The 288,358-nt window shown below is 43.7% G+C and overlaps 2 protein-coding genes across 2 annotated transcripts; both read right to left on the bottom strand.

Annotated features, from left to right (window-relative positions):
* Nucleotides 1–20,251: 20,251 nt before the first annotated feature.
* Nucleotides 20,252–149,896, bottom strand: LOC126100738 (UDP-glucosyltransferase 2-like). The gene is made up of 6 exons (XM_049911359.1): nucleotides 149,824–149,896; nucleotides 100,490–100,736; nucleotides 68,885–69,468; nucleotides 47,797–48,019; nucleotides 33,318–33,537; nucleotides 20,252–20,701 (listed from the first exon to the last, which is right to left on the bottom strand). Exons 1-6 carry the CDS (start codon nucleotides 149,827–149,829, stop codon nucleotides 20,401–20,403), a joined length of 1,581 nt encoding a protein of 526 aa, XP_049767316.1. The 5' UTR covers nucleotides 149,830–149,896; the 3' UTR covers nucleotides 20,252–20,400.
* A 103,949-nt stretch (nucleotides 149,897–253,845) lies between these two features.
* Nucleotides 253,846–263,224, bottom strand: LOC126100764 (trypsin Blo t 3-like). The gene is made up of 2 exons (XM_049911384.1): nucleotides 263,177–263,224; nucleotides 253,846–254,235 (listed from the first exon to the last, which is right to left on the bottom strand). The coding sequence occupies exons 1-2, from the start codon at nucleotides 263,222–263,224 to the stop codon at nucleotides 253,846–253,848; spliced, it is 438 nt and encodes a 145-aa protein (XP_049767341.1).
* Nucleotides 263,225–288,358: the final 25,134 nt, after the last annotated feature.

The following is a 288,358-nucleotide window of genomic DNA, read 5'->3' on the forward strand; positions in this document are numbered from 1 at the left end:
TTTTTATATATGAAATTAGTGAGTTTGCTCATGGCACTTTTATTGCCTTTGCCTTTGGTCACTTTCAGAACTCAAATTAAACCTTGAATTGCTGGTGTGCCCGTGCATCACCACAATAAAATAAAAACAGTGAATAGTGAGACAGTATTAATGAGAACAGTGGCGTATTTAAGTTTACATACATGACATGTTTTTATTAGTACTTTTATAACTACAAAAAGTTGGTAAGTCTTACAAAAAATGACATACACAAACACAAACATGCTTTATTGGCAAAGCATTCATTGGAGTAGAAGCTATGCAAATTCTCCCCTGGATTTATCTCTTTACAACGCAATCTGACTTTGTTTGCACGAACTCACTGTGAGGCCCAATTCTATTCAAATGGAATAAACTATGACCAAGTACACCAAAAACTACGGTTCACTGGACAACAAGGAGCTGTGAATATTCTTTAACAATCCTAGGCCAGTGCAGCAATACTTCACCCTTTCATCTTGATTCAGGCAGCAGCAGAAAACGGCGCCCTGTGGAAGAGGAGCGACGCGCAAAAATTTGTAAACTACGCAGACTGCCGTTCTGATTATCAGAATGAGGGAAATTTTCCTGTCAGAGCCCTGAAATCCCAGCAGACTTCAGAATGAGGTGCACCCATTCGCTGGTCTGGCCAAACCAGTGCATGACAGTGCATGCTGGAACTGACAAACGTCAGAAGTCCGACTCAGGACGAATACGTTCACCCTCGGGACACACGATATGTCTGAGATGATACACAGTTCCACTGTTGGTTCAGTTGGAAACTGCCATTGGCTCTTAGTTGACCACAAGTTACAGACCATAAGTCTCATCCACTAGGGAAAGACCTGAAGTATTCCACCAGGGGAGGACCAGAAGATGAAGAAGACAAAGAATCACATCCACTTTCCACCGAGCCTTGATACGGGAGCCGGAATAGCAAAAATGAAGCCGCCTCCACATTGTGCAAACCAATAGAACTATCCTCTTCTCATTGAATCTTTCCTCTTGGCTGTTCTGCTGGCCTGATCGCCAATCCAGACACAGCACTGGGGTTCCCACCCTGGGGGAGCAAGCCTCTGCTTTGCACATCCTGAGAAGAGCCAGTCAGGGACTCGAAATCTTTCTTGTCGGAAAAAAGAAGATTTTAGACTAGGGAGGCGTCGTTCTCATGGTAAGCATTGCCATGTTTCGACAAAAAACGTCTACCTACATGGGACCACAGTCGCTCATTTACAGAGAGATCTAACCTTTTCAGGCTGACCATTTACAATTTCTGAAAGAAGCTTCCCAGACTATCATGCCCATGAAATATATACTTTTTATGTCGCTCACTAAAAGAACCTGGACACTTCCTGGCGTCAGGGGTGTTACAGCCTTGCCTCCATAAACATGTACACCAGCTGCTCTGTCCGTATTGTCCCAGCTTCTAACATAAGAATGCACAGAGTTTCATCATCTTCCCACCATTTGCCCAAAGGCTCAGTTTACGGCCGTCCCTTTTAAAATGGCTTCCTCTACCCACTTTTTCCCCAACTAGCCTACATCACGATGGACAGTCACTTGGCCCAGCTAAAATATTTTGCAAACTGGCGCCCTCCTGTATGACCCTAAGTGGAGAGTGCTATGGCGAGAAGTCCCACTGCAGGTATGCTCCACTGAATGCTACCGGATTTTCCCAGTGGTTTACATTTCGCGACCGATCGGAACTTACTTTCTGGACAACTATCGTATGATTATTAATCTGACTGACAGTGTCGTTAAAGCGAGAGAGTGGCTTGCCACGTCCCATATTTAGCGAATCAAACCTGTTTGAATCGTCAGTGATTTAGACAATAGCTCCTAAAGGAAAACGTGAAATGTTGGCAAACTATGATACTAAGTAAGGCATCGAAGCACTTACAGTACCACTCAAAAGCTGAAAGTAATTATGAAATATGATTTTAATGTTTATGGCTAATTGAGCCTTGTGGAAAGCATAATGTGATGCAACATGAATTGAAGTAATGCATATTGCATCCCAGTCATGCACTCGGTGGGTGGGCGAGCACATGAACTACTTTTACTATTCTCCCACTTACTGACAACCACACGCCCTTATTGGGAAGTGTCGTCTTTCCTGGCACCTGACTGACTAGGGTTGGAGTACGGAAATAAATGAACGGACTGAACCAAAGGGATAAGTTTGAGGGCGAGCATTGGTCTGAGCAGAAATGTGCTCTGTAGGGAATATGTATTGCTACAGTGCGTTTTTATTGAGTTTGGATTGTGCATAACTATTTCGTTTGAGAAAGTTTGTTACAGATATCACCATGACAATAAATACGCTGTAGCATCCTTTAAAAAAGTACGTAATCATTCGTTGCGAATAGCTCAGCAGATTCGTAAAATCATAGCGAAATTTGTTGTAGACACGAAGGGTCTAATCAATGAACAAATGGCCATAGTAGATGCAAGGTGAATGAATAGAAAATTCGCGACTCGTCAGATGTCAGTCTGTTATAACCAACCGAAGTCATCACGTTTCTGAACAATATTGTTGATAGGAGATGGTGAAAAGTAACGTTGGATGAACAGGATACCGAAAGTATTTCACAAAGTATCGAATCGAAATTTCCTTTCGCTTATAACAGTCTGCTGATAAGGTAATGAGGAAATCGAAAGCACATATTAAAAATGTAACAAAATTCGAATGTCGCTTCAGCAACAGAACAAGTAACAATGAACGAACTTGGACCTAGCTGGTGCACATTATTAGCTGCTCTGGAGCTTACCCCGCTATATCATGGTCCTATAACTCCTCTGTTCCACTGTTGAGAACGTGTAACGGTCGTTCTTGAGGATTTGCACTGATAAGCCAAAACATTGTGACTGCCGCCCCACATTCTCGATGGCAATGCGAGCACAAATCATGTTAGGGAAGACTTATATAAGTATAGTTTTAAACATGGCTGTTTCTCAGCAAAAGTATACAATTTTCATACATAGGAATCATACAACCAACTTGTCTCATGACAAGACTGGAACGTGTTTTATTTTATTTTTGACTGGAGCATAGCTGCTCTAAAATCTGACCATTGCTTGAGCGCAATGTAATTTTACGGTTTCTCAAAATTTCATTCGGATGAATACACCCTTATTAGGTGCAGAACCATAGGTATAATTGTACCAAACAGTTATTTGCAACCGGTTGGCTGTATAATTCCTATGTTTGAGAAAAAGAGAAACTTCTATAAGTGGAACAGAGACGAATAGGGACTCTGAACCGTGCAGTGGCTCGCGTTGGTGCTTTGTAGGTTTCCGCTCTCTGTTGGAGGCCAGACCGTATAGTTATTTGGCATGGTTACGGTTGTTTCTCTTCTTCTCGTGTTGACTGACGCCACTCCGTTTCGCAAGCGTTGCCTGTCCGCTAGTGGCAGCATCGGTGGTTATCGATATGTAGTAAATGTTGCCCTATCTTTGGGGCGACGTCGTGGTTCTTCCGGGTCGTGTGAGTCGGCAGTTCGGCTGGAGACTCAGGAGGAGACAGGTCCGCGCAGTGCCAGACCACGCTGGGACCACTGGCTGCACGCATGGACTGCCAGATGGAAGGGCTGTGGTCACGAGGGTGCACGACCTCGTCGTAAACTGGATCTTGCAAGCTTTAAGATGAGCGCACTTGAATTCAAGTAGAGAAACCTCCACCATTGTGACATCTCGCGATTTTCCAGTGACTTTTGTCGTGTTGCTGCTCGTAGTGTCGCCGAGGCGAAGAGCAGCGAGTGGAGTGCTTGGGGAAGGTGGATCTGATTAGTTTTCCTCGACTTCTTATTACTATTATCTGCTTTCAGCTTGTTACAATTTGTTAAGTTGAACCAGCGGTGTTTTTCCTGCCTGGTGGTCGCTAACGCCGCAGTTACCTGCCCTGGGGGTTGGTGTATGTAATGGCAGTGTACTTTTCCTCACCTTGTCGCTGCTGTCCGGTAAGGCGTGTAGTTTTGACAGCTTTCTTGACTGTAGGCCGGTTGGTGATTTTTCTCTACTCTGGTGGTAGTGATTCCTTTCTCGTTCTGGGCGCTCTAAACACTGTATTCTGGGGACGTAGTGCAGACCGCCGGTTCCGGCTTTGGCGTATTGTTCCATCGTTGTATTTGGATTGTCGGACGTTAGGTAGCTTCAGCAAGTTATCATTAGTCATTCGTTGGACTGCCACTAGTCTGCGTTACCGTCTTGCGAAGTGAATGAAACTCTTGGCTTCATATCTCATCGCTAGCGAAAGTGTTTGTTCTCCGAGGTTGATTCCTGGAGCACCGTCTGTGAGTGGTCCTTGTGTTTTATTATTGTATTATTTATTATAATACCTTGTAATGCCTACATTAAAGGTTATGATGCCTTCTGCTGTGTTTGTGGCTACTTACCTGTAATATCTTAATATTTCTAAGTTGTAAATTGAAGCGAGTTCTTAAACATTCTTAATTTATTGCCATTCTTGGCGTATAAGGCCTTCAGCCGTGATCATTGTGGCTTGTTTTTAAAACATTGTCTGTGGCATCTGTATTTTAAGCGTAAGGGTTGTCTTACAAGGTTTACCATCATTTTATTTCACCTGTTTGGTGATCAGTTGCTTGTTTCTTTTTAAAATTAACGTTTGATTTTGTGTTTGCTGTTTTACGGCAGGTTTCTAAATTTTTTAATATAATTTCCGTTCCTGGCGTGTAAAGCCTTCAGCCGTAATTGTAGCTATTTGCTTAAAATTTTAATTTGGTATCGATATTTATTCAGTAAGCCTTAAAACCTTGTTTACTGCCATGTCTGGCGTCTGATGCCTTCTGCTGTGTTTATGGGTAATATTTTAATATTTGTAAGTTGTAAATTGGAACGAGTTCTTAAACATTTTTAATTTATTGCCATTCTTGGCGTATAAGGCCTTCAGCCGTGATCACAGTGGCTTGTTTTTAAAACATTATCTGTTGTATCTGTATTTTTTGGTGACTGATAAATTGTAACGCTCTGAAAACATTACTATTTTATACTATTGTTCATTCCTTCATTAATAACTTGTGGATTATTTTATTTATTGTTGAGTCTGGAATTACTGTTTTGAAATAAATGTGTATAACTGTAAAAATGGTTCAAATGGCTCTGAGCACTATGCGACTTAACATCTGTGGTCATCATTCCCCTAGAACTTAGAACTACTTAAACCTAACTAACCCAAGGACATCACACACATCCATGCCCGAGGCAGGATTCGAACCTGCAACCGTAGCGGACACACGGTTCCAGAATGAAGAGCCTCGAACCGCACGGCCACACCGGCCGGCGTATAACTACTATAGAAGGCAACCAATAGTAACTGACTACGGCCCCGTCCACAATCGTAACCGAATCCTGCCTTCCCCTGACTACCAGATCTCAGATTCATTTTAGCGACGATACAGACTGCCGAAAGAGAAATCCACTAACATAAGCGACTTTGACAAATTGCAAAATTATCGTGACCCGGTGCCTGAGAATGAACACCTCGGGAATGGCGAAGCTGTTTGACTGTTTACATGCTACTCTCGTGATTATCCATGGCAAGTGTTTGGAGGTCGGTGAAAGCACGAGTAGGTAACAAAACGTTAGTCGTCCCTACCTCATCACAGGTGGTGGAGCTGGGAGCCCAGCCCACTCAACAAAGCGGTGCGGCGAGCCGGCCTATTCAGGGCCGTTACGTCGTCGGGATGAGTGAGATAAATGGTGTAAAGAGAGGGTTGATTTATGCCTGGCCGCACAGTAAAACAGTGGTACCATTAACAAGTGTTTATTACCAGCGTCAATGCACAGCGCGCGGCCGTCTTCTAAACTGCCCAGTCCCATGCCAGCGGAGGCGGTTGAGGAATGTGCTGATGCATCGACAGAACCCGTTACTGTAGATCGCGGGTTGCTGCTAATGTGGTGGCCCGCAAACAGGCAAAGAAACGAGCGTGGCCTACTCGGGGTCCACGGCTCTTGGCTTACTCTTGCGTGCTATAGCCGACACTAGACATTCGATCTGGAGTGGCAGTGGCCCCAGTCACGCACTAGTGGTCGATCAGGACGATGGCTGACGACGTCTAAGTGGTTAGATGGCAGCGAGGGCGCACATTCCCACAGCCAGAATATAGAGAGCGTGCAGTGCATCACTCGAAGTCCCTCAGTCTCTCAGATGGAACCAGCTTCTCGCACTGGTGACGTTTAGAAGTCCGTTAGCTGCTGCGCTATAGGGCTGATGGCACACCTCGCTCCAGAACTTGACAAGCTGATCGATGTCCAGGCAATCAGCAGATGTTCATCACGAAAGTGCTATAGCTGGACTCATGAACGACGGCGGTGGAGTTTAGGCTCGATCTGCGCACCTGATCTGACGTCATCCTGCGACAGCTTCCAGTAGTTTTCTCGGCGCTCTGCTGGCCTGTGCGACTGTTAAACGTTTCGGTGGAGGTTATTTGGTGCCTTTTTAATCACTTTGTTGCAAGCAGTCGTGGGAGATGGTGGTGTAAGTGACAAATTCTCCATAAACAAACGGGAGATTTAATTTACAGGATACACGATTTGTTCAAGCGCGAAGCGATAAAGGTGAACCTATCACAGATGTTGCCAGATCTCAAAAACTCAGTGTAGAAGCGAGTGGCGCAGGCTTGAGAACTGTTCAGCGGATTGCTAATGAAGATAATTAATCTTTCCAGACAAGCAGAAGCTCAAGTTTTCAGATCACCAAGGAAACATCAGAGTTGTGAGAAGCCTGTCACGAATTTAGACGATTTCGACAAAGATGTTCTAAGACGAGTAGTGACCAATATGTATAAGAAAGGCGTATTTCCTACTATCAAAAATATTACGTAGAAAATGCGTAAAACCATAAATTGTACAGGCAGTGTTACCCCAATGCGAAGAATGCTGAAAAACATGGGGTTCAAACATGTAAATACCAATGACGGAAGAAAATTTGTGATCGAATATTCGTTGTGATATTGCTGCTTCAAAGGCACATTTGTTAGGAATTATTCTTGAAATAAGGAAATCTGGCAATCGTAACATATCTTACTTCGACGAAACATGGGAAAACCAGAATAATACAGGGAAACTGTGTTAGAAAGTGAGTGATGGTTCGGGTGGCTTTAAAGCAACATTTGGTAAAGGTGAACGAATAATTGAGTTTCGTGCTGGTTCTGCTTCCGGATTCATTCCAGAAAGCAAATTAGTGCTTCGAGCAAATAAATGCATTTCGGAAGATGAATGAATGAATGAATGAGCGTATGGCACTGGTGGCTAGGAGACCGCTCGCGGGGCGGTTCGGCCGCCGCTTGTAACATCCACGTGATACATTTTTGCCTACAGTGCGACGAGAGGAAATTATGCCTGTAACAGTTATAAACATCTTCTATTCGACATATGAAAAAATGTAATTGGACATATCGATGTGTATCATACAAAGACAATGATAATTGTAAATTCCTTTTATGATCTGCGTTTGTCTTCCTTTTTTTTTTTTACCTTTTGTTGGTTGGCTTATGTAGATTGCGGACGCTTATCAAACTGAGGTGTGTTAAGAAATTGTAATTATTTGCTAAGTATTACTTGAAAATAGAGTTCATTATTATTATAAACATGAGTGAATAATTATTTGTTACTGTAATTCCTCTCTCAGTAAGCATTATCTGTGTTAATTGTTTCTTTCCGCTGCAAGGAGCGCAGCCATTGATAATAGCGATTTGTATCGCGTTTTTGTCTGTGTTTTCCTTAGAAACAAATCAAATGTTTGCTTGATGAGGTCTAAATACTGCACAATATGAAAGTATAGTTTATAGCGTTTAATAATCATTTTAAATATATACTTATTGGTCTAACAATAGAAAGTCTCTATCAATTGTCTGCTGCCATCTTAACAATTGTCTCAGCGGCAAATTCAAATTACGCAACTCTGCAGATATAAATGCCGAACGTAATACAAATGTGTAAAAATAAATGTGCACCGGTGGTCCCGAACTCATTTTAATGAAAATAATTCGAATCAGATTGGTTCTTTAAAAACAGTGCTCATAGCATGATCGTTATAGCAAACTTTTCTAGCTGACGTATGGAGCCGAAATTAATTACGTGCGAGTTGCGAAGAATATTGTTTCAGGTAACATACGTCAGTGTTGCGCGCGGCTGATGTTCTGTGGTTTTAATGATCATTTTGCTGAAGATAACTGTTTCCATCATAATCCATAGTTGTACAGAAACTGTTGTGTGAACTGTGATTTAGTGACACTTACACAACTTACAGACAACACTTTAACACGACGTTAACTGGGAAGTCTTTAGCAACTTGATCAAATCTTTAGCAGGGAGAAAAAATTATTTAGTAATAACTCAATGTAATAAAATAAGATTATCATTTCCATTTACAAATTAGTTAAATACCAAACCGTTGAATAACACAGCGAACGCCACACACTCCACAAGTTCTTTAACGCCACTACGGCGACTTGTAAGTGAACGAGGGTGAAATGATGATGAAAGACGCACAACACCCAGTCATCTCGAGGCAGAGAAAATCCCTGACCCCGCCCGGAACCCCGTGCGCGGGAAGCGAGAACGCTACCGGAAGACCACGAGCCGCGTACATTTCGGGAGATTATCATTCTGCAATGAACTCAGAGACTTACACGTGACGCTTTAGGACGCTGGTTCCCAACGCTTGGTCGCGGCTCACCTAAGTGGTAAGTGTAGCGTGGCACTGGGCCATGAACGTTGGTCGATAGCCGAAGACAACATCAAAAACATCGGGAGCTTCAGGGTTTCCTGTCATCAAGGTCACTTAATACGAGGTGCATTCAAGTTCTAAGGCCTCCGATTTTTTTTCTAATGAACTACTCACCCGAAATCGATGAAACTGGCGTTACTTCTCGACTTAATCGCCCTGCAGACGTACACATTTTTCACAACGACGACGCCATGATTCCATGGCAACGGCGAAGGCGTCTTTAGGAGTCTGTTTTGACCACTGGAAAATCGCTGAGGCAATAGCAGCACGGCTGGTGAATGTGCGGCCACGGAGAGTGTCTTTCATTGTTGGAAAATGCCAAAAGTCACTATGAGCCAGGTCAGGTGAGTAGGGAGCGTGAGGAATCACTTCAAAGTTGTTATCACGAAGAAACTGTTGCGTAACGTTAGCTCGATGTGCGGGTGCGTTGTCTTGGTGAAACAGCACACGCGCAGCCTTTCCCGGACGTTTTTGTTGCAGTGCAGGAAGGAATTTGTTCTTCAAAACATTTTCGTAGGATGCACCTGTTACCGTAGTGCCCTTTGGCACGCAATGGGTAAAGATTACACCCTCGCTGTCCCAGAACATGGACACCATCATTTTTTCAGCACTGGCGGTTACCAAAAATTTTTTTGTGGCGGTGAATCTGTGCGCTTCCATTGAGCTGACTGGCGCTTTGTTTCTGGATTGAAAAATGGCATCCACGTCTCATCCATTGTCACAACCGACGAAAAGAAAGTCCCATTCATGCTGTCGTTGCGCGTCAACATTGCTTGGCAACATGCCACACGGGCAGCCGTGTGGTCGTCCGTCAGCATTCGTGGCACCCACCTGGATGACACTTTTCGCATTTACAGATCGTCATGCAGGATTGTGTGCACAGAACCCACAGAAATGCCAACTCTGGAGGCGATCTGTTCAACAGTCATTCGGCGATCCCCCAAAACAATTCTCTCCACTTTCTCGATCATGTCATCAGACCTGCTTGTACGAGCCCGAGGTTGTTTCGGTTTGTTGTCACACGATGTTCTGCCTTCATTAAACTGTCGCACCCACGAACGCACTTTCGACACATCCATAACTCCATGACCACATGTCTCCTTCAACTGTCGATGAATTTCAATTGGTTTCACACCACGCAAATTCAGAAAACGAATGATTGCACGCTGTACAAGTAAGGAAAACGTCGCAATTTTAAGTATTTAAAACAGTTCTCATTCTCGCCGCTGGCGGTAAAATTCCATCTGCCGTACGGTGCTGCCATCTCTGGGACGTATTGAGAATGAACCCGGCCTCATTTTAAAACAATGTGCATGTTTCTATCTCTTTCCAGTCCGGAGAAAAAAAATCGGAGGCCTTAGAACTTGAATGCACCTCGTACAGAATGAAATAAGAATTGAAATGCCCTATCGCTATCCTATACCACTCACAAGGGAAGAGTCCATTGTGCCATTCCAAAACCTACCTTTTTTTTTCACACACAAACATATACAAACACACACACACACACACACACACACACACCATTCATCCACCCACCACCCACCACCCACCACCCACCCTCTCTCTCTCTCTCTTTCTCGTACACACACACACACACACACACACACACAGTTAGAGAACGCATCAAAAGAAGCTGTTAAGACGCACTGCCCGTATTTTTCTTTTATTGTTGGAAATTACCTGTGTCACGTGCAATATGAATGAATTGGCAGGACTGTCAGGACGTTTGGAGGTTTACGTCTCGCCACTGAACATCCGGTGAACATCACTCCTGATGTCATCAGTGAGATCGGTTCAGTAATTGTTTCTTACTCTTCAGCGCTTTCAGAACTGGCCCAAACTCTTGCAGTTCTCGAAAACAATGAACCTATCTGTAGACAGCTGTGTCATGTGCAAGCGCAATTGTTTGCATTGGAGTAATGGAGTCTCTGATCTAAAGAAATTGCAGTTAACTGCAGAGAAGGGTGTATTGTGTTCTGTGTATTATACTGGGGACCTAGAGACAACGGATAGGCTTCGTCCCGCAGTAGCCCTCAGTGGTTCACAACCCCACAAGAGGCCACAGCAGTCCACCTACCCCACCATCACCCCTCGCCGAACCCAGGGTTATTGTGTGGTTCGCCCCCAGTTGACCCCCTCTCCCCCTCCCAGGAACGTCTAATACGAGACAAGTGTAACCCCAAATGTTTGCATGGTAGAGTAATTATGGTGTATGCGTACATGGAGACAGTGTTTGGCTAGCAATCGCCGACATAGTGTAACTGAGGCGGAATAAGGGGAACCTGCCCGCTCTCGCCGAGGTAGATGGAAAACCGCCTTAAATACCATCCAGAGGCTGGCCGGCACACCGGACCTCGACATTAATCGGCCAGGCGGATTCGTGCAGGGGACCGGCACACCAGCCCGCTCGGGAAGTAGCGCTTCAGACTGCGCGGCTGGCCGGGCAGGGTCAGAGAAGGGTACTCCGGTGGAAGAATTGCTAACTCAGGTTAAGGAGTTGCAAGTTAAAGCTAAAGAGGAAGTGTTAGTCACGATTAGGATGGAATAACTACGCAGGTCTTGCAGAATACAGTTGCTGTCTAGGAATTACCGACAAGTGGATCGTTTTGTAAAGAGTATGCTAAATTATCTACATCTACATCCGTACTCCGCAAGCCACCTGACGGTGTGTGGCGGAGGGTACCTTGAGTACCTCTATCGGTTCTCCCTTCTATTCCAGTCTCGTATTGTTCGTGGAAAGAAGTATTGTTGGTATGCCTCTGTGTGGGCTCTAATCTCTCTGATTTTATCCTCATGGTCTCTTCGCGAGATATACGTAGGAGGGAGCAATATACTGCTTGACTCTTCGGTGAAGGTATGTATTATCAAACCCACTGGTTCACTTATTGCGAGGCGTTATTGATCTTTCTGCGGAGTAGCTTACCCATGTTTAGAGTCGTTTGTGGTTAACAGTCCGATTTGAACATCATGCCAACGCGTTAGGATTATCACAAAAAGGCATTATGGAATTTTTATACCCATTAACTAGCGGGTTGATGATTAGCATTGTTTCGGTGGTACTCCCAAATCTTCATTAAGTGCACTTAGGAAGAGAATAACGCAGCTTAAATTACCTCCTCGAGTTAAAAGCTAACTTGAGAATAAACATTTCTGGCGAGTACAATGTATTGAGTAGAACTTACCTGGTTATATTGAGAGGGTTCGCACTGCCGCGATCTCCTTAGACCTTCCATTGTTGGTAATGTTCTTGAGGGGTAAACCCGAGGACCGTTGAATAAACTCACTTCACTGGCATAGCTTGATGACCTGCTTGTTTCTATTGAAGGGTTGCTCTTAGCCGATGAACGGCGTAAAAAAAAAAAAAATCAGGAAGAGCATTCGCTGTTTTATCAGCATTTTGAGAGTTCAGAACCATTCCTTTATGTTGAACCCAAAGTGATGAGATGTTATCAGTTGGGTAAAAATGAAATGGTTTAAATGGCTCTGAGCACTATGGGACTTAACTTCTGAGGTCATCAGTCCCCTAGAACTTAGAGCTACTTAAACCTAATTAACCTAAGGACATCACACACATCCATGCCCGAGGCAGGATTCGAAACTGCGACCGTAGCGGTCACGCGGTTCCAGACTGTAGCGCCTAGAACCGCTCGGCCACCCCGGCCGGCTATCAGTTGGGTAATTCAAGGCATGCGGTGCACGGTTAAGCGGGGTCAGCGACCGAACAGCTAACGCCAGAAGAATGGTACTATGATAAATTTGACTAAACCACCTAGACAGTGCGCTCATATTAGACCGGTGGTGGGTGATAAACTCCCTTACATTTGTGCACAATTGATCAGGACCCCATTTGTGCCCTTCTTGATTCAGAAACTACATTATCTTTTCTTTATTATCGATGGTACCCTGTGTTTCGTACCATCTGGAAACTGCCTTCCTTAGGTGCTTCCCGTCAGATATGTGCTGTTAAAGAACAAATGTTACCTCTGATTGGTGAAGTGCAGGGCAAACTCAGCATTCTGGAATTTTCAGGACCCGTTAAGTTGTTGGTGGTTGACGTCCTTTGTGGTTAACTTGCTCTTGAGGTGAGATTTCACACGCGGTACTCGGCTTGTACTTGATTGTGGGAATAAAGTGTTTTATTTTAAGTTTAAGACGGCAAGAGCTGACAAGTGCGAGAATTATCGCACAATCAGCTTAACAGCTCATGCATCGAAGCTGCTTACAAGAATAATATACAGAAGAATGGAAAAGAAAATTGAGAATGCGTTAGGTGACGATCAGTTTGGCTTTAGGAAAAGTAAAGGGACGAGAGAGGCAATTTTGACGTTACGGATAATAATGGAAGCAAGGCTAAAGAAAAAGCAAGACACTCTCATAGGATTTGTCGACCTGGAAAAAGCGTTCGACAATATAAAATGGTGCAAGCTGTTCGAGATTCTGAAAAAAGTAGGGGTAAGCTATAGGGAGAGGCGGGTCATATACAATATGTACAACAACCAAGAGGGAATAATAAGAGTGGACGATCAAGAACGAAGTGCTCGTATTAAGAAGGGTGTAAGACAAGGCTGTAGCCTTTCGCCCCTACTCTTCAATCTGTACATCGAGGAAGCAATGATGGAAATAAAAGAAAGGTTCAGGAGTGGAATTAAAATACAAGGTGAAAGGATATCAATGATACGATTCGCTGATGACATTGCTATCCTGAGTGAAAGTGAAGAAGAATTAAATGATCTGCTGAACGGAATGAACAGTCTAACGAGTACACAGTATGGTCTGAGAGTAAATCGGAGAAAGACGAAGGTAATGAGAAGTAGTAGAAATGAGAACAGCGAGAAACTTAACATCAGGATTGATGGTCACGAAGTCAAAGACGTTAAGGAATTCTGCTACCTAGGCAGTAAAATAACCAATGACGGACGGAGCAAGGAGGACATCAAAAGCAGACTCGCTATGGCAAAAAAGGCATTTCTGGCCAAGAGAAGTCTACTAATATCAAACACCGGCCTTAATTTGAGGAAGAAATTTCTGAGGATGTACGTCTGGAGTACAGCATTGTATGGTAGTGAAACATGGACTGTAGGAAAACCGGAACAGAAGAGAATCGAAGCATTTGAGATGTGGTGCTATAGACGAATGTTGAAAATTAGATGGACTGTTAAGGTAAGGAATGAGGAGGTTCTACGCAGAATCGGAGAGGAAAGGAATATGTGGAAAACACTGATAAGGAGAAGGGACAGGATGATAGGACATCTGCTAAGACATGAGGGAATGACTTCCATGGTACTAGAGGGAGCTGTAGAGGGCAAAAACTGTACAGGAAGACAGAGATTGGAATACGTCAAGCAAATAATTGAGGACGTAGGTTGCAAGTGCTACTCTGAGATGAAGAGGTTAGCACAGGAAAGGAATTCGTGGCGGGCCGCATCAAACTGGTCAGTAGACTGATGAAAAAAAAAATTAAGTTCTGGCCCAGTGTACGTATTGCTCTGTGTTACTGTCAGGGGGCTTCTTTTGTTAATATGGTGAGGAAACAAAGTCACTGGCTTGATCATGCTCATTTGGAAGCAGAAAAAGGTAGGAAGCTGTTGCACGTACTTCAGCGTTTCCCTAATGTTTTAACTGACAATTTGGTGTTACTAGTAAAACTGAATAAAGGATCCGTTTGAAATATAATCTTTCTGTTACGAATTCTCCCTATAGGTTAAACCCCCCCCCCCCCCAAGATGAGGATCCGTAGGGGAACAATGAATGGTATGCTTCGTGAAGGGGTTAAGATGGCCTCCACCTCCCCTTACGCCTCCCCTGTATCTTCGTCCCTAAGAAGCAGGAGGAGGGAGGGGTGATTACAGACCTGTTGTCTATTATAGGTCAGCTCTGCCTTGTGGCAACCACCCTATTCGTACTTAAAAGTATTTGTTCTTAGAAGTATAATCTGTGTTTTATGGTGTTACAGTCATCTTGCCGAACAGGGACTGGGTGTTGTGTTGTCCTAATCATCACCATCTCATCCCCATAGACACGCAAGTCGCCAAAACAGCGTGCACACAAAAGACTTGCACCAGGCAACCGGTCTACCCAACAGGAGGTCATAGCCATGTCTTTGCTAAATGAACCACCAACAAGTGCTCAGCTCTCTCCCGTAGAGCAATTTATTTTCCTATCAGAGTTTGTTCCTCTTACAAACAGTGCGGGTGCCCTGTTAAACTGAGATTTTATGACTGTGGCTTGTGTTTTGATTTTAGGGCCCAGCGTGCTGGACTGCACTGTGAGGGGTATCTTACCTTGTAGTGTGTTTGATTAAGAGAAAAGATCCGCTCTGCCTTGCTGCAACCACCCTATTTGGACTTAGAAGTATTTGTACCTAGGAATATAATCTGTTTTTTTATGGTGCTAGAGCCACCTTGCAGCACAGCCAGTAGTTGATCCCGTTTAATGCTCCGAAGGTTTTAACAACTGCTACGTTTCTGTTTGAATTGTTTCAGCAGCTGTTTTCTAAAGATAACTGAAGTGGCCAAAATTCGTCTAACTATCTGGTTAGCCTAGAACCGTTCATATACCGACAGTTAAGGTGCTTGGTGGCTTATAGAGGTTATTTTTTGAAGGATACTTCCACATTTGTAAGGTCGTTTTAATATTTTCTATCTTTAATCAACACGCAAGGAAGTGGGATGTGGAAGTACTAAGGAATGACGAGATACGGTTGAAGTTCTCTAAAGCTGTAGATACAGCAATGAGGAAAAGTTCAGTAGGCAGTACAGTAGAAGAGGAATGCACATGTCTGGAAAGGGCCATCACAGAAGTTGGGAAGGAAAACCTAGGTACAACGAAGGTAACTGCGAAGAAACAATGGGTAACAGGAGAAATACTTCAATTGATTGATGAAAGGAGGAGTTACAAAATGTTCCACGAAGCTCAGGAATTGAGAAATACAAGTCGCTGAGGAATGAAGTAAATAGGAAGCGCGGGGAATCTAAGACGAAATGGCTACAGGAAAAGTGAAGGCATCGGAAAAGAGATGATTGTCTGAAGGACAGACTCAGTATACAGGAACGTCAAAACTACCTTCCGTGACATTAAAAGCAAGGGTGGTAACATAAAGAGTGCAACGGGAATTCCAATGTTAAACGCTGATGAGAGAGGGGGTAGGTGGAAAGAATACATTGAAAGCCTGTATGAGGGGGAAGCTTTATGTCATGTGATAGTAAGAAGATACAGGAGTCAATTTAGAAGAGATAATCAGTATTAGAATCGCAACTTAAAAGAGCTTTGGAGGACTTAACATCAAATAAGGCAGAAGGGATAGATAACATACCATCAGAATTTCTAAAATCGTTGGGGGGAGAGGCAACAAAACGACTATTCGCGTTGGTGTGTCGAATGTATGAGTCTGGCGATATACCATCTGACTTTCCGAAAAGCATCATCCACACAATTCATAACACGGAAAGAGCTGACAAGTGCGAGAATTACCGCACAATCAGCTTAACAGCTCATGCATCCAAGTTGTTGACAAGAATAATATACAGAAGAATGAAAAAGAAAATTGAGGATGCGCTAGATGACGATCAATTTCGCTTTAGGAAAGGTAAAGGCATGAGAGAGGCAATTCTGAAGTTTCGGTTAATAATGGAAGAAAGACGGAAGAAAAATCAGGACACGTTCATAGGATTTGTCGACCTCGAAAAAGCGTTTGACAATGTAAAATAGTGCAGGATGTTCAAAAATCTGAGAAGAATAATGGCAAGATATAGGGAGAGACGGGTCATACACAATAAGTACAATAGCCAAGAGGGAATAATAAGAATGGTCGACCAAGAACGAAGTGCTCGTATTAAAAAAGAGTGTAAGACAAGGTTGTAGCCTTTCACCCCTGGCCGGCCGCGTTGGCCGAGCGGTTCTAGGCGCTCTAGTCCGGAACCGCGCTGCTGCTACGGTCGCAGGTTCGAATCCTGCCTCGGGCATGGATGTGTGTGATGTCCTTAGGTTTAAGTAGTTCTAAGTCTAGGGCACTGATGACCTCAGATGTTGAGTCCCATGGTGCTCAGAGCCATTTGAACCATTTGAACCTTTCACCCCTACTGTTTAATCTGTACATCGAGGAAGCAGTGATAGAAATAAAAGAAAGATTCAGGAGTGGAATTAAAATTCAACGCGAAAGGATATCAATGATACGATTCGCTGATGACATTGCTATCCTTAGTGAAAGTGAAGAAGAATTACATGACCTGTTGAACGGAATGAACAGTCTAATGAGTACAGAGTATGGACAGAGAGTAAATCGAAGAAATACGAAGTTAATGAGAAGTTGTACACACGAGAACAGCGAGAAACTTAACATCAGGATTGATGGTCATGAAGTAGATGAAGTGAAGGAATTATGCTGTCTAGGTGGCACAATAACCAAAGACGGACAGAGCAAGGAGGACACCAAGAGCAGACTAGCAATGGCAAAAAGGGCATTCCTGGCCAAGAGAAGTCTACTAATATCAAATATAGGCCTTAATTTAAAGGAGAAACTTCTGAGAATGCACATATGGAGCATATCGTTGCATGGAAGTGAAGCGTGGACTATGGGAAAACTAGAACAGAAGAGAATTCAAAGCATTTGAGTGCGGTGCTACAGATGAATGTTGAAAATTAGGTGGACTGATAAGGTAAGGAATGAAGAGGTTGTGTGCAGAACCGGAGAGGAAAGGAATATGTGGAAAACACTGATAAGGAGAAGGGACAGGATGTCAGGACATTTGTTAAGACATGAAGAAATGACTTCCATAGTACTAGAGGGACCTGTAGAGGGCAAAAGCTGTAGAGGAAGACGGCGATTGGAATACATCAAACAAATAATTGATAACATAAGTCTGAGATGAAGAGGTTAACACAGGAGGGGAATTCGTGGTGGGCCGCATCAAACCAGTCAGAAGACTGATGACAAAAAAAGTTTAATGATTTAATAATTTTTGAATTTTACTATGACCACATTTGTATTTGTGTTAAGTATCGTATCAATGGAATGGGCCAACATTTTATGGTTGTGTCCTTGCAGCTTATGGGGATTATCTTCTCCGACCTACTTTTACATTTGTTAAAGTGGTTTTAATACTTTCCATGTTTAATGCTTTAATAATTTTTGAATTTTGCCACACTTGCATTTGTATTTGCCCTGAGTGTGGTATCCTGGAATTGGGCCAAAGGTTTATTGTTGTCCTCGTATAGTCTAAGAGGGCTTTGTTATGTGTTTTGTAGTTAAATCACTACTTTGCTCGTCTCATTGTGCTGTGGACTCGCGCCTAAGGTCTAGCTCTAAATCTTTTGTGCCACCTGTGGACTTGCACGATGATCTGATGTCGGCCTGACAAATTGTAATTTTTTTCATGTGTGATGTTCTTCCTTCTTATGACAGGAAAGTCTTGAAATATGATGAAAGAGTAACGCGAGCCTCAAGTGGAATTTTATTCCTTAAAGTTTGTCGTTTTAAAGAAAAGACATTTATGCTTGGTGTTCTTTAAAGGTTTGTATTGTTCTAAAGAAAAGAGACATTCATGTGTGACGTTCTTTAAACTTTGCATTGTTATAAAGAAGAGACACAATTATGCTGTGGGTTCTTTAAAAGCTTGTGCTGTTCTAAAGAAAAGAGACATTTTTGCTTGAACCTTGTAGCATGTTAGTAAAGAGTTCTGACGTTCAAGTAATTTGGTTATTAGGATTGCTAACAAGGGAACCTCCCCATCGCACCCCCGTCAGATTTAGTTATAAGTTGGCATAGTGGACAGGCCTTGAAAAACTGAACACACATCACTCGAGAAAACAGGAAGAAGTTGTGTGGAACTACGAAAAAAAATAAGCAAAATATACAAACTGAGTAGTCCATGCTCACGATAGGCAACATCAAGGAAACTGTAAACTCATGAGTGCCGTGGTCCCGTGGTTAGCGTGAACGGCTGCGGAAGGAGTAGTACTGGGTTCAAGTCTTCCATCGAGTGAAAAGTTTAATTTTTTATTTTCAGACAATTATTTTGCGAAACTGCACAGGTACACAGAGCAGTATTGTTTACGTGATCGTGTATCAATTATCAAAGTTCAGGCACTCACACATAATCAACTTCGCTCTCCAAAATTCCAGGACATGTTCAGATTTGCTTGGACATATGCAGGATTTGACGGTCTAAACGCGGAAAAAAATTTGAAAACGTTAAAAACATATGTTTCGACAGAGCGCTGGGAATACTGTGCGACTGTAAAACTGTTTCATTCATTTGTTGCAGTTTATGTGACAAACGCTTGTGTTTTCATCACTTTTTTGGGAGTGATTATCACATCCACATGAAAACCAAAATCGGGCAAGGTAGAAGAATCTTTTTACCCATTCGCCAAGTCTACAAGCTGGGTGGGTCGACAACGTATTCCTGTCACGTGACGCACGTGCCGTCACCAGTGTCGTATAGAATATATCAGACGTGTTTTCCTGTGGAGGAATCGGTTGACCTATGACCTTGCGAGCGGTTTTCGGTTCCCATTGGAGAGGCACGTCCGTTCGTCTACTAATCGCACGGTTTTGCGGTGCGGTCGCGAAACACAGACACTAAACATATTACAGTGAACAGAGACGTCAATGAACGAACGGGCAGATTATAACTTTGCGAAAATAAACTCTTCATTTTTTTCTTTTTTTTCTTTCGTTTTGTTCGGTATAGTTCATTGCATTAATCTCGGCGGACGTCACATGACATCCCTTCAAGTTCATCGTTGATTCCTTAACTCAGTTTTTTTTATTACAGAGAGCACGCAGCCCTCTGACCGAACACGCTGAGCTACCGTGCCGGCGTTTTATAATAACGACCGTATGGTACTGGTGGCCGGGAGACCCCTCGCGGGGCGGTTCGGCCGCCGCTCCACAAGTTCTTTAACGCCACTACGGCGACTTGCGAGTGGATGAGGATGAAATGATGATGAAAGACACACAACACCCAGTCATCTCTAGGCAGAGAAAATCCCTGACCCCGCCGGGAGTCTCGAGGGAAGATTTGATCTAAGGACCTCTCGTACCGCAGCTGCTCACGCTAACCACAGGACCACGGCACTGCTGAGCACACAGTGTCCTTGATGTTGCCTATCTTGCGCATGGACTACTCAGTTTGTATATCTTGCTTATTTTTTCATAGTTCCACACAACTTCTTCCTGTTTTCTCGATTGATCTGTGTTCAGTTTTTCAAGGCCTATCCACTGTGCCACCTTATAACTACATCTGAGGAGGGGGGGGGGGGATGCGATGGGGAGGTTCCCTTATAAGTAACAAGCTCCATTCAATGAATCTCCCAGCCCTTCATCTCGGACCTGACTGTTTTTGCCCTTTATCTTGGTAACCTATCCTTGTTGACCATATCAAGCAACACTACTGCATAAATAGAAACAGTTATGTTTATTTAGTTTATATCATTCATATACACAATACATTTTGTTTCTTGAACAACAGGAGATGGATGAGTAATAATGACAATAAAAATAATGATAAAAATTAGCTCCAGTGCTTGTGTGTTACGCAGTGTGCACCTCTTTGTTATGGATGATGTAAAGCTCGTTGCCGTGTGTACGTGTGTGTGTGTGTGTGTGTGTGTGTACAGAAATGGCGGCCCTAGTCCCGCTTGGGCCTGTTCTTGCCCGCTGGCTGCGACCGCAGCGCCGCCCTGGCGGCCCTGTACAGAGCTCTGACAGAGAGCGCCACGAGCAGCAGCAGCGCCCCCAGCAGCAGCACCAGCGCCGCGATGACGTCGAGCAGCAGGTACTGGTACCACGCCAGGTCCAGCGAGGCCGACCTCATGTGGTACGCGCCCTTGTGCCGTATCACGTACTCCGTCCAGTGCACCGCAGTCTCCATCGGCTTCTCTGGCCGGTCGTGGAACAGCACGGAGCGTTTCTCCGCGTTTTGTTTGTACCTGCCAAACATTTCGAGATTAAAGAGGACACCGTCATCAGCAGACTGTTGTTGGAGTATGAAGTACTGCAGGTTGTGTAAGGTGTCAGGCAAATCCAACACCTTCCATGAAAACCGTGACATGATAGCAAATCCGGCAGTATCTCACATAGCTCCAAATAAATCCTGACATTAAATTAACCAAAGTAATACGATCAACGAGTGAGCAAACGGAATACCGCAGACTATCACAACAACGCCTAAATGCGTGTCATACCTTCAAACCGTGAAACAGATGCAGTTCCGAGGGGAGAAACGAGAACAGAAGCCGAGAGCAGAGTCGTGTAGGCTAGAAGGCCCTACGATAAGGGACGGACACCCACATCGCCGGCCGATCGCCAAGAGCAGCTCCCAGCCCATGTTAAAAGATAGAGCCCTCCAGAAGAACAGTATAGATCTTACGATAACACTAAAAGGGCAACACCAGCTGCAAGTTTTAGCGTGAGACTATACGCGTCTCTGTTACTTTGCAAACATTAAAAACATTGCCCCACCATTAGAAGTATAACGTTTCTCATTGGACAGACAGAATTTTTGTATGTGGAGCTTAAGGTTAACATCTCTTTTATGAAACTTGGTTGGTTGGTTTTGGGGAAAGAGACCAAACAGCGAGGTCATCGGTCTCATCGGATTAGGGAAAGAAGTCGGCGGTGCCCTTTCAGAGGAACCATCCCGGCATTTGCCTGGAGCGATTTAGGGAAATCACGGAAAACCTAAATCAGGATGGCAGGACGCGGGATTGAACCGTCGTCCTCCCGAATGCGAGTCCAGGGTGCTAACCACTGCGCCACCTCGCTCGGTTTTTATGAAACTTAACTTAAACCTAGATTATAGATGTGATGTGGCATAGGTCATCCTTCGATCCATTGAAGAACTTGGAAACCCATTCAGGAAGTATTCGTTCACATTTTTGTGGAACGCAGTTGGTTTTTATCATCCTGTATTAAAATATTTCCTTTCATCAATAGCGCAATTAATAAACAATGTTTTGTGAGTAGAATAAAAATTCCAATGGTGAACTTAACTGCTTTTTCGACGTTATTTTACCAGCTAACTTAAAATAGGAAAGCCTTGAACCCCTTCCGCTAAATTTAGTTAGTATTAAGATTCTTTTACAGGGAGTGCAGTGGAGCTGACGCTGAAATCATTAAGTATTTGATTATATCATCGCTAGTCTCACTGAACTCTTCTGAACTCTACATGTCATGTGTGGTCTGGCGTCTCCTTACCAGCAACAGGTCCCAGGTTCAAACTAGTCAATTCCCTAAAAAACACGCTCAGAGCGTCGTTGTGCGAAAGTGGTAGGGGGACACGACTCAGAACAAACAGACACCATGCATAATGTTAGAGATGGACGAGTAACATCGTTTCTGAGCCTCTTTGTGTTTCCGTATGAAGAACGGGTTGGCCTCAAAATACAGAGGGAAGAGGCAGCTCGCTAGGCGATGACTCTGCAGGCGTCGTCTAGAAAGCCACTGCAGATGCTGATCTAGGAACCCGACCGAAGGCTTCTTGCCCTTTTATGTCAGCGATAATGTACACTAGACAAGCCTAAGGTATAGAAAATTTATGTCCCAAAAGAAAATAATATTCTGTAGATAAAAGAAAACTAAAAGTACACAGTACTACAGAGGAACTCTTTTACACTACTGGCCATTAAAATTGATACACCATGAAGATGACGTGCTACAGACGCGAAATTTAACCGACAGGAAGAATATGCAGTGATACGCAAATGATTAGCTTTTCAGAGCATTCACACAAGGTTGGCGCCGGTGGCGACACCTACAACGTACTGACATGAGGAAAGTTTCCAATCGATTTCTCATACACAAACAGTAGTTAACAGGCATTGCCTGGTGAAACCTGGTTGTGATGCCTCGTGTAGGCAGGAGAAATGCGTACCATTACGTTTCCGACTTTGATAACGGTCGGATTGTAGCCTATCGCGATCGCGGTTTATCGTATCGCGACATTGCTGATCGCGTTGGTCGAGATCCAATGACTGTTAGCAGAATATGGAATCGGTGGGTTCAGGAGGTTAATACGGAACGCCGTGCTGGATCCCAGCGGCCTTGTCTCACTAGTAGTCGAAATGACAGGCATCTTATCCGCATGCCTGTAACGGATGATGCAGCGACGTCTCAATCCCTGAGTCAACAGATGGGGACGTTTGCAAGACAACAACAATCTGCATGAACAGTTCGACGATGCTCGCAACAGCATGGACTATCAGCTCGGAGACCATGGCTGCGGTTACCCTTGACGCTGCATCACAGACAGGAGCGCCTGCGATGGTGTACTGAACGACGAACCTGGGTGCACGAATGGCAAAAGTTCATTATTTCGGATGAATCTAGGTTCTGTTTACAGCATCATGATGGTCGCATCTGTGTCTGGCGACATCGCGGTGAACGCACTTTGGAAGCGTGTATTCGTCATGGATATACTGGCGTATCACCCGGGGTGATGGTATGGGGTGCCATTTATTACACGTCTCGGGTCACCTCTTGTTCGCATTGACGGCACTTTGAACAGTGGACTTTATATTTCAGATGTGTTACGACCCGTGGCTCTACCCTTCATTCGATCCCTGCGAAACCCTACATTTCAGCAGGATAATGCACGACCGCATGTTGCAGGGCCTGTACGGGCCTTTCTGGATACAGAAAATGTTCGACTGCTGCCCTGGCCAGCACATTCTCCTGATCTCTCACCAATTGAAAACGTCTGGTCAATGGTGGCCGAGCAACTGCCTCGTCACAATACGCCAGTCACTACTCTTGATGAAATGTAGTATCGTGTTGAAGCTGCATGGGCAGCTGTACCTGTACACGCCATCCATTCTCTGTTTGACTCAATGCCCAGGCGTATCAAGGCCGTTATTACTGCCAGAGGTGGTTGTTCTGGGTACTGATTTCTCAGGATATATGCACCCAAATTGCGTGAAAATGTAATCACATGTCAGTTCTAGTATAATATATTTGTCCAATGAATATCCGTTTATCATCTGCATTTATTCTTGCAGTAGCAATTTTAATGGCTAGTAGTGTAGAAAGGAATACTTTGAAACGTTTGTGTTACGGGACAACAAAGGAAATTCCTAGCAACAATTTGATTGGAAAGAATGCAAATCGGTATTAGCCACCCACAGGTATGGGTAAGAACATGGCCGAAGCAAAGTTTTCAAAACGGTAGGTAGAGAGTCTCCAAGTGTGACACACTTCACTCTGTGACCGTACTTCAGATACCTTTATGTCTAATGAGAAGTCATACAGGACATTGGTCATTGGCGTAAACAACGACTGTCAGTAGGCGTGATTTTCACTAATGACAGTCGAGCCATGAACTACAGTTGCAGAAACAAACTGTAAGTAGGCTGTTTAGGTTTTTATGTTGGTAACGTCACCTAGCCCTCTGTCTGAAAATCACTGGCTGTGCTGTGTGCAGTCTGTGGCTGGTTTGCATTGTTGGAATTTGCTATTGTAGTGTTGGGCAGTTGGATGTGAACAGCGTGTAGCGTTGCGCAGTTGGAGGTGAGCCACCAGTAGTGGTGGATGTTGGGAGAGAAATGGAAGAATTTTGAGAGCGGGCGATCTGTACGTGTGTCCATCAGAAAGAGTAAATTTGTAATATTGGATATCATGAACTGATATATATATATATATATATATATATATATATATTGATTTTGGAACATTATTAAGGTAAATACATTGTTTGTTCTCTATCAAAATCTTTCATTTGCTAACTATGCCTATCAGTAGTTAGTCCCTTCAGTAGTTAGAATCTTTTATTTAGCTGGCAGTATTGGCGCTCGCTGAATTGTAGTAGTTCGAGTAACGAAGATTTTTGTGAGGTAAATGATTCATGAAAGGTATAGGTTATTGTTAGTCAGGGCCATTCCTTTGTAGGGATTTTTGGAAGTCAGATTGCGTTGCGCTAAAAATATTGTGTGTCAGTTTAGTGTTGATCAGAATAGGTAAAGAGCGAAATGTCTGAATACGTTCAGTTTTGCTCAGCTGTTTGAAAATCAAATACTGTAACAAGGTTATCAGCACAGTTGGCTCTGAGCACTATGGGACTTTACATCTGTGGTCATCAGTCTCCTAGAACTTAGAACTACTTAAACCTAACTAAACTAAGGACATCACACACAGCCATGCCCGAGGCAGGATTCGAACCTGCGACTGTAGCGGTCACGCGGTTCCAAACTGAAGCGCCTAGAACCGCACGGTACCAGCACAGTTATTCACAAATTTTTCTAAGGGGATGTTTCATAAAACAACCGCTATCTCCTGACTGGTGCATGCTGTTCGCTGATGACGTATACAGACATCAACGCCTAGTAATGAAAGGCACTCATGCACAGACACAGACAGACACACACACACACACACACACACACACACACACACACACACACACACACGAACACACGCACACTAGCAAACGCCGGCCGCGGTGGTCTAGCGGTTCTGGCGCTGCAGTCCGGAACCGCGGGACTGCTACGGTCGCAGGTTCGAATCCTGCCTCGGGCATGGGTGTGTGTGATGTCCTTAGGTTAGTTAGGTTTAAGTAGTTCTCAGTTCTCGGGGACTTATGACCTAAGATGTTGGGTCCCATAGTGCTCAGAGCCATTTTTGAACACTAGCAAACGTTGACCTGACAACGTTCCATTTGTCTCTAAACAGCTATTAACACCTGAGAAGGAGATCCCGAGATAATTGTTAATGCAGTAGACATATTATTATTCTCTTGTTTAAACGTAATATGTCACTGAAAGAAATGAACTGCGTCGGGAAAAATTTTTCAAAAGCTAATTGCCATAAGTCTACGTAAGGTCCAAAACAGAAACATTTTGTGGAAGTACAGTGGTTGTTACGCATTATATTAATATTCCTGCCGGTGGTACACTTTTACCTTGTAATAATTTTAAATGCCACACTCCAGTGGACGTTTTTGTTATTAATGTACATAAATTCTATCAGTGACCTTCTCAAGATGGACACTGTAATACAGAGTGTGACACATTGTATCAATAAATTTGGAGAGGTTTTGGACGGTGTCTTGAGAAACAAATCGATAATAGGAACTAATATCTGGAAAGTCATCAAACAACTCTACAGAGCATTGAAGTAACAGGCTCTACCCATCATTTTAGAAGCAGACATTATTACTATGCTGACGGACAGCAACGGAACATCTCGTAATGGTCGTCGCAGCATTCAGAACGGTAGTTTCGTCCTAGGTATGCCCACATACCACGACGTTACTGCCTGCTGCGGCCAAACTCAATTTTGCAACCAAAGGAACGACCTAGGGGTAGGCGTCGGATGCTGTAACTCGGCCGCCCCCTAGTGCTGTCGGGTGAAGTTTCTGGATATTGCAGTCTTCAAGACAGCCTCTGGAACCCATCGCAATTTACTGGAAATGGGTGCAATAGCGACAGGTGCTACCACCGTAACTTTGAAGTCCTTTAGCGTCATGGAATGACGACTCAGGATATTACACCCCTCAAGCACTCCTCTGTAACCCACGCAGTTTGCTGACAAATGAGTGTCCTGGCTGGAGGCAGTAACTACAGTAACTTGCATACCGCGTAACGTTGTGGGATGACAGTTCTGGGCATTATGCTCCTCAAAACGCCTTCTGGAACCACTTTCACTTTTCTGCAATGGATGACCTAGTGGTAGGTGTTGCCCGCTATAGCTTGGCCGCTATAGTATTGTGGGATGACGTTTTTGAACATAGCGCCCTTCAGAATGACGTCTAAGACACCTTGCAGTTTGCTGCCAAAGGGGTGGCCCTGCAGCAGTTGTTGGTCGCTGTAATTTTTGCGCTCTATAGCGTTGTGAGATGACGGTTCTGGACATTACACTACGGTAGACGGCCTGTAGAACATCTGTCAGTGGCTTACTGGCGGGACTATGTCGCAATAACTTCGACACCCTCTTGGTTCTGGACATTACATTCCTCAAGGCACCCTCTAGAACCCCACTCAATATGTGGCCAGAGGAGTGGCCTATCAACAACCTTTGGTCAAGATAACTCGGACACACTGGCATGGTGGGACGACGTTTCTGGACATTACCCTCTAGCATCTCTCTCAATTTGCTGCCCAAGTGGTGGGCTAGTGGCAGGCATCGCCATTATAACTTCGGCACTCTGTGGAGTCGTGGGACGTTGTGAATGGACATTTCCCAAGACACACTCTAGAAGCAGCTCAAAGAGTCGAATATCGGGAGGCGTTTGTGGCCGTAACTCCCACACTCTATAGCTTTGTGGGATTGTGTTGCTGGACAAAACGCCCTCTAGAGCCCCTCGCAGCTTTCTACCAAATCGTTAGCCTGCTGGGAGATTTGCCGCTATAGACTGGACATTTTGAGGCGTCGTGGGATGATGGTTCTGGCCATTATGCTCCATCAGATAACGTCTAGAATCTCTCACAGTCTTCTTCCGAAGGGGTGGCCCGTCGGTGGGCGTTGTTCACCATTACGTGGACAGCCTTCGGCGTGGTGGTACTCCGTTTCTGAATTTTATGCTCCTCAAGGCGCCCTCTAGAATCTCTCGTAGTTTGCTGCCAAAGGGGTGGCTTAGCGGGACGTGTTGGATGGTATATCTTGGAGGCTCTGTGGTATCGTTGGATGACGTTTCCGAGCTGTATACCCCACGAGACACCTTATACAACCCCCCGCAGCTTCTCGAAACTGATGTCACCACTGACAGAGATGACAGAAAAATCGTCCTTACAATATACAGGCAATGACCTTCCGCAGTAACAAATGTCTGATTCACTGTAGCCTAAAAATACGTAAAATGAAGGAATACAAATTACCTCTACATACTGCGTGCTAGGTGGTTAGGAGCAGAATCGTAAGTCGTTCTGTAGAGGAGTGATTGGAAGTAAGAGATACGAAGCTGCAACCTTTAAAGTCTACGAAATTGCTGTGGAGCATCTCCTTCAAGCCACTGAGGTGTTACGTTTTCCTGATAACACCCTTCTGGAATGAGTGTTGCCTCTTTACTCACAGAGATTGGAAACAGGTGGCAGCGCTTGCAAGAGTTTTGACTGTGTGTCAGAATGACTAACATTAAAATTTTCAATGGGCTCGTGAATTGCAGTCCCACATCGTCCACGATCCTTACCCACCCTATTTGTTTCGTATAGGGATATGATTTACACAAGGTTGTGAATGTGGCACCATTGAAGGGAGTCCAGGTCACGCAGTGCGTATTTGATTGCTCAGTATGTGCACAAGCAGTCACTGTGGGAAGACAGACATTCATAAACAGAAACACAAGTGAAGGAGCTAGACAAAATTGAATACTCAATATCACAGCAGACGAAGTGTTTTAGTAAGCTCAAGAACACCTTGACAGACATTGTATGATGAATGATAAGTACAGGTAGTTTTATGGTGGCTCCTTGTCAACCAATGAACGTTCCAAATTAGTCAGTGGACGGATGTGAGCAGAAATAACACCACGTGGCAGGCTGGAGCCACGAGAGATGGTCTGGACCTGACTGTTGGTTTGATTCGGCGCCAGACGTGTCATTTACGACTAATGATGTATTAATGATGGCACTAGATCCTAATTTTATGTATTCTAACCGAGTTTGCTACAGTAATTTAAAACTGGTACTGGTATTAAATACGATGCAGTGGTAGTAACTTGTAGTAGATGCTCTCCTTGGTGGGGGGTTGGATACCTGCCAACTGTGAGGCAAACTGACCATAGGTGTAGATATAAGATAGTAATTACTCTTGTAATAAAGTAGATGATGTATATCATTGAAAGTTAACACTGTAGAGTACCCCACTCTCTCAAAAATAATAACAGATAACAAAAATTTTGTAAAATCATGGCTACGTCTGTACTGCTATATGGAAGTTAGTCATGGATCCCTAAAAAGCCATAAAAAACTGCGAGCAGCAGAAATGAGATTTTTTAGGAGACGGAGAGAGGTATTATGAGGGAAGACAATATAAGAAATGAAGATATTAGGCATGAACTAGATATTTATAATATTAACGGAAAGATTGAGGAAAATAAAACATTATGAAAACATCACCTATAAAAAATGAGTGCAGAGAGGATTCAACGTCTGCTCATGCTGTACTAGCCAAGAGGACGAAGGGACGTAGGAAGACACATAACGAGGTGTCAGTGAAAAGTGAAGACGAAACAGGCAGGCACAAGTGCCTAAACCTTTAAGTGCAGAAGTAGAAGAAGAATTGCAGCATTGTCACAGCTAGTTTTAAGGATCTAAAAACCTGAAATGAGATGTTCGTATATTGAATAAACTCGTGAAATCACGACCTTTTTATATCGTATGGGCACCTTGGTTGGTTGGTTTGGGGAAGGAGACCAGACAGCGTGGTCATCGGTCTCGTCGGATTAGGGAAGGATTGGAAAGGAAGTCGGCCGTGCCCTTTCAGAGGAACCATCCCGGCATTTGCCTGGAGCGATTTAGGGAAATCACGGAAAACCTAAATCAGGATGGCCGGACGCGGGATATGGGCACCTTGGCACTATATGTATATGAGTGTTCTGTTGAAAAAATTAATAATGGGATGATCACAAAGGAAGGTAGCAAAGAACAAAATTAATTACAAATAAGTAATAGACACGTATTTCGAGAAAGTCAACTACTTGGGGACCAACTCCTAAGGGCCCTGATGTTCAACCGGAGTTTCCAGCCGAAACATAACGTCATTTTGACACAATATTGCGGGACTGCAGCACCAGCTCGAAGTTTTTTTGGAACAGCGTCAGGCAGTGAACTCTTCTTCAAAAGTGAAAGCTTCAGACGTTCAGTTGGATCGTTCTGTTATCTCGATATGCGGAATTTGTAAGCAAAAGATCCATTTGACTCAAATAATCGTCCAGCGAAAGAAGAACAGTTGCAATGACCGTGCCCGCTGGTAGAACTACTAAATTCTAGTCTTCTCTGATGGACTGGATCGCAGCTCTTTCAAGCGATGTGATATTACTTCGCGGGATGGCACCCGACGCAACGTATGCGAGATCTCTTGCCTAACTTAATCATCTAGAACCTTGGGAAATCTGGACACCGCTTGTTCAACCGCGTAAGTAAATTCAGTAATGGGAGGATTCCTGGGTGTAAGGGGAAAATTTAATTCCTTTCCTAATGCTGCCAGCGTAGCATCGTTCAGTTGTTTGGTTGTGAGATTAATCACAACATGTCTACGGGTATCATGATTCATTATTGTAGACTGAGATGAAACGTAGAAGACTGCCTACTGACGACATTTGGATGGACCCAGTCTGATATTTCCCAGGACGAACTGTCAATCCTTCCGTAGGACGCAACAGACAGCAGCGCCGAGACTTCCAAATGCAAATAAAATAATTCCTTGGACATGAATTCCAGTTGTCTGCGTGTAAAACCAATGCGCTCCCTAACTAAAGTAGAACCAATACGCTTCTTAATGTTGACGGCCATTTTTATCCTAATGTAATGAACAATTCTGGCAAATTTAGGCATTATACCTTAATTCCCCCATCTCAGCAGAAAAGCAAGGGCGCTCAGCAACTTAAGGGCCCTGTACTTGCTGAGACATAGTGTTTGCAGACAGAGTTTGCACAGACATATCGTGTGTGAATGAATTGCCGAGTAAAAAATTGTCTCTCTTACTGTCTGTGTTCAGCCTGTGCCAAGTCTGGCGACGCTTAAATTGACCATGATCACATGAAGTGCTTCACTATTTCATGTATAACAAGACATGCATCCCGAAGGATGTGGCGCGACGATGGAGTTGAAAAAGCAGCAGAAAATTTGATATCAGCATAGTTGCTGCATGTTGACATGTACTTCAACGTTTCTATAAGACTTTCATAAGCACTTATCGACTTCCTCATTACAGTGTCATTTCTCCATACACACGATGTAATGTACTTCAACAACCCAAAAGATGTCTCCTCGTCCTAGCTTCTTAAACAGTCCTCTTTTTTTAATTTTTAGTTCCTTCAAAAGACTAAGGTACGAAAGCGTTACAAGTTGTAGAAGCCACTCTTATGTCCGCCTGCTCCGTGCAAATATTTTTCTTTTCATAACTTCCGAAATAACAGCATTAGACGGAATAATTGTCTTACAAGCAAATATAATTAATTTGGATACGCTCAGAAAATATTCAGCCGTATCGGACTATTCATGTATGATTTTGGGAAAGATGCGTTGTGGCTGGAGGTGTAAATGCGACATGAATACTGCAAACGAAATGTGCAGACAGTCGTTGCGAAAACGATCTGCTCAGACAAACCTGAGCTTGTAGAGGGCCCTTTACTAGTTGCTAGCGCTGCAGACCTCCACCATGTGGCAAGCAAGCAACTTGCGTGGATTTTAATGTGTCTTCCAACACACACACACACACACACACACACACACACACACACACAGGTGATGAATGTATGCACACTGAAGTGACAAATGAAAATTTAATTTGTACCAAGGCTGGGATTCGAGCACGTGTCTCCTGCTCACGAGGCGGATGCGCTAACCACTACTCCATCCTGTCACAGTGGCTTTGCACAACTACAGGAAGTATCCTAGCATGGCTCCCTACAGAACGAGGTGGGGCAGTGGTTAGGACACCGGACTCGCATTCGGGAGGATGACCGTTCAAGCCCGCAACAGGCCATCCTGATTTAGGTTTTCCGTGATTTCCCTAAATCACTTCACGCAAATGCCGGGATTGTTCCTTTGAAAGGACACGGCCGATTTCCTTCCCCATTCTTACCTAATCCTATGGGACTGATGACCTCGCTGTTTGGCCCCCTCCCCCAAACCGACCAACCAACCATGGCTCCCTCCTCAGTCTTAATTTCCATTCACGCCTCAGACCAGTCGGTGTTCCCTCTAAACTGAACAGCATTTTAATTAAACCACCTATGCCTGGGTTTCGGGCACAACCCCCCTTTCATTCGATGCTGAGGAACTGTTCCAATACAGTTAGAGAGCCTCCGTAGTGCTGTTTGAGTTTAGGGGGTGATACCAAGTGGGCTGAGGTGACCCGCCAGGGTAGCCGAGAGCGCTAACGCGCTGCTTCCTGGACTCGGGTAGGCGCGTCGGTCCCGGATCGAATACGCCCGGCGGATTAAAGACGACGGCCAGCCTGGATGTGGTTTTTAGGCGGTTTTCCACATCCTCATAGGTGAATACCGGGCTGGTCCCCACGTGCTGCCTCAGTTACACGACTCGCAGACATTTGAAACACATTCACACTATTTCACGATATACACTTAACGCAGACAGCCGGGGTACACTAATTCCGTCCCGGGGGGTATGGGGTGGCGGCAGGAAGGGCGTCCGGGCACCCCTTAAAAATTAACCATGCAAAATCCGTCCATTACCCTGTCGACCCTGCGCACAATGCGGGATAAAGGCAGTGGCAAAAGAAAGAAAGAAAGACCAAGTGGGCTGAGGTTTGAATGGGAACTTGGCTTGAGAAAGGAGTTGTGCCAGTGTAGTCCATGAAGTTGCGCAAAGCCACTGTTCCAGGTTGGCATACTGGTTAGTCCATCTACCTAGTGAGCAAGAGACCCAGGTTCGAATCCAGGCTTTGATACAATTTTTTATTCGTCGTATTCGTGCATAGAGCGAAATGCAGGAAGATCTGCAGCGGATAGGCACTTGGTGCAGGGAGTGTCAACTGACCCTTAACATAGACAAATGTAATGTATTGCGAATACATAGAAAGAAGGATCCTTTATTGTATGTAGTCCATCAACAAAGGAGGTGGCTTACAAAACACTCGTTCGACCTATACTTGAGTATTGCTCATCAGTGTGGGATCCGTACCAGATCGGGTTGACGGAGGAGATAGAGAAGATCCAAAGAAGAGCGGCGCGTTTCGTCACAGGGTTATTTGGTAACCGTGATAGCGTTACGGAGATGTTTAACAAACTCAAGTGGCAGACTCTGCAAGAGAGGCGCTCTGCATCGCGGTGTAGCTTGCTCGCCAGGTTTCGAGAGGGTGCGTTCCTGGATGAGGTATCGAATATATTGCTTCCCCCTACTTATACCTCCCGAGGAGATCACGAATGTTAAATGAGAGAGATTAGAGCGCGCACGGAGGCTTTCAGACAGTCGTTCTTCCCGCGAACCATACGCGACTGGAACAGGAAAGGGAGGTAATGACAGTGGCACGTAAAGTGCCCTCCGCCACACACCGTTGGGTGGCTTGCGGAGTGTAAATGTAGATGTAGATGTAGATATACATCAATGTGAATTTATACTCCAATTTTGGACCATACATAGACACAGAACATGTATAATGTGTATAGAAAGCTTACAGACAGGAGGATAAAAGCGTGTAGAATAAGGCAACTTCAGTTGCAGCTGAAAGGGATCGGAGATGCCTAACATTACTTGTACTTTCAAATAGTTGATTAACAGAAAACTCATGTTTTCAAGAAATAAATGGTAGTCCCTACAACTTGGGATTCTGATGAGAGAAAGGAGTGTTCTGTCAGTCAATGATATTCATGTAAACAGACCCTGCAAATACAGTGCAAAGTATCTCCACAGCGCAGAATGATGAACCACTTACTTGGGGTTGGTCAGGAGTTCGTTGAGAGCCCTCCCGAAGGACTCTTCAGTCAGCTCGCTGACCCTAAGTTTCATTCCGAAGCCGTCGGCCTCCGCCCGGGCCAGGTTGGCGTTCTGGTCGCCGAACACCGGGATCCCCAGCAGCGGCACGCCGGCCGATATCGCCTCCTGTATGCTCATCAGCCCGCCGTGCGTTATGAACAACTTCATGTTCTTGTGATCTGCAATGGAAGAAACACCTGTCAGACACAGTAACGAGCCCAGATAACGTGTGTAGCGGATTTTACTCTAAAACTGATTCATAGTGCCACAAGGTTACTAGATTAGTTTTGGTATTCGAGAAAAGTGACGTAAGTTCGGATTTGATCCATTTTAACGGTTCTGAAAGCCTTCGACTGTGAAAACAATAGGTTTGTTTATAAATAATTCATCTGCTACCAGTCACGATTTTCTTTGTTTTACTTTTCGCACGACGCGTTTCGGGAAATGATTCCCATTTTCAAGTGCAATTTTTTGTGTTTGTTATGCCATTCCTATCTGATGTCGATGTGTGAGAGTCTGCTTCATTTCGTTGACTTTAGCGCAATATGTAAGAAAACATGTCATTTTTAGTTGGTTGTCAAGCTTTTTGTGAAATTAGTGGCGAAGTTTAGAAGACTTTTTTCTTACAACCAACTAAAACTCACGTGTTTTCTTATATATCGCAGTAAAGTCAACGAAATGAAGCAGATTCTTACACATCGACAACATCAGATAGAAATGGCATAACAAGCACAAAAAATGCACTTGAAAATGGAAATCATTTCCCGAAACGTGTCGTGCGAAAAATAAAATAAAGAAAATCGTGACTGGTAGCAGATAAATTATTTATAAACAAACCTATTAATGTAAGTTCTGTTTTCACTTGGTGTGTCATACACCGAAGAACCAAAGAAATTGGTACACCTGGCTAATATCGTGTAGGGCACCCGCGAACACGCGGAAGTGCCACAATATGACGTGGCGTGGACTCGACTAATGTCTGAAACAGTGCTGGAGGGAACTGACACCATGAATCCTGCAGGGCTGTCCATAAATCCGTAAGAGTACGATGGAGTGGAGAGCTCTTGTGAACAGCTCGTTGCAAGGTATACCAAATATGCTCAATAATGTTCAGGTTGGGGAGTTTAGAGGCCAGCGCAAGTGTCTAAACTCAGAAGAGTGTTCCTGGAGCGAATCTGTAGCAATTCTGGACATGCAATCACAATCTTAAATATCATTAGATACAACAATATCCAAATATTAGACAGTATAGCAATATCCACGAACATAATCCAGACAAACGTAGTTCTACAAGGAGTTCCAATTAGCCCAACGTTATTCAGCATCACGACCGCAGAAATGGTTCAAAATGGCTCTCAGCACCATGGGACTTAACATCTATGCTCATCGGTCCCCTAGAACTTAGAACTACTTAAACCTAACTAACCTAAGGACAGCACACAACACCCAGTCATCACGAGGCAGAGAAAATCCCTGACCCCGCCGGGAATCGAACCCGGGAACCCGGGCGTGGGAAGCGAGGACGCTACCACACGACCACGAGTCGACCGCAGACATCACAGACACAATCAGAGACACCTCATCATAACTTATTCCCTATGTTGACTACATGACAATAGGCTCAGAGAATGCAGAACAGCTCCTAGGGGTGTCCATCAGGCTAACATCGTGGGCGGAAAGAAACGGATTGCAAATAAACCACAGCAAAACCAAACAAACGGCTTTTAGGAAAGAAAGGAAACCCTGCACAATAAACCCTTGGAGGTAGTGCCAAAATTCAAGTATCTTGGAGTCACCCTGTAAACCATACTGTCACCTTTCAGTTACCTTGTGAAAGAAAGAGTGGCCGCAGCAATAAAAGCCATCTACCACATCCAACAGCCGCAACAAATATCACTGGATACAGCAATGTTACTGTTCAACACAGCCATTTCCCCAATATATGGGATCAACATCATACGGAAAAAAATCACCCTAAGCGGCCTATTAACAACAGAAAAAGTCAAAACTCGCTACATGAAAAGGATTCTAGATATCGGGAAGTCGGCACACTGAAGGAAAACCACTTCATCGACGACATAAAAATGTGGTATTGGCTGCTACATACCAAGCCCTACGAGAAAGCACGTGCGAACTACCATCTCGCAGATGTTCGGGCTCACATGCGGTTCCCCTTCGTCGAAATGTCTTGGCTCAAACTCGTCTGGGGGTTGAACCGCACGTGTCGCATTACACACCCTAAATTAGACACTTGTGACCCTTTGGTTAAATTGTCTGGCTGATGGCAAGTTTGCGAAAGACAAAGTTAGCACAACATATAATAACAGTAATAATTACATCGGGAACTAAATTAACCACCCATAAATGTAGGTCACGCAGTTGCGATTTAGATAGAATAAGCAAACTAATAGCGAAAGTGGTCGTATTTAGAGTTACTGTTACACTACAGCGCATATCCATTTGACACAGTTAGATCATTCACAATCTCATCGCGATAAACAGTACTCCACCTCGATATTTACACGAAAAGTTAGAGTTCAATCCAGTCGCGAGACTGCTCACCGCTCAGAGACTAAGTCCCTCGATACCACACATCGTGAAATTTTCTAAGTCGTTCCACTTCGTAGCTGCCTAAAAACCGACTGTCCGCTTCCGCGTCTCAGTCCGAACTGTACCCTTTGGTGTCTCCAGCCGAACTGCCCGCTTTCGCGTCTGCACCAGCACTGTCCCTCTGCCCATCCCCGGCCGCGCTTCCCGCGCCGAACACACTCGCTCAACTGGCTAGTGCAGTTCCCTTTCCTGAAGCCGTCCATCTGATTGGCTACAGCTTATTCTACATTATTTTACACTTTGAAATATTTAAATAATCAAAGCTTAACCACTTTCGCGTTTTAAATAAAGTTACAATAATATCCATTGCATAATAAACGTTAAATTATTTTGCATAAAACCAATACAGTTTCCTTCTTAGTTTTGAATGTCACGGCCAGTAGCCTTGCACCAATGTGCTTTCTGATACATAAATAAAGAACAAAAGTAGCTATTATGCACTAAACTTTACAACAAATATTCTGTTACCTGATGATTTAATAAGGTGTCATGGTGTCATCGTTCAATGTGTTTTGTGTGGAGGAAATGATGATCTGATGCTTAACTGAAAATACTGATAATTTAAATTTACTATAACTTTATTTGTTTAAAAGTTACAGAGTTGATATTTACAACGTTTGTCATTTTAATGACGCGCTTCTATATGAAATGTCGATCGTTAAGATTTGAGCTAGAAACTAGCCATTCGCAATGCAATATCATTTTTGATCAATGAATGTAATTCATTGAATATTCAATTCAATGAACTGTGGATGAAGCCCGACCAACAGGCATCACAAGCATTGATCAAAACTGATAGTGCATCGAGAATGGCTAGTTTCTAGCTGAAATCTAGACGTGCCAATAAAATTTAAAAAGGACGACTGATAGCTGAAATCTATTATTGACAGGTCAATATAACAGTCGCTGCGTGCAACAGCCTTCTGAGTGGAAGGTAAACCGCGTTACGCCACGCACGGATTTCGCCATATACTCTGCCAAAACAAGAGATTTTACCAGTCGAACGAAGACTGTGTTTGTGATTTGTGTAACAAACATTGTGAGAAATACCACGCTCAAAACTGCAAAATGAGGAAAACCTCGATTATAAAATTGGCTCTGAAATAACTGTTCATTTGTAATTTGTAATTCCTCTTCGCATATTGTGCGATTTTCAATTAACAAATAATTCTGGACGTGTGGGGTGTCGCATTGTCCCACTGGAATTGCTCAAGTCGGCCACTTCCATCCTGGTACCACAGAGAAACTGCAGGGAAAAGGCAACTGTTCCCACGATTCAAGGATGCGCGCTGCAAAATCATCTTGTAAGCCGCGCTAGTGACGAAAGCCTTTCGCCCGACGTCTAGGTCAGCGCATCGAAGACACCGACTGCCTTAAGCAGCCAATGGCCCTACTGAACAAGGAGGAGGTCCCCAAACAGATCAGCTAGTGGCAAATAAAAATTGGCATGAGACGACAAGAACACCACAAGCTCAGAAGAAGCGACCATCAGCTGGATAAACAGGGAATTTCTTCCGGTAAACTACTGCACCCTATGAACAAATAGGTTGAACCTGAAACTTCCTGGCAGGTTGAAACTGAGTGCCCGAACAGGACTCGATCTTGAGGCCTTTGCGATTCGCGAGTAAGTGTTCTACTGGCTGCACTGTCCAAGTAAACTCGTGACCTGTCCTCACATCTTTTATTCCGCCTGTTCCTGATCTCCCGACTCGGCATGGAGTTTTAATCTGCAGTTTAACCTTTAATCTTTCAAATAAGCGGATACTCTGCTGCAGGGTGAAAATACATTCTGAAGACAATCCCCCAGGCTCTAATTAAGCCACGTCTTCCAGGAATTACAGTCCGCCAAGGTAACCGGCCGGGTCGCAGGTCGCAGGTTCGCAGGTTAGAATCCTGCCTCCGGCATGGATGTGTGTGATGTCCTTAGGTTAGTTAGGTTTAAGTAGTTCTACGCTATAGGGGACTGATGACCTCAGTAGTCCCATAGTGCTCAGAGCCATTTGAACCAACCGCCAAGGTAGTGGGAAAACTTGACAGCTGAGGTCATCAGTCCCCTAGAAGTTACAACTACTTAGACCTAACAACATCACACACATCCATGCCCGAGGCAGGATTCGAACCTGCGACCGTAGCGGTCGCGCGGTTCCCGACTGAAGCGCCTAGAACCGCTCGGCCACCGCGTCCGGCGAGGAACTTGTGGGAAGTTTAGAAGGTAGATGAGGTACTGGCGGAAGTGAAGGTATGAGGGCAGGTCCTGACTCGTGCTAGCATAGCTCAGTCATTAGAGCGCTTGCACGCTAAACGCTGCCCCGGGTTGCTGCCCCAATCTGGCAGACAGTTTTAACATGCCACGAAGTTTCAAATCAGTGAACATTACATTGTGGAGTGAAAACTCATTCACGTTGAACTCATTAAGAAGAAGCGTATGTGACTTGGGGACGACCGGGGCCGCAGGCGGCGAAAATTCATGACATAAGTGACTTTGGGCGACTGTCGTGGCACGGCAGCCAGGAACGAGCATCTCGCAAAAGGTGGAGCTGATTGGCTGTTGGCGCACTGCTGTGGCGAGTATCTACGGAAAGCGCTTGAAGAGCGGCGAAACAACGAAAAGGCTGTATGTCACATGTGTTTAGGCGAGGTAACTGGGCGCCCATTACTGGTACGAAGCAAGATGAACTTGTGATACGGCTGCACGATAGCGGGCGCAGGCCTCCGGGTGCGCTGCTGCAGGTCCGGCTAGGTGACGGGAACGGCTAAGTGCAGGTACAAAGGCAACAGTGTCACCAGGAATGAGTGAATCCCAGTTCGGGGAATTTTGATGACGGAGGTTGCTTAAGTGGACAGACAACGCTCCAAGAAATGGCGGAGTATCAGACAAGCTGAAGGAAGGCTTCTTCCCACTCTTTAAGAATCTACACTCCTGGAAATGGAAAAAAGAACACATTGACACCGGTGTGTCAGACCCACCATACTTGTTCCGGACACTGCGAGAGGGCTGTACAAGCAATGATCACACGCACGGCACAGCGGACACACCAGGAACTGCGGTGTTGGCCGTCGAATGGCGCTAGCTGCGCAGCATTTGTGCACCGCCGCCGTCAGTGTCAGCCAGTTTGCCGTGGCATACGGAGCTCCATCGCAGTCTTTAACACTGGTAGCATGCCGCGACAGCGTGGACGTGAACCGTATGTGCAGTTGACGGACTTTGAGCGAGGGCGTATAGTGGGCATGCGGGAGGCCGGGTGGACGTACCGCCGAATTGCTCAACACGTGGGGCGTGAGGTCTCCACAGTACATCGATGTTGTCGCCAGTGGTCGGCGGAAGGTGCACGTGCCCGTCGACCTGGGACCGGACCGCAGCGACGCACGGATGCACGCCAAGACCGTAGGATCCTACGCAGTGCCGTAGGGGACCGCACCGCCACTTCCCAGCAAATTAGGGACACTGTTGCTTTTGGGGTATCGGCGAGGACCATTCGCAACCGTCTCCATGAAGCTGGGCTACGGTCCCGCACACCGTTAGGCCGTCTTCCGCTCACGCCCCAACATCGTGCAGCCCGCATCCACTGGTGTCGCGACAGGCATGAATGGAGGGACGAATGGAGACGTGTCGTCTTCAGCGATGAGAGTCGCTTCTGCCTTGGTGCCAATGATGGTCGTATGCGTGTTTGGCGCCGTGCCGGTGAGCGCCACAATCAGGACTGCATACGACCGAGGCACACAGGGCCAACACCCGGCATCATGGTGTGGGGAGCGATCTCCTGCACTGGCCGTACACCACTGGTGATCGTCGAGGGGACACTGAATAGTGCACGGTACATCCAAACCGTCATCGAACCCATCGTTCTACCATTCCTAGACCGGCAAGGGAACTTGCTGTTCCAACAGGACAATGCACGTCCGCATGTATCCCGTGCCACCCAACGTGCTCTAGAAGGTGTAAGTCAACTACCCTGGCCAGCAAGATCTCCGGATCTGTCCCCCATTTGGCATGTTTGTGACTGGATGAAGCGTCGTCTCACGCGGTCTGCACGTCCAGCACGAACGCTGGTCCAACTGAGGCGCCAGGTGGAAATGGCATGGCAAGCCATTCCACAGGACTACATCCAGCATCTCTACGATCGCCTCCATGGGAGAATAGCAGCCCGCATTGCTGCGAAACGTGGATATATACTGTACCAGTGCCGACATTGTGCATGCTCTGTTGCCTGTGTCTATGTGCCTGTGGTTCTGTCAGTGTGATCATGTGATGTATCTGACCCCAGGAATGTGTCAATAAAGTTTCCCCTTCCTGGGACAATGAATACACGGTGTTCTTATTTCAATATCCAGGAGTGTATAATGACTCGCAGTCAAGTATTAAAACAAATCTGAATACATCTGAGATCTCAGAAAAATGAAGCGCATCCAGTGACACTACAGTATTTCAGTGCCTTTGAAACTGCACAAGTCAATATTCCACAGCATATAAACATTTTCGCGATGAGTCTCTGAACCAACAACTTTTAAACGCATCGTGCAGTTTCAACATATGTGATAGCATTGCACGATAGCTATCATCCCAGAACGCCACTCATCTGTATCTATTTTATTTATTGACTTGAAACATCTTCTATGTCTTATTTATGACACAAATGTTTGTCAGAACATGGTATTCTCCACACTTACCAGCAAAAGAATTCAGTGTGAATTCCTGACATATTGTTGTACTATCTTAGTTATTTAATGAACAGTTTACTATTTTGCCAGTAACTTTATTTAAATGTTGATTGGAAGTACTATTAAAAACTGTGTTAACTTAAAAGTGGTCAGTAGCATGTGCTAGTGGACATCACAATCGAAAAGAGAACAAAAACACGCTTCTGTCAAGAAGGTCTAAATAATTGTTTAACTAATATTTAATGAAAATATCTAGTTATTTACTGTGAGTACACGTGCACAAAAATGCTAGCTTATTCTTTTATGAACAAACCTTTGTTTGTATTTGTTGCAAATCATATGAGTGAGACTGTATGTTTATAACATTTCTTTACTTAAATATTGTTGTAATATATTAATTTCGTCCAGCTGAATCGAGTGATGTCAAACTGAATCGAATGATGTCTGTTGAGCGTAAGAACTATGTATTTTTGGTGAGGTCAGCCTTTAGCCGATGTAAAAGCAGACAGTAGTGGAACGCTGTGGGAGTCAAGTGGGGACAGGGGACTTTTTCGATTGAAGAACTCAAGGGAGTGATTCTGGACACTTTATGCTGACTGCTGGAAGAAGTCAGACCTGCCTGGATTAACGTGCGTGATTCAGTCATACAGGAGACTGATTCCAGGCGGTGGACGGCCGCTGCAGTAATCTAACTTCTGAAGGGACTTATATGTCGAGAGATCTGAAATGTGCTCGAGTAAGATTCTTAACTTTTTCCTCTTGTGCTACGGAAATGAGAATAGACAGAATATGAGTTACTATTCTTTGTACTCTGTTTAGTAATGTGTAAATCATCACTTTGCACTCTGAACTGTTTTGAGTTGATGAATATTTCGTGAATTGCGATTTCGAAATGCACTTAATTTTGAAGTATCTTTGATTATAATTCAGTTGGGGATTTTTCTACCGTTCTCATAATGCTCTCAAAGTAACTTTACTGCATTTGATAAGGGTATTTTCTGTCTGTATTGTAATTGAATATCGTAGGACTACTTCCCTTTCATCTGCAAAATCCTTTATTGAGTAAACATTAATCAACATAATTCTCTGTAGTCTACATCAATTACAGACGTTAGAATAGAACCCTTGTTATTAAATTATTCATTTAACCATTCTTTAGCAATTCTGTGCATTTTATTAACTCCCAATTTCTAGCCACTGAATAGACTACTTGACTGTAGTATCACAGCTACAGTTGTCATTTGCAGTGAATTACTTGCGGGGCATAAAAGTAAACGTGAATGGCTCGACCCCATGATTACATCGAGCTATTCTTTTTAAACAGAGCCGTGCGTAGACCAACTACCTGAAGTACGAGTAACTGGTCACTTAAAATTTTTTTTGTGACTTTACATACACTTGTAGAATGCAGGCCTTCACGGCCGGTATTAAGGTCATTGATGATCCACACTACGAAACGACTAACTTGTAACCCCGGCCACGGAACCCTAATCAATTTACTGGTTGCCAATCTAACGGCTTCCAGGCGCAACGAAAATTTAACTTTCCGTTTTTCGCGCAATTGTTAGCCGAACTGAAATTTTTAAAAAGCCCTCGTATTCTACTCGCTGGGAGGTGTAATCTTATGTTAAAAGTTTAACTAGCGCTGTACCATGGGATGCATGTGATGGCAGAATGGTCGCGTAATCGTTCCTTGGAAGTAAAAATAATAATGAGCGTACGGCATTGGTGGCCGGGAGACCCCTCTCGGGGCGGTTCGACCGCCGCTCCACAAGTTCTTTAACGCCACTACGTTGCGAGTGAATGAGGATGAAATGATGATGAAAGACACACAACACCCAGTCATCTCAAGGCTCCTTGGAAGTAATGCGCCCCAGTACCGTAACTATGGGGCCATGGAATACCACGACATAGCAGCCGAAATTATTACCGAACCCACGCCATGTTTCGCTCTTGTGACGGGAACTCGTCTAGAAATTTGAAACTGTGTGAAACAAAATATTCCAGCTAGTCTTACAATTCCCAGCTTCTGAAGCTCCATTCGTGTTTAGTGAGTTTTGCAATGTCATTCTCTTATTTTTTGTCACGGTCCTCTTTAATGACCGTCCGTCACGGTCACTAACAGACACTTTCTTCCGCTTTCTAACTTAGCGTACGATGTTTTTCCATTATCCCTGTGTGCGGAATAAATATTCTTTAGCCGGCCGGAGTGGCCGAGCGGTTTTAGGCGCTACATTCTGGAGCCGCGCAACTGCTACGGTCTCAGGTTCGAATCCTGCCTCGGGCACGGATGTGTGTGATGCCCTTAGGTTAGTTAGGTCTAAGTAGTTCTAAGTTCTAGGGGACTGATGACCCCAGAAGTTAAGTCCCATAGTGCTCAGAGCCATTTGAACCAAATCTCCTTTCTATACGGTGCTTCGGCTGCCTTGGTTAAGGACGTATCAACCACACGAGTAGCAACAATTTGCCCACGTTCGAATGCACTTAGCACCGACACAATGCGCACACAACTACACAGAACACTCTTCTGGTCACGGCTGACACTTGCAAAGGATTGAGGACGTTGCAGAGGTGCTGTTCGTGGTCAAGTACAACAGCGCCACGAGCAGGCTCCCTTAGTAACTACATTTATGGTGAAGCATGCATTTCTCGCTATGTTTCCGTATTTTTGTCCACCCTTTGCAGTTCAGGAGGTATGACGTTATAAACACTGAGATGCGTGATAAACTAGCTCCTGCTTTAAGACGCAACGCAGATTACCCAGTTCGTATTCATCCAGTGTTTCGTAATCACAGCACTTAGACACTTTTAACGAACTTCAAGCACAATTTCAAATCTTTACTAAAATATTTCTCGCTTACATGCTTAAATTAAATATTTAACACTAAAGCATTTGTAACCAGACGTTTGAAGCTGTTTCTTGCGTGCGAGTTTGAATCTTTAAGGGATTGGGGTTTAGATTAGATTAGATTAGATTAATACTAGTTCCATGGATCATGAATACGATATTTCGAAATGATGTAGAACGAGTCAAATTTTCCAATACATGACACAATTTAGTTACTTTAACAACATCATTAAGTTAGTATAACAACTTTTTAAAAAAATTTGTTTGTTTGTTTGTTTTTTTCTTTTTTTCTTAATTTATATCTAAAAATTCCTCTATGCAGTAGAAGGAGTTGTCATTCAGAAATTCTTTTAATTTCTTCTTAAATACTTGTTGGTTATCTGTCAGACTTTTGATACTATTTGGTAAGTGACCAAAGACTTTAGTGGCAGTATAATTCACCCCTTTCTGTGCCAAAGTTAGATTTAATCTTGAATAGTGAAGATCATCCTTTCTCCTAGTATTGTAGTTATGCATACTGCTATTACTTTTGAATTGGGTTTCGTTGTTAATAACAAATTTCATAAGAGAGTATATATACTGAGAAGCTACTGTGAATATCCCTAGATCCTTAAATAAATGTCTGCAGGATGATCTTGGGTGGACTCCAGCTATTATTTTGATTACACGCTTTTGTGCAATAAATACTTTATTCCTCAGTCATGAATTACCCCAAAATATGATGCCATATGCAATCAATGAGTGAAAATAGGCATAGTAAGCTAATTTACTAAGATGTTTATCACCAGAATTTGCAACGACCCTTATTGCATAAGTAGCTGAACTCAAACGTTTCAGCAGATCATCAATGTGTTTCTTCCAGTTTAATCTCTCATCAATGGACACACCTAAAAAATTTGAATATTCTACCTTAGCTATATGCTTCTGATTAAGGTCTATATTTATTAATGGCGTCATACCATTTACTGTACGGAACTGTATGTACTGTGTCTTATCAAAATTCAGTGAGAGTCTGTTTACAAGGAACCACATAGTAATTTTCTGAAAGACATTACTGACAATTTCATCAGTTAATTCTTGTTTGTCAGGTGTGATTACTATACTTGTATCATCAGCAAAGAGAACTAACTTTGCCTCTTCGTGAATACAGAATGGCAAGTCATTAATATATATTAAGTACAACAAAGGACCCAAGACCGACCCTTGTGGAATCCCATTCTTGATAGTTCCCCAGTTTGAGGAATGTGCTGATCTTTGCATATTATGAGAACTGCTTATTTCAACTTTCTGCACTCTTCCAGTTAGGTACGAATTAAACCATTTGTGCACTGTCCCATTCATGCCACAATACTTGAGCTTGTCTAGCAGAATTTCATGATTTACACAATCAAAAGCCTTTGAGAGATCAATGGTTTTGTGGTGTTCGAATATCCTACGCACGTAAGAGTGGTGAAACTACAGTCATTAAATTCACAATCCTGTACTTTCGGCGCAGAAAACATGAAAAGCCTAAAATATGACCCTCATACTTCCAATAACTGTGAGAATACTCAAGAGATCGTGAGCTCGCGAGAACAGTGCAAAACAAGTACCAAGAGTGTACTCCGAACCGTATAGCAAAGTAAAGACAGCATGCGATAAACTCAGCGATGTGATCAGCTTAATGCCTTAATGAATAAGCTACCTATTGTATATAAACATTGTGAGACGTGGCGGTCATATTCCGCACTTACACTAAAGAGCCAAAGAAACTGGTACACTTGTCCGATATCACGTAGGTCCCCCGCGAGCACGCAGAAGTGCCACAACACGACGTAGCATGTACTCGACTGAAGACTGAAGTAGTGCGGGAACGAAAAGAAACCATAGATCCTGCAGGGCTGTCCATAAGCCGTAAGAGTGGGAGGGGCTGGAGATCTCTTCTGAGCAGCACGTTCCAAGGCATCCCAGACATGCTCAATAATGTTCATGTCTGGGGAGTTTGGTGGTCAACAGACGTGTTTAAACTCAGAAGAGTGTTCCTGGAGCCACTCTGTAGGAATTATTTACTTGTGGGGTGTCGTATTGTGCTGCTGGAATTGCCCAAATCCGTCGGAGTGCCCAATGGACATGACTGGATGCAGGTGATCAGACAGAAGACTTATGTACGTGTCACCTGTCAGAGTCGTATCTAGACGTATCACCAGTCCCATATCACTCCAACTGTACACGCCCCACTTCATCTTCTCTGCCTCGTGATGACTGGATGTTGTGTGTTGTCCTTAGGTTGGTTAGGTTTAAGTAGTTCTAAGTTCTAGGGGACTGATTGCCAGAGATGTTACGTCCCATAGTGCTCAGAGCCATTTTTTTAACCCACTTCATCACAGAGTCTCCACCAGATTGAACAGTCCCCTGCTGACATGCAAGGTCCATGGATACAGTTTGAAACGAGACTGGTCCGACCAGGCAACATGTTTTCAGTCATCAACAGTACAGTGTCGGTGTTGACTCGAACAGGCGAGGCGTATAGCTTTGTGTCGAGCAGTCACCAAGGATACACGAGTAGCTCCGAAAGCCCATATCGATGACGTTTCGTTGAATGGTTCGCACGCTGACACTTGTTGATGGCCCAGCAGTGAAATCTGCAGCAATTTGCGGAAGGGTTGCACTTCTGTCACGTTGAACGATTCTCTTCGGTCGTCGTAGGTCCCGTTCTTGTAGGATCTTTTTCAGGCCACAGCAATGTCGGAGATGTGATGTTTTACCGGATTCCTGATATTCACGGTACACTCATGAAATGGTCGTACCGGAAGATGCCCACTTCGTCGCTGCCTCGGAGATGCTGTGTCCCATCGCAAACGCGCCGGCCGTAGCACCACGTTCAAAGTCACATAAATCTTGATAACCTGCGACCGTAGCAGCAGCGCCAGACACTTGTTGTCTTATATAGGCGTTGCCGACCGCAGCACCGTATTCTGCTTGTTATACACACATCTTTATTTGAATACACATGCCTATACCATTTTATTTGGTCCTTTAGTGTATATTATCTTATTATATATACCATTTGATTTGTTTTAAAGTACTTATTAACTGGATAATATCTGTACAGCAGTGTCATACATAATAACCGTGATCACTGTGGTAGTCCGTTACCCCTGCCTTTCGTACAAGCTGACTTTTCTAAACGAATATACTTTCCAAAACGACAAACATATTTCTCATTTTCACCCATAATTGTAATTTACCAATTGTTACTACCGCCTAAAGTGCTTAGTTTAATTGAAAGTGTTTGTCGAGTTACAGTTACAGGTTTTGTGGCACCACTGACAGACCCCAATCTCTGCCCGTCTTGCAAGCCAGGACAAACATACCGATTTCAAGAAACATTTCAGGACACAAGGCAATATATATATATATATATATATATATATATATATATATATATATATATATATATATATATATGCTAGTGAAACGCTCACACTCTACACAAAATGTGACTTAGAAAAAATACTAAAAGAAGAACGCAAAATTATGAGAAAGATTTTAGGTCCAAAATTAACAGAAGAAGGATACCGGATACAATCAAGAAGAACCACAGAAACTATATCAAACCTGGCAGCAGACATAAGAAGGCGAAGATTAAAATTTTATGGACATGTCACTAGACTTCCCCCCACACGACTCACCAACAGAATTCTCACTTACATACAAAAAGTCAAATCAACAACACCATGGATTAGCCAAGTAAAATTAGATTTACAAAAAGCAAATATTGAACTTAAAGATGTCAAAGATAGAAAAACTTTTAGAAATAAGGTGGAAAAGTGGATTGTATTGTCGGAGAAGGAAGCACTAAAGAGACCAGGAACAAAATGGACCGAAGAAAGAAAAAGAAAACATGGAGAACGAATGAAAGAAGTATGGAAGAAACGACGTCAGAAAGCTTTGCGTGATCCTTCTGGGTCCATTCGCGATATGTAAGTAAGTATATATATATATATATATATATATATATATATATATATATATATATATACAAGGACGTATCATAAATTAATTATTATTAATTATTATTATTTCATATCATTTATTTCAATTCGCCATTTTTTAAACTGTTTTCTCTTCATTCCCGCAACTATCCTTATCCTAACGACTTCATTTACCACAAATACTGTCATTATTTAAAACTACAAATGTGCGAAAGTATCGCACGGGAGGCGTTTTCCTTTTTTCTGTTTTAAGTACTCTTAAAACCCAGTCATTACATATATAAGCAAAAATGATAAAATTTCATCGGTTCTTCTATCACGAATATATCTTTCTCTTGCGTACTTACTGAGTAGATCATTTTGAGGGAACCATTTGCTCAGTTTTAGGTTCGCTGGCTGGTTGGGCATACTTTCCAGATCAAACTTCCACAGAACTTTCTGCTTCAGTTTGGAGAACACGCTGAGAATCGCCGCCTTTTGTTTCTCGGGAATGTCTGAGCTCTTGATATTACTGCCCAAACTGAAGAATATGACTCCATCTTTTGCGTCATCCATGAACTTCTGTAGGTCCTGGAAAGTTAAGAAATACATTATTACATTTACGGATAAAGTTAACGAAAAAAAAGGAAAAGAACTGCACGCCCCTTGGGTGCTTTTGTTTCCGACCTTACTATTATATGCGGTGAGATTTACAAGTTAAGTCTGATGACTGTCTCCTCCTTCCTCCATTTTTTTCCTGAAATTCGCAGAGGCCCTCTCAGAATCATACAATACTTTTCACTATCTACCAGAGACTGTAGTAATTGCTTCTATGACATTTTTATTGATTTTTCTAATTGGTTTACTTAAGCTGAGCAGGTGGCTGGGGTCAAATACAGGGAGCGAAAGGCTATTTACAATTTGTACAGAAACCAGATGGCAGTTATAAGAGTCGAGGGACATGAAAGGGATACAGTGGTTGGGAAGGGAGTGAGACAGGGTTATAGCCTATCCTCGATGTTTCTCAACCTGCATATTGAGCAAGCAGTAAAGGAAACAAAAGAAAAATTCGGAGTAGGTATTAAAATCCATGGAGAAGAAATAAAAACTTTGAGGTTCGCCGATGACATTGTAATTCTGTCAGAGACGGCAAAGGACTTGAAAGAGCAGTTGAATGGAATGGACAGTGTCTTGAAAGGAGGATATAAGATGAACATCAACAAAAGCAAAACAAGGATAATGGAGTGTAGTCGAATTAAATCGGGTGATGCTGATAGAATTAGATTAGGAAATGAGACGCTTAAAGTAGTAAATGAGTTTTGCTATTTGGGGAGCAAAATAACTGATGATGGTCGAAGTAGAGAGGATATAAAATGTAGACTGGCAATGGCAAGGAAAGCGTTTCTGAAGAAGAGAAATTTGTTAACATCGAGTATAGATTTAAGTGTCAGGAAGTCACTTCTAAAAGTATTTGTATGGCGTGTGGCCATGTATGGAAGTGAAACATGGACGATTAATAGTTTGGACAAGAAGAGAATGGAAGCTTTCGAAATGTGGTGCTACAGAAGAATGCTGAAGATTAGATGGGTAGATCACGTAACTAATGAGGAAGTATTGAATTGAATTAGGGAGAAGAGAAATTTGTGGCACAACTTGACTAGGAGAAAGGATCCGTTGGTAGGACATATTCTGAGACATCAAGGGATCACTAATTTAGTATTGGAGGGCAGCGTGGAGGGTAAAAATCGTAGAGGGAGACCAAGAGAAGAATTCACTAAACAGATTCAGGAGGATGTAGGTTGCAGCAGGTACTGGGAGACGAAGAAGTTTGCACAGGATAGAGTAGCATGGAGAGCTGCATCAAACCAGTCTCTGGACTGAAGACCACAACAACAACAAGCTGAGCAGGTTGCACCTTCGGCTCTTTCTTTTTTTGTCGCTAAAAACTGTTTCTACAACACTGGAGAAATATTTTAGTTGGGTACATATTGAAATGCCAATCATAAAAGGAATAATTAATACCAATAATAATAATATGAATTATGTTAGTATTTTTACAGTAACAGCTGTGTTTGCACCAGTAGTAGCGCTTTTCCTCTTGAACACTACTGGAAACAATGTATTTTGGTGTGACTAATGCTTTGGACGTATTGGCCCCGAAATTATGATTAAATCACTGTAATGTCGTGATATATCAGCCAAATAACAAAACAATAATCAGCCATCAGCCTACAGCTCATAAACACTTCGGTATTGTGCAACAGTACATAATCAACCATAGGTACCGTATGTGAGAATCGTGCTCAGCAAAGAAGACATCCAAAGCATCAGAAATTTTTTTTTGAAAACAAGCTGAATGGTGGAAATACCATCAAGGCCCAGAATGCCGGTGTAAACCCGTCATCGGATACTCTGCTTGTTCTGGATTCTGGGAGTGCTTGACATTGTATTCAGAAAAAGAATAGAAACGTCATGGCGAGTTATCATGCGTTGCAACTTCGCAATAATTCGGACATGGTGTGGTTAACCAGGAAACAGGCGGTAGAGAAGTTTTGGAGTTCTGTCAGTTCGGAATAGGAAAACATGCACTAGCAGACTATGTGGAAGAAAGAGATGGACGTAGCTGTTGAAAGTACAACAAAAATGGTTCAAATGGCTCTGAGTACTATGGGACTTAACATCTGAGGTCATCAGTCCCCTAGAACTTAGAACTACTTAAACCTAACTAACCTAAGGACATCACACACATCCATGCCCGAGACAGGATTCGAACCTGCGACCGTAGCAGCATCGCGGTTCCGGAATGGAGCGCCTAGAACCGAAAGTACAACAAACGATGTATCAGGATCGGAGAGCACCTATACAGTCTCAGATAGACAAATGGTGCAATAAAGCATCTCGGCGGGCACTTGTAAGCAATTTGCATTTATAAAATGTCTACCTGCTATCTATAAGTAGATATTGTGGGATCCACCTACACCATATCTAGGCATCTTAGAAGTATCCGTTGGTGATTTATTTATTGATTTATTTATTTATTGTTCTGTGCGACCAAATTAAGGAGAAGTCTCCATGGTCATGGAACGAGTCAATACATGAAATTATAACACGATAGTAGAAACAGATAAAATGAAATATAAGAAACATATTCAGGCGACAATTCGTAAGTTTAAATAAAGAAAATCAACAATGTAACACTGGAATTTGCTTAATTTTTCAGCTCTTCCAGGAGCTCCTCGACCGAATAGAAGGAGTGAGCCATGAGGTAGGGAGCCATAAATAAGAAATCCCGGGTAGTGTTACTGTCTGGTGTATTTCGCTTTTGCTTTATGCCAATTGATAATACTTACGCTAATTCTAATGATGATGATTTACGCCCTTTGAAATCTGGACTGTAAGAAATATATCTGAACTTTACAAGTGAATCGTTCAAGAACTGACATTTCGATACAGGATAAGGAGAAAGTGGTTATGCTCTGGTGTGGTGGAGAGATAAATTATCTTGATGTTCAGATAAATTAGATTATCAGAATAACGAGATGGGTAGCAGAAATTCTCGCAGACCAGTTACTAAAACAAATCAGACAACAACTATTCAGAGAGAGAGAGAGAGAGAGAGACGGTCATGGATGTGTGTGATGTCCTTAGGTTAGTTAGGTTTAAGTAGTTCTAAGTTCTAGGGGACTGATGACCTCAGATGTTAAGTCCCATAGTGCTCAGAGCCATTTGAGCCATTTTTGAGAGAGAGAGAGAGAGAGAGAGAGAGAGAGAGAGAGAGAGAATATTAGAAATCATCATCATGAACCACCTGATATCAACTGCTGAATAAAGAACACCTCTAGTCCCGCCGGGCTCTGTGCATCCACTTTCCACCTGCACATTTAATAATTTAATGAACCCAACTTCGCCCGCCGGAGTGGTCATGCGGTTCTAGGCGCTACAGTCTGGAGCCGAGCGACCGCTGCGGTCGCAGGTTCGAATCCTGCCTCGGGCATCGATGAGTGTGATGTCCTTAGGTTAGTTAGGTTTAAGTAGTTCTCATTTCTAGGCGACTGATGACCTCAGAAGTTAAGTCCCATAGTGCTCAGAGCCATTTGAACCATTTTGAACCCAACTTCCATTAGGTCGCTCCCTCGAGTTTTTCCTTTCAATTGTAATCCAGCGACAGCTTTGTCCACTCACATTCCATCCATCCACCTGGCTACGAGTCCCACAAAACCACCCATCATTGTCGCTACAGTCTCATCCACGATGCATTTGTTTGTTTTCCTCTTTCTGCAAGTAATTCCCAACAACTATCTATCATCTGCTCGCTGAGCAACATTCAGTTTCTGACTGTTTTCGCATTACGAGTCCATGATTCATTACCGTTAAATCAAACCTGGCGATCGATGTTGTTTGTAGAGAACTGCTCCATATGAAAAATCGCTAGTATTCGTAACAAGTACCCTCTGCCACACACTGTAGACTGAAGCTTTTAATGTAACTGGTCAGTGCTCCTTTCTGTCACATACTGTAGAATAGAATACTCGCAATAAATTCATGACACGATCTAACAAAATCGAAACCGTAAATTTGAAAGCATAATTCATTCTTATATTTTTCATAAATAGAAATAATATATAAAATCGACACAGGATTCATTTCCTATTCAGTTTAAAATTGTAATTTTAATTTAAAATTACTGTCAATGTTCCTATATGTATAATTTATTGTGTAGGCATTGGTAAAATACGTAAGGGTGTTCATTTTAACTGAAGACATTGAAATATTTGGAAAACTACACATAGTATAAAAAATATTATAATTTCGATTTGTTTGTCTCGGAGGGGGACATCCAACGATTCGACACGCGACCGCCACCCCGTGCGTCGGTGGCGGGGGGCAACTTTGAAATTTTAAATGGGAACCTTTATTTTTTTATTATAGGCTACTATTCCACTACAAAATCTACATACGTTTTGTCTCAGCCATTTTCTTCGTTTCGGCACAGCCGGCGCTGTAATCGGAGAAATATACAATCCTAATTTACCAAATATTACGCAATGGCTCTTCAGTGTCCTATGACACGTGGGATCGCACCTCCACGCTGCGAGGACGGGACAGACCAGTGTTCCTAATCGTGACTTCTTATTGAAAACACTATTCCCAACGTTGCATTCCTCCGACATAACGAAGAGGGATCCTTTATTGTATGATTACATGATAGCGGAACAAACACTGGTAGCAGTTACTTCTGTAAAATATCTGGGAGTATGCGTACGGAACGATTTGAAGTGGAATGATCATATAAAATTAGTTGTTGGTAAGGCGGGTGCCAGGTTAAGATTCTTTGGGAGAGTCCTTAGAAAATGTAGTCCATCAACAAAGGAGGTGGCTTGCAAAACACTCGTTCGACCTATACTTGAGTATTGCTCATTAGTGTGAGATCCGTACCAGGTCGGGTTGACGGAGGAGATACAGAAGATCCAAAGAAGAGCGGCGCGTTTCGTCACAGGGTTATTTGGTAAGCGTGATAGCGTTACGGAGATGTTTAGCAAACTCAAGTGGCAGACTCTGCAAGAGAGGCGCTCTGCATCGCGGTGCAGCTTGCTGTCCAGGTTTCGAGAGGGTGCGTTTCTGGACGAAGTATCGAATATATTGCTTCCTCCTACTTATACTTCCCGAGGAGATCACGAAATTAAAATTAGAGAGATTCCAGCGCGCACGGAGGCTTTCCGGCAGTCGTTCTTCCCGCGAACCATACGCGACTGGAACAGGAAAGGGAGGTACTGACAGTGGCACGTAAAGTGCCCTCCGCCACACACCGTCGGGTGGCTTGCGGAGTATAAATGTAGATGTAGATGTAGACGCGCCACCGTGGCCATGTAGCGAACTTCGACGTTATCATAACAGGCAGTACACTGGGACCGGAGCTCACCTACCGTGCAGATGTAGAGCACATAATGGCTCTAACAAGGGAACATCCCCATCGCACCCCCCTCAGATTTAGTTATAAGTTGGCACAATGGATAGGCCTTGAAAAACTGAACACAGATCAATCGAGAAAACAAGAAGAAGTTGTGTGGAACTATGAAAAAAATTAGTAAAATATACAAACTGGGTCGTCCATGTGCAAGATATGCAACATCAAGGGAAATGTGAGAGGAGGAGCTCCGCCCGTGGTTAGCGTGAACAGCTGCGGAACGAGAGGTCCTTGGTTCAAATCTGGCCTCCACTGAAAATCTTGCTTTCTTTATTTTCGCAAAGTTATGATCTGTCCGTTCGTTCATTGACGTCTCTGTTCACTGTAATAAGTTTAGTGTCTGTGTTTTCCGACCACACCGCAAAACCGTGTGATTAGTTGACGAAAGGACGTGCCTCTCCAATGGGAACCGAAAACATTTGATCGCAAGGTCATAGGTCAACCGATTCCTCCACAGGAAAACACGTCTGATATTTTGTATACGACACTGGTGACAGCATGTGCGTCACATGACAGGAATATGTTGTCGACCCACCTAACTAGTACACTTGGCGAATGGGATAAAAGTTTCTTCTACCTTGCCTGATTTAGGTTTTCTTGTTGATGTAATAATCACTCAAAAAAAAGTGATGAAAACATAAGAGTTTTTCACATAAACTGAAAATAAAAAGTAAAAATCTTCGGTCGTGGGAAAATTTGAACGAAGGACCTCTCGTTCCGCAGCTGTTCACGCTAACCACGGGACCACCTCACATTGCCCTTAATATTGCATATCTTACGCATGGACGACCCAGTTTGTATATTTTGCTTATTTTTTCATAGTTCCACACAACTTCTTCCTGTTTTCTCGATCGATCTGTGTTCAGTTTTTCAAGGCCTATCCACTGTGCCAACTTATAACTAAATCTGAGGGGGGTGCGATGGGGATGTTCCCTTGTAAGTATTACAACACTTGCGCAATGTTTATTGCGTGCACACCTACCTGTCATTTGGAGAAAAGGCCTGCAAGTTGATGATGAATGTTGCAACCATAGAAGAAAATCCTGAAATGATCCTGATTTACGGAGACTGTAGGAGAAATATTGATTGCTGTTGCCTTGCATGTCGAGGGTTTTCCAGAGAAAGTTCGCTCTCGTTCATTTTTTTACAAGACTGTGAACGCCTTTGTGCCTGATGGCAGTGTACAGACTGGGAAAAGGATATGAAACAGACGTGTTGCAGGAGAAGCTAATGAAATAGATGAACAAGCGGCAGTGCACCACAACCCACAGATAAGAGCCCGGCAATTACACAGCGATTTCAGTGTGTCCGTCGGTAGTATTGCCACAATGCTGCATAGTCATAAGTATCATCCATACCACATGACACTGCATCAAGAACTTCATGCCGCCGATTTCCATTACCGGGTAGTGTTTTGTGAATGGGCACGCCAATAAATGCAGAGGACCCTCACGTTCTTTGCCAAAATACTATTTTCCGATGAGTCTACATTCACAAAACATGGTAGAGTTAACCGGCATAACATGCATTACTGGAGTGTAGTCAGTCCCCACTGGTTACGGCAAGTTGACGGTCAACGTCATGTTTGCTTAGTGTATGGTGTGGTGTCGCGAATGGGTCGCGGATGTGAGTAGACATGTGTAAGGTTTCATTAGATGAACCTGCAGGAAAGCAACCTAACGTCAGCCAAGGCGCTGGGAAGCAGGAGAGGTTACGTCTTTGTGGCAAGGGACGCTGGAGCTACGTGACCAGCTGCGACTGAATGTTCTAGAAGGACGACAGGACACGGGAGACGCGCGTGATCGCGGGGGATTGCATCAGACGAGAATATATTAGCAGGACCGCTGGTGTTGCTGGGAGATTCCTTCGACAGCTGCCTCAGACGCTGGACCTGTGTTACTCTGCCCTCGGGATGGGACTTACAGGGTGGCGCACGAAATGTGTTACCATTTTGTTTTTTAATATAAACTTTATTGTCAATACAATCTGAAAGGAACATATACTACAATGAAGAGCCGTCCATGGAGATTTGTTCTAACTCAGCACATGCTCAATATGTCCACCATTTCGTTTCCTAACTTCCTTCAAACGAACACTGAAGTTAGTGATTACCCTGCGGCACATGTCTTCCGTAATTTCACTGCAGGCTTTAATAATAAGTCTTCTGAGCTCCATTAAATCACGTGGACGTTTCGGGAAAATTTTTTCCTTTAGGTACCCCCAAAGAAAAAAGTCACATGGATTGAGGTCTGGACTATTGGGGGGCCAATTTTGTCCGTCATCGAAGCGACCTGAAAACCTGAGTGAAATGGTCCGCATGCCGAAATGCTCGTGTATAAACTCCAACACAGTGTTTGCAGTATGTGGCCTTGCTCCATCTTGCATGAACCACGGCGTGTTGAAGGGCAAGGCAGTAGCAAGAAGCTGTGGAATGAAGCTATTGCGAAGCATGCTCAAATAACGCTGGCCGTTCACAGTTTCTTCAAAGAAAAACGGTCCAATAAGTCCGTGACTGGAAATTGCAGCCCACGCTGTAATCCTCGGAGCATAATGTTGTCGTTCATGAAGCACTTATGGGTTTTCAGTGGCCCAAAACCGTGCATTTTGTTTGTTAAACACACCGTCTAAATGAAAATGCGCCTCGTCTGAAAACCAAACGTTGTTGAGAGTTTCTTCCCTATCCTCCGCCCACTGATCAAACAGTAGTCTCTGCTGCTTGTGTTCTTCAGTGAGCTTCTGTGCACAGGTTATCTTGTATGGGTACATATGGAGGTCACTTTTAAGAATGCGTTGAACGGAGCGTCTGGATATTCCCAGTTGCACTGCTGCCTTTCTACACGATTTCCCGGGACTTCTCTGTACAGCAACTCGTACCGCTTCAATATTCTCCGGCGAACAAACAGGCTTAAGCCGAGGTCGCTTTGCTTCCAATGCTGTTCCTTCCTGTACAAATTTATCGTACAACCTGTGGATGGTCTTCTTGCAAGGGACCGATCGTGTGTAAAACTGTTGGAGAAAACGCCTCTGAGTCACAACAAGGCTTTTCGTTTCATGAAAAAGTAACACAATTGCCGATCGTTGCTTTGTCGTCAGTCTTCCATTGTCAGCCATTGCTGCTTACTAGTGTCCTAACGCAAGTATTGTGAATTGCACGTCATTTCGTAACTCATTTGTTTTTCCAAGCTGTGCTGGTACTGCTGTAGAGATCCCAGCAGGATATCTAATGTGCGTCGTAAATTGTGAAAGAAACAATTGGTAACACATTTCGTGCGCCACCCTGTACTTTCTCTTGGCACTTTGCTGCACAGGGCACATACAGGACTGCACAACTTACATTCGATGTGTTTGTGCCTCTTAGGGTTCGACAGTGGTCTTATCCTACCTCGTGTTTCGACTCAGTTATTTCATCAGAAGTATACGTCCTTTATCCCACCGAGTTCCCTTATCTGCAAAGAATTTCCAGCTTGTTTTCCAGCACCAGGACTTCGAAATGGACGAGCCACCTCATTACTGGATTTAGCGTCTAGCTCCCATCCTGATCCGCTCGCAGGAAACTACAGACGCGACAAACGATCCACACTTTTTGGTGACAGGTGTGGGGTTGGCACAAATCAGGCATCCCTTCTAATACACTACTGGCCATTAAAATTGCTACACCACGATGATGACGTGCTACAGACGCGAAATTTAACCGACAGGAAGAAGATGCTGGGATATGCAAATGATTAGCTTTTCAGAGCATTCACACAAGGTTGGCGCCAGTGGCGACACCTACAACGTGCTGACTTGAGGAAAGTGTCCAACCGATTTCTCGTAGACAGACAGCAGTTGACCGGCGTTGTCTGGTGAAACGTTGTTGTGCTGCCGCGGTAAGGAGGAGCAATGCGTACCATCACGTTTCCGACTTTGATAAAGGTAGGATTGTAGCCTATCGCAATTGCGGTTTATCGTATCGTGACATCGCTGCTCGCGTTAGTCGAGATCCAATGACTGTTAGCAGAATATGGAATCGGTGGGTTCAGGAGGTTAATACGGAACGCCGTGCTGGATCCCAATGGCCTCGTATCACTAGCAGTCGAGGTGACAGGCATCTTATTCGCATGGCTGTAACGGATCGTGCAGCCACGTCTCGATCCCTGAGTCAACAGATGGGGACGTTTACAAGACAACAACCATCTGCACGAACAGTTCGACGACGTTCACAGCAGCATGGACTATCAGCTCGGAGACCGTGGCTGCGGTTACCCTTTACGCTGCATTACAGACAGGAGCGCCTGCAATGGTGTACTCAACGACGAACGTGGGTGCACGAATGGCAAAACGTCATTTTTTCGGATGAATATAGGTTCTGTTTACAGCATCATGATGGTCGCATCCGTGTTTGGCGACATCGCAGTTAACGCACATTAGAAGCGTGTATTCGTCATCGCCATAATGGTGTATCACCCGGCGTGATGGTATGGGGTGCCATTGGTTACACGTCTCGGTCTCCTCTTGGTCGCATTGACGGCACGTTCAACAGTGGACGTTACATTTCAGATGTGTTACGACCCGTGGCTCCACGATTCATTCGATCCCTACGAAACCGTACATTTCAGGAGGATAATGCACAACCGCATGTTGCATGTCCTGTACGGGCCTTTCTGGATACAGAAAATGTTCGACTGCTGCCCTGGCCAGCACGTTCTCCAGATCTCTGAGCAATTGAAAACGTCTGGTCAACGGTGGCCAAGCAACAGCCTCGTCACAATACGCCAGTCACTACTCTTGATGAACTGTGGTATCGTGTTGAAGCTGCATGGGCAGCTGTACCTGTACACGCCATCCAATCTCTGTTTGACTAATGCCCAGGCGTATCAAGGCCGTTATTATGGCCAGAGGTGGTTGTTCTGGGTCCTGATTTCTCAGGATCTATGCACCCAAATTGCGTGAAAATGTAATCGCATGTCAGTTCTAGTATAATATATTTGTCCAATGAATACCCGTTTATCATCTGCATTTCTTCTTGGTGTAGCAATTTTAATGGTCAGTAGTGTAGGTGTTGGCTTGTTGTGGAAGCCTTAGCCTTACTGTTCGTAACACACAGTACCGGCGTTAGCCAAGCCACGGATTTGAGGAATAGGTGTAGGGCGACTTTAACTTTTGACAGTACTCAGCCCGAAGTCAGGAAGAGACTGACGGCTTTGAGCAATCAAACGGGGACGAGGTGCGTACTGAGGAGAAGAAAGAAGAAGACGACATTGACGGGTTGGGAGGGTCCGTCACAGCCCGGGTTCGACACGCGGGAAGCGGTCGCCGGCGAGGCGTGAACGGCACGCAGCTCCAGAGGGGGAGCCGGCGTTATCGGTCTTCGGGAGGGCCGCAGAGGCCCTCCAGCTGCTGGAAGCAGATAACGAGTCCCGCCGGGGTCAGGGATTTTCTCTGCCTCGTGATGACTGGGTGTTGTGTGCTGTCCTTAGGTTCGTGAGGTTTAAGTAGTTCTAAGTTCTAGGGGACTGATGACCATAGATGTTAAGTCACATAGTGCTATTAAAAAAAAAAAAAAAGAAAAAAAAAGATAACGATGCACGTGGGTGTGAAGCGAGGCAGGCGGAAAAGGAGGCGTGGCTGCCAGCCAACGCGAGCAACGAGAAGCGGCGCACGAATCAGCGCAGACCATACAGACGCTTAATAAGATAAGACAAATCTTGTTGGTGCAAAATGCCACAGTCAGGGCTGGCAGAATCAAGCAGTAATAAGACTGCGCAACACATTAGTTTGAGTCATGCGTTAAAGTTGTTGCCTTAGCCTTTTGATGGTAATAAGTATTCTCTACAGACGAATGGAAAAACTGGTAGAAGCTCAACTTCGGAGAGATCAGTTTGGATTCCTAGTAACATTGGAACACGTGAGGCAATACTGACCCTACGACTTATCTTAGAAGCTAGATTAAGGAAAGGCAAACCTACGTTTCTAGCATTTGTAGACTTAGAGAAAGCTTTTGACAATGTTGGCTGGAATACTCTCTTTCAAATTCTGAAGGTGGCAGGGGTAAAATACAGGGAGCGAAAGACTACTTATAATTTGTACAGAAACCAGATGGCAGTTATAAGAGTCGAGGGACATGAAAGGGAAGCAGTGGTTGGGAAGGGAGTAAGACAGGGTTATAGCCTCTCCCCGATGTTATTCAATCTGTATATTGAGCAAGCAGTGAAGGAAACAAAAGAAAAATTCGGAGTAGGTATTAAAATCCATGGAGAAGAAATAAAAACTTTGAGGTTCGCCGATGACATTGTAATTCTGTCAGAGACAGCAAAGGACTTGGAAGAGCAGTTGAACGGAATGGACAGTCTCATGAAAGGAGGGTATAAGATGAAAATCAACAAAAGCAAAACGAGGATAATGGAATGTAGTCGAATTAAGTCGGGTGATGCTCAGCGATTTACATTAGGAAATGAGATACTTAAAGTAGTAAAGGAGTTTTGCTATTTGGGGAGCAAAATAACTGATGATGGTCGAAGTAGACTAGCAATGGCAAGGAAAGCCTTTCTGAAGAAGAGAAATTTGTTAACATCGAGTATAGATTTAAGTGTCAGGAAGTCGTGTCTGAAAGTATTTGTATGGATCGTAGCCATGTATGCAAGTGAAACGTGGACGATAAATAGTTTAGAGAAGAAGAGAATACTGAAGATTAGATGGGTAGATCACATAAGTAATGAGGAAGTATTGGATTGGGGAGAAGAGAAGTTTGAGGCACAACTTGACTAGAAGAAGGGATCGTTTGGTAGGACATGTTCTGAGGCATCAAGGGATCACCAATTTAGGATTGGAGGGCAGCGTGGAGGGTAAAAATCGTAGAGGGAGACCAAGAGATGAATACACTAAACAGATTCAGAAGCATGTAGGTTGCAGTAGGTACTGGGAGATGAAGAAGCTTGCACAGGACTGGGTAGCATGGAGAGCTGCATCAAACCAGTCTCAGGACTGAAGACCACAACAACAACACAAATTTCAGCTGAACGAGTTTCTAGACAACTGTGATAGTGCGCTTGAGTCAGTGGCCCCTGAACAGCATGATGTGTTACTGAAGTTTGTCAAGGCGCGCATAGTGGGTGCGGCTAGAAGTAAGTTATTAGTTAGAGACTTGACAACCACTTGGTCCGTTGTACATGCTATACTTGTTGAAAATTACGCTTGTAAACGCACGTTGGATTACATTGCGAGTAAACTCTTTGCAAGTCGTCAGGAAAGAGGTGAGAGCATTGCACAGAGGGGTTCACGTACTGACGCGTTACATCATCATTTTAGAGAAGCCGTTCTAGGTGTGGTGACAGAAACTGAATTGGCTGGGAGTATTGCGCTGGTGTTGAAATGAGGAAGAGCTTTGTTCATACAGGGACTCTATGACGACAGAATCAAAAGAATAGTGAGGGCTAGAGGAGAGCCGTTGACATTGCTGCTACGGAGGAAAGCGCGATAGTATCCGATAAAGAGAAGCCGACCGTGAGAAATATGGTTAGAACACTAAATATGGACAAGGCTAAAAGTCCAACGTGTTATAATTGTGGAAAGCCAGGGCACATGGCGAGAGTCTGTCGCGCACACAGACGTGTGCGAATTTTCGAAAAAGAAGCGGATAGAAAGCGCCGGGAAGAGGAAGAAAATACAGACAGGCTAGCGAACTTGGAACAGGAAGGGGCTGACAGGCTAGCGGAGATAAATAGTTTAAGGGGCACTGTGGAGAAATAGAGAGTTTGACACCGGTTAAGTGTACTCAGTGTAATTTTTCAGGGCACAAAGCACCGTGTACACATTCAAGTGATTTAATATGTTTTAAATGCAGCCAGAGAGGCCATTACGCAAGACAGTGTAACGAATGCCCATGGTTGTTGAAACGAAAGAATAAGATGCCGGTAAACTAGGAGGCGCAATGAGGCTGTCGCATTGCGCCACATCCAGTAAGGTGTTTACTGTAGACTGCACAAATCACAAATAGAAACGATTTTATTGAGTCAGGGTGTATAGCAGGAAAAATAAATCCAGTGTTTTTAATAGATAGTGGGGCACAAATAAGTTTGGTAAAAAGGAAAGTTTGTGGAACATTGGGAAATGTAACCCAAGAGACGGTATTGGGATAAGGGGTATCGCTAATACCGTAGCAAAAACAGAAGGTTCAATAGTGTTGGAATTGCAGATTGCAAGGGATCTGCTTGTAAAACATACAGTTCATGTTATAGGGACAGGGTTAGATCTGCCGTTTGGAGGTCTGCTAGGGAGAGATTTCCTAACAAGACAGAATTCCGTGATTGATTATGGAGAAAAATGTGTATGGATTCGTGGGAGGCGAACTGAGTCAAGAACGGCATCGGAACGTCAGTCTACAGGGAGGGAATTCTGTAGAAACAATTATAATGGTAGCGCGGTAGGAGCCGCGGAAAAGAGATGTACTTGTTCGGTTGCGGTCGGAGCCGCGAAACCGGGAAAAGTCAGATCGAACACGGTCGGAGCCGGTTCGATGGCGGCGGTAGCCGCGAGGGATAGCTATTTTAGTGAGAAGGCGGTTGGAGCCACCAAGCAAAAGTGTAAATGTTCGTTTGCGGTCGGAACCGTGAAACGAAGTAAACATGTAAGGAAGGCAGTTGGAGCTGGTTCGATAGCGGTTGGAGCCACAAGAGAAATAAAAGACACGTCGAACGCGGTTGGGACCGGTTCGATGGCAGTAGAATCTGCAAAACAGTGCGAAAATATGGTTACGGTTGGTGCCGTGACACAGAGGTTAAGTAAGAGCCGACGGGAAACCGCAAGAGCGGAACAAAAGAGGCAAAGAATAGTAATGGGCCCTAGAGAAGAGATAATACTTAGAATCGAAGTCAATGCAAGGAATGAATCAGAGGTGATTATTCCTAAACAGGAAATAAATCCTGGAGTTTATGTACCAGAAGCGCTGGTACGAGTGAAGGTGGGCACTTGTACGAGGGCTATCCACAAAGTACATTACGTTTTGGAATTAAAAATAAGTAAAGTATTGGAATTTTTTTTATTATATACAGATGAAAGCCACACTTAAATACTACTTTTCTACATCGTTGCCATTTAAATTAAGGCACTTATCGTAGCGATGGACGGGCTTGGAAATTCCTTCGTCGTAAAATTCGGCCGCCTGCGCCTTCAACCACGTGATTACCTCTTCTTGAAGCTGTGCGTCGTCATCAAAACGCTGCATAGCCAACCACTTCCTCATTGCTGGGAATAAGTGGAAGTCGCTCGGTGCCAGGTCGGGACTGTACGGCGGATGAGGAAACAACTCTCACTTAAAAGATTCGAGAACTTCACGAGTGGCATTTGCCGTGTGGGCCCGGGCGTTGTCGTGAATCAGCAAGATCTTTGAGCCAAACTTTCCACTGCGCTTGTTTTTGTATTGCTCTTCTGAGGTTGTGTAGAGTTTGGCAATACCTTTTAGAGTTTATTGTAGTGCCTCTTTCCCGGAAATCCACAAAAATCACACCTTTTCTGTCCCAAAAGACAGTCGTTACGTGGTTGAAGGCGAAGGGCGGCCTAATTTTACGACGAAGGAATTTCCAAGTTCGTCCATCGCTACGATAAGTGCCTTAATTTAAATGGCAACTATGTAGAAAAGTAGTATTTAAGTGTGGCTTTCTTCTGTATATAAAAAAATTTCCAATACTTTATTTATTTTTAATTCCAAAACGTTATGTACTTTATGGATAGCCCTCAGATAACAAGTGTACTAAACACAACGGGTGAGAGAATATCTGAAGTGTCCGGTATTAGTGACAGAGAAAGTGACACCTGAGGAGGTGTATAAGGTATGGCAAGTGAAGACAGGAAAGCCTGAAGTGAAGTCAGGGGCTAGGGGTTGAATATAAAACCTAACTCCAACACTTGGAGCAATATTAACCAAATGTGGCATTCATTTGGATCAGCCTCTATGAAAAACACCGTGGAGGTAAAAAGCCCCTCGCAGTACAGGAAGTACAAGGAGGGGGTGACGTAACAGAAAACGACCTGTCTCGGTGTGGAGGCTGCAGTTTCCGGTTTCATTGGGCTGACTGGCGGCGACATTTCACTCCTGAGAGAGCGGCTAGGCTTTGGAAGAGCGTGACATGTAAAGGCGAGGGGTAAGAGTTGATACTAGAGTCACATCTACAATTTTTCAGGTCATTACGGTGTCTGGTGACAATGCCGACGACATTTTTCCCCAGGAAGTGAAAGGGATGGGGTGCAAAGAGGGCTACTCGAGTGTCACATGCATAATATTCGGGATCATTAGGGTGCTTCGTGACGATTCTGATGGCATTTCTTCCGTAGGAATGTGAAACAATAAAAGAGTAATAATACACTACTGGCCATTAAAATTGCTTCACAACGAAGATGACGTGCTACAGACGCGAAATTTAACCGACAGGAAGAAGATGCTGTGATATGCAAATGATTAGCTTTTCGGAGCATTCACACAAGGTTGGCGCCGGTGGCGACTCCTACAACGTGCTGACATGAGGAAAGCTTCCAACAGATTTCTCATACACAAACAGCAGTTGACCGGCGTTGCCTGGTGAAACGTTGTTGTGATGCCTCGTGTAAGGAGGAGAAATGCGTATCATCACGATTCCGACTTTGATAAAGGTCGGATTGTAGCCTATCGCGATTGCGGTTTATCGTATCGCGACATTGCTGCTCGCGTTGGTCGAGATCCAATGACTGATAGCAGAATATGGAATCGGGGGCTTCAGGAGGGTAATACGGAACGCCGAGCTGGATCCCAACGGCCTCGTATCACTTGAAGTCGAGATCACAGGCATCTTATCCCCATGGCTGTAACGGATCGTGCAGCCACGTCTCGATCCCTGAGTCAACAGATGGGGACGTTTGCAATACAACAAACATTTGAACATTTGCACGAACAGTTCGACGACGTTTGCAGCAGCTTGAACTATCAGCTCGGAGAGCATGACTGCGGCTACCCTTGACGCTGCATCACAGACAGGAGCGCCTGCGATGGTGTACTCAACGACGAACCTGGGTGCACGAATGGGAAAACGTCTTTTTTCGGATGAATCCACCTTCTGTTTACAGCATCATGATGGTCGCATCCGTGTTTGGCGACGTCGCGGTGAACGCACATTGGAATCTTGTATTCGACATCGCCATACTGCCGTATCACTCGGCGTGATGGTATGGGGTGCCATTGGTTACACGTCTTGGTCACCTCTTGTTCGCATTGACGGCACTTTGAACAGTGGACGCTACATTTAAGAACTGTTACGACTCGTGGCTCTACCCTTAATTCGATCCCTGTGAAACCCTACATTTCAGCAGGATAATGCACGACCGCATGTTGCGGGTCCTGTACGGGCCTTTCCGGATACAGAATATGTTCGACTGCTGCCCTGGCCAGCACATTCTCCAGATCGCTCACCAACTGAAAACGTCTGGTCAATGGTGGCCGAGCAACTGGCTCGTCACAATACGCGTCACTACTGTTGAACTGTGGTATCGTGTTGAAGCTGCATGGGCAGCTGTACCTGTACACGCCATCCTAGCTCTGTTTGACTCAATGCCCAGGCGTATCAAGGCCGTTATTACGGCCAGAGGTGGTTGTTCCGGGTACTGATTTCTCAGGATCTATGCACCCAAATTGCGTCAAAATGTAATCACATATCATTTCTAGTACAATATATTTGTCGAAGGAATACCCGTTTATCATCTGCATTTCTTCGTGGTTTAGCAATTTTAATGGCCAGTAGCGTAAATCAACAATTAATAAACCAATAACCAACGAATAAATTAACGACGACTCTTACTGACGATTCCTAAGTTTTTGGGTTGGTAGTTTTTAATTTTCAAACGTATTTCTAAAAGATAACTTCATAATTTCTACAGCGATCAAACTAAATGTTGTATATTGCCGAAACTTTAATATTGAACTTAGTAATTCAGAAATACGTTATGATATCAATACACTGGTTTGTCTGTAATGTAAACAGTCCTCCGCGCGGGTTAGCCGTGCGATCTAGGGCGTCTTGTCACGGCTCGCGCGGCAGTTTGGTCCCATAGTAGCTTACCACTACCGTAAATAGTCCACGATTATTCTGGGAGGGAGCACTACATGCAGTCTATGGAAACTGAGTGACCTGCGAGCTTTGCAGTACATGTGCTGTGTGTGTCATTGTGAGAGTTGCATTGCTTCAGGATGGTTGGGGCAACAACAATGTACGATAAGAAACACACATATAGTCACTCTAATGGAGCAGAGAATGAGAAATGTGGACGTAGCAGCAAATGTCTCTGTGAGTCAAAGCGTAGTCTCTAGAATGCTGAACAAATTTCTAGTCAGAGGGACAGCTGAGGATCGTCACAGAAGCGGCTGCGGAAGAAAAACGACAGGTGTGCAGAACCGATATCTGCGTATAACAGCAAGGAGAAACCCTCAACACACCACTACACCAGTGCAGGTGTCGATACAAACGATACGAAATACGCTGCATGAGCAGGAATTACGTGCCACAAGATCTCTCAAGGCTCCTCCTCTAAATCGAACTGGCAGAGGGACTCGTGTCGGATGGGCACGATACCACTCTTGGTAGACTACACCCTTTTCTGATGGGATCCGTATGAGTCTCCACCCTGACAGTATCGATATATGTGTGTGAGGGCGTAGACCACCATCAAGGCGGTTCAGTGATGTTTTGAAGTGGGATCGTGTACGGCCGTAGGGCACCCGCTATGCTCATACATGGGAGAATGACTGGTGTGAAGCATAGGGAAGATAACCTTGCACGTATTTTCGCTCCATTTGGGGCAAATATTATAGTGGAATTCACACTGATGGACGATGGCACACGCCCCCATCGTCGCAATCTTGTGAATTCCTTTCTAGTGGAGCACAGAATCAGTCAGGTGGAATGGCCTCGACGTTATCCAGATCTCAACTGCATTGATAAAGCATGGGCTATTCTAAAACCAGCGGTTTTCAATTGTCCTGCTCACCAGAGGCCTTATAGGGCACCATAGAGGCCGCTGGGGAGGAATGTAACAATATCCCACAGGCTTATCTGGACAATTGCCCCGCAACTGGCCTCCCGGTCAAGGAAGCCAAACGCTCATTTCCATTTCCATCTGAACAATTTGGTAAAGAATATGCCCAACCATTTTCAAAAGTGTCTCCAATTACAAGGAGGGCTAGATGGTTTTAAACAATGTGTTATGCAAGATGACAGTGAGCAGAAACTGTACTGTTTGTAGTCGAATATTTTGTAAGTTTGCCTTTTTTGTTTGTTTGTTTACGTTTATCTTCTTCATTTTTTTTCATAGCACTCAGGACCATTCCTAATGGAACATAGTTTCATTTACTGTTACGTCCAGTATTATCAGTAAAACTATATGTAGCGTTTACTTTGACTACTGCATTTTAAAAACATGCACATAAGCTATGTTCATTTTTACATTTCATTCCTTTAATTGTTGTTGTAGACGGGAGTAAAGAAGTAATTGACCAAAGCCGAGTATTCAAGGCTATTTTGTATGTGAATTTCTCGCTGTAGTTTAGAGCCTTCCATTGTACTGAGTTACTTATTTGAATACGCTATTTCTAACCTCTTTTTCTTATTACTATCACATCAATTATGCGTGTAGCGACTCACGCCACAGACCTTGTGTCAGAAAATAAAAAGGAAAGTAAATAAAATACAGGGTGATAAAAAAGTAAGTATAAATTTGAAAACTTAATAAAGCACGGAATAAAGTAGATAGAGAGGTAAAAATTTACACACATGCTTGGAATGACATGGGGTTTTATTAGACCAAAAAATAAAACAAAACGAAGTATTGCCAGACGCGTGAAAGATCTCTTACGGGCGTCATTTGGTGATGATCATGTGCTCAGCCGCCACTTTCGTCATGCTTGGCTTGCCAGGTCCCCAGACCTCAGTCCGTACTATTATTGGCTTTGGGGTTACCTGAAGTCGCAAGTGTATCGTGATCGACCGACATCTCTAGGGATGCTGAAAGACAACATCCGACGCCAATGCCTCACTATAACTCCGGACATGCTTTACAATGCTGTTCACAAGATTATTCCTCGACTACAGCTATTGTTGAGGAATGACGGTGGACATATTGAGCATTTCCTGTAGAGAACATCATCTTCTTCTTCTTACGTTACGGCCTCTGTAGGACCACGGGTAACCCCTTCGTGGACTGCATTTTCCTCTTCTTCTCCCAGAACCTCTTCATTCTATCTCTTCTTCTCTCCCGCTCGTCTTCCGAGATCTTCAGTTTCCGTCTCTCCTGTCGGCTCCACTGGTGACACTCTCATCTTTTCCTGTATTCTTCTCTGTCATTGATCTCCGGCATACTGGTCGGTGTACATTTGTTCCTCCAATTTTCCTTGACCTTGACCTTGATCCCCAATTCCAATCAGTCCTTCCGAAGTTCAACAACCCACTTGGTTCCTGTCTTTCCCCTTGTCCTCCCTGTTGTTTCCCTCACTCTCTTCGTCATTCTGTCCATACTCATCCTAAATACATGTCGAGCAAACCTTGTCCTTTTGAGTCTGATTTCCCCGGATATTGTTCTCATGTTACGGTACAATTCTTCCCTAGGTCTTCGCATCAACCTCTCTGCACCTCTTTTGGCACCTAGTATTTTTCTCAGTATTTTTCTCTCTTCTTTTTCTAGTTGTTGTGCCCCATTTCTTCCTAGTGTCATCGTCTCAGCAGCATATAATACTGCATTCCTCACCGTTGCCTTGTAGTGGCGTAACTTCGCCTCTGTGGATATATTTTTTTTATTATATATGTCTCTCGTCATGCAGAAGGCTGACCTTATCTTCTTTATCCTCTCTGTTATTCCCTCCTTGCTCCTGTTCCTTCCTGTTATAAATTCTCCCAGATATTTAAATTTGTCCACCATTTGCACAGTGCCTTCCGGTGTTTCCCAGTCTGCAGTGGTATTTAATGTCTTTGTCTTGTTATAGGCGATCCTCAGTCCCACCTTTCTGGCTATCTTACTTAAGTTGTCAAGTTGTGTCTTTGCGTCTTCTTCCGTCTCACTTACTATTGCTATGTCGTATGCAAAGGCTAGGCAGTCCACTTGAGCCCTGTTGTCCTTTTTGTCCCCCACATGGGTCTTTGGTATTCCCATTTCCTCGTTTATTGCTCTCCACAGCCTGATCACTTCGTCCAGTGCTATGTTGAACAACAATGGTGACAATCCATCTCCCTGTTTAACACCAGTCTTGATCTCAAATTCTTCTGACAGTGACATCTTCTTTGCTTTGTCCTACTTTGTTATGCTAATTATTGCTATTCTGATCAGATGAAGCGCCATCTGTCGGATATTTTTCGAAAGTTTGTATTTTTTTGGGTCTAATAAAACCCCATGTTATTCCAAGCATGTGTGTCAATTTCTACCTCTCTATCTACATTATTCCGTGATTTATTCAGTTTTCAAATTTATGCAGACTTTTTGATCACCCGCATTTTCCCGCTTACCTGTGGCAGCTTCTTCGGAGGCTTGATGTGCATGCCTCCAACCTCTATTATGTTCGGCACCAGAGGCCGGGGGTAATAGAAGCTGACGTGTGTGTTCACCAGCAGGAGCGACGTGTTGCGCTCCAGGTCTGCCAGGGACGGCATGTCGGGGTCATTGAAATGCTGGCGAACCATGGAGTCCAGCGACGGGAGGTAATAGAACTGCCGGTACAACCTGAGGAAGTTGCCGAAGAGCGAGTTGTGCATGCGCTGCAGGAAGCTCATGCCGGTGCTGAGGGGCAGCATGGGCTCCGGCAGGTAGGCGTGCGGGAAGGGGTTGCCCACCATGTCGGTCATCCAGCTGAGCCCGCCGCCGAGCGCCACCGCCCCCACGACGGGCACGCGGTACTTGTGGGCGAGCGCCAGGTAGCAGTCGTTCGAGAACACCTCGATCAGCAGCAGGTCGAACTTCCTGTCGCCAGACGTCACCAGCTGCTTCACGCCCTCCGTCTCCATCATGGCGGCGCACAGCCGCTTGCCGACCCCAGACACTATCAGCGCTTCGATCACCGCGCCTGCGTCGCCGACCTCGAAGAAATTTGGAGCTGTAAGCGTCAAGAAATACTCTTAAGTTGCTTATACCACAGTGCAATTGTGTTATTTTAACTCCACAATTAAAGTATAAAATCCTAAATACTTGGGGGAATGATGACCTTAGCTGTTTAGTCCCCCTTAAACATCCCAACAACCACCACCACCATCCTAAATACTTATTCTACTAAGTTCCGCCACTGATCATCTTCTCGGGCTTACAGCTCGATCTTCAAGCCAAGTCGACAAAATACATCGACAGCCAGGTGGACCACCGATGTATTTTGTCAACTTGATTTGATCTGACTACCTGAGAAGAGTATCACAAGTTATTATATCAAGGAAGTTTACAAAGTCACATGTTCCGCTATCATTTAATTTTCGTAATACACTCCTGGAAATGGAAAAAAGAACACATTGACACCGGTGTGTCAGACCCACCATACTTGCTCCGGACACTGCGAGAGGGCTGTACAAGCAATGATCACACGCACGGCACAGCGGACACACCAGAAACCGCGGTGTTGGCCGTCGAATGGCGCTAGCTGCGCAGCATTTGTGCACCGCCGCCGTCAGTGTCAGCCAGTTTGCCGTGGCATACGGAGCTCCATCGCAGTCTTTAACACTGGTAGCATGCCGCGACAGCGTGGACGTGAACCGTATGTGCAGTTGACGGACTTTGAGCGAGGGCGTATAGTGGGCATGTGGGAGGCCGGGTGGACGTACCGCCGAATTGCTCAACACGTGGGGCGTGAGGTCTCCACAGTACATCGATGTTGTCGCCAGTGGTCGGCGGAAGGTGCACGTGCCCGTCGACCTGGGACCGGACCGCAGCGACGCACGGATGCACGCCAAGACCGTAGGATCCTACGCAATGCCGTAGGGGACCGCACCGCCATTTCCCAGCAAATTAGGGACACTGTTGCTCCTGGGGTATCGGCGAGGACCATTCGCAACCGTCTCCATGAAGCTGGGCTACGGTCCCGCACACCGTTAGGCCGTCTTCCGCTCACGCCCCAACATCGTGGAGCCCGCCTCCAGTGGTGTCGCGACAGACGTGAATGGAGGGACGAATGGAGACGTGTCGTCTTCAGCGATGAGAGTCGCTTCTGCCTTGGTGCCAATGATGGTCGTATGCGTGTTTGGCGCCGTGCAGGTGAGCGCCACAATCAGGACTGCATACGACCGAGGCACACAGGGCCAACACCCGGCATCATGGTGTGGGGAGCCATCTCCTACACTGGCCGTACACCACTGGTGATCGTCGAGGGGACACTGAATAGTGCACGGTACATCCAAACCGTCATCGAACCCATCGTTCTACCATTCCTAGACCGGCAAGGGAACTTGCTGTTCCAACAGGACAATGCACGTCCGCATGTATCCCGTGCCACCCAACGTGCTCTAGAAGGTGTAAGTCAACTACCCTGGCCAGCAAGATCTCCGGATCTGTCCCCCATTGAGCATGTTTGGGACTGGATGAAGCGTCGTCTCACGCGGTCTGCACGTCCAGCACGAACGCTGGTCCAACTGAGGCGCCAGGTGGAAATGGCATGGCAAGCCGTTCCACAGGACTACATCCAGCATCTCTACGATCGTCTCCATGGGAGAATAGCAGCCTGCATTGCTGCGAAAGGTGGATATACACTGTACTAGTGCCGACATTGTGCATGCTCTGTTGCCTGTGTCTATGTGCCTGTGGTTCTGTCAGTGTGATCATGTGATGTATCTGACCCCAGGAATGTGTCAATAAAGTTTCCCCTTCCTGGGACAATGAATTCACGGTGTTCTTATTTCAATTTCCAGGAGTGTATATTGTAGTTGGTCCGCATTGGGTGCCAAATTATATTATGGTGGTCTCGCAGTGGGAGTCAATTTATGTAGTGATACTTGTAAGGCTTTATGCCTGCTTCAGGCAAAAAGGAATACAAACGTCTCAAAGATGAGATCGACAGGAAGTGCAAAATGGCTAATCAGGGATGGGTAGAGGATAAATGTAAGAATGTAGAGACTTATCTCACTAGGGGTAAGATAGATACCGCCTACAGGAAAATTAAAGAGACCTTTGGAGAAAAGAGAACAATTTGTATGAATACCAAGAGCTCAGATGGAAACCCAGTTCTAAGCAAAGAACGGAAAGCAGAAAGGTGGAAGGAGTTACAGAGGGTCTATACAAGGGCGATGTACTTGAGGACAATATTATAGAAATGGAAGAGGATGTAGATGAAGATGAAATGGGAGATATGATACTGCGTGAAGAGTTTGACAGAGCACTTAAAGACCTGAGTCGAAACAAGGCCTCGGGAGTAGACAACATTCCATTGGAACTACTGATGGCCTTGGGAGAGCGAGTCCTGACAAAACTCTACCATGTGGTGAGCAAGATGTATGAGACAGGCGAAATACCCTCAGACTTCAAGAAGAATATAATAATTCAAATCATAAAGAAAGCAGGTGTTGACAGATGTGAAAATTACCGAACTATCAGTTTAATAAGTCACGGATGCAAAATACTAACACGAATTCTTTACAGACGAATGGAGAAACTAGTAGAAGCCGACCTTGGGGAAGACCAGTTTGGATTCCGTAGAAATATTGGAACACGTGAGGCAATACTGACCCTACGGCTTATCTTAGAAGCTAGATTAAGGAAAGGCAAACCTACGTTTCTAGCATTTGTAGACTTAGAGAAAGCTTTTGACAATGTTGACTGGAATACTCTCTTTGAAATTCTGAAGGTGGCAGGGGTAAAACATAGGGAGCGGAAGGTTATTTACAATTTGTATAGAGACCAAATAGCCGTTATAAGAGTTGACGAGCATGAAAGGGAAGCATTGGTTGGGAAGGGAGTGAGACAGGGTTGTAGCCTCTCCCCGATGTTATTCAATCTGTATATTGAGCAAGCAGTGAAGGAAACAAAAGAAAAACTCGGAGTAGGTATGAAAATCCATGGAGAAGAAATAAAAACTTTGAGGTTCGCAGATGACATTGTAATTCTGTCAGAGACAGCAAAGGACTTGGAAGAGCTGTTGAACGGAATGGATAGTATCTTGAAAGGAGGATATAAGATGAACATCAACAAAAGCAAAACGAGGATAATGGAACGTAGTCGAATTAGGTCGGGTGATGCTGAGGGTATTAGATTAGGAAATGAGACACTTAAAGTAGTATGGGAGTTTTGCTATTTGGGGAGCAAAGTAACTGATGATGGTCGAAGTAGAGAGGATATAAAATGTAGACTGGCAATGGCAAGGAAAGCGTTTCTGATGAAGAGAAATTTGTTAACATCGAGTATAGATTTCAACGTCAGGAAGTCGTTTCTGAAAGTATTTGTATGGAGTGTAGCCATGTATGGAAGTGAAACATGGACGATAAATAGTTTGGACAAGAAGAGAATAGAAGCTTTCGAAATGTGGTGCTGCAGAAGAATGCTGAAGATTAGATAGGTAGATCATATAACTAATGAGGAGGTATTGGATTGGGGAGAAGTTTGTGGCACAACTTGACTAGAAGAAGGGATCGGTTGGTAGGAAATGTTCTGAGGCATCAAGGGACCACCAATTTAGTGTTGGAGGGCAGCGTGGAGGATAAAAATCGTAGAGGGAGGCCAAGAGATGAATACACTAAACAGATTCAGAAGGGTATAGGTCGCAGTAGGTACTAGGAGATGAAGAAGCTTGCACAGGATAGAGTAGCATGGATAGCTGCATCAAACCAGCCTCAGGACCGAAGACCACAACAACAACACCCCAGTGGAATTGTGTTAACTCCACAATTAAACTATAAAATCCTACAAAGTTATTGTACGGCGTTCGCCGACGATAAAAGACTGCATCAATGCAAACAGTCTAAGAGAGGTGCTCACATTGTCTCCTAAATTTTTATATGGAATAGGAAAAGCAGAGGACCTATAACGTTTCCTAGGGCAATGTCAGACGTCACTCTTGTTTCAGTTGACTTCCAGTTAGCGATTACGAACTGTGACTCTCTTCACAGGAAATCACGGATCGACTCGTCACTTAGAGTGAAGTAAAAAGGCCACAGTTGACTATGTAATAATATAAAGACGATAGCTCTTAAATTGAAAATTTAAGAGTAAGAATATCCACAATAGAAAACTGATTGTGATAGACGGCCTTAGTAAAGTAGAAATTACTAAACAATTATTTAACTACTGGCGTCACTTCTGCGGGTGAGCGCCATCTGTCCTAGTCATAGTGGAAGTCTAGCTTAACTAAATCAGGTAGATGCCGTGTTTCTTGACTTCGGCAAGGCGTTCGATACAGTTCCCCACAGTCGTTTAATGAACAAAGTAAGAGCATATGGACTATCACACCAATTGTGTGATTGGATTGAAGAGTTCCTAGATAACAGAACGCAGCATGTAATTCTCAATGGAGAGAAGTCTTCCAAAGTGAGAGTGATTTCAGGTGTGCCGCAGGGGATTGTCGTAGGACCGTTGCTATTCACAATATACATAAATGACCTTGTCGATGACATCGGTAGTTCACTGAGGCTTTTTGCGGATGGTGCTGTGGTATATCGGGAGGTTGTAAAAATGGAAAATTGTACTGAAATGCAGCAGGATCTGCAGCGTATTGACGCATGGTGCAGGAAATGACAATTGAATCTCAGTGTAGACAAGTGTAATGTGCTGCGAATACACAGAAAGGAAGATCCCTTATCATTTAGCTACAATATTGCAGGTCAGCAACTGGAAACAGTTAATTCCATAAATTATCTGGGAATACGCATTAGGAGTGATTTAAAATGGAATGATCATATAAAGGTGATCGTCGGTAAAGCAGATGCCAGACTGAGATTCATTGGAATAATCCTAAGGAAATGCAATCCGAAAACAAAAGAAGTAGGTTACAGTACGCTTGTTCGCCCACTGCTGAATACTGCTCAGCAGTGTGGGATCCGTACCAGATAGGGTTGATAGGAGAGATAGAGAAGATCCAACGGAGAGCAGCGCGCTTCGTTACAGGATCATTTAGTAATCACGATAGCGTTACTGAGATGATAGACAAACTCCAGTGGAAGACTCTGCAGGAGAGTCGCTGGGTAGCTCGGTACGGGCTTTTATTGAAGTTTCGAGAACACACCTTAACCAAGGAGTCAAGCAGTATATTGCTCCCTCCTACGTATATATCGCGAAGAGACCGTGAGGATAAAATCAGAGAGATTAGAGCCCACACAGAGGCATACCGACAATCTTTCTTTCCACGAACAATACGAGACTGGAATAGAAGGGAGAACAGATATAGGTACTCAAGCTACCCTCCGCCACACACCGTCAGTTGGCTTGCGGAGTATGGATGTAGATGTAGAACAGTTTTGCGATACCAATATTCTCGGTTTGATATTTGCGTTTCAAGATTTACCGACTTAACGCTATTTCATACTCGACTGTTGCCTTCAGTTCCAAGAATCAGAGCGCAGATGTGCTACTTGAGGAACGGTTCTCAGAGCCTGTTAACCTGCTGACGAGCTACTGTGTGACGCATTCAGGTGGATATGGTTGTGTATAGAAGTTTGATTTTATGATTTAGCTCCCTAGTATCTTACTATCATCTGTCAATGATTTGGTAATGAGTCTAAACCGGTTGTGTTACCACGTGTGGGGCCAGATGCTGAACAACGTGACAGGAGAATTAAAAGACGGTCACCGTACTGCCCTAACGCTGCACACATTTTCCGTGTAAAATGGCGTTTATTATCTTAAATATCACGGTTTTCGTATTGTAACCTTTGTTATCCCATACATTACAGACCGATCATTAATTCGACGGACGAGGAGGTGTTACTACGTTGCTCAAATAAAGTTTTAACGACGCACGGGATATTAATTCAAAATAAATCAGCATATGTTTGGAACTGGAAACAAAAAATATCAGAGTGTTATAGTTTTTCTATTAAGACATTGACCACGCCATGAAGTTCCAATAGAGGATGAGTTTATGAGACTGCAGCACTTTTTTGACGCAAACCACTGTATGATGAAGATTGAAAATATGTCAACTGAGAATGCTGGGGAAACATTATAAGCCGGCCTGAATGGCCAAGCGGTTCTAGGCGCTACAGTCTGGAACCGCGCGACCGCTACGGTCGCAGGTTCGAATCCTGCCTCGCGCATGGATGCGTGTGATGTACTTAGGTTAGTTAGGTTTAAGTAGTTCTAAGTTCTAGGGGACTGATGACCTCAGAAGTTAAGTCCCATAGTGATCGGAGCCATTTGAACCTTTTTTGAAACATCATAAATCACAAGTGGGGTCTACACATTGTGAAGGTGCCCAGACATCAGACAGGCCAGCGAATGAAGTTCGTGCGTCATTTCCGGTCTCACCGCTCGCTCTTGACACGATTTGCATTAAGTATGAATTTAGTCACAGAATCCTTTGCTGCGGTGTAGGAGAGAACCATGCTGGTGCAGAGAACTGGGAAACTCGTGCTAGAGGTGGCCATTTGTCACTCAACACGTGTGGGACATTCACTGCGACGAGAGGGAGGAACTAGGCTTTCAGGGCCTTAAGGCATCCTGTCACGGGACGTGAAAGCGTTCGTAGACGAGGAGCTGGTCGAATTTTCTGACATCACAGCGTCGAATTTCACATTACATACACTCCTGGAAATGAAAAAAAGAACACATTGACACCGGTGTGTCAGACCCACCATACTTGCTCCGGACACTGCGAGAGGGCTGTACAAGCAATGATCACACGCACGGCACAGCGGACACACCAGGAACCGCGGTGTTGGCCGTCGAATGGCGCTAGCTGCGCAGCATTTGTGCACCGCCGCCGTCAGTGTCAGCCAGTTTGCCGTGGCATACGGAGCTCCATCGCAGTCTTTAACACTGGTAGCATGCCGCGACAGCGTGGACGTGAACCGTATGTGCAGTTGACGGACTTTGAGCGAGGGCGTATAGTGGGCATGCGGGAGGCCGGGTGGACGTACCGCCGAATTGCTCAACACGTGGGGCGTGAGGTCTCCACAGTACATCGATGTTGTCGCCAGTGGTCGGCGGAAGGTGCACGTGCCCGTCGACCTGGGACCGGACCGCAGCGACGCACGGATGCACGCCAAGACCGTAGGATCCTACGCAGTGCCGTAGGGGACCGCACCGCCACTTCCCAGCAAATTAGGGACACTGTTGCTCCTGGGGTATCGGCGAGGACCATTCGCAACCGTCTCCATGAAGCTGGGCTACACACCGTTAGGCCGTCTTCCGCTCACGCCCCAACATCGTGCAGCCCGCCTCCAGTGGTGTCGCGACAGGCGTGAATGGAGGGACGAATGGAGACGTGTCGTCTTGAGCGATGAGAGTCGCTTCTGCCTTGGTGCCAATGATGGTCGTATGCGTGTTTGGCGCCGTGCAGGTGAGCGCCACAATCAGGACTGCATACGACCGAGGCACACAGGGCCAACACCTGGCATCATGGTGTGGGGAGCGATCTCCTACACTGGCCGTACACCACTGGTGATCGTCGAGGGGACACTGAATAGTGCACGGTACATACAAACCGTCATCGAACCCATCGTTCTACCATTCCTAGACCGGCAAGGGAACTTGCTGTTCCAACAGGACAATGCACGTCCGCATGTATCCCGTGCCACCCAACGTGCTCTAGAAGGTGTAAGTCAACTACCCTGGCCAGCAAGATCTCCGGATCTGTCCCCCATTGAGCATGTTTGGGACTGGATGAAGCGTCGTCTCACGCGGTCTGCACGTCCAGCACGAACGCTGGTCCAACTGAGGCGCCAGGTGGAAATGGCATGGCAAGCCGTTCCACAGGACTACATCCAGCATCTCTACGATCGTCTCCATGGGAGAATAGCAGCCTGCATTGCTGCGAAAGGTGGATATACACTGTACTAGTGCCGACATTGTGCATGCTCTGTTGCCTGTGTCTATGTGCCTGTGGTTCTGTCAGTGTGATCATGTGATGTATCTGACCCCAGGAATGTGTCAATAAAGTTTCCCCTTCCTGGGACAATGAATTCACGGTGTTCTTATTTCAATTTCCAGGAGTGTAATACTGAAAAGTGTGAAAGTAATGATCTGTCAAGCCAGATTTTTACTTTGCCAAGAGGAACGTAGCCAATGAGATGCAACATCGGTTTTATGTCAGGAATAGAACTTGCGAGATGCTCTATTGTACCAGGGTTGGAACTTAAATAGTCGCAACTATTTATTCACAACTGATACAAAAGAATTACATGTTAGCACCTGTTACTGTCCTTCAAAGTAGTCACCAGCGTAGTGTAGAACGCGTTGCTAGCGATGTGGAAGGCGTAGTATACCATTAGCAGAGCCTGTTCTGTTGATGGTGCGAATGGAGCGGTCTACTGCCTGTCGAATCTCTGGAACAGTTCTGAAGCGAACGGCACGAAGTGATCCCTTCATCTTCGGAATCAAATCAAAGTCAGAAGGACTTAAGTCCGGGGAGTATGGTGGATGGTACAGTACTTCCCAGTGCCATCGACCGAACAGAGCAGTCAAAGCTTGCGCTGTATGCACCCGTGCATTGTCGTGCAAAATGAAGGGTGGGTTGCGAAGAAAGTGTCGCCTCTTCTTTTGCAAAGCTGGTCGCAGGTGGTGCTCCAAAAACGAACAGTAATACTGTGCATTGACGGTCTGCCGTGGAGGAATGTAATGCGTTTGGATAACACCATCACAGCCGTACACGAGAAATCAACATAACTCTCACCATACTGGGACTCTGATGCACTTTCGACTTTCGCGGCGATCCATAATGACGTTTCAGTTTTGGCTCGTACGATGTGGGCCATGTCTCATCCAGTGTTACGTTACGGCGTAAGAAAGCGCTCATAGCGCTCCAAGTGCGTCTGAGCAGCGTCACAACGCATCTACACTCCTGGAAATGGAAAATAGAACACATTGACACCGGTGTGTCAGACCCACCATACTTGCTCCGGACACTGCGAGAGGGCTGTACAAGCAATGATCACACGCACGGCACAGCGGACACACCAGGAACCGCGGTGTTGGCCGTCGAATGGCGCTAGCTGCGCAGCATTTGTGCACCGCCGCCGTCAGTGTCAGCCAGTTTGCCGTGGCATACTGAGCTCCATCGCAGTCTTTAACACTGGCAGCATGCCGCGACAGCGTGGACGTGAACCGTATGTGCAGTTGACGGACTTTGAGCGAGGGCGTATAGTGGGCATGCGGGAGGCCGGGTGGACGTACCGCCGAATTGCTCAACACGTGGGGCGTGAGGTCTCCACAGTACATCGATGTTGTCGCCAGTGGTCGGCGGAAGGTGCACGTGCCCGTCGACCTGGGACTGGACCGCAGCTACGCACGGATGCACGCCAAGACCGTAGGATCCTTCGCAGTGCCGTAGGGGACCGCACCGCCACTTCCCAGCAAATTAGGGACACTGTTGCTCCTGGGGTATCGGCGAGGACCATTCGCAACCGTCTCCATGAAGCTGGGCTACGGTCCCGCACACCGTTAGGCCGTCTTCCGCTCACGCCCCAACATCGTGCAGCCCGCCTCCAGTGGTGTCGCGACAGGCGTGAATGGAGGGACGAATGGAGACGTGTCGTCTTCAGCGATGAGAGTCGCTTCTGCCTTGGTGCCAATGATGGTCGTGTGCGTGTTTGGCGCCGTGCAGGTGAGCGCCACAATCAGGACTGCATACGACCGAGGCACACAGGGCCAACACCCGGCATCATGGTGTGGGGAGCGATCTCCTACACTGGCCGTACACCACTGGTGATCGTCGAGGCGACACTGAATAGTGCACGGTACATCCAAACCGTCATCGAACCCATCGTTCTACCATTCCTAGACTGGCAAGGGAACTTGCTGTTCCAACAGGACAATGCACGTCCGCATGTATCCCGTGCCACCCAACGTGCTCTAGAAGGTGTAAGTCAACTACCCTGGCCAGCAAGATCTCCGGATCTGTCCCCCATTGAGCATGTTTGGGACTGGATGAAGCGTCGTCTCACGCGGTCTGCACGTCCAGCACGAACGCTGGTCCAACTGAGGCGCCAGGTGGAAATGGGATGGCAAGCCGTTCCACAGGACTACATCCAGCATCTCTACGATCGTCTCCATGGGAGAATAGCAGCCTGCATTGCTGCGAAAGGTGGATATACACTGTACTAGTGCCGACATTGTGCATGCTCTGTTGCCTGTGTCTATGTGCCTGTAGTTCTGTCAGTGTGATCATGTGATGTATCTGACCCCAGGAATGTGTCACTAAAGTTTCCCCTTCCTGGGACAATGAATTCACGGTGTTCTTATTTCAATTTCCAGGAGTGTATTTCTGCATTTCCGTCTTGTCATGCGGAGCCCATCGTGGTGCAATTTTTCGCATGCCCGGGCGTTCCTTCAGTATGCGAAGCACTGTCGTTTGCGATAATCCGGTTTCGTGGGCGAGCTCACGAATCGTATGGCGCTCACTGTCCACCAACGCGGCAACAACATGCACTTCTTCTTCAGAGACGCTAGGACGACCTGCCGGATGCATGTCTGCCACAGTTTGCCGACCTTCGTTGAAGGCTTTTGCCAACGCTCCACTGTTCTGTACAGCAATGCCGATTCCCAGAACGCCTCTTGAAGACATTGATGACACTGTCATGCTATATGACCTCTGGCGCATTCAAAATCGGTTGTTCCTGTTTCGCATTGGCCTTAGTGAGACAGACCGATGAGGTCGTTGCTATGAAACGGATATATTATGTCATCGGTTGGTCGTCGGCGGACACAGACAATGGAGTTGGCTCCACTGACAATTGGCCTTTCTTGCCAGGAATGCGGAAGCGGCAATCTCCAGTCCGATTCCCTTGTATCCAGATTCAACTTTCTTTCCCAGAACGGTGAACAATACTGTTACTTGGCTTGGCGGGTGTCATGTGATTGGGAACGGGTGTGACCCGTACGCTTGTGCCTTTTACCAGTTACGGCCAATTGAACATGGCAAAGAATGCCGCTCTATAGTGAGCTCTTTGCGAATATGCTGTATCTGCTATTCAATCATCAAGGGGTTCAAGTGTGATACACCTTTTCTGTTCGTATGTTTCATTCCTGTTACCTGTCTTTTGATGAACTTCACACTGTAGGGAAGCAGCCTACTCACACCTTATAAAATTCACATCAGTCTTTCCATTGTGTGCCAGCCAGTCCGCTGTAACTAGCTCTGACGTCATAAATGTTGCGTAATACTTTAAAAATCAAGTAAATAACCTGAAACGTTTCTAGCATGTCTGGAGTAATACTAAATCAATATGTGTTGAATATCAGTTCAATAACTTTAACCATTTTCGAAATTTGGACGTGTTTCTGTAAAAATCACTGGCGCAACAGAAAAGAGCTAGAAACTTAAAAATTTATATTTAGATTCCTTTTGTATAATAATTCAGTAGAAACAGTATTCTGGATCTCGCAAATTAAAATTGTAGTTTAAATTCATGATTTTCCGGTTTTTGTCTTAGAAATTAAGGAAACAAGATAGATTAAGTGAGCGAATAAATAAAGGTAGGATGTTTAAATTTAAATAGAAGGGAGATCCGCTATAATCATAAAAATGTGAGACGTTTCAACAGAATAACTATAAAACTATAGCTATAGCGTATCTCCAAAGAGCAAGTTCAGAGCTCGTCTACAGCGTGTAGTGTAATTAAATTAATTCTCTCGCCCAAAATATTTGACTTAGCCACGTCACATTTTTATTATGATTACTTACTTGTGTGCTGATTGCACAATTAAATTGAAAGCTTCATTGGCCATCAGCAAAAGAAACAATGATTTATTCGATAACTTAAAGTGGTGCATTACTAGCCCAGTGGCTAGTCGGGAGAGCAGATTTGATCAGGCGTTCCCTTAGCCGTCCACACCATGGCTTTATATGTAAGAACGCTGTGCGAGAGATAGACCCCAGTTCTCTCCAGACGCTGATTAGCGCACCACCTGTGCCGGGAGTCGCGTCGCGCCGGTATCATTGCTATAAACAGCCTCGGATGCCGTAATAAGTTACTCGGGATACGCGTAACCACGAAATCCTTTTCGTGTGAAGTGTTAATTCTGGGATGACTTTAATGATCTATATTCAGTTAGCGTATGTCGTATTTTCACGTGCCGCCGCATGACAGACATTCTACCATTGTTTAGTGTGGCGTTTGATGAACATTATCATCAAATTATGGCGAGCATTCACTTAAACATTTAATTTGAACAGTTATAGTTGCATCAGCGCATTAGACTCTGAACTGCTCTGGTAGTTAGATTGTGTGGATTCTTTTTGGTCTGTGGCTTTCAGAATATAGTGAACATTTTAAAGAGAATGGTTTTTGATTATGAATCCCAGACAATCTCCTAATTCCTCAGAGCTATAAGCTGTAGCTATAAATGTATTTATCAGATGAAGTGGGCACTAGGAATTCTCATTACAGGCTTCACGTTTTGCTAATCACTTTCTGGTTGGCAATATTGTAGTCAGAGAGCCAGTGCTGAGAATGGCAAACAACATAAATTCAAAACATTTATTCTATTATTCCACCCGCCGCCCCACATATGTTGCTAATCGGCCGGGAAACAACCTGAGTAAAAGTGAAAGTGATTTTTAAATATTCGGATTCGGAAGTGAAATGCGACACGCAACTGAGCAATGGAACAGTGACAGACAGTGTTACGTGTGCATGTGGACGACGCAATTGGATTAACAACGCATCTGGATTGACGGAGCTGGCGCTGAGTCTAGCTGCACTGCTGGCATCGCGAGAAGTCAGTCTCGCCGCACCGCAGTCATCCGTCGGAGCGACCGGAGCCGCGTCTGCCGTTGCGGGCTACGCCCACAACACAGCAGTTGTGGAGGTGCCGTCTGCAGTTCAACGCGCCGCGTCACATCAGTAATCCTGGTACGCCGCGCCGGCAACGCCATACGTCGTGCAGAGGGAACTAAGTTAAGTGAAAAGCTGTTAAAACTTTTACTAACCTGCACTAAAAGACTGTCGGCGATGGAACCGCAAAAAGAAACAGAAGTTAAACCTAAATCTGGACCTATGTCTGTTGAAGGAACTGTAAATCCAGACAACGATTCAAGTGTAAATATGCATGAAAATGGTAAAGTTAAAGTGAAATCCGAACTAGTGTCTCCTGACGGTAGTGTGAAAAAGGGCAACGATTCAATAGTAGAGACCACTGTAGTAAAGCAGAAATCAGAAAGTGTTAAGTTATTGGATGATAGTTTCTCTGATGAATTAAAAATGAAAGAGTCATCAGAGATGGTAGAGTTTAAAAAGGAGAAGTTAGATATGACTGATCAATCAGAAGTTAAATTTAGTTTTGATGATTCTGGTGTTGGAGCTGGTTTTTCGTCACCTGAGTGTGATAAAAAGCCAGCTAGTGAGCAACCCAAAGATACTGGGGCTATTGATTTAAATGTAATATTACGAGCAATAGCTGCCAGTAATGCAAAAATGTCAGCCAGTAATGCTAGAATGACAGCTGACTTAAAATCTGATATAATTGAGGTAAATAACAGGATTGTGGCCAGCCAAACTTATTTTAATAAACGGTTTGAGGCAATGGACAATAAATTAGAATCCAATAAAGCTGAATTATAAGCTTCCTTCAAGACTGGCTGCAATAAGTTGAAAGAGGATCTGGACAGTTTAAATTATAAAATTGATTACAACCATGAGGATATTAAGAAAAAGGTTGCTCAACAGTTATCTGAGATGAATAAAACAGTAAAATCCGAAGTTGCTGAGGTTCGCAAAGACTTCCAAATGGAAGATGCGTAGCTGGAGCACAAGGTAACAGAAAAGATCGAGGCGGAATCTGAACTGTGCTCAGATAGGTTTAAAGATGTTAATATAAATGTAAACATATGTCAAGCAGAAGTAGACGCAATCAAAACTGATATTACTCATATTGTGCAAAGAGTAGATAATGTTGAAATGAGAGTAGAAAATATTAGTACTAACATTGCTAACATTGAGAGTAAAGTAGCTTCAGTAACTTCTGGTAATGGTAGTATGCAACAAGTTGTAGCTGCAAACGCCGCTTTTATCGGGTGTTGGCAGTTCTTGCGGTTCGATCCAGATAAAAATATCCACCCGCTAGATTTCTGGAACGATTTTGAAGATGTGATTCCACCGACTTGGTCTGAACGAGAGAAAATCTCATTTGTTAGAAGCCATTTAGCGGGTGACGCCATGCGTTGGTCAGCTGATGTTATGTTGAAGTGTAAAACATTAGCGGAATTTAAAACAGCTTTCATTAATGAGTATTGGTCTAGCAATAAGCAAAATGAGGTGTTGAGAGAATTTTGGAGTGGAAAACGCTTTAATGCAGGCAAGGAATCTATTAAAGAGTTTGCCAGGTCATGGATCTCACGTTTGTCACATTTGGCCGAAAAGCTAAAACCTGAAATGATAATACTAGGTCTTGAAGCCAAACTGCCATGGTATTGGCAAACTAGAATTATATCTGCCCCTAGAAACAATCTGGATCGTTTCATTGAATATTTGGAACGTGTAGAGCGTCTGGCTGCCAATGAGGAGCAAGCACGTAATAACAGGAATGCTAATAACACTGGCAGTAATTTTAAGAACGGGCAGAATGGCAATGTAAACATCAGAACAGTAGGTGTTCACCATCCTAAGAAAGGTAGGAATTGGAGAAATAATTACCAGAACCAACAATGGCATCCAAATGATAGTAATTTTGTTCCTAACAAAAATGTGCAAGTAAACAACAGTGTTGAAAGCAATACTGTGCCAGTTAGTTAACAGTAGTAGGCAGAGGCTGGAAAACTGGTTCCCGTCTATGGGGATACTGGCGCTCACCAGGCGGTTGCTTTTCCTAAGCCAGTAATTACAGTAACTAGTATGACAGATCAGAATACTCAAACTGAGGATTTGGATGATGGGTCGGTAGCATCCAATGATACTGCAGAAATATTAAACCACCCACAGTATTTGATAGATACCGTGTTAGAGACGCTTTCTAAGTGGGAAGAGAAAGAGAAGGCGCAGCAGTGTAACGGTAGGGAAGAGCTACAAAATACTGAATTGTCAGGTGAAGAAGCAGAAGAAATTCATGCTTATATTTACGATGAGGATGATGTGCTCTTATCTAAAGTGCCTGTGCAGGATGTTGATATTGTACTAATAGATTTAGGACAGGAGGTAAGTGAGAATGTAGAGGATAGCCTGTTGGGGGTCGATGAACCCAGTAGCTGTGACCAGTTGTCACTTGAGAAGGAACCCGACGATAATAGTGAAAGTGGTTTAGCTGTAACTAGAGTTATGCCCGGTCTGGAGGCGAAGAATCGCTCAGACTACAGTAATTTGGGTCATGTTCAGCAAACTAAATGTAATGAAGTCATGCAGTGTTTCGATTTGAAATTAATAGACCGACTGGAAAAGGCAGCTGAAAATGTAATTCAGGAAACCCCCACACACTTTGACCTAAATGTGATGAAGACAGATGTCGATCACTTTAGTTGGAGACAAATCCAAAAGGAACTATTGGATGAGTTTGAGGAACCACCTGTACAACTTAGAATAAGCCACCCTATAATAATAGTAAATATGTTGGGTATCAATGTACGTTGTGTCTTAGACAGTGGAAGTGAGGTGAGTGCGATATCTCAGTCCTTCTTTGATGCAATACCTGGTAATGACAAGCTTACAGTAATGAGGGTATTAGGACTAAGATTAATTGGTGCTACTGGCAAGGTGTCAAAAACGGTAAAGCAGAAGCTTTACTGCCCTTTCACATTAATGGTAATTTAATTGATCATCCATGCTTAATTGTAAACAATCTCAGTATTGAGGTTTTAATTGGCATAGATTTATTGTCGAAATATCAGAGTGTTGTTGACTTTGAAAGAAGCCAGTTAAAATTGGTCTTGCCGATAACCGGAGTAATTACGGTACCTTTTATTGATAAACATGTAGTAACTAATGATGAAACTTGGGAGCTGCCTATACGAGTTCTGAAAAATACGAGATATTGGGACGAAGGTGTTAATCTTAGTAAAAGTAAGCTAAACACAGAAGAAGAAGAAGCATTTATTTTGGACAAAATAGAAGCTAAATTGCAGGAAATCGATAAAATTTCAGCTAATCAGAAGAAAGAACTGAGACAGGTTTTAAAAAGGCATCATAAGGTATTTTCAAATCGACCTGGCGTGGTCAAAGGTTATGAATGTCAATTAAAGGTGAAACCTGGCGAAGTGTTTTTCAGGAAGCCATACCAAATACATGTAGCTAGGAAGGAGGCGGTTCGAAAGGAGATACAGAGGATGCTAGAGTGGGGTGTGATTGAAAAAGCGGTCAGTGAGTACAACAATCCTCTTGTTTCCAGAATGAGATTTTCACTCTGCAGCGGAGTGTGCGCTGATATGAAACTTCCTGGCAGATTAAAACTGTGTGCCCGACCGAGACTCGAACTCGGGACTTTTGCCTTTCGCGGGCAAGTGCTCAACCAACTGAGCTACCGAAGCACGACTCACGCGCGGTACTCACAGCTTTACATCTGCCAGTATCTCGTCTCCTACCTTCCAAACTTTACAGAAGCTCTCCTGCGAACCATGCAGAACTAGCACTCCTGCCAGGAAGTTTTAATCCTCTTGTTGTTGTACCAAAAAGAGACGGGAGTGTCAGATTGGTCTTGGACGCTCGTTGGTTGAATGAAGTAGTGGTTAGGGAAAGTGACAGACCGCAGAACATGGACGAGTTATTGCAAAAATTCCGGGGAGTAAAATTCTTAACCTCTATGGACATCACGTGTGGATATTGGAATTTGCCACTGGCGGAAAGTTCAAGGAAGTACACAGCTTTCTTCTACGAAGGAGTTTGTTACCAAAACCGTGTGGTACCTTTCTGACTTAATATCTCTGTTTGTGCCTTCGTACGTGCGATGTGCCATGTTTTAGGACCAGCCTTAAGTAATAAAATAACAGTCTACGTAGATGATCTGTTAATAGCAACTCCTACCTGGGAAGAACACATAGTTCTATTAGAGGAAGTATTAGAGGCTATTGAGAGAGGTGGCATGAAACTAAAGATTAAAAAGACAGAGTGCGTTAAAGAGGAAATAGGTTTCTTGGGATATATGATAAGTGAAAAAGGTATTCTGCCTGACCCAGGCAAGCTAGCAGTCATTGAAAAATTTGAGGCTCCCAGAAACAAGAAGCAGCTGAGATCGATGTTCGGTCTTTTCGGCTTCTATAGGCGTTTTGTTAGTGATCAGGCTTTTAATGCACCCTGTCTTCACCTCCTGCTGAAAAAGAATACCCCTTGGGTTTGGACAGCAGAATGCTAACACGCGTTCGAGGTGCTTAAACAATCTTTAATTAATAGTCCTATTTTACATCATCCTGATTTTAAAAACCATTCTGTATGTCTGTTGATGCTAGTGGCTATGGTATAGCTGTGGAGATATTCCAAGTAGAAACAGAGAACGAACAAGAAGTGCACAAGACTATAGCTTTCGCAAGTCGATCTTTACAGGCAGCAGAGAGAAATTATGGCATCTCAGAACTGGAAGCATTGGCAATTGTATTTGGGGTACAGAAGTTTGAGCAGTATCTATTAGGTCACAAGATAGTTGTGTACAGTGACCATAAGGCGTTGACCTTTTTAAAGACCTATAAGTTGAGGAATGCTCGTTTGGTAAGATGGTCATTGTATCTCCAGCAGTTTAACCTTGAGGTTAGATGCACTCCTGGAAATTGAAATAAGAACACCGTGAATTCATTGTCCCAGGAAGGGGAAACTTTATTGACACATTCCTGGGGTCAGATACATCACATGATCACACTGACAGAACCACAGGCACACAGACACAGGCAACAGAGCATGCACAATGTCGGCACTAGTACAGTGTATATCCACCTTTCGCAGCAATGCAGGCTGCTATTCTCCCATGGAGACGATCGTAGAGATGCTGGATGTAGTCCTGTGGAACGGCTTGCCATGCCATTTCCACCTGGCGCCTCAGTTGGACCAGCGTTCGTGCTGGACGTGCAGACCGCGTGAGACGACGCTTCATCCAGTCCCAAACATGCTCAATGGAGGACAGATCCGGAGATCTTGCTGGTCAGGGTAGTTGACTAACACCTTCTAGAGCACGTTGGGTGGCACGGGATACATGCGGACGTGCATTGTCCTGTTGGAACAGCAAGTTCCCTTGCCGGTCTAGGAATGGTAGAACGATGGGTCCGATGACGGTTTGGATGTACCGTGCACTATTCAGTGTCCCCTCGACGATCACCAGTGGTGTACGGCCAGTGTAGGAGATCGCTCCCCACACCATGATGCCGGGTGTTGGCCCTGTGTGCCTCGGTCGTATGCAGTCCTGATTGTGGCGCTCACCTGCACGGCGCCAAACACGCATACGACCATCATTGGCACCGAGGCAGAAGCGACTCTCATCGCTGAAGACGACACGTCTCCATTCGTCCCTCCATTCACGCCTGTCGCGACACCACTGGAGGCGGGCTGCACGATGTTGGGGCGTGAGCGGAAGACGGCCTAACGGTGTGCGGGACCGTAGCCCAGCTTCATGGAGACGGTTGCGAATGGTCCTCGCCGATACCCCAGGAGCAACAGTGTCCCTAATTTGCTGGGAAGTGGCGGTGCGGTCCCCTACGGCACTGCGTAGGATCCTACGGTCTTGGCGTGCATCCGTGCGTCGCTGCGGTCCGGTCCCAGGTCGACGGGCACGTGCACCTTCCGCCGACCACTGGCGACAACATCGATGTACTGTGGAGACCTCACGCCCCACGTGTTGAGCAATTCGGCGGTACGTCCACCCGGCCTCCCGCATGCCCACTATACGCCCTCGCTCAAAGTCCGTCAGCTGCACATACGGTTCACGTCCACGCTGTCGCGGCATGCAACCAGTGTTGAAGACTGCGATGGAGCTCCGTATGCCACGGCAAACTGGCTGACACTGACGGCGGCGGTGTACAAATGCTGCGCAGCTAGCGCCATTCGACGGCCAACACCGCGGTTCCTGGTGTGTCCGCTGTGCCGTGCGTGTGATCATTGCTTGTACAGCCCTCTCGCAGTGTCCGGAGCAAGTATGGTGGGTCTGACACACCGGTGTCAATGTGTTCTTTTTTCCATTTCCAGGAGTGTATATTCAAGGGAAAGACAATCTGGTAGCTGATTGGTTATCTAGAAGTGCGGAGCTCTGTGATGACGCGGGAATTACTGCGACAGACCTAAGTGAAGTACGAATGTTTGCGTTGCACGAAGTAAAGGAAGAAAGTTCATTAAAGAGGGTGATTAAGAACTTGAGACGTGAGCAGAATGCAGATGACCAGCTGAAATTAGTAAAGAGCTATTTGGGAAATGCGAACTATCACAAGGTTTCGCAATACTATTGTCTGCATGAAGGTATTCTGTTTAGAAGGACAAATGTTGGAGTTTCAGAGTGGAAGCTGTGCTTTCCCTCACAACATGTAGACTTACTAATCGACTATGTACACCTGAGGTATGGGCACTACGGTGCAAAGAAGTGCATTGCCAAATTAAAAGAGAAGGTTGTGTTTGACAACCTGTACCGCCGTGTTGCCAAGCGTCTAGCATCTTGTGTAGTGTTGCAGAAAGTCCGTGCTGCTAACACCAGAATACAAGGGGATATGTATTCAGTAGAGCCAACTGAAACCCTAGAATTACTGGCTTGTGATTTGTTTGGCCCTCTTCCTGCTTCGAGAGGTGGGTGCACCCATGTTTTTGTTGTTGTGGATGGATTTAGTAAATATGTTAAGCTATACCCAATTAAAAGAGCAAATGCAAAAACGTTGGTAGAAAAGTCGGAAAAAGATTTCTTCGTGAACGTTGGCGATCCGAAGAATTTGCTGTCAGACAATGGGCCTCAATTTACTTCTGATAGGTTTAAAGAATGTCTGGATAAGGCCGGAGTGAAACATCTGAAAATATCTGCGTATTTCCCCCAAGGAAATATGAGTGAACGTATTATGAGAGAATTGAATAGGCTTTGCAGGACGTATTGTGCTCGGAAACACTCAAGTTGGTCAGAGAACATGAAGTATTTTGAGAATGTAATTAACAACTTAAGGCATGATGCAACCGGTTTTGCACCTTGCGAATTGATGTTTGGCCAAGAACCACACAATGTGATTGCAGATAGGGTAGAATTCCCTATTCTAACGCAAATATCCACAGACGAAAAGAAGTTAAGGGCTAGGGCAAATATAAGGAAAAGAACATTAGAAAGAAAGAAGCGTCATGACGCAAAAGCTGTACCCACCAGTTTTTAAATAAGTCAGTTAGTCCTTGTCAAAAGCAAGAAAAAATCAAAGAAAATAAATGCAGAAACAAAACATTCATGTTCGTATACCAAGGACCTTTCAGGATCATAGGAAAACCACAAGCCAGCATTAAGCTAATGAATTCTGTAGGGAGGAGGTTGTTCTGTAACCTCTACACAGTGTGGCAGCTGTGCAGTCCCAGCTGTGTGAGATCTTCTTTCCTTTTCAGGTCTCACTCATTCTTCATCTTTCCTATCCACCAAAATTTCGGCTCTTACTCTCAAATACTAAAATCTTACGGTATGACTATCAAGCCATGAGTTCTGTAACCATTCTATCCACCGATTAGTAAAGAAAATACCTAATGCGACAAACCTAACAGTGACATAAACAACAGAGAAGTGTGATGTAATTAAGATACAAAGGTATTTGAGTAACAAGTATGTATAGAACCCTGGAAAAACCTAACAGTGACATAAACAACAGAGAAGTGTGATGTAATTAAGATACAAAGGTATTTGAGTAACAAGTATGTATAGAACCCTGGTAATATTATAAGTACAAAGTTATTGTTTTATTGGAAATGGTCCACCAACAGTAATTTAAAAAGGTATACAAATTCGTGTACAAGCAGGATCTGAAGTGGCAGTGAAACTTATTGTATGCTGTAGAGCTAACTAATTAATAGTAAAAGAGATTGCTTAGTGGTATGAAAAATCTGCAGATAAGTTGTAAGAATGAACTCACCTTGTGCAGCAAGGAATGGCAGTGTAATAGAAGTGAACAGTGTTTGTGGTTGAGACGTGAAGGACACGTCCTCGAAATATTTATAAGATTGGAGCTGGCCGTTATTTGGTGTAGTGTGTGATAGGACACACTTACACGTATTGAGGTTACGAGTTGGAGGCGTGAATGCGACCATAGGTACCCTTATGTTAGACGAGATAGAGCAGCTCATGGTGTCCTATAGGTTTAAAGAATTTAGCATTACGCTCGGCCATAATTACTTAATGCACTTTAGTGGTAGGTCGAGAGAGACTACCTGTGGTTTCAGCATCCAATCAAGTGGAAATGGATTGCAACGTGAGCAAACTGATCAGCTGCAATACACTACAGATATGAAATAAATGTGCTATCCTATGCTTTAAATGTTAATAGAGTGAGTGTTAAATAAGTACATACACTAGCAACATAATTGAGTAACATAATGGCAGACGTGAAACATTATCTACAGCTCAGCATAAATACACTTTGATGAAGTAAGTACATAATTGCAGATGTGGAACTGACGCAGCAGCAGAGGACCAATAAGTGGATTTAGTAGTCAACTAAACGTAGTGTGTTTTGAACATTCAGAACTGAACTATTACCACAAGTTACTAACATGTACAAAGAGGTTGAGAAGACAACTGCTAATCAAATATACTCATACTATCTCTAAGAATAAGGTAATCGAGGATGAGTCAGTTAAGTAAATAAAATACAGAGTTGTGAGGAATCTACCAAGCATTGGTTCAGTGTTCCGGCCCAGAAATAATAAATTGAGATGAAATAGGATTTATGATTGTATGCCTTGAGCATAAATTTTCTCTAGTACGTGACGAACGGCATTTTGAGCCATTTGTTTACCGATTTTATGACAGTTGAGTAACCGTGAGAGTAAATTTGAAAAAGTTCTGTTAACTTTGTTCCAGCAACATATTGAAAAATAAAATGTATATATATATATATATATATATATCCCCATTTCATTGTGACCCGCCCTTAGATTTTAAATGAACAGAGTCTGAGGCACTCTTTTTGTTTGTTCTACAGGACAAACAAGATAATGACAGCCTGGTAGTTGCGTAAAAGCGTGGAGTGACTTGGACACCACTAATAGTGACCCCTCCCCTTTCTCCATGTAAGTTAGAGTGGACGTGAAGGACGCACGCCATAGCAACTTCCCCCCCCTCTACCCTTGTGAATGGAAGTGTAGAACGCCAGCCAAAGCGGTTACAACCACGTGTGTAAAAATGAAATTGTCATGATTTGTGAAATTTTCTTTCAGGTTTAGAAAAGACTGCTAAGATATAATATTATCTGTTTATGTATCATGAATAACTGTGTTACTTTCTTTGAATTTGTGTATGTAAAAATATTTACAGACAATTTAATGGATTTAAGATTTTCATAGTTTTACATATTTTTATGTGTTTGTCTATTTGAGGCAATATGTATGCCAAAGTGTTTCATTGATTTTGCTTAAATTTTGAGTGATAATGTTGCTTAGGAGGCAGTGAACATGGCAGAAATTTAAATAATTGAAGTAGGTAATACGTTTTCTTTTAATATTTCTATATGTTTACATTTCAATTTTAATTTTCATAGGGAGTTAAGCTGTACTCTTGCTTCCCTTTTTGTAATTAATTTGTTTTCATTTACATTCAAAAAAATTAAGTAGAAGGTGATGTAAGGAAGCAGCCAACTCATGCCTTATAAAATTCACATCAGTCTTTCCATTGTGTGCCAGCCAGTCCGCTGTAACTAGCTCTGACGTCATAAATGTTGCGCAATACTTTAAAAATCAAGTAAATAACCTGAAACGTTTCTAGCATGTCAGGAGTAATACTAAATCAATATGTGTTGAATATCAGTTCAGTAACTTTAACCATTTTCGAGATTTGGACGTGTTTCTGTAAAAATCATTGGCGCAACAGAAAAGAGCTAGAAACTTAAAAATTTATATTTAGATTCCTTTTGCATAATAATTTAGCAGAAACAGTATTCTGGATCTCACAAATTAAAATTGTAGTTTAAATTCATGATTTTCCGGTTTTTGTCTTAGAAATTAAGGAAACAAGATAGATTAAGTAGGCGAATAAATAAAGCTAGGATGTTTAAATTTAAGTAGAAGGGAGATCCGCTATAATCATAAAAATGTGAGATGTTTCAACAGAATAACTATAAAACTATAGCTATAGCGTATCTTCAAAGAGCATGTTCAGAGCTCGTCTACTGCGTGTAGTGTAATTAAATTAATTCTCTCGCACAAAATATTTGACTTAGCCACGTCACACTTTTATTATGATTACTTACTTGTGTGCTGATTGCACAATTAAATTGAAAGCTTCATTGGCCATCAGCAAAAGAAACAATGATTTATTCGATAACTTAAAGTGGTGCATTACTAGCCCAGCGGCTAGTCGGGAGAGCAGATTCGATCAGGCGCTCCCTTAGCCGTCCACACCGCGGCTTTATATGTAAGAACGCTGTGCGAGAGATAGACCCCAGTTCTCTCCAGACGCTGATTAGCGCACCACCTGTGCCGGGAGTCGCGTCGCGTAGGTATCATTGCTATAACCATCCTCGGATGCCGTAATAAGTTATTCGGGATACGCGTAACCGTGAAATCGTTTTCGAGTGAAGTGTTAATTCTGGGATAACTTTAATGATCTATCTTCAGTTTGCGTATGTCGTATTTTCACGTGCCACTGCAGGTCAGACATTCTACCATTGTTTAGCGTGGCGTTTGATGAACATTATCATCAAATTATGGCGAGCATTCACTTAAACATTTAATTTGAACAGTTATAGTTGCATCAGCGCATTAGACTCTGAACTGCTCTGGTAGTTGGATTGTGTGGAATCTTTTTGGTCTGTGGCTTTCAGAACATAGTGAACATTTTAGAGAGAATGGTTTTTGATTATGAATCCCAGACAATCTCCTAATTCCTCAGAGCTATAAGCTGTAGCTATAAATGTATTTCTCAGATGAAGTGGGTACTAGGAATTCTAATTACAGGCTTCACGTTTTGCTAACCACTTTCTGGTTGCCAATATTGTAGTTAGAGAGCCAGTGTTGAGAACGGCAAACAGCATAAATACAAAACATTTATCCTATTATTCCACCCGCCGCTCCACAACACCTCTTAGTACTTTCGCTATGGTCCCATTTCAGATGTTTTATTAGGGAGTTTATTTCATTTTTGTAGTCCTGTTTGTCTTTTTTTATTTAAATGATGAAAAATAAACAAAAATTGTTGCAGGACACGACTGGAAATGATTTTTTCAGTGCAGAAACCACGTAGAATTAAATTAGATTCTGCTTCCTTAACTTTTGATTACCAAGTTGTTAGGTTCAAACACAAAAAATAAATAAAGATCAAAAAATAAAAAAGCCCAATACCCTGTGTAGGCCCAAAGAGTAATAGGCTGGGGCGGAGGTATTATGGCCAGGCCTCGCGATTCGATCCTTTCCCACCTTGTCTCGATCCATCCTGAACCTGACAGGTATGTCCGTCCTTTCCTACCCCTTCAAAAGGGGTAGTCATAGTGGTGAGGCGACCGCTCTGGTAAATTGGGAAAGTCGGGTTGGAAACCTGGTCTGACACAAATTTTCACTGTCGTTATTCCATTATGCGGCTGACAGTTGTCTGTATTCGTAATTGCGAATACATTTCATTTACATACTGAGAGTCAAAGGCTTCTAGTGTTTAATGATTTTCGTTTTATAGCTTACGTAAGTGCTGTGGAAATATAGTGTTTGAGTCATATGGCACACTGATTATTTATGAAAATTGATCATATTTGGTGCAATCTGTTGCTGTTAAACAGTTAAATATCAAATTATGACATCTGTGCTCACAACCTTTAGACTTTGCTGTCATCCTGGAACTTCAGCGTGGCAGGCGGAACTACGAAGGAGTAGATAAAAGGTATGCGTCCAGCTGTCTACGTTTTTTTCTACCTTATGTTTTCTAAAACACTCTAGGAATATCTCATTAATTTAATACATGTGCGATTCGGAACAATCTATCTTATCTATTATGGAACATGGACCAATGAATTGCAAGACTGTAGTGTGTATCAGTGACCAATTCTCTCGCAGTTCAGTACAGTTTATAGTACAAAGAGAACAACATCGGAAACATGGAGTCACAGGAACAAATGTGCGACTTAATAGATTCAGTCAAAAAGGAGCAGTGCTTGCATAAGTAAGAATTATCACAAACATTGTCGAGTGAAGGCACTGACCCATGCGTTTGACAAAGTGACTTCAGATGGATGCTACACAAAACTTTTGAATATGTACCATGTAGAAAGTCGAAAAATAGGAGAGCAATAGCAAAGGGGCTAGGGCAGATGATGGAAGTATTTTATATTAATTAGCCTATCACATAATGCAGCCGGCCGTTGTGACTGAGCGGTTCTAGGCGCTTCAATCAAGAACCGCACTGTTGCTATGGTCGCAGGTTCGAATCCTGCCTCGGGCATGGATGTGTGTGTGATGTCCTTAGGCTAGTTAAGTTCAAGTAGTTCTAAGTTTAGTGGACTGATGACCTCCGATGTTAGATCCCATAGTGCTCAGAGCCATTTGGACCATTCTGCATAATGCAATTTTTACCAGGAATGATTTGTAGTACAATTTGTTTATTATTTTCTATTACACCATTTTTAGTGTTCCTCTGGCACCAGTTCGCTGCTTAAGCCACAGAGGAATGCAGAGCGTATTTCACGATTTTATTCGCTGCAGTTAATGCACCTGTTTTAGATATGTCCGTTTTTGTAAACAAACCGTGCGGTTTGCTTCCAGATAAGCCGACAACTGCTGCCGGTGAGCGCTGCGGTCACAAATGACGATGAGGAACACGCTGTGTTCCATGAGATGCAGCAGGTCGTTTTATATCATGAAGCTGCCACAACAGATACTAAATTTCGGTTGCTTCATGATGAGAGACACTTCCTATGTGAGAATGGATTTAGTATGGGAATGGCCAAACCACTACAGTCGATTCGGCTTGTAAATTTTGAACAGACATTTTTAAAATGGTAATGATGACAGATTATGATGACCAAGGGAAGACCTTCCTCAATAGAGCTATAGTTGTTGTTGTCTTCAGTCCCACGACTGAGCTGATGCCACTCTCAATACTACTCAATTGTGGTAGCCTCTTCACGCCTCTATAAATACTGTAACTTATACCTTCTGAATTTGCTTACTGTATTCGTCTCTTGGTCTCCTGCTATGATTTTTACCCTTCCACTCTTCTCTCCAGTACTAAATTGGTGATCCCTTGACATCTCGGAATGTGTCCCACCAACCGATTCTTTCTTCTAGTCAAGTTGTGCCGCAAATATCTCTCCTCCCCATTTCTCTTCAGTACCTCCTCAGTAGTTATGAGCTCTACTCACCTAATCTTCAACATTCTTCTGTAGCACCACATTTCAAAAGCTTCTATTCTCTTCTTGTCTAAACTGTTTATCGTCCATATTTCACTTCCATACATGTCTACACTCCATACAAATACTATCAGAAAAGACTTCTTGACACCTAAATTTATACTCTTATGTTAACAACTTCCTCTTCCTCAGAAAAGTTTTTCTTGCCATTGACAGTCTACTGTTTATATCCTCTCTATTTCAGCCATCATCAGTTGCTTTACTGCCCTAATAGCAAAACTCATCTATTACTTTCAGTGTCTCCTTTCCTAATCTAATTCCCTCAGCATCACCTGATTTAATTTCGACTACATTCCATGATAATCATTTTGCTTTTGTTGATGTTCGTCTTATATCCTCCTTTCCAGACACTGCACATTTCCTTTGCTGCCTATGACAGAATAACAACGTCATCAGCATAGTTTTTATTTCTTTTCCCTGATCTTTAATTCCTACTCCAGATTTTTCTTTTGTTTCCATTACTGCTTGTCAGTGTACGGACTGAATAACATTGACGATACACACAAACCATGACTCACTCCTTTCTCAACCACTGCTTCCATTTCTTGCCCCTCGACTCTTATAATTCCTGTCTGGTTACTGTACAAGCTGTAAATAGCCTTTCGCTACTGTATTTTAGCTCTGCTACCTTCGGAATTTCAAGGAGAGTACCCCAGTCAACATTGTCAAAAGCTTTCTCTATGTCTACAAATGCTACGAATGTATATTTTCCTCTCTTTAATCTGTTTTCTAAGAAAAGTCGTAGGGTCAGTATTGTATAGTGTGTGCCTATACTTCTCTGGAATCTTCTTTCTGTCTTTTATGAATTTCCCAGATACTGGTGTCTACCAGTTTTTCAATTCTTCTGAAAAGAATAAGTGTCAGTATTTTGCAACCATGACTGATTCTACTGCTAGTTCGGTATTATTTACACCTATCAGCACCTGCTTTCCTTAGAAAGCAGGAGAGGTATTGTTATATATATAAAACTACAGGGAACCTTTGTTCTAGCACAGCTTGTCCAAGAAAGTATGTAGGAGTGTAGCTGTGAAGTTTGGGAACCAGAGGAGGAGCACTGGGGAAAGGGAAGCTGTGAGGAGTGGGGCGAAGGGGCGGCTTGATATTGGCTGGATAGCTCACTGCTTAAGAGCATGACCACGGAAGAGGTCCTAGGTATGAATCCTGGTCTGATGTTGTTGTTGTTGTGGTCTCCAGTCTTGAGACTGGTTTGATGCAGCTGTCCATACTACTCTATCCTGTGCAAGCTTCTTCATCTCCCAGTACTTACTGCAACCTACATCCTTCTGAATCTGCTTAGTGTATTCATCTCTTGGTGTCCCTCTACGATTTTTACCCTCCACACTGCTTTCCATTGCTAAATTTGTGATCCCTTGATGCCTCAGAACATGTCCTACCAACCGGTCCCTTCTTCTTGTCAAGTTGTGCCACAAACTCCTCTTCTCCCCAGTTCTGTTCAATACCTCCTCATTAGTTATGTGATCTACCCATTTAATCTTCAGCATTCTTCTGTAGCACCATATTTCGAAAGCTTCTGTTCTCTTCTTGTTCAAACTATTTATCGTCCATGTTTCACTTCCATACATGGCTACACTCCATACAAATACTTTCAGAAACGACTTCCTGACACTTAAATCTGTACTCGATGTTAACAAATTTCTCTTCTTCAGAAATGCTTTTCTTGCCATTGCCAGTCTACATTTTATATCCTCTCTACTTCGACCATCATCAGTTATTTTGCTCCCCAAATAGCAAAACTCCTTTACTACTTTGAGTGTCTCATTTCCTGATCTAATTCCCTCAGCATCACCCGACTTAATTCGACTACTTCCATTATCCTCGTTTTGCTTTTGTTGATGTTCATCTTATATCCTCCTGTCAAGACACTGTCCATTCCGTTCAACTGCTCTTCCAAGTCCTTTGCTGTCTCTCACAGAATTACAATGTAATCGGCGAACCTCAAAGTTTTTGTTTCTTCTCCATGGATTTTAATACCTACTCCGAATTTTTCTTTTGTTTCCTTCACTGCTTGCTCAATATACAGATTGAATAACATCGGGGAGAGGCTACAACCCTGTCTCACTCCCTTCCCAACCGCTGCTTCCCTTTCATGTCCCTCGACTCTTATAACTGCCATCTGGTTTCTGTACAAATCGTAAATAGCTTTTCGCTCCCTGTATTTTACCCATGCCACCTTTAGAATTTGAAAGAGAGTGTTCCAGTCAACATTGTCGAAAGCTTTCTGTAAGTCTACAAATGCTAGAAACATAGGTTGGCCTTTCCTTAATTTATTTTCTATATAGGTCGTAGGGTCAGTATGCCTCACGTGTTCCAACATTTCTATGGAATCCAAACTGATCTTCCTCAAGGTCGGCTTCTACCAGTTTTTCCATTCGTCTCTAAGGAATTCGCGTTAGTATTTTGCAGCTGTGACTTATTAAACTGATAGTTCGGTAATTTTCACATCTGTCAACACCTGCTTTCTTTGGGATTGGAATTATTATATTCTTCTTGAAGCCTGAGGGTATTTCGCCTGTCTCATACATCTTGCTCACCAGATGGTAGAGTTGTGTCAGGACTGGCTCTCCCAAGGCCGTGAGTAGTTGTAGTGGAATGTTGTCTGCTCCTGGGACCTTGTTTCGACTCAGGTCTTTCAGTGCTCTGTCAAGCTCTTGATGCAGTATCGTATCTCCCATTTCATCTTCATCTACATCCTCTTCCATTTCCATAATATTGTCCTCAAGTACATCGCCCTTGTATAGACCCGCTATATACTCCTTCCACCTTTCTGTTTTCCCTTCTTTACTTAGAACTGGGTTTCCACCTGAGCTCTTGATATTCATACAAGTGGCTCTCTTTTCTCCAAAGGTCCTTTTAATTTTCCTGTAGGCAGTATCTATCTTACCCCTTGTGAGATAAGCCTCTACATCCTTTCATTTGTCCTCTAGCCATTCCTGGTTAGCCATTTTGCACTTCCTGTCGATCTCATGTTTGAGACGTTTGTATTCCTTCTTGCCTGCTTCATTTATTGCGTTTTTATATTTTCTCCTTTCATCAATTAAATTCAATATTTCTTCTGTTACCCAAGGATTTCTACTAGCCCTCGTCGTTTTACCTCCTTGATCCTCTGCTGCCTCCACTACTTCATCCCTCAGAGCTACCTATTCTTCTTCTACTGTATTTCTTTCCCCCATTCCTGTCAATTGTTCCCTTATGCTCTCCCTGAAACTGTGTACAACCTCTGGTTTAGTCAATTTATCCAGGTCCCATCTCCATAAATTCCCACCTTTTTGCAGTTTCTTCAGCCTTCATCTACAGTTCATAACCAATAGATTGTGGTCAGAGTCCACATGTGCCTCTGGAAATGCCTCACAATTTAAAACCTGGTTATTAAATCTCTGTCTTACCATTATATAATCTGCCTGATACCTTCTGGTATCTCCAGGATTCTTCCATGTACACAACCTTGTTTTATGATTCTTGAACCAAGTGTTAGCTATGATTAAGTTACGTTCTGTGCAAAATTCTACCAGGCGGCTTTCTCTTTCATTTCTTACCCGCAATCCATATTCACGTACTATGTTTCCTTCTCTCCCTTTTCCTACTCTCGAATTCCAGTCATCCATGACTATTAAATTTTCTTCTTCCTTCACGACCTGAATAATTTTTTTTATCTCATACATTTCATCAATTTCTTCATCATCTGCATAGCTAGTTGGCATATAAACTTGTGCTACTGTAGTAGGCATGGGCTTTGTGTCTATCTTGGCCACAATAATTTGTTCGCTATGCTGTTTGTAGTAGCTTACCCGTACACCTATTTTTTGTTCATTATTAACCCTACTCCTGCTTTACCCCTATTCGATTTTGCATTTATAACCCTGCATTCACCTGACCAAAAGTCTTGTTCCTCCTGCCACCGAACTTCACTAATTCCCACTATATCTAACTTTAACCTATCCATATTCCTATTTAAATTTTCTAACCTACCTGCCCAATTAAGGGATCTGACATTCCACGCTCCGATCCGTAGAACGCCAGTTTTATTTCTCCTGATAACGACGTCCTCCTGAGTAGTCCCCGCCCGGAGATCAGAATGGGGGACTATTTTACCTCCAGAATATTTTACCCAAGAGGACGTCATCATCATTTAATCATACAGTAAAACTGCATGTCCTCGGGAAAAATTACGGCTGTAGTTTCCCCTTGCTTTCAGCCGTTCTCAGTACCACCACAGCAAGGCCGTTATAGTTGGTGTTACAATGCCAGATTAGTCAATGATCCAGACTGTTGCCCCTGCAACTACTGAAAAGGCTGCTGCCCCTCTTGCACCTACAGTACGGGCATCTGTATTGGTGAGGCACGCAAGCCTCCCCACCAACGGCAAGGTCCATGGGATGCCTGGTCTGATATACAGTTTTAATCTGCCAGGAAGTTTCAAAGCAGAGCACTGTGCGCTGCAGAGAGATATTCGTTCTGTTTTTCTTTTTTGAGATTTCTTGTTATATTACGGGATTCAGTGTAGAAGTGAGAGGTGGCTTACGCTGAGGTGCGGCGCCCTGCGAGGCCTCGAGGCTGATGTGCTCCCAGCCAGGCGGCGGATTCTCCTCGGGGAAGTAAGCGATGACGGTGAGGCGGTGTCCCCGGGCCGCCAGCGCGTGCAGCAGCTGCCGGAACACGTGCCAGTGGCTCTTGCTGGGGAAGGGGAACGCCGCCAAGATGTCCGCCGCCTCGCAGGCAGGCGCCAGCGCCGACAGCGCCACGGCGGCGGCCACCGCCACCAGCACGACCTGCCGCGTAAACATGTAAAGGCAGGGCGTCACTCATCGAGGAAACAATAATAGTCTACCGACAGTGAAATTCGCGTACAAGTCTACTTCTTTCCTCACCTACTGGACTGTCTAATACGTTTAAACTTCTTCCTATTATTGATAGAGTCGATATTTGCACCACTTCTTAGCTGAGTCAGTAATTTCATCACCTTTGCTGACTGTGTATTACTTTCTGTGTTGCAAAATACCTTGCAAATAGTCTGTCGGAAAAAAATTACAACGCCAAAATAATTAATGTGGAATAATGAAATTTCAGGAATACATTTCTGTTGTTGTTATTCTGGTCTTCAGTCCTGAGACTGGTTTGATGCAGCTCTCCGTGTTACTCTATCCTGTGCAAGCTTCTTCAATCTCCCAGTACCTACTGCAACATACATCCTTCTGTATCTGTTTAGTGTATTCATCTCTTGGTCTCCCTCTACGATTTCTACCCTCCACGCTGCCCTCCAATACTAAATTGGTGATCCCTTGATGCCTCAGAACATGTCCCACCAACCGATCCCTTCTTCTAGTCAAGTTGTGCTACAAACTTCTCTTCTCCCCAATCCTATTGAATACCCCCTCATTAGTTATATGATCTACCCATCTAATCTTCAGCATTCTTCTGTAGCACCACATTTCGAAAGCTTCTATTCTCTTCTTGTCCAAACTACTCATCGTCCATGTTTCGCTTCCATACATGGCTACACTCCATGCAAATTGTGTATCTAACATATTTAAGTGATAAACTTTGCAAGATCACAGGTTACTGTAAGCGTGAGATAAGGTATTGCAAATGTGAAATGCTGGTACATTAACAACCGGTGTAACCGCCATACTGTTGAATTCAAGCATGATTTATTGTACTTGTGCCAGCTGTCAGTTTGTGGGATGAAGTTCCATGTCTGTTGCACTTAGTCGATCAATACAGGGGTTGTTAATGTTGGTTGTGTATGACGCTGGAGTTGTCCAATGATGTTCTGTATGAGCTCGATTGGAGCCATCTGGCGATCAAGCAGGCCAGGGCAACATTTCGACACTCTGTAGAGCACGTTGGCTTACCGCAGAGGTATGTGGGCGAGCGTTATTCTGTCGGAAAACACCTCCTGTAATGCTTTCCATTAATGGCAGCACATCGGTTCGAATCACCAGGGCGACGTACAAATTCGTAGTCACTGTCTGTGGGATAAGCACGAGAGTGTTTCTGTTGTCATACGAAACTGCACCACAGAGCATGCCCCCAGGTGCAAATCCAGTGTGTCAGCGTGCAGACAAGTTGGTTGCAAGCCGTCAGCTGCCCCCTTCGAACTGACACACAACCAGCACTGCCACCGCGGCAGACCCAAATTCCACTAGAAAACACAACAGATCTCTCGCTTGACGTCACTAAAGTCGCAAATGGCTGTGGTTTGGGGTCAGTAGAGTGACGCTACATGGTGTCTGGCTCGCAGCTCTCTTTGAAGTAACGAATCTGTAACAGTTCGTTGCATCGCCGTCATCCCAACTGCTGCTCAGACTGCTGCCGCAGATGCAGTACGATGCAACAGAGCCACACCCCTAACACAGGCCTTCCATGACGGTAGTGCCAAGTAGAGTTGTGGCGATTCGTGAATGAATCATTCATCTGGACGACTCTAAATAAAGAATGGTAAGAATCGAATCGTCATACGGACGAATCGTCGTTCAAAAGAATCGTAAGAACGATTGCGTGTCTCCGAGTCGTGACGATTCCCAAGTTCCAACGATTCATCCATTCTTAGTACCCTATAGTGGTGGGCAGGAAATCGCGTATCTGTTAGAAATCACAGTGACTGAGAAGTCACAGATATCACAGTAGCAACTTTACAGAATCTAACTGCGATTTCAGTCACAGTTAGCAGTCGCAAGTAGTATTTCATATTCAAAGACGTGAGCCATCTATTGGTCGAATTTAGCACTGCTTTCTGCGATTTCAGTGACAAGTCGCAACTAAGAGTCGCAAGTAGCAACTAGAAAGCGCGGTTAACAGTGCCGTCTGTTGGTCAAAGTTCGTACTACGTCCATCTCTGCGATACGGTATCGGGTCTAACTGCGATTTCCGTGACAAATCGCAACTAAGAGTCGCAAGTAGCAACTAGAAAGCGCGGTTAACAGTGCCATCTGTTGGCCAAAGTTCGTACTACGTCCATCTCTGCGATGCGGTATCAAGTCTAACTGCGATTTCCGTGACAAGTCGCAACTAATAGTCGCAAGTAGCAACTAAAAAGCGCAGTTAGCACTGCCATCTGTTGAGCAAAGTTCATACTACGCTATTCGCTACCGAGTCAAACTGCGATTTCTGTGACAAATCGCAACTAAGAGTCGCAAGTAGCAACTAAAAAGCGCAGTTAACATACTTTTCCTAGTGTCATCTGTTGACCGATGTACGTACTTCGTTATGAGAGCCTTGTGCCTCACGAGTTCGATGTGCTGTGTGTGCATATGAAGGGCTTATTTCAATAGTGGTACAAGTCCATTTTTGTTCATTTTGAGATACAGAGTCGTAAAGTTGAATGAGCGCTGACAAATCTGCATTTGAGATACCAGAAATATTCAAGCATATGGCTTCTTGCTAGAGATGAACCTTTATTTATGTTTGTTTGGATCACTAATTTCAGAAGCATTATAGACAGAAAAGTGGAGCTAATGGACTTGTACCACTATTGAAATAAGCCCTTCATATTATATGACGACATGCACATTCAGCATCAGTTATGCCGGCCGAAGTGGCCGTGCGGTTAAATGCGCTGCAGTCTGGAACCGCAAGACCGCTACGGTCGCAGGTTCGAATCCTGCCTCGGGCATGGATGTTTGTGATGTCCTTAGGTTAGTTAGGTTTAACTAGTTCTAAGTTCTAGGGGACTAATGACCTCAGAAGTTGAGTCCCATAGTGCTCAGAGCCATTTGAACCATTTTAGCCATCAGTTATGATTGGTCAAATACTGCTGTGACTCTGAATGTATTATATTAACAAGAAGCAACATTGCCTTTTTCTCCTGAAAATATCAAGTAACGTAACAAATGTGTTTGATTCTGCTTCCAATATGACAGTTTTGGTTAATACTCCACATGCCTACAGGACTTTGCAATGTTAACACAGCACAACTCAGACATCTTTATAAGTGTAGAGAAATGAAAACAGTCATATGAATGCCTCACTTTTGTTCTGATACAGTTTAAGACTCGGGAGAAAAGTTTTACACCTGGTGTTCTACATGGCAACTTCACACACAAGAACTTTTTGCCGACACTACTACCACCTACATATGTAAGCTTTTCCTGTGTTACTTTCAAGTAATGCACTTAAGCTATTCCCGATTTAACTGGAAGATCTGTACTTCCCACTTTCATATTAACAGCCTCAAAATGCATATTGTAGACTTTGGGATATGTTACAGGTCAGTGTCACACCAAGATTGTGGAGAAAGAGGGAGGGGGGGGGGCGGCATGTCACTCTCCAACAAGTGTTTACCAATAAGTAAGTGGCGGAAAATTATGGGTATAGGACGGCTTAAACATGTGGAAAATGAGATTTTTATAATTCACTCACTGTATTTGACATTTATTATTCCTTTAAAATCGCACAACAACTTCAATAAAACACAGTTTAATCATTCACACACTTATTTCACAATTATTTCACTTTTAAACTGCAAATCCTCTAAGAGCTGTCTTGAATCTTCAAGAGTCTCTCTCAAAAACAGCCTTGATGTGGATAGATACGTACAGCAACCAGTAACCAGAGTCAGAACTGTGTCTGCAAAAACACAAGGATTATTAAACAATTTTTGCTGTCATTAATTACTAGCAATATAATTGACAGAGTAGATTGCTAATATTTGCTACAATGAATATCACATTTGCAAGAACGATCTCACTGAAGTAATTAAGTCCATCGAAACGCTTAGAAACTAACCTCTCGTCTGACGAAAACGGTCTAAAGACGCTGTGGCAATTTATTCAGATCTGTTGACAATGATATTTTGAGTTATCACTTTACTGAGTGATTGAAATGTAGTTCAGGTACCTGTGAACATAACAATATGTTAGAATTCATTTTCTAAATACGAACTATTACGGTACTGTACGCTACTTACATATTAATTACACTATTAATATTTTCACAGTTGTTTCTTTAATACAAAATTAAAGTCAACGGAAGAAAACACGTAAAACATACTTGCCAATGACAGGTTTGTTGAAATGCAATTTTCTGTGTTGACAGATGTAACTTTTTCATACGGTGGTAAGTCGCAGGAATCACAGAAGTAGCAGAAGTCACAGAAATCGCAGAAGTAGCAGAAATCGCAGAAGTAGCAGAAGTCACAGAAATCGCAGAAGTAGCAGAAATCGCGGAAGTAGCAGAAATCGCAGAAATAGCAGTGGCGGAGGGATACACGAACTATGTTCCTTAACTGCGACTCTTAACTGCGACAAATCACAGTTAAGAATAACAGATACTGAAAAGTAGCATTCACAGAAATCACTGATATCGGAAAATCGCAGTTTAGCCCATCACTAGTACGCTATGCTTCGAAGGCAACTTCCGAATCATGCCGAGTCGTGCCGAATGATTACGACCGCCAGATGGCAGTCAAGTGGAGGATGCGTGTGAACAAAGGAAGCTCGGAACGAACAAACGAAGTTTGTGGGCCGTAATATTACTCGTGAAAACTAAGCTGAACTTGGCGGTGGCTGGCGGGAACGAGCGTAAAGGCATTTCCCATTTACTATCGCTACCATCAGCCACCGCGCCGACGTCAGCTTAGCTTGGGCGAGTAATACACGAACTAGTGATATCAGAAACGATATACAGCGAGTACACAGGTCCAAATACACACGATTAAAATCAAGAAATCTAAGTATGATGAATAAATACGTACCTCTGTATTTGTCGAAGATGCAATGCAAAACACACACACCTTCTTTACACACGAGCAATAGCACTTGGATTATGTATTATATTTCGCGTATCTCGAAAACGGCCCTAACAATTTCGAGTAAATTTTCTATTTAGACTGGTCTTTGCTTTTTGAGTTCACCTACGTAGTTCCATTCTTCCGTAAAAAGTCAATTTTACAATATATATATCCTACATAGTTCCATTCGTAAAAACGCAATTTTATATTATAAAAGCGCTATTTCAGATATTTTTATAACGCCATCTCGTAAAACTTTGTTAGTACGTATTGAATGTAGTTAAGGTTTTGGTTTTTATGTTTATCTGTATATAGGTATCTTTCCTTACAGCACGCTAAATTTGCTGTGTGGGAGGGCTGTCAGCTGCGTTATGAATTACAAGGGTGATGTGGACTTGGAAAGACATCTTAGCACAGAAAAACATAGGATGATACGAGCTAAACCACGTCTGCCTCACTGCTAGATTTTGTTACTATAAAACAGACGTCTGTAGTTAGATACGTTTAAGACACACAACCAAACTGGCATACCACGTAATTTTGCACCACCTTTCGCGCAAATCGACTCCTCTTTCCTGGCATACTGAAATAAAACAAAAGATGCAATCAAATCAAACGTGACCTTTCATAAATTAAGGCATTACACGTATAAATCGAGAATCACACTTTGTGGTGTGCATACTGTAAGACCTTCAGTACACACACCATCAGATTATTTGACTTGTCGCTGTAACGAAGTAGGCGAGTGTCAGCAATATGTCTCGTGGTCTTATCGTGGCGTGTTTATCTTCTGCCGTTAGGTCAGACGATAGAAATGCCACTTGCACGCTTAGAGTAGCAGATTGACGGTGACAAACTTTAAACAGAACCTGATTAATTTTCACATACATTTATTAAAAATAATAACAAGCATAAAAATTACTTAACTTGGTTCTGGATGCTATTTACAATTGACAATCTGAAGTTCCTTTGGTATTGGTACGTTAATCGTATTCTCACATATATCGCTGATACTTGACAAAAGTGTCTATACATTTATCTTCATGGCTCTGTAGAGGAATATGGTAATCTTATTAGGTGCAGACTGAAACTTGGCTATAGACTGGTACAGATAAATGTAGAACTCATAAAGACTGGTACAGACTAATGCAGACTGACTAATTGGAGGTCTGTACACTCGTTATAATACCTCGCGCATTCATGTATCACTGCGCGAGTGTGATCCGCAAGGAGAAAAGGTTCTACGTTAGCAGCAATCTCATTGGCTGCGTTACATATTAATACGCGGATCGGCGGAAGCAGAATTTGGTCCGTATCTATGGCAGTGCCATCTCGTAGTGCGGAGACGGACGAGCGCTGCGCCTGCGCTGTTGTGCTTAGAGGGGCGCGCTCTAGTGGGAAAGCTGTGTTCGCGCTGACTATACGGAACTATGTACACAACACACTTGTAACGTCATATGCATGTTTACTCGTAAATAAACTATTTCTGGCATATCTTATCATGACACAGTTCTAGCCCCATTGACAATTTCAGACATGTCCTGCCATCTGTGAGTAAGATGTAGAACTTTTTCGTAAGAATCGTGCCATCGCAGACTAGAATGAATCGTGAACGAATCGTAGGAATCGAGTGCAATGTCAGATTGAATCGTAGCAATCGAATCGGGAAAAAGAATCGTGTTGCCCAACTCTAGTGCCTGGTTGCCGTCCAGTGTCCGGTCTTCTTGCGACCGTACGTTCTCGTTACTACCGCTGCCAGCAAGCACTTACAGTGGCTACATTCTCGCCAAGGCTTCCTACGGTATTGCAGAAGGAACATCCAACTTCTCGTAGCCGTACTGCCTGAACTCGTTAAAACTCAGTGAGGTGTTGATAAACGGCGTCTTTGTCGCCTTAAAGTCATTCTTGGCTAACATCAACGGACCACGTCCAATCTCAAAGGCAAATAACGATCACGACCGTTGCAGTGTGTATTTATAGCTAACCTGATCCGCGTACTCTTAGTGCCGCTACTAACGCCGATCTTACGCTTCATCCCGCGTCCGGCCATCCTGATTTAGGTTTTCCGTGATTTCCCTAAATCGCTCCAGGCAAATGCCGGGATGGTTTCTTTGAAAGGGCACGGCCGACTTCTTTCCCCAACCTTTCCTAATCCGATGAGACCGATGACCTCGCTGTTTGGTCTCTTCCCCCCGAAACAATCCAAATCTTACGCTACTTGCGCGAAATCTGAACACACGACACCTTTCAGACGTAGAAACACGCCTAGCAACTTTCCTCTACGTCGCACATCTCCTCCTCAGCGTTGCGATTTTTCCGTCCGTCATTGTTTTACGCAGTAGTATTTCTTTCTTTAGAAGCTACTTTACTGTGACTGTGTACCAAGGTGCGTTCAAACCAATATGAATTATTTTACTGGATACATAACTACCCAGTGCATGCTCAACTATTCTTTTAAACTAGAGCCACAGTTTCCCTCTTCTCCTGTACCGAAAGGTTCAAATTCGTCATTGAGATACAACTCTATTGCTGTGTTATTTACTTTACTGAATATGTAGATCTTTCTACTTGTTTTGGCTCTTAGGACTTAGGGCTATTCTGAGCGACCAATTGCTGCCTACAAGGGGTGATCTATGATAGTGGGGCAAATGATCAGCAAGTCACAGACCTCCATACCTGAGAAAAAATCTGAGGAGGTACAAAAAAAAAATTGAAATTTGTTGTAAGGTCTTATGGGACCAAACTGTTGAGGTCATCGGTCCCTAAGCTTACACACTACTTAATCTAACTTAAACTAACTTACGCTAAGGACGACACATACACCCATGTCCGAGGGAGGACTCGAACCTCCGTCAGGGAGAGCCGCGCGGACCGTGACAAGACGCCCTAGACCGCGCGGATCTGAAGAGGTAACATGAATCGAACCCAGTCCATCCATACCGAAAACAGCGACGCTAACCGTTCGGCAAAGTGCTATTAAACTCCACTGTGTATCCTAGACATTGACGCGTACTCTATATGGAAATATCTCTGGTTCTAGTACTATGGTTATAAATTGCTTAGTCAGTGAAGTTGGGCACAAGACAGAGACAGCAGGGCAGAGGGCGGAAGGCCTGGTGGGAACGATTGCGGTGTAGTAGACTGGTCCACTTGTTTGGAAATCTTATCCACTACAGGTAATGGATGTGAAACTACACTGTCGGAAAAAAATCACTACAACAAGAAGGATTTCTGTGACATAAACGGAACTTGGTAGACATGTTTCTTCATATAAAAGATGATGCATCTTCAAAAATCGCGCCAGTCGATAAGAGAGGCGCTAGTAGCACCAGAATCACGAGGTAAATCAGATTTGCTTTAAATACACTGTTGGCCATTAAAGTTGCTACACCACGAAGATGACGTGCTACAGACGCGAAATTTAACAAACAGGAAGAAGATGCTGTGACATGCAAATGATTAGCTTTTCGGAGCATTCACACAAGATTGGCGCCGGTGGCGACACCTACAACGTGCAGACATAAGGAAAGTTTCCAATCGATTTCTCATACACAAACATCAGTTGACCGGCGTTGCCTGGTGAAACGTTGTTGTGATGCCTTGTGTAAGGAGGAGAAATGCGTACCATCACGTTTCCGACTTTGATAAAGGTCGGATAGTAGCCTATCGCGATTGCGGTTTATCGTATCGCGACATTGCTGCTCGCGTTGGTCGAGATCCAATGACTGTTAGCAGAATATGGAATCGGTGGGTTCAGGAGGGTAATACGGAACGCCGTGCTGGATTCCAACGGCCTCGTATCACTAGCAGTCGAGATGACAGGCATCTTATCCCCATGGCTGTAACGGATCGTGCAGCCACGTCTCGATCACTGAGTCAGCCGATGGGGACGTTTGCAAGACAACAACCATCTGCACGAACAGTTCGACGACGTTTGCAGCAGCATGGACTATCAGCTCGGAGACCATGGCTGCGGTTACCGTTGACGCTACATCACAGACTGGAGCGCCTGCGATGGCGTACTCAACGACGAACCTGGGTGCACGAATGGCAAAACGTCATTTTTGTGGATGAATCCAGGTTCTGTTTACAGCATCATGATGGTCGCATCCGTGTTTGTTGACATCGCGGTGAACGCACATTGGAAGCGTGTATTCGTCATCGCCACACTGGCGTATCAGCTGGCATGATGGTATGGGGTGCCACTGGTTACACGTCTCGGTCACCTCTTGTTCGCATTGACGGCACTCTGAACAGTGGACGTTACATTTCAGATGTGTTAAGACCCGTGGCTCTATCCTTTATTTGTTCCCTGCGAAACCCTACATTTCAGCAGGATAATGCACAACCGCATGTTACAGGTCCTGTACGGGCCTTTCTGGATACAGAAAATGTTCGACTGCTGCCCTGGCCAGCACATTCTCCAGATCTCTCACCAATTGAAAACGTCTGGTCAATGGTGGCCGAGCAACTGGCTCGTCACAATACGCGTCACTATTGTTGATGAACTGTGGTATCGTGTTGAAACTGCATGGGCAGCTGTACCTGTACACGCCATCCAAGCTCTGTTTGACTTAATGCTCAGGCGTATCAAGGCCGTTATTACGGCCAGAGGTGATTGTTCTGGGTATTGATTTCTCAGGATCTATGCACCCAAATTGCGTGAAAATGTAATGACATGTCAGTTCTAGTATAATATATTTGGCCAATGAATACCCGTTTACCATCTGCATTTCTTCTTGGTGTAGCAATTTTAATAGCCAGTAGTGCACATCCTGCAGTGGTTGTGAGCGTTAGTCAACTCTGAGACTGGACATGGTGAGTTGACGTTAGTCAAGAATGACTCCAAGGTGACAAAGGTGCCATTATCTACAATTCACTGAGTTTGAACGAGCTTGTGTAGGGCTACGAGGACCGCATGTTCCTTCTGCGATACTCCAAAGAAACACTTGGCATGCACGTAGAGACTGTACGTGATTGTTGACGCTGGTGGTCACGAGAGTGAACAGTCGCCAGAAGACCGATCTCCGGACGGCCACGTGGCATTACCGAGAGGGAAGTCCATAGTCTTCGGCGTATGGCTCTGGCGTCGTGTGTTGGTTAGAATGAGGTCAGTTGAGGGCCTGCAGGCAACCTGTCTGCATGTTACACACACACACTGGATGGATCTACACGTGGAATTATGGTCTAGGGTGCGATTTCATATGACAGTAAGGGCGCTCTCGTGGTTATCCCACGCAGTCTGACTGCAAATCTGTCAGTCTGATAATTTTACCTGTCGTACTGGCATTCGTGAACCGCATTCCAGAGGGAGTTTTCCAACAGGATAACGCCCGCATACATACCGCTGTTGTAACCAACGTGCTCTTCAGAGTGCCAACATGTTGTCTTGGCCTGTTTGATGACCAGGCCTGTCTCCAGTCGTGCACACAGAGGACATTATGGAATTACAATTCCAACGTCATCCACAACTAGCATTAGCAGTCCCTGTATTGACTGACAAAGTGCAACAGGCTTGGAACTCCATCCCACTATCTGACATCCGGCAACTGTACATCATAATACGTGCACGTTTGCAGTTTTTAATTCAACTTTCTGACGGTTACACCGGTTATGAATGTACCAGCAGTTCCCATTTGCAATGGCTTATCTCACACATGTGATCTTGCAACGTCAGACACTTAAATATATTACCTACACAAATGTACTTCTGAAATTTCATTGCACTATACTGACTGAAATTTTTCCCGTCATTCTATACACCAGCCTAGTCCATGCTGAGGAAAAGAAATGTGCGAAGTGATCACTGGTAAATACTATTAGGTTACAAAATCTGTGAGGCTTGGAATGGTTAGAAAAATTTCAAATAACGTTAAGACAATAAGAAAATTTGTTGTCACCACCCAGTAAATATGTACGATAGCGTTCGCCATTAAAATAGAAAGTGGGCGTAGCACTTTATAAATTAGCTATCTGTGCATAAAAGGGGATTATTTTGAAGCTATTCAGATACATAATTTGTAACGGCTTTATGTGAGCCGCTGCATGGTTCTATGAATGTTAAGTTCAGTGTAGCCAATTATTGTGTAGTTTCGAATACTACTATGTTGGGTCAGAGAGGCATTAGTGGCCACTGGTCAGCACCCATTGTGAGGTTTGTACAGGTAGAAACCGCCTACGCCCCGGACGTCAGAGACGATTGGGTTACTCTTCTCCAGGTCGCCGGTGAGTACAGATGCTCTGAGTAACATCTCTGCTCGCTGAGTTGAAATGTGTGAGCGCTTTGTTTGAGTTTCCAGTAGTCACTCTGGTGCGTGCCATTGATACTCATGCCGCACCAACTATTGCAATCAGGGAACGGTGTTAATTTCAGTAGTATTCAGTTTATTCGATGAGATGTTTTGTGCAACAGTAACTTGGCGTGGACGAGCGGTGCGACCACATGGTGTTAGTTAGTTTAGCGTATTAGGTATGAATGTGTTTTGTGCGTTGTGGAATGATTGTGCTAAATTTTATTTAATCTACCGTCCAATTTGTATTTCATCTCCACGGATTTAGTATCCCTTAATCTGGTGCACCACGTGTGTTTTTTTTTGTATCCCGTGTAAGTAGACTGTATAGGTTTCTTTATTGGTAACGCCACATAGCGCTCTGTATGAAAATCACTGGCTGTGCTGTGTGCAGTCTGTGGCTAGTTTGCATTGTTGTCTACCATTGTAGTGTTGGGCAGCTGGATGAGAACAGCGCGTAGCGTTGCGCAGTTGGAGGTGAGCCGCCAGCAGTGGTGGATGTGGGGAGAGAGATGGCGGAGTTTTGAAATTTGTAATACTGGATATTATGAACTGCTATGTACATTATGATTTTTCAACACTATTAAGGTAAATACATTGTTTGTTCTCTATCAAAATCTTGCATTTGCTAACTATGCCTATCAGTAGTTAGTGCCTTCCGTAGTTTGACTGTTTTATTTAGCTGGCAGTAGTGGCGCTCGCTGTATTGCGGTAGTTCGAGTAACCAAGATTTTTGTGAGGTAAGCGATTTGTGAAACGCATAGGTTAATGTTAGTCAGGGACATTATTTTGTAGGGATTTCTGAAAGTCAGATTGCGTTGCGCTAAAAATATTGTGTGTCAGTTTAAGCACAGTCATGTACAATTTTTCAAAAGGGGACGTTTCAACCGTACGGCTTCAGTTCGACGTAAACACCTCTCGTGTTCGAATTGATGCCTCAGTTTCATGACGCAGTAGATGTGCTCCGTTTTGGTAAATTTTTTCGCAAAATTACGGAGGTATACGGTATTTAAGATGTGGACTTTGTACGCTAAAATTGACCGTTAAAGGCAGTCGCGCCATAGTTCAAAAATGGTTCAAATGGCTCTGAGAACTTTAGGACTTAACATCAGAGGTCATCAGCCCCCTAGAACTTAGAACTACTTAAACCTAAGTAACCTAAGGGCATCACACACGTTCATGCCCGAGGCAGGACTAGAACCTGCGACCGTAGCGGTCGCGCGGTTCCAGACTGAAGCGGCTAGAACCGCTGTTAATGAAAAAATAAATGTTAATTATTGTTAAATTCTTTGCTACTACATCTCACAGCGCCATTCCGTTCCCTAGTGAGGACCCTTAAAATCAGTCAGTTTGCACCTCCTTTTAGCAATGTTTCAGCAGAATTTATCATGATTATTGGATTGGTGTTTTATTAAATCATCAAATGAGCTATGAGGTGGCGCCTTTTTATCAGTTTAATTAATCAATATTTAAATAAATTTGGCCCACCAATCAGAAATTTTGTGTTTGGTACTTATTGCAGACACGCAAACGTAGCCTCTACTTGCAGAGTCATTCTTAGGAGCCTTGGAACCAGTAAAGAGATATTTTGCGTAGCTGATCTCACCAGAACCTTGCAGTAGTAAAAGACGACAGGTATAATTCACAGTAACGAAATATTTTCTTAAAAATATTCTCCCCATTAGGGATTGAATTTCTAAAACTAGTGCCAGACGTATTTTTTTTATTTCTAAGTGAGATGTCAAATACCGATCTCCATAGATATAAAAATGCTCTAAGTTTCCTTTAATTTATGTCTATGGTCACAAATGTTTTGTTAACAGATTACCGGTTTCGGTCTTTAATGACCATCATCATGTATGTCTCTTCATATTTAAAGTGCACAAACGTAAATTTTGTCAGTACCACTTTTCATTATGGTCTATGTATTGTTCTTAAGCTGTATACAGTTCGCGAGTGTATTTATATTTCGTCCGCAGCTCGTGGTCGTGCGGTAGCGTTCTCGCTTCCCACGCCCGGGTTCCCGGGTTCGATTCCCGGCGGGGTCAGAGATTTTCTCTGCCTCGTGATGACTGGGTGTTGTGTGATGTCCTTAGGTTAGTTAGATTTAAGTAGTTCTAAGTTCTAGGGGACTGATGACCATAGATGTTAAGTCCCATAGTGCTCAGAGCCATTTGAACCATTTTGTATTTATGTTTTTCCCATTTTTGCTGCAGATATGATGATGGCCATTAAAGGCCGAAACCGGTAATCTGTTAACAAAAAGTTTGTGACCATAGACGTAAATTAAAGGAAACTTATTACATATACGGGTCACTATTTTTCGCGACGATTTTGAAGTTTGTGAAAATGAAAATGCTCTATTAGTCCTTCAATAATTATTTATTTAAAAAAAAATACTTTCACCCACTATTTTCCCACTTTGTGTTTGAAATTTCAAAAATTTTGAAATAAGTGTCTTTTTATTTGTGACTGAGAAATCAAATACTAATTTTAGTAGTTCTAGCTTCAAAATTGTCTTAATAGTGACATATTCACAAAAAAAGTGACATTTTCGTTTCACCCCCTTAGGAGTGTCGATGCCTACAGTACGAGATGAACACTGTCTTCACATTTAAAGTTCGTATCCTTAGGAATTTGGGATTCATACCTACAATCCCCCCACCCCCACCCTCACCCCCGACACACACACACACACACACACACACACACACACACACTCGCTTACTTTTTATCTGCGCCCCATCATTCACCCTCCCTCTCACATACATCAGAATTGTATGTCAGTGTGTACTAAAATAGATACAGTAACCGCGGTTGCTGTTTGTATGCATTGACGTTCACTACTGGTGCTTCCACATATCGGACAACTGTCAGGCAGGGCAGTTCGACATTTTCTGAACCTGCAGCAAGGGGATTTTCTTGAAAAAGAAATATGGCAAAAAAATGTAACACAATTTCTTTTATAATGAGTCAATGCAAAAAGTAGTTGTTTTGAACATAGAGTTCAGCTGTCGTTTTAGGAGTGTTAGAGGGTAGACACTTATCAAAAAATCGTATGTCGGTCATTGCACCTATGATTAGAGGTAGAGACATATTTATATTTGCTATAGCAGTTTGTGCACAGGTTTTGGAAATTAAAAAGTAAAAAAATGAGAGAGAGAGTCATAGACAGAGGGCAGGGAAGTAATTGGGATTGTTTCAGAAGATGGGAATCCGTTATGAAATTTATAGATTCAGGTGCACACTGCACTGCCGCTTGTTAATTTTTGACTCGTAATTGCGGCAGCATTCACTTGGTGACCTGTGGATGTACGGTTTCGGCAGTGCTCTTCTGACACCTGAGCTCTTTCAGGAATGCTTGATAACCACACAGCAGTAATGAACACGCCTATAATAGTTTACTGGGTTAGTGTTTGTGAGAATGTCGTGGTATTGTAAGTTCTTGCTGTCCTCCCCACTGTGATATCCAGTGTTCTGCCTGCCTCTGGCTCACTCCACGTCACTTTTTTTGTCCCTGTGCCAATCTTTTTGTAGGGGAAAAACCTGCTAATTTCCCATGTGGAGACTGCTGTAGATACTACTGTGCAGTGCCAGAACAAAAATACAGGCAAGACCTCCTACGCTCTCATTGGTCAGAGGCAACTGTACTGGTTTTTAAACTCGGTCGTAGTTAATATTAAGACAACATAGGTATTTATGCCGTATCTTCTTCACCGAGAATGCTCTCTGGGTTATTTTACTATAGTGATTTCTTGGTTTAATCTTTATAAACTGTAGGTGGGGAAGTCATACTATTCATGTATGTGAATTTACTTTCGATGCTGCACTTGCTCTTTTATCAAGACTAGGGCACAAACCTTTCATTTAATAATGAAGAACAATATTTATCCCCAATCTTAGTAATTCATTGTAAACTAGTTTCAGTGTATTTTCCTTTTCTATTGGTGCCACAAATAATGTTCTGTACATTAGCGTCTTAATGAGTGTATTTCTTTGTAGATCATCTTTGATTACAATTAAAATTGGAGTTTTTGAAAAGAATTGACAAACGAAATTAATTTTCTGTTTTCGACAGTTGTTCCAGTTGAACTATCTTCACTTCAACCTAAGGTCGTTTCCGGTATAAAAAAATTAAGTTATCGCAATTGATGACGGTGAGAGATATGATACTTCATAAGCAATTGTCTCACATAAATTATAGTGAGTTACTGCCACATTCTAGTCTTGCTGAATTTGAAATAGTCACATTCTTTTCAGCAAGTACACTATTTTAAATAAATATTCACAAGAATATAATAATTCCAATCCCGAAGAAAGCAGGTGTTGACAGATGTGAAAATTACCGAACTATCAGTTTAATAAGTCACGGCTGTAAAGTACTAACGCGAATTTCTTACAGACGAATGGAAAAACTGGTAGAAGCTGACCTCGGGGAAGATCAGTTTGGATGCCGTAGAAATATTGGAACACGTGAGGCAATACTGAACCTACGACTTATCTTAGAAGATAGATTAAGGAAAGGCAAACCTACGTTTCTAGCATTTGTAGACTTAGAGAAAGCTTTTGACAATGTTGACTGGAATACTCTTTTTCCAAGACTGAAGGTGGCAGGGGTAAAATACAGGGAGCGAAAGACTATTTACAATTTGTATAGAAACCAGATGGCAGTTATAAGAGTCGAGGGGCAGGAAAGGGAAGCAGTGGTTGGGAACGGAGTGAGACAGGGTTGTAGGCTATCCCCTATGTTATTTAATCTGTATATTGAGCAAGCAGTAAAGGAAACAAAAGAAAAATTCAGAGTAGGTATTAAAATCCATGGAGAAGAAATAAAAAGTTTGAGGTTCGCCGATGACATTGCAATTCTGTCAGAGACAGAAAAGGACTTGGAAGAGCAGTTGAACAAAATGTACAGTGTCTTGTAAGGAGGATATAAGGTGAACATCAACAAAATCAAAACGAGGATAGTGGAATGTAGTAGAATTAAGTCTAGTGATGCTGAGGGAATTAGATTAGGAAATGAGAAACTTAAAAGTAGTAAAGGAGTTTTGCTATTTGGGGAGCAAAATAGCTGATCATGGCCGAAATAGAGAGGATATAAAATGTACACTGGCAATGTCAAGGAAAGCATTTCTGAAGAAGAGAAATTTGTTAACATTGAGTATAGATTTAAGTGTCAGGAAGTCGTTTCTGAAAGTATTTGTATGGAGTGTAGCCATGTATGGAAGTGAAACATGGACGATAAATAGTTTGGACAAGAAGAGAATAGAAGATTTCGAAATGTGGTACTACAGAAGAATGCTGAAGATTGGGTGGGTAGATCACATAACTAATGAGGAGGTATTGGTAGATCACATAACTAATGAGGAGTTATTGAATAGATTGGGGAGAACAGGAGTTTGTGGCACAACTTGACTAGAAGAAGGGATCGGTTGGTAGGACGTGTTCTGAGGCATCAAGCGATCACTAGTTTAGCATTGGAAGGCAGCGTGGAGGGTAAAAATCGTAGAGGGAGACCAAGAGATGAATACAGTAAGCAGATTCAGAAGGATGTAGGTTGCAGTAGGTACTGGGAGATGAAGAAGCTTGCACAGGGTAGAGTAGCAGGGAGAGCTGCATAAAACCAGTCTCAGGACTGAAGACCACAACAACAACAATATTCAAAAGCCGATTATATTAATTTTGAAGCGTAATCTCTTCGCACTGATGTATTTTCTTCAGCGAATATGCATGATGTTATGACATGCACATCAAACGTATGACATTATATGATTATAAGTTATTGTGGGTGAAGACAAAAAGTGACTTACTTGAAGCTGAAATCAAGATATTCTTTTTTTCTATATCAACAAAATTATTACATCTTCAAATAATTAATGCAAGAAAGAACATCCACAGTGATGATGGCTTATTCTTCTGGGGCACGACTATCGGTGACGTGACAGAAATATCTGGTTCTCCACGTGCCGTACCTGTGTCAGACAGCTCGGCACTTGTGTATTAAACAATTAAAGACAGTCAGATCGCACAGACATATTTATCATTATAATTTGCTGTTCGTAGAATGAATAAAGTGTTTCGTAAATCGTAAATGGGTCTTTGCATCAGGACATGCTTTAATCTCAGCATATGTCAGCACAACGCGCACATTGGTTTTGCCTTTTTGTGGGAGACTTGAAAATGGGTGCTTGGCATCTAATACTTGCTGTTTAATACGTTTTTGCTGCACAAGTGACACTGTGCACTGCATACTATATTCTGACAGTCTGCTGTTGCTCCATGACAGTGTGGAAAATATTTCTGTTTCTTTGGTTGTCGTTCAGGTCAGTGAATCAGTCTGGCCCTGTTTCACCTCCTTAGGAATAGAATTTCCAAAAACTGTGAAAGACGTATTTTTTTATTTGTAACCTAGATGTCAAATACCAATTTTCATATATGCAGCTTTAAAAATACTTTATTAGTTCTTTAATAACGACTTATTTTCAAAAAAACTTTCACCCGCAATTTCATCCCCATGTCTTCAGGCCAGAGACTGGTTTGCTGTAGCTCTCCATGCTCCTCTGTCCTGTGCAAGCCTCTTTATCTCCGAGTAGCTACTGCAACCTACAGTCTTCTGAATATGCTTACGGTAGTCATCTCTCGGTCTCCCCCTACGATTTTTACCCCTCCCCGCTTTTCCTCCAGTCTTGAATTGGTGATTCCTCGATGTCTTAGAATGTGTCCTACCAACCGATCCTTTTCTCTAGTCAAGTTGTCACAAATTTCTTTTCTCCCCAATACTGTTTAGTACCTCCTCATTAGTTACGTTGTCTACCCACCTTATCTTCAGTATTCTTCTGTAGCACCACTCGTCTTGTCTAAACTATTTATCGTCAATGTTTCACATCCGCACATGGCTGCACTCCATACAAATACTTTCAGAAACGACTTCCTGACACTTAAATCTATACTCGACGTTAAAAAATTTCTGTTCTTCAGAAACGCTTTCCTAGCCATAGTCGGTCCGCATTTTATATCGTCTCTACTTCGACCATCATCAGTTATTTTGCTTCCCAAATAGCGAAACTTATCTACTGCTAAAGTGTCTCATTTCCTAATCTAATTCCCTCAGCATCACTTGATTTAATTCGACTACATTCCACTATCCTCGTTTTGCTTTTGTTGATTTTCATCTTATATCCTCCTTTCAAGGCACTGTCCATTCCGTCCAACTGCTCTTCCAGGTCCTTTGCTGTCTCTGACTGAATTACAATGCCATCGGCAAACCTCAAAATTTTTATTTCTTCTCCATAGATTTTAATACCTACTCCGAATTTTTCTTTTGTTTCCTTCACTGCTTGCTCAAAATACAGATTGACATCGGGGAGAGGCTGCAACCCTGTATCACTCACTTCCCAACCACCGCTTCCCTTTTGTGCCCCACTCGACTCATCTCCATACGGGTTAAATTTCCAGATATGCTGAAATACGGATTTCTTTATTTCTCATCGAGGAACCAAATCCCATTTTTCTCAGTTCTTGGTTCAAATGTGCCTTAATGGCGACATATTTTGAAAAGAACTTTCATCCCCTATTTCACCCTCTTAGGGGTGTAATTTCGGAAAAGACCTTTTTAAACGACGCCTACAGTATAAGATCAACACCCTCTCCAAATTTCACGTTTCTGCCCTTAGGGTTTTAGGGGGGTAATGACAGTAACCGTTAAGAATGACCATCAACTTAGATATGTTAATATTTTCTAAATGTGTTCGTGTTAGTCGTTCGTAACTAATACATAACTAAATCACAACAGTTTTTAAGTTATTCCTTACTGAGCCTTCACATACCATTTGTCTATTCAAAAATTTAAATACGATTTTCTCGATACGCATTGCAGTTTGTGTGATTCGATTATTAGCTAATGGTTTAATGGCGCTTGGCTTACTCGCATGGCACCTAACGAGTTTTGTTTATGTAATATGAGAAACAGGGTGATTTCTTCTAGCTCATCTTGTTGCAGATGATTAGAATCAAGTGGGCATGGTTGCACAGGTGCAGGTTCAGACATTGTTTAATGCGTTTGAGGAACAGAGAACCTAGAAGGTCAGATTTGTAGGCTTCACAGAGACCGCGTGAAGCGCGCACGCATATAAACCCTGAAAGTCCAAATACGGAAGTGACACAGTCTTACATAATGCTTCCGTATAGGCAATTAGAAGTATAAAGTTTACAGAATATCATGTTAAGTTCCACAAACAGTCTGAGATAAACCTATTCTGAACTCTAATACTCTGGATCAGTCATCTCAGAAAATTAGCTTCGTGACGATGCCACCAATATAACACCTGCAGCAAGAGATTTGATATCTCGTTAATAAGAAAAAGCTCTTCAAAAAGGTTATCCGAAAGGGGTATCTTATCGCTGTTCAGCGGTATGTGGCTATCGCTCATCGATGAGAAGGTTACGAGATACGCCAATCTTGTGAAGTGGTCTCGATAGTGCAGAAAACAGAAGTTGATTGTCAGCAACTATCTTAGCTGGGCCAAGGTCCCTGTCTTAATAACAGTCACACAATATAAAACTGGTTTCAGACCTGACTTTCGCCGGCCATATAGGAAGCGAAATATACAGTTCCTATGCCAAATCCAAATGAGCGCTGGATGTAACTTTAATATTTATTTTGTTTCTGTTACTTCAAATAAGGAAGAAAATGCAGTTGTCAGTTGTCCAAGTGATAATATATAGTAGACGAAGCAATAGTGGAGTGGAAAGCGGAAATAATGCTAGTTATCTTGAATCGTCAGTGATTCCCCCCGTTCACTCATCTGGAGAGAGGCATTGTTTCGCTATCTCGTTCTATTCTTACGATTAATAATGCATGTTAGTTAATTTACCCCCTGTTCTAGATGTCGACCAACCGACGCTTTCAAGGTGTACGCTTACCGCTGTTTGACCGACTATGAACGTGTATGCATGAAGGAAAAATGGAACAGAAGACATTCGAAGCGCCTTTGATGTGTACAAAAGTATGCTACAAATTAAGTGGAGGGGGTTCTCTGCAGAATCAGCAAGCAATATAATTTGTGGAAAAAGCGACTAGTAGATAGGGAAAGTTGATAGGACGAATGAATAGAAACAATTTCCACGGTACGTGAGGGAGCCGTACATGGCAGAAACGGTTGGGAATGACAGCGACTGGGGTATATACGCCTAATAACTGATAACGTTGATTGTGAGTCGTAAACCGAGATAAAGAGCTTGTCCTGGGAGAGGGTTCGTAGCTCGTGCTCTTGCGGTAGCGTTCTCGCTTCCCGCGCACGGGGTCCCGGGTTGGATTCCCGGCGGGGCCAGGGATTTTCTCTGCCTCAAGATGACTGGGTGTTGTGTGTCTTTCATCATCATTTCACCATCATTTCATCATCATTGACTCGCAAGTCGCAGACGTGGCGTGAGCTAAAAAGGACTTGCAATACGGCGGCCGAACGCCCTGCATGGGGTCTCCCGGCCGACAATGCCGAACGATCATTTCATTTCATTTCCTGGGAGAGGCACCTGTGGTGGGCGTAATCATGTCCCTTCCCCATAAAATAAAACGTAGATTCCACCTCTCGTCTGCTTAAAGAAGGGTCGCTGACTTTGTTTATTTTGGTATTCAATTAATATACCGTAATTTTTTTTTTTAATTTGTGTCCGCAGCTCGTGGTCTTGCGGTAGCGTTCTCGCCTCCGGCGCACGAGGTCCCGGGTTCGAATTCAGGGGGGGTCAGGGATTTTCTCTGCCTCGTGATGTCTGGGTGTTGTGTGTTCTTCATCATCATTGACTCGCAAGTTGCCGAAGTCGCGTCATCTAAAAAGGACTTGCAGTACAGCGGCCGAACTTCCCCGCATGGGGCCTCCCGGCCAACAATGCCATACGATCATTTCACTTCATTTTTTAAAATTTGTATTAGATTTAGAAAGTTTATATTGATAATAGATGTTATCCTAGGAGGTACATACTGTTTCACACATCGCCACAAAGATACTGCCACTATTGGTCTGACACACGGGTGTTCTGTTTATTGTGTTATATATTTATTTATTGTGTTATGCAAGTATATCAAATTTGGTACGACTTAATGTTCTAAGTTGGCAACGGCCTTGCTGCAATGGTGACATGGACTCCCAACAGATCACCGAAGTTAAGCGCTCTTGGGCAGAGCTATCACTTAGATGGGTCACCGTCCTGTTTGCCCCGCGCTGTTGGCAAGGGGGTGCAGTCACCCCTTGTGAGGCAAATTGAAAAGCTGTTTGACTGAAAAGTAGCGTTTGCGGTCACGTAAGCTGACAACGGCTGGGAGAACGGTGTACTGAGCACATGCATCACCGTGTATGTGTCTGATAGAGCCTGTGGTCTGAGGATGACGTGGCGGTCGGTGGGTACCGTTGGGACTTCAAGGCCCGTTCGGACGAAGTGGTGTACCAAGTGGCGAGCCAGTGTTCCACATTAAGTGGAGGTGTGCAATGTACGCGAATGTAAGCGAGCAATTTGGCAGCTTAGAATTGGTACGAGGGGAGGTGAATGTGTTGTGCAGATGAAGACCAGCCCGCGTGGCCTGGCGAGCGTGCCAGCAGAAGCGACCGGCAGCGCCCGGCTCCAGGTGCGGAGATGTGGAGCCAGTAACAGCAAGCTGGCGGAACTGGGGCTGGGGCATTTGGACAGCGGCTGCCCTCTTAAGAGAACCGGCGATATATCGGCTATGGTGGACTTCCAGACAGGCTGAAAGGTGGGTTCTTACAGCTCTTAAAAATTCAACAATAAATCAGAGTCGATTAACAAAGCAATTCTGAATACATCTACGATCTCAGAAAAATAAGTCCTACCAATGAAACCTGTGGCTGAGAGATTCTGGACGCTTCAGTCAGGAACCGCGCGACCGCTACGGTCGCAGGTCCGAATCCTGCCTCAGGCATGGATGTGTGTGTTGTCCTTAGGTTAGTTAGGTTTAAGTAGTTCTAAGTTCTGGGGGACTGATGACCTCAGATCCATAGTGCTCAGAGCCATTTGAACCATTTGAACCAATGAAACAATAATGTTTTAAATACCTTTAAAAGTACAACAGTTAATCATTTACAGTGAATAAATATTTTCACAATGAACCTTAGAATTAACAACTTTTAAACACTTCATGCGATTTCAACAAACGACATCTCAGATGATAACATTGCACTATAGCTATCACCACTGAAAGCCATTCATCTGTGTTTTATTTATTGACATATGGTGTCTTTTACATCTTTTTTTGTGCAAATATTTGTCAGAACATCGTATTCTCCACAATAACAAAATGGTTCAAATGGCTCTGAGCACTACGCGACTTAACTTCTGAGGTCATCAGTCGCCTAGAACTTAGAACTAATTAAACCTAACTAACCTAAGGACATCACACACATCCTCGCCCGAGGCAGGAGTCGAACCTGCGACCGTAGCCGTCGCTCGGCTCCAGACTGTAGCGCCCAGAACCGCACGGCCATTCCGTCCGGCTTCCACAATAACACAGAAAATCAATGCAGCAAGAATACCTCATATGTTGTCATATTTGTGAATTTACATAATGAATATATTACTGATTTTGCCAGATATTCACTTATTGATTGATTACAATTCCTAATACAAAATGATGATAATTTAAGAAGTGGTCAGTCCCATGTATTAGCTGACGCCACTATTGTAAAGAGTGCCAGAAGACGATACTATCACCCAGGCGTAAATAATCGTATAAACAATGATTAACTACAATCTGTCATTGAACGTGAGTGCACTTGCACAAGAATACTAGCTTATTTATCTATATATGACGGTCGTACCTGTTCCCGAAAGAACAGTTACCGTGGATGACCATGCAGCTTTGCTAAAAATGAAATGATAATTAAATGGACACCCTAGCTGCAAGCAGGCGTCGATGAGTATGATGGGCAAACATCTATAAGGCGCACTACGAATGTAGTGGTGTGGACATCTTGGGAATGTGGATCTCACAGGGAGCGTGCAAGATATAAGGCCCTGCAGACGCACTATCCTCTGTGCCCGCGGTGGCTCAGATGGATAGAGCATCTGCCATGTAAGCAGGAGAACCCGGGTTCGAGTCCCGCTCGGGGGCACACATTTTCAACATGTCCCCAATGAAGTATATGTACGCCTGCTTGCAGCTAGGGTGTCCATTTAATTATCATTTCATAGCTTATTTATGTATATACAAACTATTATTTATATTGTTATTTATGTAGAGACCCTGTAGGATCACACAAAGCATTTCCCCTCATTTGAGCGTTCTTTCCTATGTTAACGATTCTCTCATTTTTCCACCATAAAGTCTCTTTCTGTCTGCAGCCCACTTTGTCCCTGGTTTCTTTGGGACTTTATTCTCTGACCTAATATCCCACTGGTATATGTTGACTCTGTATATTTTTCTTTCTTCTGTTTCTGTTGGATCTGTTTTTGCTTTTTCTAGATCAAGTTTGACATGTGTGATCCATAGTTTTGTTAACTTCACCCTTTGTAAGTATGTCAGAATTCTGTTCGTGATTCTTGTTGGTGGTGCCCGAAGGACTTTAACCTTATTTTTCTGAGATTTGCTGCTAGGTCTGACATAATCTCTGTTATTTTCATACAGTGTAATCTGTGTAGTGTAATTTCTATCCCTCTTCTGTCAGCCGTGGACCGAGAATTTTTCTTTTGATTTTCTGTTCTTCTTTCAGTATACCTACCATATCGCTTGTTGTTTGGCCTGTTAGTGTCTCACTTGCATATAGGATTTGAGGCTTGATTACTGTGTTGTAATGTCTGGTCTTTGCAAGGACACGCATTTCTTATTATATGTGTCTTGTGTTTTGCTGTAAGCTCTCTTCATTATTTTTGTAGTAGACTTGATTTCTGTGAGATCTTTTCTCCTCCTGTAGGTTCGAGTGTTTCACCTAATTATTTAAATATGTAACTCTGTTTATCTCGCCCTACTTGACTATAATTTAAGTTTGTGTAACTTTGAGCAAAATAATTCAGACTTTCGGAAATAGATTTGCATGTCTACTTTTTCTGCATATTCTTTCAGTATTTCTGTTTGTTTGTTTGCTGTTGTTTCTTTATCCGAGAGTAAGCCCAGATAGCCTGCGAAAGCTTGGTTTGAGATTTTTGTCTTGTTTCGGGATCGTCCTAGTCGTGTTGGTTTCCAGTGTCCCTGTATTTTCAGTTCTTTTTCCCTTTCCCTCATTACTTTGTCGAGCTCTAGATTGAACAAAAGCGGGAATAATCCATTGCCTCGGCTTACTCTAGTTTTGATCATGAAGGGGTCAGAGGTTTCAACAATGAATATAATTTTCTATGGTGTACCAGCCAATGTCTGTCTGATTAGTCGTGGTGCTTTTGGATCATGTCCCCGTTCTTCTAAAACGCTGAAAAATGGCTGTCATATGCTTTCTTGAAATCTATGAAACTGAAGGTGATTTGAATGTTCCTGATAGCCTTGTATTTTAGAATTATTTTCCGATTGATTATTTGTTCCGTGGGTGAGCGGCTGGGGCGGCAGCCTTTGTGGTGTTTCGAATTTTATGTTCTATCTGTTCTTGTGTTCTCTGGAGTAAGCAAGCTGAAAAAATTCTGTAGACGACTTGTAGCAGGGAGATTCCTCTGTAGTAGTTCAAATTCACTCTACTCCTTTCCTGGGCAGCAGATGGACAAGTGCACATTTCCAGTCGTCAGGAACTTTTTCTGTTTGTCAGATGGCTGTGATTATTTGTGTTCCTGTAAAGACTTTCGTCTGAAGTTCTTTAGCAGTTCTGCAGTGACAGATTTATGTTTATTGTAAATGATCCGAGTGTGACTGAAAGTTTACAACATATCTTTATTTAAATATTGTGGTAATATATTAATTTAGTGCAGAAAGTGGTCAAGTTGAGACAAATCATGTCTGTAAAACATAAGAACGATGGATTTTTTTGTGGAGAAAGGCTTCAGCCAATGAAGAAGCAGACAGTGGTGGAACACTGCTAATGTCAAATGGAGACAGAAGTGGAGACAGACACTTTCCGAGCAGTGCCCTCAAAGGGAAGACAAGGATCTTCATGTCGAGTTCTTGAAGAAGCAGCCCTGTCTGTGTAATCGCGTGGCATTTGATCGTGTAGGTGATAGATTCTAGGTGGTGAGTCGTCATTATTGTAATTAACTTCTGGAGGGACCTAGTTCTTGCGAGGTCTGAGTGTGATCCAATTCTGAACCCTTAACTTTTTACAACTGAATTACAGAACTGAGAATAGACAGACAATGAATTACTACACGTTATCTCAAGCGCATTAATTTGTAAATCGCCATGTTGAACTCTGGACTGTTTTGAATATTTCGTGTACTGTGATAACGAAATCACGAGTCTTTGATGACTATTTAGCTTGGAGATTCTGCTACAAGTATCAAAATTCTCTTAACACAACTTTACTGCATTTAATAACATTATTGCTGCTTGCATTATATCTGGGTACCGTAGGGCCATTTTCCGGTTATTTGAATCTTGCTTATTTAAATAAACATTATTCGACACAGTTCTCTGTTGTCTACATCAATTCCAGGCGTTAGAATAGAACGCTTTTTATTAAATTATTCATTTAGTTTTTTATTTTATATTCCTGTCTATTTTATTAATTCGCAATTCTAGGCAATGCATAGACTATTTGACTGAAGGATAACGGATTGTGGTTATAATTGGCAGCGTGTTAGCTGCTCGGCATTAAAGTAGATGTGTGGGGCTCGACCCTACTAAAGCTAATCTTTTTTAAACAGAGCCATGCATAGCCCAATTACCTACAGTACTACCAACATCAGATGAATTCGCAATTGCTTTGATTTGCTCGTATGTATTGTTTGTAAGAGAGCTGCTAATCAGCAAAATACCGCTAGGTAACTTCGCAGTAGTAACTTTTGTCCGCGCAGTTCATCATCCTCCGACTTCTAAGTCAGAATTGTCGTCAGCCGTTGCAAAAACGGTAGACTGAAGTTTTGTCAATGAGTGCGTGAAATCTACCCATAATGCGCCGCTCTTTCGTTGGAGCTCAAACTGTTATAGAAGCGTGCATACATGCCAAAGAATATTCTTTAAGCACTGCTAATACACCCAGCAACACTCACATTCTTCGTAAAATTAACTTCCGAATGGCTGCAGTCAATGTAGGAGAAACAGCTTGAGTGATGCTCCTCCGATTTACTTGTTTCGAGGACCATAAACAGGAAGGTCGGGAAGTTAGATTGGAGGGGGGGGGGGGGTAGGTAATAGCTGCTTTTCTTTTGAACACTTCTCTTTCTCTTTCTTTAGGCATAAGAATAGGTATATATTGCGAAAATGTGTATTTCAGTAACGTTCTGTTTCTACGAAATATGTTTTTCGCAAGTATTTAATTAAATGTGGAACATTACGGCATGTATTTAGTTTCCCAATTGGAAACCGTGGCAGTTATGTCTCCCGAATAATTTTCTCGGATAACGGCAAGTTTATGTGAAAGCCGGGAATGTCCCAGCACAACAAAGACGTTCAAGTCTATGGCCATATTGTTGTTTCCATGGGAGTTGTCTATCATACAGATCAGATTCCTCTTTAACATAGCGTGTTTCGAAATTCCTCGTTTACGTTTACGTGATCCTCTGTTCACGTCTCGAATTTCCATACTGTCATCTTCGATGACGTTATGGTTTGCTTTTCAGTAGCTACAGTCACTTGATCAGCCATGTTTACATAGTGAAGAAGGTTCTGATTGGAAAACTGCACACGCGAAAGTAGATTTGAAGTCACGTTAAATATATCGTTATGCAATCAACAGTTGCTGAATAATAAGTCGTTTGATCATTTTAACACTAAAACAGTTATAAGGGCAAGTAGAAACTCCAAAAACAATACAATGTACGCAATTTATTGAAATCGTAATCCTAGTCACGTCATGTTGGTACTTGCTCACGAGGAATGCGCACCACAAGCGTCATACCGATTTGGAGAATGAATTAACTTCTTTCGCAACAAAAGCATTGACAAATTTAAAGTGGTATGTTTGAAACACACATTTAGAATAGGCCGTAACGAAGGGAAAGTAACGTCTTTTGATGCAAAACAGTTTACGAAATGCTAGAATTTGATTTGTTTATCAGCTTTCACTTGTGATCATTCATGCTACTCCTCTCTGTACGCTTTAAATTTTGACCGTTAGTCTTATTCCATGTGGATCCAACAAACTGGAGCAATATTCTAGAATGGATCGCACAAGTGCTTTCTAAAAAAGAACTGAATTTGGTTTCCCAGCATCCTGCCACCTGCTTTATTAAGACCAGCCTATTTGATCATTATATTTCATTTCCCTACGAACTATTACAACCAGACATTTGTATGATCCACAAGTTTCAATTGGGAGTCATTAATACTGTAGTCATAGGGTACTACGTATTTTCGTTTTGCGAAGTGTGAAACTTAGCTCACCCCGTTCGTCCATTAGAGCCGCTGCCAGGGAAAGACGCCCAGGTTGATATGCAGTGTTCCATGGCCTTAGGCAGTCCTTGTGCACAGTTCAGCCTTGTCGGAATACCAGATTACCGAGTATCGGTCCTGGTTTGTGACTGAATTCAGGACTTCTTTGAAGGAATTAATTTATTTGTAACTATGTTTCCCCTTTGTATTGAGCTGAGGCACACTATGTGATCAAAAGAATCCGGACACCTGGCTAAAAATGACTTAAAAGTTCGTGGCGCCCTCCATCCATAATCCTGCAATTTAGTATGGTGATGGCCCACTCCTAGCCTTGATGACAGCTTCCACTCTCGCAGCCGTACGTTCAATCAGTTGCTGAAAGGTTTCTTGGGGAACGCAGCCCATCTTTCACGGAGTGCAGTACTGAGGATAGGTATCGATGTATGTCGGTGAGGCCTGGCACGAAGTCGGCGTTCCAAAACATCCAAACGGTTATCTCTAGGATTCAGGTCAGGACTCTGTGCAGGCCAGTCCATTACAGGGATGTTATTGTCGTGTAACCACTCCGCCACAGGCCTTACATTATGAACAGGTGCTCGAGCGTGTTGAAAGATGCAATCACCATCCCCGAACTGCTCTTCAGCAGTGGAAAGCAAGAGAGTTCTTAAAACATCAATGTAGGCCTGTGCTGTGATAGTTCAACGCAAAACAACAAGGACTGCAAGCTCCTCCATGGAAAACACGACCACACCATAACACCACCGCCTTCTGATTTAACTATTCGCACTACACACGCTGGCAGTTGACGTTCACAGGGCTTTCGCCATACCCACACTCTGCTATCGGATCGTCACATTATGTACCGTGATTCGTCACTCCACACAAAGTCTTTCCATTGTTCAATCGTCCGATGTTTACGTTCCTTACATCAAGCGAGGCCTCACTTGGCATTTACCGACGTGATGTGTGTCTTACGAGCAGCCGCTCGACCATGAAATCCAGGTTTCTCACCTCCTGCCTAGCTGTCACAGTACTTGCAATGGATCCTGATGCAGTTTGGAATTCCTGTGTGATGGTCTGGATAGAAGTCTGCGTATTACACATTATGACCCTCTTCAACTGTGGGCGGTCTCTGTCAGTCAACGGACGAGGTCGGCGTGTACGCTTTTGTGCTGTACGTCTCCCTTCACTTTTCCACTTCACTATCACATCGGAAACAGTGGTTCTAGGGATGCTTAGGAGTGTGGAAATCTCGCGTATAGACGTATGACACAAGTGACACCCAGTCACCTGACCACGTTCGGGGTCCGTAAGTTCCGCAGAGCGCCCCATTCTGCCCTCTCACGATATCTAATGAGTACTGATGTCGCTGATATGGGGTACCTGGAATTAGGTGGCAGCACAAAGCACCTAATATGAAAAACCTGTTTTTTGAGGTGTCTGGATGCTTTTGATCATATAGTGTATGTGTTTGCAATACTTGTCCAATGCAGCTGTTAACCTGACCTGGGAATAATTAAACTGCTACTGTCATTGCTACCATTACTTTGTCTGTTGATTAAGCATAGTGAAATGTTTCCCCAAGTGATAGTGGATTTCATGACTGTTTTGGCGCATTAGCGCTGAGACGATTTTATCGCTGACAACATACAATGCGATTACAACGAAATTAATATCTCTGTAATTGGATTATCTATGTTATTTAAGTAAACAAGAACTCACAACATTTTGTTGTGTAGTTGGATTATCTATGTTATTTAAGTAAACAAGAACTAACAACATTTTGTTCTTGCTCTTCCTTTTCACTCATTGTCTGGTAGGGTCATAAAATATATTACTCCGTTTATGTTATGTAGAGATTTTATTATTTGTGCTCATTTTGCCTAACAATATATGTTTCATTTCACTTCGCGTGTTATTACGACTAATCATACCTTTATTCCTCAGCTTTTTTTTCTTCGTGAATTTGATAATTAAATGTGGCTTACTTCGTGTGGGGATGTCTGTTAGTGAATGAACGCGTATTAAGGCACCAATCAGTGTAATACGTGTGGTTTGCTTTCATCTAAAATTTCACTTTTCACAAAACGAAGACCGATAACTTTTAAGCGTAAATCACGTCCCAAAATTATACTCGCCAACAGACAGACAACAGACAAGCCTAGCTAAAAAATATCACTCATTAATTATTATGGTGGTAATACCTGGCAAATTACATTCAAATTACAATGTTTAAAAATATTTTTACATAATCTTTCAAGTACGTAATATTCTTGCTTTAATTGAAAACTCATTTAGCCAAAGATACTTTTAATTTGATTCAGACTTGCATCTGAGTTCAAACGTTTAAAAGCTAAAATAATATAATATGAAATATTAATTTCAAAACCCAATAATAACAAATACACTCCTGGAAATGGAAAAAAGAACACATTGACACCGGTGTGTCAGACCCACCATACTTGCTCCGGACACTGCGAGAGGGCTGTACAAGCAATGATCACACGCACGGCACAGCGGACACATCAGGAACCGCGGTGTTGGCCGTCGAATGGCGCTAGCTGCGCAGCATTTGTGCACCGCCGCCGTCAGTGTCAGCCAGTTTGCCGTGGCATACGGAGCTCCATCGCAGTCTTTAACACTGGTAGCACGCCGCGACAGCGTGGACGTAAACCGTATGTGCAGTTGACGGACTTTGAGCGAGGGCGTATAGTGGGCATGCGGGAGGCCGGGTGGACGTACCGCCGAATTGCTCAACACGTGGGGCGTGAGGTCTCCACAGTACATCGATGTTGTCGCCAGTGGTCGGCGGAAGGTGCACGTGCCCGTCGACCTGGGACCGGACCGCAGCGACGCACGGATGCACGCCAAGACCGTAGGATCCTACGCAGTGCCGTAGGGGACCGCACCGCCACTTCCCAACAAATTAGGGACACTGTTGCTCCTGGGGTATCGGCGAGGACCATTCGCAACCGTCTCCATGAAGCTGGGCTACGGTCCCGCACACCGTTAGGCCGTCTTCCGCTCACGCCCCAACATCGTGCAGCCCGCCTCCAGTGGTGTCGCGACAGGCGTGAATGGAGGGACGAATGGAGACGTGTCGTCTTCAGCGATGAGAGTCGCTTCTGCCTTGGTGCCAATGATGGTCGTATGCGTGGTTGGCGCCGTGCAGGTGAGCGCCACAATCAGGACTGCATACGACCGAGGCACACAGGGCCAACACTCGGCATCATGGTGTGGGGAGCGATCTCCTACACTGGCCGTACACCACTGGTGATCGTCGAGGGGACACTGAATAGTGCACGGTACATCCAAACCGTCATCGAACCCATCGTTCTACCATTCCTAGACCGGCAAGGGAACTTGCTGTTCCAACAGGACAATGCACGTCCGCATGTATCCTGTGCCACCCAACGTGCTCTAGAAGGTGTAAGCCAACTACCATGGCCAGCAAGATCTCCGGATCTGTCCCCCATTGAGCATGTTTGGGACTGGATGAAGCGTCGTCTCACGCGGTCTGCACGTCCAGCACGAACGCTGGTCCAACTGAGGCGCCAGGTGGAAATGGCATGGCAAGCCGTTCCACAGGACTACATCCAGCATCTCTACGATCGTCTCCATGGGAGAATAGCAGCCTGCATTGCTGCGAAAGGTGGATATACACTGTACTAGTGCCGACATTGTGCATGCTCTGTTGCCTGTGTCCATGTGCCTGTGGTTCTGTCAGTGTGATCATGTGATGTATCTGACCCCAGGAATGTGTCAATAAAGTTTCCCCTTCCTGGGACAATGAATTCACGGTGTTCTTATTTCAATTTCCAGGAGTGTAATTATAAAAAGCTACCATTAAAATTGCTATGTTAGTACAGGACCTATATTATGTATGTACATATGTATGTATATGTATCATTGTAATTTTGCTATCTAAAAAATTTGTATATTTCTGTTGCATGAAAAACACCAGTAACGAGATACGAGGCAATTTCAACAAGCTGGGTAATACGAGACGTGGCGTACGGTTCTTAAAAGAAAAAGCCGCGACTAGACTTTGCTGAAGCGCAGTAAGGAAGGAGGCAAGAAAATTACTGTTTTCCTTTGCCTAGGGTGTGCAAAAGTCAGTTAGGGAGAATTAAATTCCATAAACATTGCTCACAATAGCTTGTAAATGTTGAGGTGGATTTTGCAAAACGAAATGTCGGCAAGATGGCCGCTTTCTAGAAAGATTGAGAATAGTTGCTAGATTGTTTTATCGTCAATTGATATCCATTAACAGTAATTCCTATTAAATAAAATTATCAGTGTGTAACTTGAGTAGAATTAACGGTCAATGTTATTAAATGCAGTAAAATGTATGTTTTTAAACACATAGGAAAAGTTGGTTGAAACATTAGTATGGCTACACTGCCCGGAATGGAGTCAGACACAGACAGTGACGAGCAAGATATGGCGATTCACGAAACACAAGATAATGAATTATGGGCGGGTGAAAATTTACCTACGGCCGAAAATACTGAAAAACCCACCCAGAGTGGATCAGTACCTACTAATTTCGCGGAACTGTTAACATTTTTCAGAGAACGGATGCAAAGTTTACATCGCGCTGTTCATGAACAAAATGAACACTTTAAAGAAGTTCAGAAAGATGTAACAGTTTAGATGCAAAACTACAAAATGTAACATACAGTTTAGATGCAAAACAACAAAATGCAACAGACAGTTAAGATGCAAAACTGCAAAATGTGACTGACAATGTGCAATACTACAAACTGCAGCCACTGACATCAAAACTAATATGACTAGTAGTTTAGACGCAAAACTTGAAAATGTGACTGACATTTTGAATGGAAATCTTCAAACTGCGGCCACTGAAATTCAGAATAATGTAACCACATTAGTAAACGAAAATTAGAAAGCCATAGCCCATCAGACACAATAAAATATTGCCACACAAATTCGTGACGACCTTGATAGAAAATTCAGTAAAACTGAAACTAAATTAAAAAATATTAGTGATGAATTTGACGAAATGCGAAAAACATACAAGCACTTGCCCGAAGCTGTCAATGATGTAACCAAGCAGGTCGCGCAAGTTAATGCAGCACCAAGTACATTAGAAAATTCTGTGCAGCATATAGCTACACAGGTACAGACACTCGCTCTCACACAGGAGAAATCTGTAGAAGCGAAGTTTGCACAAAAAGCAATCAGTTTACTCGTGACTTTGTAAACTGGTTGAACATGAAAGACAATAAAGTTCAAGAATGTTTACTGAACGAACTGCCTGTAATCGTAAAGAAAGCGACAAACGAAGCTTTGTCTGGAGCAAACATGTTAGGTGAAAACACAGAACAGGTTTCTGAATGGAAACAGACACTTACACAAGAAGTAGACACGTTAAAATAGGAGCTTGCAGCGATAAAAAACGCAGCAGGCGAGTGTGGTTTACGTGTCTATAAATTGCCAGAGACGCAGACTGTGACATCTCGAGCAGCAACACCAAACAGCTGTTCGGCAACAATGCAACAATGCCTAGCCCGCAACCCGTTCACGTAGCTTGTGAACAAGGGGTGGCCAGTTCTCTTTCTAACATACTTGTGGAAGAGAGTTTTCTAAAACACAGACGATTCTGAAGTTTTACACCGGATCGCAAAATACCACCCTGTCATTTTTATCAAACGTTTCTGTGGTATACTACCAAAATCATGGAATGATAAACAGAAAATACAGTTTGTCACCACCCATATTCAAGGTGATGGAGCCTTATGGGAAAGTGAAGTAATAGATTATTGCCATACATATGAGAAATTCGAGAAAGCTTTTCTAAATAAATATTGGTCAGCAAAAGCACAAGAACGTTTAAGGCGTGACGTGTATAGTAAAGCAGGTGCACTGCGTAAATATTTTGAGAAGTATAGAAATAAGACGAAATATTGGGATGAAACAGTGTCCAAACAAGAAGTCATATGGGTTTTAAAATCAAAATTACAATTCTCAATAAAAGAAAAACTACTTCATGTACCAGATTTAGACGTAGAACTTTTCATGTCAACGCTTGATTCTATTGATCTGTTGCATGAACAAGCGAAATTGAACGGGGTCAGTAATGCTCAAGTATCAAACAACAACAGTAATAAATATTTCCAATATCACAATAAAAACGGTAACAGTAACAAAAAATTGGAATAGTTTGCCTCATTCTTACAATGGTAATAACAACCCAGGACCAAGGGATGGAAGAAATTCTCCGCCTATTAATAAGAGGAGTAGGCAAGACAACAGGTGTCATTCAGGACACGGTAATTACAATAGTAATAACAGTAATCAACCAAACCGCTGGCAACCGATACCACAGTAGTCAAACAGTAATTGGCATCCTAACACAGGAACCAATACACAATCAGCTGGCGCTACTGCACCACCGAACAGTGCCGCTGAACACAACAGCTCTGGACAAAACTGGAGGCAACAGCCACCAGGAAGAATTATGGAAGTGGTGGGCAACGCTACGCCCAGCACCAAAGAGGCGTTACACTAAATGCGACCTCATACAGCCCTCATATGTCGGTCGCGGAAGAAACAGGGGGAAAATGTCCGTATTTAATAAGATATAATCTGAGCGATGAACTTTGCGAAGAAAACCATTTGTGTAAACTAACAGAAAATGAAACAATCCAAGCTGCATTTCGCGCAGTAGTAGGTGGAATACCAACCACAGTTACTGTTGATAAGGGCGCGGCTACAAACTGTATGGCTTTAGAATTCTATAATAAGATTTGTGAACTCCAGACACCACATACGTTGCCAGTACACAATTGTATGATCATTAGCGTGCTTGGAAAAAAGTCAAAGGGAGTACATATGCATACTTATGTATTAGCTGAGGCAGGTAATTGGAGCTATAGAGGGTACATTCCTGGTTTGTGAAGGTTTATCAGTAAGCTGCATATGGGGAGTAAATTTCTTACACGAAAGAGATGCAGTAATTGACCTTTCTTGAGGCATATGTGTATTAAAAGCGAATGGGAAAGAAATAGCCATACACCTCATTAAATGAAAGCTGCTACACAGTAAGTTATATCAAGGAGTCCGAATCAAATATATAAAACCAGAGGTAATTTCATGTGACAATCGATTTCCTATGTTGCCGGAATAAACACAGCCCAGTCAACAGCAATTTGTACATTCTTGCAGACAAGAAATACAGAGAAAAGTGCATGACTCAGTTTCTTTAAGTACTGTACAGCAAAACGAACTGATTAAACTTTTAAACAAATATACATCTGTTTTTGATGAAACGCCCGGAATAATTAAAGGATATGTGTATACATTGCAAGTGAAGCCTCACGAAACATTTTGCCACTCTACCTATTCTGTCCTGTGGGCCAACAGAGAAGCTGTATCACATGAAATCCGTCGCATGTTAGAATGGGATACTACAGAACCATCCATGTTACCATATAGTAGTACACTACTTGCAGTGGCTAGAACAGGAAATAAAGAAATATTTTGCTAAGTAAACATTTCCTAGAGTTGATTTACCTCTGTAAATATTATGCAAATTTGTAAATATGTTAGTATGTAAGACATTTCACAGTGTACATAGTAGTCTTAAGACAGATTTATTTTCTTCATGTCCATAAATAGATCTTAAGTAAACCTTTTGCTGAACAACAAATTTTTACGTTAATAGTAGAAGTTCAGGAATAATATTTTAAATAAAGTCATTTCATTAATATTATGAAGAGAAAAGTAAACAAGAAACTTGTTTTGATGTAATCGTGGTAACATTTTTCATGGATGCAATTATTCCATTTCTTTTGCTATGCAATTCTAAGTAGAGAAAGTAGAGCAGAAGCAATACAGCGGAAAAGTTTTTTTATCAGCAGATTTTAAGTTTGTACAGATGCAATGATTTGTAGCGTAAATTATTTTTTCTGTTTATGCCTAACGTAGTTTGTAAACATAAACAGCAAGCTACTGTGGGTCGTGCTTTTCAAGTGAAATGATAAAACTACTCAGATTTTAGTCCGATAGTAGGGAATTGGCAACATTGTGACATAAGCAGATTTGTATTCCGCACTAGTCCTCGCGACGAATTTCAACGGCACACACCAGTTCGTGTAGGTAAAAACAGTCAGTGATGTCCTTAGCTCCAGTAGTAATGACGAAACTCGCATTACGTACTGAAAAAGCAATGTAAAGCTTGGCTTCATTACCGTAAACAACCACACAGCGAAATTAATGTCGTGGAGAATTGTAGGTGACGATTTAATCGCTGACAATAGAGATTGCGATTGCAATGAAATTAATATCTCTGTAATTGGATTATCTATGTTATTTGAGCGAACAAGGATTCGCAACATTTTGTTCTTGCTCTTCATTTTCACCCATTGTCTTGCACGGCCATACAGTGTATTGCTTGGTCTATGTTATGTAGAGATTTTGTTATTTGTGCTCATTTTGCCTAACAATAACTATTTCATTTCATTGTGTTTGTTATGACAACTAATCATACCTTTATTCCTCAGCTTTTTTTTTTCTTCGTGAATTTGATAATTAAATGTGGCTTACTTCGTGTGGGGATGTCTGTTAGTGAATTATCGCATATTAACGGCACCAATCAGTGTAATACGTTTGGTTGGCTTTCAGAATAGAACCAAAATCTAAAATTTCACTTTTCACAAAACTAAGACTGATAACTTATAGGCGTAAATCACGTCCCAAAATTATACTCGCCAACAGACAATCCCCGTAGAGGAACCTAGCTACAAAATATCAATCATTAATTATTATGGTGGTAAATATCTGGCAAATTGCATTAAAATTTCAATATTTAAAAATATTTTTATATAATTTTTCAGGTACATAATTTTCTTGCTCTAATTGATGACTGACTTAACCAAAGATAATTTTAATTTGATTCGGATTGCATTTGAGTTCAAACATTTTAAAAGCCAGAATAATATAAAATTAAATACTAATTTCAAAACCTAATAATAACAAATATTATAAAAAGCCACCATCAAAATAGAAATGGAGTGAAGCAATGCTGTTAAGAGCGCGGCCAGATGTAAGACGGCTGAAAACATGACGTAAGCAACGGTATCAGTACTTACGAGTACAATCAATTGATATCGCGAGGGAACGTGGATCAGTAAAGGCGACTTTGTAACACAGACCTGCTTTTTGGGTTGCCGACTTGACCCCCATTTAGGAAAATGCATGTTAGTGCATCTATGTGGACAATATTTCCGGTTTTCGATTGGTAGAACCCGAATGCAAGTGCGTACAGGTCATTCTGAACTATTTTGGGCTCCTAGATGTAAAGGGTGTTTAGTGTAGTGTACTGAGGATTAATGAGATAACGTAGACAATAACCGCCCAGTTTATTTGCTACTTGTGTTCCGAAAAGTAATTAAGAAGACAATGTACAGAGTATATCATAATTAATGGCGTAAACGCATACAGTTGAAAGTAGGCGACACTAGAAGCAAAGAAGTCGCAGTAAACATGGGCTCTAAAACGCATAGCTTAAGAGCTATGAGCTCTTATTGATCTTCAGTACTGTGAAACAAATCTCTTCTACTGCGAGCTCTTTGTTTTCCATTTTTTCGAAGGGTAGTATGGACCAAAACAAGAAAGAAACGCGCCCATTAAACATACGCTCTAGAATGCATGGCTTAAGAGCTATGAGCATTCAGTAGGTGTGTTTCAAAGTAGCGAAGATGGACAAGTGCTCTTAGCTATTAAAGTATACGTCTTAGAGTCTATGTTTACTGGACGTTTTTTTTTCTTGTTTTGGTCCATACCACTTGCTTCCAAAACATGGAAAGCAATGAGCTTACAGTAGAAGAGATTTGTTTTACAGCGACCAAGGTGAACTAGCTCTTAAGGTATGTGCCGTAGGGTCTATGTTTACTGAGATCTGTATCAGCTGTATGCGTTTACGCAGTTAACTGCGATACACTCTGTCTAGGAGAGCGGTAGCGCTGTTCAGTACACAGACTTCAGGAAAGAAGTGTCCAGTGTATCATGCAATCTTCTGCATAACGTGAAATATTATGGGATTAGGAAATAACGATCTTTCGTCTCATATCTCGAAAGTTGGAATCAGGTTGTCTCGCAATGTCACTGTCAAAGTGGGGGGAATGCTACAGATTTCTGTTCGGGGTCCGTTACTTTGAATAATATAAATGTCAGTGATCTGACACTAAACATGGTTTAAAACTTTTTCTCTTTGCAAATGAAGCAATTGTTGTTGTGACGATGTTCAAGCGGAATTCAGCCAGGGCGAGGGGGACGGGGCAGAGGAGTAATCGTGAGCAACACGGTTGTTGAGAATTGTCGGTCTGACGTGAGGGCGTCGCAAGATGATGCGATACTGGGACCAAGTCATTTAACGCATTCTGAAAAAGGAAACATACTTACGAAATTAAAAGAAACGACGCTCTTTGTTAAGGAAAAAAGGATAGACCTTCTTGATAAATGCCAACAAATGAGAGCTGTCTCTGTCCAATTTCAATGGGGCTCAACCAGTATGAACAGATCTAAAGTGGTTTCCTTAAGGCACTGAAGAAATATTCTAAGATAGTGGAGTTACGCTGAATACAGATGCAATTAACGCTAACGTGAAGTAGAACACGCAACAGTAACACACTGTGTAAGAGATTCTACTTAAAAAAAGAAAACAGAGAGCCTTAAATAGGCATTAAATCTACAAGTAAACATGTACCAGATTCTGAGTGTTAATCGCAAATATTCCGTATGAGTGTGAATCCACTTTCGGTGTACTTTAGGATCTCCTAAAGTGCTATGCAGTCAGTGAACGTAACTGAAGCACTTGGTGTTAGTTCTTAGAAACGTGTATTGCCCCACTATTGAGACGGCAGATTCAGTTTCTAAGTGCTCCGAATAGTAAAGGCTACAGTGCTCGTTCATTGTTCGTTATACTTTTCTTCAAACACAACAGTTTCATGTTCAGTCTCCACCTAAGTGACACATAATCACAGCTCTGAGCAGCTACATAGCTTTATTGTCCTCAAGTGTAAATTTTATCCATCTTCCGGCACCAAACAAGTAATAGAGTGCCATTGGTGACTTTAAAAGACAAGCAATTATAAATCACCTCAAGACTGATGTTACAACTGCGAAACCGCTCGTCGCGCACGGTGCACCTTAAAATAGAAGTTGGAAACGAATTTGTTGACAGCTTTTTTGCCTTGAACGTAGCGTACCAAAAAACGAAGGTCGTGGCAGAGTAGGGGAAGGCCCGGTACTATCGGACAGCCGACTGTATCTGGCAAGATCTGTTTTTAAACTGTACCACCAACGGCAGCAAATGTCGCACAACTTCAGTGTGAGCGATGAACGAACAAGTCAGACCACGCGATTCTGTATTAAAAGCAACAGTGACCTTCGGAAAGGCAACAAGTTGTCTGTTTCTAGTGAGAAAATTTGCAACATTGTTTTTATTGTTTTCAAGTAAGTTATGTTACATACTTGTTGTATCTTTAGATACGACCAGTGATCTCTTTCTAAAAATAATTTTACGGGTCCTCTCACACTGCATATAATGCAACGACAAGTACTAAAGTTTTTTCAATATAATTGATTATTTAACAGTAAAACTATATTATAGTTAACTTTTGATGAAATGTATTCACAGCTGCCAATACGAACAACTATCAGCTGTATAACGGAATGACGACAATAAAAATTTGTGTTCGACCGGGACTCGAACCCAGATTTCCAGCTTTACGTCAGCGGTCGGCTTAACCGTTTTTTTTTAAATTTTTTGCTTGTATTAAACTAATAATAAAGTATCAGAACCCAATAAAACGCGAATGTTAGGAAAAAAAATTTGGAAGTATTAAGACGCGAACCACCGCCCAACAAATAGTTTCACACAGGTTAGTAACGCTACTCATTACGCTTTTTTTTTTTTGCAGGTAACGAGAAAACAAATAAAAACCTCTTGCGTATGAAAATAAAAGACGACATTCTTCATAAAATAACACAATATCCTTTGAAAACGTAAAAAAACATAAAAGGTAGCTATAGTTCCGCAACAGCCTTCTTTTTATTTATTTAATTATTTATTTATTGTTACATATGTAAGGAAAAAAAACTTAGAAGAGGAGGAAAAAAGAGAAGTGAAATAAAAGAGGAATACTTTCCGCGCCATGCTCCACTTTGGCGCGCCATCAGAACAAAATCCATTCTATCATTGACCATTAAAGGGGAACGTGGGATCGTCAAGCCTTGGCTGGCACAATTCGTTCAGATTCCAGATTTGAGGCGGGTTGGTGAAAATACTCTGTAAATAGTTCGCGAAAGTGGCCCGATAGTGTCGATGTCGGCGAAGGGTGTGGTGATGTACTTGGAGGCGCGTCCAAAAGTCCGCCGGATCGACGATGTCGTCGCGGAAGAGGTAGTTGACAGCCATGCCACTGATCCATGTGATGACGTGCCACTTAGCCGATAGAAAGTAGGTCGAGTCGGGATATATCATCATGGTAGGAGAAACGTGATGAGGTGGTACTCGGAGGTAGAAAGCCACAATCTTCTGTGCGAGGGTCCAGACAGCTGCTGCTGGCCCACACTCAAAACGATGTAGATCTGTATCTTCGACATTGCACTTGAGGCACAGGGGTGAGTCCACCAGTGCGATGCGATGCAGTTCCTGTCTTGTAGTATACTTGCCATTGACGAGAAGGTACCACATAGAGGCGGTGTCAGTGGTGTGATATGGTTGGTGGATCGCTTTCCAAACTGTAGGCCATGAAATCTGGGGGTGACGTGTTTCGACGGGGTTGCGGGGTGGAGACTTTCGGAGAAGGCAATAGATGTCGCGGGTGGTCGTCTGCCTGGTCCTGGGGAGCTCGGTGCATATGTAGCTATACTCCAAAAAGAAACGGCCGATATGTGACATCGGAGGTGGGATGTGTGCCAGAGACGTCGGTGGGCGTCTCGAAACAGGTGCGAGCTCAGTGGTCAACATTCCAGTAAAAGTAGCATTTGGGCTTTTCCATAACCGGAGCATATTATTGGTGTAAAGTGCCGTAGTCCTGGCTCTCACATTAACCAGATCGAGGCCACCGTCCCGCTTCGGTAAGGTGAGAGCTTCATACTGGACTTTGAATATGTGTCCAGAACAAATAAAATAGCCGAAAGCCGCCTGTGATCTGGCCGCCATTGTCGCAGTGATGGGCAGAATCTGCGCTATATGGGGTATCCGGGCTGCCTGATGGGTATTGACGAAGGTGACTCTCTGGCACATATTCAGCGGGCGTAGTACGTAATTTTGTATGTTGGCCCGGATGCGTTGCAGTAGCGCCCGAAAATTGATCGCCGAGGTGCGGCGAATGTCTCGAGTGTACACCAATCCGAGACACCGAAGAGTGTCCACTAGCTGAAATGGGACTACGCTGTCTGCGGGAAGGCCGCGGCCGATCTACATGGCGCATGATTTTGCCACGTTCATAGCGCTCCCTGCCCCTGCACTGTAACGGGTAATCCACTGCATCGCAGCTTGTACGTCGGCCGCTGAACGGACGACGAGGACCAAGTCGCCCGCGTAAGCTCGGCAGCGGAACATATGATCCCGGAGTGGAATACCTGTCAAACGTCGCCATAATCCGCAAATGAGGGGTTCCATCGCAATGGCATAAAGCACCGTCGACAAAGGGCAACCACCGAGCGAGGTGGCGCAGTGGCTAGCACACTGGACTCGCATTCGGGAGGACGACGGTTCAATCCCGCGTCCGGCCATCCTGATTTAGGTTTTCCGTGATTTCCCTAAATCGCTCCAGGCAAATGCCGGGATGGTTCCTCTGAAAGGGCACGGCCGACTTCCTTCCCTAATCCGATGAGACCGATGACCTCGCTGTTTGGTCTCTTTCCCCAAACAATCCAATCCAATCCAAAGGGCAACCCTGCCGTACTGAGCGTTCAATCCGTATAGGTTCTGTCAGTCTGCCGTTGACGAGAAGTCTGGACGTTGCTCCACGAAGGAGCCGCATAATCACTTGCGTGAACGGCGGGGGAATTGCCATTCGGTCCATCACTGCGTTGAGGAATGCATGACTGACGAGGTCAAACGCTTGTTTGAAGTCGATGGAGATTAAAGCGCCTGGCAATCGCGAGTGTGTTGCCACAGCGATCACATCTCGATATTCACTGAGGGCCGTCTGTATGTTACGATCGCCGCCTAAGGATGTTTGTTCGTGGGAAACAATGTCTCGTAAGACATGTTTGAGTCGCACTGCGAGAAGGAGTGTGAAAATCTTGAAGTCGGAATTGAGTAACGTGATTGGCCGATAACTGTCGAGTCGTGTTCCTCCTGCGGGTTTCGGGACTGGTACAAGTAAGCCTTCCATGAAAATTGGTGGCGGGTTCGCCGCGCCGGACAACAGTTCCCAGTACATGACCATCCATCGTGGCAACATCAAATCTTGGAATGTTCTGTAAAATTCGAGCGGTAAACCATCCGGGCCGGGAGATCGATTCAGAGACCCTTTGCCCACAGCGCCTTGGACGTCGTCGGTGGTCACTTCAGAAGTCAGGAGGGCTGCAGCTGCTGCGTTTAGAGTACCAAGTGTCTCCTGGGCAACCTCAGCAATGGCCTCTGCACCGGCAGGTACTTCTTGATAGAAAAGTTTGTAGTGCGTTGTGAATGCATCCGCAATGGTAGCTTGCGATGTCAGCCGTCGTCCATCAGGTAGGTCTAAAGTCGACATTAAAGCCTGTCTGCGTCGACGAACATTTTGAACAATATGATGCATAGAAGGTTCTTCACCGTTAATCCTATCTTGGCTGCGTGCTCGTACAATGGCTCCCTCTAGACGGCATCTGGTCAAGGTTAGAATCTTTGCCTTGATGCGTTGAGCTTCTTTTAGACGATCCGGTGATGTGTGGTGATACATGAGTTCACGAAGAGCGCTATGGTAGAAATCAGTTGTGTGGTGATTCCACCTGGCTTTGACTCTGCCATAGTGTGTCAATGTGCGTCGGATAGCCGGTTTGGCGCACAGCAACCACCACTGCAGTGTGGTCTCGTAACGCATAATGCGTTGAACACAGGTGTGCCACGTGTCGGTGATCTGTTGTCGACATTCAGGGTCCCGCAGTAGCGTGACATTGAGTTTCCAAGGTCCTGCACTGCGCGCCGTTTGGTTGTCGGTGCACGAATAACGGCCAGGCACAAACTTCCATACGTTGTCGGTCCTGCCTCAAAACCTGTGCTCGTACATACAATGTATAATTCCCGTACAGGGGAGGACATTTTAATTGCAAGTCTCTGTCTGGTTCCTGAGGGTTGCCCGTATTTGCAACTGAATACATTTCATGTGTTTGACAACGGCTTCAGTCGCTGCAGTGCCTGATCATTCGAACATGCGTGCCTTTCAAGATGTAGCTAACTCTTGCAAATAACACCTACCTCGTTCTTCTTAAACAACATAGGCATTGCAATATCATTATTAACATTACCTAGCATTATAACAGTTATCAAACATATAGCGTGACAATTATTGAACTATATGAAAAAATCGTCATAATATCTGAACAGTTTGCGTTAGGACGTTCAAGCTGAACGGTTGGCCACGGACATGACGGGAATTAGTATGCGCATGTATGGTTTGTTTTAACGACGAAGCTCATTTCCATTTGGAAAGTTTCGCGAATAAGCAAAAGTGGCGCATTTGGAGGACTGAGAATCTGCATTTCACGATCGAGAAGTCTCCTTACACTCAATGGGTGACTGTGTGGTGTCCCATGTTCAGTCACGGAATAATGGGTGCGATATTCCTTGATGGCGCTGTGGCTACCGAACGGTGTGTGAAGGTTTTGGAAGATGATTTCATCCCCATTATCCAAAGGGGCCCTGATTTCGACATGATGTGGTACATGACAGACGGAGCTCGAGCCCATCGAAGCAGGAGAGTGTTTGATGTCCTGGAGGAGCACTTTGGAGACCCCATTCTGGCTCTGGAGTACCCAGAGGCCACTGGCATGGGCCTCGATTGGCCGCCATGTTCTCCAGATCTGATCGAATGCGACTCCTTTTTTGTGGGGCTATATTAAAGACAAGGTGTGCAAAATAACCCCAGAACCATTGCTCAGGTCATCAACAGCATCGATGTTCCGACAGTTCAGCAGTTCGTGCAGAATTTCGGTATTCGTCTACGCCACGTCATCGCCAATACGGCAAGCATATCGAACATGTCATAACCTAAATCCAGTATCTGTAGTGAAGTTTACATGTTGAATAAAGTGTTTGCACGCAGTAATTTGTAACTAATTTACGTTTTTTTACATACGAGGGTTGTAACTTAGATAGTGGCAACTATTTATTCACAACCGATACAAAAGAGTTACACGTTTGCACCTGTTACTGTCCTTCAAAGTAGTCACCAGCGTTGTGTAGAAACCGTTGCCAACGATGTGGAAAGCGTAGTATACCGTTAGCAGAGCCTGTTCTGTTGATGGTGCGAATGGAGCCGTCTACTGCCTGTCGAATCTCTGGAACAGCTCTGAAGCGCATGCCGCGAAGTGGTCCCTTCATCTTCGGAATCAAATCAAAGTCAGAAGGACTTACGTCCGGGCAGTATGGTGGATGGCACAGTACTTCCGAGTCCCATAGACCGAACAGAGCAGCCATAGCTTGCGCTGTATGCGCCTGCTCATTGTCGTGCAAAATGATGGGCTGGTTGTGCAGAAAGTGTCGCCGCTTCTTTCGCAAAGGATTATGGGTCGTAGCGAAAGTAGAAAGTGCGTCAAAGCCCCAGTATGGTGAAAGTTATGGTGATTCTCGTGTACGGCTGTGATGGTGTTATCCTAACGCATTACGTTCCTCCACGACAGACCGTCAATGCACAATGTTAATGCTCGATTTTGGAGCATCACCTGCGACCAGTTTTTGTTTGAAACGATTAATCAGCCTTTTTTCCCCAAAATGTGATTTTTGGATCCAGAGGTGGACGTTCTGGACTATCATTTGACTTGTTACCGTTCACTGTATTTTCGACTTGGGTTCAGTTTTCATGTTTAACTTTTTCTTTATATCATCCACCGACAACGGCGAAATTCTTGATTTTTCAGACGCATAAGTATTATTGGCAAGTTCTAGCTTTTTAGATGCACGACAACAAGTAAAATAGTTGATTATTTTGCATCTCATCTTACTTTAACCGCTAATCTAATTTGCAACGAACGGAAAGACACACCGCACAACCACGCATACAACCAACAAGCGGGGAACGAAAGTGTATAACGAAGTATGTCGTATCTCGTGTGGACAGAACAAGTAAGTAGACGCATGGCTGGCTGACAGCGATACAATTGTCAACAACAGTTGCCTGCTGTTTCGAAACGTTAGGAAAAATTATGTGTATCGCTTTTCCCTCCACAGGCAAGTATGTTGTTGTTGTGGTCCTGAGACTGGTTTGATGCAGCTCTCCATGCTACCCTATCCTGTGCAAGCTGCTTCATCTCCCAGTGCTTACTGCAACCTACAACCTTCTGAATCTGCTTAGTGTATTCATCTCTTGGTCTCCCTCTACGATTTTTATCCTCCACGCTGCCCTCCAATGCTAAATTTGTGATCCCTTAATACCTCAGAACATGTCCTACTAACCGGTCCCTTCTTTTTGTCAAGTTGTGCCACAAACTCCTCTTCTCCCCAATTCTGTTCAATACTTCATCATTAGTTATGTGATCTACCCACCTAATCCTCAGCATTCTTCTGTAGTACTACATTTCGAAAGCTTCTATTCTCTTCTTGTCCAAACTGTTTATCGTCCATGTTTCACTTCCATAACATAGCTACACTCCATACAAATACTTTCAGAAACGACTTCCTGACACTTAAATCTATACTCGATGTAAACAAATTCCTCTTCTTCAGAAACGCTTTCCTTGCCAATGCCAGTCTACATTTTATATCCTCTCTACTTCGACCATCATCAGTTATTTTGCTCCCCAAATAGCAAAACTCCTTTACTACTTGAAGTGTCTCATTTCCTAATCTAATTCACTCAGCATCACTCGACTTAATTCGACTACATTCCATTATCCTCGTTTTGCTTTTGTTGATGTTCATCTTATATCCTCCTTTCAAGACACTATCAATTCCGTTCAACCGCTCTTCCATATTCTTTGCTGTCTCTGACAGAATTATGATGTCATCGGCGAACCTCAAAGTTTTTATTTCTTCTCCATGGATTTTAGTTCCTACTCCGAATTTTTCATTTGTTTCCTTTACTACTTGCTCAATATACAGATTGAATAACATCGGGGAGAGTCTAAAACCCTGTCTCACTCCCTTCCCAACCACTGCTTCCCTTTCATGTGCCTCGAGTGATCATCGTATGGCAACGAAACTTGGTACATATTCTAATATGTTAATGCGAAACTGATTTATGATGGAAAAAACTTAGTTTCAGTTTTGGCTGAAAGACGCAAATCGGGCGCTGTGAATACAGGAAAGACGTATAGACAAATTTTTCATATGTATTGGGTTAGGAATGGGACATGGACGGAAAAGTTCAAACATGTGAGAAAGCAAAAATGTTGATTTTATTGTTAACTGTCACTTACACAATTTGTTCAGTGTGAGCACTGGAGACGTCGACGAGGCTCTGCATCCATGAAACGACAAGATCAACAGTTTCTCGCAGCAGTTTCGATGGAATATGAGCCACGTGTTCCTGTGTACTGGCATTCAGATCAGGTAGAGACCACATGTGTCACTGATAAACACGTTCTTTTAGATACCTCCAGAACCAGAAATCGCATGGATTCAGATTACGTGACCTTGCAGGCCACGCATCAGGAAAATCTCTTGACATAACACGTTCGAGGAAAGCAGCACTAAGCAGATCTTTCACTGGGCCAGCGACCTTAAGTGCTGCCCCATATAGCATGAAAAGAGTGGTTTCCACAGAGGTGTGCTTTTCCAGAACAGGAATCACATACTGAACAAGGGAGTTTCGACAACGTGGAGACATCACAGTACACATGATGGACCCTTCTCGTCAAAGAAGAACGGACCGAGAGTAAAAGTGGACTCACATATGGTGGGTGCAATAATTCTGAGTGCGCAACAAGCCGTTTAACAGAACCACAAATTCGGCAGTTCTGTGTATTCACTGCAACCCTGTGGTATAAAACGTGCTTCGTCACTCCATAGAATATTGCCCAGCCAGATGTCATCAACTTTGATGCGCGCCAGTTACCGACGAGCAAATTCAGGAGGTTGCTGCGGATGAAATGGTTACAGTTGCTGCACCGGCTGGATCGTGTACAGGTACCAGTATGAAATAGACCAAGGTCCGAGTACCAGCGTACAACAGACCGGGCAACTTTCGGTACTGTTGATCACAGGATGGACAGTTCTCGTAACACTGTACGAGTCCTAGCACTACCCGGGTCAAGTACTGCATGGTCAGGTACAGGAACAGCAATCTCGTCAATAACTTCGACTAGGATAGGACGCCTTCATCTTCCAGGTTCCACACCAAGCTCTCCCGTGTTTTCTAATTCCATTCTCATCTTTTTTTAAACTATTTAATGACATCGCGCCTCTCCTCAGACCTCTTAGTAGGCGATACTCCCTCAATGCAGCACTGTACGTTTCTGGCGTTCACATAAAACAAGTTTCACTATGTAACAGCGCACCGTGTGCCTTATCGTTAGCCATACCGTTCGCTCACATCACGGCTTATAAAATGACAGCTTGGATGCCATACCGTCATACCAACAGTGTACTGCGTCAGATAGGCAACTGGTGAGCAAAATTGGAACTATTTTTTTTCCAGCTTTAACGCATTAGCGTATCAATTAAGTTTCTCTGCCGTATGATAATTACCGCCCATATTGGATCTCCTTGAGTAGGTGTACTTCGATTATAACCATCCCGTTCTTATTTTAGTTTGATGTTAATAATCATTTACGGTGCAATTAAAGCTTTTTCGTAACAAAAATGACGTTTTTTACATGTTAAAACTTCATGTCCGATACAACCATTCAAAAATGTTAACGACCGAAATGAGAACGCTCGAAAAAGTACACAATAACAAGCGATGGCATATTCTCTTGACACTGAGTTTTAGAATGAAGTAGCATATCATAATCTACATCTACATCTACATTTATACTCCGCAAGCCACCCAACAGTGTGTGGCGGAGGGCACTTTACGTGCCACTGTCATTACCTCCCTTTCCTGTTCCAGTCGCGTATGGTTCGCGGGAAGAACGACTGCCGGAAAGCCTCCGCGCGCGCTCGAATCTCTCTAATTTTACATTCGTGATCTCCTCGGGAGGTATACGTAGGGGGAAGCAATATATTCGATACCTCATCCAGAAACGCACCCTCTCGAAACCTGGACAGCAAGCTACACCGCGATGCAGAGCGCCTCTCTTGCAGAGTCTGCCACTTGAGTTTGCTAAACATCTCGGTAATGCCATCACGCTTACCAAATAACCCTGTGACGAAACGCGCCGCTCTTCTTTGGATCTTCTCTACCTTCTCCATGAACCCGACCTGGTACGGATCGCAGACTGATTAACAATACTCAAGTATAAGACGAACGAGTGTTTTGTAAGGCACCTCCTTTGTTGATGGACTACATTTTCTAAGGACTCTCCCAATGAATTTCAACCTGGTACCCGCCTTACCAACAGTTAATTTTATATGATCATTCCACTTCACGTCGTTCCGCACGCATACTCCCAGATATTTTACAGAAGTAACTGATACCAATGTTTGTTCCGCTATCATACAATCATACAATAAAGGATCCTTCTTTCTATGTATTCGCAATACATTACATTTGTCTATGTTAAGGGTAAGTTGCCACTCCCTGCACCAAGTGCCTATCCGCTGCAGATCTTACTGCAATTTTCTAATGCTGCAAGTTCTCTGTATACTACAGCATCATCCGCGAAAAGCCGCATGGATAGTCGTATTTAGTGTTGAAACTGTTCAAGTACAATGTTCAGAAAAAAAATTTTAATTTAGAAGAAGCATACGTGTCGGATACTATCCGACCTTCCATTGCACCTGTGGGGCCACTCCTTTAGAAATTAGGGATCCATTGACCGTGGGAGGTAGTGGCAAGTTACTATTCTCGACCACTGTGTTCAGGCGTGACACGAAATGCCGTAAAAGCGGCAGGCAATCTTGAGTCCTAACGGCTCGCTTCACTGACTGGGCGGTCAGACGTGAGTGCAGGTAATTGGAGCACAGGGACGGAGCCAGGCGATAGAGGGAAACTGAACAGGTCTCCGTCGGCGAGAAACGCCTGCTTTTCTGGCAGTAGAGTAGCGTGCGGGCACGAACGACGGCGCCGAGGCGGTCGCAACCATCAAGCGCTCTGCGTATAACTCACCTTCATGTTATCGGAGCTCAGCTGGCGGCGAAGCGGGAACAGCAGATAACGAGCCGTCTCAGCGCCGAGCCCACTTAGCGGCAACTGCTGGCCGAAAGGCGCGCTCCTTACCGGTTTATCTGCGACAAGTCGGCCGTTATCTGGCTGGTGATAGGTGCTCAGGGTGACTCGCGTTTCGCAGGTGAACTTTAATACCTTGCGTACTGATGTGGGAACTGGATTTTCCATCACTGAAGGATTACTTATTGTCCCGACAGAATTTATTTACACGTCGTCGACTAATAACAAAAATACGATCACATGGATGATCCTCACAAAACCCGTAGAATTTTCTTGCAGTATACTGGACAACAGGTAGCCAACAGGAGCTAAAATAACACCGACCGTGCCCCAGGGAAGCGTAACAGGACCTTAATGTTCTAACTATACACAAGCGATTTATCCGGTCACGTCAACAGCACAATGAAACTGTTTGCAGAAGATGCTGTTTATTGTCGTCGTTGGACAGTGGCAAGGATATTCAGTAAGACTTGAAACGAAACCCTCGAGCGCGAGGTCGCAAGTTCAATCCTTAGTAAGTCTCAGTGTTGTATTGACAATTACGACAGGAAAAATATTAGCTGCTGATGTCTCAACTTGTCCACCAGGATGGTGGGAGGTGCAGAGATCAACCTTCTATGGGATACATGTATTACATCCGCGCGGGATTAGCCGAGCGGTCTGGGGCGCTGCAATCATGGACTGTGCGGCTCGTCCTGGCGGCGGTTCGAGTTCTCCCTCGGGCATGGGTGTGTGTGTTTGTCCTTAGAATAATTTAGGTTAAGTAGTCTGTAAGCTTAGGGACTGATGACCTTAGCAGTTAAGTCCCATAAGATTTCACACACATTTGAACATTTTTTGTTGTTGCATGTATTACATCTCACAAAATGGACATCGTAGCTATTCAAGAAATGTTCAGATCACAAAGGTTCACAACATCAAGATCGAAGGTAATCTTCTTGGGAGTTACAAACCGTGAAGAAGGTTCAAATGGTTCAAGTGGCTCTGAGCACTATGGCACTTAACTTCTGAGGTCATAAGTCCCCTAGAACTTAGAACTACTTAAACCTGACTAACCTAAGGACATCACACACATCCATGCCCGAGGCAGGATTCGAACCTGCGACCGTAGTGGTCGAGTGGTTCCAGACTGTAGCGCCTAGAACCGCTCGGCCACTCGGGCCAGCGGTGCAGAAGGGTCAGCTAGGTAATCCACTCTTATAGAATGAATATATAATCATATTGGTGTAACGGGGTGATGAAAGCTGATAGACTGTGTTGGCATGCAAGCGAATGCGAAACTGTGTGTCGTCGAGCTTATCTTGATACAGGCCGTCCTTTAAGGCGTAGCGGCAGATAGTGAGACGGCACGGAAAAAGAAACACCAGACGCTGAATTTGTCCAGTGGTATGAACTACAATGTCGCCAACTTTTCAGGAGAGATTGTATGCTATAAAGGAGTAGATTTTTATACGCAGATCACGAATCAAGCAAAAGCAAGTTATACTGACCACCTGTTGGCCGAAATCAGTGCTCATAGCCTAATTTTAGTTCTGTTATGCCCACTTTTCTTATCTTGCTTGCTGTGACGTAAATATTCCTTACTGCCCTTGCAAGATCAGGTAGATGAGAAAGAATCTTAGGGGACAGAGCACCTCCAACTTCTCGCAGCACAATAAATAAGTTTTCTACCCAATTTACCATCCCGATTAACAGTCGGCATACTTGTATATTAATACGTTAACACAAAGATGTTAGTTGACCTTGATACGACTCTCGTGGTACCTCTGATTTCAAGGGTTCATTTCAAATGCATTTCCTCTTCAAATCCCGACCGCTCAGAGTTGAAGACAAATTTCTTACTGGACGATGGCATAAGTTTGTTTATCATGAAACGTCCTCTTTGAACAATTTATACATGACTGTGCTTAAACTGACACACAATATTTTCAGCGCAACGCAATCTGGCTTTCAAAAATTTCTACAAAAGAATGGCCCTGACTAACATTAAACTATACCTTTCACAAATCACTTACCTCACAAAAATCTTCGTTACTCGAACTACTGCAATACAGCGAGCGCCACTATTGCCAGCTAAATAAAAGATTCAAACTACAGAAGGCACTAACTACTGATAGGCATAGTTAGCAATTGAAAGATGATAATAGAGAACAAACAATGTGTTTACCTTAACAGTCATAATATATACAGTAGTTCACAATATCCAGTATTACAAATTATCAAACTCCGCCATCTCCTCACATCCACCACTGCTGGCGGCTCACCTCTAACTGCGCAACGCTACGCGCTGTTCACATCCAGCTGCCGCTGCCCAACGCTACAATGGCAGACAACAATGCAAACTAGCCACAGACTGCACACAGCACAGCCAGTGATTTTCATACAGAGCGCTACGTAACGTTGCCAATAAGAAAACATAAACAATCCCATCTACAAATTTTCTGCCCCATTCCGCAATTTGTCATTATCTTACGCCTTCCAATCCTGTATCAGTGTTTTATGTTATATGGATAACGTAGTAAGTCACTATCATGCACATCCTGTAAATTGTGCTGAGCATACTGACAAGCGCAAACACTAATTTTTGTGACAAGTGCGACTTGTGCTTCCTTGAATATTCGTAGCTTTTTCCTCTTCCCTACACGGTCACATTTCTGTGGTCTTAATTGAAATCTGTCATAATTTTCTCTTCTTTTACTATGCTGCGGATGATCTTCCACGTACGTTATTATGTTTAAGGGGCTCCGGAACGGCCTATACTTGCAATGTTAAAATAACGCTTATAAATTACATCTTTCCTCACAAAGTATTTGAGGTAGGAAGTTGAACTTTTTACAGATTATTTATTGGAATATGGGCTACAGCTTAACACAGGGATTTTACAAAATTTTAGTTCAGTTATTAACGATGATTTTTTTTCAATTGTAATGAAAATTCACAACATTTTTTTCCAATTTTTTATTTATATATTCAAAAATATACAGTTTTTTTTTGGAAAAAAGGCTGTGTTAAATTATGCAGAAGGTACTGTGTAACATTTACTGAAAGTTTGAAACAAATATGTTTGGAAGCCCCCCCATGAACCATGGACCTTGCCGTTGGTGGGGAGGCTTGCGTGCCTCAGCGATACAGATGGCCGTACCGTAGGTGCAACCACAACGGAGGGGTATCTGTTGAGAGGCCAGACAAACATGTGGTTCCTGAAGAGGGGCAGCAGCCTTTTCAGTAGTTGCGGGGGCAACAGTCTGGATGATTGACTGATCTGGCCTTGTAACATTAACCAAAACGGTCTTGCTGTGCTGGTACTGCGAACGGCTGAAAGCAAGGGGAAACTACAGCCGTAATTTTTCCCGAGGACATGCAGCTCTACTGTATGATTAAATGATGATGGCGTCCTCTTGGGTAAAATATTCCGGAGGTAAAATAGTCCCCCATTCGGATCTCCGGGCGGGGACTACTCAGGAGGACGTCGTTATCAGGAGAAAGAAAACTGGCGTTCTACGGATCGGAGCGTGGAATGTCAGATCCCTTAATCGGGCAGGTAGGTTAGAAAATTTAAAAAGGGAGATGGATAGGTTAAAGTTAGATATAGTGGGAATTAGTGAAGTTCGGTGGCAGGAGGAACAAGACTTTTGGTCAGGTGATTACAGGGTTATAAATACAAAATCAAATAGGGGTAATGCAGGAGTAGGTTTAATAATGAATAAAAAAATAGGAGTGCGGGTAAGCTACTACAAACAGCATAGTGAACGCATTATTGTTGCCAAGATAGACACAAAGCCCATGCCTACTACAGTAGTACAAGTTTATATGCCAACTAGCTCTGCAGATGATGAAGAAATAGATGAAATGTATGACGAGATAAAAGAAATTATTCAGGTAGTGAAGGGAGACGAAAATTTAATAGTCATGGGTGACTGGAATTCGTCAGTAGGAAAAGGGAGAGAAGGAAACATAGTAGGTGAATATGGATTGGGGGGGAGGAATGAAAGAGGAAGCCGCCTTGTAGAATTTTGCACAGAGCATAACTTAATCATAGCTAACACTTGGTTCAAGAATCATGAAAGGAGGCTGTATACATGGAAGAAGCCTGGAGATACTGACAGGTTTCAGATAGATTATATAATGGTAAGACAGAGATTTAGGAACCAGGTTTTAAATTGTAAGACATTTCCTGGGGCAGATGTAGATTCTGACCACAATCTATTGGTTATGAACTGCAGATTGAAACTGAAGAAACTGCAAAAAGGTGGGAATTTAAGGAGATGGGACCTGGATAAACTGAAAGAACCAGAGGTTGTAGAGAGTTTCAGGGAGAGCATTAGGGAACAATTGACAGGAATGGGGGAAAGAAATACAGTAGAAGAAGAATGGGTAACTCTGAGGGATGAAGTAGTGAAGGCAGCAGAGGATCAAGTAGGTAAAAAGACGCGGGCTAGTAGAAATCCTTGGGTAACAGAAGAAATATTGAATTTAATTGATGAAAGGAGAAAATATAAAAATGCAGTAAATGAAGCAGGCGAAAAGGAATACAAACGTCTCAAAAATGAAATCGACAGGAAGTGCAAAATGGCTAAGCAGGGATGGCTAGAGGACAAATGTAAGGATGTAGAGGCTTGTCTCACTAGGGGTAAGATAGATACTGCCTACAGGAAAATTAAAGAGACCTTTGGAGAGAAGAGAACCACTTGTATGAATATCAAGAGCTCAGATGGCAACCCAGTTCTAAGCAAAGAAGGGAAAGCAGAAAGGTGGAAGGAGTATATAGAGGGTTTATACAAGGGCGAGGTACTTGAGGACAATATTATAGAAATGGAAGAGGATGTAGATGAAGATGAAATGGGAGATAAGATACTGCGTGAAGAGTTTGACAGAGCACTGAAAGACCTGAGCCGAAACAAGGCCCCGGGAGTAGACAACATTCCATTAGAACTACTGATGGCCTCGGGAGAGCCAGTCATGACAAAACTCTACCATCTGGTGAGCACGATGTATGAGACAGGCGAAATACCCTCAGACTTCAAGAAGAATATAATAATTCCAATCCCAAAGAAAGCAGGTGTTGACAGATGTGAAAATTACCGAACAATCAGTTTAATAAGTCACAGCTGCAAAATACTAACGCGAATTCTTTACAGACGAATGGAAAAACTGGTAGAAGCCGACCTCGGGGAAGATCAGTTTGGATTCCGTAGAAATGTTGGAACACGTGAGGCAATACTGACCTTACGACTTATCTTGGAAGAAAGATTAAGAAAAGGCAAACCTACATTTCTAGCATTTGTAGACTTAGAGAAAGCTTTTGACAATGTTGACTGGAATACTCTCTTTCAAATTCTGAAGGTGGCAGGGGTAAAATACAGGGAGCGAAAGGCTATTTACAATTTGTACAGAAACCAGATGGCAGTTATAAGAGTCGAGGGGCATGAAAGGGAAGCAGTGGTTGGGAAAGGAGTGAGACAGGGTTGTAGCCTCTCCCCGATGTTATTCAATCTGTATATTGAGCAAGCAGTAAAGGAAACAAAAGAAAAATTCGGTGTAGGTATTAAAATTCATGGAGAAGAAATAAAAACTTTGAGGTTTGCCGATGACATTGTAATTCTGTCAGAGACAGCAAAGGACTTGGAAGAGCAGTTGAACGGAATGGACAGTGTCTTGAAAGGAGGATATAAGATGAACATCAACAAAAGCAAAACGAGGATAATGGAATGTAGTCAAATTAAGTCAGGTGATGCTGAGGGAATTAGATTAGGAAATGAGACACTTAAAGTAGTAAAGGAGTTTTGCTATTTGGGGAGCAAAATAACTGATGATGGTCGAAGTAGAGAGGATATAAAATGCAGACTGGCAATGGCAAGGAAAGCGTTTCTGAGGAAGAGAAATTTGTTAACATCGAGTATAGATTTAAGTGTCAGGAAGTCATTTCTGAAAGTATTTGTATGGAGTGTAGCCATGTATGGAAGTGAAACATGGACGATAACTAGTTTGGACAAGAAGAGAATAGAAGCTTTCGAAATGTGGTGCTACAGAAGAATGCTGAAGACAAGGTGGGTAGATCACGTAACTAATGAGGAGGTATTGAATAGGATTGGGGAGAAGAGAAGTTTGTGGCACAACTTGACTAGAAGAAGGGATCGGTTGGTAGGACATGTTCTGAGGCATCGAGGCATCACAATTTTAGCATTGGAGGGCAGCGTGGAGGGTAAAAATCGTAGAGGGAGACCAAGAGATCAATACACTAAGCAGATTCAGAAGGATGTAGGTTGCAGTAGGTACTGGGAGATGAAGAAGCTTGCACAGGATAGAGTAGCATGGAGAGCTGCATCAAACCAGTCTCAGGACTGAAGACCACAACAACAACAACATGTTTGGAAGATCCTTAGAAAACATGTAATTAGTATGAGAAAATAAAAGTTTTGGGAATCGAGCGACAAAGATTGGATTTTCTGCAAACTCCTCCTCCAGCTTCCTCTTGTTCCTACTCCTGTTTACTCTTGCTTGTATTTCTAGACTCTTTACAGCCCTGTCTGCAGCCCGAAGGCGTTCCTTGTCTATAGCAAGCATCGCTCGTACCATGTTAGAACCTATCTTCATTCCCGTATTTCTAAATACCTTGCACCTTACAATGTTGCCATCATTGAAAGTCGCAACAGCATTATACACACCAAAGTGAAGTGTTTCTATCCCAACAAATACAGTCTTGGAGATTCTCGACCATATAACACTATTTACACTTTCATTGGGGTTTTGAGTTTTTCCGTGAATACACTTTCTCAACAGTTCAGGTGCTGCTAAGTCTCTGAAAATAGGTTTTATCACCTCCATTATTGCATGAGGCAGACTATGCTTATGAGTGTACACTTCACCAGTTAGCAATCCTTTGTTATATTTACACCAACTGTCTTCTTCTTTGGGACACAACCTATGTTGGGGATTTTCATCGGTTGAAGAAGTATGAAAAAAAAAAGAGCCCGAACAGCCTTCTTCATTTCGTCGACACTTTGTGTATTTTGCCTAATAGCCATTCCATAATAGTTCTGTATTTTGTCAATTACACTGTCAGTTAACCTTCCCTTCCCATCCAACCCTTTACCATCACTGAGTTTTTGTTTTTTGTACGAAGCTTTCAGTCGCCGAAGTCTTGTTCCCATTCGCTTCTGTACGTGTCCAATACACTCAAATTTCTGCACTACAACATCATCACCATAGGGCTTCAGTCCTTGAACATGTTTGAAACTTTTAGAATCACCGTCACCAAGGTAATTAACATATCGCACAGCGCCACAGTGGGTCACGCCCATGTAGAACACATTTCAAAAAAAATTTAAAAATAGTTGTAGTCTTCGGAATTGAATAAATTATATATCTATTAAAAGGTAATAGTCTGCAGATTCAGAAAACGCAAAAAAGTAAAAATTGAACTTTTCATGATTTTGAGCCTTTCCGGAGCCCCTTAATACTGGCTTCTTGGACGACGAATGTTCTTTGCTACGTTTCACTGGAGACAGACTTTGTGGCTCCCTGTCCGACAAGGACGAAGAACTAAAAGCTCGACAACTGTTTCAGTGCCACTTCAACATGTTAAGCATATATCGTCATAATTGTACTCCTCATGTGCATTGTCCGCACAGTCGAGCTTGTACGACGCCATACATTCCGATGACTCCTCTTGCAGAAAGGCTAAAATCTCATCTGCTTCTTCTTTCTCACTCTGCGAAATTCCTTGGGCTCCTTTCTGCCGAAATGTCAACTGTGGCAACTGTTGTCGTAGATATAATGCAAAGTTTGCCCTGCAGCAGTGTTGTGAGTTACTCGTCGACTAGGCTGTTCAACTAGGCTTCGTAGCCTCATTGTGTGCTCACCATTAGATACCTCCAGTCCCATCCCCTGTTCCCATCAGCAGCCAATACTGTGGTTGCATGGTAGACGTTACGTGGGGCGTCGGATGTCGTAAACATCATTGGTCTTTTCCGACCTGGCTTTCAAGGGAGCCCTTGTTAGTTTTGTTTAAAAGTGAACGAATGCCAGGTTATGCTTATAACAAAGTGTGTGTGTGTGTGGTTTGAGGTTTCCGGGCGCTAAACAGCGTGGTCATCAGCGCCCAAACGCATAGAAACAGGAACACATGCAGTGAAGGGACGAAGACGGACACCGAACAAGGAGAACGGCTAAAAGACACAGACCTGACGCAGTTCCAAATCCTCACATACAGTGGCAAAACAAGAGGAGAAGAAACGCACTAAAAGAGGAAAGGAAACACAAGGAAAAGAGAACAGAAATCGAAGTGAAACAAGTAGGTAATCGTGACTGGCGGACCTCTTACCTAAAGCCTGGGTGAGCCAGTCACCCAGCAGCATATTAAAATCCTCTCCCTAAAATCCGAGCCAACAAATTGGACATGACACAAAACCGTAAGACCTTAACCACAGTCGTTGCGTCGTCGTGCAAAAATAGAGGGGCAAATCCGGTGGCAAGGAAACCACCGCCCTCTGGTCAGAGAATAAAGGACAGTCAAGTAAAATGTGGCGGACAGTAATCTGGACGCCACAAGCACTGCAGATTGGGGGGTCCTCCCGCCGGAGTAAAAAACCGTGCGTTAAAGGACTGTGCCCGATGCGGAGGCGAGTGAGGAGAACCTCATCCCGCCTGCATGACTGGTAGGACGTACGCCATGGCCGCGTGGTGGCCTTGACCAGACGCAGCTTATTTTCACCGACTGCCAGCCACTCCTCTTCCCATTGACGCATAACACGAAAACGCAAAAGGGAGGTAACAGCATGGAGGGGGACGGCACATTCAACAACGTGAGGGAGGGAACATGCATCTTTGGCAGCCACATCCGCCAGTTCGTTTCCCCTAATACCCACGTGCCCCGGCACCCAGCGGAAGGAAACCTCCTTCCCCTGCCGTTGCAGGTGGAGTAGGGCATCATGGATGTTCTGGACGACCGTATCCGCTGGGTACAAGTGTTGCATGGTCTGAAGGGCACTCAGGGAGTCAGAACAGATGAGAAACTTAAGACTGGGAACACATCTCATCTGCTCCAATGCCCGCAAGATCGCAAACAATTCGGCATCAAAGATGGTAAACGCTGGAGGAAGCCGTAACTTGTCGACTCGATCAGGGAAAACAACAGCACAACCAACAGAGTCCCCCTGTTTAGAGCCATCCGTAAATACTGGTACATGGTCGGGATGCTGGTTTAAAATATCGTAAAATAAGGAGGTAAAAAGAAACGCAGGAGTGCAGCTCCTCCGGTACTCTGACAAGTCTAAACGAACGCTGGTCCTCTGGAGCAACCAGGGAGGCAGCCAGGTAAAACCCTGGAGTTGGGGTGCCACACGCTCCACACCAAGGGACTCAAGCAAATGCTTGGCACGAATCCCAAATGGTCTCGTTGCCCTTGGGCGACTGGAAAAGAGACGTTCCATAGGCGGTCGGGCAACAGTAGGGTATGCAGGAGAGGTATGACAGGCAAGGAATTGACACACCCGTCGCACCATGAGGAGTTTCCGCCGGATGGCGAGCGGCGGTTCCCCTGCCTCAGCACACAGGCTGGGGATGGGACTGGTACGGAAGGCACCAGTAGCCAGCCTGATACCCTCATGGTGTACTGCGTCAAAAAAAGTGAAATTACTGGATGGCACCCCATTGCTAGATTAGTTGTTTACATAATTTAGTTAGCTACGTGTTCCACAGATCATTTGAGCGAATCTTTTTCTTACTGGCTGGCAGGTTTTAATTAGAAATTCGTCAGAGGAGTACAAGGGGCTGTCCAGGAGAAATGATTTTAAGTTATTTTTAAATTATGCTTTGCTGCCTGTCAGACATTTTATGTTAGTGGGCGAACGATCAAACGCTTTCGTTGTTACGTACTGAACACCTTTCTAAGCCACTGACGGCTTCAATAATCAATGTAAATAAACAAGTAAATCTTCATTTGTTCAGAATCTTTTAACTGAAAAGCGGTGTTTATGGCATATCAGTTTATGTCTGGACAACTACTACAGAATCTTATGCAATGACAGTGCAGTTCCTAACATCGACTGCACACCGACCAGCGCAGCTCCGCGAAACGGCAAGAAGGCGCCCAGAGTTCAGCTTCCCGTGTCAACGCTGAATTAAGGGGGGTAGGACGTCAAACGGGCCGACTTGAAGCAGGAGAGGCACCACAGGACATTTTATTTTCTACCGTCTATACTTTTACAAATAAATTCAGAAACCTTGTCCTGTGGTGCCTCTCCTGCTCCAAGTCGGCCTGTTTGACGTCCTACCCCCCTTAGCCAGCCGCCCATCGCTGATCGGCCCAATTAGGTCGCAGATTTCGAGAGCATCAGTACTGAGAAATGGGAAGATGTTACTTAGCCTGCGTTCTGCGAGTAATGATAATGACTTAAGTACCTGCAATAGGAGGCACAGGAAGTCACGTAATACAGAGAAGTAATGTTTATTTTATTTTCAAAAATAAAGTGATCAGTCAAGCTTAAAGTGTTTTGTACATATGATTTTGGATTCCTGGCACCGGCCGTCGCAACTTCTCTCCTCCCTTGTTTGTTTCGGTGCTGACTCCCACAATAGCCAACACCACAGCAGCAACAATGAAGGCTCGAGGTCAGAGAGAGTGGGGAACAGGAGATGGACAGAGGGACGGAGGAAACGGAGATGTAAAGCGGACAGGAGGAGGAAGGGTGGGACGTTTCCCTCTTGTCTTACAGTGAGAGTTAAGAGTGAAATGTTTCCCAAAGATGCGGCGACAATTTAACAATTTACAAATGGTGCAGCGCTGTATAATACACTCCTGGAAATTGAAATAAAAACACCGTGAATTCATTGTCCCAGGAAGGGGAAACTTTATTGACACATTCCTGGGGTCAGATACATCACATGATCACACTGACAGAACCACAGGCACATAGACACAGGCAACAGAGCATGCACTAGTACAGTGTATATCCACCTTTCGCAGCAATGCAGGCTGCTATTCTCCCATGGAGACGATCGTAGAGATGCTGGATGTAGTCCTGTGGAACGGCTTGCCATGCCATTTCCACCTGGCGCCTCAGTTGGACCAGCGTTCGTGCTGGACGTGCAGACCGCGTGAGACGACGCTTCATCCAGTCTCAAACATGCTCAATGGGGGACAGATCCGGAGATCTTGCTGGCCAGGGTAGTTGACTTACACCTTGTAGAGCACGTTGGGTGGCACGGGATACATGCGGACGTGCATTGTCCTGTTGGAACAGCAAGTTCCCTTGCCGGTCTAGGAATGGTAGAACGATGGGTTCGATGACGGTTTGGATGTACCGTGCACTATTCAGTGTCCCCTCGACGATCACCAGTGGTGTACGGCCAGTGTAGGAGATCGCTCCCCACACCATGATGCCGGGTGTTGGCCCTGTGTGCCTCGGTCGTATGCAGTCCTGATTGTGGCGCTCACCTGCACGGCGCCAAACACGCATACGACCATCATTGGCACCAAGGCAGAAGCGACTCTCATCGCTGAAGACGACACGTCTCCATTCGTCCCTCCATTCACGCCTGTCGCGACACCACTGGAGGCGGGCTGCACGATGTTGGGGCGTGAGCGGAAGACGGCCTAACGGTGTGCGGGACCGTAGCCCAGCTTCATGGAGACGGTTGCGAATGGTCCTCGCCGATACCCCAGGAGCAACAGTGTCCCTAATTTGCTGTGAAGTGGCGGTGCGGTCCCCTACGGCACTGCGTAGGATCCTACGGTCTTGGCGTGCATCCGTGCGTCGCTGCGGTCCGGTCCCAGGTCGACGGGCACGTGCACCTTCCGCCGACCACTGGCGACAACATCGATGTACTGTGGAGACCTCACGTCCCACGTGTTGAGCAATTCGGCGGTACGTCCACCCGGCCTCCCGCATGCCCACTATACGCCCTCGCTCAAAGTCCGTCAACTGCACATACGGTTCACGTCCACGCTGTCGCGGCATGCTACCAGTGTTAAAGACTGCGATGGAGCTCCGTATGCCACGGCAAACTGGCTGACACTGACGGCGGCGGTGCACAAATGCTGCGCAGCTAGCGCCATTCGACGGCCAACACCGCGGTTCCTGGTGTGTCCGCTGTGCCGTGCGTGTGATCATTGCTTGTACAGCCCTCTCGCAGTGTCCGGAGCAAGTATGGTGGGTCTGACACCCCGGTGTCAATGTGTTCTTTTTTCCATTTCCAGGAGTGTATATCCGGTCGTTCGTTCCCGAACACTCCACCGCCAATATTGCCTTCGTTATGCTGTAACATGTGGAAATAACAACATAAATGACAAAGGGACAAGGTAGTGGCTTGAACCAATAACGGAGCCGACACAACAGATAGATTTAAATAGTCTATATCGATCAAATATATTGACAACTACGAAACTTACGTCAACTCAGCTTGGGCTCCAATTGACAAAAAGTGATAACACAGGAAGCGAATAAGAGAGTAGCGCTCCTCCATTCATCCTCGACGGCTTTGCATTCACCACTTTTACAGCTTCCAGAAGTTTTTCCGTGTTAAATGCAATCTTTGGTCAGTTGGTTGATTCGGGGGAGCGGGCCAAACAGCGAGGTCATCGGTCTATCAATCTTTGAACATATAGTGAAACATTTTCCACAAACATATTTCTCTGTTTGCAAATGAGATATGGTTTTCCTATTACACGTCATTACATTACAAATTATGAGAACAAAAATTAGGGCAAAAAATAGTTGATAAGATAAAAACCTTTATCGCCCCCTTGTATACTTGTAGTTGGTGTATCAACCCAGTATACACCACAAACATTCAACTGCAATAGGAATGGGAGGTATCTGTCAGTACTTATGTTAACTTTTAATTAATAAAGTGTAAAATAAGAGATAGAAAATAAAATATTTGATGAATCTTTTGTTAGGGAAAGTTTACAAAAAAAATGGTTCAAATGGCTCTGAGCACTATGCGACTTAACTTCTGAGGTCATCAGTCGCCTAGAACTTAGAACTAATTAAACCTAACTAACCTAAGGACATCACACACATCCATGCCCGAGGCAGGATTCGAACCTGCGACCGTAGCGGTCACGCGGTTCCAGACTGAAGCGCCTTTAACCGCACGGCCACACCGGCCGGCAGTTTACAAATATGGTAGGTTCTTGAAAGACATTCACGATAATAGGTAGGGCGATATGTATGCTAATGATAACACAATTCATTTTTATATTGCAGCAGTCTAATGTTCTTGGCTTGTTTAGTGTTTTGTGTTCTCTGTCCTTCCCTGTCTGGGATCAGCTCGTGGAAAGAAAGAGCTAAGGAGGAAAAATCCTATGGAGCGAGAGCCGTCACCGTGCGTTCTGCACATTTAATGCTCTGACCCGAAATTGTATACTTAGTAAAGTGTTCATGAGTTACAGTCATGCTTATCATACCTGCAGAATCTCAGGTTTTACACACTTTTCACTATTTACACACATAAAAATGTATGTGCTTAGTGTGTTGAAAATCGTTATTCGTTCCGTACATAAACTGACAAATACAGTGAAGAAATCTTTCTGTTTATTCAACGTCAAACTACTTCGTGAAAGTTTAGTCCGCGAGAAAAATGTTGTGCGTAATGATAATATGGCGTCGTCGGGGATAGAACCTAGGTGGCTTCATTGTCGTGCGGCAGGGGGCGATTGGAGCTGGCGTCGAAGGTTGCCAGGCGACAACGGATACGCAGATGGGGTGCGGGGCGGAGAGGGGGGTGGGGCTGGGGCGTGGCCAGAAACCGCAGCCGCCGAGGTCAGCTGCCGGTCGCTGCACAGGTCGTCTGGTGTGATCGATGTTCTTCATACCACTTGTCAAGGGACTCATGAAGCAATCGTAGGGGCAGTATCAGATTTACGTTAATACTTGACGCTCTATGCTGCCCTGTGACCAAATTGCTTGGTACGTTCATGATACAAGGAAACTGTTGTTGTTGTTATGGTCTTCAGTCCTGAGACCGGTTTGATGCAGCTCTCCATGCTACTCCATCCTGTGCAAGATTCTTCATCTCCCTGTACCTACTGCAACCTACATCCTTCTGAATCTGCTTAGTGTATTCATCTCTTGGTCTCATTCTACGATTTTTACCCTCCATGCTGCCCTCCAGTGCTAAATTTGTGATCCCTTGATGCCTCAGAACATGTCCTACCAACCGGTCCCTTCTTCTTGTCAAGTTGTGCCACAAACTCCTCTTCTCCCCAATTCTATTCAAACCCTCCTCATTAGTTACGTGATCTACCCATCTAATCTTCAGCATTCTTCTGTAGCACCACATTTCGAAATCTTCTCTTCTGGTCCAAACTATTTATCGTCCATGTTTCATTTCCATACATGACCACACTCCATACAAATACTTTCAGAAACGACTTACCGTGCGAGGTGGCGCAGTGGTTAGCACACTGGACTCGCATTCGGGAGGACGACGGTTCAGTCCCGTCTCCAGCCATCCTGATTTAGGTTTTGCGTGATTTCCCTAAATCGTTTCAGGCAAATGCCGGGATGGTTCCTTTGAAAGGGCACGGCCGATTTCCTTCCCAATCCTTCCCTAACCCGAGCTTGCGCTACGTCTCTAATGACCTTGTTGTCGACGGGACGTTAAACACTAACCACCACCACCAGAAACGACTTCCTGACACTTAAATCTATACTCGATGTTAATAAATTTCTCTTCATCAGAAACGCTTTCCTTGCCATTGCCAGTCTACAATTTATATCCTCTCTACTTCGACCATCATCAGTTATTTCGCTCCCCAAGTAGCAAAACTCCTTTACTACTCTAAGTGTCTCATTTCCTAATCTAATTCCCTCAGCATCACCCGACTTAATTCGACTACATTCCATTATCCTCGTTTTGCTTTTGTTGATGTTCATCTTATATCCTCCTTTCAAGACACTATCCATTCCGTTCAACTGCTTTTCCATGGCCTTTGCTGTCTCTGACAGAATTACAATGTCATCGGCGAACCTCAAAGTTTTTATTTCTTGTCCGTGGATTTTATTTATTTATTTATTTATTTATTTATTTAACCTGGCAAGATTAGGGCCATCAGGCCCTCTCTTACATCTAACCAGGCATTTCACTTATTTTTCATTCATATGTTTTAGTAGGCATGTTAAACTACATCTAGTACAAAAAGTGAAATAAACAATTAGAAAGGTACACCTGGAAAAATACATACATATAGAGTTTATATTCAAAAGATCATAAGCACTGTTATAATTAGACATTAATGAAGAGACAGATTTTAGATAGGAGTGCTGGCAGCAGGGAGTATGAGGGAGACTCATGGAGAATGAGGAGAAGAATAGAGAGACATGATGAAACATAATTAAGGAAATATAAAGGAAAAGAAGATTGCGTAACTAATAGAGATAGATGAAGAGGAAGGCATCTCAGGAGCAAGATAGGAGACGCTAGCTTTGACAGATGAGAGGATTGGCCTTGTACATTTATTTTGTGGAGAACTTTATGAGGATGATAGTAGGAAATGCTTCAACTTCTTCTTAAAAGCAGCAGGAGATTGAATTTTGCGCAAGGTAAGGGGCAGTTGGTTCCAGAGGCGGACAGCGGCAACTGAGAAGGAGTTTGCAAAAGTTTTTGTTTTGTGAGTGGGCACAGTTAGGATAGCAAATAAGAGTGACCTCGTGTTTCGATTATGATGGCATGACAGGATTTTAATCTCTGAAGCAAGGTACTGGGGTGCTTGCGCGACGAGGAGTCGGTGAAGTAGACATAGAGTGTGGTAGTCACGCAATTTGTCCGGCCGCAGCCACCCTAGCTCGAAGTATGATGCACTAACATGATCATATCGGCGAATGTTGCAGGTGTAACGCACACAGGCATTCATGGTTAGCTCTAACCGCCTTTTGTTTTCACTACTCATGCCTTGTTGAATTACATCACAATAGTGGAGGTTCGGTAGAACGAGTGCTTGCACGAGCTGGCGTTTCAAGTCCTGTGGAAATATGTTCCGAAACTTTTTGAGAGCATAGAGACAAGCAGACGTCTTTCGGCACACTGCGACTGTATTCTCCGCCCAGTTGAGATGCTCATCGAAAGTTACACCCAAGCTCTTCACTGTTTTCTGATATGGTATTGGAGTACCGTCGAGCAGAATAGGAGGTAGCCGTTCGCGGAAATCTGAACTTATTAATTTCTGATGGGCTATTAAGATTACTTGCGTCTTTTTTGCATTTAGTTTAAGCCCCAGGTTTTTCGCCCATGTCACTACTGAAGACAGATCATCATTCATCTGAGCGATTGCAGTGTTTACATCTTCAGATCTGACGCTTAGGTAGAGCTGGAGGTCTTCGGCATAGAAATGATATTTACAGGAGGACAGAACTGACAAAATATCGTTGACATATAAAGAAAACAAAAGTGGTCCTGAGACTGATCCTTGTGGCACTCCCGAAGAAACATGTTTCCAGGAAGATTTTTTATTTACGCAGACAACACATTGCTGTCTGTCTTTTAAGTAGCTTTCAAACCATCTCATTGCACTATCAGAGAAATTAAGCTGTTGCATTTTTCTGAGCAATATGTCAAAGTTAACAGTGTCAAAAACTTTGCTGAAGTCCAGTAGCGTCAATATTGTTGCCTTTCGATTGTCGATGGCATATTTCAGGTCATCAGTTACTTTAATTAGAGCAGTGTTTGTGCTGTGATGTTTACGGAAACCGGATTAAAATTTGTCAAATAGGCTGAATTCATGCAAGTGTTCAGTGATTTGTTCATGAACAATATATTCAAGTGCTTTGGAAACAGCAGGCAGTATGCTAATTGGTCGGTAATCACTAGGCAGTTGCGGGTTTTCGATCTTAGGGATGGGTCGAATTATGCTTCTTTTCCATGCAGTGGGGTATATTCCGTTCACGAGGGAAAAATTAAATATGTCAGTTAAGACATGTGCTAAGATATCGGCAACATTCTTAAACATGGTTATACCGATACTGTCGTTGCCTATTGCATCAGAAGAGATTCTCATTATTGCTTTTCTTGCCGTATTTGTTGTTACATGTTTTAGATGGAAAGTATCGTTGTTAGTTATCCTGTTTGGGGATTCTTGTGGACGGTAATTATCAGCCGTGCTGGTATTCAGAGGTGCAGAGAAGAATTCATTTAATTCGTTAGCTGACACATGAAACGTAGTTTTCGATTTTGCCTTTCCGACCCCCAAGCTACGGAGATTCTTCCATAGAGTTGTGGGCGTCAGATCGCTGCATACAAGGGAGCGAGCGTGCCTGATTTTAGCATTGCGAATGCATTGTTTCACTCTGTTCCGTAGCTTTCTATATTCTTCGAAACGATCGGGTTTCGGATCTGTCTTGAAACGCCTGTGGGCAGCATCCCTATTAGTCATCATTTGACTTAATTCAGCTGTCAGCCATGGAGCAGGATATTTTCTTACACGGATTGTGCGCACAGGTGCATGTTTGTCATAGAGGGCAGTGAGTTTATCACCAAGTTCACTAATTTTGCCGTCGATTGTAGGTTCTCTGATTATTTGATGCTATGAGATTTCTGAGCAATCGGCTGTTAGAGCGTCAAGGTCAATACTTTTCATGTTCCTACAAGTTATGTAACGCGATTTGATCCTGGGGGATTTTAACACCAATTCCGAATTTTTCTTTTGTTTCCTTTACTGCTTGCTCAATATACAGATTGAATAACATCGGGGAGAGGCTACAACCCTGTCTCACTCCCTTCCCAACCACTGCATCCCTTTCATGTCCCTCGACTCTTATAACTGCCATCTGGTTTCTGTACAAATTGTAAATTGCCTTTCGCTCCCTGTATTTTACCCCTGCCACCTTCAGAATCTGAAAGAGAGTATTCCAGTCAACATTGTCAAAAGCTTTCTCTAAGTCAATAAATGCTAGAAACGTAGGTTTGGCTTTCCTTAATCTAGCTTCTAAGATAAGTCGTAGGTTCAGTATTGCCTCAGGTGTTCCGATATTTCTACGGAATCCAAACTGATCTTCTCCGAGGTCGGCTTCTACTAGTTTTTCCATTCGTCTGTAAAGAATTCGCGTTAGCGTTTTGCAGCCGTGACTTATTAAACTGATAGTTCGGTAATTTTGACATCTGTCAACACCTGATTTATTTGGGATTGGAATTATTATATTCTTCTTGAAGTCTGAGGGTCTTTCGCCTTTCTCATACATCTTGCTCACCAGATGGTAGGGTTTTGTCAGGACTGGCTCTCCCAAAGCTGTCAGTAGTTCTAATGGAATGTTGTCTACTCCCGGGGCCTTGTTTCGACTCAGGTCATTTAGTGCTCTGTCAAACTCTTCACGCAGTATTATATCTCCCATTTCATCTTCATCTACATCCTCTTCCATTTCCATAATATTTTCCTCAAGTACATCGCCCTTTTATAGACCCTCTACAATTCTACATACTCCTTTCACCTTTCTGCTTTGCCCTCTTTGCTTAGAAGAGGGTTTCCATATGAGCTTTTGATATTCATACAAAGATATTATAATTTACAAATATTTGCATTTACACACTCGTATGGCCTGAATCCGTTGGGGGCATGTCTTGTGCTAGGCATAAGCTGGTAATGCTGTTTGTTGCATGCGACAGGTAACACATTTACTAACAGGACTGTCCTTCTCAGATGTTTAATACATGAAACATTCCGTTGTGTAGAAGTGACTCAGATGTTCATCACAGACAACAAGCATATGTCACCATAGTGTAACTATACGTGATATTCAATTAATGCGGTTACATGTAGTTTAGTTTAGGAGAGACACAGCGACAGTTGGCTTTGACGCGGCATTGTTGACACCCAGTGTTTGAGCAGCAAGCTAGTTCATGTCTGTGGCCTGCAGCGGTATCATGTGTTCCCGTGAGTGCGAGGGCTTATCTTCAACTGCGGTAGATACAGAAGGTGCGGAGCGTCCTTGGATCCATCACTCAGTCTCACGTCTCCTACAGCTTATAAGAGTTGTGTACTCAGGCACTGTGCACTTTCAAATGTCTTTTTAAATGTCAGCTCGCGTGCATCACGTATTATCTTTGCTTGCAGGAACGTCCCTCATACTACTTTATCCATTCAAACTCGAATGAAGAACACTAGGTTTACACATGAAAATCCGACTCTATTAACTTCACTTAGGAACTTATACAGAGTATCTTTCCTTGGTAGCTCCACGAATTGTAAACCTTTATTTACAGTACTTGGCTCAAGCAATATTTATAATTGTTGTTTATATTACACAGAATACGGTGTCTCTCATTTTATCTCTGTAAAAAGCTTCTTTGTGTTTTGTTCAATATTTTATTATCGTAATTCTCATATGGAGCTCAATAGCCTGACAGAAGTGATTCCAGTTTTTTTTTCTCTTTATCTGTGTATCTTTTTAGTTCCACTCTTCAGATAGGCGCTGAAGATCTATAACCTATACTATACCTGTATATATGCCCTACAACCTCATGGGGTGTCACTACAGCAGTGTCTTACACTTAACGTAATCATTACTGATCACATGACTGCGAATGAAAAATTGCGTTTCCAGTTCTCAATAATATCACTCACGCATTGTGTTGCATCCGTCTCGATATATCAGGACAGTCACCGTTATTGACCTTCTTGTCCCGACAAGACCGAATTCTGTCCAGATTTTGCAAAATACTGCTACGAGCCCCCCCCCCCCTACCCCATGAACCATGGACCTTGCCGTTGGTGTGGAGGCTTGTGTGCCTCAGCGATACAGATAGCCGTACCGTAGATGTAACCACAACGGAGGGGTACCTGTTGAGAGGCCAAACAAACGTGTGGTTCCTGAAGAGGGGCAGTAGCCTTTTCAGCAGTTGCAAGGGCAACAGTCTGGATGATTGACTGATCTGGCCCTGTAACACTAACCAAAACGGCCTTGCTGTGCTGGTACTGCGAACAGCTGAAAGCAAGGGGAAACTACAGCCGTAATTTTTCCCGAGGGCATGCAGCTTTACTGTATGGTTGAATGATGATGGAAAGTATTTGTATGGAGTGTAGCCCTGTATGGAAGTGAAACATGGACGATAAATAGTTTAGACAAGAAGGGAATAGAAGCTTTCGAAATGTGGTGCTACAGAAGAATGCTGAAGATTAGTTGGGTAGATCACGTAACTAATGAGGAGGTATTGAATAGGATTGGGGAGAAGAGAAGTTTGTGGCACAACTTGATTGGAAGAAGGGATCAGTTGGTAGGACATGTTCTGAGGCATCAAGGGATCAACAATTTAGTAATGGAGGGCAGCGTGGAGGGTAAAAATCGTACAGGGAGACCAAGAGATGAATACGCAAAGCAGATTCAGGAGGATGTGGGTTGCAGTAGGTACTGGGAGATGAAGAAGCTTGCACAGGACAGAGTAGCATGGAGAGCTGCATCAAACCAGCCTCAGGACTGAAGACCACAACAACAACAACAACAACAACAACAACTGCTACGAGCTTGACTCAAGAACTGAAGTAACGACATCTGTTAGCGCAACATGTTGTAATGTTCTTTAATAAATATTTATTGTGTTTTCCAAATTTTTGTGTGATGTGTTGTTGAGCGAATGGTATGCTTAATCAGTTTTACTGTAATCCAAAATTAAATTAGACAACTTAATCTGCAAAAGCAGTATGTAATACCTACAATGAAATCAATCCCTCTGGAATTTACTCAGTCTCGTGAGCGCCGAGTTCTATGGCCCTGTGCAATAAACTGATAAAATTACCTATGCAAATAAACAATGAAATAGATTTCCCTTAGCTCTTGAGTCGCAACGGACGTAATCTTGGTATTCTGTCCTCTCCACACTAGGCATAGAAAATACACTCCTGGAAATTGAAATAAGAACACCGTGAATTCATTGTCCCAGGAAGGGAAACTTTATTGACACATTCCTGGGGTCAGATACATCACATGATCACACTGACAGAACCACAGGCACATAGACACAGGCAACAGAGCATGCACAATGTCGGCACTAGTATAGTGTATATCCACCTTTCGCAGCAATGCAGGCTGCTATTCTCCCATGGAGACGATCGTAGAGATGCTGGATGTAGTCCTTTGGAACGGATTGCCATGCCATTTCCACCTGGCGCCTCAGTTGGACCAGCGTTCGTGCTGGACGTGCAGACCGCGTGAGACGACGCTTCATCCAGTCCCAAACATGCTTAATGGGGGACAGATCCGGAGATCTTGCTGGCCAGGGTAGTTGACTTACACCTTCTAGAGCACGTTGGGTGGCACGGGATACATGCGGACGTGCATTGTCCTGTTGGAACAGCAAGTTCCCTTGCCGGTCTAGGAATGGTAGAACGATGGGTTCGATGACGGTTTGGATGTACCGTGCACTATTCAGTGTCCCCTCGACGATCACCAGTGGTGTACGGCCAGTGTAGGAGATCGCTCCCCACACCATGATGCCGGGTGTTGGCCCTGTGTGCCTCGGTCGTATGCAGTCCTGATTGTGGCGCTCACCTGCACAGCGCCAAACACGCATACGACCATCATTGGCACCAAGGCAGAAGCGACTCTCATCGCTGAAGACGACACGTCTCCATTCGTCCCTCCATTCACGCCTGTCGCGACACCACTGGAGGCGGGCTGCACGATGTTGGGGCGTGAGCGGAAGACGGCCTAACGGTGTGCGGGACCGTAGCCCAGCTTCATGGAGACGGTTGCGAATGGTCCTCGCCGATACCCCAGGAGCAATAGTGTCCCTAATTTGCTGGGAAGTGGCGGTGCGGTCCCCTACGGCACTGCGTAGGATCCTACGGTCTTGGCGTGCATCCGTGCGTCGCTGAGGTCCGGTCCCAGGTCGACGGGCACGTGCACCTTCCGCCGACCACTGGCGACAACATCGATGTACTGTGGAGACCTCACGCCCCACGTGTTGAGCAATTCGGCGGTACGTCCACCCGGCCTCCCGCATGCCCACTATACGCCCTCGCTCAAAGTCCGTCAACTGCACATACGGTTCACGTCCACGCTGTCGCGGCATGCTACCAGTGTTAAAGACTGCGATGGAGCTCCGTATGCCACGGCAAACTGGCTGACACTGACGGCGGCGGTGCACAAATGCTGCGCAGCTAGCGCCATTCGACGGCCAACACCGCGGTTCCTGGTGTGTCCGCTGTGCCGTGCGTGTGATCATTGCTTGTACAGCCCTCTCGCAGTGTCCGGAGCAAGTATGGTGGGTCTGACACACCGGTGTCAATGTGTTCTTTTTTCCATTTCCAGGAGTGTATTCAATCTTGGCACAGCGAAGTGGAATGCCGGCCGTAAAATAGTTTCATACAAATAATGTCAGTAGATTGAAATTACAATGAAATGAACACTCTTAGCTGCTTACAGGCGTTGACATACGTCAACGTGGACAGATGAAAATGTGTGCCCCGACCGGGACTCGAACCCGTGATCTCCTGCTTACATGGCAGACGCTCTATCCATTTTTTTTATTTTTATTTTTTTCGTTGCATCTGCTCGGGGTGGATGTCGTAAGACACCCGTTTTATGTTCGTTGTCGATCGATTAACTCAGTTGTTTTATTACAGAGGGCAGCTAACCCTCTGACCGAACGCGCTGAGCTACCGTGCCCGCTATTTTTTTAACGTGGAGCGCTTACGCTCCCCGAAAATTAAAGCATACAAACGAGATACGAGCCGGGAATCATTTATTATCCATCTGAGCCACCGAGGACACACAGGGTAGCGCGACTGCAGGGATTTATCTCTGGCACGCCTCCCGCGAAACTCACATTCTCAACGTATTGTCCCGCACTACATTCGTGGTGCCCCCGCCCATTATACTCATTACTCGCGGCGCGTTGCCGATTTCCGTAAGAGTTCGGGCACTGTTTGTGCATTAGCACAGAAGAAGAAGATGGTCAAGTGGCCGGTGAGCCTTAACTATATATATACTAAGATGGTATCTGTTCTTTCGGACATGTCCGAAAGAACAGATACCATCTTAGTATATATCAGTAGATTGGTTGATAAATGAATAACCTTGCAAATGTTTAGTGATAATTTTGGATATTGGCTCAGCGCTGTGCAATGCCGCCTGCATTAAAACTGTTACAAACATTAATGCTTTTCAGATACTGGGACATTAATATTTTTCTGCTTCTGATTCAAAAATCATTTCTTTTAAAAAATACTCATTGTATTTAAACAAACACGACATGGAAGAAGATGAGGTACTGATTAACGGGATATGCTAAGACCTAATGTTCCAGTTAGAAAACTGAATTAACAATAAAATTTCTCCTTCACAAATTCTAATATGAAACATTTTACATTAACTTCAAAATCAGTGAACTTCTCAAATGTTCTACAATTCTTACTTACTTGGATTGTTACATGACGAAAAGTTTAACATCGTTTAACAAATATATTGCAAAATGTAACTTGTTTGTTTCAGGATTACAAAACACACAAAATATTACAAATCGGGCATACCAAATGAATCTATACACCAAACCTTAGGGGAAGTACTTAGTTCTTACATGGAATGGTCAGAACTGTAAAATTAGCAAGATCTACATTGCGTTGCTGCATACTTAAAACTAAATATACAAAATTTCCTTACCTTACAAAACTGTATTATGTTGCGTCCATAGGCCAACAGCTAAATTTTCACAGCTAGTCCCTATCTTTAACTCTTACATCCTTCCATTAACAGAGTGCAACGGCAAACTGCTACTGCGCTTCGCGCGCCCCTACTTACAATCGATTCTGCCACTCAGGCAACATCTTTGGTTCAGTGATGTCAAGGATACAATCTCTTCTACACGTGATAAACATTTCTGGTCATTTTTAATGAAATATTTTACAAAATAGGGCTCCACGTACAAGTGGACTCCTCACAATATAAATGCAGCCTCAGTTAGTTTTATTTATGTCAACGAGTTTATGTTAACAAGTTCGTTTCACAGATGATGTTGCATATATCCTGTATAGACGATGCAAGGACCTTCTAGATCTAGTGACAACATTCGAGAAAATACCAGACTTCACTATTTGTACAGGGCTGGAATATTTAAGCAGCGTCACGCGGTAGAATAGAGAATTTCCCATTTGAATAGCGGTCTGATAAGACGATTCTTTGTAAACACAATATGAACAACGAGTGCACATTAGTAATATTTGAAGTGTATACTGCCAATTTCATTGACATGCAAACGAAGATGGATTTGAACAAATAAAGGAACGAGAACCCTAATCGAGAAACAATTAATTTGATTTCGAAATTTGAGGAAGAGGTAATGGCTTTCTATGGCATAGCATTTGATTACATTGAGAAATGGGCTAGTTCTTTTAATGAATATCAAGTATTTGATTGGATGATACTATCTGAAATCCCAGATTGGGTGACGATTGGAAACACTATTTATAAATGGTTCAAATGGCTCTAAGTACTATGAGACTTAATATCTGAGGTCATCAGTCCCTTGAGCCGGCCGCAGAGGTCTAGCGGTTCTGGCGCTGCAGTCCGGAACCGCGGGACTGCTACGGTCGCAGGTTCGAATCCTGCCTCGAGAATGGGTGTGTGTGATGTCCTTAGGTTAGTCAGGTTTAAGTAGTTGTAAGTTCTAGGGACTTATGACCTAAGATGTTGAGTCCCATAGTGCTCACAGCCATTTGAACCATTTGAACCATCAGTCCCCAAGTTTAAACTACTCATACCTAACTAACCTAAGGACATCGCACACATCCATGCCCGAGGCAGGATTCGAACCTGCAACCGTAGCAGCAGCGTGGTTCCGGACTGAAGCGCCTAGAACCACTCGGCCACAGCGGCCGGCCACTATTTATACTGACTACAGTAGTGTGTAGATTTTACGCGGCAATTATTTTCAAGAATATACGTATTTGAAGAGCTTTTGTAGAAACTGAGCGTGACACGGAAGAATGGAAGTCTAAACACTCCGTTTAAGAAAGGTTTTACTTATTTAATCGTATGGCTTGGGCCCCCGTCGGGCAGGCCGTTCGCCGGGTGCCAGTATTTCAATTTGACGCCACTTCGGCGACCTGCAGTCGATGAGGATGTTAGGTTGATGATGAGTACAGCACAACACCCAGTCCCTGGGCAGAGAAAATTCCCCGACCCAGCCGGGAATCGAATCCGGGACCTGGGAACTGACAGCCCGTCACGCTGACCACTCAGCTACCGGGGGCGAACTTAAGAAAGGTGAATTTACTTTGTAACGAAACCGAAAATCCTTAACGCAAATGTAACTGCTAAAATTATGCGAGTGTTTGCTATCTATTCCCGTACAAAATGCCACTGTGAAAAGAGTATTTTCGCTGATGTCGGCCCAGTGGACTGATGAATGGAATCGACTACTGTCAGGGACTGTGGTTTGAATCAAGGCCCATTTCACCCTGGGACACTGGTGACAGCCACCAGCCACGGTCACCAACAGAGATACATTCGTTCGAACTGCAGCATTGACACCGGGACCATACACCGCCTCACCGGGTCACGATGGCGCAGCAGTGACTCACCCTCGCCACATGTGACGGACACGGTCACTTTGTCCACAGCAGTCATCGCTGGACATGCATCAGCTTGAATTGGAGTGTTCGCACTGGGACACAGATCGCAGACACAGCGCTGCAGATTTGCCAACAGACAGGCAGTTATTTCTGAGACAGTGCCGCGAAACATTCATTATATATCATACTGTACACTTTGTAGGCATGAGTTTAGATTTCATTAACACGGAAGGTTTTATAAGTGAAGTAGAAAGTCCTCCTACTACACTACTGGCCATTAAAATTGCTACACCAAAAAGATGACGTGCTACAGACGCGAAATTTAACCGGCAGGGAGAAGATGCTGTGATATGCAAATGATCAGCTTTTCAGAGCATTCACACAAGGTTGGCGCCGATGCCGACACCTACAACGTGTTGACATGAGGAAAGTTTCCAACCGATTTGTCATACACAAACAGCAGTTGACCGGCGTTGCATGGTGAAATGTTGTTGTGATGCCTCTTGTAAGGAGGAGAAATGCGTACCATCACGTTTCCGACTTTGATAAAGATAGGATTGTAGCCTGTCGCGATTGTGGTTTATCGTATCACAACATTGCTGCCCGCGTTGGTCGAGATCCAATGACTGTTAGCAGAATATGGAATCGGTGGTTCAGGAGGGTAATACGGAAAGTCGTGCTGGATTCCAACGGCCTCGTATCACTAGTAGTCGAGATGACAGGCATCTTATCCCCAATGGCTGTAACGGATCGTGCAGCCACGTCTCGATCCCTGAGTCAACAGATGGGGACGTTTGCAAGATAAGAACCATCTGTACGAACACTTCGACGACGTTTGCAGCAGCATGTACTATCAGCTCGGAGACCATGGCTGCGGTTACCCTTGACGCTGAACCACAGACAGGAGCGCCTGCGATGGCGTACTCAAAGACGAACCTGGGTGCACGTATGGCAAAACTTAATTTTTTGCAGCTGCCAAGGCACTTCACTTTCAGGCCTAAAGAAGTACACTCCTGGAAATGGAAAAAAGAACACATTGACACCGGTGTGTCAGACCCACCATACTTGTTCCGGACACTGCGAGAGGGCTGTACAAGCAATGATCACACGCACGGCACAGCGGACACACCAGGAACCGCGGTGTTGGCCGTCGAATGGCGCTAGCTGCCCAGCATTTGTGCACCGCCGCCGTCAGTGTCAGCAAGTTTGCCGTGGCATACGGAGCTCCATCGCAGTCTTTAACACTGGTAGCATGCCGCGACAGCGTGGACGTGAACCGTATGTGCAGTTGACGGACTTTGAGCGAGGGCGTATAGTGGGCATGCGGGAGGCTGGGTGGACATACCGCCGAATTGCTCAACACGTGGGGCGTGAGGTCTCCACAGTACATCGATGTTGTCGCCAGTGGTCGGCGGAAGGTGCACGTGCCCGTCGACCTGGGACCGGACCGCAGCGACGCTCGGATGCACGCCAAGACCGTAGGATCCTACGCAGTGCCGTAGGGGACCGCACCGCTATTTCCCAGCAAATTAGGGACACTGTTGCTCCTGGGGTCCCAGGAAGGGGAAACTTTATTGACACATTCCTGGGGTCAGATACATCACATGATCACACTGACAGAACCACAGGCACATAGACACAGGCAACAGAGCATGCACAATGTCGGTACTAGTACAGTGTATATCCACCTTTCGCAGCAATGCAGGCTGCTATTCTCCCATGGAGACGATCGTAGAGATGCTGGATGTAGTCCTGTGGAACGGCTTGCCATGCCATTTCCACCTGGCGCTTCAGTTGAACCAGCGTTCGTGCTGGACGTGCAGACCGCGTGAGACGACGCTTCATCCAGTCCCAAACATGCTCAATGGTGGACAGATCCGGAGATCTTGCTGGCCAGGGTAGTTGACTTACACCTTCTAGAGCACGTTGGGTGGCACGGGATACATGCGGACGTGCATTGTCCTGTTGGAACAGCAAGTTCCCTTGCCGGTCTAGGAATGGTAGAACGATGGGTTCGATGACGGTTTGGATGTACCGTGCACTATTCAGTGTCCCCTCGACGATCACCAGCGGTGTACGGCCAGTGTAGGAGATCGCTCCCCACACCATGATGCCGGGTGTTGGCCCTGTGTGCCTCGGTCGCATGCAGTCCTGATTGTGGCGCTCACCTGACGGCGCCAAACACGCATACGACCATCATTGGCACCAAGGCAGAAGCGACTCTCATCGCTGAAGACGACACGTCTCCATTCGTCCCTCCATTCACGCCTGTCGCGACACCACTGGAGGCGGGCTGCACGATGTTGGGGCGTGAGCGGACGACGGCCTAACGGTGTGCGGGACCGTAGCCCAGCTTCATGGACACGGTTGCGAATGGTCCTCGCCGATACCCCAGGAGCAACAGTGTCCCTAATTTGCTGGGAAGTGGCGGTGCGGTCCCCTACGGCACTGCGTAGGATCCTACGGTCTTGGCGTGCATCCGTGCGTCGCTGAGGTCCGGTCCCAGGTCGACGGGCACGTGCACCTTCCGCCGGCCACTGGCGACAACATCGATGTACTGTGGAGACCTCACGCCCCACGTGTTGAGCAATTCGGCGGTACGTCCACCCGGCCTCCCGCATGCCCACTATACGCCCTCGCTCAAAGTCCGTCAACTGCACATACGGTTCACGTCCACGCTGTCGCGGCATGCTACCAGTGTTAAAGACTGCGATGGAGCTCCGTATGCCACGGCAAACTGGCTGACACTGACGGCGGCGGTGCACAAATGCTGCGCAGCTAGCGCCATTCGACGGCCAACACCGCGGTTTCTGGTGTGTCAGCTGTGCCGTGCGTGTGATGATTGCTTGTACAGCCCTCTCGTAGTGTCCGGAGCAAGTATGGTGGGTCTGACACACCGGTGTCAATGTGTTCTTTTTTCCATTTCCAGGAGTGTACATTATTTACTTTATTTCTACACATCCATCGCAGTGTGTCCCAACGAGATCCCAACTAGGTATGGAAACCTCACTCATGCAGGAAAACTGTTTTCCACAGGAGCCTAGAAACAAATGGCTCTTCTCATTAGTATTTATACAACTAATTACAAATGATCTCTTCATGTTGAATAGACTGTCTGTCCTTTAGCCAAATGTCCTCAAATTTAAATTTCTAGTTAAATGAGGATATCAGTTAATCAATTATGAACTATTTACATGCTGCTTGGCTGGTTCCTAATCTCATAGTGAGACTCACTACTGTTCACAATGAAAAGGAATACCGTGAGCACTTAGTGTTTACACATTTGCAGTGATCCATATTTATCATATTCAAACAGTAAACATAACTTGTCGTACTAAATTCACATAGACTGTAAGGTGCAGAAATAGAATAAATAAGCAGAACCAAAGTATTTACAAATAAGAAACTATGTACTACGTGCAAAATATCCGTTGCACATGTTTCTTTAAATCTCTCTGATGGAGCAATCCATTACATTTCGTGCTTCATGGCCTCCCTTCTAACTAGCAGGACGGAATAGAATGCAAGGCAATATGTTTTCTGGGGGGGGGGAAACACCACCGTATGGTACTGATACCCTTTAATCACTCCAGGTTTACTGATGAAAACTGTAGCACTAGACATCAGCAAATTTGATAATTCTAGTTCTGCTCCTCTGACAAACATCCAGATTCTTCCACCTTCTTGTACGTGCGGGCAGGGCCTCACATATCGTCTTCACAATTTGATAGAGAAAGTACTGTAATAGTAAGATCAGGGTAACACCCGAGATCGTATAAATCTCATTTTAACGCCCTGACCAAATTTATGGTGTCGTGCTTTTGCTGCAATGACATTTAAGAGACACGCTGTACAGCTGACTATTATGTGGCACTGGCCGCTCGGAAGGTCGATCCTCGCGTTCCTTCCTCACAAGAACTGCATACCCTGTAGGCAACTGACTCCCAACCTCTTCCCCACGAGAAACGTGGAGCTAATGGCTCCGTCCACGGAATAACCCTCAATCTGCATTTCCCTATCTATACTATGGCACCAATAGCGCCAGATTACAGAGATGCTGGTAGAGTGGATACTTATGTAATATCTGTAATCCTTCTAAGGAAACCATCAGCAACAACGTTCGTACTGGCACCTTTCTCAAGAATGAAGGTGGGCGGAATTCCTTCCACACCTGTGCTAACCGCGGCCTGGACAAGTTCTCGAACAGGTTCCCTACACGACTCAAAGTCTTCACCCAACTCTTTCATCATGTCCATGTGGTCCTTATGTCACATCATAAGTAGTTGCTCCGTGGGCATGGAGTCTCCTTCCCGTTCCGCGACCGTCATCAGAGTGCACGATGAAGTCGCTTCTAGTCTCATACTTCGTTCGTTGTCCAGGTGTGCTCACCTGTCACCTCAACAATACGAACGCCGTGATTCTCACATCACGGCCAGTTTGGAGAAGGTTCCGCATTGTTATCGTGACTGTCGTCAAAATTGGGAGTTTTGAGGACGTGGTGTAGGCCTCGCATTGTTCACCTGCCTGTTATCATAATTAAAACTTTAAGGCGGTGGCCGATTTCCGTTACTTTGGCGCCACTGGTTGCCGAATTCGAATGCCACTGGTTCTGTGAGGTCCCATTGTTGTTTGCACGGTGTCCCGAGCTAAACTTTGCTTTTATTGATTTTCGGACGCTGGTAAAAAGGTGCCGAGTTCTGAGTGTTTAGATGACTTGTTTTGATTCGCCGGTGCGGGCTACGGCGTTCTGCCGTAGCCACAGCGTTCGTTACCGCGCCCGTACGACTGCGCCCAAACTCTCAACTTTTTGAGACGGCTGCTGTACTGTGGTTTCTGTCTTTGACTGCACAGTCTCCAGTGTCTGTACATCGTTCGTTAACTTCCTTACTGCTTCTGGTATGCCTTTGTTGCGTTTATAGATGTGGCTTTAGTTTTAAACTTTTAATACTCGCTTTTACATAATTGTGTGTTTTACTTTGCCTGGCTATGGGATTCTCATTATTACTGTCTGCATCTTACATGTAGATTTTAAGTGTGGATCTAATTCCACATATTGTATGTCAGTACATATTTTATTGTCAGACGCGCGGGACTGCTACGGGCATGGGTGTGTGTGATGTCCTTAGGTTAGTTAGGTTTAAGTAGTTCTAAGTTATAGGGGACTTATGACCTAAGATGTTGAGTCCCATAGTGCTCAGAGCCATTTGAACCATATTGTCAGACGCTCATTTTACCATGGGAATTAATTTGAATTAATTAGTATGCATACTGCATTTTAAATATTAAATTTTCGACACTGGTTACTCATGTACCACGCCCTTAGTGCCCTCTGCTGGTTTCAGTAATTTGTATAAATGCGAAACGCATCCAGCTCATCAGCAGCAGTACCTACAAGTATAATTTGACATTAGTACCTACAGTAGAACATTTATGATGTGTATGGCTGGTATGCATGGCTGTTACTCAGGTAAATATTTATTATTTTTTCTAAGTATCATATTGTTGGTTACACCCCTGTTCTTGTTTGTAACGGATCAGAAGATGGCAACAGCGGAGACTGGTAATAGTGAAGTGTTAAAGTTTGTATGATCAAGACGGATCTTAAAAATAAAGTGCATTAAGAAATTGTAAATTTGGCAATGCAAGGAAGTGTGGGGGATACAAATTGTGGAGGGAGACCAAGACATGAATAGAGTAAGCAGGATTAATTGAAGTAGGTTTTAGTAGTTACGTAGTGATGGAAAGGCTTTACAGCGTACAATACGACTGAATGTGTATGTAAACTTTGCAATTGAATGTGACATCAGTATGTGTCCATGGAAAAATGTGTTCTGTGTAGTCCCTCCTCTGGGTTATGACAAATATAGCACATAACTGTTCCTATTCTTTCTCGAAATGCCAAACGTTCGTGGGACCTGTCTGTGTAGCTGTGGCATCAAGGAAGAACGCAGAGATTCTGATATTATCGACCTACCTGGTATCTGCTAAAGATGTCCTTGTCCCTGCACAGAAATATCGCTGCAGTTACAGATCCAGCCTTCTTAAGGTAAAGCTTTAAGATGTTCTCTAACTCTGTTAACGCACGCAAAATCATTATTCATAGTGAATTTGGATGGCAGTAGCTCTTATTTTTATTAGCGACACACACAGAAATTAAAGCAATAAAACCGCTAATAAGCGATTTTAACGAATATACGTCTATGATTCCCCCCCCCCCCCCCCCCCCCCCCCCCCGAGCCATGGACCTTGCCGTCGGTGGGGAGGCTTGCGTGCCTCAGCGATACAGATAGCCGTATCGTAGGTGCAACCACAACAAAGGGGTATCTGTTGAGAGGCCGGACAAACGTGTGGTTCCTGAAGAGGGGCAGCAGCCTTTTCAGTAGTTGCAAGGGCAACAGTCTGGATGATTGATCTGGCCATGTAACACTAACCAAAACGGCCTTGTTGTGCTGGTACTGCGAACGGCTGAAAGCAAGGGGAAACTACGGCCGTAATTTTTCCCGAGGGCATGCAGCTTTACTGTATGATTAAATGATGATGGCGTCCTCTTGGGTAAAATATTCCGGAGGTAAAATAGCCCCCATTCGGATCTCCGGGCGGGAACTACTCAGGAGGACGTCGTTATCAGGAGAAAGAAAACTGGCATTCTACGGATCGGAGCGTGGAATGTCAGATCTTTAAATCCGGCAGGTAGGTTAGAAAATTTAAAAAGGGAAATGGTTAGGTTAAAGTTAGATTTAGTGGGAATTAGTGAAGTTCGGTGGCAGGAGGAACAAGACCTTTGGTCAGGCGAATACAGGGTTATAAATACAAAATCAAATAGGGGTCATGAGGGAGTAGGTTTAATAATGAATAAAAAAAAGGAGTGCGGGTAAGCTACTACAAACAGCATAGTGAACGCATTATTGTGGCCAAGATAGACACGAAGCCCACGCCTACCACAGTAGTACAAGTATATACGCCAACTAGCTCTGCAGATGACGAAGAAATTGAAGAAATGTATGATAAAATAAAAGAAATTATTCAGATAGTGAAGGGAGACGAAAATTTAATAGTGATGGGTGACTGGAATTCGAGTGTAGGAAAAGGGAGAGAAAGAAACATAGTAGGTGAATATGGATTGGGGCTAAGAAATGAAAGAGGAAGCCGCCTGGTAGAATTTTGCACAGAGCACAACTTAATCATAGCTAACACTTGGTACAAGAATGATAAAAGAAGGTTGTATACATGGAAGAAGCCTGGAGATACTAAAAGGTATCAGATAGATTATATAATGGTAAGACAGAGATTTAGGAACCAGGTTTTAAATTGTAAGACATTTCCAGGGGCAGATGTGGACTCTGACCACAATCTATTGGTTATGACCTGTAGATTAAAAGTCAAGAAACTGCAAAAAGGTGGGAATTTAAGGAGATGGGACCTGGATAAACTGAAAGAACCAGAGGTTGTACAAAGTTTCAGGGAGAGCATAAGGGAACAATTGGCAGGAACGGGGGAAAGATATACAGTAGAAGAAGAATGGGTAGCTTTGAGGGATGAAGTAGTGAAGGCAGCAGAGGATCAGGTAGGTAAAAAGACGAGGGCTAGTAGAAATCCTTGGGTAACAGAAGAAATATTGAATTTAATTGATGAAAGGAGAAAATATAAAAATGCCGTAAATGAAGCAGGCAAAAAGGAATACAAACGTCTCAAAAATGAAATCGACAGGAAGTGCAAAATGGCTAAGCAGGGATGGCTGGAGGACAAATGTAAGGATGTAGAGGCTTATCTCACTAGGGGTAAGATAGATACTGCCTACAGGAAAATTAAAGAGACCTTTGGAGATAAGAGAACCACTTGTATGAACATCAAGAGCTCAGATGGAAACCCAGTTCTAAGCAAAGAAGGGAAAGCAGAAAGGTGGAAGGAGTATATAGAGGGTCAATACAAGGGTGATGTACTTGAGGACAATATTATGGAAATGGAAGAGGATGAAGAGGAAGATGAAATGGGAGATACGATACTGCGTGAAGAGTTTGACAGAGTACTGAAAGACCTGAGTCGAAACAAGGCCCCCGGAGTAGACAACATTCCATTGGAACTACTGACGGCCTTGGGAGAGCCAGTCCTGACAAAACTGTACCATCTGGTGAGCAAGATGTATGAAACAGGCGAAATACCCTCAGACTTCAAGAAGAATATAATAATTCCTATCCCAAAGAAAGCAGGTGTTGACAGATGTGAAAATTACCGAACAATCAGTTTAATAAGCCACAGCTGCAAAATACTAACACGAATTCTTTACAGACGAATGGAAAAACTAGTAGAAGCCGACCTCGGGGAAGATCAGTTTGGATTCCGTAGAAATTCTGGAACACGTGAGGCAATACTGACCTTACGACTTATTTTAGAAGAAAGATTAAGGAAAGGCAAACCTACGTTTCTAGCATTTGTAGACTTAGAGAAAGCTTTTGACAATGTTGACTGGAATACTCTCTTTCAAATTCTAAAGGTGGCAGGGGTAAAATACAGGGAGCGAAAGGCTATTTACAATTTGTACAGAAACCAGATGGCAGTTATAAGAGTCGAGGGACATGAAAGGGAAGCAGTGGTTGGGAAGGGAGTAAGACAGGGTTGTAGCCTATCCCCGATGTTATTCAATCTGTATATTGAGCAAGCAGTGAAGGAAACAAAAGAAAAATTTGGAGTAGGTATTAAAATCCATGGAGAAGAAATAAAAACTTTGAGGTTCGCCGATGACATTGTAATTCTATCAGAGACAGCAAAGGACTTTGAAGAGCAGTTGAACGGAATGGATGGTGTCTTTAAGGGAGGATATAAGAAGAACATCAACAAAAGCAAAACGAGGATAATGGAATGTAGTCGAATTAAGTCGGGTGATGTTGAGGGTATTAGATTAGGAAATGAGACACTTAAAGTAGTAAATGAGTTTTGCTATTTGGGGAGCAAAATAACTGATGATGGTCGGAGTAGAGAGGATATAAAATGTAGACTGGCAATGGCAAGCAAAGCGTTTCTGAAGAAGAGAAATTTGCTAACGTCGAGTATAGATTTAAGTGTCAGGAAGTCGTTTCTGAAAGTATTTGTATGGATTGTAGCCATGTACGGAAGTGAAACATGGACGGTAAATAGTTTGGACAAGAAGAGAATAGAAGCTTTCGAAATGTGGTGCTACAGAAAAATGTGAAGATTAGATCGGTAGACCACATAACTAATGAGGAAGTATTGAATAGGATTGGGGAGAAGAGAAGTTTGTGGCACAACTTGACCAGAAGAAGGGATCGGTTTGTAGGACATGTTCTGAGGCATCAAGGGATCACCAATTTAGAATTGGAGGGCAGCGTGGAGGGTAAAAATCATAGGGGGAGACCAAGAGATGAATACACTAAGCAGATTCAGAAGGATGTAGGTTGCAGTAGGTACTGGGAGATGAAGAATCTTGCACAGGATAGAATAGCATGGAGAGCTGCATCAAACCAGTCTCAGGACTGAAGACCACAACAACAACAACAACAACAATAATTATTGGTAACTTACTACCCGTATTACAGTCTTACGAAATAGTGGTAACGTTAATAATCTCTTAAAAATTTTGTGATCGAAACACAATCGAACCCTTTTGCTTTTACCCGTTAGAAAATTTCCTGTTACTGCTTATGGAGTAAATACTTCTGGGTTGGGAACCGCTGGTCTATCAACTGAACTGGTGAGCCCGAAACAACTTCGCTTGGTGAGCATTGTGGGCGGGAGCCGATGACGCATGAGGTACATCGTCTGCGTATCATAATTCTTATGTTATTAAAACGGTTACAAGATGAAATGTGAATAGAGTGCATGAGAGTTTACTATTTAGAGGATGGCGTCTATGATATTCAGTTAAATCGGGATTGTATTTTAAACAAATATTCAATGAAATAATATCTCTGCACATTACTCCAGTTCTTACGCCATATATCAGCTAATGCACATTCTCTCAGCTACGAAACGAATCTTGGAATTGAACATTACGACTCCAAAAGGTAGAAATGTTGCAGCCTGCCCAAGAATGGCCAATTGGACAGGCGCATCAAACCACTCTTCGGACTGAAGACTAACAATGGCATGGAACTCCTCAGCTCTTCATCTTGCACAGAGTCATCTGTAAAGACGTAAGAGGTGGCCCAAGGCTACCAGTCCTGGACACTGCAGCAAAGTGGATGTCGGAGGAGGACAGGAGGAATCGATCAGACGGTACCGTGGAAAATGTTGTGAAAGCGAAATTAATTCAAGCACAGCTAATACGATTAAATAGTCTGTCCGTTGCATACAATATACGGATTTCTTTTCCTACTTCCAGGTGAGGTTTCGTGACCTGTAATTATTTTGGTAGTGACAGTTTCTTCCAAGGAATAATGTAACGTCTCCCTACCTCCTTTACTGAACACACTGACAAGATTCTGCTCCAGAAGTTGGACCATTACGGAATACGGGGAGTAGCTCACAATTGGTTCACCTCTTATTTTAGCAACAGACAGCAAGAGGTCATTATTCACAATATTGAGAATAGCTGTGATGTGGGGTCTGAGTGGGGTACGGTCAAGTGGGGGTGCCCCAGGGATCAGTGTTGGGACCACCCCTGTTCCTTATTTATATAAATCATATGCCCTCTAGTATTAAGGGTAACTTTAAAATATTTCTGTTTGCTAATGATACTAGCTTGGTAGTAAAGGATGTTGTGTGCAACATTGGTTCGTTTTCAAATAGTGCAGTTCATGACCTAAGTTCATGGCTTGTAGAAAATAAACTAACGCAAAATGACAGTAAGACTCACTTTTTACAGTTTCTAACGCACAGTTCAACAAAACATGACTTTTTAATTCCACAGGATGGGCATATGATTAGTGAAACTGAACAGTTCAAATTTCTAGGTGTTCGGATAGATAGTAAACTGCCGTGGAAAGTCCACATTCAGGATCTTGTTCAAAGACTTGTAAGGGGTTCATTATGTAAGAGGTTTCCTGTTTACTTCCCTATTGGAGCAAATGTAATTCAGATGTATTGCTCACGCGCTGCCAGCGATAATAAAACATATCTGCTGCAATAGAATCGCAGGTCAGAGCAGTGTCGGCAACAGTAGTAATCTCTCGCTCGTACAGAGCAGTCGCAATAGTTCGTTGTCATGGAGCAGTCGCAATAGCTCGCTGTTACGGAGAAGTCGTGATAGCTCATCGCTACAGTACAGCTGCTGGCCATGTAAGAGCAATAGCAGTCGCCGTTGGTGCAGCGCAGTTCATTGCCATGTAGTGTAAGGTAAACTATATTATTCTTCATCGCCATACGCGTAATTAAATTTGTTGTCTGAGATGTTAATATGAATTTGTTTCAATCTTTTCCTGATTTGTCAGCACCAATTAAATCAGACTTGTAACGTTCAATTTTTTATGTAATGGTTTGCAGAAATGTTTTCAACAATAAGGTTTTTCAGAACAGTTTTTACCAGCCATTTATTTGAATTTAAATATTTGACAAATTTTCCCAGATCATAGTCATGTGTTGTTTAATAATCAGAGGGCCAGCTATGCAGCTATGTCAACAAGCAAAGTCAGTGTTTTTTCTAATAATGCAAATCTCAGACAAATGTTGTTCAGTAGTAGTAGATAGGCCATCACTGCACTAGGCTGTGCCATTTAGGAGCAGATATACGGACAGGATTATACAACGACACCATTATGAGGTAAGAATTTTTCAGTTTATTCAGGTTGATTTCACAGGGCCTCGACGTAACGCTGCTTACGTCCAAAATTTATCAGTTCAATTCTCAGTCAATTTGGCACCGCAAATTTTTAAATACGTGAAAGTTATGCAGCTATGCAGCTATGTCAACAAGCAAAGTCAGTGTTTTTTCTAATAATGCAAATCTCAGACAAATGTTGTTCAGTAGTAGTAGATAGGCCATCACTGCACTAGGCTGTGCCATTTAGGAGCAGATATACGGACAGGATTATACAACGACACCATTATGAGGTAAGAATTTTTCAGTTTATTCAGGTTGATTTCACAGGGCCTCGACGTAACGCTGCTTACGTCCAAAATTTATCAGTTCAATTCTCAGTCAATTTGGCACCGCAAATTTTTAAATACGTGAAAGTTACACTTGGTGACATCCGGCCAGGATCGTATTTTTGAGAATTTTCTGAGAAGTAGTCCGCTATATATCTGCTCCTATTTATCTAGTGTTAAGTGTAGTTTGAATCTGGCGCAACACATTTGCTAATTTGTTATATTTTTTTCACAGATCAACGGCAATTTATTGCTCTTTGTTATCATTGTACTTGTTTCACTTTGTATCCGCTTTGTCTTTATTTGATTTTGTGTCCACCTTTGATTTATGAAAATGTCACGAAAGACTGCAAACAGTACATCGCGAAGTGTAATGAATAAAAATGCTGATCTGAGTAGTTTGACCGATAATACTAGAGACATTCAGTGTCACAGTTCTAATCCACCAACCCTAGATAAACGGTGCGTGCCAACCACCAGTAACAAGTCAAATTTAAACGATGAGCAAACAAATTTAATTATGTCCACAGTAAAAGTAACAACTATGGGTGACGTGGCGCGTTCCACTACAACGAACGCATCTCAGTTTCACACATCAGAAGTGCAAAATTTACACAGTGAGCAGCTAAATGTTAGTAATGAAAACGAGCAATTTACTCAAAATACGTCAGATTTATTTGGTTCCGATGTAATGACCAAGGTAGACCTTTTCATGAATCAGACAATGACCAAATGGTTACAGAACAAGTATCAAATGCAGATACACTATCACACAGCATGAAAAGTAGAGTCGCTGATTTTGACATTGATCAAGTTATGGCAATATTGCTACAACTTAATGAATCGAACAAACAACTTAATGAAAATTTCAAACAGTCGAATGAAAAACAAGACAACGATTATAGACAACTTTACGAATCAAACAATCAAACCAATGAAAATTTAAAACAGATTAATGAAAAACTAGACACCTCTATTGAACAGCTTACTGAACAGATTACAACCGTTGCCGTGAAATGCGATGAAACTAAAGAACAATTACGTGAGAAAATTAAGGCTTGTGCTAGGAATAATAGTGAAGAAATCAGATCCGTTGCACAAGAGATACTCAACACACATGAAGCTACAACAAAATTACTTAGAGATGAAATCAACGCAGTCACTAAACAATCTTCAAAAAACACAACAGGGTTACACGATGAGCTTAAAGCAGTATCAGCAGAACTTTCACGCGCTTTGGATGCGAAAGTTGAAGACAAATTTGAACAACAGAACACTCAAATTGGCGAACGTTTTAATTACCACATACAAAACAGCTAAACGCGTTACCGCATATTCGTACAAGAACAGAACAACGTAAAGAAACAATTACTACACAGATTCAGGAAGATAAGCGTAAGTTGTTTGCGAAAGCTAAAACATACGTAGACACCAACATTGCTATAGTATCGGATGAAATTAAAACAGTCAAACAATCGAACACATCTGTCAGGAAGTTTCAATCGAACACAGAATTACACGATGAACTTAACGATCTGAAAAAAGACACTAATATTCAGACCTTAGAAAATAAATACACAGAAGTCTTTCAGACAGTTATTAATAGAATTGAACAATTGGATTTAGTACAGGATCCCGATGCCATTAAAGCAGACATTAAGAAATTAAATAAAACTACATGTAAAATGCAAAAAACAAATTGATGCTTGTGATGCCAGAAATGAAAATCAGGTAAAAGCACTAATTGAAAAATTTGATGAATTTGCCAGTAGAGCTGACGTTATCGAGAACAATAATGACAAAAAATCAGAAGATACATCACCAGTTTCCTTCAATCAGACAGCTGAATTTCAAAATATGCAGCAAACAATCAGTGAGTTAGGTACATCAAATAATATGCTACGTCGAAAAATGTCATCTTTACAACATGAAGTGACAGAAATGAAAAATATTTTAGCCTCTAACTTATCACAGCATACGCCACATTCTGAACATTTGTCACACTCCCACAGCCAACACAACTTAGATAGATTACAGAGAGTACGTGGCTTAGATTCCGAACAGACGCAGACAGATTGTTATTCAACACTGAACTTGCTCAAACATTTGAAGGGCTAATTTCAAAAGTGGTACAAATCCACTTTTGTTCATTCTGAGATACAGAATCCTAAAGTTAAATGAGCGCTGAAAAATCTGCAGTTGAGATACCAGAAATATTCAGGCATATGGCTTCTTGCTAGAGATGAACCTTTCTTTCAGTTTGTTTGGACCACTAATGTCAGAAGCATTATAGACAGAAAAGTGGAGGTAATGGACTTGTACCACTATTGAAATAAACGCTTCATTTAGAGACGATAACTTTGACTATAAGCACTTTTTATCCGTTAGAAAATTTGAGATATTTAAGAATGACAGAACACAAATTCACTCCTTGGACTGGATACAACAATTTACTTTTGCATTTCCACCAACTTGGCCCGTAACACAAGCTAGAATTTATTTGCAGCTTTTTGGAAGGCGAACCTGCAACTCGAATGAGGTCGTTCGCGAGGCAATGTTACTCAGTAGAAGAATTTCAAAATGCTTTTCTGTCAGCGTATTGGTCGAAAACTACACAGCGCGGTATCACGGATCAGTTAGCTAGCCTATCGAATTATGAAAACTGAAATTTTTCGACTATCATGCAATTTATTGAACATATGGTACAGCAAAACTAATATTTATGCGAACCTTACAGCCAGTCACCACTACTTCAGCTGTTGTTGTTCTGTGGTCTTCAGTCCTGACACTGGTTTGATGCAGCTCTCCATGCTACTCTACCCTGTGCAAGCGTCTTCATCTCCCAGTAACTACGGCAACCTACATCCTTCTGAATTTGCTTAGTGTATTCATCTCTTGGTCTCTCTCTACGATTTTTACCCTCCACACTGCCCTCCAATACTAAATTGGTGATCCCTTGATGCCTCAGAACATGTCCTACCAAGCGATCCCTTCTTCTTGTCAAGTTGTGCCACAAATTTCTCTTCTCCCCAATACCTCCTCATTAGTTATGTGGTCTACCCATTTAATCTTCAGCATTCTTCTGTAGCAGAAAGCTTCTATTCTCTTCTTGTCCAAACTATTTATCGTCCATGTTTCACTTCCATACATGGCTACACTCCATACAAATACTTTCAGAAACGACTTGCTGACACTTAAATCTACACTAGGTGTTAACAAATGTCTCTTCTTCAGAAACGCTTTGCTTGCCATTGCCAGTCTACATTTTATATCCTCTCTACTCCGACCATCATCAGTTATTTTGCTCCCCAAATAGCAAAACTCCTTTACTACTTTAAGTGTCTCATTTCCTAATCTAATTCCCTCAGCATCACCCGACTTAATTCGACTACATTCCATGATCCTCGTTTTGCTTTTGTTGATGTTCATCTTATATCCTCCTTTCAAGACATTATCCATTCCGTTCAACTGCTCTTCCAAATCCTTTGCTGTCTCTGACAGAATTACAGTGTCATCGGCGAACCTCAAAGTTTTTATTTCTTCTCCATGGATTTTAATATCTACTCCGAATTTTTCTTTTGTTTCCTTCACTGCTTGCTCAATATACAGATTGAATAACATCGGGGAGAGGCTACAACCCTGTCTCATCCCTTCCCAACCACTGCTTCCCTTTCATGTCCCTCGACTCTTATAACTGCCATCTGGTTTCTGTACAAATTGTAAATAGCCATTCGCTCCCTGTATTGTACCCCTGCCACCTTTAGAATTTGAAAGAGAGTATTCCAGTCAACATTGTCAAAAGCTTTCTCCAAGTCTACAAATGCTAGAAACATAGGTTTGCCTTTCCTTAATCTAGCTTCTAAGATAAGCCGTAGGGTCAGTATTGCCTCACGTGTTCCAATATTCCTACGGAATCCAAACTGATCTTCCCCAAGGTCGGCTTCTACTAGTTTTTCCATTCGTCTGTAAAGAATTCGCGTTAGTATTTTGCAGCCGTGACTCATTAAACTGATAGTTCGGTAATTTTTACATCTGTCAACACCTGCTTTCTTTGGGATTGGAATTATTATATTCTCCTTGAAGTCTGAGGGTATTTCGCCTGTCTCATATATCTTGCTCACCAGATGGTAGAGTTTTGTCAGGACTGGCCCTCCCAAGGCTGTCAGTAGTTCTAATGGAATGTTGTCTACTCCAGGGGCCTTGTTTCGACTCAGGTCTTTCACTGCTCTGTCAAACTCTTCACACAGTATCGTATCTCCCATTTCATCTTCATCTACATCCTCTTCGATTTCCATAATATTGTCCTCAAATACATCGCCTTTGTATAGACCCTCTATATACTCCTTCCACGTTTCTGCTTTCCCTTCTTTGCTTAGAACTGGGTTTCCACCTGAGCTCTTGATATTCATACAAGAGGTTCTCTTTTTTCCAAAGGTCTCTTTAATTTTCCTGTAGGCAGTATCTATCTTACCCATCGTGAGATAATCCTCTGCATCCTTACATTTGTCCTCTAGCCATCCCTTCTTAGCCATTTTGCACTTCCTGTCGATCTCATTTTTGAGACGTTTGTATTCTTTTTTGCCTGCTTCATTTACTGTATTTTCTCCTTTCATCAATTAAATTCATTATTTCTTCTGTTACCCAAGGATTTCTAGCAGCCCTCGTCTTTTCTACCTACTTTATCCTCTGCTGCCTTCACCACTTCATCCCTCAAAGCCTCCCATTCTTCTTCTACTGTATTTCTTTCCCACATTCCTGTCAATTGTTCCCTTATGCTCTCCTTGAAACTCTGTACAACCTCTGGTTCTTTCAGTTTATCCAGGTCCCATCTCCTTAAATTCCCACCTTTTTGCAGTTTCTTCAATTTTAATCTACAGTTCATAACCGATAGATTGTGGTCAGAGTCCACATCTGCCGCTGGAAATGTCTTACAGTTTAAAGCCTGGTTCCTAAATCTCTGTCTTACCATTATATAATCTATCTAAAAATCTGTCAGTATCTCCAGGCTTCTTCCATGTATACAACCTTCTTTTATCATTCTTGTACCAAGTGTTAGCTATGATTAAGTTGTGCTCTGTGCAAAATTCTACCAGACGGCTTCCTCTTTCATTTCTTACCCCAATCCATATTCACCTACTACGTTTCCTTCTCTCCCTTTTCCTACTACCAATTTCCAGTCATCCATGACTATTAAATTTTCGTCTCCCTTCACTATCTGATTAATTTCTTTTATCTCATCATACATTTCTTCAATTTCTTCGTCATCTGCAGAGCTAGTTGGCATATATACTTGTACTACTGTGGTAGGCGTGGTCTTCGTGTCTATCTTGGCCACAATAATGCGTTCACTATGCTGTTTGTAGTAGCTTACCCGCACTCCTATTTTTTTTATTCAGTATTAAACCTACTCCTGCATTACCCCTGTTTGATTTTGTATTTATAACCCTGCATTCGCCTGACCAAAAGTCTTGTTCCTCCTGCTACCGAACTTCACTAATTCCCACTACATCTAACTTTAACCTATCCAGTTCCCTTTTTAAATTTTGTTACCTACCTGCCGGATTAAGGGATCTGACATTCCACGCTCCGATCCGTAGAACGCCAATTTTCTTTCTCCTGATTACGACGTCCTCCTGAGTAGTCCCCGCCCGGAGATCCGAATGGGGGTATTTTACCTCCGGAATATTTTACCCAAGAGGACGCCATCATCATTAAACGATACAGTAAAGCTGCATGCCCTCGGGAAAAATTACGGCCGTAGTTTCCCCTTGCTTTCAGCCATTCGCAGTACCAGCACAGCAAAGCTGTTTTGGTTAGTGTTACAAGGCCGGATCAGTCAATCATCCATACTGTTGCCCCTGCAACTACTGAAAATGCTGCTGCCCCTCTTCAGGAACCACACGTTTGTCTGGCCTCTCAACAGATACCCCTCCGTTGTGGTTGCACCTACGGTACGGCTATCTGTATCGCTGAGGCACGCAAGCCTCCCCACCGACGGCAAGGTCCATGGTTCATGGTGGGTTATGTCTTTCGAAATTACCACGATCGTTAAGAGTATCGCTCTTAGCTGGACAACAGGAAGAAAATATTTCGGCATTTAGAGATTTATTACAGCTTTTGGAAGTCCAGCAGTCTGATCATTCATCCATAAATAAAAATCTTGCACACCATAAAAAAGGCGAACAGATACATGGTAACTATGACCAGCTACGTTATTTTAATAGCAAAGGACTAGACGTTCCCGAATTGAGAAGAACTACCAGCACAACTTTAATGACAGGCAGAATTTTAATCATCAGTATGTACAAAATTATAAGCAACCGCAGACACATTCTGGCAACAGTTGAGGCTTTTCCCCGCAACAGCAAGAAGACCAGCTAGTTAGCATACCTAACCAACAATGCAATTTCCTAGGTCAGCCAAACTTTAATGTTACGCCGCTTACACATACAGCATCGGCTCCGCCGGGTAGTAACGCCTAGCAGCAGTACGTACAGAAAACACATGATTTCAACTCTCATCGCAACGTGCCGTATAATAGTAACTATTATGACAAACGTAAATGAAATGAGCACAGTTTTCAACGCACATTTAATAGCAGTAGGCTTTGTCAGCACCATAATCATCCACAACCACAGATCATCATGAATGAACCAGACTGTCGATATCATCCTCAACCGAATACTTCAAGACGAAGTAACAGAACAGGATAGATAGTTGAAATGCAACAGCATCCTTCCGCAAATAAAAGCACGTCACAAGGAGTTTGACTAGATACAGTACAGGGTACATCTTCCAGCAACGTGAGCAATACGTTTGATAGACAAGATTTTGTTCACGAAAATGTTATTACTTTTGACGATATCCGAGGTACGCTTTGACATGAAAAACCAGTTATACAAAAAATCATATCCCACCCTGTTACTGAAGTAAAAATTGGATCATTCTCATTTTCAGTAGTAATAGATTTTGGACCACCTATTTCGGTAATAAATGAAGAGACTTTCAACAAATGTAACAAAAAAATAATTATCCTACGTTACCACTAGGCAAAACTAAAGTAAGAGGTGCAGTATGTGGTAAAGGAGTAGATGTAAAACTACAGACACACTTATCATTTTTTATTGCAGGTCATACGTATCACACAAACTTTTGGATTGTTTCTTTATTGACAACAGATGTTATCTTACGCACGAATTTTTTGGTACGACACCTCGCAATTATCGATTTCAAAGGTCCTATTTGATGTTAAAGGATGGAAAAGTACAGCTGGCATTGGAATTTCAGCACACATTATCAGCAGAAGAACAGACAATTAATTGAACAGATGTCGTGTCTACATCCCGTATCGTCGACTGGCATTTCACATTGTTCACAGATACGTATGCACACAACTACGATACATCAGACTAATTTGATTACGACGTGATGAATGAACTGTTCTTGCGGCCATCGCGAAGAGCCCCTTCCGAACGGCCTCACGACGGGGCGGCTGTGAACGCCCGTCAGTCTCTTTTCAGAGCCATAAAACTGCCTTCACTATAGCTGTTGTTCCTCATCCATCATCGGAAACGCAAAGCACGCATTTCTACAGAAATGTTAATATGCGGCTACAAAATATCAACCGATAAACGGTTAATAATTGGATAACTCCACCTAAAAATGCGATCTCATACAAGGCAAATGAAATTCGGATTGTCAAAATTATTCATGTATGGTGGCAAAATTTTGCTGTTCTACACAATATAGCATGAGTCGCTGTAGTGAGGGGATGGCTTCAGGGAAGCACCTCTGATGTCAACATGCCAGCAGTACAAATGGAACGCCGACTGTCGCATAACTAGACCAAGGCCTGCGAAAAAAAGTATTACCAAGTGAGGAAGAAGAACGGGATGCTAGAGGTTTTATACATTCGTAGGTTTACGTTGAGCCAGAACGCCTCCACTTGGCTGCAGTCCATTGCCAGTGCCAGGGCGGCGGGGGTGGGGATGGGGGGTGGGGAGGTAGCGGGGTGGGGGGAGTCTTAAAGAACTGTCTCTGACTCATCTCTAGCATAAGCCAATAGTAGGCATCCTCCTTTTTGTGTCATTGGTCTTCTGACTGGTTTGTTGTGGCCCACCACAAATTTCTCTTATATGTGAGCAACCTCTTTATCTCAGTAGCACTTGCAACCCACCTCCTCAATTACTTGCTGGATATTATCCAACCTCTGTCTTCCCCTGCAATTTTTACCCACTACAGACCCCTCTAATACGATGGAGTTTATTCCCTGATATCTTTACACACGTACTTTCATCCTGTCCCTTTCTTATCGTCCGGCCGGCCGGTGTGGCCGTGCGGTTAAAGGCGCTTCAGTCTGGAACCGCGTGACCGCTACGGTCACAGGTTCGAATCCTGCCTCGGGCATGGATGTGTGTGATGTCCTTAGGTTAGTTAGGTTTAATTAGTTCTAAGTTCTAGGCGACTGATGACCTCAGAAGTTAAGTCGCATAGTGCTCAGAGCCATTTGAAACATTTCTTCTCGTCTGTGTTTTCCGGATATTCCCTTCTTCACTGATTCTGCCGAGAACCTCTTCATTCATTATGCTAACAGCCCACATAATTTTCATCGATCTCCTGTTGCACCATGTAACACCGAAAATACAGATAAAATACCTTCAGCACCATCCAAAATATTCGCCGTTTAATATCCGTTGATAATTTGCACTGTACTTTTGATTCTGAAGCTGTAAGCTGTATTACAGAAACTATATTTAATACACAATCGATGTACTTGTGTGTTTATTTTCGACTGTATATAACTGACTGTAAGGAAAATATTGTAAGTTGCTGGGTAATAGCCAAGGGAACTTTATTTACATGTACCGATAGCAACGATGAAATGACAGTAACTGTCATCTTTGGGTATAGAGAGTCTTCTGTCGCGTTACGAACTGAGAGGAAACAGGACGGCTTGAGTCACAAAAGAGTGCGGAAGTGTTTATTGCGCGCTCCCACCGTCGCGGTGTGCAGCTATACTCGTGCGAGTGTAGACGAGCCTGATTCGTTAACCCGCGAGTATTGACAGCACGGTAGGAGTCGACAGGCGGAGGAAGTTGCGGTTCCAAATATTACCTGTCCCATAATTATCCGTGGCTCTGGAGGCGACTCGGGTTCTCATCGAACAGCAGCAGCAGCAACAAAGGCAGCTCAGCATTGTCGTCCGCTACATTCTTCGTCTTCCGCACAGCTACAACATCGTAAGATTGTCAAGGAATTGCCTAGCAATATTTCTTTCACAAAGTTCGAATAACTTGAATAATAATCTTCGATAATTAAAACTTGAAGGGCACCTCTGTTGTCAATGTCATTGTATTTTCTGCCACAGTAACTGTTCATTATTGTAACTAAACGATGACAAAGTTAGCGTAAGGAGGCCTATGCGTGAAGCGTTCAGTGAATTCGAAAGTAAAATTCTATGTACCGACTTGACAGAAAATCCTAGGAAGTTCTGGTCTTACGTTGAATCAGTAAGTGGATCGAAACAGCATATCCAGACACTCCGGGATGATTGTGGCAATGAAACAGAGGATGACACGCGTAAAGGTGAAATACTAAACACCTTTTTCCAAAGCTGTTTCACAGAGGAAGACTCCACTGCAGTTCCTTCTCTAAATCCTCGCACAAACGAAAAAATGGTTGATATCGAAGTAAGTGTCCAAGGAATAGAAAAGCAACTGAAATCACTCAACAGAGGAAATTCCACTGGACCTGACGGGATACCAATTCGATTCTATACAGAGTACGCGAAAGAACTTGCCCCCCTTCTAACAGCGGTGTACAGCAAGTCTCAAGAGGAACCGAAGGTTCCAAATGATTGGAAAAGAGCACAGGTAGTCCCAGTTTTCAAGAAGGGTCGCCGAGCAGATGCGCAAAGCTATAGGCCTATATCGCTGACATCGATCTGTTGTAGAATTTTAGAACATGTTTTTTGCTCGCGTATCATGTCATTTCTGGAAACCCAGAATCTACTCTGTAGGAATCAACATGGATTCAGGAAACAGCGATCGTGTGAGACCCAACTCGCTTTATTTGTTCATGAGACCCAGAAAATATTAGATACAGGCTCCCAGATAGATGCCATTTTCCTTGACTTCCGGAAGGCGTTCGATACAGTTCCGCACTGTCGCCTGATAAACAAAGTAAGAGCACACAGACCAGCTGTGTGGATGGATTGAAGAGTTTTTAGCAAACAGAACACAGCATGTTGTTATCAATGGAGAGACGTCTACAGACGTTAAAGTAACGTGTGGCGTTCCACAGGGGAGTGTTATGGGATCATAGCTTTTCACAATATATATAAATGACCTAGTAGATAGTATCGGAAGTTCCATGCGGCTTTTCGCGGATGATGCTGTAGTATACAGAGAAGTTGCAGCATTAGAAAACTGTAGTGAAATGCAGGAAGATCTGCAGCGGATAAGCACTTGGTGCAGGGAGTGGTGTAAGTAGGCTGTTTATGTTTTCTTATTGGCAACGTTACGTAGCGCTCTGTATGTAAATCACTGGCTGTGCTATGTGCAGTCTGTGCTAGTTTGCATTGTTGTCTGCCATTGTAGTGTTGGGCAGCGGCAGCTGGATGTGAACAGCGCGTAGCGTTGCGCAGTTGGAGGTGAGCCGCCAGCAGTGGTGGATGTGGGGAGAGAGATGGCGGAGTTTTGTAATTTGTCATGAACTGCTATATATATTATGACTATTAAGGTAAATACATTGTTTGTTCTCTATTAATATCTTTCATTTGCTAACTATCCCTATCAGTAGTTAGTGCCTTCCGTAGTTTGAATCTTTTATTTAGCTGGCAGTAGTGGCGCTCGCTGTATTGCAGTAGTTCGAGTAATGAAGATTTTTGTGAGGTAAGTGATTTCTGAAAGGTATAGTTTAATGTTACTCAGGGCCATTCTTTTGCAGGGATCTTTGATAGTCAGATTGCGTTGCGCTAAAAAACATTGTGTGTCAGTTTAAGCACAGTCTTGTATAAATTGTTCTAAGGGGACGTTTCAGTGGCAACTGACCATTAACATAGACAAATGTAATGTATTGCGAATACATAGATAGAAGGTTCCTTTATTGTATGATTATATGATAGTGGAACAAACACTGGTAGCAGTTACTTCTGTAAAATATATGGGAGTATGCGTACGGAACCATTTGAAGTGGAATGCTCATATAAAATTAATTTTTGGTAAGGCGGGTTCTAAGTTGAGATTCATTGGGAGAGTCCTTAGAAAATGTAGTCCATCAACAAAGGAGGTAACTTACAAAACAATCGTTCGGCCTATATTTGAGTATTGCTAATCAGTGTGGGACCCGTACCAGGTCGGGTTGACAGAGGAGATAGAGAAGATCCAAAGAAGAGGGGCGCGTTTCGTCACAGGGTTATTTGGTAAGCGTGATAGCGGAGATGTTTAGCAATCTCAAGTGGCAGACTCTTCAAGAGAGGCGCTCTGCATCGCGGTGTAGCTTGCTGTCCAGGTTTCGAGAGGGTGCGTTTCTGGATGAGGTATCGAATATATTGCTTCCCCCTACTTATACCTCCCGAGGAGATCACGAATGTAAAATTAGAGAGATTCGAGCGCGCACGGAGGCTTTCCGGCAGTCGTTCTTCCCGCGAACCATACGCGAGTGGATCAGGAAAGGGAGGTAATGACAGTGACACGTAAAGTGGCCTCCACCACACCCAGTTGGGTGGCTTGTGGAGTATAACTGTAGACGTAGATTGTATTTCATAACAGAGGCTACTTAAAAGTAAATTAAAATTTCACTGGCAAAACTATTAACTAAAGATGCAGCATAGATTAAGAGTGCGCAATTTGATTTATTCTGTATTTAGCTTAGCTAGTGAGTTCTGCTAGCCTCGAGTGCATTTTATTGTTGTTCTTTTAAAAGTAAAACCAATTGATCATTTGCTTAAAGTACATTCAGTTCAATATTTAAATAATCAAAAGTAAATTGGTAGCCTTTTTATAAATTTTTCATTACGTTTCACTGAGGTTACTGAAAGTTTTTTTTTTTTTACAAGTTAAGCCAGGCATTTATTTAACCAGTAATTTCATTTAACGTTACTTTCAAAATTTAGTATTTCAGAAGAAGTAATTTGAAACTCAGTGCTTTCTGATTCGTTTATTTTCTCATGAACTGTGTGCTGTTGAAAAGCGTGACAACCTTCTCTTGCTACGCCAGTGATTATTTGCTTAAACTTCTTTGCTATTAACTTTCTCAAGATCCTGGAGATTCTTTGCCCTAGCGGGCTGGCGACCGTTCTCTTATTCCTGTTCTTAGCTAATCAGTTTTTTCTTTGTGTTATCAGTGATTTTTGTAGTAAATATTACGTGGTACCCTTTTTCCCCCTGAGCAGTTCGTGAGCGATTATACTGTACTCCACCTGTTTCAAGATTATCGTCTAAAAAAGTAATCTTTGTTTGGTAGTATCGAACGTATTAGGAAATTTTGTCTTTTAGTAATATATCATATAAAGAAACATATAGAGAAACAGACCCCTTATTATAACAGCGTCCTTCTTTCGCACAGTAGGAGTTCGATGCTGTAGCTATCTTCGAATGTCTGCATGAAATATAAATCGTAATAAAATATAATATAAATAATAATAAAAATAATATAAATGTCTCTCGCACATAAAAATGTACGCTCGCATACATATTAGCAGCACAATTCTTCACTGCTCACAATGTGTGCGTTTTGATGTGTGGTTGCGTAAGATACTGGCGAGACTTAGGGCCCGATGTATCACGTTAAAACTACAATACCAACTGCAGCTAACAATTGGGTTCAGCCGCTACTATATGATTTGTGTACTCCACTTTGCTGAGTGTTAGGCTTGCTGGTTGTTTCCTTTACTTGCCTTCAAATGAGTGCAGAGAGCAGTCTTGCTCTGTCACAGGATTTGAATACTACCCTCACAAATCCTGATTTAATCAGGGATCCATATGTACATTATTACATCGATTCTGCCTTCCCAGGAGCACAGAACACGGACGTAGAATGCCAGCCCTGTGAGACGGAGGCGTGGCTTGTCCCCACACTCCGCCCCCCCCCCCCCCCCCCACCTTGACAGCGGGAAATCCTCGTTTGTTTTATGTTCGCGGCCGACTGCCAGAGAAGTGTCCGATACAACATGAGTGCCAGTACGAGAAATAATAGAGCATGCATAAATTATTCGAAATTTTAGTCTGGATTTTGAGAAGCAAATTTGATCAAATTGCCAACATTTAACACTAAAAGCATTGTACTCAACAAAAGCAGCAACTCCATGACTTTGGAAAGACAGCTTCAAAATAATTAGAAGGAACGGTGTTGTAAATCCATTTACCGCTTCTTCTTGTTGGCAAATAAATCTGTCGCTTTTGAACTGAAATTCTCAATTTTATACACGAGTGACTTTTCACAGGATAGCGTCTTTAAGGCACTCAGTCGTTCTTTTTTCATGGTGTTTCGTAAAAACGTTTTAATTCTCTTGAGCACTGAAAAGCACCGTTCAGCTTCCGATGTCGAGACAGGCATCGTGATAGCAGTTTCAAAACTTTAACAGTCTCTTCGAAAGCATCACGAAACTCATCCGCTAGAATCAGAGGAATCAGCGAAAGAAACGGAACTGCGCCAGAAACTGTTCTCAATTGTGGCCTAGCATAGAAGACTTGAAACTTACCCTTCACCTTTCTTTTTTTCAGAAATATGATTGTGTCTGTAATTTTAAGCTATTTGGAAAATTTGAGTTGTACAGCATTTGTCAAACTGATTTTGCGTCAAATAAGTTGGCTGCAATGAGGTTTCCAGTGAACTGAAAATGTAACATTATTTCAGAGAGAATGGCCTCGACCACTTCCAATATATCTCTTTTTATACTCATCAAGAATCCGTGGCTTCTTGGCAGGAACTGTTTCGTCATTTTCGAAACTAATCTCGTTAACGATAGAGCCAATGTCATCTCTGATGTTTTCCATTACAGCTTCGAAGTTCTAGATGCCTTGTTTTGCTTTGGTCAGTTCGGTTATTTTCTTCTCAAGCTGATTAAAAATTACGTCTGCATGAGGCATTATCTAATAGAGAAATGATAGCCACAAAATTTCGTTATCTCGCAGCTTTTGTTTGTATGAGTCGGCTTTCCCAATAGCAGAAGATAGTTGTACGCTCTCACTTGTTTCAATGACTTTCATAACAGTAATAAGACCTTCTCTGTTTTCACAGACATCTTTTACTACTTGCGAATGGTAATTCCATCTCGTGACACAAACATGAGGCAAGCTTTTTTGAATAATGCTGTACAACACTTTTGATTTCTGTGGCGAGTAAGAAAAGAAAGAAGATATATCTGAAAGATGTGCAAAAAAGATGCAGGCTTTGCTATTAACAGAGGTTTCCGTAGACATAATAAGGATGAGCTGATGCTCATAACAATGGATGTAGTTTGCTTTTGGGTATTTGTCTTTAACTGTTTTCTGAACGCCATTCGACTTTCCACTCATAACGAATGCACTGTCGTAACTCTGAGTTAGTAGTTTTGCTCGGTCATCGCCAATTAACGGTTCATTTTGTTTCAGAATACTCTCAGATATAGTATGAGCATTCTGACTTTCTGGACCGATAAAGTTCCAAAATTTTTCAGCAGGTTTTCCCTCAATAACATAAGGCAAAACAACAACCAATTGAAATTCGCAAGACACCTCTGTGGTTTCAGACGCAATTATTCCAACATAATCGGCACAGTTTATTTCTTTAGGAACTCCATCATGGTATATTTCCAACATTAATTGCAGTAGTTCGTTCTGAACAGTCTTAGAAGTGGGTTTGAACACTGATACTTGACTGAGATGAACTTGAAGATCTTTATCCAGTCTGTACTGAACTGAATCAGCTCACGAAAAACCCTCCCAATTTTCAGAGGCATTAGGTTCATCGTGGCTCCTGAGAGCCAGTTCTAAAGCGCCAAACAACCCGAATACAGTTTACAGTTAAATTCAGTATACAGGGTGTTCGGAAACTCCCGTCACAAACTTCTAGGACTTGTAGTGGGGAGTGAGTACATAATATTTTGAATAGGAACCCAAGTTCAGAAACGTACCATTTCTGTGCTACAACCATTTGAAAACGTGTTGCTAATGCGACCATTTTTACGAGTAGTTCACTGGGCGTGATCCAGTAAATCACTTGTTTTATACAGTTCCACTCATTAATAGACAATGAGACTGTTCGTGTACTTGTTGACGGGTCCTCATCAACGCGATGCACTAGCGCCTCTTCCAGTTCGGGCATGTGGGGCCTCCCTGGAGCGCCACAGTCACGCCTGCTGCTGGTGAAGATACCCTTTCTCGAAACCACTGCGTGATCGTGCCGAAAAGGGTACGCGATGTAGTCTGAAGTTGTGCAGAACCATCTTGGTAAAGGTGCCGTGAGCTTCGCCCTTCAAGAAGATCATGTCGGTGTTTTCTGCAAACTTGTACTCAGCCATGTTGCTCCAACACTGGCAGACGCGTGAATGAGGCTCAACCAGGTCAGTGAGGTAGGACAGGATTTCAAATGACGTCAGCCGATCTGACGTAAGCTCCCGTCACTATGACTATCCTGTTGCAAACCTACCTAGCAAACATGTTTTCAAACAGCTGTAGCACGAAAACGGTACGTTTCCTGACATGTGTCCGTATTCAAAATATTACGTACTCACCTCCCTCTAAAAGTCCTAGAAGTTTGTAACGGGAATTTCCGACCACCCTGTATATCTATTCTTTTCTACACGTTTGTTGTGCCTGTCCTTTTTGTGTCTATATTGCTAATCTAATTTTTGCTGAATGTTGGTTTTGCCTAGAAATGAAAGACTAAGTACATTATTCATATGTTGCTTTGACATTTCATGTACTTTCATTTTAGAACAGTTATGCCCAGTATCAGTTATTCCGGTCTTAACATCAATGTACATCTTCCCCACATAACGCACAAGGAAAACAAAAAACAGCATTGTTTTCTTCACAGCCACAAATCCATTTGTTCTTTTCGTAAATTTCTGGACTGAAATTACAGCACCGACTTTTTGTTTGCTGCTGCAGATTCAGATTCGCGAGTGGCTTACCTAGTGTGAATTTTTCCACTGAGAGTCCTGTCGCTAAATGATGTTTTTAATTACTCACTTGTTTAGTTCGTGTTCGCTGCTTATACAGTCAACTGAATTTTCACTTACAGATAACACTGTGCACACAGCTGTATATCATCAATTACCTGAATTTACGAGAACTAAAATGTTTTTGTACAGAAATGTATTACGTGACTGTATTGAATATAAACGGAAATACTACACTGCTGTTTGGAAAACAGATGCTCAACACGTGGTGAATAGAGCTGCTTTTGTGAAATATACAAATATTAAATAATCAAATGGTTCAAATGGCTCTGAGCACTATGGGACTTAACATCTGTGGTCATCAGTCCCCTAGAACTTAGAACTACTTAAACCTAACTAACCTAAGGAAACCACGCACGTCCATGCCCGAGCCAGGATTCGAACCTGCGACCGTAGCGGTCGCGCGGTTCCAGACTGTAGCGCCTAGAACCGCTCGGCCACCCCGGCCGGCGGCGTTATTTCCTTCGGTAACGATAGCCTTTTCATTGTAATATTACATTAGGCATATACGATGACGGTCAGTTATATCGCAATCCATTAGGCCGATTAGGAAGTCGGAGGTTACAACCACACCTCAAATGCTTCGATTCTCGTATGTTCTAGTTTTCCCACTGTTGACTTTTTAATACCGTACAATTATACAATTATACCCAATCAGTCATGGGCGGTCACACACACGTCAAACTAACGCATGGGAGCATAGGACCGGCAACCACAGCTCAATAGCGGTCGCGCGGTTCCAGACTGAAGCGCCTAGAACCGCTCAGTCAAACGACCGGCTCGAAAAATTCGTTCTACAACGATCAATCAATTCGGCTGCATGCTCGAGAGATTTTCAAGTAGTGTATTCATCGGGAAAATCTACGAACACCTCTGAAAAACGTGTACAATTGTCTGAGCTCTTTAAATACACTCTGAAAATCTCTGCCTCGCATCGACAATCCATCTGATGTTAGCTACAATGGACACGCCACTATCTAGTGAAAACTGTCGATCAAACCATTGACTTCTGGTAACGACAGTAAAATTCCTTATCTACAGACGTTAATACCACAGACAACAACAATACCTACAAACTTAAGATGATTTACAACGCTCCTTTCTCAGACAGATTGTCGATTCTTGATACCATTACCACTTTATTTATTACTCCAGGCTGTCAGCAACCTTCAGTGTATTGCGTACACATCAAATCAAACACGTCTGTTGGTCATTTAAGTGCCTACAGGTACTGATAATTATAAAAGAACACAACGACCTTTGTCGATCAAATGTAAGCTACACAAAAACAGTTAATTCCTGCTCTCACTCACAGACTCACTTGTAGGAGGGGAATTCAGTAGATAGAGCAACACTGTTTTTCTGAAAGCAGGTTGGTTTTATTCATGATTCCAATACACCATATTCTTCTCCAATCCTTTGATCAAAAAACCCTATTTTTCAACATGAGCTCCGTGCAATGTGACGGTCATACGTCACCTTACTGCGTGGGAGAGCCTTCAAACACGCGTAGTACCACTCCAATGCTCGACGTCGGAGCCAATGTCTTGCCGCATCAATAACCTCTCCACCACCCACGTACTGCTTCCAGTTTGCGAGATGCGGGTTTGGGGGTGGATGAGGAAGAACAGTCCTGTGAAGTTTTGTGAGATCCTCACAGATGTTAGCAATCGAAGTCGTCGGGACATTTATATCTCTGATTGATAATACTTTTTGAGAGACATAACATGTTATAAACTCTTTCGTTATATGTATGTTCTGTGACTGTTAAATAAAGTGTGGTGCTAGACTGCAAATCGCTGCTTACTACTGTGATTCACAACAGAAGAATCGGTGCCGAAACCCGTGACATTTCCACGATTTTTAACGTACTTCAGGCGGTAATACCAAGAGGATCTCACTGCAGTGATCTGTCACGCCACGTAACCAACTGTCCGACAACAGCTGCCTGCATAGACAGTTAAGTACAACTGAATTATCACGCCACGTATTTGTAATGCAATTTGCAAAAGCAACTGATTGTATTATTCCCCCTCTATACTGCTTTTGTAGCTATTCGATTAGCGCTTAACGGATTATCAAATGTTTTGTGGCTGGTGCTGCCATCTGTTAGTTGCTTACCAAACTACTTACTATCTTGATCCGTTTAGACGATTGCAATCACTTCACGATGCCTGAAACGGGAAACGCTGATAGCAACTATCAGCTACAACGCTTGATAGGACTACGGGCGAGGTCGAGGGCAAGTCCTAATGTTACACGTATTCTGAACGAAGTACACAACTTTAATGAAACAACTACCATTGAAGATTATGAATATTCCAAAGATCGATTGCAGGAAAAATGGTGAACGCTGGGAAACTTACGAATTTCATCCGTGACTCACACTACGATCAGTGATAAATAACCTGCTATGACCGACACTTCAGTTATTCCACCACCTAATATCATATTGCCCACTATAAAACTTGAGACGTTTCCTGGAAATGTTTGAGAACTTGGCTCATTTTTGAAAACAATTCCAGCGATCAATTGATCGAGATCTCACAGTATCCAACATACATTTTTTCTGCCTGGCTGTTTAAAAGGGGAAACAAAGTATTTAGCTGACGGTATTCCTGTGATCTCTGACACATATGAAGAAACCAATAGAATCCTCACAGGACGCTATGGCGATATGCTGTGTTGGCAGAAGAGGCCGAAATGCACGCGTTTTAGCTCACACAGGCTGGCGTGAGGAGGGAAGGACTATACTGACGTGAGGTCTGGAACATGACAAAGAATTACAATCCAGAAAGCGGACGTAATTTGTTTGATTCTTAACTTTAATCCATTAATGATGAACGTCACTCTTGATTCACAATATTATCTGTTCAGAATACATTCTGGAAGTAACTGAATATGGCGCCTCGCTAGGTCGTAGCAAATGACGTAGCTGAAGGCTTTGCTAAACTGTCGCCTCGGCAAATGAGAGCGTAAGTAGTCAGTGAACCATCGCTAGCAAAGTCGGCTGTACAACTGGGGCGAGTGCTAGGGAGTCTCTCTAGACTAGACCTGCCGTGTGGCGGCGCTCGGTCTGCAATCACTGATAGTGGCGACACGCGGGTCCGACGTATACTAACGGACCGCGGCCGATTTAAAGGCTACCACCTAGCAAGTGTGGTGTCTGGCGGTGACACCACACGGTAAAAATAGAATTATTGAAGCTCAAGGGATATTTAGAATCTATTAAACCCACTCAGTTCCCGATTCCAGAATCCCTTAGTTCTACATTTATCGAGCTCAACCGCCGCATCCAAACTTTGCGCGTGCTCGGCGAAGACGTAAATGGTTATGGTCGCGTGCTAGCACCAAAAATTCTTAGAACTTTGCCTCACGATATCTGCCGACGCTGTTTCATTCATGTCAGGCAAACCCGTCTTTCAGAAGGGGACATACTTCAGTTGATGGCGTCGCGATCTATCGGAATTCATGAACTTACAGGTGCTGAAGCGAAAATGTTCCACGATGTTGTACAACGAACTCTATATTGTCTCACCAGAAATTGGCCGAAGGAAAAAGTGTGCTGCATTGCTTATTACTTTTTCACAGATTTGTCGTTTCTGTTGCACAAAATGACTACTAAGCTTGCACGTAACGAAACGAGTAGGAGGTTCAACAAGGGCAAAAGCCGCGGGAGACTTTTGGTACTCACAAAAAGATAATGACACTCACGTGCAGTCGTAAAACTACCACAGTGTTCCGTAGACGATCACGATCAAGCCCAGACTATGGTAGTTTTCCTTGTAGGCTTTGTGGACTTGGTCAGTTTTGATCGTGACTGTGTTACCTGTACGTTATGTGTGTTGCACACCTATCGGACGCTGCCTGACTCCAGTACCTGTGTCTGCGTATGCGATCAGTCTTAAAGCAGATTACCCCAGAAACTGGACGCAGTGAACTGTTTAGTAACTGAGTGAGGATGAATAAAGAGCTACGTAACCTAGGGACCATTTCTGATCTGCGTAGTTATCCCCGTCACTGTTACTTAAAAACAGTACCTATTGCAGAATTGAAATTGTCAACGTTTAATTCAGGCTTTACTCAAAAATTGTTGATTTTTAACTTGAAATAGAGAAATGCTGCAGTAAAAATAAAAAAAAGTTGTCTTATAGTACAAGACAACACAATTACCTCAAGAAAAGGTAAAATTTAAAGAAAAATTCATGTAAAAAAACTATAGAAATGAGCATTTGGCGTCATTTCCCCTTGCGGATCAGATCTGGCCGCCTTGGTGCAGGTCTTGTTACATTCGACGCCACATTGGCCGACCTGCACACCGGATGCGGATGAAATGATGATGAAGACAGAACAACACCCAGTCCCTCAGCGGTGAAAATCCCCGAATCAGCGGGTAATCGAACCCGGGCCGCTTTGGACGGCACTCCGTCACGCTGACGGTTCAGCTATCGGGGCGGACTAAAAAGAAAACTATCAAACATCGCTTCAATTCTTCGTTGAGCTTCTATAAAACATGTTTCCGTTATTCATAAATAAGTTTCGCACATATTAATAACAGCAGGAAACTCCTGCCTTTGAGCTTGATGAAGCACGTTCTATTGAGTAGAAAATAACAACAAACTATTACAGATTTTTTATGTTTATGTGCTCAAACTGCGCTTGTATCGACGCTAATAGCTTCATGGATAAAAGCGCAGAAGTTACCCGATCAATTAATTTTCATTACATACACTCCTGGAAATGGAAAAAAGAACACATTGACACCGGTGTGTCAGACCCACCATACTTGCTCCGGACACTGCGAGAGGGCTGTACAAGCAATGATCACACGCACGGCACAGCGGACACACCAGGAACCGCGGTGTTGGCCGTCGAATGGCGCTAGCTGCGCAGCATTTGTGCACCGCCGCCGTCAGTGTCAGCCAGTTTGCCGTGGCATACGGAGCTCCATCGCAGTCTTTAACACTGGTAGCATGCCGCGACAGCGTGGACGTGAACCGTATGTGCAGTTGACGGACTTTGAGCGAGGGCGTATAGTGGGCATGCGGGAGGCCGGGTGGACGTACCGCCGAATTGCTCAACACGTGGGGCGTGAGGTCTCCACAGTACATCGATGTTGTCGCCAGTGGTCGGCGGGAGGTGCACGTGCCCGTCGACCTGGGACCGGACCGCAGCGACGCACGGATGCACGCCAAGACCATAGGATCCTACGCAGTGCCGTAGGGGACCGCACCGCCACTTCCCAGCAAATTAGGGACACTGTTGCTCCTGGGGTATCGGCGAGGACCATTCGCAACCGTCTCCATGAAGCTGGGCTACGGTCCCGCACACCGTTAGGCCGTCTTCCGCTCACGCCCCAACATCGTGCAGCCCGCCTCCAGTGGTGTCGCGACAGGCGTGAATGGAGGGACGAATGGAGACGTGTCGTCTTCAGCGATGAGAGTCGCTTCTGCCTTGGTGCCAATGATGGTCGTATGCGTATTTGGCGTCGTGCAGGTGAGCGCCACAATCAGGACTGCATACGACCGAGGCACACAGGGCCAACACCCGGCATCATGGTGTGGGGAGCGATCTCCTACACTGGCCGTACACCACTGGTGATCGTCGAGGGGACACTGAATAGTGCACGGTACATCCAAACCGTCATCGAACCCATCGTTCTACCATTCCTAGACCGGCAAGGGAACTTGCTGTTCCAACAGGACAATGCACGTCCGCATGTATCCCGTGCCACACAACGTGCTCTAGAAGGTGTAAGTCATCTACCCTGGCCAGCAAGATCTCCGGATCTGTCCCCCATTGAGCATGTTTGGGACTGGATGAAGCGTCGTCTCACGCGGTCTGCACGTCCAGCACGAACGCTGGTCCAACTGAGGCGCCAGGTGGAAATGGCATGGCAAGCCGTTCCACAGGACTACATCCAGCATCTCTACGATCGTCTCCATGGGAGAATAGCAGCCTGCATTGCTGCAAAAGGTGGATATACACTGTACTAGTGCCGACATTGTGCATGCTCTGTTGCCTGTGTCTATGTGCCTGTGGTTCTGTCAGTGTGATCATGTGATGTATCTGACCCAAGGAATGTGTCAATAAAGTTTCCCCTTCCTGGGACAATGAATTCACGGTGTTCTTATTTCAATTTCCAGGAGTGTATAAAACGCAGTTTATACTTCGTAAGGCTATAAAATACACAGTGGACTAACAGTGAACGATGTGCCGTTCCAATTATGTGCAAAAGAAATTAACAAACAGACAAAAAACAAAGAGAAATCGTCGGCTTCCAGTTTTTCTCTCACATATTCATTTATGTTCGTTTCCCTAAGAATGCCGCAAATATCACTAGTAATCCTACCATTTACTACGTTGTTCATGTACTGTACCAAAGATACCGCACGCTAGGTTTGTTGGAGCGCAACGCTACACATGAGTAATGGCAGGGCAAGGCAGTTTATCAATCTTGGGCTGCATGTCACATTTTGAACAAGGGAAGTTCGTCCTACTCCACTTTTACGTCTACATGCTCCCATTTGTGAATTTAATTACGCCACTAAGTCAAATTTATTTAACAAAAGGGCCACTATACTAGATGCACATTGAGTTCCTGCTGCTATAACTTAAAACTAGAACACAAACACTAAGACCAAAAATATTGCGCTGGTGTTTACCCAGAAACTGACACTGCAAGTACATTAACTATTCAGTCCACACGTGCTGTCTGCGAAGTACATTGCGTGAAGGCAGTTTTCTTGTAGTTGTAACGGATAACTTTTTATTATTATCTGCAAGACATGCAATGAAAAATAAACGTTTTACTAGTCTGTAGCACAGGACAAAAATCAACAACATACAACCACAAAGGTATTTTCATAGACTGCAGTTTGTACGGAACGTTAAAGTATGGAACGTCAGACAAAACATTGTCTTGTTCTACATTGTTTCTCGTATTAGAACTGCTCATCGGTAACGTCATTTAGTGAAAAACGTTGTGCCTGAGTCACGCTGTTGCTTGTTTGAGAGCTGTAGTAGGCGTATCAGTGGCCAACCTGGGGAACGGTGCTGGCGACAGTTTCGAGGACGAATGACTTCCATTATATTCCACAACTGGTGAACTAGAACATTTACATCTACATCTACGTGATTACTCTGCTATTCACAATTAAGTGCCTGGCAGAGGGCTCAATGGACAACCTTCAAGCACTCTCGAACAGAGCGCGGGAAAAACGATCACTCAAATTTTTCTGTGCGATCCCTGATTTCTCTTATTTTATCGTGATGATGATTTCTCCCTATGTAGGTGGGTGCCAACGGAATGTTATTGCAATCGGAGGAGAAAACTGGTGATTGAAATTTCATGAGAAGATCCCGTCGCAACGAAAAACGCCTTGCTTTTAATAATTGCCGCTCCAATTCACATATCATACCTGTGGCACTATCTCGCATAATTCGCGATAGTACAAAACGAGACACTCTTCTTTGAGCTTTTTTGATTTCATCCGTTGGCCCCACCTGATACGGATCCCAGACCGCACAGCAATACTCAAGATTAGGGCGGACAAGTGTAGCGTAAGCAGTCTCTTTAGTAGATCTGTTGCACCTTCTAAGTGTTCTGCCAATGAATCGCAGTCTTTGGTTTGCTCTACCCACAACATTATCTATGTGATCGTTCCAGTTTAGGTTATTCGTAACTGTAATCCCTAAGTATTTAGTTGAATTTACAGCCTTCAGATTTATGTGACTTAGCATGTAATCGAAATAACCTGACCGCCCCGACGCTGTTGTTTTAATACCTCCAACTCTTTGGCGATTTGGGTGACTTCATACTCGGTCTCTCTGTTCAGTGCGTCCACCTTACGCCACCTCAATGGGAGAGCCCGCTCGCTCGCACGGTATCACTCTACTGCTCGACGTCGGACCCAACGTCGTGCTGCCTGTCATAACCGTACTTCTGCCGACAGAGTGCATCCTCCATTGGGCCAGACTGATGGAATCCGGAATGTACAAGATCTGGACCGTTGGGTGGATGAGAAAGGACAGTCCGACGAAGATTTGGGCTCCTCTTGGGTGTGCAGAATTGTGGGGGTTCTTGCATTGTTATGAAGAAGAAGAAGGCTGTTTGCGTTTTTGTCGCGACGAACACGCTGAAGTCATTTCTTCAATTTCCATTGCGGGTGTCACAACTATGACTGGCTGGCTGGCACGTGGGACAATTTCGCGTGACCCAGTTGCGAAGATGACAGAGCCCTCTCCCAGTGACCCACAATGCTCTTGTTCAGCGCCAGGTCTCTCATCGGAAATACTGCTCTGGCGGTCTTATCATAGCTAGCCCCACCAACTACTCTACTACTCTACCACTGTATGACTCACCATTGTATTGCCCCGCTTCTCCACCACCTGCAACTCACAGCTCTACCACACACTCTTATGCTGTTCCACTATTCTGCCACCTGTCACTCACTGCTGAACCTCCCACTACTCTAATGCTCTACCACCTGCTGCTCACTGCTATATCATCTGGCGCTTACTGCTCTACCACCTATTGATCTACTGCTCTGCTGTTCTAACATCAGCTGCTCACTGTTCTACCACTCTATGACTGGTCACTCACTGCCCTAACAGTCAATGCTCTATCAATCTTCTGCTCTACCTCTCACCACTCATTGTTCTGGTATTCTACCACCTTTCACTTACCACTTTACCACTCTCTGCCTTTTTACCACCTGTCAATCACTGCCCAACCTCCCACTGCTCTGCTGCTCTACCATTTGCACTCACTGCTCTACCACCTGCCACTCATGGCACTACCACCCACTGATCTACTGTTCTGCAGCTCTACCTTCAGCTGCTCACTGTTCTACCACCTGTCACTCAGCACTGTAGCACTCACTGGTGCACTGTTTTGCCATTCTACCACCTGTCGCTCACTGCTGTGCCTCCCACTGCTCTACTCCTCTACCATCTGCTGGTCACTGCTCTACCACCTGCCACTCACTGCTCTGCCACTTGCTACTCGTTGCTCTATCACTCACTGATCTGCTGCTCTGTTGGTGTACTATCAGCTACCCACTGTTCTACCACTCACTGCTCTGCCACTTTGGTACTCACTGCTCTAACATTCACTGCTCTATCCATCTGCTGCTCTACCTCCCACCAGTCATTGCTCCAGTACTCTACTACCTGTCACTCACAGCTCGAGCGCTCACTGCTATGCTGTTCCACCATTCTACCATGTGTCGCACACTGCCGTACCTCCCATTGCTCTACCACCTGCTGCTCACTGCTCTGCCACCTGCCACTCATTGCTCTTCCACCTGCTGGTCTCTGTTCTACCACCCATTGATCTACAGCTCTGCTGCTCTCTCATCAGCTGCTCACTCTTCTACTACACACTGATCTACTGCTTTGCTGCACCACCACTAGTTTCTCACCACCCTAACACTCACCACTCTACCGCTCTGTTAGAGCCACAGAGTGGTGAGTGTTAGGCTGGTGGGTGACCAGTGCTGGTGCTGCTCTACCACATTTCTCTCAGTGCTCCACCACTCACTTCTCTACTGGTATATTACCACTCTACCACTCACTGCTCCACCACTCACTGTTCTACGACTCCACTTCTCTACCAAATACCACTCACTGTCTACCACTCACTACTCTACTGCTCTGCCACTGTTCCACTTGCTGGTCATTGCTGTACCTCTCGCCACTCTAATGCTGCACTGCTCTACGACCTGCTGCTCGCCACTCTACCATCCAAGAGACTACCACTCTATCACCTGCCGTTCTCCACTCTACCATCTGCCCCTCACCACTCTACAATGCACAGCTCAACTACTCTGCCCCTCTACCACATGTTGCTCTTGATCTACCATTCACTGCCTCACCACTTTGCTGCTCTACCACCTACTGCTCACTGCTCTACCAGTCACCACTCTTTTTGGGTGCCACTCTACCATCTGCTGCTCACCATCTTCATACGGGCGTTTTGTGCTCAGACGACATGCGACTTCATTCTGTAGCAGGGGTTTTGCTGCTGATCAGTGCATACTCAGTGTGTGCAAGGATGTGACATGTGCAGTGGCAATCCTCCATACCGATGTATAACAACCAAAGCAGTAGGAAACGAAAACGAAAAGTGCCTTGGAGGTTGAGAGAATTGTATGAATACTGTATGGAAACAGACGTATGCAAGATAACAATTTAGAAGCGGTGAAAGACGCATTTAAAAATTTTACTCATTTGGCATTATATGATTCTGAAGAATTAAAGTCGATGACTGAGCCCAAAATAAGAAAAACAGACACCATGTTTAGAGAAGCGACTAAGTGTGCCTGAATTTGTGACATAATTATCGAGGCTCTGAAAGAAAGGCGAGCGAAAAAAAAACAATGTAACCAAAAAACCGTATAGAATTCCAATTTTTATTGCACGCTTTTATATAGACTGCTTTACTAGCCACATACTGCAATGAAAAAAGTGAAATGAGCGTATGGCATCATTGTCCGGGAGGCCCCTTCTGGGGCAGTTCGGCCGCCAAGTGCAAGTCTTATTTCAGTCGACGCCACATGGGGTGACTTGCGCGCTGGTGATAAGGATAAAATGATGATGAGGAAAACGCAACCCCCAGTCCCCAAGCGGAGAAAAACTCCAACCTGGCCGGGAATCGAACCCGGGCCCACTTACATGGGCGGCGAGAACGTTACCACCCAGCTAAGCAGGCAGACACTGCGCTGATATTGTGCAATATTGTTTGGGTGTAGTAACCTAACACAGGCATAATTAACCATAACTATTAATGGCCGGCCGGTGTGGCCGAGCCGTTCTAGGCGCTTTAGTCTGGAACCGCGCGACCGCTACGGTCGCAGGTTCGAATCCTGCCGCGGTCATGGATGTGTGTGATGTCCTTAGGTTAGTTAGGTTTAAGTAGTTCTCAATTCTAGGGGACTGATGACCTCAGATGTTAAGTCCCATAGTGCTCAGAGCCCTTTTGAATTATTAATGTCCTCATCCACAAGTGGTGGCAAAGAAATCATTAACACAGTCTCTGTATAAAGTTCTCAAAACACTGCCCTCGAAATCTAACAGTCGTTTCAGTGTGGAAACCATGTGCACAGCATTTCGCACAAAATCTGAACTGATATTTCGTAATTACCATGGTTTTTAGGCAAACTAGCTAGCTTGTTAACTTCTGACAATTAAAGAATGTAATAGATAATAAAGTTAACGTGGGTGATCCCTGAGTTAATATTTTAGATTTTTGGTACTGTGTACATGCCATATGAATAACATAACAGCTGAATAACATTACTGAACATATCTCAGCATTTGCAGTGTATTGGGTGAAAGAAAAACATAACAGCTGGAAAGGATCCATCTACTTTGCTGCAATGCGGACCAGTTCTTCTGTATGTAAATGTTATCTATTAGGGCAAGATATCCGTCACTCACTTATACAAGAAACTAGAAGAAAAGTCGTTGAACATACACTCCTGGAAATTGAAATAAGAACACCGTGAATTCATTGTCCCAGGAAGGGGAAACTTTATTGACACATTCCTGGGGTCAGATACATCACATGATCACACTGAAAGAACCACAGGTACATAGACACAGGCAACAGAGCATGCACAATGTCGGCACTAGTACAGTGTATATCCACCTTTCGCAGCAATGCAGGCTGCTATTCTCCCATGGAGACGATCGTAGAGATGCTGGATGTAGTCCTGTGGAACGGCTTGCCATGCCATTTCCACCTGGCGCCTCAGTTGGACCAGCGTTCGTGCTGGACGTGCAGACCGCGTGAGACGACGCTTCATCCAGTCCCAAACATGCTCAATGGGGGACAGATCCGGAGATCTTGCTGGCCAGGGTAGTTGACTTACACCTTCTAGAGCACGTTGGGTGGCACGGGATACATGCGGACGTGCATTGTCCTGTTGGAACAGCAAGTTCCCTTGCCGGTCTAGGAATGGTAGAACGATGGGTTCGATGACGGTTTGGATGTACCGTGCACTATTCAGTGTCCCCTCGACGATCACCAGTGGTGTACGGCCAGTGTAGGAGATCGCTCCCCACACCATGATGCCGGGTGTTGGCCCTGTGTGCCTCGGTCGTATGCAGTCCTGATTGTGGCGCTCACCTGCCCGGCGCCAAACACGCATACGACCATCATTGGCACCAAGGCAGAAGCGACTCTCATCGCTGAAGACGACACGTCTCCATTCGTCCCTCCATTCACGCCTGTCGCGCCACCACTGGAGGCGGGCTGCACGATGTTGGGGCGTGAGCGGAAGACGGCCTAACGGTGTGCGGGACCGTAGCCCAGCTTCATGGAGACGGTTGCGAATGGTCCTCGCCGATACCCCAGGAGCAACAGTGTCCCTAATTTGCTGGGAAGTGGCGGTGCGGTCCCCTACGGCACTGCGTAGGATCCTACGGTCTTGGTGTGCATCCGTGCGTCGCTGCGGTCCGGTCCCAGGTCGACGGGCACGTGCACCTTCCGCCGACCACTGGCGACAACATCGATGTACTGTGGAGACCTCACGCCCCACGTGTTGAGCAATTCGGCGGTACGTCCACCCGGCCTCCCGCATGTCCACTATACGCCCTCGCTCAAAGTCCGTCAACTGCACATACGGTTCACGTCCACGCTGTCGCGGCATGCTACCAGTGTTAAAGACTGCGATGGAGCTCCGTATGCCACAGCAAACTGGCTGACACTGACGGCGGCGGTGCACAAATGCTGCGCAGCTAGCGCCATTCGACGGCCAACACCGCGGTTCCTGGTGTGTCCGCTGTGCCGTGCGTGTGATCATCGCTTGTACAGCCCTCTCGCAGTGTCCGGAGCAAGTATGGTGGGTCTGACACACCGGTGTCAGTGTGTTCTTTTTTCCATTTCCAGGAATGTATGTTCCCCGAATGTACTCCAAGTACCATATGGAATTGAAGTTCTTTGCTTCATTTCGATTGACAGAGAATTCGCATCACGGAAATATACTGTGAAACTACATGAAGAACACATTGATGAAGGTTCTATATAAATAGTGGTCATTTATGAGATTGTCACAAGCACGTGGTGGAAAACGCTTTGGTGTTCTAAGTTCTGCGTTTAGGGTCTTAAACAAACCAGTGTTACTGAAACCTGAAAGCTCAAAAAAGTCTGTCGTCTGCTTTATACTTGCATGACTTTTGGGAAAGTATTTATGTTCTCACGCACTCGATAGGAAAACCAATAGATTGGTGAATTCGCTGTCGATGGTGAAATGAGTGTGACGGACCCTTACTCGAGACACTGAGAATTATTGTGCAAAGAGCAGGCAACAATGTGAAGGAGAAACGTTAGCAACTCGCAAGACATTTTGTTTCAAACGGTGCAATTCCTTGGCAATATAATTATTAACCCAAATATTATCAAAATGTGTTCTGCAATCTACATTCCCATTCCTTTCCCTTTATTTATTTATTTACATAGTTCACGCCCACATTGGAGCACTAAAATCAAACATAATACAACAGAGTCTACAATGATTAAGTTTAGATTTAGCAGTTAGCCAATTCTTCGTTACCCAAAATTTCTTCATTCGATGTGATCTGGCTGCTGGTTCTTCTGCAAATGTGACAGACTTCTTCCGTTCTGATGGTCCGAATGTCAGCCGTGTGTTCTTCAGAAGCAGTTTTTCTTCTCTGTGTTGAATTTGGTGTGTGGTGATGTTCAATTCATCCAGATCACTTTGTACTCCTTTAAACCAGACGTTTTTGGTTTTACTGTTTCAGAAGTAGTCAAAAAGTTGCTTCAGGATTTTAGTATTTGGTAGGCGAGATATGTGAGCGAAAAATGCAATCCTTCTTTTCCGCATTGTATCAATAATGGATTCACTTTCCTTATACATTACTGAATTGGGCAAAAGTCTCCATTGCCCATTAACTTGATGTGTTTTTACTGATTACTTTTCGGAGTATTCTTCTATCAACTTTCTGCAATTTGTCAGTTGTTGCTTGAGTATTTAGTTTGAATAGTGTTTCACTTGCATACATTCCTTTCGGTTTAACGACGGAGGAGTAATGTCGAAATATAACATTTATTGAGAGGGATCGTTTTTGTAGGTTGGCCAAGTGCTTCTCTTCGCTCGCTGTAGTTTTAATGTTCTACTCTCTATTGACGCTCTTTCATTAGCATTCCAGGTAATAATCTCACCAAGATATTTAAACTTCTTTACTACTTTACGTTTTTGATCAGTATCGAGTATGGTAGGGGATGTGTCAATTGGGAAGCTGGGCATCATTTCTGTTCTCTCGATCGAAATCTGCAATCCAACATTTGCCGCTAATCGTTCTAGTTGTCTATCTGAACCTTTGCTTCATCGGTATTGTTTGCTAACAGCGTCGAATCACCTGCAAATTCAAGTCAGTTATGTCGAATCTTTCTTCCAATCTTAACAGATGGTGGGAATATCTTGTCCCATTCACGCGTGATTTTCTCCAGCACGCAACTGAACAATAATGGAGACAATCCATCGTCTTGTTGAAGGCCAGTATGAATCTCAAAACGTTCAGAGAATTCATTTCTGAACCTTACTCTAACTTTGGTATTTCGAAGGGTGATTGCAACGAGGTTGACAAGTTTCTGATGTAAACCAAATTCTTTACGAATTGACAGTAGAGATTCACGATGGATACTGTCGTAATGTTTTTTTTTTTGAATCGACAAAGGTGATCACTAGCTTCTTGTTCCTGACCCTTTGATGTTTCATTACCCATTTGAGACTAATAATTTGATAAGGACAGCTTCGTCCTGGACGGAAGCCTCCTTGATATTCGCCTAGTTCACCATCAAGCTGTTCATGAATTCTGAAATAAAGAACCTTGGATAAAATTTTATGAGTAATATCCAACAGGGATATACCCCTATAGTTATTTTGATCCGGTCTATCTCCTTTTTTGTGTAGTAGATGGATTATTGCAACATTCCAATCCTCTGGTAACCTCTCAGTATTCCAAATGTCAGTAAGGTGTTTATGTAAGTTCAGAATAGTTTGTACATTTGCATAATTCCAAAGTTCTGCCACTAGTTGGTTCTCACCTGCTGCTTTACAATTCCAAAGTGAGTTAATCACTGCTTTTACTTCATCTGGATGTGGTGGTAAAACTCTTTCTAAATGCGTTTTGTTTCTTGGATAGGGATCAAATTCCAAATGATGTTCAGGTTCCGTGCTGTTTAGTAACTGTTTGAAATATTTAGCCAACATCATTGAGTTGCCATAGTTGTTATGTGCTACCTTTCCGTTTGTATCCTTCATCATATGAGTAGGTGGAGAGTATTTCGACTGGTACTGTTTGAATGTCTGATAGTAACCCCTTGTTTTGTGGCGATTGAAAGCATCCTCGATAGATTTTAGCGAGTCCTTATGAAATTGCCTTTTTACCCTTCTAATTTCATTAGCGGTTGATCGTCTAGCATTTATTAATTCCTCCATGGAGCTTTCAGTTCTCTTTTGTTGGTAATTTAATCAGGCGTTATGTCTATGTTGAATCGCTACATCGTATTCCTCATTCCACCACGCATGTTTCTTGCGTTTCCGTACAGGAGCTACTTCTTCAGCCAAGGCTTTTAATCGATTGACAGTGGCTTCTAGATTGTCACTTAAAGGTATTCTTGATCTCTCATAATATATCTGATTATTAATAATATAATTAGGGTCATATGTTCTCTTTGTATCTAACTTTTGAGGTTTGCTTTTTCTTTTAGGTGTCAGTTTGATTTTAAATTTTGAAATGTAGTGATATGAATCAACATCGACGCCACACAGCACTTCAACATTATAGATTTCCTTATGGAATTTCTGATCCATGGCCACATGATCTATTTGGAGCTCTCCTAGCTTGACTTTAGGGCATTTCCATGTCATTAACTTATGTGGTCTTCTCTTAAAACATGTTGTCTTCAAAACCAATCCATTCATAGTAAAAAAATTCAATTAACCGTTCCCCATTCTTGTTTGTAAGTTTATGTGCTGGCCATCGCCCCACCACACCTCGGAATTTCTTATCTCGTCCTATCTTCGCATTACAGTCTCCAAGCAGAATTATAATGTTAGTATCCGGTACGGTCTTTACTAGTTGATCAAGTTCATCCCAGAATTTTTGAGTCCCATCCTTGTCAGTTCTATTTTTAACATTAGTAGGAGCATGAATATTTTTAGTGTGTATCTTTTGTTTTCCATCATAATTGTTAACGATGCCATTCTTGACGAATTGGATGAAAAATCCTCAATGGGATCCAATATTCTATTATATACCAGGAAACCCACACCGCATTGAGAACATTTTCTATTACTATTTCTCCTGGTGGTCCCTTATAAAGTCGACATCCTCCTGATTCGATCGGGTCCTGGCAGGTATTGCGTAACTCTTGAAGGGCTGTGATAACTATGTTCTGTTGATCTAAGACATGTGTTAAATGTTTCAATTTACCAACTTTCCTTAAAGAATTAATATTTACTGTTGCAAAATACGAATATCTTACTGATTTGTTAAATTTTAGCGCTTTCTTATGTGGAATACGTTGCAGGTTTGTTTGTTCATTCAGTGCATCGCCAGGCACTCCGACTCGCCTTTGTCCTCTGTGTGACACCCCACTGTATGCGAATGGTGTCTTCGCCTCGACAATCTCGTCGTGACTGTCCAAACCGGTGGATTCTTTCAACAGAAGACTCCTCATATTTGTTTGATTATCTGGTCAGTGATCAAGTGTCTGACCGAGGTCAGGGTTTACAATTCCAGATTTGATCTGGAAAGGTGATGGGTGGGCTATGGCCGGTAAAAAATGAGATTTATGGGATGTGTATTTGGTCCGCGAGAGCTATTTTATTTCGTTCAAGTCCGCCAGCAAGCTGGTGAGGACTACTCTATCCGCCACCTGGGACGCGCCTCGTAGGGGTACACCTCTCCTCCTGTTACGATACCGTAACAGGTTCGTGGCTCCGTTCCTTTAGTCATACTAGGATTAAAAATTAATAACATTATAGTGAAATATACGTTAATCTTGCAGTATATCCACAGGTTCATTGCGTTTATTTTTGTCTGCCATTAACTCTAAATAAAGCAAGCCTCTTAGATACATAACCAGTTCATGTAACTGTAAATAAACAACAAACTCTTAAATTTGTTTGTCCATCGTATGTGTAGTTGCTGTATGAATACATTAACCAGTCAGTAAATACGAAATGCGAATTTGATACACCACATACGTTTCGTTATATTGAAATATCGCCAGAGGTCTGCAAACTACGTACATTTTTTAACGTTTCTGAGACTTTGTGAATTTCATAGATGATGTTTTTTGCATCAAAATAAGTGTTGATGTAATAAAACGACATGTTTTGGTAAAGGCCGCGGTTGTCTAGCGGTTCTAGTCGCGCAGTCCGGAACCGCGCGACTGCTATGGTCGCAGGTTCGAATCCTGCCTCGGGCATGGATGTGTGTGATGTCCTTAGGTTAGTTAGGTTTAAGGAGTTCTAAGTTCTAGGGGACTGATGACCACAGATGTTAAGTCCCATAGTGCTCAGAGCCATTTGAACCATTTTTAGATCCTCTTCTAGCAAATAAACATGCAGGTAAAATAAAGTAATACCTTATGAGTTTCTAAAAATGTATTCTCACCATTATGCAATTACGTATAACACACGCTATATATGCTCTAGAAATTTAACAAATGTGTAAATACCAGAAGTAGTTAGTACTGGAGCATTGGGCAAGCTGGATCACTCTGCAGTGTTGTCGGGGATGTTTATGTAAGAAAGGATATAAGTCACAGTCAGGGTTATTCCTTACCCTTCCTGCCCCACTTTCCATAGCCCCATCTCTCTAGGACGGTTAAGTACCTTAAAAGTAGTGCGAAATTTAAATGGGCGTTATCATATTGGCCAGTTATCTTAATCAGTATGGTTTTGTCTTGAAAAATGACGCCAGATACTTTGAAAGGAGATGTGTGGTACAACATGCATCTACCAGTGCAATACTGTTAATAATCTTTCGGCAATATGTTGCACTTTTTTGGACAGTTTTGCCGATTTCCTCCCAATATTCCAAATATACACATTTAGAGATAATCATCCAAGAACACACGTAGGTTATCATAAATAAGAGAGTTTAAATGGTTAACAGTTAAACAGTGGATTATTTAAAAACAAATACACTGCTACATAACAAATCTTTGTTTCAGTGTAAGGAACAAATCCCTGCATTATTTGTGTGTCAAGAAGCAGTAGCCTACCGCCTATGACGTCAGTACTGGACAGTCTTAGAGGAGTCTGACATTGTAAGACTGAAGAGCAAAAATATACAAGAAAGGACGCTTCTACTGACAAGTGCATACACACTCGAGACATTGCTAAATTAGGCCAACATCCCACACTTAGGCTTCAACCAACACCATTACAGCACAGGAACAATAAAGATGTCATTACTGACAAGCAGAAATGCATGTGATTATCTTCTGTGGTCAGTGACGTGTACTGTGACAATGAACTCCATGAGTGCGAGGTCGGAAGCTCAATCTTCAATGAGGTTCATCTGAAAGTGTTGTGTTAATAATTATGACCGGAAAAATATTGCTGCTTAAGAGTCACTATGAGCATCAGGAAAGCGATAGAAAATGAGTGTCACGGAGGTGCAGAGATCAATCTTCTGTGGGATAACTGTATTATACTTCACAAAATGGACACCGTCGATTTAAGTTGTAAGGTGGCGGAATAATCGAAGGTCAGTTTCGCACCTTATATAAGAACATTATACACTCCTGGAAATTGAAATAAGAACACCGTGAATTCATTGTCCCAGGACGGGGAAACTTTATTGACACATTCCTGGGGTCAGATACATCACATGATCACACTGACAGAACCACAGGCACATAGACACAGGCAACAGAGCATGCACAATGTCGGCACTAGTACAGTGTATATCCACCTTTCGCAGCAATGCAGGCTGCTATTCTCCCATGGAGACGATCGTAGAGATGCTGGATGTAGTCCTGTGGAACGGCTTGCCATGCCATTTCCACCTGGCGCCTCAGTTGGACCAGCGTTCGTGCTGGACGTGCAGACCGCGTGAGACGACGCTTCATCCAGTCCCAAACATGCTCAATGGGGGACAGATCCGGAGATCTTGCTGGCCAGGGTAGTTGATTTACACCTTCTAGAGCACGTTGGGTGGCACGGGATACATGCGGACTTGCATTGTCCTGTTGGAACAGCAAGTTCCCTTGCCGGTCTACGAATGGTAGAGCGATGGGTTCGATGACGGTTTGGATGTACCGTGCACTATTCAGTGTCTCCTCGACGATCACCAGTGGTGTACGGCCAGTGTAGGAGATCGCTCCCCACACCATGATGCCGGATGTTGGCCCTGTGTGCCTCGGTCGTATGCAGTCCTGATTGTGGCGCTCACCTGCACGGCGCCAAACACGCATACGGCCATCATTGGCACCAAGGCAGAAGCGACTCTCATCGCTGAAGACGACACGTCTCCATTCGTCCCTCCAATCACGCCTGTCGCGACACCACTGGAGGCGGGCTGCACGATGTTGGGGCGTGAGCGGAAGACGGCCTAACGGTGTGCGGGACCGTAGCCCAGCTTCATGGAGACGGTTGCGAATGGTCCTCGCCGATACCCCAGGAGCAACAGTGTCCCTAATTTGCTGGGAAGTGGCGGTGCGGTCCCCTACGGCACTGCGTAGGATCCTACGGTCTTGGCGTGCATCCGTGCGTCGCTGCGGTCCGGTCCCAGGTCGACGGGCACGTGCACCTTCCGCCGACCACTGGCGACAACATCGATGTACTGTGGAGACCTCACGCCCCACGTGTTGAGCAATTCGGCGGTACGTCCACCCGGCCTCCCGCATACCCACTATACGCCCTCGCTCAAAGTCCGTCAACTGCACATACGGTTCACGTCCACGCTGTCGCGGCATGCTACCAGTGTTAAAGACTGCGATGGAGCTCCGTATGCCACGGCAAACTGGATGACACTGACAGCGGCGGTGCACAAATGCTGCGCAGCTAGCGCCATTCGACGGCCAACACCGCGGTTCCTGGTGTGTCCGCTGTGCCGTGCGTGTGATCATTGCTTGTACAGCCCTCTCGCAGTGTGCGGAGCAAGTATGGTGGGTCTGACACACCGGTGTCAATGTGTTCTTTTTTCCATTTCCAGGAGTGTACATCCCAATGGGAAGGTGAATATGACACCTAACTTAATTTGGCGGTCATGAACAAATTTGCCTATCAATATGTAATGCAAAAAGGGATGACACTCATTTGATGGTAATAACACACTGATCCTATATAATGCATGTCTATGAGCAGAAGGTGAAACAAGCAGCGAGAGGTAATGTTCTGGTTCGGAAGTAAGGGCGGCCAGAGGCGAATGCCACGCCACTGGGGGCACCATGGAAACCACTTAACCGGCGCCCCAGGTGATAGTCATAGACCAACCGACCAGGTCACTCAGATGGGAGAGAGAGTAATGGGCCAGGCCACCAGGTGGAGGACAGAAAAAGCTTTGGAAAACTGCGTTTCAGAATTCCAAATGGATACAAACAAAACTAGTGATGCATTCGATCATGTGAACTGCAAGTGGTACATGCATGATAGAGACATGTAACTTTTTAGGCGTCTGGAGCCGGCACAAAACGTCCGATTGGCGGAAACATACTGTGAAGGAATAAAGTGCCGAGATTTCGATGCAGTTTAATGGTAGGACCCTTGCGATTGGTGGAAAGAGTTTCCACAAAATAAGGGAAACGCTCCTATTGGCGGAAAAAAGCTGTGACGTGGAGAACGAAAGAATGCAGGTGGGGAGACAGTTCGGCTATGAGAAAGACAAGACAGAAATTTTCAGGGAGAATGGAGCACATAACGCTCTGTACGACGCAGAGGAGAAATTTGTTGGAACACTGCGTTCACAGCTGCTGACCTCCAGCTAGAAATTAGCTGTAGCATCGTTGAGCTCGAACTGTGGAGAAACGAACCAGTCAGTTAGTTAATTGTTCTTGCGAGAACTGAGAGGGCGCTGCTCCAGCCAAACGTGTGTATAACACCATAGTCTCAGACTTGGCATGAGTTCATGTTTTGTCACATATCGATAAACATAGAGTTTCTGCTGGAAAATTCAGCAAAGGTTTAATTAGCTTTATAGTAATTTCAGAGGGCGAGAGCAGCCAGGCAGACGACAACTCATCGCAGCTGAGGTAAATACCGCGCGCAGAGGCTTAAACTTAACGGTTCACCAGCTTGCGTCCACTGTAAACTAGAGCGACCTTAGGTAATCTTTTGCTCAACTTGTCACAGAACTAAACATTCTCTGTAGACTTGATTGTCATCCTAAAAATAGTACGGAACTCTGAAGCGGAATCGTATGATGGTAGCAGTTACTTCTGTAAAATATCTGGGAGTATGCGTGCGGAACGATTTGAAGTGGAATGATCATATAAAATTAATTGTTGGTAAGGCGGGTACCAGGTTGAGATTCATTGGGAGAGTCCTTAGAAAATGTAGTCCATCAACAAAGGAGGTGGCTTACAACACTCGTTCGCCGTATACTTGAGTATTGCTCATGAGTGTGGGATCCGTACCAGATCGGGTTGACGGAGGAGATAGAGAAGATCCAAAGAAGAGCGGCGCGTTTCGTCACAGGGTTATTTGGTAACCGTGATAGCGTTACGGAGATGTTTAGCAAACTCAAGTGGCAGACTCTGTATGAGAGGCGCTCTGCATCGCGGTGTAGCTAGCTCGCCAGGTTTCGAGAGGGTGCGTTTCTGGATGAGGTATCGAATATATTGCTTCCCCCTACTTATACCTCCAGAGGAGATCACGAATGTAAGATTAGAGAGATTCGAGCGCGCACGGAGGCTTTCAGACAGTCGTTCTTCCCGCGAACCATACGCGACTGGAACAGAAAAGGGAGATAATGACAGTGGCACGTAAAGTGCCCTCCGCCACACACCGTTGGGTGGCTTGCGGAGTATAAATGTAGATGTAGATGTAGATTTATAGTAGTACTGGCCAACATCATAACGTAATCGCAAGAATAATTTTGTAAAGAAACTTATAGATAAAATTTGATATTGTTATGTTGAGGTTTATTTAACTTACTGAGAGTTAAAATTTAATAGTGTTGTATTTAGGATTAGTTCACTTTCAGAGGACGAGATGCGTAATTTTGACAACTGTCTTACCATTGTCACACTGTAAACTGTGTAAAAGAGCGTATTTCCGTGACAAGATTGCAATATTAAACAATGTCATTACAGATTACAGAGTTGCGTTCAGTCATAGAATAAAAAACCTCCTAACCATAACCTTAGACAATAAATGTTCAGAACAAACCATTAATTTGTACCATGAACACCGAATGCAAAATGGCGCTCCACAGTGATCACAAAGATTCGCATCATCAACGTCGAAGGCGAACTCCTTGTGAGTTGTAAACCACACGGGACATTCAGCTTGTTATCTACTCTTAAATAATGCAAATACACTCCTGGAAATGGAAAAAAGAACACATTGTCACCGGTGTGTCAGACCCACCATACTTGCTCCGGACACTGCGAGAGGGCTGTACAAGCAATGATCACACGCACGGCACAGCGGACACACCAGGGACCGCGGTGTTGGCCGTCGAATGGCGCTAGCTGCGCAGCATTTGTGCACCGCCGCCGTCAGTGTCAGCCAGTTTGCCGTGGCATACGGAGCTCCATCGCAGTCTTTAACACTGGTAGCATGCGGCGACAGCGTGGACGTGAACCGTATGTGCAGTTGACGGACTTTGAGCGAGGGCGTATAGTGGGCATGCGGGAGGCCGGGTGGACGTACCGCCGAATTGCTCAACACGTGGGGCGTGAGGTCTCCACAGTACATCGATGTTGTCGCCAGTGGTCGGCGGAAGGTGCACGTGCCCGTCGACCTGGGACCGGACCGCAGCGACGCACGGATGCACGCCAAGACCGTAGGATCCTACGCAGTGCCGTAGGGGACCGCACCGCCACTTCCCAGCAAATTAGGGACACTGTTGCTCCTGGGGTATCGGCGAGGACCATTCGCAACCGTCTCCATGAAGCTGGGCTACGGTCCCGCACACCGTTAGGCCGTCTTTCGCTCACGCCCCAACATCGTGCAGCCCGCCTCCAGTGGTGTCGCGACAGGCGTGAATGGAGGGACGAATGGAGACGTGTCGTCTTCAGCGATGAGAGTCGCTTCTGCCTTGGTGCCAATGATGGTCGTATGCGTGTTTGGCGCCGTGCAGGTGAGCGCCACAATCAGGACTGCATACGACCGAGGCACACAGGGCCAACACCCGGCATCATGGTGTGGGGAGCGATCTCCTACACTGGCCGTACACCACTGGTGATCGTCGAGGGGACACTGAATAGTGCACGGTACATCCAAACCGTCATCGAACCCATCGTTCTACCATTCCTAGACCGGCAAGGGAACTTGCTGTTCCAACACGACAATGCACGTCCGCATGTATCCCGTGCCACCCAATGTGCTCTAGAAGGTGTAAGTCAACTACCCTGGCCAGCAAGATCTCCGGATCTGTCCCCCATTGAGCATGTTTGGGACTGGATGAAGCGTCTCTCACGCGGTCTGCACGTCGAGCACGAACGCTGGCCCAACTGAGGCGCCAGGTGGAAATGGCATGGCAAGCCGTTCCACAGGACTACATCCAGCATCTCTACGATCGTCTCCATGGGAGAATAGCAGCCTGCATTGCTGCGAAAGGTGGATATACACTGTACTAGTGCCGACATTGTGCATGCTCTGTTGCCTGTGTCTATGTGCCTGTGGTTCTGTCAGTGTGATCATGTGATGTATCTGACCCCAGGAATGTGTCAATAAAGTTTCCCCTTCCTGGGACAATGAATTCACGGTGTTCTTATTTCAATTTCCAGGAGTGTAGAATAGTATTGGTGCAAAGGGCTTATTGGACCTGATGGAAAGTGATGTTATGCAACGGTGCGAAATAGTATGTCATGGAGCTTATCGTGAAACTGCCTATCGGTTTAGGCGTAACTGCAGATAGTGCGATAATATGTTTTATAGGCATAGGAGAAACAAACATCCAGATGCTTAACTTGTCCAGTGGATCCTCGTGGTGTGAACTGCAACATCACTTTTCAGGAATGATAGTTTGCTCCAAAGGATCATAATTTTTATACACAGACCAGGAATAAAGAAACGCTAGTTATTTTGACCAGCTATAGGCCAAAAGCAGCGCTCATAACATAGGTGTAGTACTCTTACGTGCGTTTTACCACTCTTGCTTTTGTGACGTAAATATTACCCACTGCCATTGCAATATCACGCGCACGTGAAAGAATCGTAGGGGGCAGAGCACCTCCAACTTCTCGCACCACAGTGCATAACTTTCCAGTCAGTTTACCATCCTGATTAACAGTCGCCAAATCGTATACGAATGCATTAAGGCATTAATGTTAGTTCTTCTGGATACAGTTCCCTCGGCACCTCCAATTTCCAGGGTTCCTTTCATATGCATTTCCTTTTCAAATCCCGATTGTCATGTTGTTGTTGTTGTTGTGCTCTTCAGTCCTGAGACTGGTTTGATGCAGCTCTCCATGCTACTCTATCCTGTGCAAGCTTCTTCATCTCCCAGTACCTACTGCAACCTACATCCTTCTGAATCTGCTTAGTGTATTCATAGCTGAAAAAAAAACCTCCTTATTGAATGATAGGATAAGTTTTTCTTTCTCATCCACAAATTTTTGAGCCAAATCCACAGTTTGCTGTGCATCGTCAAGTTGACGCTTCGTTTGAAATTTCGTTATCTTACACCTTCCAGTTCTGTAGCACTAAAACCGTGCAACCATCCACTGCATCCCTTGAAATCACTGTAATCTCTGTTGCGCCCAGTTTAAAGCGCATAACTTAGTAGATCACTATTGCGCACATCCTGTAAATTGTATCGAGCGCCCTTGAAACGCGCAGACACCGGCTTTCGTAACAAGTGTGCCTTGTCCTCGCTTGAATATCCGTGATTTTTCTTTTGCACCACACGGCCGTATTGCTGCGGACTTATTCGACTTTGTTCGTAATCGTTTTTTTATATGTTGCAGATGATCCTCCATGTATGTAATTATGTCTAGTACTCGCTCCTTGGACAACGATTGTCCTTTACAGAGTATCACTGGAGACGGAATTTGTGGCTCCCTGTCGAACATGGCTCAACACCTGTTTCAGTATCACTGTCACTTGTTAAGCACGTATCGTCATCATCGTACAGCTCATGTACATTGTTCGCACAAGCGTAAACGACACTACACATTCCACTCATCTTGCAGAAACGCTAATATTTCATCTGACTCTGCGAAATACCTTGGGTTCCTTTCTGACGATATGCCAACTTCGGCAGCTGTTGTTGTAGACATAATCCAACGTTTACTTTGTTTATCGTTGCCATTGCTCTGCTTTGTATCAACACTACTAGCACTGTGGTACTTTAGTGAGTTACTCGTCGAATAAGCAGTTCAACCACGCTCCATGGCCTTTTGCTGTGCTCACCATTGGATTCGTCCAGTCCACCCCCTGTTTCTGTTAGCAGACAATATTGTGGTTTCATTGTCGACAATATGTGGGGAGTTGGATGCCTTCAACATCGCTGGCCTTTTGCGATCTCACACTACTGAAGGGGTTGCTTGTACGTACAGAATGGAGTGTGATGGCTTGCTGCCACCACCACAGCTGCCATTATTCCACCACAAACACAGCCATACGGTTGCCAGGGAATGTGTGAGCAAACTGAGGGACCACTTTTGGCAGATACACCATCAGCCAGAACGGTATGATCACCTACCTAATAGCAGATACACTACTGGCCATTAAAATTGCTACACCCCGAAAATGACGTGCTACAGACGCGAAATTTAATCGACAGGAAGAAGATGCTGTGATATGCAAATGATTAGCTTTCCAGAGCATTCACACAAGGTTGGCGCCGTTGGCGACACCTACAACGTGATCACATGAGGAAAGTTTCCAACCGATTTCTCATACACAAACAGCAGTTGACCGGCGTTGCCTGGTGAAACGTTGTTGTGATGCCTCGTGTAAGGAGGAGAAATGCGATCCATCACATTTCCGACTTTGATAAAGGTCGGATTGTAGCCTATCGCGATTGCGGTTTACCGTATCGCGACATTGCTGCTCGCGTTGGTCGAGATCCAATGACTGTTAGCAGAATATGGAATGGGTGGGTTCAGGAGGGTAATACGGAACGCCGTGCTGGATCCCAACGGCCTCGTATAACTAGCAGTAGAGATGACAGGCATCTTATGCGCATGGCTGTAACGGATCGTGCAGCCACGTCTCGATCCCTGAGTGAACAGATGGGGACGTTTGCAAGACAACATCCATCTACACGAACAGTTCAACGACGTTTGCAGCAGCATGGACTATCAGCTCGGAGACCATGGCTGCGGTTACCCTTGACGCTACATCGCAGAGAAGTGCCTGCGATGGTGTACTCAACGACGAACGTTGGTGCACGAATGGCAAAACGTCATTTTTTCGGATGAATCCAGGTTCTGTTTACAGCACCATGATGGTCGCGACATCGCGGTGAACGCACGTTGGAAGCGTGTATTCGTCATCGCCATACTGGCGTATCACCCAGCGTGACGGTATGAGGTGCCATTGATTACACGTCTCGGTCACCTCTTGTTCGCATTGACGGCACTTTGAACAGTGGACGCTACATTTCAGATGTGTTACGACCCATGGCTCTACCCTTCATTCGATCCCTGTTGAATTTTACATTTCAGCAGGATAATACACAACCGCATGTTGCAGGTCGTGTACGGGCCTTTCTGGATACAGAAAATGTTCGACTGCTGCCCTGGCCAGCACATTCTCCAGATCTCTCACCAACTGAAAATGTCTGGTCAATGATGTCCGAGCAACTGGCTCGTCACAATACACCAATCACTACTCTTGATGAACTGTGGTATCGTGTTGAAGCTGCATGGGCAGTTGTACCTGTACACGCCATTCAATCTGTGGTTGACTCAATGGCCAGGCATATCAAGGCCGTTATTACGGCCAGTGGTGGTTGTTCTATGTACTGATTTGTCAGGATCTATGCATCCAAATTGTGTGAAAAAGTAATCACATGTCAGTTCTAGTATAATATATTTGTCCAATAAATACCCATTTATCATCTGAATTTCTTCATGGTGTAGCAATTTTAATGGCCAGTAGTGTATATTCACCTTTGGCATCGACAATGTGTCGTGGCATGGAAGCAATGAGTTCTTGGTAGGTGGCTGAAGGGAGGTGACACCACATCTGCACACACAAGTTGAGAGGTGGCATGAGCCCCCTCTCATATTTCTATCTTACGATTCTCCTCTCTAATTGCATGCGGTGGAAAGTTGCTATTCCTTCACACACGGACTTCCCACGCAGCGTCTCTCGTCACCCGGGTGGTCCAGTGACAGGCGGGCTCTGTTTGACTTTGAAAGGGTAAGCCGACAGGTGTGAGGGAGTCGAGTGAATGCTTTCCAGACGCCGACATTGTCAAGAGGCACGCCCGCAGGGCCTGAAGTAGCGGCTGGGCTAGAGGTTCCGTTACTTCGCAGAAACTTAGCGAAAACACTTTCAGGCGGGCTACCAGCGAGGCGTGGGAATGACTTGTGTACCCAGGCAGCTGTGGCGGGAAAATTCCCGCGCTTTCTGCAAAATAGTAACTGTGATTGGCTTGCTCAGGGCATAGCTCCGTGACGTAGCAAGATCGGCGCAGAAATTGGCGCCAAGAATCTCCATTGGTGGAATGGTAGCGTTCCGGCAATGGAGTGGAATTTTCTGCCGGTTTTCGAATTGCTGATTGGAACGTTTAACCACGGCCACTGTCGTGGGGGCGGGAATGTTCTGTGTTCGGTTTTGTGCGGGTGCTCTTGAGGGTCAAGTCGGCTCTCGCTTTTCGGTCGAGGACGTCGAAGCAACCACCCAACGGCTCCGGTACGCCAGATCGTGTCCTGGCAGTCAAGAAGACAGTTTGGTAATGTATGTCCGCAGCTCCGGCAGATAGGGATTTTCCTAGGGGATAATTAGAGCTCAGCAGAGCGCGCCTGTTCATCTTTTTTCTAACTTTGTTGTGTCTTGGGTAACAGCAATTAATGTTGGGTTGGCTATGTGTTTTCTCTAAGATTTGAGTTGCAAGGAATTGGCTGCACATACCACTAAGTCATAATCCTCACAATCTAGTTTAGGGGCAACTTCACATTCACAGCGTTTGTTTGAGTATCCAATTTGAGCCAATTTGATGTATTGTAAATGTTTAATGTGTTTTTGTTTATTATTTTGTGTTTAGTCTTAATAAATCATATTGTTATTTTGGACAGAACTTTCATTCTGTTAATCGGTAGAGCAACCCCATCATTCCTCACTATGTTAATGAAACCTTCGTTTATTTAACTTATTTATCAAATTAAATTATTGCAGGTGCCAAACTCTCTTCTACTCCACTGGCAGGGTTGATTAGAGTCAGTTCGCATATTTTTTTTTTATCCTTGTGCAACAGCAAAAGTTGGAGTTAGAATAGGGGGAGGGGGGCTTAGAGCATCATGTACATATGTAGATTCTAGAAGAATTGAGTGTTAAATACACTGCTAGCCCCGGCACCTCGCAAAGTCACCTAATTCAGGCAAATTCCAGGAGGGAGGGGGGGGGGGGGGGCGCAATGAGCTGTGACGCCACGTTGAATCACATCCTAGATGTGTTCGATCGGACTAAGATCGTGGCAGTTTGGTGGGTCATCACTCAACTGGAACTCGCCACTGTGTTCCTCGTAGAACTCCGTCACACTGTGGTCTTGTGACATGGCGAATTATCTTGTTGAAGAATGCCACCGCCCTCAGGAAACATGATCGCCACGAAGGGGCGTGCGTGGTCTGCAACCAGTATACGATACTCCTTGCCCGTCTTGGTGCCTTTCACTATCTCCACTGGATCCATAGATGCCCAGAGCATAATAGTGTGCCGCCGCCGGCTTATTTCTGTCCCGCAGTACGGTGTCGGTTCCCACAGCAGACAACGGATTCCTGCCCTTCCATCGGTATAATGAAGAAGATATCAGGGTTCATCAGATCATACCGACTCTGCCTTCGCGCCAACGTCCAACGCCGTTGGCCGCGTGCCTATTTCAGTAGTAGATGCCGATGTCGTCGCGTTAACATTGGCACAGGCGTGGGTCGTCTGCTGTGGAGGCCCATCGTAAGGAGTGTTCGGTGCACTGTGTGTTGAGACACGCCGACCGGTGTGGCCGTGCGGTTCTAGGCGCTTCAGTCTGGAACCGCGTGACCGCTACGGTCGCAGGTTCGAATGCTGCCTCGGGCATGGGTGTGTGTGATGTCCTTAGGTTAGTTAGGTTTAAGTAGTTCTAAGTTCTAGAGGACTGATGACCACAGATGTTAAGTCCCATAGTGCTCAGAGCCATTTGAACAATTTTTTGTTCAGACACACTTGTACTCTGCCCTTCATTAAAGTCTGATGTTAGATCCGTCACAGTTTGCCACCTGTCCTGCTTTACCAGTCTGGCCAGCCTACGACGCCCGACAACTGTAATGAGAGGTGGCCGTCCGGCCCCATGAATTTTCGACGTGTTTTCACATTGGTTTCGCCACGTGTTGGAGACACTCACCACAGCACTCCTCGAACGAGACACTCACCACAGTCGTGCTGTTTCATATTGAAACGTCCCCTTTGAACACTTATACACGACTGTGCTTAAACTGACACACAATATTTTTTAGCGCAACGCAATCTGACTTCCAGAAATCCTTACAAAGGAATGGCCCTACTAACATTAACCTGTACCTTTCACAAATAACTTACCTAACAAAAATCTTCGTTACTGAATCTAATGCAATACAGCGAGCGCCACTACTGCCAGCTAAATAAAAGATTCAAACTACGGAAGGCACTAACTACTGATAGGCATAGTTAGCAATTGAAAGATGTTAATAGAGAACAAACAATGTATTTACCTTAACAGTCATAATATATATAGTAGTTCATGACATCCAGTATTACAAATTTCAAAACTCCGCCATCTCTCTCCCCACATCCACCACTGGTGGCGGCTCACCTCCAACTGCGCAACGCTACGCGCTGTTCACATCCAGCTGCCGCTGCCCAACACTACAATGGCAGACAACAATGCAAACTAGCCACAGACTGCACACAGCACAGCCAGTGATTTTCATACCGAGCGCTACGTAACGTTGCCGATAAGAAAACATAAACAGCCTACTTACATAGCCCCTTGATAAGTGTGTGCATTTGATTTCTTTGTTATTGTAATTATGAAAAATTTTATCAAATCATTATTGGCCACTGCCCAGAACAATTTGTAAAATTTGTGTTTAGGTTTTCTTATTGGTAACGCCACGTAGCGCTCTCTGTATGAAAATCACTGGCTGTGCTGTGTGCAGTCTATGGCTAGTTTGCATTGTTGTCTGCCATTGTAGTGTTGGGCAGCGGCAGCTGGATGTGAACAGCGCGTAGCGTTGCGCAGTTGGAGGTGAGCCGCCAGCAGTGGTGGATGTGGGGAGAGAAATGGCGGAGATTTGAAATTTGTAAGACTGGATGACATATATATTATGATTATTAAGGTAAATACATTGTTTGTTCTCTATTAAAATCTTTCATTTGCTAACTATGCCTATCAGTAGTTAGTGCCTTCAGTAGTTTGAATCTTTTATTTAGCTGGCAGTAGTGGCGCTCGCTGTATTGCAATAGTTCGAGTAACGAAGATTTTTGGTGAGGTAAGTGATTTGTGAAAGGTGCAGGTTAATGTTAGTCAGGGCCATTCCTTTGTAGGAATTTCTGAAAGTCAGATTGCGTTGCGCTAAAAATATTGTGTGTCACTTTAGTGAATGTTTGAGTACGTTCAGTTTTGCTCAGCTGTTTGAAAAGCAAATAATGTAAGAGGTTTATCAGCACAGTAATTCAGAAATTGTTCACAGGGGACGTTTCAATATTGCTCGTGCCGAGTATCCAGGTCATCGCAGTCTGACCTCGGCCAAACTCAGACATTCTACACACGGGAAGCACGCTCACTGATACTCTATGCACCATGTGTGTGTCTGACCAGCATTCATTTCTCGCCAGGCGACGCTGCTATCGCCTGGACGGGTTTATATCGATAGTAGGTCGGTGCTCATAATGTTCTGGCTTATCAGTGTACAACGGTAGTTAAACAAATACCTCGCATCACTCCACCCAGCAGCAGCAGGGGTACAATTAGCACTTTGTTCTAGTGCAAAACAACAGCCACTCTTACTGCCGATGCATTTCAGATGCTTCCGTTCTTATCTACTATTCCTGATCTATATAAAGACCTGGGTGACAATCTCAGCAGTTCTCTTAGGTTGTTCACAGATGATGCTGTAATTTACCGTCTAGTAAGGTCATCCGAAGACCAGTATCAGTTGCAAAGCGATTTAGAAAAGTTTGCTGTATGGTGTGGCAGGTGACAGTTGACGCTAAATAACAAAAAGTGTGAGGTGATCCACATGAGTTCCAAAAGAAATCCGTTGGCATTCGATTACTCGATAAATAGTACAATTCTCAAGGCTGTCAATTCAACTAAGTACCTGGGTGTAAAAATTACGGACAACTTCAGTTGGAAAGACCACATAGATAATATTGTGGGGAAGGCGAGCCAAAGGTTGCGTTTCATTGGCAGGACACTTAGAAGATGCAACAAGTCCACTAAAGAGACAGCTTACACTACATTCGTTCGTCCTCTGTTAGAATATTGCTGCGCGGTGTGGGATCCTTACCAGGTGGGATTGACGGAGGACATCGAAAGGGTGCAAAAAAGGGCAGCTCGTTTTGTATTATCACGTAATAGGGGAGAGAGTGTGGCAGATATGATACGCGAGTTGGGATGGAAGTCATTAAAGCAAAGTTTTTCATCGCAGCGAGATCTATTTACGAAATTTCAGTCACCAACTTTCTCTTCCGAATGCGAAAATATTTTTTTGAGCCCAACCTACATAGGTAGGAATGATCATCAAAATAAAATAAGAGAAATCAGAACTCTAATAGAAAGGTTTAGGTGTTCGTTTTTCCCGCGTGCTGTGGAATGGTAGGGAGATAGTATGATTGTGGTTCGATGAACCCTCTGCCAAGCACTTAAATGTGAATTGCAGAGTAATCATGTAGATGTAGAAGTAGATGTAGATAAATGATCGCATCATCGTAATGTGCTGCAAAAAGCTTGGGGGCGATCTGATTTCGATCAGTGGCACGTCTAATTCTTTTTCTCTCTACACACCTAACGTGTAATATCCATCGTTATAAGTTTATGATTACATTTCTAAATAATATATGTACATACACAGAAAAATGGGGAAGAGGTAGCCTTATTACCCTATACAACAGTGCTAAGGTCCCCTGGAATAGCAAGTACAGGCTACGTTTTATTACACAAAAACTAGAAGATGCAACAAATTTATGTCTGTCATTCTTTTTCTAGTGTTTTGCAGCATGGGATTGCTTTTCTCTATATACCCGCCATTACCAGATATTCACTAAAACTATTGTCTTTGTGATGTACAGTGAGTTCCATCTTTCTAATTTTGAAGTGAAATTTGCTTATTGTCATCAGTGCTTTTTCCTTTCTGTAATTGCTACACCTCAATCCGGCAATTGTCCGCCAGTGTACATATCTTTCGTTATTTCTATAATGGTAAAGTCCTTCCACAAATACGAAATTGATGGTTCCTACGAGTTCTGTGTAACACTGACAGCAAAGCACCGCCATGCATTATAAAATCAATTTTAGGGAAAGGGCATTCAAAGTAGAGTTTGTGGTAATTCTACTGCAACCATCGAATACCTTGCATACAGGCTATGACAGTAAGGTGAGAGAAATAACACTGAATCCAAACTGTTTCATTTCTGAATATGCCTATAGGGCAGAGAAACCTCTAAAATCAAACACTCTCTAGTAACCTGTAAGTAATTTCATCAATCTGGACCTGCTTGACTTTATTCCAGACTCTCATAGCAGGTTAGAGCTTCTACTATGCATCCAAGGTTTGATTAAATTATCGTGAAATTTGCAGAACACAGATTTCCTCCGTTTCATCCTCTGTAAGGCTTTTTCCAGATGATGTTTTCCGCTACACTGAAAATCAGATACACAACGCTTGCGTGCATTTTACGACTTGGTGCGTGTTTTCTCATTGTGGTCATTTCGCAATGTGTACACGGGAGGAAGTAATACAGGGCTATTACAAATGATTGAAGCGATTTCACAGCTCTACAATAGTTTTATTATTTGAGATATTTTCACAATGCTTTGCACACACATACAAAAACTCAAAAAGTTTTTTTCGGCATTCACAAATGTTCGATATGTGCCCCTTTAGTGATTCGGCACACGTCAAGCCGATAATCAAGTTCCTCCCACACTCGGCGCAGCATGTCCCCATCAATGAGTTCGAAAGCATCGTTGATGCGAGCTCGCAGTTCTGGCACGTATCTTGGTAGAGGAGGTTTAAACACTGAATCTTTTACATAACCCCACAGAAAGAAATCGCATGGGGTTAAGTCGGGAGAGCGTGGAGGCCATGACATGAATTGCTGATCATGATCTCCACCACGACCGATCCATCGGTTTTCCAATCTCCTGTTTAAGAAATGCCGAACATCATGATGGAAGTGCGGTGGAGCACCATCTTGTTGATAGATGAAGTCGGCGCTGTCGGTCTCCAGTTGTGGCATGAGCCAATTTTCCGCGGGCTACGCTTGAAACTTGGCCGCACGCGTTCATTCGTTTCTTCGCTCGCTGCAGGCCGACCCGTTGATTTCCCCTTACAGAGGCATCCAGAAGCTTTAAACTGCGCATACCATCGCCGAATGGAGTTAGCAGTTGGTGGATCTTTGTTGAACTTCGTCCTGAAGTGTCGATGCACTGTTATGACTGACTGATGTGAGTGCATTTCAAGCACGACATACGCTTTCTCGGCTCCTGTCACCATTTTGTCTCACTGCACTCTCGAGCGCTCTGACGGCAGAAACCTGAAGTGCGGCTTCAGCCGAACAAAACTTTATGAGTTTTTCTACGTATCTGTAGTGTGTCGTGATCATATGTCAATGAATGGAGCTACAGTGAATTTATGAAATCGCTTCAATCATTTGTAATAGCCCTGTATATTCTCCAGAATTTATTTCAGCAGTAAACCTCTCCCTGACGCTCAACTCATCTCTTGTAATTTCTACGACAGGAACTCATTTAATATCTTCCGCCGACAGAACTATCTCTTGAAAAACGAATCACTCTTCATTAGGTGTTGTCTGCATCTTCTGTAAGTCTGACCAGGTGCGGCATCAAGCTGACGGGTAACTCTTAAACATTGGTCGGAAAAGTGTTTGTAAGCCACCTTCTTTGTGGATGGATTATACTTCCTGAAAACTTCCCCAATGAACCTCAGCATGTCGTCTGGTTTTCCTACCATTTGCTTTATGTACTCACTCCACTTTAGCTTGCTCTTGATAGTTACTTCCGAATAGTTTATAATCAATTGCTTCAAATAGCTCTGAGCACTATGGGGCTTAACATCTGAGGTCATCAGTCCCCTAGAACTTAGAATTACTTAAACCTAACCAACCTAAGGACATCTCACATCCATGCCCGAGGCAGGATTCGAACCTACGACCATAGCGGTCGCGCGGTTCCAGACTGAAGCGCCTAGAACCGCTCGGCCACACCGGCTGGCTGGTTCATAATCGCTTCTGTTTCTAGTGATTTGTGGTCAGTAATGTAATAGAACTGTACCAAATCTCTTCGCCTATTTACACTGAGGTTCAAAGAAACTTGAACACCTGCCTAATATGGTGTCGGATAGAGCATGAGTGACAGAGCACCTCGTTTCCTGCTGCTAAGAAGGCGAGAACACCATTCATTTTACGTATATTTTTATGAGCATCCAGCAAGAGCGACTTTTTTATTTACAGGTACCTATGTAGTTACTAGATCATTTTTGCAATTTCTTGCGTGTTCGTGTGCCTACTAGGCACAACCTTTTATTTTAATAACAGTGTAGCATACCGTACCGCCGTTGCTATCGATCCTCGAATCGCACAGGATTTTATTTGTTTTGGTTAGTATAGCTCAGTGGCAGATAGACCATCAGTGGCAGAGCACCTCGTGTTCCTGCTGCTAAGAAGCCGACTACACATTTCATTTGTTGTGTATTTTTACGAGCTTCAAACAGTAGCGACTGCAGTAATGGATGGGAACTGTGATTGCTGTGTACAGATGAGAGCTGAGTTGGCGACCCTTCGTTCACAGCTCCAGGCTGCATTGGCTTCCATCACACAGCCTGAGGCTGCTGCAAAGGGGGATCACTGTGGGGGGTCAGAGATGTCTTGCACATCCCACGTGTCACACGTTCGGTCCACTGCTGTGACCACCCCAGGTGCTACCTGCACTGAGGTTGACCCCTCACCTGTGGTCAAGTGGGAGATTCCCAAGTCTGGCAGGTAGTGAAACACTTTCAGAGGGGCTGATCGTAGGGCCTCCCCAGTTTGTTTAGCAAACAGGTTTCGGGGGTTATTTGTAGCTGACGATGTCTCTGAGCCGGATGCAGTCGTCCACCCTGTTCCAAAGGAAGCTCCTCGGCCCAAAAGGTCTGGGCGTTCACAGAGGGTTTTTCTACTGATAGTTTGGAGCTCCAACATTAGGCACATAATGGGGCTCCTTAGGAACATGGCTGCCAAGGGAAGCAGGAAGCCAGTGTGCATTCCATGTGCATACTGTTGGAGTCATTCCGGATGTGGAAAGGCTCCTTCCAGATGCCATGAAGAGTACAGGGTGCAGCCGACTCCAGGTGGTGGGTCATGTCGGTACTAATGACGTGTGTGGCTTTGGATTGGAGGAGATTCTCTCTAGTTTTGGGCAGCTAGCGGAAATGGTAAAGACTTGCGAGATTTAGGTGGAGCTCACCATCTGCAGCATCGTCGATAGAACCGACTGTGGTCCCTCGGTGCAGAGCCGAGTGAAAGGTCTGAATCAGAGGCTCAGGCGGTTCTGTAACCGTGTAGACTGCAGATTCCTTGACTTGCGCCATCGGGTGGTGGGTTTCCGGGTTCCGCTTAATAGGCCAGGAGTCCACTACACACACGAAGCGGCTACATGGGTAGCGGGGACTGTGTGGAAGGGACGAGGCGGTTTTTTAGGTTAGATGGCCTTAGGGAACCACAGAAATGGCGTCCGTCCAAAAGGGGGCAGGTGAAACACTGTAAGTTAGTTGTAGAAACGATCGGTATTGTACTTGTAAATTGTCGTAGCTGTGTTGGGAACCAGAGCTCCACGCCGTAATAGAAAGCACGGAAGCTCAGTTATAGGTACAGAAAGCTGGCTAAAGCCGGCAATAAGCTAAGAAACTTTTTATGGCGATCTGACAGTGTTCGGAAAGGATAGATTCAATACAATTAGTGGTGGAGTATTTATTGCTGTCAGAGGTAGTTTGCCTTGTAGTGAAATTGAAGTAGATAGTTCCTGCGAAATAGTATGGGTAGAGGTTGTACTTGACAATCGGACAAATCTATTAACTGGGTCGTTTTACCGACCCCCCCCCCACCCTCCCCACACTTAGAAGATATAGTTCCTGAATAGTTCAAAGAAAACGTGAGTCTCATTTCAAATAGGTACCCCACTCATACAATTATAGTCGCTGGTGACTTTAATCTACCCTCAATATGTTGGAAAAATTATACATTTAAAGCTGGCGGCAGGCATAAAACGTCACCCGAAATTGTACTGAAAGCTTTCTCAGAAAATTATTTTGAACAATTAGTTCATGAGCCCACTCGAAGCGTAAATGGTTGCGAAAGCATACTTGACCTCGTAGCAACAAATAATCCTGGACAAATAGTGAGTATCGTGATGACTTAGGGATTAGGGACCACAAGGCAGTAGCTGCCACGCTGAATACTGCTGAGACGCCCGCTAAACGCACTGGGCAGAACAGGTGATTCGGATTGTGGAGAGGGCCAAACAAGGTGTCGGTCAGTTTCACTTCAAAATTGTAATTTATTGTACTTTAGTAACACCTTTAAACCAAAATGGCACATAGAGGAACCTTTACAACTACGAGTTTGAAAATCCAATTCTTTCACGGCTGAAGGCTTCCAAACAAGAAGTCTTAAAATGCAACAAGATAATTTTCAAGTGACTGAAGACATGCAGTTCAAATTACAAATAAAATTATATATATATATATATATATATATATATATATATCACAGTTAGACGGAAAATCTCAAAGCAAAAGTGGATGGAACAAACAATAAGGTGCAATACAAATGGCTGAAGGCCACAATTAAATTTCAGAATTTTAAAATATATTACGATAATTCTTTAAGGCAGAAGGCCACAATGTTTTCGCTTAAGGGAAAATTTTGAGAATAAGACTTTAAGCAGCTGAAGGCCCACAGTTGATTTTCCAAAAATTCAAAATACCTTAACGTTTTCAATGGGGGAACGCACACTAAATGAAAAAGTAACGCAATGACAATAACTAAATTTAAGAATAAGGTTTTAAGCGGCTGAAGGCCCACAATTCATTTACATAAAACACAATAAAAATTTTTTTCTTTTAAAGCGTTGTCTATAGTGGATTACCAACAGACCATATAACACCCATGAAAAGGACAGTATAGACAACGGCACTCAGACACCTCCAGGGGGGGGGGGGGGAGGGGGGTCGGGAGGGGGGGGGGCTGCCCTCGAAACATTAACGTTCACTTAGGTGAGACAGGTGGTGGGCCCAACTACACTTGAACCGTCGGTAACCCAACCAAGAGACAGTCACGGACCGATCGACCAAACGACTTGCTAGCCACCAATCGGTACATAAAAACTCAAAGGCCAAACTGTTAATGATGTGATTATCCACAATGAAATGTGTATTAAACTGTCAAAACTACATACCATGTTGGACAGCGACAACAGTTGAGGAAAGGACACTGCCTGAAATTACGTTAGTGGCCAGAACAGGTAACCAGAAAACTAACGGCCACAAGGCAGAAAATTCCGCTGGTACACTTGAATTTGAAATAAGGTAATATAGTTAACTTGACCAAAAAGAAACACTGGCTGAATTTACGTCAGTGGCCAGGGCAGGTAACCAGAACACTAACGGCCACAAGGCAGAAAACTGCGCTGGTGCACTTGAATTGTAGTTAACCAATATAGTTAATTCCACTGCACGGCAGCTCGGCCGCGCGGGATTAGCCGAGCGGTCTAAGGCGCTGCAGTCATGGACTTTGCGGTTGGTCCTGGCGGAGGTTCGAGTCCTCCCTCGGGCATGGGTGTGTGTGTTTATCGCTAGGATAATTTAGGTTAAGTAGTGTGTAAGCTTAGGGACTGATGACCTTAGCAGTTAAGTCCCATAAGATTTCACACACATTTGTACATTTTTTGGCAATTCGATTTCACCACTACAAACACTCGGTGTTGCTCACAGGAAAAGCTCCCCAACAGCGAATCACCGAAACGAACGACACAACATGAATAGACGTGGCTTGGGTACTTAAAACACCACTCAACTTTGACGTCCTGGGTCGGTGAGCCACGAAGCTCGTAGCGATCGGACAGCCCCAGACATGCTCCGACACTGTGCAGGGACCGCCAGCGGACTCAGTCAACTGCACCACACGGAAATATCCTTCCTGGTCAGCACCAACCGACCGACTCCCACAGACACCCTAGCCGGAACCTACATGCACAAGACCAAAGATGGTACGTAGTGGAATATCGATACACATCGCTACTGCCACACGTAGAAGGAGGAAGAACCATGGCATAACCGCAACAACGGCGGGAAACCAAACACAGATAGACAGCCAAGGTTTAAGAAAACGCATAGTTCGGAGTGAGCACGGCTCAACCGTAACTCCTACAACCATAAAAAAGAAACGCAAAATATATCTATTTAAAAGAGCTAATAAAACTGCTCTTAACGCCTTTTTAAGAGACAGTCTGAACTCCTTCCGATCTCATCACGTAAGCGTAGAAAAGCTGTGGAATGATTTCAAAGAGAGAGTATCGACAACAGCTGAGAGATATATATACCACATAAATTAATAAGTGATCGTACTGATCCCCCATGGTACACAAAACTGGTCAAATCGCTGTTGCAGAAGCAACGAAAAAAGCAGGCCAAATTTAAAAGAACGCTAAATCCCCAAGACTGCCAAAGTTTTGCAGAAGTTCGAAATATAGTGCATACTTCAATGCGAGATGCCTTCAGTAATTTCCACAACGAAACTTTGTCTCGAAACCTGGCAGAATACCCAAAGAGATTCTGGTCATACATAAAGCACACCAGTGGCAAGACGCAATCAGTACCTTCACTGCGCGATAACAACGGTGAAGTCACTGATGACAGTGCCACTGTAGCAGAGTTATTAAACACGATTTTCCGAAACTCTTTCACCAAAGAAGACGACGTAATTATTCATGTATTCCAATCAAGAACAACTGCCAAGATGAGAAACATATCTACATCTACATCTACATCTATACTTCGCGAGCCACCTTACGGTGTGTGGCGGAGGGTACTTATTGTACCACTATCTGATCCCCCCTTCCCTGTTCCATTCACGAATTGTGCGTGGGAAGAACGACTGCTTGTAAGTCTCCGTATTTGCCCTAATTTCTCGGATCTTTTCGTTGTGATCATTACGCGAGATATATGTGGGCGGTAGTAATATGTTGCCCATCTCTTCCCGGAATGTGCTCTCTCGTAATTTCGATAATAAACCTCTCCGTATTGCGTAACGCCTTTCTTGAAGTGTCCGCCACTGGAGCTTGTTCAGCATCTCCGTAACGCTCTCGCGCTGACTAAATGTCCCCATGACGAATCGCGCTGCTTTTCGCTGGATCATGTCTATCTCTTCTATTAATCCAACCTGGTAAGGGTCCCATACTGATGAGCAATACTCAAGAATCGGACGAACAAGCGTTTTGTAAGCTACTTCTTTCGTCGATGAGTCACATTTTCTTAGAATTCTTCCTATGAATCTCAACCTGGCGCCTGCTTTTCCCACTATTTGTTTTATGTGATCATTCCACTTCAGATCGCTCCGGATAGTAACTCCTAAGTATTTTACGGTCGTTACCGCTTCCAATGATTTACCACCTATGGCATAATCGTACTGGAATGGATTTCTGCCCCTATGTATGCGCATTATATTACATTTATCTACGTTTAGGGAAAGCTGCCAGCTGTCGCACCATGCATTAATCCTCTGCAGGTCTTCCTGGAGTACGTACGAGTCTTCTGATGTTGCTACTTTCTTGTAGACAACCGTGTCATCTGCAAATAGCCTCACGGAGCTACCGATGTTGTCAACTAAGTCATTTATGTATATTGTAAACAATAAAGGTCCTATCACGCTTCCTTGCGGTACTCCAGAAATTACCTCTACATCTGCAGATTTTGAACCGTTAAGAATGACATGTTGTGTTCTTTCTTCTAGGAAATCCTGAATCCAATCACAAACCTGGTCCGATATTCCGTAAGCTCGTATTTTTTTCACTAAACGTAAGTGCGGAACCGTATCAAATGCCTTCCTGAAGTCCAGGAATACGGCATCAATCTGCTCGCCAGTGTCTACGGCACTGTGAATTTCTTGGGCAAATAGGGCGAGCTGAGTTTCACATGATCTCTGTTTGCGGAATCCATGTTGGTTATGATGAAGGAGATTTGTATTATCTAAGAACGTCATAATACGAGAACACAAAACATGTTCCATTATTCTACAACAGATTGACGTAAGCGAAATAGGCCTATAATTATTCGCATCTGATTTATGACCCTTCTTGAAAATGGGAACGACCTGCGCTTTCTTCCAGTCGCTAGGTACTTTACGTTCTTCCAGCGATCTACGATAAATTGCTGATAGAAGGGGGCAAGTTCTTTAGCATAATCACTGTAGAATCTTAAGGGTATGTCGTCTGGTCCGGATGCTTTTCCGCTGCTAAGTGATAGCAGTTGTTTTTCAATTCCGATATCGTTTATTTCAATATTTTCCATTTTGGCGTCCGTGCGACGGCTGAAGTCAGGGACCGTGTTACGATTTTCCGCAGTGAAACAGTTTCGGAACACTGAATTCAGTATTTCTGCCTTTCTTCGGTCGTCCTCTGTTTCGGTGCCATCGTGGTCAACGAGTGACTGAATAGGGGATTTAGATCCGCTTACCGATTTTACATATGACCAAAACTTTTTAGGGTTCTTGTTTAGATTGTTTGCCAATGTTTTATGTTCGAATTCGTTGAACGCTTCTCTCATTGCTCTCTTTACGCTCTTTTTCGCTTCGTTCAGCTTTTCCTTATCAGCTATGATTCGACTACTCTTAAACCTATGATGAAGCTTTCTTTGTTTCCGTAGTACCTTTCGTACATGATTGTTATACCACGGTGGATCTTTCCCCTCGCTTTGGACCTTAGTCGGTACGAACTTATCTAAGGCGTACTGGACGATGTTTCTGAATTTTTTCCATTTTTGTTCCACATCCTCTTCCTCAGAAATGAACGTTTGATGGTGGTCACTCAGATATTCTGCGATTTGTGCCCTATCACTCTTGTTAAGCAAATATATTTTCCTTCCTTTCTTGGCATTTCTTATTACACTTGTAGTCATTGATGCAACCACTGACTTATGATCACTGATACCCTCTTCTACATTCACGGAGTCGAAAAGTTCCGGTCTATTTGTTGCTATGAGGTCTAAAACGTTAGCTTCACGAGTTGGTTCTCTAACTATCTGCTCGAAGTAATTCTCGGACAAGGCAGTCAGGATAATGTCACAAGAGTCTCTGTCCCTGGCTCCAGTTCTGATTGTGTGACTGTCCCATTCTATACCTGGTAGATTGAAGTCTCCCCCTATTACAATAGTATGATCACGAAACTTCTTCACGACGTTCTGCAGGTTCTCTCTGAGGCGCTCAACTACTACGGTTGCTGATGCAGGTGGTCTATAGAAGCATCCGACTATCATATCTGACCCACCTTTGATACTTAGCTTAACCCAGATTATTTCACATTCGCATTCGCTAATAACTTCACTGGATATTATTGAATTCTTTACTGCTATAAATACTCCTCCACCATTGGCGTTTATCCTATCCTTGCGGTATATATTCCATTCTGTGTCTAGGATTTCGTTACTGTTCACTTCCGGTTTTAACCAACTTTCCGTTCCTAATACTATATGCGCACTATTTCCTTCAATAAGAGATACTAATTCAGGAACCTTGCCCTGGATACTCCTGCAGTTTACCAATATTACGTTAACTTTTCCTGTTTTTGGTCTCTGAGGACGGACGTTCTTTATCAACGATGATAATGTCCTCTCTGGTAAGCCGTCAGGTATTTTATCGTTTCGCCCAAGGGGGGCTCCCTCTAACCTAAAAAACCCCCGTGTGCACGCCACACGTACTCTGCTACCCTAGTAGCTGCTTCCGGTGTGTAGTGCACGCCTGACCTGTCTAGGGGGGCCCTACAGTTCTCCACCCAATAACGGAGGTCGATGAATTTGCAACCATTATAGTCGCAGAGTCGTCTGAGCCTCTGGTTTAGACCCTCCACACGGCTCCAAACCAGAGGACCGCGATCGACTCTGGGCACTATGCTGCAGATATTAAGCTCAGCTTGCACTCCGCGTGCGATGCTGGTTGTCTTCACCAAATCAGCCAGCCGCCGGAAGGAACCAAGGATGGCCTCAGAACCCAAGCGGCAGATGTCATTCGTTCCGACATGTGCTACTATCTGCAGCCGGTCACACCCAGTGCGTTCAATAGCTGCCGGAAGGGCCTCCTCCACATTACGGACGAGACCCCCCGGCAGGCACACCGAGTGCACACTGGCATTCTTCCCCGACCTACCCGCTATTTTCCTGAGGGGCTCCATAACCCGCCTAACGTTGGAGCTCCCTATAACTAATAGGCCCGCCCTCTGTGACTGTCGGGACCTTGCCGGAGAATCGGCCACTGGCCCAACAGGTGAGGCATCCTGTGGTGGCTCGGAAACGATGTCATCACCACTAGGAAGCACCCCGTACCTGTTGGAAAGGGGTAAGGCAGCTGCCACGCGGCCAGATCCCACCTTCGCCTTTCGGCCAGGCACGCGCGAGCCCACCACTGTCCGCCATTCACCCTGGAGTGATGGCTGACCGGTAAGATGCTCACTGCCGGAAGACGCAGCGACATCAGGGGTTCCATGTGATTCCAAGGCCACCGAAGTAGGCATAGGTCTCACCACAGTTGCCCCAACGCCACTACGAGCCGACGCCTGCGCCTCGAGCTCGATGAGCCTAACAGACAAAGCCTCCACCTGCCCCCGAAGAGTGGCCAATTCTCCTTGCGTCCGCTCACAACAACCACAGTCCCTACACATGACTATGTTTACCCTACCCTATACGGTGACAAATTCCCAAGATAATCTTCTGATGAGCTACTCTGATAATCAAGAAACACTCACTGAAATACGAGACGCGAAAACTACGCTAGGTTTTCCCAGAAAAACTATTTAAAAGCTAAGCGCAGCAAATAAGTACAAAAACGCTTTATACAAACAGTACTCGCTGCTGCTGGTGCTCTCGGTCTGGCTGTCACAAGACAACTGCTGATTCAAGTGACTAGTGGCTAACGGCCGCGAAACAAACAAAGACGGTTTTAGGGCGCTTTCTGTTCTAAACGATCAAGAAAACACTAAGAAATCTAACACGAAAACTACGTAAAGTTTTATCAAGAACTGTTAGTTACTATGCAGAGCAGATAAACACAAATAGAATCCCTTCCTTAGTGGAAGGTCGTAAACAAAATGCAAAATAAACGCTTTATACAAACAGTACTCGCTGCTGCTGGTGCTCTCGCTCTGGCTGTCACAAGACATAGAAACAGATATCCTCGGTGTCGCAAAGCAGCTTAAAATACTTGATAAAAGCAAGGCTTCCGGTCCAGATTGTGTACCATTCAGGTTCCCCTTAGAGTATGCTGATACACTAGCTCCATATTTAGCAATTATGTACAACCACTCGCTCACAGAAAGATCCTTATCTAAAGATTGGAAAATTGCTCAAGTCACACCAATACCCTAAAAGGGAAGTAGGAGTAATCCGTTGAATTACAGGCCCATATCACTAACGTCGATTTGCAGTAGGGTTTTGGAACATATACTGTATTCGAACATAATGAAGTACCTCGAAGAAAACGATTTACTGACACGTAGTCCGTACGGATTCAGAAAATATCATTCCTGCGAAACACAGCTAGCTCTTTATACTCATGAAGTAGTGAGTGCTATCGACAGGGTATGTTAAATTGCATCCATATTTTTAGATTTCCAGAAGGCTTTCGATACCGTTCCTCGATATAGGAGGATTTGCAGATGATGCTGTCATTTACCGTGTTGTATAGTCATCAGATGACCAAAACAAATTGCAGAATGATTTACATAAGATATCTGTATGGTGGGAAAAGTGGCATTTGACCCTGAATAAAGAAAAGTGTGAAGTTATTCACATGAGTACTAAAAGAAACTCGCTAAATTTCTGTTACGCGGTAAGTCACACAAATCTGAAGGCTGTAAATTCAACAAAATACTTAGGGATTGCAATTACAAATACCCTAAATTGGAAAGATCACATAGATAATGTTGTGGGTAGAGCCAGCCAAAGACTGCGATTCATTGTCAGAACACTTAGAAGGTGCAACAGGTCTACTAAAGAGACTGCTTACACTACGCTTGTCCGCCATATTTTGGAGTTTTGCTGTGCGGTGTGGGATCCGCATCAGGTGGGACTGACGGATGACATCTAAAAAGTACAAAGAAGGGCAGATCGTTTTGTATTCTTTCGAAGTAGGGGTGATAGTGCCCAGACATGATAAGTGAATTGGAGTGGCAATCATTAAAACAAAGGCGTTTTTCGTTGCGACGGGATCTTATCATGAAATTTCAATCACCAGTTTTCTCCTCCGATTGCGAACACATTCTGTTGGCACCCACCCACATAGGGAGAAATGATCATCACGATAAAAGAAGAGAAATCAGGACTCGCACAGAAAAATTTAAGTGCTCGTTTTTCCCGCGTGCCGTTCGAGAGTGGAACGGTAGAGAGACAGCTTGAAGGGGTTCACTGAACCCTCTTCCAGGCACTTTACTGTGAATAGCAGAGTAATTACGTAGATGTAGATACAGATGCAGAATATCTCGTAGGGGCCCGCGAGCACGAAGAAGTGCCGGAACACGACGTGGTACGGACTCGACTAATGTCTGAAGTAGTGCTGGAGGGAATTGACACCACGAATCATGCAGGACTGTACATAGATCCATAAGAGTACGAGGGGGTGGAGCACAACACGTTGTAAGGCAACCAAGATATGCTCAATACTGTTGATGGCTGAGGATGATTCAAATGGATTTAGGCACTATGGGACTTAATATCTGAGGTCATCAGTCCCCTAGACTTTGAACTACTTAAACCTAACTAACCTAAGGCCATCACACACATCGATGCCCGAGGCAGGATTCGAACCTGCGACCGCAGCAAGAGCGCGGTTCCGGACTGAAGCGCCTAGAACCGCTCAGCCACAGCGGCCGGCTAATGGCTGAGGAGTTTAGTGGCCAGCGGAAGTGTTATAACTTAGAAGAGTGTTCCTGGAGTCAAATGTGGACGTGTGGAGTGTCGCATTGTCCTACTGGAATTGCCCAAGTGCGTCGGAATGCACAATGGTCATGAATGGATGGAAGTGATCAGACAGGATTATTACGTACGTGTCACCTGTCAGAGTCGTATCTAAACGTATCAGGGGTCTCCTATTACTCCAAATGCACACGCCCCACACCAAGGAAGAGCCTCCACCAACTTGGATAGTCCCCTCCTGACATGCCTGGTCTATGGATTCATGAGTTTGTTTCCGTGCCGTACAATTTGAAACGAGACTCATCCGACCAGGCAACTTGTTTCCAGTTAACATCAGTCCAATGTCGGTGTTGACGGGCCCAGGCGAGGCGTAATTTTGTGTCGTGCAGTCATGAATGGTACACGAGTGCGTCTCCGGCTCCGAAAGCCCATACCGATTATGTTTCGTTGAATGGTTCGCACGCTGACACATGTTGATGGTCCAGCACTGAAATCTGCAGCAATTTGCGCATGTGTTGCACTTCTGTCACATTGAATGATTCACTTCTTTCGTCGTTGGTCCCGTGCTTCTTTTTCCGGCCGCAACGATGTCGGGGATTTCATGTGTTCCCGGATTCTTGATATTCACGGCACACTCGTGAAATGGTCGTTCGGGAAAATCCTCACTTCAACGATACCTAGGAGACGCTGTGTCCCATCGCTCGTGCGCCGACTGTATCACCACGTTCAAACTCACTTAAATCATGATAACCTGCCATTGTAGCAGCAGTAACCGACTTAACAACTGCACCAGTCACTTGTCTTATATAGGCGATGCCGACCGCAGTGGAGTATTCTGCCTGTTTACATGTCTTTGTAATTGAATACGCATGCCTATATCAGTTTCCTTGGCGCTTCAGTGTATGTGCAGTACATTCAGCTCCAACTCCAAACACCTCTGCACGAATCGTCAATCCCCAGCAGGTCTTCTTTTATGTTGTATTTTATCTTGCTGATTGCTATACCAGATAGTCGACGGTGGCGACTGGAACTACCAAAACTTTCCGTTGGATCCTGTTTATTGATGCAGTTCCTTCGCTGGTCAGCAGCAACCACTCAAATAATATGACTTTATCAATAATAGTGTTTTGTAAACAACTTCTTTCGGTGTTGAATTAAATTTCCATACGGTTTCTTGCAGCCAGGCACCTGCTGTTGCGTAATGTAACCAGCCCGACGTATGCCGGTCCAGTTATGTTTCCAGTAGTAGGGTAATAGAGCAGTGATGGATTTCCTCCTCCTTGTATACTCAGTATGTTACATTTATATACATCCAGTCTCTGTATATTTATCGACTAGTGTTTTGTAAACCATTTCTTTCATGGACGAATCACATATCCATAGTCCGCAGCTCGTGGTTGTGCGGCAGCGTTCTCGCTTCTCACGCCCTGGTTCCCGGGTTCTATTCCCGGCGGGGTCAGGGATTTTGTCTGCCTCGTGATGACTGGGTGTTGTGTGATGTCCTTAGGTTAGTTAGGTTTAAGTAGTTCTAAGTTCTAGGGGACTGATGACCATAACTGTTAAGTCCCATAGTGCTCAGAGCCATTTGAACCATTTTGAACATATCCATAACTTTTCTCTCAGCCGGCATTTGCTTTTGTTTTATGCAGTTTCTTCTTTTTTCTGAGTCATTCATATGTTGAATAGTTTGATGCAGCCCGCCGCGGATTCCCTTGCTGAGCTAACATCTTTTTCTTAGAGTATCACCTGCATCCTATGCCCTCAGTTATTTGTCGGATTTATTTCACTCTCTATCTGTCCCTACAGTTTTTACTCTCTATGTCTCGGTCTAATACAGTGGTTGTCAAGATGCGGCGCTCAGGTCGCATGCGGCCCGACTCAAGTATTCATGAGGCCCACGGTTCTCATCCGTATTTTATAATAATATCCACCTAGCAACTAACAGCCGAATTCAGTAAAGACAACTAACGTCAAGAGATTCTTAAAAATGTCGTTTTCCTGGTCAGTAATAAACAAAACTCCTTATAATAACAGTAATATTTTAAGATGTGCTTAATTTTAATGACTTAGGAGAACTCGGCAGTGAGCTAAGTAATGTTAACGTTAACGGCTTACCTCAGCGGCTTGAGGAGAAAGTGGTGAATCCACAATTGGGTACACACTGCGGGAGGGGGGGGGGGGGGACGTTTTATTGCCAGAATGAGTTTTTCACTCTGCAGCGGAGTGTGTGCTGATATGAAACTTCCTGGCAGATTTAAACTGTGTGCCGGACCGAGACTCGAACTCGGGACCTTTGCCTTTTGCGGGCAAGGGCTCTACCAACTGAGCTACCCAAGCACGACTCACGTCCCGTCCTCACAGCTGTACTTCTGCCCGCGAAAGGCAAAGGTCTCGAATTCGAGTCTCGGTCCGGCACACAGTTTTAATCTGTCAGGAAGTTTCATATCAGCGCACTCTCCGCTGCAGAGTGAAAATCTCATTCTGGAAACATCCCCCAGGCTGTGGCTAAGCCATGTCTCTGCAATATCCTTTCTTTCAGGAGTGCTAGTTTTGCAAGGTTCGCAGGAGAGCTTCTGTTAAGTTTGGAAGGTAGGAGACGAGGTACTGGCAGAAGTAAAGCTGTGAGGACGGGACGTGAGTCGTGCTTGGGTAGCTCAGTTGGTAGAGCCCTTGCCCGCGAATGGCAAAGGTCCCGAGTTCGAGTCTCGGTCCGGCACACAGTTTTAATCTGCCAGGAAGTTTCGGAAGTTTCATTGTTTGTCTTCCAGTACAGGCAACTTATGCGCATACACGGATTCGTAAATGCTCATTATAGAAACGGTGTAGGTTGTACAGTTGTCTTACAACCTTTCTAATCTGAGCAGTTCCTTCTTGATTATCCCATATTATTGTTCCTCCTTAGAGCTTATTCCTACTGTACATCACCCGTCTTTCCCTGTCGCTTATTCTTGTTTTTCTGACCGTTTCGAACATCTTGTGCCTTTCGCATTATCGAACACCTTCCCCTGCCGAAGAATGCTATGAGCGTGTTCGATATTTCTTCAGTCGTGCTTCCATTATCAAATTCAACGTCAGAAGCGTCTCTCTGATGCCTTTACCTTTACTTAAGCCAAATTGATCGTCATCGGAAGTTCCGCAACTTTCCTTTCGAATTTTCTGTATATTATTCCTGTCAGCAGTCTGGATGCATGAGCTGTTAAACTTGTTGTACGACAGTCCTCTCACTAATCTGTCCTTGTTGTTTTTGGAATTGTGTGAACGATATGTTTCCGAAAGTCTATGTTACAACGCCAGCCTCATATCCTGTTCTACACTCCAACCCGAACAATCGTTTCGTTGCCACTTCCTTCCATGAGTACATAAATTCTGATGGAATGTTGTCTATCCTTTTTGCCTTATTTGATCTCAAGTCTTCCACAGCGCTTTTAAATGCTAATACTGGATCCCCTATGTCTTCCACATCGATTCCAATTCCTTCTTCTTTCACGTCATCGGACAAATCCTCCCCTCCATAGAGGCTTTCAACGTACTCTTTTCGTCCATCCGCTCTGTCCTCTGCTTTTAACAGTGGAATTCCTATTCGATTCTCAATGAAACCACCCTTTTTTTTTAAATTTCACCGATGTTTGTTTTGAATTTTCTATACGCTCAGTCCTCCTGATGATCATTTCTCTATCGATTTCTTCACATCTTTCCTACAAACATTTTGTATTTGCTGCCCTACACTTCCTATTTATTTCATTCCTAAGGGATACATTTTGCTGTATTGCTATCTTTTCCTGAACATTTTTGTATGTGTTGAAAAATTTTCAGTAATCAACAAGGATGCGTTTCAAGATCTTATGAATAATCAATCGATAGACCAACGTGTGCTGGATGCTAGGCACTTTGTGAAATAAGTGCTATCAGATACGGATTCATTATCCTGGTGACCTTCAGTGTCTGAATCACTGTCAACTTCCTGATCAAAAAGACCTTCAATTTGAAGCCATTCAGGAATTGTTGATCCTAAATCCTGATCACCTATCCCGACTTCGGTTGTTCTTTTGCATCTCACACATACTATGGAATGCTGTAAGTAAAGGATATGAGTATGTTGTACAGTTCTTGTGTCCTAGAAGTAGACATATGTTCACGTGACTCAATTTCGGCGTAAAGAAATACACTTACCTTCAAAAGAATACTCTGTTGTAACGTTTGCAGTACTTCTGACTTTTCGACAATGGTGTGGTATCCCGTACGGTTAATTGTTGTCAGTTATCTTGCCTGCATTGTGTTTCATCAGAGTCAGATGAATAAACTATTCGAGAATTGGATTTTCCGGTAAGGTGTTTGGAAAACCCTTGCCATGCAAAGTTAATAAAGAAAAATAATTAGACCTGCACCAAACCATGTTTTTCCTAAACAAAGTAAGTTGTATTTCCGAGAATTACACAGAGCTTAAACAAAAATAAGCAATTTTTAATACAGTTTGTAGATAAAAAGAAGGCTGCCAGGTCCGAAAGATCCCTGTTATGCATCCAGGGGTTAAACACCTGTGTTGTTCCTGATCCAGGCTCGGAAGTTGCCCACACTGGCATAGACAGAGGTAGTGCTGATGCAGCCAGGCCGGGTCCACGATGCAACGCCAATCTGCACGTCTCCATAGACCAGGGGGCTCCCCGAATCCCCATAGCAGATGGCCATGGGGGGGTCCCCCGCACACACCATGCCCAGCGTCACTGTCGCCATCATGTCCCGGCAGGTGTCGCGGTCCAAGACGTGCATGTCCGCCCGCTGCAGGTAGACGGGGTTGAATTCGGTCGCGGTGTCGCCCGAGCCCGAGATAGTGACTGGCAGGCCTGCTGGAGCGTCGTATCCATCGACAGGGAGGTTGACCGCTTGTATGTTCGAGCCTAGTGGGAACGGCTCAGGAGCCTGAGTACAGAAAAAAAGAAGACCAAATCATCCCAGCTTCTTTTACGGATCACTGTATTGTGACTACAGCTCTCAATCTTGAACCAGTCAAACTGTTTCGCACTCCGTGGATGTTAAACATCGCTCACCTTGCTGACACCACTCTCGATGACGTGATGCGTGCCGTATGGGAGCGTACTCTACAAGCCTCTGGGAAGTACATCTACAACATCTACATTTAAACTCCGCAAGCCACCCAACGGTGTGTGGCGGAGGGCACTTTACGTGCCACTGTCATTACCTCCCTTTTCTGTTCCAGTCGCGTATGGTTCGCGGGAAGAACGACTGTCTGAAAGCCTCCGTGCGCGCTCGAATCTCTCTAATTTTACATTCGTGATGTCCTCTGGAGGTATAAGTAGGGGGAAGCAATATATTCGATACCTCATCCAGAAACGCACCCTCTCGAAACCTGGCGAGCAAGCTACACCGCGATTCAGAGCGCCTCTCATACAGAGTCTGCCACTTGAGTTTGCTAATCATCTCCGTAACGCTATCACGGTTACCAAATAACCCTGTGACGAAACGCGCCGCTCTTCTTTGACGCTCTATCTCCTCCGTCAACCCGATCTGGTACGGATCCAACACTGACGAGCAATACTCAAGTATAGGTAGAACGAGTGTTTTGTAAGCCACCTCCTTTGTTGATGGTCTACAATTTCTAAGGACTCTCCCAATGAATCTCAACCTGGTAGCCGCCTTACCAAGAATTAATTTTATATGATCATTCCACTTCAAATAGTTCCGCACGCATACTCCCAAATATTTTACAGAAGTAACTGCTATCAGTGTTTGTTCCGCTATCATATAGTCATACAATAAAGGATCTTTCTTTCTATGTATTCGCAATACATTACATTTGTCTATGTTAATGGTCAGTTGCCACTCCCTGCACCAAGTGCCTATCCGCTGCACATCTTCCTGCATTTCACTACAATTTTCTAATGCTGCAACTTCTGTGTATACTACAGCATCATCCACGAAAAGCCGCATGGAACTTCCGACACTATCTACTAGGTCATTTATATATATTATGAAAAGCAATGGTCCCATAACACTCCCCTGTGGCACGCCACAGGTAACTTTAACGTCTGTGGACGTCTCTCCATTGATAACAACGTGCTGTGTTCTGTTTGCTAAAAACTCTTCAATAGTAGGATGTTGGCTCTGAAAGAGATAATTGTTGCAAAACATCAAAGCTGCGTACCTGGTCGTACCATTCTTACTAGCCGGCCGCTATGGCCGAGCGGTTCTAGGTGCTTCAGTCGGGAACCGCACTGTTGCTACGGTCGCAGGTTCGAATCCTGCCTCGGGCATGGAGGTGTGTGATGTTCTTAGGTTAGTTAGGTTTAAGTAGTTCTAAGTCTAGGGGACTAATGACCTTAGATGTTAAGTCCCATAGTGCTTAGAGCCATTGGAACCATTCTTACTCCTATAGTCGAGTGTCGTGACATGGTTTCGGTTGCTGCTGTAATGTAAGTCCATTGCTTTCCTAGACTTTAATAAGTCGTTTGATCATGTTAACCACGAATTTTTGCTTCGGATTCTGGAAGAAGTTTGCTGTGGCCTTCTCCACCAGACATCACGGCGCCTAGAGTATCAGCAACCAAACTGACAATTTGCAGCCGTGGGTTGCCCGAACCGCAGGCACACCGAAGCACTACACAACCGACAGGCAATATTGATGAACGGCCACAACAACAACGACACCACAGCAAAGACACCAGCGGCCACCAGGGGCCACTATCGGCCCACATAAACGTAAGGAAGAGGTCGCTGCAGATCCCGGAACTATTCTCACACGTCAAACCACGTGATAGAAAGTAGTTCCGAGGTACTCATCCGCCGAAGCGCTATAAAGGCCGACGCTCGGCCGCACATCGGCAGTTCATCGACCGCCAGCAGACTTGAGTAGCTGCCGCCCCCAGCAGCCCGGCTTGGATCTTCTCGCTGATTTCTGGATAAGGCTTAGTATATCGGAGAAGTCTCTGGCGAAGACTACTAGGAAATTATTTCAGTTTTTTTTCTATATTATTCTTGTATGTAGTTGTGATTCGAAGACGGATCACTGTTTTGTGTTGGTGTATACTTGGAGAATTTGTTTTGGTTGATTGAACAGTCTAATAAATTATTTTCGGACTTTGATCGTTAGTTTATTCTGCTTACGCAGACATATCACAGTTGGTATCACTGTTGACACAAGGCGGGTGCTCTCAAATCTCTTTACGGGGATTTCAGCTTCAGTGGTTGTTAATGGCCAACTGACGCCCCCCACAAATATCCGTCGGGGAGTGCCTCAAGGAAGCCCGCTGTCAATGACTTTGTGTTGTCTCTGGAGCGCCTGCTTCGGGTGCTAGCATCCCACCTGAAAGGTTGGAAGCTTTACAGAGGGACTATAGCTGTTCGTGCTTACTCAGATGACGTGATGGTTCTACTCCGTAATTCTCCGGAGATACCTCGACTGAAGGCTGTAATTGACGATTATTGTCGGAATTCTGGTGCAGTACTTAATGGAGGTAATTGCAGGCTTCTCACTTTGCGAGATTTTGATGACGCCATTGTTCCATGGGCTACTGTGGTGGATCGGCAAACGTCTATCGGTATCATAATTCATCGTTGTCCACTCAAAATGGCGAGGCCCAACTGGAAGTCTGTTACGGAAAAAAATTCAGGGAGCGATACTAGAACATGAAAGGCGTTCTCTTACTCTGCTCCAGAAAGTCCGATTACTCGATACTTATGTTTTATGCACAGCTCCTTACGTGGCCCAAGCTCATCCGCTACCCTCGATGATGGCTAAGAAACTACAGCAATTCCCTAGTCGTTTCTTAAGGAAACGTCATATCTTTCGCTTACGGTATGAGGTGGTCACCAAGCCTCGTTCCTTTGAGGGGTTGGGCCTGGCTGACATATGAAGGAAGACGCAAATGCTATATGTGCGACGCACTGTTTTGATGATAACTCAAGAAACTCACACATTCACGTCTCGTTTATTTCTGTTTCCATCCTGCTTGTCTTGAACGCGCTATTGATGTTGGTCGCATAAATTACAAGTTAAAACACATTCGTGACTTCTATCTTGCGGCAAGCTGTTTAGGAGATGACAATTTTCCTCACCATGAAATTCCTACAGACTCGTTGTGAAGCAGTCCCTTGCCCGAACCTCGTTGAAAGAGGACCGCCGCGAACAAACTGGGCAATAGTTTGGTGCAATATAGTCTTCCGATATACCGATGCGCGTAGCGTCCTGTTGGTATAACGTAGTAAATAACTTGATTCCAACGAACGAACGACTTTTCCGTATTGGGCGTAGCGACACGGATTTATGTAGTCGTTGTACTTCTACAGATACGATACGCCATCGCTTTACTTGTGGAGGTCGTATGGCATCTTGGTCTTTCGTTACGACGCAATTGGCCCTCCTTACTCGATCTACACTACGCACATCATATTTGGACCAGATTCTTCCCTCTTCCTACGGCCGAAAACCTGTACCGTTATGTGGCTACTGGGACAATTCGTTCATTATGTCGTAGAAGACGCGGGGGAAGATCACATGAACTCCATCCAGTACATGATCCGGCCTACTGGACGTGCTTCCGAATGCCTCGATATCGAGACCTCTTCGCCTTTTCCGTCGGCAAGCAGTCGGTTAATTTCATTTTCCTGATTATAGGTGTTTTCCTTGTTATGTATGTTTCCCGTCTGATTTGCTTCGGTATGTTCTCTCCCAGATTACCTGCTTGTTTTGTTTGTGTTTTGACTCAGTATCGCTACAGTTCTATTGTGAAATGTGTGTAGATGACGTATATATACACATGAGCGTATACAATCCTTGAAATCATACTGGAAATTTTCTTAGTTTTCTGTTTAGAGTATAATCTGATTTCTTTTAAATAAATAAAAATAAAAAACTAAATATTTAAAAACTATAAGAAATTGCTTATACATATCATGAGAGCTTATTGGTGGTTTTCGGCTATGTTCTAGTGTTTTTTTCCTTGCTCCTTTTACTATTGTTACCATCATAATTAATTTTTTCTCCCATTTGCAGCTTATATTACATGATGATTTGACTATGGTGTACTGAAGTTTCATGATAGTACCAAGTCACTCTGATAATAATTAAAAAAGAAGGGCTCAATTGGATAGAGCGTCTGCCGTGTAAGCAGGAGATCCCGGGTTCGAGTCCCGGTCGGGGCACACATTTTCAACTGTCCCCGTTGATATTTATCAACGCCTGTAAGCAGTTAATGGTCTGGATTTCATTGTAATTTCATTCTTCGAGACCTGCAAGATATGTCACCTGTTCTTTCCGAAAGAACAGATACCATCTTCATATAAAGGCAAAGACTTTGGCGCGCTAATCGTCATGTGGCAAATTCTTCTCAGTTTCACATCCTGTACTTGCTGTGACGTTTTGCGTGTGTGTGTATTTCTTAGTCGCTCACAACTATTATTATAGGTAATCTAAACGGAGATAAGTGGAGAGGAGTTACCCCATGGATAAGTAGGTGGTAAATATTTCACTCCGCACCATCCGTGGAAGAAAAAAAAATGTAGCTTTCAGAAAAAAAGCAGCTAACGACCGGTCATTAACGTCAAGTGAAGCTTATCCTTTATAATCGGTTTCGTTAAGTGACCGGGTTTCTTCGAAACGCAGGCAGTTGGTCTCTGCTCCTAGATGCCAGTACGTTTAGGAACATAATATAATACATATTTTTATTGTTGTTTGAGTCAGATGATTTTGGCGCAGATATATTGGATTGGTCCACAAGTTCCAAAAATTGTAAGTGCACATAACAGAAACTTTAGTGATCAATAATATATTCATCTTCACCATTCACAACAGCCTGCCAACGCTGAGGGAAATTTCCGAATCAAAGTCTTTAGAAATCACGTGGTATTGAGATGAAGAACTTGTCGAGTTGCGTTCGGAGCGCATTTTCATACGGAGACGAAGTTCGTTGAAAGTTACTTGACAGAGAGCGGAAAAGGTGAAATCTGCGGCCCTGGATCGGGCTAATAAGGAGGGTGTGGAACGACTTCGCAGCCCAACTCCTGTATAGCATTTGCTGTCACTCAGGCAGAATGTGGTCGGGCGTTATCGCGGAGTAGCATCACTTCACGCAGTCTTTCTGGTCGTTGGTCGTGGGCTACGTCTGCAAGACGTCTCAGTTCTTGATAATAAATGTCAGCATTGGTGGTTACACGTCGGGTAAGGAATTAGTAGTACACCACACCGTCGCTGTTTCACTAGATCCACAACATTATCTTTCATAGATGCGTGCAGGTCTTTGTTCTGGGTTTTGCCCTTTCTTTCGGGTCAACCATTCTTGTGTTACCATAAAGACACCATTATCGTCATCTGTAATGAGTCATTATAAGAATGGTTGGTGTTGTTGACGAGCCAGTTGATGACGAGGAAGCCGTGATGCACATACGGCCACCTGCTGAGTTTTGTGATACTGACGTAGGGCATATACCCGGTTTTTGAACCTTCCCTATTGCATGCAAACATATCACAATGTTGGAATAATCGTAGTTCAACAGATTTGCCAATTCTCGAGTGCACTGACGTGGACCATCGTGGATTAATGCGTTTAAACGATCTTGAATACCCCGAAGGTCTTCCTGAACGGGGAGAGTCACTAATATGAAAGCGATCCTCCTTAAAACGAGGAAACAATTTTCCTGCCGTGTTCTGTGCAATCGCATTATTCCCGTACACAGCGCAAATGTCTGTGGCTGCCTCCGCTGCCGTCACCCCTCTATTGAAATCAAATGGAAGAATATGTTGGAAAAGTTCCGATATCTCCAATTGGCACTCCATTTTCTAACGTCTGCAGCTCTGCTCACTATTTCCAAATGACAAACCGCTATTATGTGAACTCAAGAAGCAACAGTGAACTACAAATAAAAAATGACAATCGATAAATAAACCAATACCAAATAGAATATCAACATGCAAAACAAAAACGCTACGAACTTATGTTACAATCTAATACATATCTTTCAACAGCTGATTCCAACATGCCACAGAACTTTGGTAAAATGCCATATCTCACAACTTGTCGTAATTAGCACTTTAGTCGAGTGTTTGCAGAGGAGTACATCTAAATTCTGTGCCTGGATCATTTTAAAGTGCCACACTTACAGAATTAGGTTAAGTAATAAAATAACGCCACACTGCTTTCATTTATGTGCATAAAGCAGAGGAATCTATAAAAATGCCAACTATTTTCATCAGCTCCACGAGCTCAGCCTCTAGTTGCTCATGGTATAGATCACACGGTATCTGTAAATACCTACACTCCTGGAAATGGAAAAAATAACACATTGACACCGGTGTGTCAGACCCACCATACTTGCTCCGGACACTGCGAGAGGGCTGTACAAGCAATGATCACACGCACGGCACAGCGGACACACCAGGAACCGCGGTGTTGGCTGTCGAATGGCGCTAGCTGCGCAGCATTTGTGCAACGCCGCCGTCAGTGTCAGCCAGTTTGCCGTGGCATACGGAACTCCATCGCAGTCTTTAACACTGGTAGCATGCCGCGACAGCGTGGACGTGAACCGTATGTGCAGTTGACGGACTTTGAGCGAGGGCGTATAGTGGGCATGCGGGAGGCCGGGTGGACGTACCGCCGAATTGCTCAACACGTGGGGCGTGAGGTCTCCACAGTACATCGATGTTGTCGCCAGTGGTCGGCGGAAGGTGCACGTGCCCGTCGACCTGGGACCGGACCGCAGCGACGCACGGATGCACGCCAAGACCGTAGGATCCTACGCAGTGCCGTAGGGGACCGCACCGCCACTTCCCAGCAAATTAGGGACACTGTTGCTCCTGGGGTATCGGCGAGGACCATTAGCAACCGTCTCCATGAAGTTGGGCTACGGTCCCGCACACCGTTAGGCCGTCTTCCGCTCACGCCCCAACATCGTGCAGCCCGCCTCCAGTGGTGTCGAGACAGGCGTGAATGGAGGGACGAATGGAGACGTGTCGTCTTCAGCGATGAGAGTCGCTTCTGCCTTGGTGCCAATGATGGTCGTATGCGTGTTTGGCGCCGTGCAGGTGAGCGCCACAATCAGGACTGCATACGACCGAGGCACACAGGGCCAACACCCGGCATCATGGTGTGGGGAGCGATCTCCTACACTGGCCGTACACCACTGGTGATCGTCGAGGGGACACTGAATAGTGCACGGTACATCCAAACCGTCATCGAACCCATCGTTCTACCATTCCTAGACCGGCAAGGGAACTTGCTGTTCCAACAGGACAATGCACGTCCGCATGTATCCCGTGCCACCCAACGTGCTCTAGAAGGTGTAAGTCAACTACCCTGGCCAGCAAGATCTCCGGATCTGTCCCCCATTGAGCATGTTTGGGACTGGATGAAGCGTCGTCTCACGCGACGCGGTCTGCACGTCCAGCACGAACGCTGGTCCAACTGAGGCGCCAGGTGGAAATGGCATGGCAAGCCGTTCCACAGGACTACATCCAGCATCTCTACGATCGTCTCCATGGGAGAATAGCAGCCTGCATTGCTGCGAAAGGTGGATATACACTGTACTAGTGCCGACATTGTGCATGCTCTGTTGCCTGTGTCTATGTGCCTGTGGTTTTGTCAGTGTGATCATGTGATGTATCTGACCCCAGGAATGTGTCAATAAAGTTTCCCCTTCCTGGGACAATGAATTCACGGTGTTCTTATTTCAATTTCGAGGAGTGTATTACACCTCGACAGGTGGCTTATGGAATAACAGAAGTGCTTTTTGAAGAACTATGATGAAGTAAATGGTCGCAACATCCCCACAAAGCATCCATCTTCAGGAGTTTTCCTGGCTATTGAAAGGCTTTATGGCTATGTTAAGGTGTCAGAGACGTGTACCTGCGCAAGCTACAGAAAACTCCAGAAACCGTTAGCGGTCCTTTTCATGTAAATATAATGAAACATAGCATACATATGAAACGAAAAGAATATTCATACCAGTCCTAAAAGCACGGATAGCAAGCGCCGTCGTAATAATGACTGTCTGAGAACAATCCATTTCTTCTCTCAGAAATATATTGCAAACATGCAATCCTGCCACACCTTTCCAGCAGACTCTGAAGTATTCGCTCAAATCTTATAAAGATGAATCCACAGGAGTTGATATAGGTATTCGTATGTAAATACATGAAGTTGATATGCTAATTAGCCCCACTGCGGATTCCGGGAATGGATCTGTTTTTAAAGTCAACAAACTACACAATGAAATTCTAGGACCGCGCGGAGTTACCGCGCATTAGAGGCAGCATGTCACGGATTGCGCGGCCGCTCGCGTCTGAGGTTCAAGTCCTCCCTCGGGCATAGGAGTGTGTGTTGGTCTTAGCATAAGTGGTGTGTAAATCTAGATACCGATGACCTCAGAAGTTTGGTCCCTTAGAAATTCACACACATTTGAAAGTTTTTGAGATTCTAGGATCACGATACGTTTATTCGTACCAACAGCTAATAAGAGTAGTATTAAATACTCAAAGGCTGTACGGGGTATTCCCGTATCTAGTAACTGCAGATTTTCTTCCTTTGATAAGTAATAAATTTATTCTGAAACGTACCTTTTCTTACACATTAAGAATAACACAATATAAGCTTGAGTAACATTTAAATATCCTAGCATTGTTATGGGAACAGCTGCTAAACCCTACGTCAATTTAAACCTGATTATTGTTTTCAAGCATTGGCATCCCTGTGCAATTTTTGACCCCTACACTTATTTCAATTACCAAATTAACTACACCTTGACGCACCAGAATATTTCCTATCAATTAAATTTCTTTTTTTACAGAAAACTTTTTTACTATTCCAGTCCTACACTCTGTATCTATGGTTTTACTTTAGCTCAAATAACAAACCTCCTTCACTCCTTTAAGAACCTCATTTAGTAATACAATTTCTTTCATATCATCCGATATAATTCGTGTTTACTATATTACTTATGTTTCTACTCTAAGACATTTCCAGGGACATATGTGGACTTTGACCATAATTTAGTGGTTATGAAGTGAAGATTAAAACAGAAGACCCTGCAGAAAGGCAGGAAATTAAGCAAATGGTAGCTGGATAAATTGAAAGAATCAACGGTTATTTAGAGTTTCTTAGGAGCATAAGGCAACAATTAAAGGAAATGAGCGAAAGGAGTACAATATAAAATGAATGGATATCTTTGATATATAATCAGTCAAGCCAGCAGTGGATCAAATAGACAAGGACTAGCAGAAATCCTAAGATCTGTGCTCTGTCAAATGCTTCTCGCACTATTGCATCTCTCATCTCATCTTCAACTACTTTCTTTTCTCTTTCTATAATTTTGACTTCCACTTCGTTTCACTTGTATAGCTGTTCTATATATTCCTTCAGCCTTTTAGCGTTATATTCTTTGCTTAGTACTGGCTGTCATGTGAACTCTTAATATTCATGTAGGTTCTTCTCCTTTCTCCAACAGTCTCCTGTAGGTGGCACATATACTTCCCGTTTGCTCCCGGTCTCCCGTGGTCGCTATGCTACGCCCAGAAAAGCTACTTGTGTTGTAATACAACCAAGCAACTTTAAATATAACTAAATTCCTTCAATGTGTCAATATTTAAAGTATAAACTATCAGGTTAGGACAAATAAATGCTATACGTAGTGCTACTGTGTTACAACAAGTGAGAAAGCTCGTTGAAAAATGTTTCTCAAAATAACATGCAGTCAGAAGCCTACAGGGCTCTTATCCAAGTCACAGCTCAAATACGAAAAGAGGAAGTGATCCAGAGGTGGCTATCGCCGTCTTACGTAAGAGAACCACGGAGGTAAAAATAGGTCAACATTGTGCAAGAAGCAACTCTTGGACGCAGGAGCAGACAGACTTTTACTCTGTATGCTGACACCAAATACAGGCTGTGGCGTTTTGGGAGAACAGATTAAATGAAGCTACCTCAAAGACGCAATGTAAGAACTAGGCTTACACGTAATTGACAAAACATTTAATCCACCTACGTATCACAATCGAAGAGGTTCTTCAACAAACTTTGATGTTACTCTTACTAGCAATAACGCCTTTTCTGACTTAGTATCATGGTGAGTAGAAAACTGTCTAACAACGACTGGTCACAACATCTGGGTAACGACGCTTTTTGATGAGGAGCGCATTGCGGGAAACTATGTAACACTGAAGCGTAAAGCGTACCTGCAGTCTAAGTAAAGATAACTGGGATTAGCTGCAGTCTTAATTAAAGATACGTCCAATTGACGGAGTAGGATTTCCTGTGGATAAAAAAAGCAAAACAGCTGATGCATTGCATTCAAATGACAATGAATAGAGCAAGACTCCTAGCAATTATATAGGAAAAGAAAATAGACGCGCCATGGAGCACAGCTCGTGTTGAGACTTCGTGGATTGCTAGTATACCCCACGGGTGACCACCCATAAAAATCGTAAAGCACAATAGCCAGAACATTTTGAGATGGCTCTAAAGTTTTATTCTGTTGCAGCACATCGAAATGGCTGCGCCTGTAGCAGACCCACGTGCTATGTGCTCAATCCACTTTCAGATAACTTTTTATTTCATTTCCTTAAATTGTCTTGAAAATTATACCAATTTCTAAATGGAGTTAATGACCTAAAATTATCAGTTAATTATAAAGAATTTTATTTGATTTGTGAAATGACTGTTACAGCAAAGTAACACAAAATTCGAATTAAAATCAATATTTTCTTTTTAAAAGGGGGAAAAATTTAAAATTCCTTTTTTTAATGGAGGTAAATTAAAGATTTAATTACCACTGCAACAAAATTTAGGGTATGGTTTTATTTATATAATTTTTTTTACAATATCGGCTTTATTTCTGAATTTGATATTTTTATACACAATCCCAGAATGAAAATTTTGATAAAAACATTGAAAACAAAAAATATTTCGACATCTTTCATAATTTATTGAGGAGTATAGTTTACACAAACAACCTTTTTTTTTTTTTTTTTTTTTTTGAAGAATGTGTTGGAAAACATGCTCTGTTAACATTCATATTCATGGAAATTTTTCTTTCATCGGAAAGCCTGGAAGTGTACCGAGCATACTGCATCATTTCATTAATAATTGGCGATGGCAGCTGATGATGCTGTGTTGATTGTATTTTCGTACAGTCTTCATGGAAGTTGATTTCTCTATTGTTTTCAATCAGATAAGAGCAGTTTTGTATACAGTTTATTACATTTTTACCTATCAAGATAAATAGACGTAACAGGAGTGAACAAGAGGAGCTTATTTTGGAGGAATCGCTTTAATTGTACATGCCGGTGATTTCTCGTCATCTTGAAAGATTTGGTCATGTAATGCAGGCTTTGATTGTCCACCATCACAGTCTATAATTAAGAGAAACTATTCCCTTTCCCACATAAGACTTAAAACAACAGTTGAGAAAGTCACTATACATTACTGCCGTTCCCTGATTTCGAAGACTTTATGACGAGATTTTTAGTTTTTGCGCATATCCATTTACTGCTTTTAGAACATGAGGCAAAAGTTACCGGTTGCTTCTTGTAAACAAACAAATACTTGAGGTAGGACTTTTCCGGATAGAATGAGAGCATATTGAGCGGTATACGTACGTATGTGTCATTTTATTCAAGTGGTGCATTTTGAAGAAAGTAGTTATGCTTCCTTTGTCAGCTAGAGTCCTTCTGCACACCGAACGCTACTGATATCCTGGAAAGAGAAAACAACCGAAATAGCAGTATTTTGTTATAGAGCTGTAAAAATATAAAAATGAATGGCTCAATAGCTCCGTTAGAAACCTTTTACGTGAAAAAAGAGAGCTTCATCACAGATTCAAGAGAAGTCAACGCCAGCTGCCAAAGGCGGTACGAAGCGAAAATGAGCGTAAGGAGAGAAAACGGAGAGGTATTCAGTCAATTTGAAAGTGAAGTTTTGCCAACCATTTGATTAAAAACCCTAAGAGGTTGTGGTCTTACGTAAAATCAGTAAGTGGTTCGAAAACCTCTATTCATTCACTCAATGACCGTATTTGCAGCGGAAGTGAAAATAACAGAGAAAAGGCCTAAATGTTGATTTCGGTCTTCCGAAATCGTTTCACAGCAGAAGACTGTAATACGGACCCTCGTTTCAACCATCGTACGAACGTAGAAATGGCAAATATTGAGATAACCGTTAGCGGAACAGAAAAGCAACTACAATCGCTAAGCAGTGGAAAGGCATCAGGATCGGATGAGATACCTGTAAAATTCTACAAAGATTATGCGAAGGAACTTGCTCCCCTTTTAGCAGCAGTTTATCGTAGATCAATGAAGCAACGAAGGATACCTCCCGACTGGAAAAAAGTGCTGGTTATTTCAAGAAGAGTCTTAGGACAGATGCACATAATTGTAGGTCTATATCGTTGACGACAATCTGTTGTAGAATTATGGAACATGTTTTATGTTCCAAAATTATGACGTTTTTGGTGAACGAAAATCTGCTCTATAAGAATCAACATCGATATCGCAACGAGCTTACAAAGCTCAGCTCGCCCTGTGCCTCCACGAGATCCGTACCGCTGTAGACGACGGCGCTCAGGTTGATGCCGTGTTCCTTGACTTCAGGAAAGCATTTTATGCAGATGTAGAAGGCATCTGAACCGCCCCGCACTGCCGTTTGAAAAAAAAAAAAAAATTACGAGCTTACCGATTATCGGACCACGTGTGCGACTAGATTCAAGACTTTCATACAGACAGAACTCAATACTTTTTTTTTCCTTTATTGGGTTTCGATTCCCCCTAAAGGGGGCGGGCTGGCAGCAGCTTATTACGCCCTCTTCAGCCTACAGAATTTTTTAAAAAAATGAAGATAATAAAAAATAATAACAGTTGGCGATAAAATCGGTGACTTAAAGGTAAAAATGGCAGAAAATTCTGGAGCGTAAAACATAAAACACAGGGTCGATGAAGCTAATAAAACACACAGGAAGCAGAAAAACAATAGACAGACAATTAAAAGAAACACGGCGACAGTCTGGGTTCTGTTCGCAAGAGATATAAAAAGCACACCCAGCGACAGCATGATTTCTGTTCGCAACACTATGGAAGGACGCACAACACCGAACACTCACTTAAACACTGCGCTAAAAGTTGGCACAAATACGACATACCACACCCGAGAGCAGGTGGGGGGAAACTGGTCAGATGACGGGAAAAACGGGGGGGGGGGGGGAAGGAGAGGAAAAGTGAAGGGGGAGGGGGGAAATGAGCCAATGGAAGAGGATTATCCATAAGAGGGGTGGGGGGTGCTGAGCAGACGGGCCAGGGATTGGGGAAGGCAGAGGAGGGGAGTACAAAAGGACTCGGGGGGAGGGGGAGAGAAAGGAGCTGATAGGCGGGGAGAAAACACAGGATGGAAGGGGGGAGGAAGGGGGAGCCCAGGGAAAGGACGGAGGAAAGGAGGGGGGGTTGAGGATCAGAGTTGATAGGAAGGATAAATAGAGGGAGAGAGGGCATCATCCGGGAGGGGGAGCGGATGGAAGCCACCTTGGGAAAGGAGATGTAGGGTGTAGAGATGGAGGGTAGGGGGGACACAACGGTGAAGACGTGGCAGGAACTCAATACGTCCCTCTTAACGTAATAAAATCGACAGATGTAAAAGTAGTTTCGGGAATACCCCAAGGATATGTGACAGGATCGTTACTGTTTACAATGTATGTAAATGATCCAGTAGAAGGCGTCGAATGCTCCTTAAGGCTGTTTGCAGATGATAAGTAGCAATGCCAGAAGACTATATCGATTTGCAGAACGAACTACAGAAGGTTGGTGGATGGTGGAGGCTCTGGCAGCTTGTGGGGCGGCTGCCTGAAAACTATTTCTGTGATCAGCCAGAAAGTGATGGAGAACGTACTGACCATAGTTTCCAGTCCGCAAGTCCACTTTCTTCTTTTGTTCCATGAAAGAAGTGTTTCTACTCTCTGTTTGCTCAGCGGATCAGGATCTATGACTATAAATGAAAGTTTTAAGCTCTAACTGACTGATATGATAAACTTTCACACGCACAACATAGTACTATTTCTGATAATAATAATAGTAATTATTATTATTATTATTATTATTAAGTCTCTATCATAAACAGCACTATGAGCAGTTCAGAGGCGACCTCTACGGTAAGTTTCCAATAAATAAAGTCGAAAGTAATGTCACAACTTGCCACGCGGTTTTGCTAACATTACAGGCGGCTCACCAACGGTTAATTCCGTGAAATCTAAGCGATACAGGACGGTGTACAGTCCTCGCGAGTTTATAACACTATTACCGGCGTTCCCACGCGTGTTTTTTCCACTGTTTCCAGATAACTGAACTTACAAACTTGTCACAAGGAAGCCCAGTATCACAGTACCACTGCAATTTGCCTAAATATGACTTAAACGCACAGTATGTTACCCTCTGGGAGGATTTTTAAAAGTTTGACCGTGCCGTGTGTTACCCAACAGACAGAGGGAATCGAACTAGAAGTTCGTAATAGTAGCAGTTGGTACACAACAAAAATATTAAAATTTTGTGAGAAATTATAGTAACAAACTTCCTGTAAATGAAATATAAAACGGTCGCCAGCCTAATTAGGCATAATAATGTGGAAATATTACTTTGAATGAATCCACTTTTACTCTTGCAAAAGTAACTTTCGTAAATACTTTCTTAATCAACTTCAATGAACACCTACAATAACCAGACGAACTACACATTGAGTAGCAGTAGTTATCAACATTATAATTAAGCAATCACATAAATGGAAAGGAGACTTTATCCCTGTTAACCACAATTTTCACTTTTACCTTTCACTAATTTGGCACATGAATTGTTCCCTAGGGCATACACAAGACTAAGTGGCATCTGGTAAAAATTAAAGTTTTTGACTAACACACACATACGCATCACAAATGCAATAAGATAACATTGTACACATACCTTTTATATATACTCTTTTAAATAATCGCTTCTGGTTTTTTTAGCTAGGAAATAACTATTCAGTTTGATTTTTTCCTTATACAACAGATTGGAAAGGGGGGTCCACAACTATCCCTTCTTTATATATCGAAATGAAATGAAATGAAATGAGCGTTTGCCGTCATTGGCCGGGAGGCCTCTTACGGGGCAGTTCGGGCCGCCTTGGTGCAGGTCTTATTACATTCGACGCCACATTGGGCGACCTGCGCGCCGGATCGGGATGAAATGATGATGAAGGCAACACAACACCCAGTTCCTGAGTGGAGAAAATCGCTGACGCAGCCTGGAATCGAACCCGTCACGCTGACAAGTCAGCTATCGGGGTGGACTATACATGCAAACTATACATACTTTTCATGAATATTTTGAATTATCTACATCTACATCTACATTTATACTCTGCAAGCCACCCAACGGTGTGTGGCGGAGGGCACCTTACGTGCCACTGTCATTACCTCCCTTTCCTGTTCCACTCGCGTATGGTTCGCGGGAAGAACGACTGTCTGAAAGCCTCCGTGCGCGCTCTAATATCTCTAATTTTACATTCGTGATCTCCTCGGGAGGTATAAGTAGGGGGAAGCAATATATTCGATACCTCATCCAGAAACGCACCCTCTCGAAACCTGGCGAGCAAGCTACACCGCGATGCAGAGCGCCTCTCTTGCAGAGTCTGCACTTGAGTTTGTTAAACATCTCCGTAACGCTATCACGGTTACCAAATAACCCTGTGACGAAACGCGCCGCTCTCCTTTGGATCTTCTCTATCTCCTCCGTCAACCCGATCTGGTACGGATCCCACACTGATGCGCAATATTCAAGTATAGGTCGAACGAGTGTTTTGTAAGCCACCTCCTTTGTTGATGGACTACATTTTCTAAGGACTCTCCCAATGAATCTCAACCTGGTACCCGCCTTACCAACAATTAATTTTATATGATCATTCCACTTCAAATCGTTCCGCACGCATACTCCCAGATATTTTACAGAAGTAACTGCTGCCAGTGTTTGTTCTGCTATCATATAATCACACAATAAAGGATCCTTCTTTCTATGTATTCGCAATACATTACATTTGTATTCGCAATACATTACATTTGTATTATGATGAAAGCTGAATTACTTCCCCATTTAAGATCATTTATCTTGGAATCTGTTAATAGCATTTGCACTGACAATACTCTCTACAAACTCCAGAAAAGACTTCAATTAGAAGTTAACGTCAAACAGCATCAAAATCAAATGTTTTATAACACCACTTGTGAAGTAAGTGATTTTCACTGACAACTTCTATACAGCTGAACATTGCAGCACTGATATTTGTAAAATAGAAGCAAACCGAAACACATTGGAGATTTTTATAAATTCATCAATAGGTATCTCCCTTGATTTCAATGAAACCATTAATCCGATTATCCACATTTATATATTTTTGCATTCAGAAATTAGGCATAATCAAATAACTCAGATTATTATCAGGTTTCACACACAGCATACTCGTTGTTTAGTAATTTTGAGGAGAGGTCCCTGTTAGGTACCATTAAAGGAGTTATTCACGGTTCGAACATTTGAATTATTATTGCAAATTAAATCACACAAACACTCTGGTTCATACTGTTGTACAGTTCTAACCTCTCGAATCTGATGAAGTGGTGGCGAGCACGTGGCGGCTACCTGATCTCTCCTTTGGCAGTAATATGCTCTATTTAGTTCTTCTTGGCGACGTGACTTATCATTTTTAGAGCCATTTCCATTGCGAGCGCACCATTTTACAGCCACAATTACACGCGAGGCCATTCCATCTCAAATTAGATACTGGATGGCTGGTCAGCTGCTGGCTACTGACTCCTGTGCTCTCTCGTTTCCCGCTCATTCTGAGCGCCAATTCCACCTTTTAGTTCGCGCCACATCATTTACGTAGCGGAGGGGAATCACTATGTCTTTTATATTATACAATACAAATCACTAAGTATCAACCAGTTTATATATTGCAGTTTCTCATACGTAAAGAAAAATAGTTAATAAAATTTCATTATTTAAGCACAATATTACGTTAAACAATTTATACATCATAAAGTACCATCCCCCCATGAACCTACCCGCTGGTGGGGAGGCCTGCGTGCCTCAGCGATACAGATAGCCGTACCGTAGGTGCAACCACAACGGAGGGGTATCTGTTGAGAGGCCAGACAAACGTGTGGTTCCTGAAGAGGGGCAGCAGCCTTTTCAGTAGTTGCAGGGGCAACAGTCTGGATGATTGACTGATCTGGCCTTGCAACACTAACCAAAACAGTCTTGCTGTGCTGGTACTGCGGACGGCTGAATGCAAGGGGAAACTACGGCCGTAATTTTTCCCGGGGGCATGCAGCTTTACTGCATGGTTAAATGCTGATGGCGTCCACTTGGGTAAAATATTCCGGAGGTAAAATAGTCCCCCATTCGGATCTCAGGGCGAGGACTACTGAAGAGGACGTCTTTATCAGGAGAAAGAAAACTGGCGTTCTACGGATCGGAGCGTGAAATGTCAGATCCCTTAATCGGGCAGGTAGGTTAGAAAATTTAAAAAGGAAAATGGATAAGTTAAAATTAGATACAGTGGGACTTAGTGAAGTTCGGTTGCAGGGGGAACAAGACTTCTGGTCAGGTGAATACATGGTTATAAATACAAAATCAAATAGGGGTAATACAGGAGTAGATTTAATAATGAATAGGAAAATAGGATTGCAGCTAAGCTACTACAAACAGCATAGTGAACGCGTTATTGTGGCCAGGATAGATACGAAGCCCCCGCCTACCACAATAGTAAAAGTTTATATGCCAACTAGCTCCGCTGATGACGAAGAGATTGATGAAATGTATGATGAGATAAAAGAAATTATTCAGATAGTGAGGGCAGACGAAAATTTAATAGTCATGGGTGACTGGAATTCGATAGTAGGGAAAGGGAGAGAAGGAAACGTAGTAGGTGAATATGGATTGGGGGGGGGGGGGGCATGAAATGAAAGAGGAAACCGCCTGGTAGAATTTTGCACAGAGCATAACTTAATCATAGCTAACACTTGGTTCAAGAATCATAAAAGAAGGTTGTATACATGAAAGGAACCTGGAGATACTGAGAGGTATAAGATAGATTATATAATGGTAAGACAGAGATTCAGGAAGCAGGTTATAAATTGTAAGACTTTTCCATGGGCGGATGTGGACTCTGATCACAATATATTGGTTATGAGCTGTAGATTAAAACTGAAGAAACTGCAAAAAGGTGGGAATTTGAGGAGATGGGATCTGGATAAACTAAAAGAACGAGAGGTTGTAGAGAGCTTCAGGGAGAGCATTAGCGAACGATTGACAAGAATGGGGGAAAGAAATACAGTAGAAGGAGAATGGGTAGCTTTGGGAGACGGAATAGTAAAGGTAGCAGAGGATCAAGTTGGTAAAAAGACGAGGGCTAATAGGAATCCTCGGGCAACAGAAGAGATAGCGAATTTAATTGATGAAAGGAGAAAATATAGAAAATGCAGTAAATGAAGCAGGCAACAAGGAATACGAACAACTAAAAAATGAGATCGACAGTAAGTGCAAAATGGCTAAGCAGGGATGGCTAGACGACTAATGTAAGGATGTAGAGCCTTATTTCACAAGGGGTAAGACAGATACTGCCTACAGGAAAATTAAAGAGACCTTTGGAGAAAAGAAAACCACTTGCATGAATATCAAGAGTGTTGTGGCGTAGCAAGACAGCCACTCGGAGGTAGCCGAAAGGCACGCTAACTAATGCAGACGGGCGTGAAGTCTGAAACAGGACGCTCAATGAATGCTAATAAGAAAAGAACGTAATGTCTGTTTACTTAACTTTATTATCCTTGTGGTATACATCGTACTTGTTGAGACTTGCTTTGGACGATAATTATCAATTGCTATGTAAGGCTAATGGCGCCTTGCTAGGTCGTAGCCATGGACTTAGCTGAAGGCTATTCTAACTGTCTGCTCGGCTAATGAGCGATGCTTCGTCAGTGTAGTCGCTAGCAAAGTCGTCGTACAACTGGGGCGAGTGCTAGTCCGCCTCTCTAGACCTGCCATGTGGTGGCGCTAGGTCTGCAAGTACTGACAGTGGCGACACGCGGGTCCAACATGTACTAATGGACCGCGGCCGATTTAAGCTACCACCTAGCAAGTGTGGTGTCTGGTGGTGACACCACAAAGAGCTCACTTGGAAACCCAGTTCTAAGCAAAGAAGGGTGGCAGGAGTATATAGAGGGTCTAAACAAGGGCGATGTTCGTAAGGACAATATTATAGAAATGGAAGGGCATGTAGATGTAGATGAAGATGAAATGGGAGATATGATACTGCGTGAAGAGTTTGACAGAGCACTGAAAGACCTGAGTGGAAACAAGGCACCGCGAGTAGACAACATTCCATTAGAACTACTGACAGCCTTGGGAGACCCAGTCCTGACAAAACTCTACCATCTGGTGAGGAAGATGTATGATACAGGCGAAATACCCTCAGACTTCAAGAAGAATATAATAATTCCACTCCCAAGGCAGCAGGTGTTGACAGCTGTGAAAATTACCGCACTATCTGTTTAATAAGCCACTTCTGCAAAATGTTGTTTTTGTTGTTGTTGTGGTCTGCAGTCCTGAGACTGCAGCTCTCGATGCCACTCTATCCTGTGCAAGCTTCTTCATCTCCCAGCACCTACTGCAGCCTACATCCTTCTGAATCTGCTTAGTGTATTCATCTCTTAGCCTCCCTCTACGATATTTAACCTCCACGCTGCCCTCCAATACTAAATTGGTGATCCCTTGATGCCTCAGAACATGTCCTACCAACCGATCCCTTCTTCTAGTCAAGTTGTGTCAGAAACTCCTCTTCTCCCCAACCCTTGTCAATATTTCATCATTAGTTATGTGATGTACACATCTAATCTTCAGCATTCTTCTGTAGCACCACATTTCGAAAGCTTCTATTCTCCTCTTGTCTAAACTATTTATCGTCCATGTTTCAGTTCCATACATGGCTACACTCCATAGAAATACTTTCAGAAACGACTTCGTGACACTTAAATCTATACTTGATGTTAACAGATTTCTCTTCTTTAGAACCGCTTTCCTTGCCATTGCCAGTCTACATTTTTTATATCCTGTCTACTTCGACTGTCATCAATTATTTTGTCCCCAAATAGCAATACTCCTTTACAACTTTAAGTGTCTCATTTCCTAATCTAATTCCCTCAGCAGCACTTAGTTCGACTACAATCCATTATCCTCGTTTTTCTTTGTTTTTCTTCATCTTATATCCTCCCTCAAGACACTATCCGTTCCATGCAACTGCTGTTCCAAGTCCTATGCTGTCTCTGACAGTGTGGAACCGCGCGGCCGCTACGGTCGCAGGTCCGAATCCTGCCTCTGGCATGGAAGTGTGTGATGTCCTTAGGTTAGTTAGGTTTAAGTAGTTCTAAGTTCTAGGGGACTGATGACCTCAGAAGTTAAGTCCCATAGTGCTCAGAGACTTTTTTTTTGTCTTTGACAGAATTACAATGTCATCGGCGAACCTTAAAATTTTTATTACTTCTCCATGGATTTTAATACCTACTCCGAATTTTTCTCTTGTTTCCTTTACTGCTTGCTCAATATACAGATTGTATAACATTGGGGAGAGGCTACAACCCTGTCTCACTCCCTTCCCAACCACTGCTTCCCTTTCATGTCCCTCCACTCTTATAACTGCTATCTGGTTTCTGTACAAATTGTAAATAGCCTTTCAATTTTACCCCTGCCACCTTCAGAATTTGAAAGAGAGTATTCCAGTCAACATTGTCAAAAGCTTTCTCCATGTCTACAAATGCTAGAAACGTAGGTTTGCCTTTTCTTAATCTATTTTCTAAGATAAGTCGTAAGGTCACTATTGCCTCACGTCTTCCAACATTTCTACGGAATCCAAACTGATCTTCCCCGAGGTTGGCTTCTACCAAAATACTAAGACGAATTCTTTACAGACGAATGGAAAAACTGGTATAAGATTAGGAAATGAGGCACTTATAGTAGTAAAGGAGTTTTGCTATTTGGACAGCAAAATAACTGATTATGGTCGAAGTAGAGAGGATATAAAATGTAGAATGGCAATGGCAAGGAAAGCATTTCTGAAGGAGAGAAATTTGTTAGCATCGAGTATAAATTTAAGTGTCACGAAGTCGTTTCTCAAAGTATTTGTATGGAGTGTAGCCATGTGTGGAAGTGAAACGTGGACGATAAATAGTTTAGACAAGAAGAGATTAGAAGCTTTCGAAACGTGATGCTACAGAAGAATGCTGAAGATGAGATGGGTACATCATATAACTGATGAGGAGGTATTGAATAGAATTGGGGAGTGGACAGCCAAGGGATCACCTGCTGTAATCCTCTCTATGCCCCAGTAGTAGCCTCTAAATGGCCGCTTTCTGAGACATATAATACTTTATAATACTGTTGTATATGAATTCAGAAACTTCGTAATTTTTGCACGAATGGAGTTAAGTAGGCCTAATCAAAGAAAAAGTTTTTGCTCGGATGCATTCAAACTTCGCTGTCTATAATTTTTAGAACGGAACTGACAGTAGAACATGACATCTGAACTACAATTTTAAGTGACCTTGTATTGGTTCTTATTTACATCAAGGTCTTGAAACTTGTTGTAAATCTATTGTATAATGGGTTTCATTAGGTGCTGTAACTAAAATTTTTTTATCATTGATGTAAATGATACTTCATTTACTACAAATAAGGACGTTTTGGTTCCAAATTTGGTTTTCAGTAAATTACTCCAAAACTGTTAGAGGTAGCTCAACGGGGTCACATATGTAAGGTTTTTATATTGAACTGAAGCTTCAAAAAAATGGTTCAAATGGCTCTGAGCACTATGGGTTAACTTCTGAGGTCATCAGTCCCCTAGAACTTAGAACTAATTAAACCTAACTAACCTAAGGACATCACATACATCCATGCCCGAAGCACGATTCGAACCTGCGACCGTAGAGGTCGCGCGGTTCCAGACTGTAGCGCCTAAAACCGCTCGGCCATCCCAGCCGGCCTGAAGCTTCATACGAAGTTTTGGCTTTCTTGCTTTATTATTTAGAGCCACTTATTTTTCGTAAAAACGTGGATTCTGAATAAAATTTTGTTCAGATCAAGTTGAAACTTCTAACCGTTGATTGTGACATACATTTGCACGTTCTGACCTATTTATGACTTTATAGGTTTGTTATTTAGCGCCACTTATATTTTTCTTAAAACGATGTGTGTAGGGAAAGATATTCATCTGATCAATCTGAGATTTGACAATTTAAACATTAATAAGCCGAAGAATATATTGACAAAGTTTGAAAAAGCATCTTTAATTTTTAATTTTCCTCCTTAGATTATGGCACAATATTTGTATGTTACCGACAGACACGTTATGGTGATGTGGCGCTAGCAGCAGTGAACTGGGGTAAGTCCCGGCATACTCAGTAACCTCTGTATCTCCCAAATAAAGCAGCTCAGATGGTTCAAATAGCTCTAAGCACTATTGGACTTAACATCTGAGGTCATCAGCCCCCTAGAGTTTAGAACTACTTAAACCTAACTAACCTAAGGACATCACGTACATCGATGCCCGAGGCAGGGTTCGAACCTGCGACAGTAGCAGTCGCACGGTTCCGGTCTGAAGCGCCTAGAACCGCTCGGCCACAGTGGCTGGCTAATGCAGCTCTTGTTTTGCCACAAGTTGGCCATGAATGTAAGTAAATCGAACATATTCCGCATATGTACGGAAAGAATTCCACTACTGTGCAACTACACTATCGATGAAAAATTTCTGGAAATAGTATCTACCGTAAAATATCTAGGAGTGACTATCCTGAGTGACCTTAAGTGGAATGCTCAAACAATACTAATAGTAGGAAAAGCAATGCCAGACTAAGATTCAAAAAATGGTTCAAATGGCTCTGAGCACTATGGGACTTAACTTCTGAGGTCATCAGTCCCCTAGAACTTAGAACTACTTGAACCTAACTAACCTAAGGACATCACACACATCCATGCCAGAGGCAGGATTCGAACCTGCGACCGTAGCAGTAGCGTGGTACCGGACTGAACGCCTAGAACCACAGACCACCGCTGCCGGCAAGCCGACCTCGGTGAAGATCATTTTGGATTCCGTAGAAATATTGGAACACCTGAGGTAATACTGACCTCGCGACTTATCTTACAAGAAAGATTAAGGAAAGGCAAACCTACGTTTCTAGCATTTGTAGACTTAGAGAAAGCTTTTGACAATGTTTACTGGAATACTCTCTTTCAAATTCTGAAGGAGGCAGGGGTAAAATACAGGGAGCGAAAGGCTATTTACAATTTGTACAGAAACCAGATGGCAGTTATAAGAGTTGAGGGGCATGAAAGGGAAGCAGTGGTAGGGAAGGGAGTGAGGCAGGGTTGTTGCCTCTCCCCGATGTTATTCAATCTGTGTATTGAGCAAACAGTAAAGGAAACAAAAGAAAAATTCAGAGTAGGTATTAAAATCCATGGAGAAGAAATAAAAACTTTGAGGTTTGCCGATGATATTTTTACCTGGAAGAGCAGCTGAACTGAATAGATAATGTCTTGAAATGAGGGTATAAGATGAACATCAACAGAAGCAAAACGAGGATAATGGAATGTAGTCGAATTAAATCGGGTGATTCTGAGGAAATTAGATTAGGTAATGAGACACTTAAAGTAGTAAAGGAGTTTTGCTATTTGGGGAGCAAAATAACTGATTGTGGTCGAAGTAGAGAGGATACAAAAAGTAGACTGGCAATGGCAAGGAAAGCGTTTCTGAAGAAGAGAAATTTGTTAACATCGAGTATAGATTTAAGTGTCAGGAAGTCGTTTCTGAAAGTATTTGTATGGAGTGCAGCCAAGTATGGAAGTGAAACATGGACGATAAATAGTTTTGACAAGAAGAGAACAGAAGCTTTCGAAATGTGGTGCTACACTAGAATGCTGAAGGTTAGATGGGTAGATCACATAACTAACGAGGAGGTATTGAATAGAATTGGGGAGAAGAGGAGTTTGTGGCACAACTTGACAAGAAGAAGGGACCGGTTGGTAGGACATGTACTGAGGCATCAAGGGATCACAAATTTAGCATTGGAGGGCAGCGTGGAGGGTAAAAATCGTAGAGGGAGACCAAGAGATGAATACACTAAACAGATTCAGAAGTATGTAGGTTGCAGTAAGTACTGGGAGATGAAAAAGCTTGCACAGGATAGAGTAGCATGGAGAGCTGCATGAAACCAGTCTCAGGACTGAAGACTGCAACATCAACAACCAGATCACGCAGGTGAAGCCACCAGCAGACCTGCAGGGTGACGGCGGCCTCTGCGGCCCGTCAGTTGCCTCGGAAATTGGCAGTGCAGCTGGGAGCAACAGCGTCCTACAAGCTGAACTCGTGGTTCCATGGACGATTGAAGACACCTAGGTGTGCCGAGGTTCGACGTCCATAGCCTCCCGTCACAATGAATAGATGCAACTGCCACAAGGGCTGAGGCTAGCCACTGTGCAGTCAGCAATCAGCCCTCAGAAATCAGCAATGAGACATTTGTCAGCGTATTTATGGTGGCACTTCCCGTGCGCTCTGTGTCAATGGGGATGGCTGTGACATGCGTCCTGCTTTTTCGTCGCTGTCAGCTATCCTAGTGAGTTCAGTCTTTCTCAGATTTATCTTTCAGGGGCTCTTTCCTGCCTGCTCGACACCTAGATATTTGTTGTTGCGTTGGGTCCAGCTTTCCTTACGAAACTTTGCTTTGTCACTAGTTTGACGGCATCTCTTGGTTTTCTTGACGTCATTATGCTTCTCTTGTGGACTTGGGCGCTCGATCGTCCCCATGTGCTGCGATAGCTTCCGTGTTTGCCGCAACTCGCTCAGCATTCCCCTCAAGGTGGCTGTCTGCTGCTCACTGACATAGGTGGTTCAATTCCGGAAGCTGCCAAGGTAGAACTTGGAAAAGTTTTAGTGTCCGCCAGGGGTAGTATCCTGGGGTTTAACAGAAAGTAGATCTTTGTACACTACCTAATCCAAAGTGTATGGTCACGTATTGCAGACATTAACACAGGGTGTGTCCACACTTCGTCCTTACGATGGCTTGCGCTTGGAGACAATTTCAATGAGATGTCTAAATGCCCATCTTCCTCAAGAGACGAAACCAGAGAAGGTAGTGATGTTGGGCACTGGGTTCTGGAGCGAAATTGACGTTCCAACTCACCCAAAAGGTGTTCCATTGGGTTAAGGTCGAGACTCTGTCCAGGCCAGTCTATTTCAGGAACGCTCTTGTCCACAGACCATTCTCAAAGATGCTGCTTGATGACAGGGTGCATTATAATGCTGATACAAACAATCATCCAAACTGTTCCGCAGCTTGACGGAGTACGCAGAGCTGTAAAATGTGCTCGTATCCTTCGGTACTGAGCATCTTCTGAAGTGCACCAACCAACCCACGAAAAAGAACTCTATACTGTACCACCACTTCTCCTGTACATCGCTATTGGCACTACAAGTAGTGACAGGTAACGTCCTCCAGATATTCCTCAAACCCAAACACTTCCATCGGATTATCACACGGTATAGTGAGAGGCACGCGATTTTTACAACCACCCTCTGCAGTGCTCGACGGTCCTTGAGCATCAAGACATGAGATCTACCTGGATTTGCTTTAGCAGTGACATTCGTTCGCGTTTCCACTTCACAGTCGCATCAACAGCAGTTGACCTGGCAGCTTTAGAATGGTTGACATACCCGTGATGAATACGTTAGTCAGGGGGCACACAATGACTGGTCCACGTACGGATTCACTGAGCTGTCCTGGCCGACCTACTCTGTTGTTGATACCTCTCTGCTGACAGCACAGTACTCCCTGTCTCTCTGTGTATAGGGGGGGGAGGGGGGGAAGGGGAGGTGCCTCTCGTGACTTGTGCTGGCAAATTCCGCACTACATAGGTGTGTCCGAATGCTTTTGATCAGATAGTGAATATGAGCAGAATAGGCCGTCGACTTTGCTGTGAATATGAGTGCGAAGAGACTGAGTGCCAGACATATTGTTCGGCACTATTCATTTCAGAGACGTCTTCCAATAGGAAAAAGCTGAAACAGGCAAGAAACAGTACACAACACAGCAGAGAAAGTACCCAGGAGGTAGCTGGAGATCTGTCCTCAACGCCAAGAAGAGAATAGCACTGATTCATCGCAAAGAGTATCTAAGTGACGACAGCGACTCAGACATGTGTTGAGCTGCATGTAGTGGGATATAAGCGTTTGGGAGTGCCAGAAGTAACGTCAGTGGTCCCCGTTATATGGCTGCACAATGACCAAAGGAAACCAGAAGACTTGCTGCAGCGTGTGTCCTTAGTGGAATCATGGAGGCAAATACAAAGCTGGAGTGCATACGGTGTCGACAGAGGTGGCACACATGTCAGTGGGGACTGCCAAAGTTACTGCATTTGAACTATTCCCCCTTGTCATGGCCATCTGGATTCCAGGAACACTGTGCTGACAACAGGGCTCGGTTTCATGTGAAAAGAGTCAGAAGTAGGACAACTTTAGGGGATGTCATTAGTTTCCTGCAAAAGAAATTTCGTAAGCATAAAAGCTTTACAGTCGAGGAGATTGAAACTAAGGTGTGTAATAACAGTTTCAAAGTTTGTGTTGACTTTGAGCTAAGAGTTAAAGTAATGACTAGCGCTATATGGCCCTACAATATTATGATAAAGCGCATTGTATTCCTAAGAATGACCAAATCCCTGTGAAATAGGCTCCTCTGTGACGAACAGATACCAAGAGCAAATAAGTGAAAACGAGTCATGTACTACTCAGAATGTGAATCCTAAAGCTATAATCAGTACCGTTGTACAATGTGTTAGATCTAAACTTGATGTCTATTCAATCCTTGTAGAAGGAAAGTCAGATGTGCTGAATCTGTAGATCACTGGTTATCAGCACAGGAAGTCGAGTACTACAACTTCATTGAATACCTAAACTTGGTAAGTGCATGGTGCAGAATAACTACTTCCCTTAGTGGTGTGTCTGTATATTTCAACAGAAAATTCTGTAATAAAGAGATTGATTTAAAAAACTGCTCTGTGGACCTAGAGTTAGAGTTGGCTGCTTTAGAGTTATCAGATCTTAACACAGTTGTTGTCTCGATATAGCATTGTCCAAATGGCAACTTCGAGAATTTTCTCAACCAAATGCAATACTGTTTATGCTAGTTAATGCGCTTGGAAGAAAAAATGTCATTGTGTGATGAATTTCAATATATACTTTACTGAAGAGATCACTAAGGGGATAGAATTTATGAACCTAGTAGCCAGTTATGGGCTAATTGTAGCAAACCATCTACTAACCAGAGGTGGTGCCTGCCTTGACACTGTAATCACAAATATATATATTTGAGACTATGAGAGGACTGTAGTAGACCCAATGATTTCTGTCCATAGTGGATTAGCTATGGAACTACATACCCAAAAGGATATAAAAATCGACCAACTGTTACCTGGCATTGTAGTTATATATTCAGAAAAAGGATCCTGAATAAAGAAACATGAAATGCTTTTCAGACAACAGAATCAGCAGTAAAGTGACAGCTTGGGTTGCAGGAACTGGCAGCCACTACTGCATTTAAAGAGTTTATCCAGATCATCAGATTCAAATTTGACTGTATCTATCCACAGAAGATCGAAAAATGTCTGACAAGCACATCACAACACAGCCATAATGTGGAAGAGGAAAACATGGTGTACTGACAAACTGAAAAATTAAAATTCGCAGTACTGTTATTACACGATCGCTACAAAACAACAATAGATCCCCGTATAAAGAAAATGTACTACCTCAGATATTCACAAGAAATAAGTCAGTACAGAAATGATGTAGAAGAAGCCAAAGAGAAAATAATGATAGGTTCATTCAGGGATTTCACAATCCATGCAAGGCAACCTGAGATCTGATCAATCAACAACTGTTAGTTGTTTTACTGACATAGTGGAAGCACTATAAGTACAATCCCAGACGTCTGTATAGACCCTGCAGCTACTGTAATAAATGACAAATGATTCACAATTATGAACTGGAGGGAATTACAAAAATATGTCCTCAAGAAAATTAGCTACGAAATTTCCAAACCATTAACTATGGTAATTAATAAGTGTTTCATTACTTGTGTATTTCAAGACTTCCGAAACTTGTATGGACAGTGACATTTTATAGAAAGGGTAACCGAACCATAGTAGCAAGCTTCAGACCAATCTCAATAATTCCGATCTTCGCTAAAGTAATTGAATCTGCAATGAAAAACCAAATATCAAATTACTTTGAAATTAGCAAACTCTTCACTGATGGATATCATGTTCCCGGAAAGGCAAGTTTACATCAACAGCACTACATCTGGCTACTAGGGTAAAGCACAGTTTTGGGAGTAAAGAGTCTGTAGTATTGACAGTTTACGACCTTAGTAAGGCGTTTTACTGCATTGCTCATAAGGTACTCCTAAACAAGCTCAGTAAATATGGAGTGGGAGACACTGTCTTGGCAACTCTGAAATCTTATTTGGGAAACATAAAGGCATATTGTATTATTCCAAGCAGCACTATCATGTGAGCAGAAGTTGGGATCTGGCGTGCCACAGGGATTGGTAATTGGCCCTGTCCTATTCCCAGTATTTGTAAGTGATTTAAGCTCTCGTGAGCAGTACCTATATTCGCAGACCACACAACTCTATAATACAAAGGCATTGATGACAGAAAAGCTCAAGAAGAAGTAGGTGTTTGGTTTAATGCTACAAAGGAATGGTTTGAAATAAACAAAATTAAAATTAAAGAAGAAAAAGCATAAATATTGGTATGTAGCTCAGTGACAAAGGATACCTAAACAGTGCAGGAGCTGTGAATCTTCTGGGGTTCTTGGTGAATACTAAACTCAGTTAGTAAGAACACACTGCACGTGTGAGTGACAAACTCTCCCGAGGAGACTGAAGCATGTGACAACTGATGAGTATCTGTCGATAGTATATTATTCACTGTCCCATAGCCATGGCTTGTCTCTATGGGGTCACTCTAAGGGTATAAGAAATTACTACTACTACAAAAAAAAGCAATATGGATCATAATATCAACCAGAAAATTGGACCACTGCAAATCTATCTTCTCAAGTCTAAGAGTGATGATAATTTTTAGTCAATGTGTCTTCATCTGTCTCATGTATGTGAAAGAAAATCATGAAACATTCACCAATAGGAGTGACGTCCACAATTATTACACGTGCAATAAGGAAAATATAGAGGTCCCAAGCTGTCGACTCTCGATGACACGTGAGCGTTTTTCAACAGTAGCTATTAAAACATTCAGCTATCTAAAAACTAAAGTGCAGTCTGTGGAATTGGTCAGATTTCGAGGAACACTATCGCAGAATCTACGCCAAAAACCACTGAACATGAAGTGAAGTGAACATGCACTTGTTGAAAGGTTCTCACTCTAAGTGTCATTAAGTGTTATGCTATACGTACGAAATTTTTTTCTTGTAATATTATGCGTACTTATGCAAATTTGTGCTCGTATTATAATGCTTGTGTAATCTTAACCTTGTAACACTGACACAGTGTATCCATTGTTGACTGGCGAACGACGTAGCTATGATAATAGTAATAAGTCGTAATATTGCTGGAATCTGTAAACTCGACATATCCGTTTCTGAAGTAGAACCAGTATGCAATTAAGAAAGAATCGACACCTTTTTAGTAATAATTAAGTAGTTAGTTGTTTAACAAATTTAGTTACTATGTAACGCTTTTTAATAGTTAAATAATTAACTGAAAATAGTTACTTGTTTCAAACATTTACCAAATGAAATTATAGAATAACAGTTACTACACACGATAAAAATTTACAGCCTGCTGTAGTTTGTAGGTGACAGACCTATATTTAAACAAATTACAGATAAACAAATGTTCACTAGCATACATGATCCTACAACTTTGCATTTGTCCTCCAGGCATTCCTGCTTTGCACGTTTTCATTTTATGTCAGTCTCACTTTCTAGACGTCTCTGTTCCCTTTTGCCTGTTTCATTTGCAGCGTTTCTGTATTTTCACCTCTCGTCCGTTGAGTTCAGTATTTCGCGTGTTACTCAAATATTTCAGGTGGGCCTTATATTTTTGCCTGTTCGATGTACTGTTGGCTTCACTATTTCATGTCTCAAAATTATCCATTCGCCTTCTGTTGTGTTTCTTTCCATTGCTTCAGTCAATCAATGCATGACAGTACATTTGAAACTTCCAATCTCCCTAATTTTCTACCTTTCTGCAATTTTTTTAATTTTAATCTGCAGTTCATAATCAGTAAATTTAAGTCAGAAGCCACACTTGGCCTTAAAAATGTTTATCAGTATTAGTAGTATATAATCTGTCTGTAACCTTCCGGTGTCTCCAGGTCTCTTCCACGTATGCAACCATGTCTTATGACTCTTAAACTGTTTTGTGCAGTAATCTGACAGAGGGCTTCCCCTTCAATTTCTCTCTCACCAGCAGTGTTTCCGTACAATTTTTCGTTCTCTTACTCTCCCTAAAATCGCAGTCAAGGCTGCTATCAGAAATTTTCGTCTCCCTAAAATGTAGACTGTTTAGCTGCAATGCCTCCGGATGTGTGTGAGTTGTAATGAACGGGCAGATTTTTAATGATTCACTACAGCCGACGTATTCGTCTCGAGAGAACCGACAATTGTACTGATATTCAAAGTAATTCTGCTAGTATTATTAATTTATTGTTCAGTCTCAGTGGCACATTTTTAATTACGTGACTTGTTTCTGATGTATCCTCATACTGAGCAGTGATCTGAGACACTTTCAAAGAATAATTATTTATTAACAAAACGAAACTCAGTTATAATGTCCTTGAATGAAAATCTACACAACTACATACAAGAGAAATAAGTCTCCTGTGAAGTTGTCTGTGATGTACTTACATGACGAACCCCAGGTTCGGTGATAGGCGGCTGTGTGAACACCTGCGACGTTACAGAACTGCCGGCGTGTGACTGCTGACTGAAGACACCGACGAACTGGGTCGGGTCTGCCGGCGTGGAGTGCTCAGACGAAACTGCTGGCAGTGCCGACTGGTAGCGTTGGAATTGAAGATCTGAAGCGGCCAGATGGAGCAGCTGGTACTAGTGTGCCGTGCCGAGCCATAGGACGTAACTGACTACGCACCCTTTTTCTGTGATAGGCTGGGATACGGCGTCACTGGTGGATCTCGGTCTTACTGCCTTGGTGTCAAGACATCATTCCAATGACATCATTTGAGTGCACGTTGAAGGTGTGTCGGTGGGACTTGAAGCCCTGTACCATCCTCCGACGGTGGAAGCTCAAGATAGCAGGCAATAGGGAACACAACTACATAGGCACTGATATTGGTGGTCGTATTACGGATGACACATATCGGGTGATAGTATCAAGACTGACTGACACATTAGTGGCCGTAACATGGCTATCGTTAGCCATGGTCCGAATCTGATTCCTCAACGATGGTGAGAGGAACAGGGTGGCGATGCCAATGTGGTGTAAGCCAGTGACCGAGTCGCGCAGGGCATCCACTTTATCACAGAAACGCCTTGCATTTTCTCGAGTGGACGTATCTAGAGTTACCACGCTTGTTTCCTCACGAAAGGTAACAATACGTGCGAAGGAGAGGAATCAACAGGCTCCACCAAAGCACTTTATTCTGCAGGCGCTGGAGTGTCTGCATTCTGGAGCAACTAATCATGGCCCACGCGGAGGAGCCATAGGTGTGGGAATGGTGGGCAGTCATCTGGTAGAGACGGAGGTTGGTGTTTAAGTTCAGTTCCCTGCTGTTGAAGAGTGGGTACAACGCTTTTGTTAGCTTCTGTCCTTATTGGGTGATGTAGTCTGCATGGCGATGGAAGAGCAGTTTTTTATCCATCTGGACACCTAGATATGTGGTTCTGGGGACCATGGGCCTTGGACGCCTGCAATGATGTTATTGCGGAAGATTGGTCGCCATTTATGTGAAGCAGATTGCCGTAGTTTTGGCGGCATTGAGGGCAATCTTGTTTGAACGACACCACGTGACTGTCGCGTACACTTGCCTCTGGAGACGAGCAATGAGCTTGTCCGTGTTGCAGCCAGTCGTATAGAGCGCCATATCATCGGCATATTGCGTCAGGTGCCAGTGTGGGATGACTGGCGTGTCATTAACATAAATTTTAAAGAGGATGGGAGACAACACAGAGCCTTCATTGGTACCCATCTGCATGCTGCGTTAGCTCGAGCGTTTTCCTCGCTGAGTAACCAACAAGGTTCTATTGTGGAGGAAATCATCCACGATCTTGGTATAGATGTCTGGTATGGTAGTCTGTGTCAGCATTTTGTACACAAGATTTCCTGCCAAATACTGTCGTATCCATTTTGTAGGTCCAGAAAAACCATTGGCGCCGACATGGTGGACTTCGGACAGTCAGTCAGCGGTCCAAACAGGCTCCTGGCTGAGCAGCTGCAGGCACCGTCTGCCTGGTATGGAGAGGCGTCGACTACCAGACAGGTACAACAGATAATGTCTTCGCCCTGAAAGCTCGTGTCTAGAGTAGAATTGTCCTCAGTGACAACTCTCGCTTCGACTTGAGCCCCGACGACTAGAGAAGACGTGTCTGGAGACGCTCTGGCCAGCGGTGAGGTACCTACCTCACTGGTCGCCCTCCGTACGGCTCGACAGCCATGAGTGACGGTCCAGAGTGCCATTTCTTTTCACAGTAGAGTTCCTTAGGCTGTCACCTGCATAACCCTTACAGCACAGCAGTACTTCATCGATATTCTACGCCCCATATTATTCCCTTTCATCGCAAGCGGTCCTGGGCCTATATTTCAGCAAGAAAATGCCAACCCGGACATGACGAAAGCTTCTACTGCTTGTCTTCGTGCTCACGAAACCCTACCTTGGCGAGCAAGGCCACCAGATCTCTCCTCAATTGAGAATATTTGGAGCTTTATGATAGGGCTCTCCAAGCAGCTCGGGATTTAGACGATCCAAAGCGCCAATTGGACAGAATTTGGCATCGTATCCCTCATGAGGACACCCAACAACTCCATCAATCGATGCCTCGCAAAAGGGCCAGAAGTGGATCAACGCGTTATTTACAAATAAATCAACCATTTTTTCTGGAATTTTAATTAATTTTTTCCTAAAAATGTATCTCGGTGTTGATGTGAGCCGATTACGAACGTTATCTTGTCGGGGCAGCTGCCCGCACGGCCTGCTTGGTGCACTGAGGAATCGACTGCCGTGTGGATACAGTAGTTTCGATCACTCTGGATCATCCTCATATCTAAGTAGATGCGCCAGCAGCCCGTCTAATATATTCGGAACCTCATATCAGAGTCCTCTGATATGAGGTTATGAATAGACAAGACGGGTTGATGACACGACTACTTAGATTTGAATATGATACAAAGTGATCGGAACGTGTTACGTAATTAAAAAATGGTCAACTGAGAATAAACAAAAAATGAAAAGTACTTTAATTTTTTCTTGGAGGCTAATGTTAAATTTCTTCTTTCAATAAGTACAGAAAGAAGACTTTCTACTTAATCGTTTTGTAAAATTGGCTACTCATCAACTGTCATAAAGCCTCATGTTTGAAATTATCTCTTTGTTACTATCGAGTTGCGATGAGGAGTTCTTTTTTTTTAACTATTATTACTAATTTGTTTGTGGAAGATTTCGAAGAACGAGCCTTGTAATAGGCAACATTGAAACCTGCGTGCTTCTTCACGTAAGTTGACGGCACTTTTGTCGTCCGGCGTCATGGAAATGAGACTTCAGCATGTTGCTAGATATCTGAATTCAGTCCACCTGTATATTCGCTTGAGGATGTAGATGGAAAAGGATAGCTGACTTCCCCTCCTTCCTGATCTGGAGGAGTGCTGATAGTACTCTGGGACATGCCATTTGTAGGAACTCACCTTGATTTGTATCTTCAGGCTGATAGTTGTCACCATTCGTCTCAGCCTGCGGGGGTTC

The sequence above is a fragment of the Schistocerca cancellata genome, chromosome 9, assembly GCF_023864275.1.
Source record: "Schistocerca cancellata isolate TAMUIC-IGC-003103 chromosome 9, iqSchCanc2.1, whole genome shotgun sequence".
In the NCBI taxonomy this organism is placed as follows: Eukaryota; Metazoa; Arthropoda; class Insecta; order Orthoptera; family Acrididae; genus Schistocerca; species Schistocerca cancellata.

Excerpts from the sequence above, each read along its gene's own strand:
- LOC126100738 (XM_049911359.1), bottom strand. Across the intron at positions 69,469-100,489 it reads GCAGGGCGCCGCACCTCAGC|CTCCAAATTTCTTCGAGGTC; the intron begins GTAAGCCACCTC and ends TGACGCTTACAG. Across the intron at positions 48,020-68,884 it reads CTCCGAAGAAGCTGCCACAG|GACCTACAGAAGTTCATGGA; the intron begins GTAAGCGGGAAA and ends TTAACTTTCCAG.
- LOC126100764 (XM_049911384.1), bottom strand. The coding sequence starts at position 263,224 with ATGAAAGAAATTGTATTACTAAATGAGGTTCTTAAAGGAGTGAAGGAG. Across the intron at positions 254,236-263,176 it reads TTCTTAAAGGAGTGAAGGAG|GCTCCTGAGCCGTTCCCACT; the intron begins GTTTGTTATTTG and ends TTCTGTACTCAG.